This window comes from Euwallacea fornicatus, chromosome 9 (genome assembly GCF_040115645.1).
Source record: "Euwallacea fornicatus isolate EFF26 chromosome 9, ASM4011564v1, whole genome shotgun sequence".
Lineage (NCBI taxonomy): Eukaryota > Metazoa > Arthropoda > Insecta > Coleoptera > Curculionidae > Euwallacea > Euwallacea fornicatus.
This window is the reverse complement of record NC_089549.1, coordinates 3,401,506-3,630,198: the sequence shown is the minus strand read 5'-3', so window position 1 is coordinate 3,630,198 and position 228,693 is coordinate 3,401,506. Positions and strand designations below refer to the sequence as shown.

At 34.9% G+C, this 228,693-nt stretch overlaps 7 protein-coding genes and 2 long non-coding RNA genes across 14 annotated transcripts; 3 read left to right on the top strand and 6 right to left on the bottom strand.

The window, feature by feature from the left end:
• Window positions 1-2,634: 2,634 nt before the first annotated feature.
• Window positions 2,635-7,801, bottom strand: ClpX (Caseinolytic protease chaperone subunit). Of its 2 annotated transcripts, none has more exons than XM_066285538.1 (11): window positions 7,403-7,801; window positions 6,653-6,884; window positions 5,948-6,122; window positions 5,747-5,870; window positions 5,404-5,565; window positions 5,219-5,350; window positions 5,062-5,155; window positions 4,573-4,768; window positions 4,350-4,517; window positions 3,836-4,057; window positions 2,635-3,497 (listed from the first exon to the last, which is right to left on the bottom strand). In XM_066285538.1, exons 1-11 carry the CDS (start codon window positions 7,476-7,478, stop codon window positions 3,330-3,332), a joined length of 1,749 nt encoding a protein of 582 aa, XP_066141635.1. In that variant the 5' UTR covers window positions 7,479-7,801; the 3' UTR covers window positions 2,635-3,329. The 2 variants fall into 2 exon arrangements, with proteins under 2 accessions (XP_066141635.1, XP_066141634.1); XM_066285537.1 differs by having other exon boundaries at window positions 5,404-5,583; window positions 7,403-7,800.
• Window positions 7,802-8,334: 533 nt separating this feature from the next.
• On the top strand, window positions 8,335-41,020 carry neur (E3 ubiquitin-protein ligase neur). 3 transcript variants are annotated; one of them, XM_066285836.1, is made up of 10 exons: window positions 8,335-8,638; window positions 23,561-23,878; window positions 36,499-36,671; window positions 37,248-37,606; window positions 37,844-38,103; window positions 38,506-38,872; window positions 38,933-39,136; window positions 39,193-39,295; window positions 39,389-39,580; window positions 39,944-41,020. In XM_066285836.1, exons 2-10 carry the CDS (start codon window positions 23,743-23,745, stop codon window positions 40,205-40,207), a joined length of 2,058 nt encoding a protein of 685 aa, XP_066141933.1. In that variant the 5' UTR covers window positions 8,335-8,638; window positions 23,561-23,742; the 3' UTR covers window positions 40,208-41,020. The 3 variants fall into 3 exon arrangements, with proteins under 3 accessions (XP_066141933.1, XP_066141934.1, XP_066141935.1); XM_066285837.1 differs by lacking the exon at window positions 23,561-23,878 and having other exon boundaries at window positions 8,336-8,638; XM_066285838.1 differs by lacking the exons at window positions 8,335-8,638; window positions 23,561-23,878 and adding an exon at window positions 30,965-31,171.
• A 129-nt stretch (window positions 41,021-41,149) lies between these two features.
• alpha-Spec (alpha spectrin) lies at window positions 41,150-56,068 on the bottom strand. 2 transcript variants are annotated; one of them, XM_066285832.1, is made up of 35 exons: window positions 55,926-56,068; window positions 54,127-54,319; window positions 53,932-54,067; window positions 53,678-53,877; window positions 53,484-53,619; window positions 53,231-53,428; window positions 52,849-53,006; window positions 52,148-52,622; window positions 51,356-52,091; window positions 50,823-51,007; window positions 50,499-50,734; window positions 50,280-50,443; window positions 50,102-50,217; window positions 49,908-50,042; window positions 49,693-49,847; window positions 49,481-49,631; window positions 48,826-49,055; window positions 48,505-48,658; window positions 48,174-48,455; window positions 48,018-48,059; window positions 46,525-46,733; window positions 46,082-46,466; window positions 45,869-46,023; window positions 45,564-45,814; window positions 45,242-45,487; window positions 44,728-45,103; window positions 44,449-44,665; window positions 44,147-44,231; window positions 43,943-44,063; window positions 43,341-43,560; window positions 43,023-43,285; window positions 42,709-42,971; window positions 42,480-42,650; window positions 42,256-42,422; window positions 41,150-41,801 (listed from the first exon to the last, which is right to left on the bottom strand). In XM_066285832.1, exons 2-35 carry the CDS (start codon window positions 54,267-54,269, stop codon window positions 41,673-41,675), a joined length of 7,290 nt encoding a protein of 2,429 aa, XP_066141929.1. In that variant the 5' UTR covers window positions 54,270-54,319; window positions 55,926-56,068; the 3' UTR covers window positions 41,150-41,672. The 2 variants fall into 2 exon arrangements, with proteins under 2 accessions (XP_066141929.1, XP_066141930.1); XM_066285833.1 differs by lacking the exon at window positions 48,018-48,059.
• A 1,225-nt stretch (window positions 56,069-57,293) lies between these two features.
• On the top strand, window positions 57,294-59,521 carry Arv1 (ACAT-related protein required for viability 1). Its single transcript, XM_066285840.1, has 5 exons — window positions 57,294-57,314; window positions 57,472-57,619; window positions 57,778-58,078; window positions 58,134-58,367; window positions 58,424-59,521. The coding sequence occupies exons 2-5, from the start codon at window positions 57,506-57,508 to the stop codon at window positions 58,540-58,542; spliced, it is 768 nt and encodes a 255-aa protein (XP_066141937.1). The 5' UTR covers window positions 57,294-57,314; window positions 57,472-57,505; the 3' UTR covers window positions 58,543-59,521.
• Window positions 58,611-60,712, bottom strand: ProRS-m (prolyl-tRNA synthetase 2-like protein, mitochondrial). Its single transcript, XM_066285839.1, has 7 exons — window positions 60,279-60,712; window positions 59,991-60,168; window positions 59,858-59,931; window positions 59,530-59,791; window positions 59,290-59,477; window positions 59,016-59,231; window positions 58,611-58,925 (listed from the first exon to the last, which is right to left on the bottom strand). Exons 1-7 carry the CDS (start codon window positions 60,369-60,371, stop codon window positions 58,611-58,613), a joined length of 1,326 nt encoding a protein of 441 aa, XP_066141936.1. The 5' UTR covers window positions 60,372-60,712.
• A 92-nt stretch (window positions 60,713-60,804) lies between these two features.
• Window positions 60,805-62,361, top strand: LOC136341170 (V-type proton ATPase subunit e 2-like). The gene is made up of 4 exons (XM_066285841.1): window positions 60,805-61,030; window positions 61,085-61,132; window positions 61,790-61,877; window positions 62,084-62,361. Exons 1-4 carry the CDS (start codon window positions 60,933-60,935, stop codon window positions 62,102-62,104), a joined length of 255 nt encoding a protein of 84 aa, XP_066141938.1. The 5' UTR covers window positions 60,805-60,932; the 3' UTR covers window positions 62,105-62,361.
• A 40-nt stretch (window positions 62,362-62,401) lies between these two features.
• On the bottom strand, window positions 62,402-228,480 carry sli (slit guidance ligand). 2 transcript variants are annotated; one of them, XM_066285834.1, is made up of 33 exons: window positions 228,177-228,480; window positions 224,374-224,729; window positions 80,393-80,464; window positions 80,152-80,223; window positions 79,594-79,665; window positions 76,563-76,634; window positions 76,125-76,196; window positions 75,839-76,074; window positions 75,409-75,553; window positions 75,278-75,349; window positions 75,143-75,214; window positions 75,018-75,089; window positions 74,886-74,957; window positions 74,762-74,833; window positions 74,536-74,705; window positions 74,199-74,349; window positions 73,058-73,204; window positions 72,863-73,006; window positions 72,439-72,807; window positions 72,173-72,388; window positions 71,956-72,119; window positions 71,687-71,903; window positions 71,496-71,635; window positions 70,171-70,340; window positions 69,907-70,114; window positions 69,606-69,840; window positions 69,153-69,376; window positions 66,293-66,411; window positions 65,563-65,645; window positions 65,401-65,489; window positions 64,954-65,093; window positions 64,463-64,885; window positions 62,402-64,118 (listed from the first exon to the last, which is right to left on the bottom strand). In XM_066285834.1, the coding sequence occupies exons 2-32, from the start codon at window positions 224,643-224,645 to the stop codon at window positions 64,799-64,801; spliced, it is 4,446 nt and encodes a 1,481-aa protein (XP_066141931.1). In that variant the 5' UTR covers window positions 224,646-224,729; window positions 228,177-228,480; the 3' UTR covers window positions 62,402-64,118; window positions 64,463-64,798. The 2 variants fall into 2 exon arrangements, with proteins under 2 accessions (XP_066141931.1, XP_066141932.1); XM_066285835.1 differs by having other exon boundaries at window positions 74,548-74,705.
• LOC136341172 (uncharacterized) lies at window positions 111,791-117,450 on the bottom strand. The gene is made up of 3 exons (XR_010732453.1): window positions 117,257-117,450; window positions 112,320-112,441; window positions 111,791-112,258 (listed from the first exon to the last, which is right to left on the bottom strand). It is a non-coding gene; the product is annotated as an uncharacterized lncRNA (long non-coding RNA).
• LOC136341171 (uncharacterized) lies at window positions 120,946-138,974 on the bottom strand. The gene is made up of 3 exons (XR_010732452.1): window positions 138,655-138,974; window positions 138,097-138,208; window positions 120,946-121,127 (listed from the first exon to the last, which is right to left on the bottom strand). It is a non-coding gene; the product is annotated as an uncharacterized lncRNA (long non-coding RNA).
• Window positions 228,481-228,693: the final 213 nt, after the last annotated feature.

The window sequence follows — 228,693 nt, the reverse complement described above, 5'->3', positions numbered from 1 at the left end:
AAAGCAATTTATTAACCAATTTGGAAAAGCGTAATTTGTGCAGTGAGCATTGGTAGTTCTTAATGTTTCTTTTTTCATTTTGCTGTACGATTAAACTCACAAGAAAATGATATATATTTCAACAAACTCCTGTATTTGAAGAATTACAATGCTGTTCGAAAAAATTAAGACCTATAGAGCTCAGTCATATTCCCTAAACTCCACCTGTACTTAAAACGGAAATTTTTAAAATTAAACAAGGAGCTATAGTTCTAATCCGAGACTTAAATATCAGGTTGAATTTACAGGTGTATAACTGATCCTTAAGACTTTATATCTCATTCCAGTTTTGTGCATAACTCATTCAAATGCCGGTTTCAACCCTGCTAGGTTTCATCAGTTGCGTTTGTCTCGTGTCAATTAAAAGCAGTCAAAACTTCCACCCCAAAACCCACCGCAAATTATAAAAAATGTATAATTCCGAAAATTCGTGGTCATCTTGTAATATCTCCCTCAAAAGTTAAGGACGCATTTTCGAAAAACATTCACATTAACCTTTGACCTGTCTAACGGGCTTGTGATTGAGGCCATAAATAGAAGACATGATTAAAACCTCACTACGTACACATTACATAAAACGTTTTCATGTTCATTTGCTAATTCTTTAACGTTTAAAGGCCAAATTATTACTGGGCTGTTAACTCTAACATGAGGCTGATTTCGAAAGCAATCAGGAATTTAACCAATTGGTTCTATTCTAACATTTCTATAAAAAGTTGCATTTAAAGTTGGCAGCACATCGATAATTTCATACTAGCCAAAATTACAAAGTACCTTTAAAATACCTTAATTACCTATTGAAAGTAATTTATACATCTGTGGATTAATAATCGCTTTTATAACGAAACACAAATGGATCAGAACTAGCTAATTGCACGTAAGTAAAACATGATTTCGAGGTAATATACGTGTAACATGATCGTTAAGGGTACATCGTTATGTTATTTAAATCATTGACTAATGTGTTAACAGATAAAAATTTAGGACATTTATAGCAGACTCTAAGTGAACATAAGTATCTTATCATAAGGGTAATTGGCAATTACCCAGTAAACATTACGGGCTAAGGCCATTTATGGTAAATAGAACGAGCGTTTTACGCCAATGCATGGCTCCTTTTAGGAGATGTCCTTACAATACAAAATATTTGATTGCCATGCCACAGTGTGAATCACGGCGATGGAATATTGAATATCTTCAGTGACGTTAATGTTTATGTGAGATCTTCATCTAATTTAAGAATTTTAAAAATCTGAATGCAAAAATATTAAAATTTAATAGAATCCGTAAGGAAAAGTAAATCTGATAATAATTACTGAAAGTCGAAACGTCGCATTTCAAACGATACCGCTACGTTATAGAACAGGAAAAGTTGCAGTGATGAAGTCAATAATTTTCAATTACCCCGCGTTATAAATTAATTAGGAGTGTAAAATATCGCATAATTATTGTTTATTATTAGTTACTATTGTTCTTTATATTTTTATGCTGAACTTGAACTTGTAATAATTATTACAAATTATCCATCTAAATTGAATAAGGTGTGATTAACACATATTTAGTTTGGGAACTTTTTGGTTCAGGGTAAATAATTTATTCTTCAGTTCTGATTAATTGAACTCGGTTTACATTATCATAAAATTTAAATTGTTTCCTCTTTTACTATATTGGTTAGCATGGCCCAATGATTTCTGATACACCGCCCATATGATATTCAATTGATTTTCAGCAGGGCATTAGTTTTCACAGTCACTTTCAAAAAATACAAATTTCATTTTTTGAGCGAATCTGACGAAACTCTTATATGTAACTCTCCTTTTAAGTAATATTTTAATATAAAAAATATACAGTGTCCGTGATATGATTATAACGCTTGAGAAAAATTTCTTTAAAAAAAATAAGACCTTTTAAGCAAACTTACCTACACCCTTCGTTTTGCTGCTGCAGGACGTCAAAACTCTCAAAATAATATAATTTTTTTGAAATAGTTATTATTCTTTTATGGATTTTCACTAATTTTGGAACCAACAGTTGCTACATAATTTGACATGTTTTGGCTTAAGCAGAATCATTTTTGAATACGTGGAAATATTGGCGTGTAGTTCGAAAATAAAAGTTTTTATTTTTGTAGGAACAACTTTAATTTTTTCTCTGTCACCAAGTGACTTTAATTTTTTTGGCTCTGCTGTAATTTTTGCTAGAGTCAAAAAGTTACTTAAACCGCAAGTTACCATAAATATTTTTTTTTTGCAAAGAAAAATATTTATGGTAACTTGCGGTTTATACGATACGTACAAAGCACATTGCATGCATATACGTAACAAATGACATAGAAAGCTCACATCTTTTTCCTATTAGTCATAAGTAATAGTCTTTTATAGATGTAGGATTACTTTTGTCTGCTGCAGGATTTTTTTACAATCCTCCCCCCCCCCCAAATAAAATCAAAAAGGACTCAAAACTCAAGCTATGTATTACCTTCAAACCTATGTTTATTAGACAATGTCCTTAATTGAACTCCAGTTGCATTGCCGAATTGTTTGTAGGTACATATGTAACACAAACAATTATCAAAGGATAACAATTATAGGATCATTAATATTCCAAAAAATTTTTATTTTTCACAAATATTTACATTTACCTACATCAAACATCACATCTGAATCAGTAGAATCAACAATCATTATCACTATGAGCTAGTTTTATAGTTTTGATTTATATTTTTACATTTTTCCCTATTTCAACCAGTTGCTTTTACAGTTACTAGAATAAAGCTATAAACAAAATAATATTTATCGAAAAAATTCTAATCTCGAAGAAAAATACAATATTTATTGGCTTTAAAAAGTAGGCTAACAGTAGGTACTAACAGAGGTTATCAAAAGTAACATGTATATTTGTAAGTATATGAATTTGGTTGATTTTTAAGAAAATTATTAATCCCTGCGAGAAAGTAAAGAAATTTAATTCTAGATGAAATTTCGACACGCAAAAAAAAATTTTCAGGAAATTCACGATAATCTAACATTGGCAGTGGTCAGTAATTTCCACGTTTTGGACAGCTTAATTTCCCACACTTAAATTGTTATTCTAAACAATTTTATTGTCATATACCTACTAAACTTGGAAACAATTTTGAGTCAATTGTTATATCGTATTTTTCTTCTCAAAACTGTCAATTTTGACAGTGATTAAAAGTAACAAACATCCCGAAGATGTAAATCACTAAGTCATCACGCCATCGAATTTGACTTTGTAACATTGGTCTATAAATGTAGCTCACCCCAATATCATTGCTTTAGTCTAATTGTGGCGTTAATCTCGTCTTCTTCCGACACTTCAGAGCTAGTTTTAACGTAAACCGCTGGATTCTTCCCACGCACACAGTCTTCGGTTATATGGACTTCCGAGATTCCGGAACCGGGTACTTCGAACATTGGCTCAAGAAGAAGAGTTTCCTAAATTTATTTGATTTAAAAAATGTTTTTAGTTCACAAAAGAACTTTTCATGCTATGTAACAAATGCGTTCCAAAAGTGAGGACCTAAAGACATGTTTTTGGGTTTAATGCCAATTTTTATCATTTTTTTCGCCGTTTCTTTGCAACTTTTTTATTGTTCAAGATATTTAGTTCAAATTAATTGATACCTAGAACCAAGTCAAAATTCTATAATAAGCATGATGAATAACTCTATAAAGAATAGAACCCAGGAAATTTCAGAAAAGTAACTATGATACGCAATGTTTTAACATAAACTTCTTTCAATCGGTTTTTTTTTTATTTTATGGATTCATACCATTATTGCCCTAAGGCCTCTCGCCCCTGTTTTTCTCTCCATAGCTTGCGATGCTATCGCGTTCAAAGCATCAGGGGTGAATGTAAGTTGGCACTGATCCATCACTAACAACCTTTGATATTGAGGAATAAGGGCGTTTTTCGGTTCTGTTAATATTCTTACTAGCATCGTCTGATTGAGTGAGTGGAACGGTACCAGCACGGGAAATCTACCCACGAATTCCTGAAAAGAGCAACTCATGCTCATTTATGCAAAAGAATATCTGTAAATAATTAAAATAATCTTCTTTTCGGGTGATCAGATTTCAGACACCACTATAAACGAAAAATAAACGTTTTTTTAAAGAAATTAGCCCAAGTCTAAAGAACAATTAGAAATCCTTAAATCTAAGATAGAATTACTATTAGATGAGCAGATGAGGTTGGTTACCTGAACTAACCTAAACAAGCAAAAAAGATCTTTATGGCTTGGGAAAAAATGAGAAAAAAATAAAGGTTTACTCCAATATTCTTACAGGTATCATTCCAAAGTCGATGAGATCTCTCGCTTGTACCTGCTTCAAAGCTTGATCTTTCTCCGCATTTTCCTCCTCAGCTGACTGAGTAGATGAATGTAAAGTAGCTTCTTGTGCTACAGCTCTCCTACCCTGCCCACCTGTAACAGGGGCTCCAAAGCCTAAATACTATAAAATATTTGTAACAATGATTAAACTGCTGATGAAGAATGATAGATCATACGTTTTCGTTATTTCGCCTTTGAATTAATCGCTCTAATCCGTTATAGGCTCCACTTGCTACAAAGAGGATGTTTGTTGTGTCTACTTGTATCGTCTCTCCGCGTAACTTTCGAGGGGAATTTCTTTCAGGAACATTTACAATGGTGCCTTCAAGCATTTTTAACATGCCCTGCTGCACTCCTTCACCACCAACATCTCTAATATATTTCAACAAAACAACTGTAAAAGTTTAATATGTAAAATATCTGGAAAATGATTTAAATTTGAAATTCAATTTCGAATAAATGTTTAGGTTTAATGACGCAATTTTAATTAAAAAATTGAAATAATATAATGGGTATATTGTACCTTGTTTTTAGCTTCATTACCTTATATTATATACACATACTAAACATTACGTTCATCATAAAAGTAACCTTTATTGGATAATTTTGTATCAATTTATTTTACCAATCTGCAACTTTTAAACATTCATACAATCTAAGCTTACCTTAATTGGTGGATACCAGGAACAGCACCTATTTTATCAACCTCATCCAGAAACACAATACCAATTTGCGCCTTATCCACACTATATCCAGCATCTAATGTACAAAATACAATTCTCTCGATCGTAATAGACAATAACTACTTTAAAAAATTCTTACCTTGCAACAGTTTCCCTATAACTGACTCAATATCTTCACCCACATAACCAGCTTGTGTTAATGTGGTACAATCACAGATAGCAAAAGGAACATCTAGGCATTGAGCAATTGTCTGAGCCAACAGAGTTTTGCCTAAGTTTTTTTGTGAATATAATATTACCAACTCACAGTTTTCATAAAATTACCTGATCCTGTAGGACCTAACAGCAAAATATTGCTTTTTTCAAGCTTCAGTTCATGTGTAGTGCGATCTAAAATATCTGATCCTATAGCACTCTGTGATGTGGTCTTTGTATAGGGAGGTTCGGTAGGACTAAAACTGATGCCCATAGGACTTTGCCCCATGCCTGTGATATGGAGCAAATCTGCATTTAAACGAATAAAAAAACCCTTCAGAAAGCATGATTTGATTGATAAAAAAAACAAGAGATTATACTTAAGTTACATCGGACAAGCAAATGCCTGGTACAGAAAATAATGAAAACTATGTAATAAAAATCCCCAAGCCCCATAAATCATTCAACTCGCCTCTATGGGTCATATTTTGATGTGGTCCTTGCTCCATTACAGCCATGTCCTGCCTATTATTTAATTGATTTGGAGCATTATTGTATATCCTTTTATAATGATTATACACCGCAACAGATAGTACCTAGAAGATTAATAATGCAAAACAAGTTTTTTTCGTAAAAATGCAAAAATACAAGTTTATTTGCAACTTTCGGTCACCTTTTTGGCATGTTCTTGACCAACAACATGCTTGTTCAAATATTCATAAATTTTCTTTGGAGGTGGTGGAGGCTTTCTATATTGACCATTTTTAAGGTCAACTCCCTCCTTCTTTTTACTATCAACCTCACTGAGCACCACAAAGAAATGATGGCACTTCTCACATTTTACAAATCTGAAATCATTTACACCTTTTTAATTTAACTGAACTCATTATAACCATTTCAATTTGACAAGAAGTTACTTTATCAGGATTTGCGATAAGCTCAGTCTTTTGTGAAAGACAATTCAAATGGTCAGACATGAGTATCCTAAAAATGTTTATTAATACAGATATTTGTTACCTCATTTATTATGAATTAATATTTGGTAATTTTGGCTTTCAAGCAATATCGATAATTTTAAGAAAATTTTAATTTTAATCTGCTACTTAAAACAGAAGCTGTTTAATAATTTACTCTGAGCATCCAACTGTAGCAATCACACAAGAATTAATGTAATACTAATTGAAATATTTGAAGCTTATGCTGCAAAGCTTGTGTGCTAAGCAGTGTTCTGGAGGACAATAAACCAATGTCATTTTATGACACCAATAAGGTAAAAAATTTGCATGATCAATTTAAAATTGATATTAATTTCTTAGTTATTCTATACATAAAGAGTATCTAACCAAAACTTCTTCTGAACAAAAACATAATTACACACCTTGTAGAACTGACAAAAGTTTCAACATGAGTGCAAGGATCTCCACATTTAGGACATGATAGTGTGTTTTTATTTTTCCCACTTCCATTGCTTCCACTTGAAGTTGACGTGGAAGGAGACGTAGGAGGATTTGCAGGAGGTTCTCCAGCACCTATAGTCTTCAAAAGGAATATGCTAGTAGATATGCCTCGATTATGAGGCAGCTGCTTTAAATAAATGGCAGAGGTCAGACCTGGAATATGTTATACTGCCATATAGTAGCTAATATTGATAATAAGAATAAAAGTATTTCCACAGACACTTTTGGTTTGGTTGAAAGCCTTGTATATTTATTTCACTAATAATGTTAATTATTGCCAAGACTAGAGTAATTGAAACTGAGCAAAAATAAAATCTAATTTAGTATTTTATGTCAGGTATAAAGTGTACCTATTTATGCTCATTGGCAAAACATCTAAACCAATTCAAGGCAATCAACCATAATCTTGGCAGTAATACAGTAAATTGAGATTGGTCATTTCTGTTTTTTTTTATTGAAACATAAATTCATAATATTACTGATGCATTTAAATGTATCTTATTTCAAGCCTTATCGACTATGTGAAAGATTTGGAAAGTGTTAATTCAAAATACCCTAAATTTTATGTTTATCCAAAAACAAACTGAGAAACTTGTGTACAAAATAAACTGTGTTTTGTTTCATTGTTACTCAGTTCAGTACAAACTGCAAAGGTAACATTAGGCACTCACCTTGCTGCAATTTAGAGTTTCTGGCGACAAAGGCATATTTTCCCGCTGTGGCCAAACTGCACCGTACACTAGACATGTCGTATTATCTATGTGAGGAGAAGTTAACTGATTTTAATTGAAAGGTTTATTTTAAACGTATGTTTTCGAACACGTAGAACCTTCAGGACGATCAAGGTCTCAAACTGACATGACGCAACGCAACTTTGATAACACCGTGATCCTTATTGTAATAGAATTTTCCGATACTCTGTTTATTAACAAATTTCTTCTGTTGTATAACCGTAGATCAATAAGAAGGTGATCACAGAAATTTAGCAGAAAATAATAAAAATGTTGATTCAACTTGCCATATCAATTGTTGGTGTTTACTTTTTTTGAGTGATATGACGGATGATTATTTTTGATAAACGTCAAAATGAAGTGTGTTCTTAGTGCTTAATACCATCACTAGCCATAAGAGGCGCCACCATAATAAATCATTAAAAAAAAAAACAAATAATTACGAAAGTCAAATATTTCGTTACTTCTAATTTTCGTTCCCCTCCTTCGTTAATTCAATTTACATTTAGTATGTTTTCTGGCAATTTTCGGTTAACAGCGATGGATGACTTCCGTAATTTATTATATTGATTTGATTTTTCAACTTCTTTTAATTGGAACATGAGGTGTGCTTCATGAAATCAACTTTGGTACACGTGTGATTGTTTGCTACTTCATAGAGAAATAGCTTATAATTTAAATTTGACAAAATTTGCTGGCAAAAAGTGAGAAAAAAGTTATAACATCAACATGGCAGAACAACTTTGCTCACTCCGATCTAACTGTCACTATTAGATGTACCCTGAATGTTCTACATGTCATCTTGAAAACACGTATTTTGATTGAAATAAGGAGAAGAAGAATTTTTATTCACCTACATCTGCTGCTAACTTTACTATTGTTTCTTCCAATTTTTTTGTATTTTTCGTAATTCTTGATTTTCTAAGGTTTTTCATTTTTCCGTGATGTAAAACGTGAAAACCATATAAACGATATGAAAAATTGTTCCATTGGTTTAACCCGTATATTATATTCTTCAATCGCCGAAAGTCAACGTACTGTCTCAAATATGTGAGGACAAACTCTTCCAATTAGGTTAAATAAGTGCAATATACAGTGATAAAATTCGCCAAATATCTAATTATTTAGCTTTATCTTTGCTCTGAACCATGGGCCAGTCTTCCAGTTTAAATTCCTGTAAGTACTTATTTAATACTATGCATGTCCTAAAGAAATAATCTTTAAAATACTACATAGAGGAATACATATTAACTGTGATAAGTCTAAGGGCAATATTCCTTCGTCCGTAAATTAGATACTTGTTGCTTGAGTAGTTTGTCTTAATCTTTATGAATGAGTCTCAATTAAATTAATAGGTAAACATTTAGGTAAATAACTAACTCTGTAGCTGATTATTGTGTGCTAAAGGACAAGTTATTTAGTGGTTTCTCTCTTCATGGGTCTTAAGTAAGTTGATCTTTGAGAAAAGCAGGAATAGAAGATTAAGATGTGAGTGGGGGTATCAATAATGTCCTCCAATTTGTGCATTAGTCAGTCTCTCTTACTTAATTTGCCATGCAGTCATTTGCCTCTCTTTCTCTATGTTATTTTGTTGTCTTTATCTCTGTAGAAGTCATTAAAATAGGATTTGTCTTGGAATTTTTTAAAAAAACTAATATGACTTAAAGTGGAAGTATCTTCATGACATTAGTGTGATTAGCTCAGTATTAGGACTGGTATTACATGTATCCTCGAGTATAGCATTACTCTGCATTCTGACTTTAAGCCCAAAATTACTATTTAGTTATACAGGGTGTTATTTTAAATATCGCTCAAACTTTTCAAGTTTTTTCCTTAACTTTGCAGTAATGTTAAATATGAGGAAAATCAATTTCTTTAAATTAGAACCAAAAAAATATTATTTTAATTAATTTTGTGGGCTTAGATTGTTGCCCCATAACTTATCAAAAACCTTGGGGTATTTTACCTGGTGTAATTAAGTAAATGGGACCTGTCTATCTAGGCCTCTACAAAAAAAATAAATATTAACATAATTAAATGTTCAATTCTGCAATGCAAAATAAAAATTACTCTTTCTTTATAGTCACTGCATCCTACTCTAGGTCATTTTCTAATCTAACTTATTGAGGTATATGCTTATAGCCCTTTTCACATTGACTTCAGCAAATTTAATCACAATTCTAGGAACGTTATTGCTATTTTGGATGGTCCTGAAAAGCAAATATGGCAATATATAATAAATGCGTGAAACGTTTTGCGTCCCTTTTACCTCGATTTGATGCAGAATGCATCACAAACATGAAGTTCGCCAAAATTTGATTATATAAAGAATAAATAATAGATCTAAAAATATTTTCGATCTAAATTTGGCTCGATATCTTCTGTAGAAAGCAAATTGATGGGATATCCAGTAGTAGTAGTAAAGATCAATTTATGTGGAGGAAATTGTGTTGCTGCCAATAAGGTCTTACTCTGCTTACAGTTTCGTGGAAGAACTGCTTAAACCTGAATCACCCTTTAATTAAACACACAAGACATTAAATTCGTTGCCTCAAGAAGTTTAGATCGGACGTTTCCGGTGCCTTTAGGTAATTTATTGCTTTTTAAGGATCTATATGAGAGGACCAGCTGACTGACAGTAATCCATTAATAAGTCTAGCGAACAGTCTACCTTTTAATTTTTACTTGGTCTTTAAATTGCTTTTTATTGGGAAACATGTGGGAGGTGTACTAATTTTATGTCATGCTCCAGAAAGTTTTTAGAGTCAAAGAGGGACACTGCCAGCATTTTAAACATTGTTTTCAAGAAAATCAGATATTGTATGTAAGATTTTTCAGTCAGGAAAACAGTTTAGTCGAGCAGCTGTTAGTAGATTGATAATTACATAATTCCAGACTACAATATTTTAAGCCCCTTTACACAGTTCTTATTGTTATTAACGCGGTTATATTATCCTATTATCTAGTACTATAATTTAGAAGTTTCTTATTGAATAGCGGATGTCGAGTGCACGAAGGATGGGCAAAGATTGTACTGCATTTCCTGTCAGCTTGAGATCTGCATTGTTATAATCCTCCGTTTGATCGACATCATTCGTTATTTTACTCCCTATCCCTTACCACATTCTAACGATTTTTTCAACGTTAGTTTTGATAGTGCCAATCGCATAAGAGCCAATTAATCAACAACTAATTAATTTTCTGTGATTTAAACATCTGCCCGGCTCAGTGGCTAATTGGTGAAATTAACTTAATTGCAGGTCAAAGGTCCTGACCAATTAGGTGGCCTCTTATTCAATTGGCCACTCAATGCGTCACCTCATTTTTTCCAAGTGCCCTTGTCGGCCTTCGTTTTATTAGTTAATGACTGTTAGGATGGTGGTTTCAAGATGTGAAACTTCCATTCTTTGTTTGTACCATCTCGTACCTGTGACTAATAAAATTACTATTTTCCCATGAATGTTCCCGAAAATGTCGATTGCTTGTAAAAAATGTGTCCACCATATGGTCAGATTGCTGTATTTCTTCTCAGTATTTCCTCTTTTGTTACTTTCTTTTATTGCATCTCAAAGAATTTTACAAACGTGACTTTATGCCAAGTTTCGATATTTACTTGTGGGGTTAAAATGCCGACGGTTGTTGTAAATCTATAGCAGCGAACATACGTAATTGAAACTAATTATTAATCTTTCGTAATTTTTTTGTTTCAATGTAAACAATTTAAATATAAATATATTTACTCGTATCTGAACCACCCACATGTCTGGACTCTGGTCCAATTAATTCACATAATGCAGAGGGTATCAATAGTTAAAACTGCTGTTTTTGAGTTTTTAGAGCCGTGATTGAGATAATAACATTCCACTATAAATATACCGATCAAATGAATTTTATTTAACTATTAAGTGATAGACAAATAGAAAAATATTAGTTATCTGTGTCAATAAAATTGTTATGCACACCCACGATCTGGGGGAAAGTTCACGTGGATCCATGGTTGCATCAGAACATTCATGTCAGGAAAAATGACAGGTATTAGTCATATTTTTTAAAGCCTTTTGGATGCCTTCAAATTAAAAACTTAAAAAATGTGTTTTGACACATTCAGGCAGCGAAAATTTGATTTTCTCAAATACATGGCTTTCTATGTTACTTTCTTCGAATTATATTTCTGGAAAAAAAACAATTTGTTGAGAAAACCGACATATCGGCTGCCCTTGAGAGATGGATTTCTGCTACTAACTTTTCCATTTTTTGTTCGACTAAAACAACTTTTTGAGTCTTTATTCGGCATATTGTCGGCTGTATCAAATTAACTATCCAATGATTTTTTAACATTTCCAGTTTAACCTGCATCGATACTTAAATTTTAAATAGAGCACTTTGTATATTGTTATTTCTTTCGTGCGACTGCTCCTCCTCCATAAAACAACTAGTTCTCTTCATGGGGAAGGGCACGACCGTATTTCACTTGCAGTTCATTTGAAACATTTATGGCGCCACTATCTCCATATACAGTGTGTCTCAGCGAAAAAAAATTCAATTTCAGTATTTTTGTTATTAATTTGTTTTGAGAAAACGTCATAACATCCCTAGTTTGATACTGAAATTGTTTGGTGGGCAAGTTGTTTTTGTGGTCCTGAGGCATATCCCCTGATCTGGTATAAAGATTTTTTTCCGCACTAGAAACCGGGTCGTCCTTCATTCCTAGAGGACGCATTTATCAATTTATTCTGTAATAACTTGTGGTTTCCTACGAAGTACCTTAAAACTTTCCATATGTCTACCTTGGGTCGGGAACCATATTTTTCTGGTTTGTTTACATTCCACTGACTATCCAGTTTTCCTTAGTCTTTTCCCATGCCAGGGGGTTTAACGCGTGGTATTCTAACATTTATGATTTTTGTATGTGATTTTTCCCTCAATTTGATCTGATTGTCACCCGATCGTTGTTCGGTGGCGAGTGAAAAAGTTTTACCATAAATTTCTCTTTCATTGGAATGTTCGCTCGAAAGACGTCTCAGTCATTTAGCCTTCCTCCCTCAGCAGTACGATCACTTTTGTTATCCCTTGGGAATTAATGTTTTCGTGACTAAAGAAACTTTAGGTTTGGTTTGGGGGATATAGGCTTTCACGACATCGTTTACTAAGAAAGTCTCTTGTTGAGAAGTGGTATTTTCAGAAAAGCCAAATTTTACCGATTCACACGAGGCTTTAGGCGACTTCTTCGGATTCCTAGAAAATCGTAGTTTGAATGGAACTTTAAGATATTTTTGGAATATTTGGAAATTTATTTATTTTCAATGAAGGTTCATAAACTTCTTGGGGATCGTTGCTTCTTACAATTTGTTTGGTGTCCTTTTCGGAAGGGAAATTCTTTCAAGAATTTTATGGCAGCTCTTATTAGGAAAATAGAATTTGCGTTCAGCTATATCTTTTTTTAAGCGATATTCTGGTGCCCAACGTTTGGCTGCCGATTTCGGTCTTGTCCAAAATCAAAGTGCAAGACAGTCGGCACAACACATTTGTATTGCACACCTTTAGCACCAGGGTCCGAAAGGGTGGCAGTCCATGCACACCTTTACATCATCACACAGAATAATATAGTATCAAATATTTTAATATTACAAAGGTAAGGAAATTGTTTGCGGACCCTTCTTATTAAGGTTGTTTGCCTCAGTCTGTATGTACGTGTGGGGAGGATCCGCACGTGCAGCTGGCGCTTCAGACACGTGGCCTTGTTACCACCGCATCGCAATGCTCCCGTTAAACCAGTGGCAGAGAACTTGATTCAACTTTTAGTTCTTGATTTTGCTTAATTGCTCGAGATTAATTAGATATGGAAGTCGTTGCAAACCACTCAATCCAACGTCGTCGCAATAAATTAGATGAAGGTACGGTGAGAATGAGGGACGCATGAGGGTAGGAGTCTCTACCTACGCCTCTGGGGACTAATATTGTCCCATAATAACTTCAGACGATTCATTAGATACATTGCCGTTGGAGCGGCTCAAATTGCATTTTTCCACACGGAAGGAATCAGCATACACCCCCTATTATTCTCAATACACTTCCTAGAGGACTCCCCAACCCCTATTTAATTTTAGAATCCCGCTTGCGTGCTTTTTGCAACAGCTATTTGGTATTCATCTAAAAATACAGTTAATCTACTAGCCAACTGCAGCTTCTACCCTTGAAGAAAAAAGGAAATGTGTTAGATGAACCGCGGAGGGGTAAAAAGCTTTTAAACCAGAACAAACATTGAAATAGGAAGGTAAATAATGGCATACGCAACGATTGTCGTCTATGTTTGCCTTGGTTTTATATCACATGTTAAGGGGCAATATGCCACTTTAAACCTATAAGGAAACATCTTGCGATCACAAAAATCCAACAAATGGGTGTTCAAACCAAACGAGGCATAATAAACAATAACTTTATACCTAATAATAATCCGGACAATAGCGTCATGATCGTTAGTAACTTGAATATTCTCAATACTACAAGAAACGCGACTAATAGTTGTTGAGCTAACATGAGTAATTAAAATCTTCGTCAATGAGAAACAATGGAAAAAAGGTATTCTTCTTGATAATGGCTAGCACGTGGATATGGATATATTAATAGACTTCAGTATTAAAAGAGAAGCAAGTGTTAGAAAATTAAACGATTGAGTTAAACCGCGATTTAAATAAATTTTCATGAAGAAATTTAAATTTAAGTTTAATTTAATTATTCAATTTTAATTTCAAAGAATGTTCGAAACATTTTTAGGGACTCTCCACGCCCATGTTGATTAATTTATTTGGAGGCGAATTGCGAATATTGAACATGTTTCATTTATTGCGTTAGAGGAGAGAACTTTGTTTGCTGAAAGCTTTGCGTCGATTGAGAAAAAGTCTTGTTAAAATTATTTGGTTACCTGCATTAAATTTTTCTCTAAATTTTTTTCCCTTTTTATATACACAGAATCTTGTTTTAAGGGCAATTGACTCTCGCTTTTTCTGATTAGACGTTTTGCTATTGGCGGAGACATTTACGAAGGCTTAAGAACCGGTTGATTTTGAGGTTACTTGTAAATTCTTCTCGTTGCATTTGGGTGACAGGGTTGCACCATTGACTAGCATGCGAAATGTTAGTTTTGAAAATCTATTAATTTGCAAATAACAAAAATCAGGTTGAGTAATTAAAACCCAGTTTCTCCAATGTATAATATATAGGGAGAATTTTCGAGATTGCTTTAGATTTTTCAAAGGAACTTCTAGATTGCAGTATATTTGTTTGAGATCCAATAGGTCATTGAAGGTGAGTCGTACACCTTTTAAAAAGTTTTGAGGTTACTAAGTTATGATCCACACCACACCCAAACACCAGTAAGAATGACTTTCCTTTCTAAGCGTGTCTGATTGAATATCGCATTTGACCAAAGCGATCATCTGCCATAAATTAGAAATCTGTCTTTACCCCTAGCATACTTCGAACGACAAAACAATTTTCTTGAAAGGTGAGTGAAATCAGGACATATTGTCTCCATCACCCCTATATAGAAATTTCGAAATCGGAAATGCACCCCTTCATTTCATCCGCTTTAAGTTTTTGTCACCTGGACACTATCAGAATGTCTTTCCTTTGGTAGGGGTGGTTCAATAATAATTCAAATAAGGGTAGCTTTCGCTGATATTTCGGTCTTACTTTCGGTTTCCCCCTGATTATTGGCAGATGGGTTTTCGCCCTCTTACGCGTTATTTATTAGAGACAGTCTGGTAGTATTTGGCCCTCATTAGTGTGCTTCGGTTCTCACACCAATAACCATTTAATTCACTGCGATTAAGGTCACATTTTTATGTCACCACTGTAGATGGACGGACTTACATAAATTAATTCCGTATCCTGTGCGCCATAAACGAGAAGCATGAGAAAAGTCCTTACTTACATGAATGACGCTAGTCGAAGATGGAAACCTGTTTCCAAGATTAGATAAGGGAAGAAGAAGTTGATTTTTGCCCAGATTTAGCTTAAATAATAGACAATTATTCCCCCGACTTTTGAGAATTTAAAAATGTTCATTTTCAATAAGAAAATTTTAAATATTTAAAAATTGCACTTTTCCCATCTAACTGGTGTGTATTGGCAGCTAGCAAATACTCATATAAATTTGACCTCGTGTGTTTTTACATTTCATGTACTTATGTTCCATAATTTTAATCATTAAGCCATCTCAGGCTAATCAGAAATTAATGTAAATTAATTAAAACTTCATCCTCAGATGCGGGTGAAAGAGATCTTCACCCGCATTTATATTCTTAGCGGGTTGAAAAACTTGATATCTCGAGACAGTAACAAAAGTACAAAGCCATTATTTTTCAGTGGAGGCAAGCATATGCTTTTTACGTCTGTTGCCCCATCCGTATGTCGATATCGTCACCTGTTAGGTTATGGTACCCTTGTGAGAGACTTTCTTATGGTGGGGTCTGTGAAGATTGCATGCACCAATGAGGAACATTTTATTGCCTAAAGCTGAGTGTTCAATATATGATTTTTAAGCTACTTGACTTGTTGTATAAAGCCCCACCTCAAATAGAGTTGAAAAAGCAAAAAAGTCCATTTAAATCACTCTTGTTACCGAGATCTGGAAAAAGTTAGTTTAGGCAATTGCACGTTTCTAAATAGAAAAATATCCTCTTCGAAGCAAGCTAGGAAAAATAGAAATTCTATTTCGGATAACTCCGGGCCACTGATGTTATCATATCACGTGTGACTGTTTAAGAGTGTTTAAAAGTTATTTTTAATTCCGGTTAATATTCAAATTTCGCTCCGTTTGAAAAATCTCACAATAAAAAAAAAGTTGGCTGAAAGTCGAGGATTAACTTAGGTTGGTTTAGGATGCAAGAAGGACCAATGAAAGGTGAATGAAACTTCTGAGAATAAGTGCATAAGCTAATCGATTCAAGAATTCAAGTGTTAATTCATCGTGAAGGCTGACTTGACTCACTTAAAAACATTTTTAAAGTTAAAAAGATGATTCAACCTTTATATCTATGAATCCAATTGGCCAAACCTAAAACACGGCTGTACTGTGTGTAAAATACTGAAAAACTGTTCTTAAGTTAATAATCTAATGATTTTTTACGTCTTTAAGAAGAAGTCCATGGGAATAGATCCTTTTAGGCAAAAAAACTAAATTATCTAAAAAAATACGGTCAAAAAACTTTAAAGTTTGAAGCCGCAAGTCGTCTTTAAAACTTGGGTAACAAACTGGATCCTACTCCCTGGATCCTTATTCTCAAAACTATCAAAACATACCTCAACCGACCTGGGGGTTGAAGGTTTTATTTTAATCATAAATACAGGGCGATTGTAAAATTTGCAAAAGCTTTCACAAATCTGGACTTAACATCGTTAGCTACCGGCATGTTAGTACTGATTAGTACGTGTATCAACATACGTTGGTGCTGGCGGGCCTCTTCGGGTGGCAAAGTTCTTAATTTCCAGAAGGCAGGCAACAGGTGTATTGACGCAATTAAAGTGTACCGATTCAAAGTGATATCTAGGTGCAGTTCGAATTCTTTTTGTTAATATTGTCATCACAATAAGAAGACAAACAAAAATTGCTTCCATGACATAATGCCATGAACGTAACTTCTCTCTTTGGAATATAAAATTTTTTTAATTTGTATATTCTCTTTATATTTTATATTCATATTCTTATGTTTATATGTTGTATGTTTGGCAGTTTTTCTCTATTATTATTCCAATATTTGTACAAATATTTAATTTCATGGCGCGAGGCTAACCCGTACCACCCGATTTTCATTTCCTTATCAACCAAGAATACCTAATAATCAATTGCACCAATATGTTTATAGGCAACACCCGTATTTAAAATATTACGGCATTTCCGGAATTTATTCTGTGCAGGATGAGACCCACTTATTTGCCTAATAATAAGACAAAAGCGACAAGACATGCAGTTATTTATAACGTTTGGTGTGAAGAAATGTGCAAATACGAGTCATTTACCTTTCAATCTCTTAATGGCGTGATAAGACACAGCGATTGCATAGATGAAGAATGAAGAATGACTATGTACATACATAGATACAAGTGGAGGTGGGCGACTAACGTAGTGGTGTGAGAACGTGTAATGTTGCATTCAATAGTTTTTTGGACCCATAAGTTCGTCCTTGGAACTTCCGGTACTTTTGCCAGCAAATGTCCGTAAACATAGAGAAATTAAGTTAAGTAGAAGGCCTAAGTAAAGTGAATCACGCATTTCACGGGACGAAATAGGTTTTTTGTTCAGAATTTTAAGAATTAGTTTTAAGCCAGTCGTGGTTTTACAGGGTGCTTCTTAATGAATGGTAAAAAATGAAATGGGTGAATTATGAGCTTTTTTAAGATAAAAATGTCCTAAATTGCTTCCATTTTGATTTGCACGGTGTTCCATTTTTCTCGATTTTCATTCATTCCTCTCATTGGTAAAGACAATTAACTCAAAATTGGTAGTGACATTAATTTTAATATTACGAACAAATTGAAATAACAATTATTAAAAACACTCTACAGGGGTTACTTTTTTCGCTCTCATTATTTTACATCCTAACGGTGTTTATTACACTTTTAGATTTTATTCATTAATCTTATTTAATCTCTTGTCTTTTATTAATTTTTTTACCTCTGGGTTTTTTTTTATTGCGAACAACAGTTTAAGAGATATTTGCAAAAATATTTGGCTGTGTTCGTCCCGATTGACCTAAGGATGTGATAAAACTTTAATAAAAGTCCTCCATCTTGGCCTCCTCGGTTACCTGACCTAAATAGTTTAGATTTTCTTGCAGGGGGCCATTTAAAAATTCTAGCATATTCTACTCCAGTGAACACTGAAGAAGAGTTAAGGAATGGGATTGTAAATGGTGGTCAGAGTATTAGAAATATCCTTGGAATTTTTCACAGAGTTCGATAGGCCATCAGAAGAGATACAGTTCTGATTTAAATATTTAGAGCGACAACAAGAAATGTAACACCCCCTACAATATTTTAAATAATTGTTATTTCAGTTTCTTCGTAAGGCTACAATGATTGATGCTATGAATTGTCAGTTAATTGTCTGTACAAATAACCAAGAAATGAATGGACATCGAAAAAAATGAAACTTCCACCCCCTGTAAATCAAAATTGAAGCAATTTTAGACATGGCTTTACATGAAGTTTTTATCTTATAACATGCTCATGATTCACTTATTTCATTTTTTATCATCCATTAAGAACCACCCTTTATACAAAGCCAAAGAGCTCTGAACACTTTTATAATATTGGGATTTTTTTAATTTTAAATGGAAATATTATTTTCAGTACATGTAATATGATTTTTTTTTGTTTTCATAAAATTTTTCTGTCTTCCCCTCTATGTTCATTTTCCTAGAAAATTTGATAACTTTTTTCCACCCGAAAGCACAATCCACTGACGAAATTCTGTTCGGTTCCCAGGCCCTTTTTCCTTTAAAATGTACCTAACAATCAGCTGATGCACGTGTGCCTTCTTAAGAAATACCTTTAGGACTTGGCGTACTTTTCTTGACGCGGTCTATTGGTTTGACAAAATGGATTTGTTTTCTGAAAGAAGTCACCTGATAATAGTAAAGGTGCGTGCAGGGAATTTTTTATTTTTAAAGGTCCGCAGCCACATGATCCCTGGCGGGGGTGCATTGATAACAATACGCAAGATGTCCGTTTGTGTTTGATTTGCCATGGGCCTCTGGGCTGGTTCCTAGAAGAAGATATGGCGGGACGTCGTGGTATATTTGCATTAGAAGATAAAATCGCTAAAAAAGGCTGCAACAGACAACACATATAAAATCGAACATCCCTTCATTTCACCTGTTCGATCTAAATTTTTCTCTGGTCAGGATGAACACAGGTGAACCACGCTTTAAGAAACGTAAGGCAAGGTGTTGCGGTGTAGCGATCAGCTGCTCGCCACTCTTAAAACATCTTAAGATCAAATGGCCCACATGCTGGCAGATGCCCAGTAACGAGTCTAATTCTTATTATACTTATTAGCTCCCTTTGCAAAGTTGCAGGGAATGCATTGAAACCTGCTATCTTCAATTAAAGGTGGATTTAAAAAAAAAAAAAACTTTCAACAAGATTGATGATTTTAACAACAGAAGACTGTTTATCTGCCTAAATATTTATAGACGATGCAAAAATTTTGCCTTGAGGCCCATACGAATCTAAACATTCTGGAAATAAACCAGTCAATATTTTGTTTACAAGATCTGAACCACTTTTATATTGTTTTAATTGTTGTTTCACGGCCTGAATTTATAAACCAACTTGGTTTCCGTGATTTCACAAGAAGCTTTTATAAAAATAAACTTTGAAATTCTGAGAATTTCGACACTAAGAGGCTTTCGGCTGAAATTAAATTGCTCCGCTCATAGAGAAAGCAAATAGAGCCCTTCTATCGTTTGCCCTCAACTTCCCACACTCTTATCAAATTACAAATGTTGCACTCAACCGTATTACTACTGAAAAAGGTGAAAATCGTAACACGTTCTGCTGGCCTACAGATAATTTTTGCGAATTACCCTAAATGCTTGTGACTGATACGCCTCTGATTTTAAGGCGTCTAAATTACCACATTTTCAGGAGATATAACCGAAACTTACTAAGCCTGACGCGAGAAAAAGCAGCGGCGTGGCATACTTTGCAATCGTTAATTGAAATATAAAGGTTTCGACAACCCCTAAAAAATATCCTATATACGGGGGAAAATGCGGTATAATTTACACATGATTGTACGGCAAATTCGAATCAAGCTCAAAGCAATTTTAATGACTTAAAAATTGTATGATAAATGTCAAAAACGAAAGGAAACTCCGAAGAAAAAGCATGTTATTAACCTAAAGCTCGTGTAGAAATCAGTGGATCCAATCGAGAAATTTCTTTTTTCATCTATTCGCGATTAACAAATTTCCGTAAAAATTGCAATAGAATTTCGAACCGGAAAGGCATTTGGCTTAACGTAAATTGCTCCCATATATACAAAAAGCAAATAGAGAAATAGAGCCCCTCTATGTATAGACCTCAACTTCCCACGCTATCGAGTCACAGCTGATACGCCCAACGGCATCACAGAACATAAATGACGAAAATCACAAACAAAACACCAAATCAGCTGGCGCATGGATATAATCATATGATGGGAATTGGGCAACTCCTTTATCCAACTTTACGTAAATTTGGTCCTTATGTAACACAGGTTAAAGCTTACAATTGCATCAGAATGGTCCAAATGCAGGTAAACTTCCCTCGTTTACAATTTAAAGATCCCAAGATTCTTTTGAGATGCAAGGGAATGACGTACTGGGATTTAAAGGGCCTTTAACTATTTCGGTGCTATGTTTAGGTAGTTTAGGTGTGTACCTCTACATATTTGTATCTTTATCAGCTACGCAGAAATCAATAAAAAAAATTACAAGTAAATCGCTTTGCGGCAGTTCCATTGATTGCAGTTGATTAATAAGAATGGATTGAGGATGAAATTGAGCCAAATAAATAGCCTCCAAACAATGCAGATAATTGAAGAAATTGAGCAAAAAATCATCGAATCCGACTTTGAGAGTGAGTCAAAGCCAGCATATGTGATTGGAAAATTGCGAATTTAAAAATTTGCAATTATTGAGGAGAATTACCTGAAAATCACTTTCTGCAGGTGCGCGGCTGCGCCTGCTCAGTCTATTCCTTTTCTCCAATTAAATTTAAATAATAAAGTTAGAGAAAATGCTTCAATTACCTCCCGTATTTAGTTACCATTTATACCCAATTTTATTCTCTATCTGTAATAATTGCACTCGATTGAGTAACCTCAAAGCAGATTTGCAGGCAAACTTTCATTTTGTGTGTACCTGCACTTATTTCTGCGTAAATGCTAAAGATCCTAAACTAGAACTAGTTCTCCCACAAAAATAATCTTTTTTCCAATAAATATACCTTGAGCGATATAATGTTACCTGTAGTAAAATAAAAACTGTAGGTCTTTTTGGTCCTTGAAGAATGGGCAATTACGGACCAGCTGACGCAATTTGACCGTAACCGTAAAACAGATGTTTTAGGGTAAAACCATACTTATTCGTATTCCATGGAAGTATTACTGGGCATTACTTTCAGCTTGGTGTTTCGGCCAAATCTTTATTGAGGCGGATGTTTCGCATTTTGGTTAAAATGTGCTACATGCATATCGAGACGAAATTGAAAATTAGATCCACATGTGGTTTTCGAACGCCCGGAATAGCTTAAATTAGCTACTTAAGTCAAAACTGATGTATGTCCCCGATCAAAATTCGGTAATGAAGAATCTGATATGCAAGCCATGCAATTTTCTCTTGTGGAGAACAGTTAAAGTGACGCCAAACTGGCCTATAATCACAACCGTTCGGTGTTTATTAATGATGCTAAGAAATAACACAGGAGATTAGTTTTGTAAAAGGTGCGAGATTGATGCAAAGTTGGGGTTAAAGGTGTTGGTATGTTGGTGGTTAGAAGATGCCTAATGACCCACGCAGTTGCAACATAAGTGTTAATTATTGCTTTGAAATTTTAGTGTGGAATTGGAGAATTTTTTGTTGTGAAGGTCATCAGAAAAAATTAATCGCAATTTTGAAAAAAAACATAAAGGAAGTGTGAAATCGCAATGTAAAAAGAGTCGCGAAAATAGGGTTACGTGAAATTTTGAAAACGTTACAAAAGAAATGTGAAATCCTAAATTTAAAAAATCCTCCAAACCAATGACGAATCTCAAAATACAGGGTGAAATTTAAATTCTGTTGGCAAATCCATTGGTACACTTCTAGAAATTTTTATTGCATAATTAAACTGCGATGAAACCCAACAGCGAGAATATTTTTTTTTTCAAGAATTAGGAACGACTTTAGCAAGAGAAACAGAGGAACCTACGTAGAATTGGGACACATCGCAGGTTCTGAAATTTCAACGCGACATGAATTTTAATAACTTATCCTCGTTTGTTCTTTTACTTTATTACTTGAAAATCGAGATTTTCGTATTATAAGACTTATATTATTTGAAATAGAAGACAGTGAATTGTTTCGTTACCAGACTCATGTATATTTCAACACTGCCCTATAGTCTAATAGTACAAGGGTTTTACGATATTTCATAAAATTTAATATTAATTGTCTTAAAAAAAATACATCTGTTTCATAAGATTTTCAAGCATTCGAAACTCGAAATATTCAAATTCACTATCCCGTATAATGGAAGTTCTTAGATCCCCTAACGATATAACATTACCTCTAACAGGATCTAACTCTAGTCTTTGCTGGGCCTTTTAGGGTTCGAATCCTGACTTTTAATCGCAGCACCCTGTATATTTTAATATTTTTGACCCGACTCCAAAATACGCATGCAGACTATTTCCCATTTAACCGACTTAGCATGTATTACAGTTTCTAAAATCGCCGGGTTTCTCATTGTTATCTGAGACACCCTGTATACACTAGTTATTTACCTAATTAGTGCGGAAAGTGATACTCGAAACGCCACTTTGCGTCGTTGGGTCTAGTGCAATCAGCGTGGGAAAGACACTTTGAACCGTGTTCGATACAATATTTTTCTTACCAGGGGATCTGTGTTAATTTTGTTTGCCTTCTGTAGGTTGAACTAAACGTCGGCATGCGCTAATGTCATTACCCGCACATGTGCGGTATAAACATGGCTTCGTCGATAGCCACCGCTCGAAAATGCACCCAGGAAATTTTTTACCGCACGCGTGCGATAAAATGGTGCTTTCAGCTGGCAATTGCGTGCGGTAAAGGAGTTAGGGATTTTCGTTTACGTGCGCAAAGGCCAAAGTCCCGGCCTGCAGAATCTTGTGATAATTTTCCCGACAAAAATCAAAAATGACCAAAAAATAATCTTTCTAGAAACTATCAGGCCGTATCACATCTGCTTTTCACAACCTTCTGCCGGTGTGATAACAGTTGGCATGTGCCTCGCTCCCCATTGGTCAGAGGCGCGTGCCGACATCTGCCCTCCTCTCCACTATTATCGACTTGGACTCTTTTACTACTACAGAGTGCGTCACAACTTCACTCAGTTCGAGTCTCTACAGCGGACTGCAAAGTTTCGTGCTCGCTCCGCCTCGCATCGGCGTACTTCGTGAAAGTTCTGTACTTGAACATCATCAGTACTCGCGTTTGTTACTTTGTGACTTTGATCAGTGGTGGATTTTGGCGAATTTATTCGGAGACTCATTTATGGGTGTGAAAAACGGGGAAGCTTGCCAGCAGTGTCAAGCAGAAACCAGGACCTGTAAGGACAGTAAGAGCAGTGGATTTTCGCCCTTGAAGAAGATGAAGGTGCTGAAGAAGATCAAGAAGAAAATGGGGATAGGTGTGTATGGATCGTAGATTGCAGGGTGTTGCATGATTTGTTCAATTCACTAGTAGATTTTGTTATTTGAATTTACGCGGTCAGGCCAAGGTGTGACCATCGATATTTGCAGTCATTTTAATTTAACGCAAGAAATGTTTCCCACTTTCAATTAAAGTTATTCAATTTACAATTGGGGCGCCCTGTGTACGAACTGCCCTAGTATACTGGGTGTTTTAATTGTTAACGGCAATTGAACATGGCAATAGCGGAATTTGATATGCTTACAGCAGGTAATGCGAGCCACTGTTTGGCGAACCACCCTTCAGTCCGAGCTTTAGTCGTTGCACATCTCAACACCAAATTTCGAATGAGACTGCCCCATTTCCTATACAGAATGTTCGGCAAGAATGTGCATATATTTTAATAGGCGATTCCTTGGATGGAAATGAGAATCACAATTCTTATGGACATGAGTCCCAAGGGAGGTCGAGGCATTTGGAGATGACGCCTCATAAATCATATTTTCTAAATATCTTTGTACGTAAAAATTATCAGCGTGGTGAAACCCCGTAGGATGCACTGTGTTGAAAAAGAGCGGGATGAAGTCCATGCGAGAATTTCTAAAAATTATGGCAGTCAGTAGCATTCAAGATAGTTAAAAATAATGTAGAACGTGATTATCAAAGAGCTTAAGCTCCCTTAAAACTCATTTTCCTTCTTACATTCATAGGAACTTTTTTCTCGCTCAGGCCTAAAGAGCCGTTACCTAAAATATATGTATGCACGCTACTTCTGAGGGTCCAGCAAAAGAAATGAGGCAATCTCTTATCGACCTCATATCTCAAACGTGAATTGCGATAAATGCCAAACGATTTTGGTCTTGTATAATCATTTTTAATTCTCTAAATCCTACACGATTTCCATCTATACAGGATTCCCGGTAATCCGACGTATCCCTTCGAAGAGGTGATAGAACATGAGGGAAAGAGTAAATTGAATCTATATATGTTTACTCCAAAACTCTTTGAGTTATTTCGTTTTTTTTTTTGTAGTTCAAAGTCTTAATCATGTTAGAGTGATTTTTCAAGAAATTCATTTTGGAGTTTTTTATTTTTGCTCCTCGATTACTTGTCTAATCTTGATGATCTTCCATATGAAATATGTCCGGAAACATTTGCATTATGCGAAGATTTAGTTATTACTTAAATTGAAATGAAATTATTCATCTAAAGCATTTTGTTATTTTTTTTTTTTTTGAGTCGCAAGTGATTTGTCAGACATGTAATACCTCATTGGACACCCATCGAAATGAGGAAGTTTTTATAGCAATTTGTACGCATGTTAACCTTAAACATTTTTTGAAAACTACTTAGAAGAAGTTGAAGTAGCTGATTTTCAAAATTATCTTATGAAAAGTTCAACTCTAACTAATTACTAACTATTCACACAATGCAAACGTTTCCAGACATATTTCATTCCATACGGAAGATTATAATGTTAGATAAGCAATCAAGTAGCAAAAATTGAAAAATCCAAAAAAGGTTTCTTGAAAGGGCACTTTGAAATCATCAAGATTCCGCATTTAAAAAAGAAAAACAAAAATTTAAATAACTCAAAATCTAGGGAGTGCATATATCCAAACGTACCTATTTATATATATTAGGAAGGAACTCATTGCCTCATGCTGTTTAAACTCCTCAAATGGAAATATAGAATTACCAGTAACCCTGTATATATATATCATATAGTATATATATAATCTCCATGATTTCATAACTAGTTCTAGTAAATTTCGGAAAATAACCTCATAATTTTTATGTATAAAATTCAGGGATCTTCCATTTTAAATTCGAGTGCATTGCAGCTCAGTTCAAGGTGGTTTTCGGACATTGTTAGTCATGCCTTCAGAGTTTCGTTTTAGATTACACTGATTTGCGAATGTGCCTATTTAATTTATGAGATTTTATTTTGTGATAGATTCATTATTTCAATTTTTTCATAATTTGCTTTCACTAAAAAAAAATTCCGATGACGCAATTTTCGCTTTAAGAATTCAACTCGTTTTATGCTTCAGTCAAGTCGATTCTTTAGAGGTGGAATGTCTTTTAAATTTTTGTAAATCTTCGTGAATTTTAGCCATAAAATTCAGCTATTTTTTAGAGTGAATACAAGTGAACTGTAAGTCGGCTCTGGGTAGTGTTTTAAAAAATCTTCAATTTTGCTCGGGTTTGTCCACTAGAGAGTCATCGATTGAGAAATCAATACTACTCAAAATTGGGCGTTTTGTATTTTATTTAAGTGGAAACTGCTCATCAATACATCCACAAAAAGTAACTAATTCGGCAAACATGTTTCTACTTAGGACTGAAACGCCTCCTCTCTAATATCTTATTCCCTGTTCAATAAGCTGCGATTTTCTATTGTAACCAGTACAATTATTATACTTGATTTAATTCGAAAGTGTTTTATAATAAATAACCTTATTAGGTCAATTAGTGCAGACTAGGGCAAATATTAACGTACAACCGTTAATCTCATTATTAACATTAATTAAATCAAATTAAATAAATTATACCAACGCGTTGACATTAACGCCTAATCATAGGCCACTTAACAATTAAACCTCGACCAGCATGGATACTTATCGCACGACTTTCTGGTGGAATTATACCATAATAAGTAGCGAATAACTGAATACATTGTTAACGTGTGACCATAAAGAACGAGACACGAAGATGAATTAATGTAAGAGAAAGAGAAGAAATCTGGCTTTCATGTCCATAACGCCGAGATGGTTCTTTGTGTGAAAAAGGCATCTTCTCACGGTCTTACTCGGCCTCGTGTGGACGATTCATGGACCAATCATTACGAGTTTTATTAATCATCATCATCGAAAAGTAAGGCGGAAGCCGATAAGTCGGATTATCCAATAAGAGCTAGTCTATTTTTAAGAAAATCAATATAGTAGGACTTTCAAGGGCTACGAACAATACATTATGCATAGGACTTCAATCCAGGTCAAATGTATCGATAGGTCTTTAAACTTTGAAATAAACAATTCAATTCACTAATAATTGTTTTAATTGTAATTTAACAGGCGAATTTGTATTAAGTGGGAAGAATGATAAATTTGTGTTTTCAGGAAGTGGTTTTGCCTGGTAGTCAGGAATAAATCCAACTATGAAATGTTACGCATTAGAAACACCTATCAGTCTCCGGAAACATTACTGTTAACCAGAAAAACCAGCATGAGTTTAGGAAGTAATAGGTTTAAATTAACCAGGGCAATAGTGCTTACTTCACTCATTAATTTGTTATGGGTGAGCGGTAATTATGCAATGGAAAGCCGAAAACGTCGAAAATCATTAGAATCAATGTTATCAAATCTTAACGAATAATATCTAATTTTGTCTATTTAAATTCGTATCTGCTACCAGTATTCACATGGTCCATGACTCAAAGCCAAAATTAACCATACTCAGCGTATAACCATCTTTATCTGACACACGTTCGTATATGAAAAAAACTTATTGAAGAAGATATAACGTACATGTCAACGGAAGCTAGAGCCTACTTTAGTACCTGAGGCAACAACTCCAATGCCTTAGCTCTCTTCGTCTAAACTCATAGAATAGACACAGAGGGCTATATGTATAATATGGAATATGTGATTCTGAATGGGCCTTGGCACAGTGGTAACAAATGAAAGTTTTAATAGCAAATGTTGGAATTTCTTCTATACAAGTCTTTGACTTTTTTTTATAGAAGAAAATGTGATTCGATAAAGAAATCGACATTTTTACTTCGGGTGAATATGTTCAATACTTACTCACTGCAACGTTTGTGGCTGATTAAAAGGGGCGCTTGACAATGAAAAGTTCTCATATCACGTGAGGACTACCAAAGTAGATGCGTACTATACGTTTGAGAATAATTACCATACCAAACGTGGGTTTTGAGTAAACATAATAGTCATTAATGGGCACTACCTTAATTTTTATTTACATAAGTATTTTACTTGTTATGTGTGATTTTCCCACGTTTGACCCTTGAATACAATACGAATTTAATTAGTGGTTATTGCCTTTGCTGGAACCGTTTCGATTTCTCGAGGTTCTGGCAGTTTTCTGTGGGTTTATTCCCGTTTGCATCTGGCTGTACTGATAAGACCAAGTGCATGTTTTCTCAGATGTTACTGGAAGTATAATAAGTTTGGTGTTTTGATTTCAATTTAGGATCTAGATATTTATTTTCCCATAAAAAAAAGTCGCAAACTAAGCCCTTCAGCACCGCAGTGTCTATTATAGAAATAAATAGGTTTTTCATGAGTTATTACGTTCATTTTCTTTGGGGAATACGACAGAAAAATAGGGCTTCTAGAGCCGTTAGACTCTCTGGCCCTCCCAAATTTAAGGGACATCATGAAAATGGGGAGTTTTGGTACAGGGCCAAAAAACCCTTGCAGACTTATTTTAATGGTTCCCCTCTTTCTGAGTAAAAGAATTTCAATTACTGGTTGTTCTGCGATCTTCAATAGTAATTTCTGTATTGCAAGATTCGAATGTTTTCAAGGTTTTGTACCGTAAACCCTCCAAATACAGCAGCACGGCAAAAACACCCCTAGATTAATAAATAGGGGACTTTCTCTAGGACAGATGCAAGAGATATCTCGGGAGATTTTCCGTCCTAGACAGATGTCTCTAATGCGAAGTTCTTCACCACCCTATAGGAAAGCTCCAAGTTATTTTCGGTTCGATGGGGACACATCAGCTGGGATATTTTCCTTTAAAGTGAATTTGCAGTTTCATAGCCTTGGGAGTTTTAGCAGTTTGTGGATAATAAATAAGGGTCTGCCAAAGGGTAAAGGTCGCGTTTCTACAAATCGAAATGAACACCGTAAAGGAGTGTAGGCCAGGCAAAAAGTGAAACCCCGCTTGTATTTATTAGTATTGCTTGTCCAGTGACGTAGAGGAGACCTATTTCGTATTAGAAAAAATCACATTACAAGATTCTCAGCAAAGACGTCCCACGTCCCTCCCTTGACTCTGAAGAGATCTGCTCTTCATCGTTGTCTGGTTCCTCGTGAATGAGTCCCACCTCTTTTAGGTAAACAGCACTATGGACACAAGACGAGTGTTTATTTAAATAATACAGAGTGCATGTGAAAATCTTTGCGCCGACTATGGCCGGCACCAACATTGTTTCCTTACGTAACGACACGACTTAAAGCCGCTTTAGTGGAAGATGCTCACCAGCCGCAGTATACCGTGGGAAATAAGTGAACGCCGTGTTCCTGCTACGTCACAAAGAATCGACAAGCTTCTCAGAGCTTCATGACTATACTTACGAGGTGTATTTACTTAATTCTGTAAGCCAATTTCGAAGAGCGAAGCTTGGGCCGCCGCAAAAGACCATTTGCGTTACCATACATATTATCATTTTCACTTTAATGTTTTCCCCAGTCACATCACATAAAATTAACTAATAAGCAATCTTCAGCAGCTACCCCAATAGGATTCGAGATCTTTATGTATTCTGCTGTTCTCTCAGAAGATATCAGTGATCCTCCGAGTCCGACATTTGCCCGAAACCTACAGTCTACACATGGGTGTAATCTGGAAGAAAGGTGACTGAAAAACGATTCTTTTAGACTTTGTTGCCCTTTAGGGAGGTGCTATCATGAAGCCCTTTAATTGGTTGCTTCAGATTTCTGTTGGGAACTTATTGTAAACCGGTCACACATTGTTGCCTTTGTTTAAGTGAAAATTGTCACTTTTTGGATGCACCCTGTAATTTATTTATTTGTCGAAAAATTCAAGTTCGGAGAAAGTCACAAGTGATATTAATAAATGCTGCGGATTAAAAATTGATCATTTTGTCTGGCAATGAGAAAATGCTTTTTTCGTTTCGTTTGTGGATTGACGAGCGCACGCTAACGATTGTAGAAGAAACGGCCCTTTTCGTTTATAAAAATCAGCCAAAGCGCTTCCTCAACACCAACTGCCTAAGTTAATGAAAAATGTTCCGTTTTGGCTATTTTCTTAAGCAGTTTACTTTATTCCTCTACATTATCTGAACACTCCTCAATTATCTTTTTGTTTAAATCGGCGCTTGATCTTCCGACTGCAATAAATTAAACCTCTTTCAGATTTTTCTGTTCAACAAAATTTCCGTGCTTAAGCTAATTCTTGGTTCGCTCTTCTTTGTCTGAATGCACATGACAAGCCTTTTTGATTTCCACAAATCCCCAAACTCCATTGAAGAAGCATGTTCGTCTCAAGCATCTGAACTTTTTAGGTTTTCAAAATGTCTTTTGGAGGTTTCTATCGAATTTTCTATGTGATTCTGATTCTGCAAATTTTAGAAACTTCAATTTCGATCCCAATGAAAATTACGTAAAAATCACGTAAGAACTAACCAGAACTAACCTGAACCAACCAGAGCTAAGCTGACTGAACAGTTAAAAGTATAAGTTCAGAAATGTAATAAGTTGATGTCAAGACTCAAGATAGGACATTAACGGAAACGCTCGTGGAGAATTCACGAAATTCAATTAATGGTTTCTACTTTTCTACACAATAATCGAAATTGGGAGAGCCCACAGGCGTAGAGAGCAGGAAGGTCGAAAGCTTGATTTACGCTGCGATTCACGTTATAGTTCTGCGGTGTCCACTTAATATCTAAACGACACTCCCTCGTAACACCTAGATTCGTTGGCATTGTTTTAAGCTATTAATTAAGCTTCTTCGCTGATGATCAATTAACGTCACGAGTTTCAAGAAAGCGCAGCATTCTTAAACTTTTCAAGAAGGGAAAGGCGGGTCTCACGTATATTTCGAGCTACTCCAGCCAGTTGTATTTTCGTCCTGGATCGCTGCATTTAGATTCCATGCAAACACTCTTATAATGTCAAGGCATTTAATTGTTCATTACATCCAGTCAGAAATATTCCAACATGTGTGCGCTCCCCGAGGCAGACGTAGGGGATTTTCCATTTAGCTTCACATTTCCAACGACTTAATTTAGATTTTCATCCCTCCCGCGTGGGTTTACACGTGGGGGGTTCAAACCCAATCGGGCTGAGGCTCATTCTCCCGAAACGAATGTTACAAACGCATTATTCGAATTCGATTAAATCGAAAACATTTCTCGTTTTGAGTGCGTTTTAATTACCCAGACCAATTTCCGCAACGATGTATAGGAAGTTGAGATTGACTATAACTTTATATGTAAAAGGACGATAATTACCGGTTAATTACTCGAAGCGGCAGCTTGTTGCGATTTAAATACGTGGGAGAAACGCTCTATCCGGTAAGTCTTGTGTTTGTCAATAGACGGAAGCCGTAATGCGCACCAATTACTTATCTTTGTTTGCTGAATTAGTTAGTGAGCTTCTTTTTTCATGTCCGTTAAGTAACTGTGTAGGCAGCGTTCGGTATTGCCTGGTAAAACGTGGTTTTATTTAGATGCGTCCTCCATTTGGTCAAGAAAAATCTTTGAGTCGTCCAGTCGCTCATCAAAACCGGCCCTCAACTCCATTGGATAATACGCTTTTATCATACATAATGTTATTTCCATTTTAAATATTCATAAACATCTCTTGATCTAATTTTAATATGCAGGTTGTCCGGGTTTTTTGCGGTAGGATTTTACCCAAGTTTTCTGGGCAAAAAAATATTATTAGTTTGCTATATAAATTATGTTCAAGAAATGCTTTCTTAACGAATTCCAGGGTGTTGAAGTTTTATATTGTTTTGAATTTATCTTTTATCCTCTTCAAATTTCTTCGAGATATTTAGCACAAATTTTGAGCCCGCGTCACTCTTTAAGGCCTATATGATCAGACAATACCAGACAGATGATGATGAAAATTTACAGGGTGATATTTTTTGGGGTTATGACCAATTCCATCACCCAAAACCTTTTTGTGATGCGCCGCATGGTATTTAATTTTAGAAATTTACATTGCTTGTTCACTTTAAAAAATCAGATAATTATTATTACAGAAATTGTCCACAATATTCGCCAGTAATGTTATGCACATAAATTAGAACGTTGCCATAACATTCCAAGAGGAGTACATATTTTTCTTCGTAAACTCCCAAACATAAAAGTTTGAAAGCGTTAGATCGGGCGATCGAGGAGGCCAAGCATTTGGTCCTCCACGATCTACCGACTTCCGTGGATAGTTTGCATTTAGTCAGTTCCTCACTGCCAGGGAGTAATGTCAAGGACATCCGTCTAATTATGCTATTAACTTATAGTCAAAATTTATGCAAAACATCTCGAAAACTTTAGGAGCTATAAAAAAGATAAATTGAAAAAAAAGGAAACTTTACCATTCTGTACTTCCTTAATGAAGCATTTCTCGAATATAATTTATACACTAAACGAATAGTAATTTATGCGTGGAATACGTGGTTAAAATTTTACTACAGCAAACACGAGCACCACGTATGTCAAATTTCTTCTTCTCAACCCTCATCGGTCATTCTCTAGTTCAAACATTAATTATGTCGATCTTTTGTGGAATCCACAGTAGTCAAAAGAAAATTTTCTGTAAGTGTAAGGATTTCTAAGGAAATGTTGGTTTTAATGAGCATAGTTATAGATGCCAGACCTCAGGTGAAGAGTCAGATATATGCCTGATAAGTATTGAATCTATGACTTTCGTTAAATCAAGTGAAATACTATTAAATATTGTTTTGCATGTTTTATTAAATACCTTAAATCATTAACTTTGATATCTTATTAACTTAAATCTTGCCAAAAACATCTATACTTTTCACTTGAGATTTGACCTTTGCGTATTTGTTCAGACCTCCATTCCAAATTACTAAATTTGGACGTTCGGAAAATACTGATTACTGCACCATCACCAATTGTACAACCTGAACTACTTGCATTTTTGCTGCAATTTCAATTTCTCGTCACGAAATCTAATATTGAGCGCCGAATATGCAATTTCTTTTGGGTAGTTCATCAGGTGCTTCCTTTGGACTCCTGATGAGAAACCTATATGAGCTCGAAATGTAGCCCTCTAATGCCCGCTCACAATTACAAATACCCAGCTTTAAATTGAGCAATTGAATTGAACCCCTTCGTGTGAATTCTTCTGGACGGGGCTCTTTGGTCCCGAATAATTTAACTCCCCCTTTATTCGATCCCCGTTCAAAGTGGAAACAATTTATTGACCATTTGTAGAAGGTCCCTCAGTGGCCATCAGGAATTTTCAGTTCGGTTCGTGTCTACCACAACACGTGGGTCATTCACCGAAAAGTGGCCAATATGCAACACTTACAGTGGGGTGAAATCCTACACAGTCCGCTGAAAGACTGTAGTTAGACATGCACGTGGTCATAGACCGGAAACCGGATATAAGGTATAGAAGTTCGCTTTTACCCCTGAATTGGTGGCATGTAAAATCCTTGTCGGTGTTCTCGACATCCTTTGTTCTATGTGCTTAAGGTTTCCTTCATTCATTCACACCAGTTCTTTTGCAATTTCATCTCTGGTTCTACCGATTAGTTACAACTATAATTCACTAGCAATTAATATCAATCCGAGTTGCCCAACGACGGCTTTCAAAACCTGACCGAACCGGACCCCCATTAAGTGAAATTAATAAAATTTATCTTCACGATAACTCGAGACTGATTGGCTTAAATTCTAATTCTTAACGCGTGATTTAACCGAACACGAACCTGAGATTACGGTCCAATTTATTTTAGAAGAGGTCTTTTCCCACGCCGCGAAATATCCTGATTACATGGCGAGATCGTTCTCAGAAAATATCTCTTTTCGGGTCCATTTATCGAAATCGCAACCAACGGTTTTATACCCGAATTGGGACGTTCTATACTAATCATTTTTTGTCCAATCTATGAATTTCTCCATCCCATAGAAACCCATATAATCGCAAGTCAGTGATGGCGGCTTTCGGCAATTTGCCACAGAATTTCAAGAGCACATTCAAGATCTCTCTTTTATTCTATAAAAGAAGTTACGCTTCACGATGGTTGGTGTTCATTCATAAAGCTACAATACCCACCGGTTCTGTGCTCAGCTGACTGTAATTTTTCACGTCTCGTTACCCTTCCTTGGTTTTTTAGTTCCTTCAAGCAGAGAATCGGTGGAATTCTGTTGTCTTTGAGCCAGGAGAGAGTTTATCAAAAAACACTATAGTTTTAACGTGAGAGCTGTATAAACCAAATGTCTGTTATGCCTGGTACCGGTCAGACCTGATTAAAACCTGGCATAAGCCGGCGAAACTAGTTAAAACCGCAATACAGCTTTTGCCCTCCAGATTAAACTGGATTCCGACATTTGCCAGGGCCGATATGAGAGAAATCAACTCACGAATTTCACATTATTTAACGCTGGAAGAATTGTGATTTCACGTTGGGTTTTCTGAGCATGAAATGGTGTAAACTCGAGTTGAAATTCTGCTCATTCGGCGCATGTCCCCGGATAGGTGAACCGACTTTTGTAAAAGTAAAAAAAAAGAAATTCGATTTAAATTTTCATTTTCTGGGGTTCAGCCCTGCTTGGGTAAAAACTAAATTTCTAACAAATTTCACTTTTAGAAAATAGTCTTGGAAATTTCAAAAAAACTATTTTTCTCTAGAGTGAAATGTCGTTTCTATGTCAAATACGGCATAATGTTATTAAGAAAAGTTATGTAGAATCGGGACACGAACGCTCGTACACTAAATTTGAAAATCCTCGGTCAACGTCGATTTCTTACATTTTGTTATATTACGAAACAATTTACCAATTTTTGTTTTGTTAAAATAATAAAATATTATCATTAGATAAATCTAAAAATGAATAATCTCATATTAAACTCAAACCTCCATTAAATCTCCTCTTCAATTTGCACATTTTTGAATGCGGTGTCGGAACCCTTTAAAAGCTGCCTGTACATGTTCTCTAGGAATGAATTGAATTGTCTGTTATTTAGTTTTTAATACATTCGTATCATTGGGAATGTGTTCTTTTTCATAAACTGTTTGTTTCATTCTTGCCCAAACAAAAAAATCCATTAGCGTAAGGTCTTGAGATCTGGACGGCCAAGATATATAGCTCATTCTCCCAAACCATCTTTTACCAAATTGATCGTTTAACCAAAACAAGTTTAATATGAGATTATACATTTTTTTATTCATCTAATGAGAATACTTTATCATTTTAATAAATCGAAAGTTGGTAAAAATAGTTTTTTTATTTAGGAAATACAAGAAAATGTGAGAATCGAAATTGGTTGACGACTTTCAAATTTAGTGTATGGACTTTGGTCTCGGTTCTAAACAATTTTTCTTAATAACATTATTTCGTACTTTTCCTTGGGGAAGGGGGGCGCTGATTAAGAATACCTCCTAAAGCGCAAAAGTCGTTCAAATAGAATACCCCGTTTAATGCTTACTCATTAAGGTCAATTTACGCATAGAAATCTTTACACTTATCTCTTAGTTTTTAAGGAATATGAGAGGTTTGCGTGTTTTTAAAGCTGGTTTAACTTTATTCTCTTTTATGAAATCTTGAAAAACGGATTTTCACCTGCGGTGTTGTATATTATTGAATATTATAAAAATGTCCGTGGCAAGGAACAATCCTTCAAACCGTATCTTTTTTGGTTTCCAAGCAATTTAAGCACTGATGAAAGTATTTGAATAAAAAAATGTTTTTAATGCATTTTTGCTCATTTTCAGGCGCTGAATCATCCCGTATATTATGCGATTTTGTGAACTCGCTAGTAATTTGTAAGTCAACAACACATATGCCGTCTTTAATTACTTTAAAATTACTGAGATACCAGATGTTAAAAAAATTTTAAAAACGGCTCGCAAAAGTCGTCAAACGGAGTGCTGAAAGTTTCACTAAATAACATCAGAACGACAATGGACAGAGCCGGCCTTGGCATGTCTGGGACTCTGGGCAAAAATTTTCACACACCCTTTCAATAAAATACCCTCCCCCGGCACTGTGCATTCGTTCAAAAGCTAAATATTAACATTCAGTCAAAATTTTGGCTGTATGAAGGTTGATATTTGCGGCTTGTTATAATGGGTGTAAATATTTCCTTAAAACCAAGCGTTATGGTAACTGCATAAGTTTGAACTTTGCAGCACATCTTGTTAGTCTGGAATATGAATCAAGAAGTGTTCACATTCGTGAATATGATGAAGCGAAAAATGTCTGTGGGAATACCTGGAATTAGATTCAAGTATTGGCACAAACACCCGACACAACCGCTGGGTGAAATTAGACTTGCAGCAAAACACTTACGCTTTTATGTTCTACGTATATAGTCATTTTTGCACATATTGCATATAGGCCTAAGGGCCGTGGTATCCACCAGGTGTTTGAAAATCCGGTGCATACATGAGGGGTGCCGAAGCAACAGCTGGCACTTCTTTGTTCCAAGTTGGGGTGGAAGCACTGTGTATGCATCACTATCAGGTAAAATAAGGTGAGCCAGATACAGAGGGGGAATATACCATTCACTTTTTTCTGTACTGCTTTCCTCGTATACCCGGGGTGTCTCACGACCTTTGAGAGTTTAGATATAGCAATTTTTCTCTCTAAAAGGAAGTGTTTTTATGCAGCATTATAAAATACTTATTCTTTTGTTGCAGCCTCAAGATCTTCCTCACATTACCATAGTACCAACAACTTACCTCCGCTTTTATTCCACAACGTTCATGGTGAAAATATGAGGATATCGAGAGATGGCACTGTGGCCAAAAGGGTTGAGAGTTTCTGCAAAGGGATAGCCTTCAGCAGTCGACCAGTAAAAGTGAACGAAAAGGTATGGACCCGGTTTACGTGCCATCAATTAACAATCAGATGTTTTTCTCAAGCCATTTTCGTGCCAATGGAAATTTTTCTTAGTGCAGCAACATCTTGCATTAAAGTCCATAGCTATAAAAAAATTATTTAAATCGTAAAATGAAGGAGCCGCTTATGGCGTCTTGCAGGGTGCAGCCCCTCAGCTTCTTTCCCTCTTTGATTAAAACACCTCCCCAAAGTAAAAAAGGGGGTTTTGCTATATTTTCTTGTATTTTTCATATTTTTATGCATTCTTAAAACACGTTTTTAATATATTCAACTACATTTCCGCCAGCGGTTTATCCCTCCTTATTCATTCCCTTCCGAATCACGTCCAGAACTGCTTATTGTGTAGCAAACGTATGAATACTTCGCCGTACTACGTAATATAGTTTCGTCATATAATGTCCTAATATATGCGCCAAATTTGAAACTAGATGCAATCAAAATTCACGAGTTGTAAAATTGCAAAGATCGCACCAATTTCCTCACATATGTATATTTACATTTTCGTAACACGTGCATAAGTCTATGACGAAATCCGCAATTATTTCAGGTCTGCCTCAAATTCCTAGAAATATCAAACAACTGGAGCGGCGTCATACGATTCGGTTTCACATCGAACGATCCCACTGGCCTAAGATACAGTCTGCCTAAATACGCCTGTCCGGATTTAACCAACAAACCTGGATATTGGGCCAAAGCACTACCAGAACGGTTTTGCAGTCAAAGCACCGTTCTCTTTTATTATGTGACCTCCACTGGGGACGTCCATTTCGGCATCAATGGAGAGGAGAAGGGCATATTCTTCGGGGGGGTTGAGACCAGGGGGCCTGTGTGGGCCCTCATCGATGTTTATGGAAATTCTACTGCTGTGGAGTTTGTGGATATTAGGCATCAGCTGAACAATTCTAGGTAAATTCCATAAAATCCCGATAAATTATCAAATTGATTTGTTCTAACGCCGTCAAATTATCACAAGCTTTCGCGTTTCCCATGGCGAAGTGTCCACTGACCGTACACCGTTACCTTGAGGAAATGAAGATGCCTTTGAATCTTTTTTTTTCTGATATTTTATACCATACAGTACTCGAAAGCCTTCCGTCGGTATAAAATTTGTTATTTTTACTAAAAACCGTCAATTTACTTCAGGTCAAGTGTGATGCCTTCAGTGAATGCAGCTGAAACCCCAGTGAGCGTCTCTCGTCCCCGAACCCCTGACCCGGTGGACAGAATTACTTATCCCATGCAACAGCTTCACATCCATCAAGTGGCCAATCAAAATCAAATTGCCAACCACGTGACTCAGGGTCAAGACCTCACTTTGCCTCTCTTGAAGTACCAACCTCATGGGATCAACTATCAGGCGATGGCTTTACACAGGACTAGAGGCAGGAATGTTCGGTTTTGCGGTAAGTGGAATGCTTTTTTTTCAGAAAATTATTTAGCTATTCTGTGAAAACGGATTAGTTTAGGTACATGTCCTGCTTGGTTCAGGTTAGTTAACTTCCAGCCTAGTTCAGTCGCATCCAGCTAAAATCGAATTCCACCTAAGTGCTTCTCTCAAATACTATGGTTTGGGTTTATATTCTATATGACCTAGCGATTCGCCCCCTAAATAATTCTTTTCCTTCTTTGTAACATTCATGAGAACTGGATTGCGTGACTTAGGAGGACGCCAATTTTACCTCCACTTTTAGCGCTGAATACTGTAACGAAATGCAACTGCTACAATAATGCGCCACTGTTCCGGGGATAACAATAAAATATTGAAAAATTACTGTTTGATTTTTGATTATTCCTTTCAATTCCAGGCGGAAATCGAAGCGTAGCAATGAGAACCGACACTGAATTTTGTCAAGGGTATGTCTTCACTGCGAGGCCTTTGCAAATATCCGAAAGAATCGTAGTGCAAGTTCTGGCTACCGAGCCAATATTCCAAGGTTGTCTTGGTCTTGGTTTAACTTCCTGCGATCCTGGGAGCATCACCACTGCGGACCTTCCCGACGATTCAAACTTTCTGCTGGACAGGCCTGAATATTGGGTGCTCACCCGAGATTTTTCCCGAATGTTGAATAAGGGAGATGAAGTCAGTTTCTACATATCACCGAATGGGGAAGTGCAGATTTCGAGGAACGGAGGAACACCTTTGGTTGTTATGCACGTAGATCAGTCTCTGAGGTACGTTTGGATCATCATTAGCAAATAAATGGATTTAAAAATAGAACTGTAATTTTTCAGATTATGGGCCTTTTTTGATGTCTACGGATCCACACAGCGCATTCGGGTGCTGAGCGGTCATTCTCCTCCGAATTTAGCTGCTAGTCCTTTAAGTAATTCCTCAAATCATAACATCGTAGATAGAAGACATATACCCACTAGTGAGTCGATAAACAGCCTAAATTTGCAAAACGAGATGACGAGGCAGGGCAGCAATAGCTCAAGGTAATAAACAACGGAAGTTTTTACAAGGATTTTGAGTTAACTTAGCGAAATTGCAGGCAAAGTTTGATAGCGCGAGAGACGGATGTAGTTTCTGCTCAAGCAAGACAACCTCAACAGCCTCAGAATGGTCGATTATGCTTTCCTCAGGCTGATATACAGGTAAGGAAGCTGTCCTATTTAATCGTGAATAATGAAATTTCTGCTTTAAGAGAGAGGAAAGGGGTTAAATGAGAGTTTATTATGTGTTCGCAGGTTCAACCGGCTGCAAATGGAGGTGCAGTTCTTTCGGTGATTCTTCCTCCTGCAGCCGCGATCAATCATCATGGATTTAGTAATCACACAGGGCCTTTGTCGCCTGCGAACTCGATTATGGCTCCGGTTCCGACGACCAGCGTGGGACCGAGTATGACTATGATGAGCAGTTGCAGTGCACAGTACGTCGAGGTAAGAAATTTATTGTTTAAACTTCCAGTGTTAAGATGATTTAGGAATCTTGCTACATACAGGAATAGGCAATTTTTTTTTGCTTCGTAAATAATCCTAAATTATACCCGTATTAAGACCGAATGATTAATGTCCTGTCAAGTTTAACTGTAAGGTAATTTCTATAGAAACTTTAAAGTGGGACCCGAGTATTGGTCATCGAATGTTGATCAAATTCTTGGTTTCCATAGAAATAAGCTTAATAAATTAATTACCTACGCATTAATAATTTGGCTTTTTAACCCTCAAAATAAAATAAAAATTACAACTGATTAAAAACAATTGATATCTGAGATACAACAAAAATTTTATTTTTTTCTTCAGCCTGTCAGCGTCTCAGATTCCAGTACATACTCCACCCCTCTCAGTTGGGCAGAACACCACGGCGGAGCTACAACTCACACCATACCGCCAGGGGTGGAATGCACGATATGCTACGAAAACCCCATTGATGCTGTTCTGTACATGTGCGGGCACATGTGTATGTGTTACGACTGCGCCCTGCAGCAGTGGCGCGGAAAAGGGGGCGGCCACTGCCCTTTATGCAGAGCTGTAATAAGGGATGTTATTAGGACATACAAATCTTAAACCTCTCTCTTAAGTATTTATTGTTATCGAGTCTCTTTGGAGGTTTTTGTGTTAAGTCTCGGAGAAGCTAGTCAAATGATGGTTTCCCTTTGGAAACCTATTTACCGGGCTTCAGTCAGCCATCAAAGTTACTATCGAAGTGCTTCCAGAAACTCTAAAGATTTTCTTATAAAGACTGAACTTTATTCGTATCAAAATTGAAACTCGAATGATTTTTTTATATTGCTTTGTCTGGAACTACAGCAACCAAAGATTTAAGATGATAATGCTTGGTTTGATGCCACTCGTAGCATGGCTAGTCCTGTTTTTAGTCACATCTGCTTATAGTCCCAAGCAGTTTATAATGAGCAATTAGGTTTAAGGTTAATTTATTTTTTCATGTTCGTGTTCTAGTTACTTTTAGATTTAAGCTCTATTTCGTTTGAAACTTATACCCTGATTTGCATTTTAAGCCAAAACGGTGGCCAGTTTTACTGTCGTTGTAAATAATTAGTTTGTATATTGCTTAACCAATTTATAATTAGATGAGTCTCATTTTCTGTCCATGTGTTATGAAGTGAGAGTTGAAGATCCATCTTGTTTGTATATAGTTTATATTATTGTTGATGCTGTAAGAGAGCGTTGCATTTGCTTCGACACCTGAGGTAAAAGTTGGTTTATGAGTAATTTGAGGCGATTTTACAGTAGACAATTTATGTATATAGAATAGTTGTTCTAGTCATTAAGAGTACGTACTGAATCGTCGCAGAAATGTTATAATGATTGTATAAATTATGGTAAATATTCAGCAAAAATACGAAATGTTATATTTAAGTAATTGTTGTCTTACTTCATTATCTGATGTTACCCTGAAGTCCTATATAGTTCTGGAAAGAAGCACTTTTAGTTTCTTTTTTATGCCTTTTGCATTGTCACTCGTTGGGTGAAATGAAATAAAAAACATTTTCAAGCGGAAGGCGTATATTTCGGCAAAAACGCAGGAAGAAGCTGATTTAATAAATAAACATATAAGAGAACACAATTATAAATACGAAACTCTATCCACCATTCTAAACTAATTAGCTGTCAAATTCTTAAGTGACCAAAATCCCATTACGATTCTTTAAATACAGAGTAGTGGTGCTTACTTTAGTTAGAAACTTTCGAATTAAAATAAGCATTTAATAATGAAATAACTTTCTAAACGCCTACTTCATATATTGCAACAAGGCGATATATCTTCCGAAACTCCCCTCAAGTGAATTTTAAATCAAGCCAACAACAGTTAGAGTTATATATCTCTTATATACTAGAAGTAATGCTTCCATTATACACTTTGCACAGTGATTTCCTGAAGGCTGTAAATTGGAAAATTTGTTCCTATCCTTAATGTATTTTAGTCAGCGCTGTTTGCCCATAACCTATAAAAAACTTTAACTAGCCGTGCAACTTAGAGCTAATGAATCGATTATATGGGAAACATGCTTTAATTCTGGAAAAGCGTGTGTGTGAAATCGATGTAATCCAAGGCGCCCGCGATGGGTCTTTCTGTCTTGGGTTCCACGTACGGTTTCATTCGGGCCACACAGTAATCGGCCATTTCTTTGGTAAGGTTCTGAAAAGAAAATCATTTAAACATATTTTTGGGAGCTTGAGGTAATTTTCAAAACGCGATTTGTGTATTCAGCGTACCTCAAATTCGAACATTGCCATAATGATTAAATTAAGGTTTTAGGCAGATTCATACTAATTATTGAGGGTTTTTTTAAATACATTTTGAATTCAAGTTACCGCACTTCTAAAATTTCAATCAATTTGAAAGTAAATTTTCTGCCGAACCAGCATCGACTCCAATCGGTAATAAATTTCTTTGATATTGCAGATGTAAAAGAAAATAAACAAGGAAACACTCAGAAAAGATTAGTCAACATTCCGATTCGGTCCTGTCACCGGATCTGTAACCTGTTACACAGCAAGTTAACCAAATTAATCCCTGAACAAATACCCTATGTATCCACAAAATTAAAATTGAAATACTTTTAAAGGCTAAAAACAGTATTAAAGCTTACAGCGTAAAGTTCCTCTTTGGTGACATACGGCCGATCGCCTGCTGTAATAGCCCTAAACGCCTTCTCAATTTCTTCTGAACTCTGCACATTCTCAGTTTCTTTGCTGATCATGAAGGCCATGTATTCTTGCAACGATACATATCCATCTCTGTTCGGATCAACCACGTCTGGGAAGGCATAGAAAATATGAAACTTTGTAACTCGGGACTTACTCGACCGCTTACTCAAGATAGCATCAAATTCGGGATCAGGTTGCCCTTCTTCCACCATCGGCAAATCGTAGCCTAAAGCTCTGAGACAACTCTTGAACTCTTGATGATTGAGTTTCCCAGATTTCTCTTTGTCGAAGTGCTTGAACATCATCGAGAATTCTTTCAGAGCGTCTTCACTAACACCTTAAATTGAATTTGAAGTTAGTATAAATATATTTAAAAAATTAAAAATTAAATTAACCTGATTGGTTGCGAGCTTGAATCTGCTGTTCCAAATTATGCTGCATTCTCATTCCCAATTGGTCGAGTTGGTCCCATTGCTGCGCCAATCCCACAGTCGAATGTTCAGTGTATCGATTATCCAGAATAAGGTGTTCCTCCAAAATTGTACCTAATTCCTCGATTTTCTTCAAGTCAGAACGACGAGCTCTAACTTCGGCAGCTTTGCGTTTGGTCGCTTCTAACTGTTGTTCCAAGGATCCGGTACCCTCCATCATTGAGGTTCTAAAAGAAACAAATAACAAAAAATTCAACAACTCGCCTCCGAGAACTTACCGAGTCTCAGTCAACCATTGATGGAAGGCGTTCGCGTGTTTAGCGAATTCTTTCCTTAACTTATCGTTCTCCTCCTGCCTCTGAGCTTCTTTGTCCAATTCCGCATCCCTCTCCGCAATAATCTTCTGAAGGTTCCTCCAAGTATCTTCTAGGGCTTCCATGTTGAACCAAGTATACGGGTTAGGACCGACATTAAACGACTTAATTTGACGGTCCAATGCTGCTAAGGCGTCAAAGTCTGCTTGAGCGCTAGACAAAGAGGCCTAGAAATATGGCAGTTAACTCAAATTGCGTTTGCAACTTTTTTTTAGATGTTACTTGGAATTGAGCATGAGCGTCTCGCAAAGCTCGGATTTCTTCAATCGAATTGCATCTCACTGGATCAGTTAGATCTTCTTCAGCATTTTCAAACCACGAGTTGAAAGCCGAAGCACGTTTGGCGAACATCAAGAACAACTCTTCGATTTGCTTGAATTGTTCTTGCATGCCAAGAAGACGTTGCTTGCGTACGTCTGAAGCAGACAACAGACTTTGCCACCTGAAACAAAAAACATATCGGTTTTCTTTGTATCAATTTTCAACATATATAGTTGTCAAATTTTTTGTTTTAGATCTTTAGCTTACTTCAAATAACGCCAAAAGTACCCGTTAGTAAATTAGCGAAAAATTTCTATTTACGAGACATTTTCATTTTCAGTAAATTGCATTAGTTGCGATATTCATAAATATAATTTAAAACTAAATTTACTAACCCAACTTTCAAAGTCTCCGGTAGTTCAGAATATCTAGTTTTACATATACTTTAATTTGAGCTGTAATTGGCAAACATGATAAAACGACTTAAACAGTAACTCTACTATTACTGAATAGCTTAGGAGTGGCATTAACCTATGAGAAGATAAAAATGCCACAAGTCTTACCTAGCAATAACGTCAGCATGACGTTGAACGATAACAGCGGTTTGATCGTGATTGGAAGCCACTAACTGGTCTTTCAAGGCAGTTATGTTTTGGATTCCTTCATGCTCAAAAGCAGTTAAACCTAAAAGAGGAAAGATATTTCTCATGTAGTGAGTGAAATTATAGTATATAAAAGTAACTTAAAACTCCGCAACATTTCTATACCTGCGTCAAATGTATCCTGTTTAGTAAGCAGCGTTTGCACAGATGATAAATCTCTACCATATTCGTCACTGTTTACGTGGGCGTCCTGAAAAGAAGATATACATAATATAATTAATTAAATAATTTGATTTAAAATTGGAAATAAATACAGAAATATGTTAGGTTGAAAAGGATATTTTTTCATTTTTATTCGAAGACCGATACATCAGCAATTCGTTTACTGTAAAAATTGCATTATTCACCCACAGTTCTATAGACATAAACCTAGGCTTAAACAACAATTTACTTCTAAAAATACTTGCCTTGTCGGCAATCCAACTTTCAACCACATCAGCCTTCCACATGAACTGTAAGTAAGCAGAGTTGTCCGCCAATTTGGCTTTCCTTCTTGAAGCCAGAGCTGCCAAATGGTCCAACTTGGTCTGCAATTGTTGACAACGTTGGTTGATGCTGTCTGCATGGTGATTGCCTGCTGCGGATAATTGGGCACCTTCATCACAGATGTTGTTGCATCTTCCTCTAAACCAAAAAGACATGAAAATTTAAAAATCTTGAAGTAATATACCAGGTAAAATCTTCACCTATGGGCTTGGAAATCGGTTTCAAAAGCATCATGCTTCTTAATCAATCCTTGTACAGCAGCCATGGAGTCCCCATAATCTTCAACGCTCAGCAACTGCTGTTTCTCGCTAATCCAGGCCTCCTCTTCCTCCACTTTAGTGAGGAATTGCTGATAAGTTAAGCTTTCGTCCAATTTTTGTCCTCTAGTGGCGGCGAACTGCTTCAATTCCGCCCAAGCCTGGTTCAGAGCTTTAAGTCTTTGTTCGATTTCCGGAACTCCGAGGTTCGAGACGTCCATCAGTTTTTCACCAGCTTCTTGGACGGCCTGAATTGCCGGTTCGTGAGATGCTAATTCTGCCTCGAGACGTTTGTGCTTCTTCTTCAAATTTTGAACACCTATAATAATGATATATTGAACAGATGCAGAAAATGATACTCACACGAGACTGTCTTCGCCCGAATGACACAAAGCGAAGTGCAGGTAAGATGTTAGGCGCAACAAAAAAAAAAGTTTAATTTGTGAAATAAACATACCAGTTAAATCACGTCCATAATCATCACTTCCCACCAACAATTTCTTCTCCTTAATCCAGGATTCTTCATCTGCGATATCTCTGAAGAATTGATGCAGAGTATTGGCCTCATTCAACCTTGCTTGACGATGAGCTGCCAAGTTCTTAATTCGTTCGTAACGTTCGTTAATCGATTGCCGTTTCTCTTGAATGGATGCTGTGTCGAATTGGCCTGATTCGATTAGAGAGTCGGCTTGATCGTTCATGTCTGAGAATAAAGTGTATCATTTAATTACAGATGAGTAAAACTGAAAAATTAACAAACTTTCGGTTGCTATACTCACCCTTAATTCTGTCCTCATGATGCTTAATGTCAGCCTCAACCAATTGATGTTTCTTCATTAAATTTTGAACGGAAGCGAGATCTCTTCCAGCATCCTCACTAGTCAACAAGCTCTCAACTTCTCCCAGCCAGAAGTCCAAATCTTTAACCGCCGCAATGTAGGTCCTCTGTTTGTTGGCCTCTTTTAGTTTCATCGATTTCTCCACAGTCTTCTGAGTAAGGAATTCCCACTGGTTAGCAATGGATTCAAGCCTAAACAATTAAAAATGTCAACAATTTCTTAAAAGCACGTCAGAGAAATCCTACCTCTTTCTAACAGCTTCCTCGGATCCTGCGCATTGCTTTTTATCAATCAAATTACCACCATTTGCAAGAACGCTCTGAATACGATCTGCATTGGCTGCAAGTTCAGCTTCAAAGGCTTGATGTTTTTGGTGTTTGGATTGAATGTTGGCAGGATCCTGCAAGAAAAAAAATTTATACCAAATACTAAACACACTCTTGAAGTCACAAAGCTACCTTGTAGCTCTCCTCTGTGGCTAGCTGTAATTTCTCAGCAATCCAGTTCTCAATTTCATCAGCATCTCTGGAGAATTGTTGCAGAGTCTGACTTTCTCCTAGTTTGGAACGCTTCTCAATTAAAGCATCCTTTAAATCATGCCAGCGGTCTAAAACTTGCTTGCGTTTCTCGTCAATTGGTTGGGAAGCATAATGCTCTCTGGCAATGAGCTGATCAGCCAAAGTTTGCAATGTCCCTATCTTCTCTTCGTGCGCATTAATGGCTTTGTCAAAGTCTTCGTGCTTCTTGATCAAAGCTTCGACATTGTCACCACTTGAATCTACTTCATCCGAGGCTAAGAAAGCTTCCCGGTCGCTCATCCAATTTTCTGCTTGTTCGCAATCCCTGTTTTTTATTATTATTTTTTTAAATAACCTAATCGATCCACATTTGAATAATATACCTGTAGAACAAATTCAACTCCAAATTTTGGTCCAAAAGTAACCTGCGGTCGATCCAGGCTTTTTCCAAATCAGCTCGTGCTTGATTCAGTTGCTCTAGTTTTTCTTGAATTTCTGGAGAAGCGTAATGGTTGGAATTCAGCAATTGCTGACCGAATTGTTCCAAGGCATGGAAGGTACCACCCCTGGCGTCAATTTCAGTGCGGTGTTCCTAACATGATGACGAAATAAATTGCATTTTGTGATATATTAATGCGGAAATAAATATTGGGTTAAGTCAATATTTATTTACAGTTTATAATGACCAAATCATTAATATGTTGATAACTTTACCTAGAGGTTCATTTTAATAAAAACCAACAAATGAACCAAGAAAGAACGCATATCCTCCATTTCAACGTTTTCGTAGATCTCTTAACACTGCTTGTTAAGTTTACCAGCACATTAATAATTTACCAGTTAAGAGGATTACACATTTCTAATGAAATACATTATATAATACAACTTATATTAAGTAATTATACAGTGTAAGCTTCTTTAAGCGGAAAAAGACCCAGTACCACAAGCAATGTAGATAAAACGAACTCTTGTGCATTGCCACACCCACATTATTGTGCCTAAATGGATTGGTTGGAAATAAGACACCTCCAAAATCAATAATAAATGTTCCATATGAGTGAATACGAATTATCATTATAATTAACAGCACATTCATAGACAGGATACGTTAAAATGTACAGGGCGCGGAAAAATTATACTCAACCAATCACCCCTCTGTGCTTATGTTATCTTAAAAAATATATAAAGTTTTTATTTATTTTTATTAGCACAGTTTTATTAGTGTGTGTATTATTAGAGAGAAATTTGGAGATGATCTATGTACGGATCTGGATGGTTGGAAACATCTTTATTTCATGTTTGTCATAAGAAGAACATATGTTGTGTGAATGCATTCAGTCATAAAATTTGGCACTTACAAAATCTTTAGCTGAAACTTTCATATAATTAATCATCAAAATGTTATGTTTATGTAATAACGCGCTTACGCCCTTCATATTTTTCAATTGAATTTTTTGTTTGCAATAAATTTAAAGCACTCCTCAATCATATGATGTAACGCGTGTCTAGCCTCACGATGGAACTCTTTTGTTTTCATGAAATTTATTACATTAAAAAAAGATTTAAACGCCTGCTCAATATACTCAAAAATGAGCATTTCATTAAGCTACAATATGATATCTGTAATTAAATTTTTTGGGATATAAGAACACTTTTTGAGTAATAACCTGAAACTCGAACTTATTGTTTCTTTATAAACTAAGCAATTGAAATTTTCCTTAGCCAAAAGTATTAAATATTTGCCGACCCGAATCTTATTTAATTTTTTTATAACATTTATTGGTATGTGAAATTGCTTTTTCTTAGCAAACAGAAACAAAGATTTTTCTCATTACTTAGTACAGTTACACACAATGAATTTCTGACTAAATTCTACCTGTGGATATCCATAGCGTGTCTCTATCTCGGCCTTGTAGTTCTATTTAATCCCGTAAAAACACAAAACACAATAATCAGATATCAAAAAACATCCTGTGTATTGCATGTTCTGATTAACCTGGTCTTTAACCAAAACATATAAACAATCACATACCTGATGCCTTTCAATGAGAGCCTCAGCCCCGGTTACATCATTAGCGAGTTCCTCAGAACTGACCAATCCTAACATTGAATTGATCCAAGCCAACAAATCACGGTGGTCGTTGAGGAACCGCTGGAGGTCGTAAGAGTCCAGCAATTTTTCTTTGCGGGAATTAGCCTTTGCGGTTAATTGGGTCCACAATTCGGTTATTTCGCGCTGTTTTTGAAGTGTTTGTTCCGCCTGATCTGGATGAGATTGCTTCAGTCTGTTAGCGGTGTCATCGAGCTGCTTGATCTGGAGTTGAGGTGTTAATTATAGAAAAGTCGGGTTTAAGATTGATTACCTTGTCTCCTAAGGCAGCCAAATCCCTTTCAAGTCCCTCATGTTTTCTTTGTAGGGCTTGAACGCTGCGCAAATCTTTTCCTAGGTCATTGTTGTTGAGTGCTTCATCCTTTTCTTGGATCCAATCTTTGGTTTCGTCGACGTCACGGTGGAACCTATACAAAAAGATATACTTTGAGAAATTATTACTAACATTGCTGTAGTCACTGGTTCAAATTCAACCGAACCGGGATCGGGAACTTTTTATATAAAAATAAATCTTACACAACACTAATAACCATTAACGAGTGATAAAGTAACCGCTTCATATCTATTAGCTTACCTTTGAACTTCATGAGCAGATCCCAATTGACTGGCTCTTTCCGAAGTGAGTTGTTGAAGACTGGTCCACTTTGTATTCAAATCCTCCATCTGAGTCCTGATTTTCAGAGCAGCCTCAGTTTGGCCTAATGAAACCAACTGCATGGCGATTTCGTTCATTTCAGCCAAGCGCACTTCGTTTGCTTTCAAATCGGTTTGGAAGTCGTCGAATTTCTTCTGGAGCACTTCTACCTAAGATTGTAAACAAAAACAAATTTCCATTTACAATTTCCAATTAATTGATAGCAAAATAACTAAACACTAACAATTACTTCGCATTTACAAGGAGACCAAAAAGAGTTAGATACTTAAGGTTAATTCGGATTAGTCTGAAAAATATTGAAAGTTTTGTTCTTTATTTCAAACTTCTGCGTACCATAGGTCTTTCAAATAAATTTGAAAGGTGAATCAAACGAAGAATTTAAAATGGCTCACCGGCAATGAAACATTGTGGGATTGACTTTTACGAAGTTAAAGGATCAATCACCTTTGAAGGATATTTCAAATGTCGTGCCCGTGGATAAGGTCTAGTCTAAATCGTATATGAAAATCCTCACGTATCAGGATTAATAAACATCTACCGTAGTACCCCACAAACCATTTTTATCAAGACATACCTGCTCCAAATCTTCACCTACATCCTGCACTTGCGCATGCATTTCCTTATCTTTGATCCAGTTCGCTAATTCGGATGCTTCTCTGACTAATACGTAAGCTTTGACCGTTTCACTGAGCTTGTCTTGTCGCTCTCGGGCCAAAGATAAAAGTCTATTAATGAAAACCAATGTTAGTTAAAAAAAAAAATGTTTGAGTGTTTAATTTCAAATACCTTTCATATTGAGTGTTGATTTGATGCTGCCGGGCTGAAATAGAGCTGTTTTCAATCAAATTTTGCTGAGATGCTGTCAGTCCGGCCTCTACTTTTTTAACGTAAGCTGCGGGAACAAAACCTTGTCGGTCGTGAATTTCCACCTTCCACCAGTCCTAGAAATATTCAAATTTGCGTTTGAAATATGGAACACAAAAAACCTAAATGAAATTTACCTTATTGTTGGAGTTAAGCAAATGTAGTAAGTCTCCTTTTTTCATTGAAACTTCTCTCGCCGACTTTTCAGTGTAATCGTACAAAGCTTGTACAGTTTCTCTGCCAGTTACATCAACTACAGGAGGTTCTTGTTGCTGCAAAATTAATAAATATTTAAATTAAATGATATAAAGGAGCTAGACCGGTCTGATACCCTGCAGTTTCGGGCTTGCTCCTTTAAAGCTTCAATAGTGTTTCCAAAAGCGATCAAATCACTCATTAAAGCCTCATGTTTCTTCAACAGGGCTTCTGAAGAGTCCTCATCTTTACCTATAATAAAATATAAGTAAATTTAAGCTGCAGAAACGGATAATCCAATAATATACTTTTACCATAGTCAGTATTGGCGACAATAGGTTCCTTTTCCTTCATCCAAGATTCCGCTTCATTGGCATCAGCATAATATTGATGGGCTTGCAGTGAGTCTTCTAAATCCTGTTTACGTTGTTGTGCCTTCTCTTTAAGATGCTCCCAATGGTCGCTCAGAGCCTGCACTCTATAAAAAGAATCCAGATTTAACCATTAAAAAGGTTCATAAAGAAATCACCAACCTGTTTTTAATTTCATCGCTGGCGAAATGCTCATCCTCGGTCATCTGTCTACCCGCCTCTATAACAGCAACAATCCTGGCGTCGTGGTTATTGATTTCGGCCAAAACAGCCTGATGTTTTTTGATCAAATTCTGAACACCGATTAAGTCGCGACCTCTATTTGTTGAGGCGGCGATTGGTTCTTTCTCACGAATCCAAGATTCTTCATCTTCCATATCACGGAATAATTGTTGAACCTTAAAAGCAATAATTATATCAGTCTCTATTGAGATAATTTCTTCGCATAAAAATTGGAAATAATTTTAGTTTACAAGGTGAACTCACTTGAAGAGAATCCAAAAGCCTCTGTTTCCTAATAGCCATTGGTTCTTGCAATGCGGCATATCTGTCAGTGAGCACTTTTTGTTTATGAGCGATATTGTCTGCATCAAAATGGCCCCTTTCGACAAATTGGGTAGCTGCAGAGGTGATAGCTTCAATGCGATCTTGATGAGATGCAACATCAGCCTCTAAAAAAATTATTAACAAAAATAGAAACAAGAAACTGTTGGTACATTATTGCACTTTATTTTTAAACTTTAGCTTTCTATCTCTTTAAATTTATGTGATATATTCAGATCATTATGAATTAAACAAATTTTCTTGAATTTACTGTGAAAAATTTTTTGCAACCTCGATAAATATATCTAACGATAGATTAATGATATTGAGACACTCTATGTGTAAATAATAATTACGTAAAGGCAAAATAAATTTCGTCAAAGAAAACTGTCTGCTCATTTAGCATCTGCAACATTCCTGTTTTCCGAGAAATATATTAATTGTAAAAAAAATACTCAAAATCATCTCGCCCTTACCTAACAGAGCGTGTTTCTTTTGTAAATTCTGTACGCTGGTTAAATCCTTCCCGTAATCCTCAGACATCAGCTGCCCTTCAATTTCACTCAACCATAACTCAATATCCTCAATAGTCCTATTGAACTGCTGCTGTTGGCTCGCTTCTTGCAGCTTCGAATTTTTCTTGTCAGTCGCCTGAACCAAAGTTTCCCAAAGTTGGACAATTTCCTCCATACGAGCCTGAATTCTCGGAGCAGCGTAATGATCCGCTTCCACCAATTCCTGGCCAGTGGAAGTAATTTCCTCCATTCTGCTTTTATTGGCAGTCAATTCTTGCTCGAAGTTTTGATGTTTCTGAACTTTGCCTCCGAGATTGGTGGGATCCAAATAGCTTTCATCGAGAGCGAATTTCAACTTCTCGTTGATCCAACCTTTAGTTTCATCGCAATCCCTCTCGAATTGCTGTAATTTATAGGCGTCTTCTAGCAACTCCCTGCGACGACTAGACTTCTCTTTTAATGCTTTCCGGCGTTCCAACAGCATGGCTCTACGTTGAGCAACGTCATCAGCGGCGTAGTGTTCTCCATGGATTAACTTGGTGGCAAATTCGTCTAAGGCTTTTATTTTTTCCTCTTGGGCAGCAAGACTCTTTTCGAAATCTTCGTGTTTTTTTATCAAGGCTTCTACTGAGTCCAGAGAATCCCCAAGATCTTCATTCGCTAGAAAAGCTTCTTGTTTGGCCATCCATGTATCAGCCTAGATAATTATAAATGATTGAAAATTTAATTTTCAATATTTGATACTGATCTTACCTGTTCAGTGTCTCTATAGAAATACTGCAAATCCATGCACTGATCATACAAAATTCTCCTTTCATCCCACAAAGCCAGAAGTGACCTTTTATCAGACTCCAAGGTAGACAATTTCTCTTTTACTTCATCACTGGCATAATGCCCTTTCTCTAACAGACTTAGTCCTGCGGCAATAGTGGCCGCAAAGCTGTCTTCTCTGGCGTCAATTTCGCCACGATGTTCATGGTGGCGTTCCAATAAAGCTTCAGCTCCTGCTACATCTTTGGCCAATTCGTCGGCTGAAATTATGGCCTTCATATCGTTGATCCAGGAGACCAAGTCGCGGAAATCGGCCAAAAAACGATGCAGAGAGTAGGATTCTTCAAGGCGTTCGCGGCGTTCTTTGGCTTTCGCTGTCAAACTTTCCCAATAGTTCTCGATTTCGGCACGTTTTGCTTGGATTTGGTCGGCATGATCTCCATGAATTGCACATAATCTAAGTATACGTTTGTTTAGGTTAATGTACAATAATCTATTTTTATAGTAGGTTGAATTATATTTCAAAGCTAACTTGTTAAGACACGACTAAATCTTATTACATTTTCATCAAATATTTAAAACCTTGACTTCCTATTTACATCAACTGATCATTCATTTGAATCATTTCACCCTATTTTCGATCCTTAAGTGAAAAATCTTTATTATGATGCAAATGGACTTACCTTTCTGCTTCTTTCCCTAAAGTCAACACTTTGTCTTCTAAGGCTGCCAAGTCTCTCTCTACTCCCTCATGTTTTCTTTGAAGTGCCTGGACGCTGGCTAAATCCCTGCCATAATCGTCCGATGAGAGGACAACGTCTTTTTCGGATATCCACGCAACCTGTTATAAATTACCATTCCTTAGTTATTTATCACACTCATTTCAATATACTATTGAATGTCAATCAAACCGAGACTTTAGTTATTGGAAGAGCTTCAAGGCCATTTAAGAAACTCATAGCTTTATAAATATTTGACTTTTTAGCTTGAAAAATTACCCTTTGCACCAAAAAAATTATATATTACTAGAAACTATTACATTTTAACTCCATTAAAAAAACTTACGGTTTCATCAGCATCTCTGTTAAATCTTTGTATCTCATGAGCACCATATAACTTGTCTTGACGCATTAGAGTCATTTGCTTCAGCCTCTGCCACGCGTTGTTAAGTTCGTCTTTCCTAGTCGTTATTTGATCTCTTTCGGGGTGGCCATCTTGCAAGAGCTTGTCGGCCAATTCATTCACTTCAGTAACACGATATTCCTATAAAAAATCAAATTTTTAGCCTAAGCTAAATATTTTGCAAAACAAAATCTACTTGAGAAGCCATATCCTTTTGGAACTCATCAAATTTTCTCTGCAACACTTCCACGTGTTCCAAGTCATGTCCAAATTCTTCAGTGGATAAGAAAGCACTCTTTTCGTTGATCCAAAACATAACTTCATCACAATGTCTATAAGAATAAGTTGCATAAACCGCTAGAATGAATAGCAAATTTCCAACTAACTTACCTGATAAACTGCACCAAAACAAGAGCCTGCTGCAATTTCAACCCCTTTTCAGCCAATTTAGAGAGCAACTTTTCCCATAAGGCATGAAGTTCTTCAAGACGTCTGCGAATGGTTTCAGATTCATAGTGATTTTGATTGATCATTTCACGTCCGGTGTTGTCTAATACGACAATTGCATTGCTGTGAGCTGCCACTTCAGCCTAAAATAAATAATTAATTTTTTTTTAAATACACAAGTTAATAAATGGACATACCTCAAAAGCTTGATGTTTCTGAATTTTTGCTTGCAAATTAGTGGGATCTTTGTAGCTTTCATCAGAAGCAGCCTGTAGCTTCTCCAAAATCCAGGATTCTAATTCCTCAGCGTCACGTTTGAAATATTGGAATCGTCTAGAATTAACCATAAAATATATATAAATTAAATAAAACTCTTAAATGTAGCGTTTTACCTAGAGTCCTCTAATTTCTCTCTCTTAGCTCTGGCGTCCGCTTTAAAGTTATCGTAACGGGTCAGGACCTGCTGACGTCTCTCTTGAATATCTTCAGCTGTTTCAAGGATTTTCACCTCTTTGGGAGGTGGAATCTGGTCCATCTTTCAGTGACTTAAAGAATGTTCTGGTTTGACAGTCCTTTCTGATCTTTCTGAAACAAAATTGGCAATGTTATAAATTAAAAATTATCAAATTTTGTAAATATCAATACAAACAATTTCAATTGAAATACAACTAGTTAAGATAAAGATTATAAGTGTAAGAAGGAATTAAAATAAAAGTACATTAAATAAGTACTTCATTGTAAACACATATGACTGATATATTGATATGACTATTGATACTTGTTTGGCTTATCTATAACTTTCCTTGAATTTTTTTAAATCCCCACACTAATATGCCAGCTAACATACTTACCAGAGGAAACAATATATATATATATATATATATATATATATATATATATATATATATATATATAACAAAGTCAAATTTCAATTTTATTAAATACTAAAAATCATATATTATCCAAAAGAAAAAATTTTCAATCTCATCTTTCTCATACAGTACTTTCACAAATAACCTACATAATTGAAAGGTGAAAAAAATATTGCAGGTCAATGCATTCAAATCCAAATTGATACTTTAAAGATATAATAAAGTGATTTATATTCATATCTAAAGATATACACATTTTTTTAATGAAAATTAATAAAAAGTACAACAACTGAAACAAATGTTATAAAGATTATTAATAGTTTGTTCCACTAGATGATAGAAAAGCTATTCTTGACTGACTAGTTAGATAGTAGACTACAAAAATATTGTTCATTTGGTTCTGGGCAGTAGGATGAAAACTATTTAGCAAAAAGAAAGTAAAACCCTAACTATAAATATACCTTTTAAACAGCAGTATATTTGGTCACTTATTAAGTTTAAATGTCTTTTTGTTTCTTTACCTATTATTAACAAAAAAATCCCATGATTGTGCAGTAAAGTGACTTTACTGCATATCTTTAAAAGCTGGAAATACAGGTTTTAAGTTTACATTCAGTAAATATTTATTTTACATTTGCTTATTATTTTGAGTTTAAAAATAAGGAATTAATGGAATATTCCTGTATTAAGTTATATATATATGAGGTCTTACAATGAATGTTAGAAGAAAATAAAGGTGGAAATACAAATAAACAAATATTACATAAATATGATTTAAAAAATCAATTTAAACTTATGACATAATAAAGTGCTCTGACCTCATCCTCTGTATAACCCAGAAAAACAATGAGCAATGGCCCACGTTCTTGATAATCAATATTGAAGTGGGCAACTGCATTCCTTTACTATGTATAAACTAGGTAATCAATTTGTCCTCAAATTTGGCAAAAGGTTGGGTCCTTCTAAATGCAATAGTGAAAACAAGTAAAAAAAAGAAAATGCCTTTGTTGCATGATTTAAGTACAGAAGCAGCAGAAACAAATAAGAACATATCTAAAAATAGAAATTGGGATCAGAAATTGTAGGTCTAAATCATGAAGATAAACATATATAACTGAAATTAAACAAACACTTAAAATATGTTTTCATTCATATATCAGGGAGAGTACTGTAAGGACATCTAAAATCTGGACAAGAATTTGTTTAAATAACAGTATCATTACAGATTACAACTATTGAAGACCTACTTTAGGCCATTTGTAGATGAAACTAGGTAGGGCATAACATGCATTTAACAGTTTGTTAATCTATGAACTTACCTATAATAAGTGTTAGTAATTAGTACACTTTTTTATTGATTTTACTATATTTTATTTGCAAAGATGCACATACGAATTACTTTTTTAAAGGACAAATTAAAAACCAAACCCTTGAAATTACAACCGCACCCAATTACATTCACTTACGTTTTATCAATATGTCAATGTCAGAAATCCAGGTACTGTCAATCGGTATTAGTCCCGACCGTCTATTTCACTTGTCATGATTTTTGTCAACTGGGAGGCAAATAAAGCTCTCCAAAGCATTGAATTCGTTACTACCGAAAAACAAATAAGAAAAAAATTATATTATTCTATTCATGTCTTCTTTTTTCTGCCTTAACTAATTTAAAAATGCCTTCTTGAGTTATAAATTATATTCATAATGTGATTTATCAAGCTGTGAAACATGAATTGACAATGCTATCAATGGTACTTCTCAGTATTGCAGTGTAAAACTGCGCTATGCACGGTTTATTCGCGAGTAGCCTGGCTTTTTAGTAGCGAAATTCTTTTCTAACGCTAGTTACGTGTTAAGTCTCGGTTATGTATTAAATATTGAGGGTGCCAGCTATTTTTTTACAAAATTTATTATAAACTTTAAAGAATATATTAAAGTGTTAGGTCTCGGTAATTTTTTTTTTAATCTATCAACTCCAAACTGCCATTACAGGTCTAAGAAGAGTTAATTTATACACTTATTTAGAGTTTAATATGAAACTTTTGAGAAAAAAAATCAAATTATTGTTAAAATATTCACTAAATTCAATTGTGTCACGTGACCTGTAAACTGAATTTTAATTATTCAAAGAAACAGTGCAAGTTAATTAATTGTTTTCCTTGAATTCTAAAAATTCTTTATGTTTATTTGGTGTTCGATTTTCAAAATATCAAATATCTTAATTTAACAATTGTTTTAATGACAAATAGATAGAATGTGTAATTAACTCATAACTCTTTCAACGGAGTTCACCTATTGGTATACCATAGGGACATAGCAGCTTGTGACCGAACAAAAACATATTTAATTTTTCTCGGAAAAGTTACCTTAAAACAAAGAAAAGTTATAACGATTAAAGGCATTTACGGGCATTATTCACACACTTATTTAAGTTTTAAAATTAACTTTTCGGTGAAAGAAATTCTTGCAACATCTACAATCAAGTTTCGATTTTTCTAAATAAGTCATTTGATTTAAAAAAATCGAATTCTATAAGGGCCAGCGTTTGGCATTTGTTTTTCTAGCAAATAGTTGGTTTCTAACACAAAATATGCTGTCTATCCCTCTTTTCTATCTTTATCTAATTTCAAAGTGTAAAATGAGACAGAATAAAAGTAATAATCCTATTTGTCATTTGCACTTTGTAGTTGCGTTAGGTTAGGACACCTGTAAGAAGATTAGATTAACATAATTAATGAAAATACGAGCAAGAAATTTAAATTTAAATTATTTATTATTTTAATATTCTTTATATTAATATGAAATTAAAAATAATTGTTACAATAACTTGTTATTACCTTTTTTAAAATCTTATTAAAATTTAAGCAAACAGACATATAACTTGTTATACTTATTTATTATGGATACAAGCCAGAGGAGTCTCCGCAAGAATTTCTGTTGTACTAACTGTAGGAAAGCCACTAGTAATTTATATAGAAAATACAGCGATACAGTGCTCAAATTAACAGAATGTGTGAGTATGTAAAAAGACATACAAACCCTATCTGCCAAGGACCAATTTTACTCCCTCATGCCCAGTATAATCTGACAATGTTTTCTCCTTAATCCTTTAAATTCATGAAGGTAAACAGTGTTTTAATTACATGAGAATGTATTCTTTTTTCACTATAGGACAAATGCAAGGCAGTTGCAGACAAATATGTAGAATATGACATAGTTATAATACTTATTGATGTTATATTGCTGAACACCAAAGCCTATAGGCACATCCTGTTAAACACTGACTTCAAAAACTTCTGGAAATTATTAGTAATTATAATACTAACTGAATCATATTGCAACTGGTCACTGAAAAGCAGACAGGATGGAACTTTGTGCTGTAAAGAAAATAAGACTGAGCCCAATTTGTATGAATTCGATATGAACATTGAAGATTTAAGGTTTTATGTAATTTGCTTGAATTCTGTGTTCAGTTAGTATTGTCCTTGAATTTAAGAATTGTTATTGGCATTCATTTACCATTTCAGGTTATTTTTCCTTTGTGTCTCTAATATATGTACTGACACTGGCTTTCAACAAATACTTTTCTATAGCTAAATTAGAAGAAGTCACATTTGCAACAATAGTGAAGACCATGACTCTTTCGTCCACAGGAATATTTTTGCAATTGCCTTCAATTATATGGGACATATCTTTATATAATTATCACCTACATTTTATAACTTTGTATACATCTTTGTCTCAGTTATTGGCTTATAGAGGTAAGTATTTGAGTGATTTAAATTTAACAAAATGCATTGAATTTTCACTTTTCTAGCTATATTTGACAGCCCCAAAATCTGGTGCTTATGTGTGATTTTTTCATCTCACTTACTGAGGTTTAAAGTTAGTGAAAATATAGGAGCCATGTGGGAATATATTTTTGTTATGATATAGTGGAATATTAAACTACAATATAATGATATAAAAAAAAATTTATTTCAGTAAATTTATTAACTAAGAAATTAAATAGAAACGGGATTTTCTTCCATTCTATTATTTACTATGTAAGAAACAATATCACTCTCATTTAAATATAGTTTCTTGTCCTCAACAATATCGTTAAATTCATAAATAGGTGGCGACGCATTTGAATGTCTATTTAATACTACAATGTATCTTATTCCTGTTCGCCTACACTCCAATACTCTCCTTCCAATAGTAAAACCAGTTCTGTCATCTAAAATAATATTGTTCTTGAGACTTGGCAATAACGATTCCAAATTTCTATACAGAGTTTCACCCAAGTTTTGAAGCAAAGAGTCTTCTGTACTTCCCTTCTGAAACACAAATTTATATCCAAAGATTAATAATCATTAGTATTAATTATTTACATTACATTATAGTACTATGTATATTACAAATAATACCTTTGGGGGAATAATCACTAGATTATAAGGGGCAATACTGTCAGGCCATCTAAGCTCTTGCTCAAGACTTAAACACTCTAAAGAGGCAGCTAAAATTCTGGTAATCCCTATTCCATAACTACCCATTTGCAAGACTTGAGGCTTTGCATGTTTATCTAGATAGTTTGCTTTCAATGGCTTTGAATATTTGTCTCCAAGGAAAAAAGTGTGCCCTACCTGAAAGCAGACAAACTATATAAAATCCTATTTATAGCTTTTAATGAGAAATACTTACTTCAATAGCGTTTTGCATTGTAACCTCTTTACTTTCCCCACATTTTATACATTTATTATCTTCACTTAGCTCTATATTAGAAGCATGGTTGCATTTATGGCAAATTACAATTTTATCATCACCAATAGTTGCAGGAAAGTGATATTCATGTGACAAGTTACCACCCATGGCTCCAGAACTGCCAAGTACTGTAATTTTCAAACTCTTTCAATAAATGTTCTGTTATAACAGGGATATTACCTTTTACAAAATTGACTCCAACTCTTTTAAATACTTTGTGATATGCATCACATATATTGTGATATGTCTCCAAAGCAGATTTCTCATTCAAGGCAAATGAATACAAGTCTTTCATGAGGAATTCTCTTGCTCTAATTAAGCCAAATCTAGGTTTCATTTCATCTCGAAATTTTGAGGTAATTTGATACAATAATAATGGAAATTTTTTGTATGTAAAAGGTGGTAATGTTGATATTAAGTTAGCCATTACCTCTTCATGTGTCTAAAAGGCAATTATGGGTATGTGTTGTTTGAAATTTATTCAAGACAATGGGAAATATTTACCTACAGGGCCTAAAATATTTTTCTGGTTGTGTCGGTCATTTAAGGTGATGAGTTCTGATCCCATTTCTCCAGCTCTACCTTTAACACACATTTAAGACTCATGTACGCTGTAATAAAAAAAAAATTGCTGTACATACCACTTTTTTCCCAAAGTTCAGCTTTGACTAAAGTGGGCAAAATTATTTTTTGGCACCCAATATTTTCCATTTCTTCATCTACTATGTTTATTATTTTGTTAAGAGATTTTAAACCTAATGGAAGGATATGGAAACATCCAGGCAGGGCTTGATGGATTATTCCCACTTCCAGCATTAGCTACAATAAAATTATTAAATTGAAATTTACCAGTATTGTTAACTATATATCTGCTTTTACTTAATCAAAACAGAATTTTGTAGGAGGTAATTCATACTCCTAAATCTTACCCTTTGGCTTTTGGATATAAATTCTTTATTAGTTAAATTAGACCCCTTTGATACGGTTGTTATGGGCTGAAATACTTTTGAAAAGCGATTCATTTTTTTAATGCAATTAAGACTTTATATAGATGTTTGATAACCTATAAAAAAATTTAAAATTTCATAACCTTAAAATTCACTACTAAACAAATAATCCGGGCCGCCGTGATTATTCAATTGCACTCATTCACACGCCGCTTGTAATTCTAGTTCTATTGAATCTTTGTATCAGGTCATGCACTCCGAATATATTCTTACACTGGCACTAGTAAAAAGGAATTAATTATTTTGATTGTTATCTATTTGTTGTTTATTGTCGATGTTCGTCTTTCCTGTAATTATTCGCTTTTACAGAAAATCAATTAAATTTTAAGTCCAGTTAACTAGATCCGAATCCTGCAAATCCATAACACTTATGGATTCGTGGAGATACCACTTACGCAGGCGCATGTCCGAAACGCCCAAACATGACTTGATCTCTACGTCACCGTCATATGATCATTGACATTGAGGTCTATTTACTTTTTCTATATTTTTCAATTTTCCAATTAGCCTCCCTTAATTTTTGTGTGAAGCCACATCAAGTGGATATTCCCTATAAAACCATAAAATTCTCACAAAATGGGTATAGCACTTTTACCTTTTATTATCTTCACAGTTCTATGGGGTGGAGTCGGCATTGTTTTGCCAATTTTTGTTCCCAAAGGCCCAAATAAAGGGTTAGTTGTTTCTTGTTATAGTTACTGAAATATTAGAAATTTCATTATTTTCAGGATCATTCAAGTGATTCTTATATTAACGGGGGTGTGTTGCTGGTTGTTGTAAGTATATTTGACCATTAAATTTTAAGAATTTTTAATCATATAATCATGTGACTTAAATTTTATTCCAAGCCAGTTACTTTTTGGATTCTGAAAACCGTTTTTTATTGCACATTTGCATTATTTTATATTTTTAAAAAAATGTAGTTTTAAAATTTTTGTCTTGTAGAAATATTTTTGTCATTTTTTAATAGATTTGGTCCTTTTACTTTTGACGTTTATCTCTGATAATTCAAAGTTTTTGTCCTAAATGTTTGTATTTCTGATCTCATAACTTCTAATGATACCCAGTTGATGTCAAGAACAAATTAAGATCATTTGCTATTTTATTCTTTGATTTTCTAGAGAGATATAAATAAATGGTAACGACACATTATAATGTGATAAAACAAATTTTCATTTGGCTTGGTTTGAAAAATGATAACAGAGATTTTTAAGAGATGATCGTGGTGTGAACTATAACTATAGATTTGTTCCAATAAAAAAACAAGTAAATCAATTTCAGATCATCAAAACTTTTGACATTCCAAGCTTATTTCTGTTAATCTGGAATCTGTTTACTTCTCTGTTGGAACAAATCTATTAAAGCATCATTTACATGTACCATAATTTAAATAAGTGTCTATCTTTTTTTAACTCTTTATTATTTTTTCCCAGCTGGTTATGTTGCTATGTAGCCCAAATGAACCCATTGATAGGACCAAAACTAGACAAGCACACAATTATGGTCATGGCAAAGGCATGGGTAAGTTAACCCATATCACAATCAGGTGATAAGTGGGGTTTAAATTAGTTTTGGTATTAGTTTTCCCATAATTTTTTACATTTTGAAAATGGTGCTTCAACGTTTCTTCTGGGGGAATCTAATTTATACCCCAATTGTCAGTTGTTAGATTTACCAGAACTCTAGGTATAGTTTTGTTGTTGAACCTTTTTTCTTTCTGTTCTCAGGGCAACCACTTAAAAGTATAGAAGAAGCGTTCTATATTTCTGGAGATTTTTAAGTATTGAGGTCACCTTAGTAGGTTCTCTTTTATGTATAATAAATAATATTCATGTTACACAATATTCTGTATGAAAAAGAATTTCTAGTTCCAAATATGACTTTCATAAGCCTCATAGCATCAATATTCATTATGTCACTTCTTAGACCTGAAAATTAACTGACCTTTTTGTTAAATATTATTGAATTTTTATGTATATATCATTCCAATAAATGTTTGTGATTACTACAAGATTTTTATTGCTTTATAAAAATGAAAAACGCCCTTTCTCAATAAATTTTATTTGGAAATATGTAATTTTATACATAGTATGTCATGGGAATAAAAATCATTACAATAGGCAAATTAATTACCTACTCTATTACACCTACAGATAGTTTTCTTGTAAAGTATCAACTCAGTACTGCATATTACTATATTGTGATGGGTGAATCTTCGCAATGAATATATTGTTCATGTAAGAACATGATTTCCAGTACTTCAGTACAGTTCCAGTACTATTGTCTATTATTGTTCACAAGGATAAATGAGAAATGCCTAATTTACAATAGTGTCTGAGAGATTATTTCTTATTTTACCTAATCTAAGTAATTTAATGTTCTCTTAACATATTAAATTTACAATACCTATACAATGTTGTTCCTGAATGTTCGCAACTATTCAATAAAAATAATTTTGAGGATGAAATAAAGGGCTTTGAAAGTATAATACTGATTGGCTGAGGGGTTTTCGAATTGTTACGGAAAATTATTGCAGTTTCTGGATTATTTCTGTAGAAGTCGTACATAAATGATCAATTACAAATAATTTAAAAGCTTGGTTATATCATCTATTGAACACATGTTCTAATCACGAACTTTATTAAAGCTAAACTCGAATTTTAAATGGGAGTATTTCTATATAAAAAACGTTAAATAAATAATGCCACTATAATAAATAAATGCAAGAAGAAAAACGTTACAAATCATAATGAATCCTTTGCTACTGCTGATTTATTATGATTCTTGAAGCTTACGCTTATTTAATGCAAATTTTTGATAAACTTCAAATTGTTATCACTGAATCGTTACAGTAGTTATACATAAATATTTACAAGTTGTATGATTGAAAATAAATAAAAAATATATTTAATAAAATATTGATATATTAATCTATGGAATTCAGGGTATTTGCCAAAAAGAGTTCTAATACCATGGATAAAGGTTGTTCCAATTACTGTAATCTATGGGAAACACTCTGAATGCTCTTATAATATAAATAATAAAAGATGAAAATACTATCAATATCAGTAAGATTTGTAACCAAAGTAGTGTTGTGTACACAGTGTACTTTTTACACCTAATAATACGGGTGCTTTAAAGATTTTTCAAATCTTTAAAATGGTTTTGTTTGCGCTACTACATACAGTTCTAACGGCAACGGCGTCTACAAGTCGGCCTATGGAGGTCTCGGGGCTCAGATAAGCTTTTTAAGTCTTTTGAATATTCAGTCCTTGATGCTTTTGGGATTGAAATTATATGATTAAATGTTTATTAACAGAAGGATGAAGGATATTGCATAAATAATTTTATATTTTTAATATAAATATTACATGCAAGAAGCAAAAAATCAAGTTTTAATGGCTATGTAATTGTTGTTTATTACGACTAGCATTTCAATGATATATTATAGGGGTAAGAACTGAAATTCCTAATTAAGTGTTGGCAATATTTCTAAATATTCATATTTTCCCTTTTGCTCAATTAATTGATCTTCAAATACCTATGTAATAGTTCAGAAATATTTGCCAAAACCCACATGATGCAAACGTTAAGACACGGAATAAAAAAGCTAATATTTTCTTAATTTAACATCTACCACAGTTGCAACTGGTCTAAGTGAACGTGCATACGTTGTTTGATCCATAAGATGGCCAAGTACACGAACGACGTTATTGTGGTGAAATACAGGAAGGCGGAAAGTAAGCACTGTTTGTCGTGGTACTAGAAAATAAAGAAGCATATACATAAGTAAAAAATTTTAGACTTTTAACAATGTCAGGGAACGTTGTATATCCTTGATAATACTGAATTACCAGTTGAAATATAGAACAAGTGATCAAAAAATTGCTAGCCAAGACTGCTTACAAGTCATGTTTGGAAATCTTTCCATAGTTCTATTGGTCGGGAAATTTTTTGATACACCGTTGACAATTATTTTTCGTAATTTTTTAAATAAATAAGCACAGATCCTTAAATTTGTTAAATATCAAGACGGAGCAAAAGACTCTTTACTCTGTATGATTTCTTCTATTGACAAATTTATTGAGAATTTAATTTGATCTTACCAAAACAATTCTGTCTTTCTTCGCGTCCTCAAACAGGCTTTCATCGATATGCTGGACCACCAAACCGTTGAAATGTTGATTCGTTTCAGTCTCATTTGGGACAATAAATGTTAATTTAACACCTTCCACGGTTTGCGTATCCAGTTTCTGCACTACGGGCGCCGTTCTAGGTCCGTCTGCCTGGTTCGGGTCGGTTCGGGCTAAGAAAAATGGATTTCTAGACCAGTTTTCTGAGTCCTGGTGAACTTGTTCATGAATTAATGGCGTATGTTCGTTCGAAAAAGCGATGGGTTGTGATAGAGCTTCGTTAGATGTGTATGTAGTAGCGGATGACAGTCAGTAGCATTTTTTGGTACAGGCGCACTTACGCACTACTTCAATGTCTTTGGTGTAGCGGGTACCGTCTGAGCATATTAGACGTACCTAGAAAGGTTTTAAATGATAAAAAATAAAACCTGTTTTACATTTGATGGGAAAATAATCTGGAATACCTTTCGTCTTTTGCTCTTTCTGGCGTGACAGCAACTGGAGCCGCACGTGCCGATGCATTTGGCTATTTTTAGCGGTTTCCGAGATCTGCATGTGTTCTCCGAGTAGTATTCTCGCACTTGTTCTTTTTTGCACGTTGGAGCTGAGAAATGTGTTATATTATTAAGGTGTAATAAATCAAAGCCCTGGCAACTTTGCCCAGAAAATAATTTCTATGGAAAACAAGAAATTAGCCAATAACCTGCTATTATTTATGATTTCTATAGAAATTATCCTGTTGCTAAAGGTACTTAAATATTGATTTTTTGACATTAAAAAATAATGTATACGACAAAAGGATTTATATAGGGTGTGCACAAAATGGTTACCAAGTTTGCCAATATATTTTCAATAATTTTTAGTAGTCTTGAAAAAAAATAGTAAGTAATTTTACTTTTCTCTGTACTTACACTCTTCCTCAATTTGTTCGCAGTATTTGCCTTTATAGCCTGCTCTGCAGCGACATGAGTATTCGTCAGCGGTCGTTGCGACACATTTGCTAAAATTAAATTTATTAATTTTATGAAATATTATGTGTAGATGCATTTTTTCTGTTATTTTTATTTTCTTACCTATCATGTTTGCACTTGTTGTTAATGCAAGGGTCAGGTGGCGGGGCGGGAGGTTCTTCAATCATTTCATCCATTTCGTCCTCCTGTAATAAACAATGTTTTACGGGGTATTAGACTTAACAAACTAGTGAAACATTTTTTTTAACATGTTTATTCAGTATTTGTATTACAAGATTATCAAAGGGAAATGCAATCTTCTAAAACTCAAAAAAGAATATTTTTACAGAAAAGTTAATTTTTGGTGAACCTGTGGAGTGCAAATTTAGAGCGAAACTGATTGAGTGATAATATTTTTCTCTTTTCCCCTTCTATGTAAAAAAGTATAAAGCTTAATATTTTCTATTGTTAGCTTGACTGTAAACTTTCTTTCAGCTTAAAGCTATTTATTTCGCTAATAAATATTAAATTAGCAAATTTTAACTAAATCTGCAGAACCTTTGCATAATAGATTTCACTATCACTTCAAGCAAATTTCATAATTTATGATAATAATATAAGGGGTGAGGATTTAAAAAGATTCTCCCTATTTCGGTTAAAGAATGCATTTGCAAGAGGAAAAATGAGGCAATATTGATCCCAATTTGCTACTTGTTTTAGGCGTTTGATTTGATCAGATATTTGAAGTAGTTACAAAAATTTCTCAAAAATGTTTGCCAGTCACAGATTTCTTTTGACCATTTCACCCCACATAACAAGGGTTTACGTCTGCTTAGACAGGAAATTCACATACCTGCAATTCATCTTCAAATTTATCCTCAACAGTTCCGCAGCCCGGCTGTATCTTTTGCTGTGTTTTCGCATTTCCGAAATCGACTTGCTTATGGTTAATCCACACTTCCTTCATACAACCTGAAATTAAGATTCGTAAAAGAATTTGGTGGAGAAAATGGCAATAGTCTATGAACAGAGATGTGTAAAAAATTGATGTGTATACAGGGTATTCCAGTTTTTAGTTGCCTCATTTTAGAAGATAATAGAAAATTGCAAATAAGGGGGCTTCGTAAAGGACCTACCAAGCAACTGTTTAAATTTCTGAACTTTTGTCCTTTTTTGTGGCTGCAGTATTGGTTTAAAGCCACGAACTATAAAAGTCTGTAGGAAGATATTTTTTAAAGATTAGACCTCCTTTTACCATCTTAAACTTCTCTTTTTCGGGCGATTGATTTTGACTTGGAATTGGAATCTTTGTTTAGTTAAGACAATATTGTTGTCGGTTTGTTTTCAAGCTGTTTGAAAAAATATGGAATGCACCTCATTTTCCCTACCTCATTAGTGTTTTTGAAATATACATAAAAAATAAGTGTTGGACTTAGAGGTGAGTGAGTCTCAATACAAGGTAAATTTAAGTAGATATTGAGCCTCCTGGCACGGCACCAAATCGCTTAAATTCGCCACTGCTCATATGTACGTTATTTGTGGATGACAGCGGTTTAGGATACAGAAAATGTCTGTATGTTTTTTCTTAGTTCGTGGTTATTACTCGAAGTTTTTTTCCGGCATTCCATTGCTTTCAGTCGCTCAAAATATTTTTTCAGCAGCAATTTTCAGAAAACCCTTTCGCCCAATGTCTCTAATTAAAATTCCATTTGTACCATCGACATTCCACAAATTCAAGAGAACGTTTAAGGCGGACATCCGCTCGCATCATAAGGTCGAAGGTGGCTTTGGAACGCCATGATGGTTCAAATAAATTCGTTTGTCAGTTGTTAGAACAATTACGAATATTCATTTGCGCGTCGTTTCGAAGGTCTCGCGGACAAGTAAAAAGTAACGATGGAGCTGAACGGAATAGAGATTTTCGTACAGAACATAAAAAGTAGTGGTTCAATTTCAGGTGAGTGGATCCACATAAGAAATTAAGTTTTATTATTATCATCTCGCAAACGCGAATGTGTTAGTCAACGTTGTTATGCAGTAATGTCGTTTTTTCTTTTGTTTTATTTGAGCTTAACTGTCCGCACGAGCTCGGTTGAAAATGAATACTATTTAATTTACTCTGTATATGCAGAAATCTGCCGAAAAACAATTAAATTTATTCTTATTTATTAAATTAGAGATATGATGGCTGATAGCAACTCAAACTTATGTTTGCACGGGCGGCTTCAAAGACATGATGTATGAAACACAGCGGCTCAAATTAAGGTTAGTTTAGGTTAGAAATTTACATCTTTTATTTGATTTTTTTAAATTGTTATCTATGCTCTTAAGATTTTAATGATTTAAAATGGTCAACAGGCGTGTTTTTTAAGTAAGAAAAACAATTTTAATATTTTATCGTCGGCTATATATACATACGTATAGTATCTTTTTCGCTCCATGTACATGAAGTTTTATTGAGTGCAAGCAAAAGGTCATTAGGCTACTAATAAATGCGAGGGAGACAGGCTACCGTTTCTCTTTCTATAGTAAACAATTGCCTAGCGTCATTGATACATAAGAAGTACGCCTCAAACCGAGGGTGGATGTAGTTCTCCATTAAGGCAAACGTCGATGAAAATTTTGTTTCTAAAATCATTTTCACCGATAAATCAAGTTTTATATTGTATGGAAAACATAATCCATCTGTTGCTCGAGTCTGGGCTCAAGAAAATCATTACCAGGCTTACGATAGAGGCACTCACAGGCATCAAAAACTGAATATTTGGACTGGGAGTTTGGACAATTGCATCATTGGACATTTCTTTATTGATGTAAATTTAAATGCTGAAAAATATTTGGAGCTTCTTGAGCTATTACTGAGCTTCCTAATATTGAAATAAATAACGCCTGATTTCAACAAGACAGTTGTTTTACTCACAACAGCCAATTAGTACAGTAATTCTCAAATAAAAATTTTCCTAATCGTGTAATTAGTGGATTTGTGACTAATAAGTGAGCTGCTAGATCAGTTGATTTAACTCCAAATGGTCTTTTTTTTTGGGTTATATCAAATAAAAAATCTTCCAATATGAAGAAGATCGGAAATTTAATTTACCAGGATTGGAATACAAAATTCTTGATGGTTGCCAATTAATTACACCGGACATGCTAAATAATGTTCGTGGGGGATTTTATGACCGTTTCTGGTATTATTTAATTCAAAGGGGTTGTCGGACTGAGCATCTTCTACAAATCTCTTTTTAAAAGGATACATTTTCTTGTAGGTGTGGCTTTAATCTCAAAAATTTAAATTTATTATAAAACGAAATGTATGCGAGTAATTTGTATTCTCCAAAATAACATAGAAGTACATCCATCCTCGGATTAAAGCGTATAGCTTGCTAGTCAATAATCCTAGCCGGTTGTTGACAATGGAAGAGGAAATGGTAGCTTGTCTCCTTCAAAATTGTCAATCGCTTACTTGCCTTTTGCTTGCATCACTGAAACTCCATATGCATAGTAGCGAAAAAGGTACTGTATATCTAAAAATCGGAAGGGGTACAACGAAAAAATCAATGAAAATATGAAACTTTAAAATCAGCAAGTATCTTGGTTACTATGCATTTTTTTAATTGTTTTTTGTAAAATCTTTATATTTTGCGATTATCTAGCTTTCTAACACGGCGCATAATAAACTTGAAACGCGCGTTAGAGCTATTTAAGAAACTTACCATGAAAGCTGGTCAAATTGCGCAAATGCCAGTCGGTAAAGGCGTGCTGCCCCGTTTCAGAGGGCACCCCGCCCAAAAACATGGGTGTCGTCAGCCTGAGGTAGTCCTTCGGACCATCATTTATGATGCTTCTGGCCAAACCCCGATCGACTCGTAACGTAAAATTCTTCTTTATTGCTAGAAGCTCAGCTATGTGGTATTGTCCATCGGAAACCATTTCAAAACTGAGAAATGAGAATTTTTGCGATATTTAGTTAGTCATATTTTTTCCCAAATGATCATTTCAAACATTTTTCTGATATCCGCACATGCGGGTTTTTCGGAACATCTTGGACTCATGTCCTTCAAAATGTGTGGAGATGACAAAACACAAAAGAAGAATCACATAAGTAGTTAACAAATTTGAATAGACCGGATTTTATGTTGCTACGCGGATTTGGACAGAAAACTTACCTGTACATAGTGGATACGGGATAATTGCCAACATTGTAGCTGACTCTAATACGACCACTGAATAGCTCCACAGCCAAATGCTCATTGAATCCATCATACATCAAAATACCATCTTCCTGTGTTGTCGCAAAGACTAATGTGACATTTGCCTCCGGTTTAGTCCTAAGTGGCTCAAGTTCTACGTAGGAATTGTTATGTGTGAAGCTGATACTTGTTAGGTATTCACAACGTTTTCCTGTTGACATTATTGTTACATATTTTGGCCTAGTAAATTCTAAAGGATTGATTAGGGGAAATTTACCTGAATATCCTGGTGCACATTTGCACAGATAATCACTGGAGCCGCTGGGCTGAAAACAAACTCCGTGCACGCAATCGTGGTGCTGGCAGGGTGAAGTTTGCGGATACATCATCGCCACAATGGGGCTGATTTCGCAGAATTTGCCTGTGAAGTCTCCGGAACATTTACAGATGTACTCGTTCACGCCATCCACACAGGTAGCCCCATTCTGTAAATTTCAATTTTGGGGGCGTTTACGATTAACATTAGAATAGATCAACGTACTTGGCACATGTGATTCTCGCAATCGTCTATGTTGTTGGTGCAGTTCTCGCCCTTAAAACCAGGTATACACTCGCAAGTATAATAACTATCGTGATCGACACAGCGAGCGTTATTTTCACAAGGGTTGTATTGGTTAGTGCAAAAGGGAATTTTTCGCTCGCAGTACTCGCCTGAAATGTACAATCTTAATGACAATTATTTTAATGAAAACTCTACATTTTATTACTATACATATCAAATTGTATGTAATTATAAAATAAGCATTCTTTCTAACTGGTTTGGTGTAGGAAGGAGCATTTTACGTTTAGCAAACAGGTACAAGATTATTTTTTCGACCTATAGAAAATTTCAAAAATTACGTCGGTTACTAAAAACTCCAATATTGGTCCCTTTAAAGGGTATTTTAGTTACTTAGATCTAAAAAGATTGTAATAAAATTAAAAAAGTTATAATTGATCTCAGTGATGTGGCTTCAATGTTGTTTCGTAATATTTTTTTGTAAAATAAAAAAAATCGATAAATTTTTGATTAAAAGTCAGTGTTCTAGTACTTGTGTGAACCTACAAGTAAATTCATTTATTAACGGTTCAAAAGTTAAAAAAAAATTGAATTCAGCTCTTTTTATTTGATAGTAGAATTGTTTAAAAAATAGAGACTTCTGTTGCTCAAGACGTTCACCAGATTTTTGCCCACTAGATAATTATTTTTGAGGAACTATGAAAGACTTGAGTTATAAATCTGTACTTGCTGATATCAATGATTTGCATCGGAAAATAATTCCAACTTTAAGCATCGAAGTAAGAACGAGCGTTTTAAGATCAATGCAAAATTAAAGAGGACATATAGAGCTGTGTTTAGGAGTGGACGGTGAATGTTTGAGCATCTCTTATCTGATTGAACTTTAAAACTTTAACATGTGATACATAAAAGGAAACAAAAAATCAGTGAAAAGGCAACAAAAACACAGGATCATGTTAGAACGGAATCTTTTAAGCGAAAATTATATTCAAATCTTTGAAAATTACAAACGAAACATCTTGAAGTTACTATGGTTTAAATGTACGAAAATATTCCCAATTTTGTTTCCTTTTTGCTCATATTTAACACAAAATCGATGATATCATATTAATGCTACAGCATAAATTGAGTAACTTCAATATTTAAGGTTTATGTACAACTCTGATCACCGTGATTTTTTTAATGATAATTATAGTTTTGATCACTGTTAAGTTCTAATTACAAACATCCAAATTTCAACCTTCAAAGTATCTTTTTCAGAGTTCATTAGGTTGGAATAAAATATATATTATTTTTTATACACTTACCCATGAATCCATTGAGACATTTGCACTCATATGAGTTCACCAAATCCACGCAAGTCGCATTGTTTTCGCACTTATTATCGACGCAATCATTGACATTTGTCTCGCAGCGCAGGCCAGTGAAGCCCGGAAGACAGTCGCAACTAAACAAAATCGTCTACTAAATTGTACATTTTTAGAGAATGCATACCAACCTAAATCTCCCCTCTTCCAATACTCTACAAGTTCCGTCATTTCTGCAAGGATTACCGTAGCAGGCATCGATCATGAATTCGCAGTCTTTTCCATGATATCCAGGGGCGCATTTGCACTCATAATCCCGTTCTGGCAAAGTCAGACATTTGCCGTTATTTTGGCATGGGAACGTATAGCAAGTATCACATTTTGACAAAATTGTTGGTGAGACTTGACCTGTGATTACAAATTCTAATTTCATTTTTAAAATTCATGCTGTAGAACGTACCTTTGCAAACGAAAGCGGACGAAAGGGTACTCAAAACTGATTTATCTTTCATGTTGGGGGGTTCAGCACAGTGAGCAATTCCAGGCTCTACATAGTCCACTTTGACCCAGTCTGAAAGCCACCTCAAGGAGCAGTCACAATAGAGAGGGTTTGAACCCAAAGCTCTGATCACAAGAACCATTTAACAACCACCTAATTAATATAACTCAACACTTACATATGACTAATGCTCTTCAACCCGGCAAAAGTTCCTTCGGGGATTAAGCTTATCTGATTTCCGTGCAAACTCAAAATCCTTAAGGACTTCAAACCCTGCAATGATCCTTGTTGAACGCACTGCAGCTTATTGTAGCTGATTATCAGAGTAGATAGTTTGGAAAGACTACCGAAAGTCATATTTGAAAGCATGCTGATTTGGTTGTTGCTCAGGTCTCTGTTGAAAGTCAATTTAATTCAGAAGCTGTGAAAGAAGATGTATCTTACAATCTGGTTAAAGACTTCAAATGCTTGATTCTATCAGCCTGTATCCGGTCGATTTGATTGAAGTCCAGGTACAATTCTGATGTTTCTGCAGGAATTCCTCTGGGAATTTCTTTCAGACTAGCTCTAGTGCACCGTACAACTGTTCCAGTACAAGAGCACATTGGAGGACAATAATTGTCACCTAAACATCCCTGATCGTTCTCGCTAATACATTTAAACTCGGTTTTTGGTAGTTCTTTAATGAGTACGTCTTTGACCCTTTCAGGGGCTGCACATCTCGGTGAGGACCCACTAAGGCCTTTGGTTTTGAGCCATTCTGAGAACCAAGCCAAGTGGCAGTTGCAGACGAAAGGGTTTTGAATTAAATTTCTGTTAATAAACAAATTCAGTGACTTGTGAATAATTCTTAGTGTCGTATACTTACAAAGTGTGAAGGGATTGCAAAGGATCAAAAGACCCAGGCATTACACATGTGATTTGGTTGTTATTCAGGGACAAAACTTTCAGGCTGTGTAAGCCCAGGAACATTTTGTTGTGGATTTCCATTAGTTTGTTTTCAGATATCAATCTGAAAATTTAATTTGTGATTACCTGTGTAACACGTATTTGTGTAATTTACAGATCAGAGATCTTGGATGCTCCTTCGAAGGCGTTTTCCTCAATTCCCGTAATGAGATTTCGACGTAAGTCGAGTTTTACTAAGTTTGGAAGTCTTCCGAATAGGCCATCTGATTTGATGCGTCCTAAGGCGTTGTCGTTAAGTAACCTTGGAAACAGATTGATACATTTGTAGTTGTTTCACGAGCAAACCACATAGAAATGAGTCCTAAATCATAGATAGTAGCAGGGAAAAATTATGTGATTGAGTATCTCTTAAGGGTTAAATCGTTAATGGGCTGTGAACTATAGCATCAAGTTAATAACTATAGAAACATTGAAGTGTAAACTAGGTGTCAGTCAAATTCTCACTGATTTTTACGGACACTAGTTAGTTAATTTAATAGCACATTGATAATATGGACACACATATTTGCCTTTAGGGCCAATATGTATATCCTAGTGACTTTGCCAGAAAATTAATTTCGATGGAAAGCATGAAATTAGATCAGAGTATTGGCCAGTTTCTCTGTTTCTATGGAAATGATCTTCTTGTAAAGTTACCTGGATATTGATGTATTGGTCCTTAGACTCTTAAAGTTGGCTTTTTCAAGAACATGTAATCGTAACATATCCTTAAGGGTCTGAATATTCAAATTAAGTTTTACATAACATTTTCTATAATTTATGACTTAATATTAAAATTCTTTTGAGCTTTAACATAGATTTTTAGGTTTTGAATACACTGATCGAAAATCGTTCAAAGTAATTCAGGCCGACTTTGACTCTCTCTGGGTTTGACTGAATTTCCGAAAATCAAGAAAACGTGAATTAGCAGGTTAATACATATCGTAATTCCCGCAAAAGTGAATGAAAAATTCAGGGTAACTAGAAAGTTTTGGTTAGAGAAAGGGTTTTGGGTATTTCGAAAATGAAAGCTCGATTTTAGTTTGAATCAATAAATGGTTCTCAGATTAGTTTAGCTCAGGCTAGCTTGGACGGTATTAAGTCAGAACTGTCGAAGCTTAAATATTTTCAAATTTCTGTATTCATGGTTTGAGTCTACTTAAAAGAACCGAATTGTAATGACAATTTCATATTTTTAACGTCAAAAGTTGAGCAATAAACCTTGTGACTCGAAATTATGCAGACATTGAACTTACAGCTCTGTAGTATGAAGAGGAATATCCCTGGGTATTTCCTTCAAATTCCTCCCTGAGCAATCGACGGTTGAGCCGTCGCACGAACAATCCGTTGGACACTCAACATCAGCCAAACATTCCCCACCATACATCGTTCTAAATTCCTCTTGGCCTGAAAAGAATCGACACGAAATAACGACCTTTCTACCAACGTAAACAAACGAGTTAAAATAAGTAAAAATCTGTGTCCTCAAGACTTCAATTTGACTCGAGTAAATAAAAGCAAAAATTTAACAGAAGTGCAACGTCTTCTATATGCAAACAAGAAAAATCTTAAACAATACGACATTTTTATTACCGTTTCTCTTACATTTGAATTTCTCGTCTTTCAAGGATTCTATTCGACGACGCTGCATTCTCTTTGGAGACTCGCATCTCGCACCAGACGTTTCTATTGGATTCTTATGGAGATATTCGGCCAGCCATTTCAAGTTGCAGTCGCATATGAAAGGATTCCGAGCTAAATGTCTAAATAAAATTTCTCATGAATCATTGCACATGTCGTAATTTGAGTATGCACTCACAAGGTTTGGATACTTCTCAGAGAATCGAAAGTTCCGTTGGATAATGTCTGAATGTTGTTGTCGTACAAGGATCTAAATGAGAATTTCTGTGAACTGATTCTACATGGAAACAAAGGAAACTTACAAAAGACTAAGGCTGGTTAAGTCTTTGAAGGTGTCCCTGCGAATACACGAAATTTCATTCGCATTAAGAAGCCTAAAAATACAAATACAGTGTTAATCTTCGTTGTCTTATTTTCAAACACGTTTCACTCACAAAAGCTGCAGAGATGTTAATCCCTGGAATACTCCAGATGACAGGTCCTTAATTTTATTTCCGTAAAGGACCCTGTATGAATTTATTTAGTTATTTATTCTTGAGAAATTACCATAAACACTTACAAAGACGTTAGTCCTTTGAGCCCCTGGAAGGCATCTGGTGCTATTTTCGTTATTTTATTGTTGCTCAAGTCTCTGAAAACAAGCAAAGTTTCTCATTTCAGTAAAAATAAGTGACTATATTGTTCCTAAACTTACATTCTCCGCAATCTTTTGTACATGGAGAAGGCTTTATTGGGAATGTGGGTTATTTGGTTCTGTTCCAGGCGGCTGAAAGACAAGAAGAATATGGTAATGATGGATTAGTTTAAAGAAAGAGATCATTTTACATTTCAGTAGTGGTTTCTGGCATGTGATCAGGGACTTGGATTAAGCCCTTCTCTCTGCAATCGACGATTCCATCCGCACATCTGCAGGGATGAGGACATTGAGGTTCGCTGACGCATTCACCACTATTGGCCCTTTCTGCTAAACCTAAAGAACGAATTGCGATACAAAATTTCATTAATTATCAAGCTAATAAAATATTTTAATTAGTTTAAAACTGCTAATTTTGGTGATAGAAACGATTGGTACATTTTAGTTAGGGAATATACAATTTTGCGATATTGGTTCTTCCTTGATTAAACTTTTCGAGTTCATATTGATTGATCTTTCTTCTGACATATATTTTGTATTTTAACATATTCACTTGTCCATCCTTCGTAAAATCTACTTCAATTCATTTATATTCAATATAAAAATTTGATTGTTTCTTACCTGAGCATTTGAATTCATGGTCCTGTACTTCAGCTACATTCTGCCCTTTCAACTGACTGGGTGAATGACAACGAGTATATTGCGCAAGTCGAGGTGAGTGCTTCAGAAATCTTCCTAACCATGAAAGGTTGCAGTCACAATGAAGGAGGTTATCAGCTAGCCTTAGGGTTCTGAGGCGGAACATGTTGCCGAACATGTCTTTTCCTAGCCAGGTTACGTTGTTGTTGTTTAGAGTTCTGGAATATCATCAATCAGTTCCGAACAAAACCAAAAGATCGTAGCTTACATGACTTCCAAATCTTTCATATCTCGAAGGGCTGAGTCGTCGATGCACGTTATTCTGTTATTGTCTAAGTGTCTAGAAATGGCTTAATTTTAATGAAAATGATTTTAAATTGGTTATAGATATAAGATTTGACCACGGTACTTTCTATAATATATGGTTACACGTTAAACATCTGAGTATTATTAGAAAAATCTATTATCATATCATCATTACGATAATGGCAACGTCGTATGATTTAATTGCCATATTGACTGCTCCCGTACCGTGCAGGTACGCGTTACGTTACATTAAGAGACGATTTTACTGTTGCCATTACTAGTAAAAATTCTTTGAGTCTTGTGTGAGTATGTAAATTGATTAAAGCAGCATTTTTGTGTCAATTATGATTTTGGTGTTATACAATTATTGAGGAGCTCCGAGGGTATAGGTGATACTTACAAATTCTTTAAATTAGGCACTCCTTTGAGAGTCTTTTTTCCAACTACTGCTATTTGGTTATGGCTCAAGTCCCTGGAAAAGAAAGAAGTTATTATTATATAATTTTCCATTTCAGATTAACCATAATCTTCCCCGACACCAGAGAGCAAAGCAAATATATTTTTTTTTGTTAATAGGCAATGAATCAATGAAATGTTAACAGTGGCCAAAACACATAAATCTTAATTTAACGACTTCTCATAAATATCGACAAAATCCCGTACAGGGCAACAAATAACTCGATCTAAGCTTGAATCTGACCCAAAAGGGCTTATAGGGTATGCCTCAAGCTTCCTGTATAGACTTCGAAAATGCACCCAATTTACCCTGGCTCGTGTAGTTGCCCAATTTTAATAATTAATTCTGATTTATGGACGGCATAGCTGCTGGGTAATTGTTGATTATATATTAATTACTACGGGCGCCATTGTGAAATTTTTAACAATCTGAAAAGACAAATAGGACTTCATTAAATATTGCTGACAATTACTAGAGAACAAGCGAACGCGCCCCGGGTTTTGATTTTCGAAAATTAATGCTTCAGAATGGGACAGTTCGGATTTAATTGCGCCATTGTTTTCGAAAAAAAGAAATAAATATGAATGCAATCTTTTTCAAATTGAAGGTGGTGCTTGAAATAAACCATTAAATGGCAGTGAGGTACTGAAACAATCTCCTAAAGAAGTTATTCTTGACTGGTACTTGCCTGCAAAAGGCAGAAGGTAGATGTATAGAGAATTTCAATTTCGAGTTACACTGTTGTGATCTCGAAAACGATGAGAGATACGATTTGGTTGAATTCGAGGTGAACTTTCTTAAATTTGTCTTACAGTCACTCATTGTGTCGTCTGTCATCTTATGGAAATCATTATTCATCATGTCGCGTTGTATAGTCTTGGTGATCTGGTTTGGTCAGTGGTTTGTGAATGTACGCTGGTACCCGTGGAACTATTTGATCAAGGTTTAGAACGTTAGCAAACACTATTCCCCGAAAATTGATGATGAGTTAGACTTTTCATTACGCGAATTCAGGGATTATACTCCTGTAGACGCGTTTTGACAGAATAGTGTACTTTCAGTGGTATAAAGACTCATTTTTCAAAGAAAGAGAATTCACTAAATCACTATGATGACTCCGAATGTTTCCTGCTGTAGTTTCAAGTTTTTCTTCATCTTGCATGGTCAACCATGCTAACACCAATCGATGAGCAACTAAAGAATCATGTTTGTTTATGATTCATGACGGAGTGTGGGTTTGGTCTGATGAGAACCAAATCCTTTGCAACGTGATCTCTACAGTTTCCTTGTTGGGTTGCACGATAACAATAATTTGATACATTTCTTCAAGGTCCCTTGAGAGCTTCAATTTCATTCTTGTCAGTAACGATTACCTCTTTTAGAGACAATTAAGCCCAAGAATGTCATGAAAGAAACGTATAGTTTTCACTTTTGCTGCAGGTAGAATTTCCATACTTCTAGTCGTAAAAGAACTTCATGTAGACGTCATGATGATAAATCGCATGTGGTGATAAACTGTAATATAGTGTAAATATGGTGATCTTGCAGGTTCCAATCGAACACGCTGCTCTAATGTAAAAATTCACTCTTTCGCTACTTCTTTCGGAGCTCTAGATCAACATAGGGTATTTTAAGTTTTAATCCGGAAAATTTAACATACTATAGAATTTGAAAAAATAATTAGAAAAGCTCATATGAACTTGTACGTTTTAAGGCTTTGTTACCGAAATATGGGGTGTTAAAATATCAGATTAAAAATATATATATTTCACAGCGCCCGATGTTTTTCAGATATCAACTTGAAATGTTGTACATCCACTACTGTTTAGAATTTACACGATTTGATTTAATAGGTCACTGTGAAAATCTACAGGGTGCTACTTTTTCGGGGGTGAAGCCGCATTTTATTACCATTAACTCTTTTGTGGGGCACCACTGATCTTCAATGGCCTATGTGTAGCATTCCTTGTTCACTTTTGAAATTTTTTGCCTCTGGTTTTTTTGCATCTATGACTGCTTTCCCGCTATTTGTAAATGTACCACTAAATGCACACCAATTTAACATTATTTTTAATAAACCCGCAGGTCCTAACAACTAACTATTTTAAAGAGGCATTTGAGCAATTTTAAATAGATTGAAACAGATTTTCACAGCGACGTGTTAAATTCAATTACTTAGATTATAAATAATAGCGTACCTGTAAAGCTTTAAGTTTATATCTGAAAAATATTTAAAAAATCTGAAATTTTAACATTGTAACTTTCGGGAACGACGTTTTAAAACATATAAGTTCACATGAATTTTTCTTATTATTTTTCCGAGTTCTATCGTTTGATAAATTTTCCAAATTAAAACACTCTGTATTTACACATATTGTATAGCACAAATACCTATAAGGGCCTTAAGGGCAGTTGCAACCTTTCATCTCTCACCGCTGCCGACATACCACCTATGAGGGTCGAATTTGAAGCACTCTGTACACAACTACAATATGCAGAGCCATTTTAGCTGCTCAATTCTACTTACTCTCTGGGATTTCCATAAAATTTCACGCTATTGCCTAGGTGATATATTAATGTTTGTTTTAGCTGACAGGGAGGTTAATAATGAGCCGCATATTTGGGAAAATAATAGAACATTTTCCACTGAAAATACATACATATTTGGTAGTCGCATAATGAATTTATATTCGTTTATTCACACTATTGTCCAATATACTAAATTTAGCAACGCAGGTCTCAGATGAGCTTTAATGTTTTGAATAAATTATTTTCATAAACTGTAATTCTAATCTACCAATAAAGAGCCGCCACGAAATGGTTGTAGCCTGAAAACAGCGACAGAAAAAAGAAGGTTGCAAATAGCGAAAGAGCATGAAGGAGTGCCCCTTATGGTGCTAAGAGTTGCGAACGAGATGAAATATGGATCACCTAGAGTGAACGAAACATTGAACATTCATATTAAATTACTTACAAACGAAATAAGTTAAAAACGGGAACAAATAAGTTGTCAGGAATGTTTTTCAGGGCGTTTCCATTCAGGCGTCTACAAAAGAAAAATAGGAAGCACTTTTCAGTTGAAGTAAATTGGAGCTGCTCACGTTTGTATAACATTTGTGCTATTTGTACTCAAAATTGCGTCTCAGTTCTATGGATTGAATTGGAATAATTGACAAAATCTATGCTTTTCTGCTCCATTATCTTTTAACTAAATTGGATGAGATGCTGTTCAAAGTTGTTTGGCACCCACACTGCATTTTGTTCAAAAGACAAAACAGGATTTAAATGACGTTGTTATACTGTGAGGCAATAAAAATTTACCTTAAACGTCACAAGTGTCGTTTCGGATATTAAATGTTCATGTTTGTTGGCTGCAGAGGTGGGAGAGGCCGCAATAGGGGACAAATAAAGATGTTTGGGTTCGAGGCGTTCAGATGTAGCAAAAACGCCTTATTCTTTTATAAATTAAATCACAGATGTTGGAAAATGGCACAAGTTTGAGTACTAAGCAACTGGCCTTTTGATGACTTACAATCTTTCTAAATTTTCGAGATCCTGAAAAGACTCCCTTTCAATTTCGGTTATTTGGTTGGATGAAAGTTGCCTACAATAAAAAAAAAATAGGAGTAAAATAAACATATAATATCTTATGTCGCAAGGGCATTATTCTGTGAAGATTAAATATTACTAAAATCATGCTAATACACACCTAGCTAAAAAGAAAAAAATGAGATTTTTTCTTAATGAAAACGACATAACTGGTAGCTACTTACAGTATCTTTAGTTTGGATAGGTCTTGAAAGTCAGCCTCGTAAATGGCAGTGATATTGTTTCCCTGTAGATCTCTGAAAAGGAAGAAAATATTTTAGGCTAATAGGTCATTATTTAAATAATTGAAAAAAGCCTCGAAATAATGCAAATTATGATCTTCCTGTGAAGTACATATTTTAAGTATCGAGTATCTCACATATGCATATGTACATATCTGTATAGTAGATCTAGTGGTTAATGATAGTGAACCGTAAGGAGGTTATAGTCAGCATTTTTCGAGTAGGGAGACTAATATAAAGTTAGTCTTAATAGCCTTAACTGGTACTCATAAAGATTTTGAGACGGATTAAATATGCTTTTAATATTTAGCACTTGTGCCTTCCCATTGCTAATGCAATATTTTTCTTCTGGACCTGGATGCACTTGTCTTGTGCACCCACAGCAATTCTGCTACTGAATTGAATTGCAGTTAGTGCAAGGAGAAATTTTATAAGATTATTTATAGAACAATTGATTTATTAAGTTCATAGAGAGAAACATTGTAAATATCCGGGATATTTATGTGCCAAAGCTTCAGGCAACATATACAAATCAGCCATTTTAACTTCATCATCACTTCGTCATTCACACGTGCTTGGAAATCCTGGTTTAATATACCAACAAACTGAAAGCCAGTTTCCTTTCAGGTTTATATTCATGTATCAGGTATTCATCACAATCATTACAACCTTGAAATTATGTTCAACAAATTGCTCGTATAGTGATGAAAAACTTCTACAATTGGGCAATTTGCACAAATTTAATCTCTAAGTCTCTTATTCCCGGAAGTTTTTTTTTTTTAATTTTTTTTTTGATAAAGAAGAACCATCATCTAATTTTGCGTTAATGCGTTGAAAAAATCCAAATCAAACCATGGATATTTTCGTATAATCGCGGGGTTTTACATAACATTAACCTATTTCCTTGCTTAAAACCTTAAAAGGTTTCCGTCGAAGGGAATTACTGGGGAGAAAGTAGGATTTGCAAGCTAACCGTAACTGAAAAATATTTGGGTTTTGCAGACGTCTCTTGATTTAATTTCCTTTCGTCCGCGAAACGAGTGAGAATAATAAAAGGTGATCATTAAAAAAAACTGAAGATGGCGAGGGATTAGTCACCGAAATGTTAGCAAGTATTTTCGTTCACACTCTTAGTAAACGGTAAATGTTTTTCTCAGTTAGTTTTAACTAAATATGGGGTACAATTCCACCACTTCAACACCCTCAACTTGGGAGTCAGGCGGTATTCCCCAAACAAAAGAGAAAAATAAAATGGATAACAGGCTACTTTTTACTTCAATTCCCCCCTGAAAGGAAAAACTATCATTTTTCTACGTCCCCCCTAATGGCGCTCAAATTAATTTAATTTTAGTCTTTAATATTAGACTATTTGATGAAATCTCCGACTAATCATTCTTACACGAAACGAAAAATCTGACGGGCCTTTTAAATCAAATTCTTTGCGAATCCCCATCCACCGAGCAAAATCCCATTATTTCATTGCTATTCTTATTCGAAAGTCTTTAATTGTGGCCTTAACTAAATTTTAACTGAATAATGCCCCGCAAGCAAACTGGAAATTTTGCCAGCGGCTTTACATAGAAGTACAGAAAGCGATGTTAAAAGGATATAGTTGAGCGAGCATTGAGAGCACCCTCTCGCATACTAAACAACTTTAAGAAACTATTTGAAGCCAGGAACCGCTCTGGCATGTTTTTGCTGTATGGTTAGCGTTTTCTAAAGGCGCTGGTAATTGCCGAAGAATTTGCTGGCAAACTCAATTTGGGCTGCAGCACAAAAGTGCGCAATTTGCTGAACGGGGTAGGAAAACTCGAGGGGGTGGCACGACCTAATCAAGTTGGATTTCATTTTCCATAACAATTTCCTGCTTAGATCGTATAGAAGAGAAGAGTTGCCAGCAATAAGGTGCGGTAATGAAATATCATACATATAAGTTTCACTAGGAAATGTAATATTTCTCCGTTGGATGGATATGATAAGCATTTCTAGTGATACCGAACGGTAGTATCTAGTTACACTAGACATCAAATTTGCGAACCCGGAGAACAGAAAACCCCTGGAAAGAGCTTCGTTCAACATGATCATAGTTCAACCTCGTAGCAATTTGCAAAAGATACACCATTTCGAGATATTTCCTCGAAAAACTTCTATTCCCCACAATCAAGAATCTAGTCCCAGATAGGGTGCAACGATGGAAAACTGGAAAAAAGTAGGTACATTAGATGCATTTCTTTCGAAGGCACTTAAATTTTTAGCATTCTTGAAGTGGCGAGAATAAGGATCAAAGTAAGGCCCTAATTTTTTGAAAATAAAGTTGCTACATTTCTGTTAATGCGAGTAAATACTTTATTAATTAATGTGTTCTATTGTTTTATGCCAATTGGCTGACAAATCTCCAGTTCTCCTAATTGATTGTATCTAATCGGTTGTTGTTGTCGTATCATACAGGGTGTTACAAATTCGATGTATTAGTATTACTATTTCGCTATCTATAAGCAATTGAGAGTTAGTTAAATGGAGGCAAACTTGCGCATTTTGTTGCTGAACACTTTATTAAAAAGTATGTAAAATTATCCGATTACTTCTGTACATACCTAAAAAAAAATGAAAAAACCAAATTTCTTTTTATTTTTTCACGTCTTTGTTGCTGATTATTTACAAAAAACAAGAGTACCTTTCCAAGGCACTTTTTCACGCTCTTCAAGAAGCTCATTTTATTTTTCAGTTATAACGTTTCGTTTTTTAGAAACTGTCACCAACTTAATTTTTTTAAATGGAGACCCGGATCTTTTGTTTCATCAACTAGCACCTTTTGATCTGCCAAAGATAGTGCTGTATCCACATTTGCCAGAAAATTATACGCTGTAGAAAATATTTTAAGTTTTTTAAAAATTGAGCAGTAGATATTAGCGTTGAATCATGACAAAACGTTTGAACTTAACTTTGATAGTATACAAAATTATTTCTTTTCTCTAGCGTGACTTAAATTCATGTTTCAAAATGTGCTTTTCAACCAAAGAAAAACCAGATATTTTTATTATCTATTACTTGTGTCTGTTAAACACTAGAAATGCATCGGAAATGTAGAGTTTGTAGATTGGTTTTTTGCGTGTGTATCGAGTTAGGTGGCACCTACGTGTTTATATATAGAGTATTTAAAAAATGGACGATAATATTTAAGGGGGCGATTTCTTAGGTCATTTTATGAAAATAAGTCTCCATAAATATAGGTCCGGCAATGAATTGTTTCCAAGATATAGGGCGATATTTTTTCTTTAATCATGGTTTTTGAAAAATAATTTAAATATATTTTGAATTATTTTTTTTTAATTTGAGAAAACTGTTTGTAGTAATAAGGGCCGATTTGGTTTTAATCATTTATTGACAAAAGAATGTACACCACTGTCTTCCATTAAATTTGATACAAAGATTTAAACTAGAAACTATACTTTCAACAATAGCTTGAACGTTGGCAGTCTAACGCAACAATGTTTTCAAGATTTGATAAGCGGCTCAGGGAGAATGACACATTCCAGATAAAAAAACGAAACAAATTTAGAAGAATAATTAGCGAACTAGACAGAGAACAGGTATTAAATGACATAAAAAATATAAATAAATAATTTAAATTGCATAAAAATAAAATTTTCTATACAAGATAAATTTTAAAGAAACAACAACTTTAATGCCGTAAATGCGCAACTTTACCTCCATTTAACCAACTCTCTGTCACCTATAGATGCCGAAATAGAACTGCTAACACCTCGAATTTGTAATATCCTTTAAATACCTCAATACTACTTCTCCTGAGTAATGTCAGCTCAAATTGAGGTTCCATCATCAATGCCTTCATTGCCGTCTCGAAAATCGTCTCAATATTTTACCGATAAATTTTAAAAATCGAACATAAATAACCAGTGCTATAAATAATTAATATAATCGTGATCGTGAGCGATTCTGAAAATCGTGGGATATCTCTTTGAAACGCCCACCCGCAGGCGTGTGCCCGTTCCCAAGTGGCCAAAGTGAAGCAGACCAGACTGTCCGGAATTTATTGTTCCGAGATCGTGTGGACGGAGATGCGCCTTCTTCGCTTTTGGGTACCAAACTATAAACATCAAAGCCCCACCTATGTTTAAAGGAAATATTAAAATTATTGTTCGCTATAAAAAAAAAATCTCGATGCGATTTTATTGCCTGTACAATAACGGACGATAAAATCTATGAGCGGGGTCAAAAGAGAAAGCCATGAGATGCCTCTCAAAGTTTACAGATTCAGCGGCGTAAATTTGCTCCTAAGTATTGCAAATGTCGGATTATAATCTCCATATTTCTCTATTTACAGCAGCGAGAACAACCAACTGCAATCAACGCAACACGGGGTATACTAGACTGTTGCATATTTAAAAGGAGTAGAACATGACCTGAATAAGAATAATGCAATTATCATCGGTAACTCAATCCTGTCGAGCGCCTTTAACTCAATTAACAGTGGTTGTCAAATTGGCTTAATTGGTCCAAATAGAGCCGAATGCGTTTTGAATTGATTTTTTAATTGTGAGTAATAGTTGCCGGTTGTGTGACTGGAATATTGAGCATGAACCTCATTTCGATTACAATTTAAATATCTCTATTAAGAGTTAAACTCAAAAACGCAATACGTAATGCAGAATTTATTTATAAAAAGATACGACGTGTTATGTGAGAAACAAATTAGTTAAGGGGAGAGGGAAACTTGTGCCTTTGACAAGGAGTCCCCTTTCAATTTCCAACTTGACCTCCGCTGTTTTATTTTTTTTTAGTTTGGGTATGAATTCCATTAGCAAGCAAAATGCCAATGAACGCTTTTAGAATGTTAGGGCGGCGCCAGGGCGCAGTTTAGGGTTTAGAATTGCAGTAAATTAATAGTTTTCGAGGTAACACGATTTGTTAGACGCACACTATAGTAGTGCTCTAGTAAATTTCTTTTCTGACACAGAAACTTATTAAATTCGTTAATGATGTACAAACAACAAACAAATTAGGCAGTGTTCTTAACAGAAACGAATGGCAAAATGAGTTTAATTTCGTAACTAGTTGCCAAATGAAGGCAAATAGCTTCCTTTTGTGAACAAATAAGGCCAATAACAAAGCTATTTCCAGTTAGTTACATATTTATTTTAATAGCGTATTTCTAGCTAGATTCATTGATACCTATTTACAGATTACGATACATATAATAGGCGAATTCAGTTTTTTTTGCATACTAAATTGAATCTTTACTTCGTATATGACCTGTGCCAATAAAGAATGGTTGGGTGTCGCATATGTGCTCTGTGAAGGCAATTGAGGCAATAAATCAGAGAAAAATAACACACAGATAGAACAAAATGGCTTCGAACTAAACATGCTTAATATAAAAAAATACATACACTAGAAACTATAAATAAAAACAAAAAAATGTTTACTTATGCAGGATGTTTGGTAGAGCGATAGTAAGTTTTCAATGGAAGATAGATGAGGTCATTTTGAATTTATATAACCATATCCTTATGCAAAGTCTCATCGTTTTTAAAATATCTGCCTTAGATTTTATACGAAATAATTGAGTTGATTCATTTAAGGTCATTTTTGAAATAATAAATACTTGCAACTTTCGGAGGTATTTTTTAAATCTTCTTAATATGTATCATGACATTGTAAAAAAAGTATTAAACATTATTACTACCAACAATTATGTATACAAATTAACGTGCTAAAATACTTTTGTTTCAATTTAATCTGACATTTTAAACAAAATTTTCTCCAATGCGGTGCCAGCTCAAGAATTTAAAATAGTTTTAAGACTTCCCTAGCGTGTACTTTTTCAAATTATATACGATTTTATGATAATATTATAGTTCACAAAACTAAGAACAAGGAAATATTACTCAAAAGAAAATAAGCGAGATTAAATTTAAATAAATATTAATTATTTTAAAACTTTTAGCGTTCTAATTAATCCTATTAATTTTCAAAATGAGATCCCCCACTTCTAATGTAATTATTTATCTCTTATACTCTACGCTCCTGATTTCCCCCCCTTCGCCATTATTTCAAAAACGACAGATTTTCTATAAGTATAAATATGGATACATAGATTCAAAATGAATTTATGTATATCCCTTTGAAAATTTCTTATCTCTGTACAAAGCACCCTGTGTAATAACACCTACTACATCTATAATAAAGCGTTTGAGGATCTACTTCCTCCATTAGTTTTGTTATTTAAAATGGGATCTTCTGTGATAAGTTTAATTTTCAACTTAAGGAGTGGGATACCCTTTATATCCATTAGTCAGTGGTTTGAAGATTCTGTTTTTCTGCTCATATTTTTTTGTCATTTACATTCCATATATTTTTGAAAACCCTGGTATGTGCGTTCGAATTCCTCCAAAGTGAAAGGAACTTAAAAGGAAGTTTACAAAACCTCGCATTATTGAAAAAAATGAATAAAAAAGCGCTAAACAATTGATATGTTAAATAGAGTACAGGGTGGCTAATTTATATTAAAAATACTATAACAAAACTGACTAGTTGAATCGTAAAATTAAATACAGGACGTTTTGTTTTATTTGAAAAAATTAAGTGGGGGCGACGTTAAACCCGTCTCAAGTTTAAACTGCAGATTTGATGTACATATATTCTATTGAGTATTTGTCACAATTCTAAGTTTAACTTTAGGTGGAGCTTAAACTGAAAGTAGACAACTTATCCTTATGGCGCAATGTATTTTTTCATTAAAAATCATCGAAGCTCCATTGTAAGTATTCAAATACATTTAAACATCATTGATATTCGGTCTTCAGATAGGATTAAGTTTAATAGGACAAGCTGACGTGCTGGCACAACTTTCACAATACTAACAGGAACGGTTTGTTCGACATAAAGATTCTTGAGAGACTTCATTGTCTACACAATTCTGCCATAGAATTAATTCATTAAACTTAGCTCATTTGCCGAAAATATTCCCGTTCTTATCGACAACTGTACGTCTAATGAGAAGATCGATTTGGATTGGAACTCGGATTGTTCGAATACTTCAATTATTCTCGAGTAATATATCACCTGGACGCGACTACGTAAATTTTCCATCTGGGCAAATGAATGTATACTCGGGAACCCTTAGGCTCGAAATTGTCAAGAACCGAACTTATTTACTATTCTTTTTTTTTTTTTTTAATAAAAACCGCTTTTGAAACTTTCTAACAGAACGCACTAATTACATGGGGAGCCTGCGAGACAGCCCATTTTTCAAGCGTATTGTTATGAACTGCGCCCTAATAATCCCTCAGCTTTCTACTTGTATGCTAATTTTGTTATGGCGATTAAGTATTCTCATAAATCCGGGTCCAATAAAATAGCCCAGGAGCTCCTTATTTATCTACAAATTCCTGCAGCCTCTCAGTCTACACTTCCAGCTCTTACAAAATATAATTGTTTAGCCACTTTCTCTCTCTGAGTCATAGAGCTGTTCTTAAATATGCAACTTAAAGGCGATTTACCAACTTAGGGTTACTGGCATCTCCCTGACTGTAACGTGTAACAATTTTGTTTGCAATGTTGTCATGTAAAGGCGACATTTGTAAAAACAGCCCGAGTTCTATATCTGACATTTTACAAGTTTTAGTACTTAGAATCGACCGAATCACGCAGTTTTAGGTAATTTATCTTGAGCAGTTATCGCAATAATGGTTCGCTGAACGATAACGGTAAAATCCGCCTTACGTTTATGAGGTTATAACATTAGCACACTCGTGTGCCACAATTTGAACACTATTTCAATTATGTGTGGCGTTCTAGTGTGTAGGTATTTGCTTTGATTCTCGTTTTGCCTGGGTGTCTTTGAATGCCTACTATAAGGGAAGTAGATTTCATTTTCACAACTTGTACAAATATGACACGCAATTATTCTTTGCGTGTTGTAGCAATGTTGAAAAGCTCCCCACAGAGGACAAATCAAGGTAAAAGTGTAAACGAAAATTTACCACTGCTTATCACGGAAATTTGCGATAATCATCTTCGTGGTAAGCTCGAATATTCATAAGTGGGCATGTAACCATTGTAAAATGGTGTTATACAGGAAAATCGCCATTGTAAAGCATGCCTAATAACGACATAATTAGCCCGAACTTATATATCTCCTATGCACAGACAATAATCCCAATTTTGCTCATCCCTGATTTTTTCCAACTGCAAGCAAACAATATGTCGCATTATCTAACTAACAATAATTATTCATTTAGTTGAATTCCCAATAATATCACATTCGATATTTCCAGCACAAAACACAAGCCCGACTGAATTTAATACGCTTTTCACACAGCCATAACATTTTGCATTTAAAATGGCAAAGTTCGCTCATGCTGCACTTTCGAACAGCTTCATTTATGTGGCATAAACAGTTTCACAGTGAATTTTTTTGGTTTCTAATTGGTTATAAGCATTTCAAGTATTTAAGTTTTAATTTAAACCATATGCGAGCAGCTATTGCTAACAGGCATTCTTGACTGCAAACGAGCTTCAAATTTTGATTTCCTCACTTGAAGTAAACACACTCAATGATTTACCCTCTGATGCGAAGAAATTAGAACTTAATACTAAAGTGATTTTTTTTTTGGCTGATAGTTTGGAAGTTTTGGTTAGTTTTATTAGGCAGCATTTTGTAAGTCTGCGGTTTGTTCATTCACATTATCGTTTGCGCTATGAGGATACTTAGAAAAGTTTTTTAGCATCCAGAAAAGCATACAGTTTTAATTATTTTTATGGGTTTCTCAGTAAATCCTAAAACTTTTTTACTGTACAATGCAGGGTTTTTTTACATTACAGAAATCTCGAAAAAAAAACATGTGGGGAATAGAAAACTTCCCAGGAATTATATTGTGCTGCGATTCGCAAATATTGAATATAGAGATGTTATTTTTCTTCTTTTGATTAGAAGGCTAAAAGATGATGAGCGAAAAATTTCTGAAAATTAAGAGGACTTATAAGAGTTACTTATCAATAAGCTTAAAATGAATCTAACAGCCTTATCTATTGATGGGCTATATCTTCTTTTTTTGCTTAAATAGTGTAGTGGGGTTTAAGAAGGAAAATAATTTTCTAAGAAACTAAAAGCAAGGTTAAAAACTCAAAAAAACTAAAATAAAGATTTGTCTCCAGGTTTTCAACCAAATGTAAACAAACGGTTTTTATCGAAATTTCTTCTGCATTAATCTTTAACTTTTCTAGTTTCCGAATAAACCCAAAATGAAGGTAAGAGAGGAGCATTTTTTTGGGCATTGTCCCTAATTTTTGAAGAACCCCGATAATTATGTATTTTTACAATTTTTTACGAAAAATGTGTTCAACTTAGATGAATATTTGCTTTTCAGAATGTCGGAATATGATGCAAGTGTTTGAAAAAAACAAAAATGAAATCAATTGAAGAATGTCTGAGACTTCTTATTTGACAAAAATATAGTGGATTTTATTGGAGGTTTTTTAATTTCAAAGATTAAAAAAATACATAATAAGAATCCTTAAAAACCAACGAGAAAGTTTGGTAGTTTTGGAGGAAATCCAAAAGTCATTTACTCTAAAAGCGGATTTTAATGAAGGTTTGTTCTATTGTCAAGCTTGAAAACAAGTAAATAAAAATCGCAGGAAACTAAGAAAAAACTTATTAAGTTTTTATGAAAGGCAAAAGCAAACTCCTTTTGCATATTCTCCCGACTAAACTCATGTCAATATGACCCAACTAACACATAGGAGTTTATATAATGTTTTTTAAGCAAAGTGCTGCATTTGATGCTCTCTTTAATACTTTCCACCAACTTCCCACTCACCCACCCATATCAAGGTACTGTAAATAACTAAACATACACGAAATACTTTGCCATAATATCCTTAAAAGTTCATTTTACAAAGTTTTGTAGAACTTGAGACGAAGTTTCCTGCTAAAGCTTTCTACCTAAGCATGGATTTTAAAATATGGCCGTTAAAATATGCCTGTATACGGGATAAGTTTTAACAAGATTTTTATTAGCCATTCCGTTTAATAGGATCCTGCTTGCGAAAGTTATATTATTGCTGGTGCATAAAGTATCTTCATGGGGATATCTTCAGTATTAATACAAAAAATGGGCGTAAACAGATTTAACTTTGATGGGGAATTTCACTTTTTCCTTCGGTTCACTATGATTTGTAATATTCTCTAATCGTTCTCTTTCACGCAAAACATTATTGAGAAAGTTTTTTCATCACCCATAGAGCATTGTCATACCTCAACTTTTTCTTTTTCTTTCACATGAGATATATGTATATGAACGAATTGCGTGTGCCTAACAAATAAATATTAGGCTTAACCCATATTTTTGGACAGGATTTTTTAGAGGTGTTAGGCAAATTAGGCAGGGACCATTCATCATAATTATGCATATTTCAATGGGATTAACTTGTATATTTACTAGTTTCTTGGCAAAACGTCGTGTGACAGGTGGATTTATTCTAGGATTAAGAACGTTGGCTGCACGATAGAGGCTTAGGTCAAAGTTTCCTAGCTGACCATTATTTTAAGGTCAGTAAATATGAATTAATTTTCTGCACACGAATTTCAGTCCCAGAATCACGATTGTGGGTTATCTTCCGAGCAGAAAAAGTTGGAAGTAGAATGGAAATCTCTGCCAAAGCGTAAATTTTTAGAGAAAATCAATTACTGTGGATATCAGCGTAAATCGAATTGCTTTTAAACTTGTTAAAATGTCTTGAATAGTATTGGTATTTCATCATCTTGTGAAGAGGTAGGACAACTGCAGCTATTTTTTCTGAAAATACAATTTTGTGTGTATGTGATTGTGTGTGGGTAATTTAAAGACTATAAAAATGGTGTAAGCCACATGCCAGCATTATTTAAAGTCTTTAAAAGATACTTCATTTATCAGTCACATATAACCAAGAAGAAACTTTTGACAAAATATACTGCGTCACATAGAAAAGAGAACAACCCGTAAAAATGGTTTTATCTAAATAATTTTTATTATGCATGTTTCTTATGCTAAAACAAATATTTTATTAAAAAATTGACCAAATTTAATTGTTGAAAACCAAAAAAAATTAATGAGTTGTTGGTCCTCAACGGTGTCTTATACATTCTTGTACACGTCTATGCATGGACCTAATGAGGTGATTGATGTCCTCTCGGGGATCTCATACCAGGCTAACTGGGCAGCATGACATGGCGCCGCTAGGGTTTGTGGGGATGGGGTAAATTATGCACCTTTCTACCTACAATATTTCATACATGTTCAATCGGTGAGAGGTCTGGAGATCAAGGTGGACAAAGTAGAAAATTTATTGTATTTTGATGAAAGAACTCAGTAGTCACTCTAGCCACATGTGGTCGTGCATCGTCTTGCTGGAAAATTGTATTAATGAGAGCTTCCAGGCAAGGCACGGGATGAAATTCCAGGACTTGCTGGATGCATCATTGGGCTATCATACTGTCTTTAATGAAAAGTAAAGGTGACTTGCTACCATATATAATAGCACCCCAAACCATTACCCCAACAATATCATGGACATGCCTCTGTATTGTAAACTGAGGATGCCGTATTTAACCCCATCTTCTTCATACTCTTGCCCGACCATCATGCATTTCCAAACAAAATCTGGATTCGTCACTAAACACGATATTATCTCCTTCCAAATTCATATGGTATATACCCGTTCTCTGTACTATTGCAGTCAATTTTGACGATGATTTAAGGTGAGGTGTAGAACATGATGGGAATGGTAGGAAATCAGTTTAAAACTTCTTATCTGGCGATAAATAGTTCGAATCATAAAGGGCCTTCCATACTCAGTAAACCACTAATCCATCAGCGTTCGCGACGAGACGAATCTATCTCTTAGGACTATAATTCGAAGGCGGTGATCTTGACGTTCTGGAGTTCTTCAGGTTCGTCCAGTAGCTCTCCTACTTGTTTTGTCTTCTTGGAACCGTACCTGACAACATCTCACTATAGTGTTTACACTATGGTCCAATCTAGTGGCGATTTCCTAAAATGATCCACCCAGCCTCTCGTAGACTTACGGTTTGACTTCTCTCAAATTCGCTGAATTGGCAAATACTTCTAAATAGGCATATTTGATTGATCTAAAAGCACTTTCTAAGCACACTATACACCAATAAATTATATTTTGTAGTTATATTGTTGATATTTTAAAACAATTTTTATAGTAAAAAAACCTAAAATTTTTTATGTTCCGATATACAAACTGGTATACCCAATATTATTTAAATAAAACCATTTTAACGGGGTGCCCTCTTTTCTGTCACGTATTATACTTCGTTTTCTTAGGAATATTTCAGCCCTCAATTCATTTTCACCCTTTATTAATTTTAATAGCTTATAAGGTAATTACGCTCGTGATAATTAGAAGTTATAGGGGAGCCTAATTACGTTAGATTGTAAATGTGACATCGCAACCTTTAGTGAGTCGATACAGTTTGTCTCTATTCTTCAGTAGTGACACTTCATCGTTTAAACTACCTATGTCGAGCCCATAATTTGAACAGTAAACAGAACTTATCGAAAGTAACAGTTTTTGTCAAATAATTTTTTTGTAAAACTCACATTTACTTTCATTATTTATACGTAGTAAAACTACTTTATGGAACTATCTATGGAATTAGAAAAATCGAAATACGCAATATTTTCTGGATGTTTTATTATCAGAAAGTTTTTAACTAACCGTGGTTCAAGCCAGATGCACAGCCAGGCTTGTATTGTTTGTGATTCATATGTACGTGTCGTTTCTGTTATTCTGATAGCATTTGAAACTATTGAGGAATTGTAGTGTAAAATGCCGTGTTTTACAAATAGTACATTGATATGATGCTTGCTCATGGAGAAGCCCGTGGAAAATCTAATCGAGCTTATAAGATTTATAAAAATTTTTTGTAAGTAAAAAATATACTATTTTTAATAAAAAAAGATAGAAATATATATATATATAATGTATATAATATATATAATATATATAATATATACAAATCCAAGGCATACCCTGACAGTACTTTGTTTTATGTCATGTTGTTATTTAAAATGAAATATATCCTCATTTTACGAATAACAGTTAAAGATAGGTATAGGACATATTCATATCATTTGAAAGGGTATTAAATAGTGATTTTAATGAATACATAAAAATATTTACATCCTATTTGAAATAAGCAAGATATTCTATATCATAAGTGAGTAAGATGTAATTAATATTTTTGCTCATTCTGTATATAAAATTTCAAGAGAACTGTTTTCAACTTTAAGAAATATCTGTTGTTAAGACGTACCGGTCAAAAAACGGTAATTAACTAATCCACTTCACATAGAAAAAAAATGTTTTCTTGATCCTTATATTTTTACATTTCGTGAAATTTCTCAACGAGTATTTGTTTTAGACCTATTGAGTATTATACAAACTCCTATTATTTTCTTCTTCTAATTTAAAATATTTTAGGATGTTAGATTTAAAAAAAACGTAAGTTTGCATTATATCTTTTCATTTGCGTACCCCGTACAAATGATAATATTTTTAAAATGTGCCCTGTAAGGTCGTACATATAAGCGTAAAAACAATTTTTCATCAAAACCATTAATAAAGCCACAATCCTCCGAGGCGCTGTTGTTGGACCACCCTGTATAGATAGCGTAACACCCAAATAGCCAGTACACTCCTCATGTTTAGCTCTACGCGTTTATTGATTATATGAAAAAAGACATGCACATCAGAAAGCAGGCAAAAAATTCCTTCGGTATCTATGCGAAGGCCTCGAAACACGATAAACAATTTAAAATGCCATAGGCGGGTAACAGGATCGTGATAAATCTTTTAATAAATTAAACTGGAAAACTATACCTTTTAAACAAAAAATGTACTTGATTAAGAAGTTATTTTATTATTGATTTAAACTATGGAATTTACATATATATTTCTAAAACACTCCTACATAGTTACAGTCAGTCATAAAAATATTTGCACACCATTTAAAATATTATTATAAGAAACATTTATGGTTGTAAATTCAAATTGACATATGGAACATGTGAGAGAGGGACCTAATGATCTCCTTTAGACTAATTTAAACATTAAATACAAATTGTGATTGATTTCGGATATAAAAATTAAATATAATTTCTGGCAAGTCACAAAAACATTCGTAAAATACAACATTTTAATATTTATTATGTGCTGTGGCTCAAAGTGAAAATAATACACCTGTATCGAATTCACTATTTATTAATAAATTTACATTTACATAACAATAAACTAGGGTACAAAGTTTTAAAAATATTATGCTACATTCGTTCTATATTATCCACAATTAAAAACAAAAAAAATTTACAAAGGGAGGAGAAAAATTAAGTTCTATATTTGCTTTCAAAACGAAGTTCAAAATAAAAATAAAACACTTGTTTTTAATCGTTTTTGTAATAAATAAGTTTTTTAGTTGGTAGCCCGTTAGCTAAGATAACTTCGCAAAGACGATTTGGTATCGATTCTATCAACTTTTCAGTGAAAGTAGGGGAAAATTTTTCCCATTCTTCAAGAAGAGCGCGTTTTAATTGGTCTTTTATTGGAAATCTCATGTTTCCTAATTTCCGCTTCTAATTTAACCCAAAAAATTTCTATGACATTAATGTAGGGTGATTAAGGTGGAGTTGTTATTACATGAGGATAGTTATACAAAAGCCACTCTTTCACAATTCGAGCGCCATATGTCGGATCGTTATCCTGGTAGAACGCAAAGTCGTTAGAAATGTTCAGTTGTTCTACGCTGGATTGTAAAATCTGCACTAATATGTCCAAATAAACATGTCTATCCATAATGTCATCAATGAAATGCAGCTTTCCTGTTCCAGCATTGGATATACAGCCCCAAACCAGCACACTCCCTCTTCCGTGTTTAATAGTGGCTTTTAAATTTGCTTTCTTTAGCACTTCACCGGGTTCCTTCGAGACCAAAACTACTTCTATCCGATCCAAAGAGGTTGAATTTACTTTAATTCGTAAATAAAACTCTTTTCCAAAACTCGTCTTCTTTATCCAAATGCTCTTTGGTAAATTGTACTCTGATCTTTTGGTTCTTCAGACTAATGAACGGTTTTTTTTCTGGGCACTCGACCATGGAATTGATGTTTTCTCAAAACTATTCTTTTGGATTCTGGATTCACTGACTTATATAAATGCTTTTCAACTTCTATTGCCAGTTTGGGGGCACTTATTCGGGGATTTGTTTTTACATATCGCATAATCCACCATTCATTAGCATCGGTAAAAATTTTTCTTGGATTTTTTCTTATCTTGTTTTTTAATCTTCCCTCACTTTTATTAAACCTTTCTATGATGTGTTGTATTGTTGCAGGACTTATTTGTCGAATATTGACGATTGCCTTAATAGACTTGCTTTTTTTATGATGATTAATTACTAACTCGCGTTCTTTTACAACGATATGTCTTCCCATGTGGATTTTGAATTACATTCTAACAAATATCGATACAAGTTCACAAAAACTGTTTGTTTTGTGCGGTTTTAAACATTTTTTTGCATTCACAAATATTTTATTATAATGAAATTGACCTGTATTACTTTAATTTTTGATTTCGTTTGAAAGGAAATAGAACTGAATTTTTTTCCTACCTTTATAAGATTTTTTTTATTGTGGATATTATAGAACAAATGCCGCATAATATTAGAAAAAAATTCTACCCTAGTTTATTGTTAAGTAAATAAAAATGTATTAATAGATAGTGATTTCAATACAGGTGCATCATTTTCACTTTGAACAACGGTATATTATTACATTCAATATTTTGCAGGGGCCTCCTTTTACTAAAACAACTTCGCTAAGTCATCTCGGCATGGAATAAATCAAATTTGCAGTAGTTTTAGACGATATTTGTTGCAATCATTCTTGTAAAGTGATTTTGAGAGATTCCCGACCTTTGATTTTCTTTTGATTCTCAGGAAAGCGGATATTTCTATTCAGTTCGTCCCAGAAATGTTTTGTCGGATTTATGTCTAGCAACTGGGGTGGACGGTCAAGAAGCTTCGGCACATTAAAAGAAATCCACATTTGTATTATTCGAACTATGCTTAGGATTTGTTGCCCTATTTAAAGTTCAATTTTTCAGTACCAATTCTTCAACAAATGACAGTATATTGGCACGCAAAATATCGATATAATGATATAGATTCATATGACCATTGATAAAAGCCAAAGTTCCTACCCCCGCCGTCGACATGGCTTTCAAAATCATTACGGGGCCACCACCATGTTTAATTGTAGGACAGAGTTTTTCCGGATTTAATGCGGTTTTATTTTTACACCAAACATGCCGTTTGATCTATACAAATTGAACTTGCTTTCATCAGTAAACAAAATATTTTACCAAACAATCAGATTTTTGTCCAGATTCTTGTTGGCGAAAGTCAACCGTTTTTGTTGATTGATGTGTTAAATAACCGGTTTCTTTCGGGGAACTCTTTCGTGGTATTCGGAAGATCGCACACTTTTTTTACGTTTTCTGCGTGTACCTTCTTTTCTCTTGCTTTCAATTTTTGCATTGCCAAAGTAAAGGCACTGTATTTCACGCGTTCTGTAATTTTCCGAATAAATGCGCTTTCTTCTCGTAGAGTTAAGTTCTTTTTTTGCCTTTTTTTTCGTTTTTGAGGACACTTTCAGCCTTTTTGAATTTTTTTTATAATGTATTGTGCAGTAAAACGATTTCTCTTAATAGTTTTACTAAATTCCCGTTAGAATTTTTTTACTAGGTTGTACGAATATTTTTGTGACCCGCCAAAACTGACATTTTATTTTTATACCTGAATTCCGAATTTATATTTAATGTTTAAATTGCAATAATGGAGATAATTAGGACCTTATCACATATTTCATATGTCAATTTTCATTCAAAACGTTAAACCTCTTTTTTATACTAACATTTTAGATAGTGTGTGAATATTTTTGTGATGGATTGTACTTCAAGAACAAGTAAATTTTAAGAAAATTGTCCTGCATATGAATACTTCAATTCTTAATAACTTTATGTGTGGTTCTTCTGATGTAATGGATTTCGATTTTGAACCTTTTGAACTGATGCGCGGACGTTGATTCTTTTAGTGCCTTAAAGAATTAGGGTGGTTAATATTCCCCAAAATGCGTTTTTTGTGCTCCAAACGTGATATTCTTGGTTATCTGGTTCCACATCAGTTCTCTTCCAAGGAAGACTGAACTGCACCGAGAATTTTTTCAAGACATTGCTAAAAAAACTCCATGAGTTCTTCAATATATTGAACTTCTATAGAAGGAGGTCACCCTATTCAAACGCCAAAGCTCCAAGGATACCTTAACGAGTTGCTGAAAAGTAACATTAAAGTGAAAAGTCCTGTTACATCAACATGCAAAGCGTTTGACTTCTTCATCATCTTTGATGTTTTTGCCAATATTTTTTTAATCATTTTTAGAGTTTTTTGAGGTTGGTTCTACGGTACCGTGTTCTTCAGCTTTAAATATTAAAATTCTGGCATTGGAGGCTCCAAATCCACACCTTCGTTTGGATAATTAGTTCAACGTGTTTACCTTAAACCCCTGAATATTTAATTCGTTCAAAAAGAAATCCCCACGATGCGCAAAGTAAAAATTCAATTAAATCGTGGTGTTTGCGGCACAAAGCGCAAAACCTACCAAACCATGTTACGTATGAAAACAAATAATAATTGTTTCTCTTTGAAGTTGGACCTGCAGCGTTTCAGCCAATTTTAACCCTTTTATACGCGCGCCATTTGTTCGTGTCGGATTAATTGCAATTGCTGTTGGTGAATTTCAACATGGCCTTAGTTAAGCTCGATTATGCCAAAATTCCCATAGTTCAAAATTCTGGTTAGAGCCCATGAACTTTGGTGCAAAAAAATACTTTTCTTATGGGACAATTGGGTGCGTTATAACTTATGCGTGGAAGCAATTAATTTGCGTCTCTTTTGTAAAATGTCAGACTCACTCGTTAAATTATTAAAGTTTAATCGAATTACGAATGTTCCGAGCGAAGGAAGATTCGGTGTAATTAATTGATCCTAACCCCCATCATGAGCGTCTGTTTACGCACACAATCATCTGGATTTAACGTTAAATGAATTAACATGTTTCCCACTTGGTCATTTAATATGGACGTGGGTTTTCCGATATTGCTTAATCAACATTTGAAGGTTTAACAGCTCTGGAAATATGAACAAATTTACTTAGTTACTTTAAGGAATTTTCTGGATTAGAAAATTACTAAGGATTTATCTCCTCTTTGTTAAGGTAGCTTTAAGTGCTTAGGATAAAATATCGAGCCCATTACGCGGTTTAAACTGATGGTGTTGTTTTTGAAACCCATTTTTCTATACTAACTGTCGGAACTGTAGTAAAAAATAATAAAACCTGTAAGGTGTCAAGTTACTGAAAAATATTACAGCGATTTAACGCATTCATCACCAGATAGGTGGTTCATATTACCGTGGAGTTGAATAAATTAAAAGAGACGAGGCGGGAAAAATTGTTGATTATTAGTACTTGATAGAATAGAAAGTTATAATTGGTGTGTTGATTAAATATTGCCCTGTCTCGTTTCTGATGGGATTTCATCATAATTGAAACGCATGCATTTCAACAAAATCCGTCTCAACTTAAGGAATTCTACACTTGAATTTATATTCCTTGATAATTATTACCCATGGACTAATAAAGATTTGATATATTCTTGGGGAAATAGCTCCAACACAATATTTCGTCCTATCTTTGAATCTTTAATTAACACGGCGATACATGCATAACATTTACGTGCTACAAAGTCGGTTGATATCTTGTTACCGATTTAATTAAACTAACTGTTCTTAACAGTGGTAACAAATTGGGAAAAATTAGTGAAGTGCATATTTTAACATTCATTCAGAAATTATAAGCTCAAATAATGTATAAATTATGTCGCGGAGTAACACTTGAAATGCTGGAAATTGGTGGTTTTTATCAAAAATTGGCTCTTAGGTATCTCAAAACTGTAGGATGATTTCTTGAGTGGCGAGCAATTAAGTCTCAATCGAATCTAAGCAAGAATAAATCTATAATTTACTTTGAATGTCGAATCGGTGGGACCTAAACATTTTTAATCGGGAATTTTGCGATTTGTAAAAGAGCAAGTGGTTCATGTTTTCGCTATCGCATAAACCTGTAACGTCAAATCTCTAATCCTTTGGACTACAAAGATTTTCCTATCGAAAATTTAATGTTTATACTGTTTTCCGTTCAGGTGGTCAAGATCGCCTAAGTCAAATTCGATCCAAATCCGACGCAAATCTAACTAATTCTCATTAGTCTTGCAATATGTAGTTATTTTCTTCGTCCGGAGGACTAACAAAACCGTTCCAAATCACGCACAATATTCCCACTACGAGCTTGCAAGAACTTTTATGCTCATTCTCACTGCATTTTTAGTATTTTCAGTGGGTTTGGTTTGAATAAATATTTCAACAAGCTTTTAGAAATAAGACCCGGTAGGGCATTTTCGCCCCATGAAGTGCATAACCCTAAAGAGCGATGCCGTCTTTTTCAATCGAATGCATTTGAAAGGTCATTTATCTTCATATGAAGTGTCTCCGGCATGGAAACGTCGTAAATTTTAGGTATTTCCGCGAGAATACGTCCTAAGAGATTGCATGGCCCAAAGGTAAATAAATGTTCCCCGAGTGCAACTGAAATATTTAATATCAGTTGGTAATCATTTCGAGAATTGCTAACCACGAAATTGAGCCTGATTTTCTGTCTATATATTATTTATTGAGTCCTTAAATGTTTGAAATATCGAAAGATAAAAGCGATCGAAAAACAACATTGGAAGATATGGCCGCTCATTAAATTAATTGTCTGATTATTTTGATTTGGGTAAATTACTAAAAATTATAGGACAAATTGTAGGAAAACACAAATGTGAAATTATAGGGCCAGGTAGAAATAGCATTTTCTATCGCTATTGCTCATTTATATTGTAGTAAGCTTTTTGTGGTTTTCATCGCACTAATGCCAGATACATTTCCCAAATGCCCAGTTTAATAAATGATCATACAAAACATTTATAGCTTGAATATTAATACTAGACCTAAAAACTATAAGAAACTTAATTCAACATTTTTTTTATGATTTTCCGCCTCGGTCGATCACACTCCTCACAATTTTCGTCGTTGGTTTTGCATTTTCAAAGCAAACACCCTCAGATGCAGAAGTTGTGATTCAGATGAAATAAAATGCGACGTTCCCATAATTGTTCCAATTCATTTTTAGAACTTTCAAATTAATTGATTTCTTAAAGACATCAATACGCAAATAGGTGAGAAACTTATACTTTTAAATTTAGCTCTTGTAACACTCTTTCCAGAACTTGAACCTTTTCCTGGTCCTTATTTTTGCGTTGAATCAATTTTACCTATTTCCTGGATTTTCGGGACTTTTATCAAAGGGGATTCAGATTCAATATTTTTAATTTCTAATTTCTTGGTATCCTGACCTACTTATATGTTAATTCCACTTCTGATTTCCTACAACTGAACATGCAATGTGTACAAACCGGCAGCAGCTGTTGCAGTTTTTGGTTTGAGGGTCTTGAGCTTTTTCGTAAGTCCGTCCAGATATGTTTGAACCTGGAAGCATTGGAACTCGAAATCTCAGCTTTCCCCTGGCATAATAAATAACTTCTTGGATTGCTGTTTCATTTGACTTGTACATCCAAAATAATGAACCTTTAAAGATATAAACCTGCTAGTAGGCTAGAAACTTCTAAAGTATTATTTTATAATATTTTATTATTTGTAACTTCCGATCACTACATACAGCGATCAAACTCTCTTTTGATTTGTCTTGCTTTCTCAATGTTTCTGTATTTTGCGGGATATCTTTTTTCCAATTTTCGGATATCTGAATTCGAAGAGTTTGTTTCACTTTTGATTTCCAACAATTGCACAACGCTCGATTTGCAGACATAAGTTGAACATTTTGCTGGCCTGTTTCTCTGCCGTTTATTCAAGGTTTATCAATTCCTACACCCTCCATGACCATTTCGTATTTCCGGATTTTCATCCGTATTTATGTGTTATGTCGCCTTTGATTTCCTGTAAATTGTCGTTTTTAATTTCTATCTTTGCAGAAAACTCTTCCTTTCTCAACTTATCATTTGTCGCAATCGGTCACTTTGTAAGCAATTACTTAAAAAAAACTAAAAATTTTTACTTCCATACAGTTTTCTCAATGTTCATTAAGAACCTTCTACCTTCCTTTGAAGTCATAACTTTGCTTATGACTGTTTATAACAAATTGCAGTAAACGGTCTTTAATATCATAACAAATCTTAATACACAAGACCAGGAAGTGGTAATGGCAATTTTTTCTCGCACCCAGCAGTAAATAACGGCAAATTAGTACTAATTACTCCAACATCTCGTTTCGGTCTGATGAATTCTGGTCGTGATGTCACTTTCAGTCGAGATTCACGTACATCAGTTTTATAAAGTACCCGGTTACTAAACCGACTTGAGTACTTCCCGTTATGGTTAAACTCCATTTAAATGAATCTTCACGCATGCATGAATGGTGTAATTCCTCACGAAAAAAGACTGGAACCATTAACGTGGACACCCAGACCCATTTCGAGCTACGGTCCTTTCAGTTATAAATAATGGGACTGCGCTTCTTGGTTATCAATTAGGACCTCGTATTGAGGTGGTAAGTTTCAGAATTACATGAAGAATTTTGTTTTTTTTTCCATACCTACATACAGTTGCTGGGATGTTGGTTTCAGATAATGTATACAAAGTTTTCAAAAGCTTTGTATTTTTGCAATACCTTAGCACACAATAACCAAATTATTAAATTATAATATTTTTTTGTGTTTTTTTTTAATTTTTATTGGCTCTTTGTATTTCCAGCTTCAAATATATAAGTTCTTTAAAGGGTCCCAGAGAAAAGGGCTAAATGTGTTTAACTCTGGTGAGCGAGGTGGCCAATGTTGAGTTTTGAAATTCCCTAGCATTGATACTGTATAGACCACATTTCGTGATTTAATATATGTATGTGTATATTTTCCAAGCCTGATACATCAGCAATCATACGTAGGAGAAAAAAAATATGTCCATTACGTTGTAAATCATCTTGCATTCTCCTTTTGACGAAATAGTGTCTTCAGAGAGAATTTTATTAGCAATTTTTCATTATATTACACGCATCACGCTCCCCACTCTATTAGCAGGATACTTCTACTTTTTCCTATATAAAACCTGTCACAGTTATAAAACTCTAAAGCTGCATTCTTACATGCCACCGCTCCTGAAAGTTACCCCTTAACTTGATTTAATTTTAAACATTCTTGTAATTTTTAATCTAACTACACTTAGAACAAAGGTATACAAAGACTAGATAGAATAGTGGATTGTCCATCTAACACATGCAAGTTAAATTCGTATGTCAGTAATAATTACATCCCGTTCAGACGACAATCCAATTTGCCATTTTAGGTTCGCAATAATTAGATATATAGGGCAGGATAGAGCTTATTATTAGGTTACGTGTCCCGCCCCTTTTTAATGAACAGCAAAGAGAGAGTGCTCACTGTACGTTTAACCCAATTTAGTCGAGCTTTTGCCCCCATTTTTAAACAATATCGGTTCTTTATTAAAAGACCCTAGGAACTTTGTTCGGTATCTGGGTCGAGACGAAATAACGATTAAATTAATTACTATTCCCGCTTTTGTCCATTCATATATCGAAAATCCTCCACTTTACAGCGACATGTTTAAAAGTAAAATCCGTTTATTACAAAAGCAGACTGACGTCATAAACGATAATGAATTTTTGCCAACCAACAAATATAGTTTTATCTTTGTTGGAACGCCATTTTCCTGCGTAGTTACCCCGTTTTCGGGACAACCTGATGGGGCGTGGCACATATTTTTGAAAATTTTAAATATTAAATTTTCAAAATTTTGAACGCAAAGTATGCTTTTTGTGTATTTTTGTTTCGTAGCTCGTTTTGAGTTTCATTCGAGTTGTTTACACCGACTATTTAAGTTTTTCGGCGTTATTTTGTAGATTTGTTTTTAAACGCACTGATCTTATTGTAAAAAAATAATAAATCGTACTATGTATACATATATAGAACGAGTTTATGAAATAATGCTTTAATACTTAAATAGTTGATGTAAACACGTTGCGTCTGTATTTTGAACAGAAACGAGATAAGAAGGGTCCTTCATTGCCTTTAATTGCTGTGCGAGAGGCAAGTTTATTCCATACTATTAAAATTGAAAAGTTAATTAAAAAAGTTGGGTGGAAAAAATACGAAAATACAGTCTTGAGACTTCTACCGTATCATTGCGTTTTTAATACAATGGAAAAAATAAGGGGTACTGCGAAAAATTACTATAATCGATATGTTGGCAGAGATAGTAATACGGAAATCGGTTGCCTTAATATATGGCATGGAGCACTTGCAGCAATAACTCTTGAAATCTGGAAAAAAAATGGTCCTACGTATTGACAAAATTATTAATCGGTGGTATGAAAGAGAGCACGTTCTGGATCGGAACGAACTCTTGCCCTTAATTATCAACGTGAATGAAGATAGCGACAGCAGCGAAAGTAATATTCTGTCAGATTGTTAGATAGAAATTAAACTTGTTGTTTTTTTAAAGTTATTTAACCAATTTTAAGCCAAAAGTACTAAAGTAACTTTCAGACAACTTCACACTGTTTAATGGTCGCATACATATCTACTACCATCAAGATCCACTTTAAACCAAGACGCTCTAAAATTGTGTCAGGTTTGGTAACATCGCGTATTATTTGAGTGATGACGTTAGTTTGGTTTTATAATAAACCTATTAGAGTTTTGGGTAGCCATGAAGTCTTTTACCACGTGAAGCCCCCCAAATTCAGTCTATATTTCCATAAACATGTGCAAAATGAACAGGCGTCGTTCACATACCTTTGGGAAATTCGAATTATGCATATCAACGTCGGTTCGAATCAAAATGCGTCGTCTGGCTGGCGGCGTTCGAACCGACCAAAAACTCAATTATTATTTTCATTTGTGGCCCCCGGAAATCACAACTAATTTGCTATCTTGCACTGACTGGAAAATCAAAGCTGATAATGGTGTCCCATGGGATGTACATGCACCAGGTCCCCGTCGAATCGGGCAAGTGAATATGAAAATTTAAGCATGTAGTCACAATTTGCATCTGCGGTGAATGGAAAATGAAAATTGCCAGTAGGGGAAAGGAATTTAGAGTCAATCTTGCAAGTGTAAATACATGGATAAGGCCATTTTCCGGACACTTTCCATATAAGACCTGGAAATCAACTGAACAAAGTTAAATTTAAGGAAAACTCGTTAGGACTGAAGGTATGTCGAATCATAAATTTTTAAGATCTAGAGATACCTTTTCCAATTTTTTTTAACTAAATTTGTTTTGAATCGTCTTGATTTATGGCATTGAAGGTTGAAATTAATATAAGTTGCTAAGGCAAGAGCCCTTACAGAATCTATGTTGGACTATTTTGATTTGTCTCGTAAATAGATAAATTTACTACCTCAAAGATAATTTGAAATTACTCTGTATCTGGTAAAATGACAGTGATTTGTAGAAAGCTCAAGAAATATCTATTTAGGTATGAATTCGCTTGAGCATTTTGTATCGAACGAACCGAACGTACCCTGCGGGAATCTTCTAAATTTGGTGATAAAAGCGTCCAAGTCGTTCCGAATAAATTTGAACACGCCAAATATTATCAGAATTTTTTCGATAAACTGGAAATTTTACTTGTTCATATCGTTTTTTTCGTACGCAATGAATATATTGTATTTTTAGGAATGATAGGATCCACCAAACGCGTTAATTTTTAAAAAATTCTGTACGCATACGTTTGAAATTTCTAAAATGCATGTTGCCCATCCATATCCTTCAACATTGCCAATTTTTATGTAGTAAAAATATAAGCGAAACATCCTTTTACGTCGAAATTTTTCATTCTGTAATGAAAACAACTAATTTTTTGACAATATTCTATTTTTGCGAATTTTAAATGAAAATTTCTCAAATTGCATTCCACAAGACTCCAGGATCTCCAATGATTCCAAGTATTCAGAGTTAATGTTAGATCCGTATCGGGAAATTTGAGCGAAAACCATGAGATCAAAAATGTTCAAATGTTTTCTAAATTTTAATATATCTTTACTAGTTCTAAAAATTTATCTAGGGCAGACTGCAGTAACTCTTTCAGTTTTTGACATATTGGTCAGTCTGATACCTATTTTGTCAACTTTAAACCCTATTGGAATGAAAGTTTCTCAAGCTGCAGTTTCGAGAAGTAAAGATATTATAATGTGAACGATATCAGTAATCTCTAATTCATAAGAATTTCTACGTAAGGTAACAGAAGAGGAATTGGCGATATAGACTCGAATAAAAATAAACCGAAAGAGCATCTTTAATATCCGGAGGCATATTGTTTGTATTCTAATCACCTATAATTGTTTTAAATATTTTAATTACCTCGAAGTCCATTAAAATACGCATTTTATTTTATAATACGACAAACACAAAAATAATTATCCTGTCTAAAATCGAATAACCGTGGAAAAAATCCGTAATTAACTCACTTAATTAACGGGATTTAATTGGAAAGTGGATACTTCGCAAAAGCAATCACCCCGCGGACTGGCTTCCAGACAAGAAATAAAGAGAAACAAAGGCAAACTTGCGAAAGAGAGGCATTAATTTATTTTTTTCGAGCTCGTTTTAATCGGCATTTAATTGTTTTAGTTGTGTAAATATTTGAACATTGGAAATTATCTATTTAATTTCATTTTAGAGGATTAAGAAGCGTTAAAAATAAGCTTCCAAAACATAAAAACTGCGCAGCATTCCGGACAAGAAATTGAATAATTGATTCGAGCCGGGAAATTTTCGGGAAAATTGAAAGAAAGGCCGAATTTCCACACCGTGGGACATACACAAACTTTTCCCAGAGGGCTGGGAAATCAATTATAAAGTTTTTAATATCTAACAAAAGAGCTGCAATAAGTTATTTTCTGGTTTGAATTCGGAGCGAATTCTTGAATTCAGTGAATTAATTACATATTCTTTTCGTACTGGATTAAGCAACACTAATGTGATATTTTTAATGAAAAACGATAGCAAGTATTCATTGTTAATCAGCTCCGAAAGACCTTCGCTTATCAGAACCAGCCAACGCCGTTTTGTCTTGAATTTGTTGTCACGTGGATATCTCGCAATTTGCATTTTGAAACTCTTTATTTACTTATAAAGCAATTTCGGGAAAATACACAAAAGCCCGATATTTTCATTATTCAAGCACCAGAGCGGATTAATAACTAAGACGTTGTGCAAAGAAAGGGTGAAAACCGACGAATTAGGATGTAAAGGGATGGTCCACCATCCAAGACAATGTGTTTGGCTTTGCCGAGTTCCGTGATTTTTTTATTAAAATCGAAGAATATATTAATTCGTATTTTTATATTAACAAGTAAATTAAAAATAAGTAAAATTAATCGATTTAGTCTGGCAATTATAGTTAAGCGTTCTTTGAGGCTCTATAATAAATTAAATCCAAAATATTTTGGTTAAAGAGAGACTGTAAATACAGTAAGAGCTCGATAATGTAAACTAATTCAAATCTAGTGCGGTTCATATTATCGAAATATTTACGTTAGCGGACGTGATTTAAATAATAAACGGTTTATTAAAGAAAAGTTACATACATATGTAACATAATTAAACAAATATTCGTGTAATGTATTTTTTAATTAGAAGAAAAATAATTTGCAATTTTAATTTGTGTAAGCTGGCGGTTAGCATTGTCTTCTAATGCTTGCGCACGAAGAACTAAAATATCTGTATATGATACTGGTTTTCTTTCAGCCCAATCCAAATTTTGGTTAAAAACTTGTGTATCTTACATGCCAGTGGCCATATTTTTACCTTAAACGGGAGTGTCCTCATCATCCTCATAGTCTATATTCTTCCTCCTTATTGACATCACTCGTCTGCTTATCTTCGTTCCATAAATTAATATCAGCAGGAGTGCAAACAATGTTGGGATGCACTATTTTTAATAAATCAACTACATCCAACGATACACTGACAAGAACATCAGCAATGGTTCGCAATTGTTCCCTATCTATGTTTAAAGGAACGTCATTTTCATCTTGATCATTGGTGCAAAAGACATTGTTCCAATATTTTTTAATACTTTGCCGCTTAACTGTAATCCAGGCCATTTTATGCAAACTTAAAACATCTTCTCGTAATGTTAACCGTCGCCAAGAACTGTTTACGTCATTGAACCTACATACACATTGTTTACGTTATCACACGTTTCGCTTGATCCTATAGTACGAATTTTGTGTTTACATTAACGCAGTGCTTTCATTATCGCGTGTTTACGTTACCGAGCGTCTGCTGTATTTGATTTTCATATAGTTGGTTCAATGCACAGAGACATTAATCGTTTATTTGTGAAAATTTATTTATATGAGAAAATGGGAATCGGTCTTATTGGTGAGAAGTACGTGATTTTAATTACTTAAAATGAGAAAAATCAGCGGAAGAAAACTGAAAAAACATATGAAACCAATATGGAAATAAATACAAAATATTAGAAGCTAATTGAAAGCCGTTGCAGTCTCTAGTGTCCGGAAGAATGCGACCCCTAATACAAGTCAAGACACTCAAAACTGAATAGGAGATGGAAGATTCCTAAGAAAACATGACCTGAAGAAGGGAAGATGTTCAAGGAAGAATGACATTATGTCTTAGTACAAATCGACCATAATCAGTAAATATTTATTGCTTTTGAGAACATTTCAGATTCTAAAAGGAGTTGGCAGTATATAAAGAATGCTCACAGTCATTTTTCTTAATAAAAGAGCGACCAATTTTTACCCTTCCGGCTTTTGCAAGTTTCCAAAAAATCAGGAAAGCTAAACGTCGGCGTCGTTTTCTTGCTGTTTAGTATGTTTAGGCTATGTGTTCCTCTGGCTTGAGTTGTATAGAAGTGCCAATTTGGCTGTGAATAAAGGAGACGATGCACCAGTTTTGGTAATAAAAAAATGATAAAATTTTGACTCTTTCGGGATTCATGTTTCTCCAAAAATGGAAAAAAACGAGGTATTTTTTAAGAGGTTTCAAAATTAGTATTAAATTTAAATTGTCCTTAAATTCATTGCTAATTTTGGTCTTAAATAAATCTTTCTAAAAGGATAATGGTTTATGGAAAGATATTCTTGTAGCAAACCACTAATAGATTTTTCTGAAATATTGTTTACTACGACTAACAGAAATTATAGTATTCCTCTTTCTGAAAGTCTCAATTTCTTAAATCTTTCTCAGTTAATATTTCAAAAATAATAGGCCAGGTTGAAGTGGCTTAAACTGAATTTTTACGTTTAACTATAACATCAAGTTTCTTAATCCCGGCTACCATTCATTTTATCAATCATCTTTAAGCTTTCCCTTTTCCATAGCTGTGTACGTATACTCATTCCAGTTGCCACTTCTATTATACCCACGTTTATGTTCATACGCTCATTCATCAGTAACCATCTCAGACCATCAATCATAGTGCGTATATACCACTTCTTTAATATTAAAGTACCTACTTCCACACCTAGCGATTTGAAATATGGAATGGCCACGCAATGCTGAATAAAACAAGCTGTCTACCGCATTTATCTCTCCTCCTAAGCATTCAGCATTACATACCCACTGGAATGCATTGTATTCATCATTCTCGTTAAAAATTCTATAACTCATTTGTCAGGGCTTGTTTATTACTCCACCAATAATGTTATTATAGGAGCAGTTGCCGAATTCTTCTCTGTGTACATTTAAAGATAAACTTACTTTACCATACCTTTTTTCACTCCCCTAAGTGTAAATCTGAACTGATTTGAATAATATACATTAGGAACTCGCCCTGATAATATTCAGCCTCACTTTGCTATCTTTTCCGGGGGAATCGAAAACACAATGCCATGGGGAAGACGTGTAAATGAAATTATGCTGATCAGACCCACTGGATGTCATTTTTAATCAGCGCAAAAAAGCCGAGGAAAGGTCTTGTATTATGGAGAGGAGCTCCCTTAAGAGCTTTTCTCACAATGGAGACAAAAAGATTAATTGATTGTGCAATCTGAATGGAAAAATAATATTTTACACGCCGCTGTCTGAAAACATTTCGTCTTATAGTACTAGTAGTGTAATAGTCCAAAGCAATCATGGTTAATAACGGGCTCTCTATTGTTAATCTAATTACAAGCAATGGGAAGTAACAATTTAAGTCTTTTGATTGTCCTTTCTAGAGCTCTTACGTGGACGTTGGTCTTTGTGCCAAGATCCTCTGTATTTTTCTTTATTGCTCTATGGGATTTTAATTGCGTAATTACCGGCCATAAAAATGTCATTTCAGGTTGGGTAATTTGTTGGTCACCGTTTTTGGTTTTCGATTCTCCCACGGTCAACACAATGGATTTGCAAAGATATCCAAATGTTCGACAATTACTGCTCCTACGTAGATGAAACAGGTATCGGTGTAAGAACCATAAATAACGTATTATAGATTTACATTGAATGCGTGCAATGAATTTATATGTTGCAAGTAGCCTATTCCACGACTAAATGGTCCGTTTATGTTTTATGTTTCCTGCTTGAGCCGATCAATTAGTGCCAAGTTATTTTATTTTATGAATGGGCTTCTTAAGTGGCTGCGTGAGCCCGAAATAATTTAAACACTTTGTTCGCATTATTTGCTTCATCTATGAGCAACCACGTAGTCACACACCTGTTCCTCAGTGCCGAGAACTGGTCAGCTGGATTTTCTTAGTTCACCAGGTAAAAGTTGTTTTTAGAAGGGCGGAGCAAATGGAGAATACCTGCCCTGGTTCTAAGAACGAATTGACTTTTGGTATTTCACGGGTTGTAAAATGAGGCACGCGATGTGTACAGATTTCTTTATCGTAAGTTCAGGAACGGATATAAATAAATATATATAATATCTCGATATTTTGTGGAGAGAAAACACTAACCACAAATAAATAGGATAAATCCAATTCGAAAGGATACATCATGATTTTTCAAGAGACATTTGGAAGTATTGTTGTGAAAAAACACCATCCTAAAAGCTCATCATCAGACGGGTCTGAGAAAATTTTCTAAAAAAAAAATCTCCTAGTCCTAAAAAAATATCGCCTATTTTCTTAAGACACAAAAACAATATCTCGGTAACTTTACCAAGAAGATAACACCAATGGCTAGGGAGAAATTTATCAACGATCTGCTCAGAATTCTTCATTTTTATGAAAATGAAAGCTACGGAATTTAATTCTCTTTTTACCACAACGCACTCCTAAACGCACCCGTAAAATTAGGGTGACATAAAAAAAAATTGCTCAATGTTTGTACAGATTAATTTTTGTAACTTGATAAGTCACTGTGAGTTCGTTAATGAAGTTTCGAAAAGGTTATTCATGTAAAAGTTTTATACATTGACGAATACTTTTATGAATGATATTAGAAAAAATAAATAAACATCCAAATCCGCAAAAATCAATTAAGATTAAGTTGTTTAAAAGGAAAAAAAATACATAAATGTACATTAATATACACATCAGGGGTCCCAATGAAAAAAATTTTAATTAATTTTTTGCGGGTTGTAATGTTCAATTGCTTTTTTTCACATCATGTGAAGTTATACATCAAGCTTTTATGTAAATAACTTTTCCGAGCTTCAACAATAAACTCGCAGTAACTTGTCAAATTATAAAAATTAATCTTGTGTAAAGAAATTCAGGGGCTCTTCTCCAACATAGGATGGCTTTTCTTTGAAATCTAAAACAATCTTAAACAATAATTCCATATATCGATGAGCGTTCGACAAAAAAAAGGTTTCATACTAAAATGCCTGCAAAGCGTTATCAATATTTTTTTGTTCTGGAACTTCATTTGTATGTAGCAAATGCTTTCACCGGTTTCATTATCACTGTTATTTTGTCCTTTTGTAGACAAAATAATAATGGAAAGATGGTCGTAGATGGCGCGAAACTACTAGGAACTGTGGAGTAAGCGTATATACGGCGCAACGAGTGTTTCAACGTTATGAAAGGACTGAGCTGCTCACCCGAAGACCCGGATCAAAACGAGGAAGAGTTAGAGATAACCACTTTCTCGTTTATTGCTTTGAGGAACAGAACGACTACGGCAGTTTTCCTTCGAATTCATCCGTAACAAGTGAAAAAGGCAAATGTAGACTGTTAAGAAGCGACTTCCATGCTGGTTGATTATCTTTTCGAACTAGAGCTACAGGGTCTTCACTTTCTCCCGAATTCCGGATTACGAGATTGAATTCTGCACGAGAACATTTGTATTAGACAGTAGTGGATCGGAGTCGCGTATTGTTTCCGATGAATCTCAATTTTGTCTTACGGACTCGGATACACGTGTGAGAGTGTGGCGAGGACCAGGCGAGAGATATGCTCACGCGTGTATTGCTTAACGGCGTTTACTTGATGGACGCTCAGTTATGACATGGAGAGGAATTTCTTTTGAAGCTCGTATGGAGCTAGTCTTCATCTAAAACGGGATTCTGAAAGGGTGCAGGTACCTGACAGAGGCTCTAGAAGACCATGTTGCGTCATTCATGGTTTCTCCTGAAAAGAACGTAAACTTTATGCATCATAATGCAAGGCCCCGCCCTAGTCGCATGGTTACCACTTTTCTTGACGAGATTTAAGTCACGCGATTTCTCTAGTCTGCTTGAAATCCGGATTTGAGTCCGATAGAGCATGTTTGGAATGGGATAAAGAAACGCTTGCGGAGACATCTGCCGGCTCCTAGAAATTCCAGAGAGCTTCACGAAATGTTACTGCAGGAATGGTACAATTTTCTGCATAATGTGATCTAAAACATTATTTGAAATATGCCTCATTGTCTACAAGCTGTTACTGCTGCTAGAAGGGGAAATAGTCGGTACTGAAGTCCGCAAAAATTATGACGTTCAGGATAAATGCATGTTTTTTAGTTTGATTATTTTTAATACATTTTGCAAGATTGAAAATTTGTTTTCATTTGCGCAATCGCGATAAACTCATAGCGCAAAGTTATTAATTATATTACAGGTAGGGAAAATGTGAATAAACTATGGGCTTTTTAATTAAATACAAATTACAAGGTGACCCTAATTTTATGCTCGGGAGTGTATATCGTAAAATGTATAAGATTTCATATAAAACTGGCGACTTAAATCTGTTTATTCACACTGAAGAACTGAAGCCACTCGCTACAGTCTTGGAGCTAATCGATTCTTTTCATTGTTAAACAATGGTTTAATTCATTTATTGGTAAATATCTATCATATCATACGTGAGCTAAACATGTTCAGATCAAGTGAAGTTTGATTACCTTATGAGTAGATGATGAGATTTCATTTGTCTTGTAATACATCTTCACTGTAGAATAGAAAATGATCTCTAATTTTAGTGGGCACTTTACTTCTTAGTGTCTAAAGTGTAAGTTTGCTGTTGATAAATTAGCGATCAAATGAAATTCTCGATTATATGACAGATTTAACAGCATTTTAGGTAAATACTCCTCATTATGTGTATTCAACAAAGCGGGTTTTAAAAACTTGAAGCCTCAACACAACCCACAAAAAACGATTTGCCTACTAATACCAACAAAAGCATTATAAAATATTCAAAAAAACTCAAATATGTATCTGTAATATGATTATAATGACTCCCACAGCAGAGAAACGATAATGGCCGGACTATCAAATCGGGGGAAAAATATAGTCGCGTACTTAAAGTCATTCAGCACATCCACGTGCAATAATAAATACGATTCGGAAAGTTTTTTGATCTTCTTTTTTTCCTCATCCACCGTAAAAATAAATGAAAAAAATCAAAACATTTTCTTGCTGCCTGCGAGCTTTTTCACTGAGACGGGTCTTTTGAAGTCGTGAAAGCGTGAAAGCTGAGCAAAGGGAAACTGCGAGACTGATGATGGCCACGTCGAAAACTCGTTTGAAATGGTTTCTTGACATTGAACAGAAAGGAAAACAGGCACAAATATAATTTGAATAAATTATATTAGTGTGGATGCAATCGCAGAAATGCTACAGAACCAAGAAGAAATTGATGGAAAAACTTACTCTCAAAGAAGCTCTACGGCATACAGTCAACTTACCTGAAACAGGGAAGAAAAAAATTATTAAAAAAATAATAAAAAACATTGTTAATTACAATATCGTATTCTCGGCTAAATATTTCTGCGACAATTATCTCATCATTACACGATCATTTTAAGAAAATAAACCATATTGAAATTTACATAAAATCAAGTCTCAGCAGACATGATAAAAATGTCATAATTGCGGCTAAGCGGTTTATCGTGAAAGAGGATTTTCAGCTGGAAATATGTTAATAATATCTAGACATGGGATCTGAATAAAACGTCGATGAAGCCATTAACGAGCTTGATGACAAAGTTAAGATAAAGCTCTGGTGGATTCGACCAATTAAAGATTTATCGGAAATTGCTGGCTTCTTGGGGATAATCGTCTGTTCATAATGAGTCCTAGTACAACAAAAAATCAGCTTATTTACATTCACAGCTATTTTGAATGGTGAAACTCTATACAGATTTAATTATTGCTACACAAGCCAGGAGAGTACTGAACACAGTTATATGGTACTGACCTTCCTCTATTACCGAGCCAAGAAGAGAATTGAGTTGTCCTTATGGATAATAAGCTTTAAACCGCAGATGTTATGCATCGTAATGCGGCTTATGTGATTAAGGCATTATTTATGACGTTATCTTTCATCTTTGGATGGGTTTTAGTATTGCAAACTTCTATCACCACAAAGGGAAAAATGTATTGCTCACTAATCTACTATTGAATTATTGATGATCACTTATATTATAAAATAGCGAAAGTTTGTGCATTTAATTTTTGTTCTGAGCTTCATCTGAAGATTCAATTACAAATAGAAGTAATTTTTTATGCAGGGTGTCAAAAAAAAACGGGCGAAGCCATAATATTTCAGTTATTTATAAACGGATTTTGATGAATTAAAAATCAAATAAAATTATATTTTTCGCAACTCGTCCAAAGATAGAGTTTAAAGAATTTTTAAGAAACGCAAATACCATACCTACATTTTTCAAACAGGACAACATGTGCAAACCAACGATTCTATTCGACGAATTCAATTCCCCAGTCATGTCCTAAACAACTGAATTTTCAATATAAATATTCATCACATTGGAGCAAAGAAAATTATCAATTTGTAGTGAAAAATAATTTTCAAAGAACTTTTGGGTTCAATGTGTGATGTGAACCTTTTATTTTATCGGTTGGTTGATTCCAGCGAGATATCACGAACTATTGACCAGTCATATTGATGAATTCCTAGACAATTGACCGTCTAGGGAATTGAACAATATTTAGTTTCCACAAGATGTTGCAATGCTTCATAATGCCCGAATATTTATTGAAGAATCAATGGCCAGTTCGTTGGCCAGCTGGTTCACCAGACCTTTCTTTGCTGGATTTTTGGTTATGGGTTATCTTCAAAAGAAAGCCTATGTCTCTCAGCCAAAAAATGTCGAAATTTTAAAACAAACAATTACCAATGCTTGCCAGTAAATAGCACCAAATACTATCATAAATGCTACGCATGGTGTAATTTGAAGATGTTAGTTATGTGTACAACATGGTAATAGTCAAGTCTCGAAATATCTTTAGAAACAATATTTTGTGCAAACTAGGAATAAATACGTTGTTAAATGCAGAAGAAAATTTCTATTTGTAATATTCAAGTCAATGTATTATTACTCAAAGAAATAAGATTTTTCAATTCTTTCAATTTAAAATTGTTTTAACATTAGTTTGTTATATATTATTAAATTAAAAAATATATTTTCTTCCAAAAAATGTAGAAAAAGCATAGAATTCTATTTAAAATTCTCAAGTTGAAATTTGAAGCAGAAGAATTTGAGTTAAAAAAAATAAGTTTGACGTTATTTAGTAGTCTAAAAAATATCAATTTATTTGATTTTTACTTCATCAAAATCCGTTCATAAATAATTAAATTATAGTTTTGCCCGTTTTTTTTTAAACACCCTGTATGTAAAAGTTGTTCTTGCATCTGTTCGGTTCCCACGTCAGCAGATAAAAACCAATATTCTGTGAAGATATTCATTCCGACAGAGCCCTTTATTATACCCATATATCTGAAAATCATCTGGAAATAGCAAGAATCACGTCCCGTTCGTTTATCGTCATGGTATCCATGACTTCATTGCGAATTATGGATAGCGCGAATGAATCCCATCCCAGGTGTGTTATACGGGATTTTTCTATTTCAGATCGGACATGTGTGATTTAATTTGAATTGGATTTACGAATTTCGGTTGAAATTTTTCCTTAAAAGTTTCTTCAGTAAAACTTTTTATTCCAACCACGACTGAATCCACTCGTCCATCGACGACTCCAACAAAACAACTTAATGCAATCGCCAGCTATAAAGACCACTAAAATGGTTAATGGAGAATTATCTAAATTACGAGTAAAAACATGGGTAAAATTTTAAAACGGGGAACGATTAAAAATCACTTAAGAGGTTCAGTAAGTGCCATTGTTACAACCATAAAAAAGATTTTAAGACGTCTATGTCTGATTATACGGTGATGCTGACTGAGCTGCGTTATCTCCCGCAAATGGACCACCGAGCACGGTAAAAGCGTGTGGTAAAAAGACAAAATGGCCCTTTATGTTTAAAGATAAAGTTTTCTGAAAATTTATACCTGCTGCATTGTTGGAAGTAAATAACATAAGGCTAAATTAAATGTACGCTAATGGATAAAACTAAGGAAATTTTCGATATCACTGTTTTTTTTTAATATTTCCGTTGAACTAATGTGGTTTTATATAGTGTAATAATATATGTATACAAGCTAATAAAAGAAGTATACTGACATATACTACATATAGTTTGTACTATAAAGATAACTGTAAATTATTCTATTTAAAAAAAAAAGTTGGACAAAACTAAATAAATTCTGGAAAAACCGGAACAATAAACAATACTTGTGGATAAAATAAATTCAACCAAATTAATCACATGCCAGCTTTATTCTTAACAACCTCCCTACACTTTCTGGGCATCTATTTAGGAAGAGTATTTATTTTGGACATATCCATATTACTCTATTTCTTTTAAATGGATGGTTTTATATCTCTATATCCTACTTTATGTTTAGGATCGTTGTCATGCTGGAATTTCGAATTAATTGGCAGATTATTGTCATAATATGGTTCTATTAAATTTTTCAAAATGTTTAGGGACACAACTTGTTTATTTTTCCTTCAGTGAAATAAATTGGACCCATTTTGTAGAACGAAAAGCATCCCCATAGAAGAATAGAATCTCCACCATTTTTTATTGTGGGTAAAGTATGTTTGGGATCATATCGTTCACCAACTGGACGCCTTATCTGTACTATCTCATTGGATCCGCAAACGTATATTTTTGCCTCGTTACTAAATAAGACTTTTTCCGAAATACTAGATTGCAATGTAAATATTTTTTTTGGTTGGTCTACAATGGTGATTTTGCTGGTCTTTTGTATAGAAGCCTTACCTCATTATCTATCACATTCAGTTGTGCCCTAGCCATAATATTTATACGTCGTCTGTCTAGGTGTTGGCTCGTTTCTCTTGGTCTACCACCACAAGTTCGTTGCAGATCGAGTAACTTTTTTGATATATACTATATGAACGCGATTCTTGTAGGACGTTGTACTCGTCGAAATAAAATGTCAGGACAAAGGGTCAAAATTTGTTTTTCCATTAGGGAAGAAAAAATTTGCATAGAAATGAAGTCAAAATGACTTATCAAAAGCTATGATGTTAGGTATCTACAATATGATTTTGATGTCATTTCAACGTTTTATTCGCTAAATTTCAGAGTTTGATACCCAGATACACGTTTCAATTCAGGAAGTGCAAAATTACTCTATACGACGTCAAAATTACTTGTCAAGAATACTTGGTGTCTATGTCGAATTCAGGTATCGCTCTTATTGCGAGATAGATAAATTTGGTCATCGAATTAGAAAATTTCTGGTCACAAAGACGAATTTCTTTTCCAAACATGATGAAATTGGAAGTCAATTGAACTATTTTGAAGGACAGAATGACACATAATAAAACTTAGTATGTATTAATTCAGTTCCCAGTGTTTGTTTAAAAATGATTCAGAGCGATATATCGAACGCTGATATTATATTCTGCATTTGTGTATTTTGTATTTTTCACTCTTAAATTGAGTGTCAGCTTTAATTTTCTTGAGTCCAATTACCACATTGTCCACAAGGCTACACCGACTAGTTTAGGCTCATAGTTACACTTGTGGACTTGTAAACTTGCAGTCTGCTAGTGATGACATTTCCTCGTATCTTGTACCTCTTTAATACTTTGGATACTACGGATTTGTGCAAAAAACTTTTTTAGCTATGTTTTCTTGTCTCGTTCTATTCAGAAACAATTTAACAATTTTTAAACGCAAATTTTCTGATAAATATCTTTCGATAGGCATCTCGCAATGCTAAGGACTAAATTCATCCATGTATTCTACACAAAACATAGGTAAAATTTTTTATCTAAAATCTTTATTTCGATCTAGTATAAATCGTAAATAAGCAAAAAAATATCGATAAGAACAATAAAAAAGTGTACTTGTAAATAAGAGACGGTAGACACGAACGTTGCACAAAAATCAAATGAAATTTATATCTGAAAATTTCAGAAGTTTCCATAGTTTTGTCCCTTAATGTACATCAGGTTCGAATCATAAATGACACAATAGAATCGAGAATACACATTGAAAGGCATCTTCTGACAATAACGACCCGTTAAAAAAATCACGATAAATCACAGAGGTAATTACATGGCTATAAAAGCGTAATTTAGCAAAGAAGCAAATTGCGGAAGAAGTCAATTATACTAACAGTTTTATGAGGACAGTAAATGTCGATTACAACCTATGTCTGAATTAAGCAGATATTAAAATATGAATAATTTACCACAATAAGAAGTATTTCATGAACTCTCATAAATCTCTCCCTCAATGATGTAGGTATATATAAAAGAGATTACAGACTTTGGCCGAACATCTGTCATACAGATGAGAGCAAAGAGTGATTTATGAACGGATCTAAATTAAAATTACCATGCAAAACTGTTGTGCAAAGCTGAGCTTATTGTTGAGTATATGCTTTCGGGATATTTTGCATGATAGAAAGTTAATCCAATATCTCCCGTGGAAAAAGCTCCTTATGTGGGAGCACGAGCATGTTTCATGCTACCAACCGCAATATATGGTGGTAGTTTGTGTATGTATATTGTATAATACAACCCATCATCCTAATTTGTGGTCATGAGCTGATGCGCCATACTAAATTTGCAGGGTACACACGACGTATTGCGTGACTGTGCTCTATCCCTCAGAGATAAAGCCGCCCTATCTCGATACAGCCCCTTCAGATTGGCTATTATATTATTATTCGAAAATTATAGGCACTTTTAAAGGTATCTGCAGACGACGACCTCGTATATAATTGATACTGAAACGAATAGCCGGAATTTAATTCAAAAATCCATAATAATTTTGGTTTACATCTGCTCAAAGAAACTTTTTTTTCCAGTCACTTCTGAGGGTAAGTGCCCATAGGAATACGGCGAGTAATTTGTTTAAAAACGAAAGAAGCTGTGAAATCGTTATTTGTCAGCCGATTTTCAAAAATTAAAAAAATTAAAATAAAATCGTGAAGAGTTTTCTATATTCTGACAGAAAATAATTTTGTTTAAATCCATTTTCTACCAAAAAAACTGGGTGTCAGTTTTTTTTTTCCAAAGAGCAGCTACATATATGTTTTTATATTTTTTGCAGTTAGCTGAACACATTGATAAATATTTTTTGTGATTTTATTCAATAATTTATTAAAAAAAATTAAAATTTTAAATATTTTATTTCTATAAAATTTGTTTCAAATGTTCACCATTTTGTTGAACACTTAAACGGTATGTTTTGGAAAAACAGAAAGTCGCATTAGTAAGAAAAATTGGTGGTACTTAGATGCAAGCTTAAACAATTTATCACCGTAAGACGTCTGTATATTCAGATGAAATGCCGCAGACTTTAGCTTTGAGATATTCACATAAAAATAATTAATTGGTGTTGAATTCAGACTGCGTTCTGGGTACCCGTCTACGTCGATACTCGCAGAAATCCAAATTAAACTTCTTTACAATAAGATTTTTAGTAGCATCACTTAATGGAATTAGTCTACAAATGAGCTTTTTTTGGTTTCTCATTTTTTAGTTTCTCAACAGTTATTCTCAGCTTGTCCTCAAAAAAAAAATCATTAGAAAATTTATACGATGTTATCGATACTATTGATGGAGGATTTTCTGATACAAATACTTATTCAATTTTCTCATCAAAACTATATCTGTTCTTTAAGAAAAAACTCTTTAAAAAGTCTGAAAAATATGTTTTCTCAGATCTCAGATACAATGTATGTTGTGAAATTTACTGATCGGGAAGGAAGTTCTTCTAGATAAAGATATTTAACAGAATTATCTATTCCTTTATAAAATAAACAACCGAAAACTTAAATAAAATTACTGGAGCTGTGCTTCAGGACAGGATGTGTATTTATACGTAAAAATGTTAGTTAAAAGTAGTTTAGCGTTTCTTTTTTGGATATGGTTACTCAAGAAAATTTTCAGATTAAAACTCATATTCTTTAAGAAAACACTTAACTAAAAACTAGCAGAAAAGTTAATGAAATTTCACTTCAGACTGAGTTTTTGTACTTTCATTAAAAATTTTGCGAATAAGTACTGTTCAGGATGCGACTTTTTGTTAGTACAGATATACAGTGTGTCTACTTAAGTTGAAATCACATGAAAAACTTTTTTATTATTAATTTTACGAAAAAAGTTAGTCTTAAAAAATTCTGCATGGTATTAAACCTAAAATTAATTTTTCAGATATCACATTTTGGGAATCGTATACCAGGTTTTCTTAAAAATATAAATTTTACTCAGGAAATTTTTGTTATTCTTAGTATTAATAATGCACATTTATCTATTCTTTATTGAAAACATGATAACTTTTCATCTCTTAATATGTTTTCACAACAATTGCGTGATTTAATTAGGTAATTAATGCCTAACTATCAATTATTTTGTTTATAAGACAATAAAAAGAGTTAATCATTTGTGTACCTATGCAGGATTATTTATTTTAGTTCCAACTCATTCCACTAGTGCATCGATATAGCTACCCTCTCTTTCAAAACGTTTAATCGCATTTTTGACAAATTCACTTAATATAGACATAATTATATTTGGAGTAATTTCCTGACATGTTTCCGAAATGATCCTCTCCAAATAGATAACATCTCGAAACGGCCTGTGCTAGTAGACTTTCTGTTTCAGTAAACCTGTAAAAAGTAATCCATAGAAGTTAAGTCAGGAGATTTAGCAGGCCAAAGAATATTTGAATGTTTGTGAGTTACTTTTCCATTGGAAATATTTCAAAGTTATTTCCTAATAGTTAATATAGTATGACATAAGGTACCGTCTCGTTGGAACCAAATTTGCTAAGGTTTTTATAATGGTTAAATATACTAACACATATCAAACTTCACTGTGAAAGAAAGATAAAATATTTTGAAATGCTTTGATTGCTATTTCTAACCCATCAATAAAAAAATTAATCACTAGTGAATTAGTTGCATATTTAGCTACAAAAAGGCTTAAAACAACCGAAAGAAATAAATAATGAGTGAGGAATTCCAATCTGGAGTGTGTTTATCCGTGTGGTTGTCTGTTACCGCATTACGCCCGGATGCACTGTGATAAATGTCTTGGATTTATCAAGTCGAAGTCGTTTTCAAAGATGACAGCCGCCGTTTGCGGGTTAAGCCCGCCTGCACTGAAGGGATTAAAGCTGGACGAGTGCTTAAGTAATTGCCCATGTATGAGTTATTTCCAGAAGTGTATTATTGATAGGCGGGATTAGAACAGCCGCGTTCCTGCATGTCGTTGCAGGCAGAGTTGCAGACTTGAGAACTTAAAGCTTCGTAATCTTTTAAGCGAGCCTTCAGACTGATGTGTCAGCAACGAGCCGTGGAATTTCAGAAGAACTGAAAAGGTCTTATACTAAATTTATACTAAATACATGATGGCACTTTTTTATCACAAATTAAAAAAAAATGAAAACGTGCTAAAACACGATTTGCGATGACTTAAAGAAGAAACATGGAAAATATAATTGAACAAATGAACGATATTCTTTTTCATTTTAGTAACTATATATGAGGCTAGCGTGAAAGAGAAGGAAACAGTGAAGAACTTCGAAAATGTTCAATGCTGAAATTTTAGGCATCCCAGAACAGATCACGAGAAGTTTGGCTTGGAACTCAAAAGATATATAGAGTTTATCGAAGTCTTTAGACAGAGAGAGTGTCTCTTTCCCTCTCCTCTCTTTCTCCCACTCTGTCTTCCCTCCTTTCCCCTCTCTCCCTCTCTCTCTCTTTGTTCCTTTCATACTCCTAATAACTTGCATAAATCTGATATAACTGAATTAAAAGTAATGAGTAACTAGAAATTTCCTATACTAATTGTGAACTTCAAAGAAAGGTATAGCGCTTTGCTCATTTCTTAGAATCAATAATTCCTGAACTGAGTCTTCTTGTCTTGCGATAGAGTCGGAAAATGATTCGGGCAATCTGTGCCATTCATTTCTCCAAGCTAATCTGGAGAAATGAATAGAACTAAAGAGAAACAGGTCCGTTGTTCTTACCAATAATTTTCATGTCTTCCCAGTTTGTGATATACGTGTCTTTCGATAAATTCGCGAAAAATCCGTTCTGCAATGCGACGAAATGGCAATCTCAAAGCTTCGAGAATTTTTTTGATAATTCTGCAAAATTGACGTTTGCAAAGTTCGCTTATTTCGCCTTGTGCGAGTATTCCTAATTTTTCTAAGTATTTCATCAACAGCTGGTGCAGTCTCATATTTAGTGTTTTTCACATTAATCCACGTTAGGGTGTATAGGGTGGTCCAAATTCGATGCATACCATTGCTATCTCAATAACTCTAAGAGATACGAGAGAGTGTAAATTGGAGCGAAGTTTTCAATCAATCGTAATATACAAAACAAATACCTCAAATCATTTTGTATAAAGTGTTACAAATAGGATTTAGGAGTATTAAAAAAAACTCTTATCTGGGCAAGAAGATGGTTATGGATTGAATTAATTTTGCTGTTTTTTATAAGTAAACTATTCGCGAATTGTTTCATTGTCACACTGCTGTTCGGTCAAATCTATTCAATAAATTATCAAGTTAATGTTAATTATTATTAAAGTAAAACGAAACATTTTCATCAAACAAAAGCATGTTGCGACAAAAATCTATTAAGTTTGTAATAGAAATGGTCAATTATCTTCATAGCGCTATTTACAAGAATAAAACAATTTAAAAATTACATTAAAATTTATTTAAATTACTGATCTAATCGTGTTTTTTTTTAAATGGAATGATAATAGATAATTCAAACTTTTTCATTATTGTTAAACAAAAGCAAATCAATACGCTAAGGTGTTTCAAAAATGTGGTAATAATGACATTTGTTTTGAAATATCTTTTCAAATAAAGTCAGCGCAACATTCAAATGATGAAGTAACATTTCGGTTTTTTTTCTGGATATCTCCGGAAGTATTCGAAATTTTTCCCAGTTTGAAGTGGCATTTGCTTAAATACCAAATTGTGCAATTTTACCCCAACTTAAGCGACCCCGTATCTTTCATAGTTTCCAATGTCCCAATGATACGCATCGAACGCGGACCACCCTGTACCCGTCCATGCGGTGTTCAGCATAGTCACATTAATCAATGGTATTTCCTTTATTTGCTTCTCCAGTGTCTCTACTTACTAGAAACTTTAACAATATGAAACTAGAACGTTTCCTTGCTTGCCTCTACGTACATAATTAAAGTCCGTGTCGAATACTAGTTGATCCCTTGTCTCTAACCAGAGCACATCCATCAAGTTTAATGTAGTGTCACCGTATTATCTTATTTGCTTATATTTTTTCCTAAATTGGATTTTGGACCGAACCCGATCTTATCACAGGCTAAATAAAGGGGGATGGTTGGTGAGTGTCAAAATAGTGTCGACGCGAAGGAGGGTGGGCGTAATTAGATTCGAATTTATGTATGTAGCGAAACTGAAGCCGGCACGATTTTTTGGCGTAAACTGTTAAAATGACCGTTGATTAATGGTTATGTTCCACAATACAAGTCGTGTTAATATCAGCTGAAATTACCGGCGCAAGCTGTGGAACTGTCGCTGTGGCGGGGTGATAACAATCGCACAATGAAAGAGATGGTCGTCCGACCACGACCAACCGTGTCCCGTCATTACCGTAACTTTCCTACGGTACGTCCGTAAACTCCATAAGTCGCGGCAATTTAAAATGCATTGTGAAAGCACACTGCACAACACATTCGGTGTGCGACGTTCATTCACGTTCTCGGTGAAATATGCTCGTTAATTCGCTGCTTTATTATCCGAAACATGTCTGATGATTACAATGAACTAAATAAAAAGTCAACTCGCCAATTTGGGATTATGTTGAAAGCTCGTCAAAGTTGTAAACGTTCAAATAATGGTGAAAAAGCACGGGAAAAGTTATGCCGTTAATTGGGATGAAGGCACAACGCCAATGAGCTTGAGATCAAGATGTTCTTCTAAACTTATTCAAAAGATGATCAATAGAACGTAAGCACAAAACCCATCTTGACTGTTACTTTGTGCCCTTCACTCCCCTTCACCTCATGTTAATTTTAAAGAATTGGTTAAGCAGGTTTTTTAATTTCGAAACTCGTCTCTGTAATAAATAAGGTTTTGCTCAATTTCAACTGAGAAATTCTTGTCATGTAGTAAGTGATGGTGATAATAAATTTTTAATTGTGGAAATATTGGTGCGAAAACCAAAGCTTTGATAGAAAAGCTGGCCGTGAGGGGAGAATTCAATGTGATTTTTTTTGTAGCTTCTTCCAAGTGATTTTCTACGTTCCTATTCAACGATTTTTTCAAATTCTAAGTTGTCAAAATAGCTGTTTGTTCCGGTATCTAATTTAAGAAACTTCAGTAGGTTTTTTTCAGTTCCATTAGCTTTCTCCTTAGATTTCTCGTTCTCCGCGAAACATGTCTTTCTATCCGGGAAATGTTGCGTGTAAATTTTTTATACAGGGTATTTAGGGTTCAAGTGTCAAAAGCCTAGGAGAGATTCCGCTTACCAAAATATGGGAAAAATTTCATGTGAACATGTGTCCGAAAATTCTTCATTTGCAAGAGAGAAAATGTTAAGTTTTTAAAAATTTGATTTATTAATAGCCGAAAAACGCTTTAGTTGATTTTAATGAAATTTTTACTGTTTATTAAAACACCTAATAAATCAATTAGATTTGATCCAGCCATCCGAGGAGCGTACCCAGCGAGCAAGTCGTTTGTTTTTTTTGCAGAGAAAATATAATTCTGTATTTTTTCGTGGTTTTCAGCTAATATTCGGTTTACCTAAATAAATTAAAATCTTATTGATCTAGTAGATGTTTGAAGAAATTTCATTAAAATCGGTTAAAGCGTTTTTAAGCTATTAATAAAAAATTAAACAAAAAAAAATTAAAACTCTGTATTTGGAAAACGAAGCATTTTCGAACCGACGTTCATATGAACTTTTTGATATATTTTGCTCAGCGGAATCTCGTCTAGGCTTTCGTCATTTCAACTCTGAAACACCCTGTATACACAATTTCCATCCACTTTATACAAATTTTCATGCCGATCCCAGAGACACTTTGGCAATTACCGTCACATTCTGTTGTCAATCATAGTTTTAATAAAGTTCCAAACTGATCTATCCACATACACATCCATATAGCTAAACGAGAGAAAGTTAACCTATTTAGAACTAATAGACTCCTGTCCAACTTTTAATTACTTCCCGGTCTCGGTATGATTGAGTTATCATCTGGCCAGTTCACTTTAATGGAGTTTTTGGAAGTCGGCACGTGACTTGGCGGAAGCAGCGACACGTGTCCAAACGCGTGTCCCTAGCTACAAATTTCAATTTTCCGCCTCTAACGGGGCTATTGAGATCAAGGCACATTCTAAACTAGACCTCAGTTAATGGAAAGCGTGTTGATGAAAGGGGATGATGAGATATCATATGTGGATATAAGAAATTAATTATTATTTACTGTAAACTGAATCATTTGAAGATGGGATAATGCTTGGAGCATATTTCGTTGCTATGTCGGCCATATGCCCTTCACTTTAGCCCTAATCTAATAATAACCCATTTAAAAGCACTTGTCCGCTCGTCTCATCTCTTTGTTTCGCCCTTGTGTCCTGATTCCACCCATTCTATATTCGCACATAAATATTACTCCCAACTTGGAATATTTCTTCTAGCGAGGGGGTGAGGCACAATCTAAACGACTGAGTGGAATTAAATGTAAATAAATATAGAAGAGAGAAGTTCAGTTTCATTTGCACATGCTCTTAACGGAATTTTTAATTAATCACAAATTGAGCCAAATTCAAAAAAGTAGTTTTACCTCTTAAAACACTTACCAAATTGAGGTGAAAAGAAGTAGCTGAATCTGGCCTCAATGTGAACCTAGGGAAACATTCTTCAAAATGAACGTTCATCTTTTAGAGGTATTTCATGCCTGGAGCTTCCGTATCGTTTCAGCAAAAATTCAATAGTTTTATAGAAGTAATAAAAATTGAGATTTTAAGCGATAGTGCCATTTTACAGAAGGGTATTTATATAGAAACTACACTTATCAAATTAAATATCGTTAAATTTTACACTTTGGTCTACAATTTTTGAAATTTTCGATATAATCTGTTCGCCGTAGGGAAAATACCGGGACCGGGTGACGATGATACTTACGAGGAAGCTGGTTCAGATGAACGCATGTTTACGTTAAATTATAACTCTTAAACCACGTATTTCATAATAATAATTTTTCAGCGACCCGGAAAATTTATATGTCTGCACTTTCTTTTACAGACCCTGAAATTTTCATGTTGATCAGTTGACGAAGAGAGAAGTACCAAGATCGGGTTAAAAATCGATATTTGTGAGGAAAAAGTCAAGTTAAGATGATTTAATATTTTTGAGATACTCTAACCAGGCAGCTACGTTATTATATAAATCGCATATGCGGCAATCCAAAAGTTATACTTTCTTTTGTGATTCCAGACAATTTAAAATTTTATTTGTGTATGAGGGGGAAAGCAACAGCGCCTAGTTTAAAATTGATATTTTGGAGAAAGAGTTTTCGTGTAAATCAACAAAATAATCGTGTAATTTTGCAAATAAAATGTGGAACCTGAAAAACTATTGCAAAACACTTTTGCAACATTTTTTCAGGTTTTTCCCGTGAAGATTTCTTACAATCTTATTAAACCGCAAATAGAAAAAAAATTATAATCATATCCATTAATAATGAAATTTATCTTTAATTTCCAAAGGAAGAGGTATCCTTTTTGACCATTTTTCAAAACAACACCAGTATCTTGGGGACGTCTAGAGCAATTCTGTTGAAAAATATCTTAAATATATGACTTCAATACGCTCCATAATCCCAGGCAAACCGTTTTACAAAATGTCTTCCGGTTATATAATTTAATAAGTTTCCTACAGAAGTCACATGCTAATAAATATAAAGAATTCTGGGCAATTTAATGTAGAAAAAGATGCCACTGCAGAATCGCTACACGATGCTAATGGCTACTGTTCATAAGATAATTAAATTTATGAGCTTACACACAGTGACTCGCATTAATATTCGGACACTATGGTATTTTTGGAAGTATTAGGTTTTTTGCTAACTTATTCTTAACTAACATTATTTATTGCGTAATCTTTTGTTACAACAATGTTTCTAGTATATGTAAATACATTTTTGATCTTTTTAATTTAATTATATACAAAGATACTATCGAACAAAGAAAACAAAGAATAATTTTATTATCGCAAAAATATTCTGACACGGAATGCGGTGCGATGCAGTGCAAGTAAAAAATAATAGAAAAACATTGCTTACAGAGTTTTTCATGATCGTAAAAGATTAGAGATGCGTCAGGCTCAATTTTCTTGTAAGCTGTGTGCAAGGGGGTTTGAAGGCGAACTTATTGCTTACTAAAATTCACATTATGAAGCGAAAAGGCAAAAATATTTCTTTTGACATACGACAATTTATTATTTTTCATCACGCTAAAGACAGATCGTATCGAGAAATCGGTAATTTGTTATGTGTAAGTAAAAGTACAGTTGGTGATATAATTAGAAGACTTGTTCAAGAAGATCGGATTGAACCAATTCCGCAAAAAGGACGCCCGAAACTTATTGATGAGCGTGAGAAGCGAAAAATTATTAAACAAATTAAAATAAACCCTGGACTGAGTACCCCTAAATTAACAGCTGATTTACTAGAATACAGTGGCAAAAAAGTACAACCTGACACAGTTCGGCGATTATTAAAAGTAGACGGGTACAACGGAAGAGGAGCCCGAAAAAAGCCCCATACGTGTTGGAAGTCAATCGCAAGAGATGTCTCGCCTTTGCTCACGAATTCGCTGTGAATGAGAAAACATACTGGGAAAACGTTATATTTGCTGATGAAAAAAAATTCAATATTTTTGAATCCGATGGTCGTAACATGGTATGGCGCAAAAAAAAATGAAGAGCTAAAAATTAATATAATAAAAATTAATAATCTTCGGCCTACGGTGAAATACAGCGGAGGGAGCATAATGGTTTGGAGCTGCATCTCAGCTGCAGGAGTAGGCGAATTAGTATTTATTGAAGGAAATTTACTAAAAAGTGCTGAAAAATTAGGTATATGCGACTATTTTTAATTTTACCAGGATAATGATCCAAAACATAAGTCGCGTTTAGTCCAAGAGTATTTATTATATAATTGTCCTAAAGTATTAAATCCTCCTACACAATCACCTGATCTTAACCCTTATAGAAAATCTATGGGCATTTTTAGACCGTAAAGTTCATAATAAGCCAGTCAACTCCAAAAACGAGTTAAAACAACGATTAGTTGAAGGGTGGCAACGCATACCTGAAGATTACATTAAAAAAATAATTGAAAAGATGCCGAAACGGCTACAACAAGTTATACAACAAAAAGGCAATCCTACGAAGTATTAATTTGTTTTTATTTTTTTTTTGTTTATATAAATTTTGTTTACAAATATTGTGTTCCTGGTATGTATCCGAATATTTTTGCGATAGTAAAATTATGCCTTGTTTTCTTTATTCGATAGTATCTTTGTATATAATTAAATTTAAAAGATCAAAAATGAATTTATATATACTAGAAACATTGTTGTAACCAAAGATTACGTAATAAATAATTAAATTAAGTTAAGAATAAATTAGTAAAAAACCTAATACTTCCAAATATACCATAGAATCCGAATATTAATGCGAGTCACTGTACATACACATGTATATATATATATCATTCAGACGTCAAAATTGTTAAGCTCTTAATAAACCGAGACAAAATTTTAAGGTCGATAGCGGCTTTATATCTGTTATAAAGGTATTTCTTCATGGATGGTAAAAAATTAAATGGGTGAATCATGAGCTTATTTTCAGATAAAACTTCATATAAAGGCATGTCTTAAATTAGTCAATTGGAACAAACGAAGGTAGATATTTTTGCAAATATCTTCTAAACTATTGTTTCTATTTAAAAAAAAATTGAAGACGCAAAAAATTTTAAAATGTCATAAGAAAGTTCTGATGTAAAATATTGAGAGGGACCAAAGAAAAAGTAACGTCCTGTAGAGTATTTTAGAAAAATCTTATGTCAGTTTGTTCGCAATGCTAAAATGAATATTACTACCAATTTTGACACAATTATCTTGACAAACAACAGGGAAATGAATGAAAATTTTCAAAAGTCACTTCATCACCCTCTAAATCAAAGTTGGAGCAATTTAGGACATGCCAGTATATAAAGTGTTTTTCTTTACAATTAGCTCACAATTCACCCATTTCATTTTTGCCAAGTGTTAAGAAACACCCTATATATCATATTTCTATTAATCCTAACGTATTTAACACCTTATGAAATTCTAAATTATTATTGTTGTGTAAGATCCCTTTGGAATTAGGATTTTTTTTTTAATTCTGGCGGAGCATATTTGTATGGTGAAAGTACTGCGTTGAATTTACACCCTTTTCCCTATTTTATTAAATTTGGAAACGTCACATGTTATTATTAATCGCTTATTATTTCGAAGACCGATGAGCTGTACCTATACAAGGGCTAGGTAGTAAATTTTTTGGGCGTTTTCGTACCAATATCACTTCGAATATGTTTCATTTGAATGTTACTGTGGCAATGAACAAGACGTTAGTGATGCACGCGGCACTAATAATGGATATAATCCCCTTTTCCTTTGTTCTGAAGACTTGAGAGGGTAAGCTGTTAGTACATCCATGACTTGATGAGTGAAAATGGAGATTTCTGACGCGATTCTGGCTCACGCTTTTGGTATTCGGGGGTGAATTCTGATTGTTTTCCCTTGTGGTTCATACTTAAGTGTTACAATGTAAATGACAACGGTGTCTAATTTAGAATTTTAATTTGTAAGACGAAATGATTTGGAATTTTGACTCATTTGAAAGGTATTTAAGAGTCTTTATATGTAGATGAAGAATGATATTGTACCTTGAACGGGTTTGAACATTTTAAAACTTTTTAGGAATTAGTACTGCTATTTTATCGTCCAGGTATTAAGTGCACACACTTGGTTTAGATAAATTAGTTCCGAAACTGGAATCGTTTTGAAGATTTTTTTTCAGGAACTAATGTTGAATTTTTTTGTGTTTCAAGTCTCAATTGTGCTTCCCCTGCTTCAAGAATTTAAATTAATTGTCTTTTCTGTTACAGGTTTCCACATGGTGCGCCTCTGCTTGAAGATTTGATTCATTCAGAACTGGAACTGTTCCGAAGCTCTTTGTTCAGGAATTTCAATTAATTGTCTTTTCTGTTACAGGTCTCCACATGGTGCGCCTCTACTTAGAGATGCGATTCACTCAAAACTGGAACTGTTCCGAAGCTCTTTGTTCAGGAATTTCAATTAATTGTCTTTTCTGTTGCAGGTCTCCACATGGTGCGCCTCTACTTAGAGATGCGATTCACTCAAAACTGGAACTGTTCCGAAGCTCTTTGTTCAAGAATTTCAATTAATTGTCTTTTCTGTTGCAGGTCTCCACATGGTGGTGCGCCTCTACTTAGAGATGCGATTCACTCAAAACTGGAACTGTTCCGAAGCTCTTTGTTCAGGAATTTCAATTAATTGTCTTTTCTGTTACAGGTCTGCACATGGTGCGCCTCTGCTTGAAGATTTGATTCATTCAAAACTGGAACTGTTTCGAAGTTTTTGTGTTTAGAAATTAAAATTAATTTTCTTTTTTATTACAGGTCTCTACTGTATGCGCGCTTGCTGGGAGGAGCCCTTGATTCGAAACTAAAAGTATTTCGAAGTAATTTCGAACTATTTTCTTCACATTTTTCGAGAATTAATATTTCGTATTTTTCTAGGATTAATATGGATTTTTTTCAGAAACTAATATTGAATTTTTGTCAGGATCTAATATCTGATTTCTTTCAGGAACTAATATTTAATTTCTTTCAGAAACGAATATTTTATTTCTTTTAGAAATTAATATTGTTTTTTTTGGAAAGAAAATGTGAATTTTCTTGTGGTTGAAATTTCAAGTGTATACGCCTCTGTTTCTAGTCGAAATTATTTCAAAACTGGAACTGTTTCGAAAATTTTTGAAAAAAATGAGGTTATTACACAAGTCTACAAAATCCTTTGATTACTACTTATATTAAAAAAGTATCAAAATTATCTAGAACCCTAATTGGCACTATGTTAACATTTATCCCCTGAAATCTAATCAAAGACCTTCTCTTTCCACATTACTAACACCTTTCCATTAAGATATTCAAAACGGGACCAACTTATGCAAATTCGGGCCTACCGATGCATTAAGCCTGGTTTCGTGGATGGGAAATTCTCCCTCCAGTGTGGAGAGCTTTGATACTGAGACAATAATTAGGCATCTCGATGATGAAAATGTCAACTAATAGCATCGTGGAATGTTGGCCCTTTGCCCTTTGTCTTTTGCCGCTTTGTCAAAGAAACGCCAATAATGGCGTGTCGGAAGTGTAGATTGCATGGCGGATAGGTAAATCGCTGCTGGATGGGTTAATGATATTGGGGAAGCGGCGGGGGTTGTTAAATTGGGGAGAACTTGTGCTCCGAAGTTCTCGTTTATCATGTAACTTACTCACAAATAATCAATGTTGATAAATATTATGTAAATGAACAAATTAGCATTCCCAATAGCGACGATTTAATTGAAAAACGTCTCTGCTAATTGCGCAAGATTTATCGAAACAAATTAAAACGCTCCCCGAAAATATGTTACCTAGGGACGAGATCAGTTTTAATTGATAATAAATATTAATTAACGAACCCGTGCTCGTAGTGGCCGAACCTACATTGAATAGTAATAATGTCGATTTCAGGTGGGAAAACTGGCGAAGTAATAAATTAACAGGAATAGAAAGCTAGAATAAGGGCCTATAAATTCTGAAATTTGGTATTACTTAACTTCACGTTTTTAGAGCTATTTTAAACCATCATTCGGCTAGCGCTATCAACGTTTTATGGGCCTCTAAATCCTTTTCAGAATGCGGATTTATGTAGACCAGAACGAACAAAGTGAACGAATAAAGTCTGTACAGGAGCAACGCATTTGCAAGGGTGTGTTTTGACAGTCTGTCGCGATATGTCACTTCCCATAAGGAATACTAAATGAGCCTAAATTAAATCCATGTAAATTTCGCCTTTAACAAGAACGCAGATCCGATGCACGTTGGAAATATTTATGAAATGTCGCATCTGGTTTATGGTTTATTACACAAGTTCAGGGCTGTATTGTAAAATCTTCTGAAGTCACTACGATGAATAGAGTTCGTTAAGATTCTGTTTAGTAATAATTACACTGTGCTAGAATCAGAGACTCTTTTTTTTCCATCAAGCAAGGCACCCGGGGGAAAACCTAATTCAAGTAAACTGAATTTAATGGTGTTAACCATTTTTCTAAAGTAGCTGTTTTCGAGATATTTAACATTTAAATTTTTTATTCCAAAGACCCAACAAAACAATATTTTATTCCTATTTTTCAAATATCTGAATCGATAAAAATCGATTGAATAAACGTCGTATCGAAAAATATCAATCTAATAGAAACTGTTATATTTGAAGAAAAATGAATTTGGTTCACTCGATTTTAAAATAAGTTTTCACCATTTAATAACATTCTAAATTAAGACAGTGAAAGCAGTGAGCATATTTTAGTTCACCATTACTGTGAAACTTCATGTCTATATTTGACATTTAATAACAGCTTTGAGATTTCTTGTGAAAAGCTGCGTTGTTGACGTAGTGTGTGTATTTTAATTGCCTTATAAAATCAGTTAGATAGGTCAAATTACAAAAAAAAAATGAATAAAAGTACTAAAAACTTTTATTATGTTTGTGGAAAATTTGTAATTATGCTCAGTCAGCGCAACATTACTGTTGAACCAGCAGATTTGTACTTGAAATATTTTTTGCAAAACGTTATTAGAGATGTGATTGGACACCGTCTGTTGTTCGTGTACCATGTTAATCTTAATAAACGAGAAAAACAACATTTATTCGATTGACTTTCATTGATTAAAATTAAAAAAATAGTACAACAATTATGAAAATAACGTTGTCTTGAGTGTTTGGCACCAAAAACTTGAATTTCGAATATATCAAAATTAAGAGCTAATCTAGAACAGAAAGGTTAACACCATTGGATTCGGCATACTCGAATTAGGTCTTTGCCCCCGGATGCCTCGCTTGACGTACTTTGCAATTAGCACTGTGTTATTACGGGGATAATCTCAGAAGTACCCGACCTAACATTTGAAGGAAAAAAATTGGAATATATTACATTATTTTTCAATTTAGTCTTCCTTGCGATCGGCATGCTTTTCGCAGCGATGCTCTATATGTTCTCTAACCTGTTTATAGTAAGAAGCTTCGAATGTTTTAAAATAAACATCAACGTCGGGTTTCATCTTTTCATTATTGGCGAATCCCTTTCCGCCGAGCAAATTTTTCAAGTTTGGAAATAGAAAATAACTTGATGGATCTAAATTTGGTGAATAGGATGGGTGGGGAAAAGTTTGGAGTCTAGTTGGCTAAGACGTTTCAAATTAAAGTATTGAATTTTAGATATCGGTGACAGATTTTTTCCATGTTCTAAAAACTTCTAAAAGCGTCCAGTAATAATGACTTCAAAACAAACACAAATCAAAATAGCACTCTCGAACTTTAGGCATAAGGTTGTTAAGCCTTTCTATTATAGTCAAATTTTTATTAAAAAAATTAGCAAATTTATATCAGGTACGGTACTTTTTGGACTATCCTCGTATACTTTCTAAAACGCATCTTTCCTCAAGCTCCTTAGGCAATTTCGTATTATCGATTTCCTGGCACTAACACTCCACACCCGAATACTTACTGGACCTACCTGAAAGGGCCAAAAAAGACTTAAAAAAGCACCAAGCTCGTTCGTGATCTCGTGCATATAGGCACTGGTCAATCCAATTTAGAAGATCATATGGCCGATCGGGACATGTGTCGCGCCTCTTAATAATGTATTAAAAATACGGTATAAGTTGTAAAGTGTGGGCCCAGGGACATTATACGATGAAGTTGCACGACAGAGCTGAATTTTTAAACATTTAGATATGTGGGCCCCATACTAATTAATATTACCAAATTCGTCTCCGAGCTTATTTATGGCTCGTGTAAATCGTAATTGGATTTCGCTCTGGGTTGTAAAGCTTCGCCTCCGTATTCCTTGAAGAAATTTTATATTAGGCCTCTCTTGCTTTGTTGATATTCCAAATAAATCAGCAAAAAGGATTTCAAAAGCACCTTTGCCTCTTCAAATCGCAATATGCTACCGCAATTTGTACGGAAATCGAAGCTCCATGCAGAAAAATTTCCAGCCGTTTGAGCAACTCTTTTAGCCGAATCCAGCGAGTCGGAAAATATGTTCAAATGTACACTTTCAATGGCGATGCCGCAAGGAAAGGGGTTGATAATAAAACCATGAACCGACGATGAAATACTGATAGAGGGTTAATTTAAAATATCTTCGAATAGAAAAAAGTATTGAACCTACCGATAACAAAAAAAAAATTATCACTCTATTTAATACTCACCCTGTATAATGTTAGGCATTTTCGCAGTTATATTTGAGGGCGTTACTGTCATATTTCCAACCATGCATTACACTTTACCAATATAAAAAAATTATTGATCCATTATTATGTCACTTAATAATGTGTTATTTCATTTTTGTCATGCACCGCATACAATTCTCACAGTTGCTATATGTGTTAGCTCTTCAGTTACTTTGACGAAAGTTCGGAAAAAAGATTCGATTGCGAGCCTATTCACGTAACATCTAAATATTTATATTTAAAGACAATTTCTGTCGATATACATAATTTATCAAGCTATGCATATATTCATAATGTTAATACGAGGCATTCCTGTTGAAATTAATTTCGGACTGAGCGGCCACTTATTATTGCGGCATATTCTCCAAGAATGTTCGAAGCATATTTTCGAGGCGAAATCAGCTACTTGGTCGCTATAAATAAGCAGCAAACTTTCTGAGAGAAATTTTGGCAGCCTTTGATTAAGCACTTTGGAAGTTGTTAGTATAAAATGTTTTTCGGCAAGGCAAGAAAAGTTTTGATTACTAGGACAGATAAGGTTTGTGACTTTATTTCCCGCTTGCATGAACACGGATAATTACGGTTTATTAGCACTTTTGATGCATATACAAAAAGGGTTTTGATGGTAACAAATAAACTAAATTTCTCAACTGATGGAGGTTTTAAATTGGTAGAATTTTACCTGGAAAGCGATATAATTCTGGAAGCATAAATATTGGGCACAACAGTCGGCTATGCTAGAAATGTAGTTAAAAAGGATCGCGTGAATTGCTCAAATATGAAAATTCCTCTATATCGTGTCTAGCGTACCACTAAGGCCGTTTGTTTTTCAAGGAATTAAAGAAAAATTAAACCTGCCACTTTGCGTGCAATTACCAGACTTTTTGTGGCCTCAATTACGCATCCGGAAATCGTAAATAAATCTTCTTTCTTGCACGAAAAACTCACTTGGTTATTTATTATATTGCACCTTAACGTCTTTGTAAAATTTTATTATTTATTGTTATCCGGAATTTATTGCGAACCACTCGCGTCGCGACTATTGCGTTTAAGCAGACCAATTGAAATGCAGCTTCGAGACTACGAAACGCGATAAATTGGCCAAGAAATTTATTGCTATCGTTTGGAATTTAAATTAAATGATTTAATAAAGTTTGTCAGGCATATGTCTTCTTGGTGCTTTATAACACGTTTTCCCATACTATGCAAAAGGTCATGAGGCTCTTTCAAAGGAATGAGTTCGATGTGAATAAACAGAGTATGGAATGACTACAGCTGCAGAAAGTTCAGCATATTTAAAAATTTTGTAGGTTTCAAACTGAAGGATAAAGGAAAGTTGTGTTTGGTTGGACACACGATTAGGAGTTACGAGTTGTTGCTACTCGTGTTTTTTACTGCCTAGTGCAGAAAGTTGCGAAAACATTCAGTTCAAATCAATTCAATAGACAGGGGAACTTCTGTGGACTTACCAATATTAAGTAATTAAGAAAGGATGTAGTGGGGTAAGCGCGAACAGCTTTTTGTTAAACTTCGATTTACGCAGTTAAGTACATTTTATTAATATATAAGTATATATTTAAACAAAAAATCTTGTGAAACCCCTCGTGTATTAAGACGTTTTGCAATTCTTTGAGAAATTCTGAACGCATTTCATGTAATATAGACATATCTAAATTCAACAGTTGATCAAATATTTACGTAATATAACGATTAGAGTGGTATGCTAGATCGCCTGACCTCACACGTCTGGACTTTTTTTGAAGTTATCTGAAAGATAGGGTGCATTTTCATAAATCCTACAATATAGAAGTTAAAAAAATGAAATGATTTAAAAAGCTCCACGAATACCACTTAAAATGATAAAAAAGTAATAGAGGAATTTAAATTAAGCGCTTGCTCACTGTCAGATTATTTCAGGTTGGGGATCAGGAACAAGGCACAGGTCGAATATTGACTACATTGGATTATAGTAGTTTATATTGTTTTTTAATAATTAACAGCTCTATGTTTATTTTTATTTTTTATATTTTTCTTAATTTAGTCAAAGGTATGTTATATCAAATATCTTCAGATTTTTTCAAGAAACTTAAAAACATCATAATATATATGAGTTTCTACAAGAAACACATATAAAAGTATATTTATCTACTACATAGGTAACCCTGTATACATAGCTGTTATGTCAAAAAATACACAACTAAAAACAATATTTCACATATTCCAGTATTTTTATGAAAAACATGCGGGACTTTTGTTTCTCTATATACAGGGTGAGTCTTAAGTAATGGGACACAGAGCAACGATGGATTTATGACATAAAAATAATGCAATATAGATAAATTTATGTTATACCAAAAGTTGAAAATAACTGAGATACAGGGTGCCAAAGTTGAAAAATTAAATCAAATTTTCTTCAATATCTCTGGAACCGTTCGGGCTAATTTCACGAAATTTATTATATAGGGGTTTTTGGAGATGATCAATTCAAATTTATCGACGATTTCGGTGTATCTTCTAGAGGGTGCCACAATCGACAATTAGGAGTCATTTAAGCCATTTAAAATTTTGTGCCACGGCGTATGTCATTTTGTCCTCATAAAATTTGTTCCTCTACCTTTTCTAGTTAAAAAAGTTATACCTTATTGGTGTCGCTAGGAGCAACGGTTTTCGAGAAATTCAATTAAATAACTTAAATTCCCATTTTTTCTACTTGTTGACATGTAACAACATAGTTTTTTTGTATTGTTAAAAAAGCACAAAGATTATATGAAAACATTTTAATACTGTAGTTGGTCTTCTATTTTCAGATTCCAGAGATATTGAAGAAAATTTGATTTAATTTTTCAACTTTTGGTATAACATAAATTTATCTATATTGCATTATTTTTATGTCATAAATCCATCGTTGCTCTGTGTCCCATTACTTAAGACTCACCCTGTAGAATAATTTCATCGTGTAAAAAATTATAATGTAAAAAAAAATTGTTTACTTGCTTTATGACCATTGATGCGTCCAGCGCTCATTGCTTCTTATACTTCCTGCAATATGTCTTAGGTATAGTTCCCTCGATTTGATTTTCTAACATAATTCCCAACCATGTCGATTCTTAAAAAAAGCAAATATAACATATAAACTATGCAAGAAAACAGTAAATATAAGATTTAGACCAAACAATAAAAATAATATCATGGCAGGGACAAGAGCGGTCTAATATGATGCACTTGCTTCGTGTATAAATATTTCCGGGGGTATGAGCAGACTAATGCATATCTCACTAAATATTATAAGAAAGTCTACGATTCTTATTTTAAACATAAACTTTTATCAAAAATGTTTATATCCACCAAATATTTTAATTTGGAATTGGGCATTTCATCAAAAAAGAAGGCACTTTAATTGCTACTCTAAACTTGTACATATCTTTTTGTTGAAACGTAATCTAACTGATTTAGTCACCCCGGGAGAACCCCACAATTAATGCATTACGTCTGCGTCGTTGGATTGAGATCGCTTTTAAGAAGATTTCTAATTATTAATAAATACATTTTTACTTTTATTATAACAAAGAGAACGTGGTAACACACTTCCACCGTTTACACACTTATCCCACTTCATCTTAATTTTACTAACCAGTACCGGTCTTTAGGGGGGCGAGGATGGACGATGTTGGGCGACGGCCCAATGCGACAGACCAACAAGGGCCGTGGACTTTCATGGTCAGCGGTTTTTCGTTGGAATAGTGGGGCGGTGATTGAAAATTTCGCCCAACTTTGCCAAGGCCGGCCCTAACAATACCAATTAAATATCGATGGAAAATGTAGTTTATAGTTTGGATCTTGGTGTATGCATGGATTAGGTAACACATACGTGTCTAGAGGTGGTGGGGAACGTAATATTCAAATAACAAAGACACAGATATAACATGCATGTTTCTACAGACTAAACTGACAGGTCAAAATTGATAATGGGGACGTATAAAGGTTGAATAAAGATGGTGGTATGAATTTTTGAATTGGTTATTTTGATTTTATTTTTCTGATGTTTAGTTCATAAATTAACAGTTCATATCTTCGTTTCTTACCACCTGCTTTTGCTACACCAGCTTTTTTATTTTAACCCAAAATCATAAGATATTCGAGACGTCACTGGTCATATTTTATATTGGTTTTGAATAGATTTGATGCACACGATTTGTATGCGTGATGCACATGCAAAGATCCAAAATACAAACTATATCTGAACTAATCTACACCAATCATCTAGATTGGGATAATTTATCAGACTTTTCATGCAGATTATTCCTGACTATGGCAGAAAGGTGTTTAAATAAGTTTTCGCAGATATAGTTCTTTAGTTTCCCAAGGCTTCACTTCCGTTCCAAATTATCTTAAACTTAACTCATTAGCCCAAGTTGCCACAGCAATGAGCACACGTTAAAGGGAGGTCCCTTTAACTCTGTTCGCAATTTTGCCAGCAATCTTTTCTATAGTCTATTAACTAAGTGATCCTCCTTGATCATTCTTCTTCAAGACGTCTATAATCGTCAAAAAGACGAAAACCTAAATGTAGCAGGTGTGGTTGGAGTGTGCAACTCTATTACCTCATGCCGTAAAGCTAAGCCTGCTCCGGGCGGAATCCTGCAAATCTCGCAGGTCGAATGATTAATGCATTTGAGTTTTTATCGAAATAATGGGGAACATAAAGCATTTTAATAGACAACGAAACCTGCAATTTGCATAAGCTGTATCCGCCTTGTCTTGATCCATACCTTGTGACTAACGTTACGAAGACGTCATTTTTACGGGGTCCTGTGACATGGGATGCGCTTTATAACGCGTTTTCTCACACTCCACATGACAGAGCGATCCCTCTAGGTAAATTGCATAACAACTTCTTTGTTTTGCTATGTTACATGTAAGCCCGGTGCTGATGTAAACGTAATGCGAGAACATTTTATCATATACGCGCTTCGCGGCTGATTCAGAACCTGAAGGGCTGATCCCTCAGAAATTTCCCCGATACATCAAAAGGGGCAATTTCTTAAATATAATATTGCTTCCGAAATATAAATTATAATTATTTCGATGTGTTTACAGTCGCTGTTCGCAATACGAACCCCACAATTTGCCGCTGAGCGGTTTTGCTTATATGGGGGATGGGAATTTACCCCTATATTATTTAACTGGATTTTACGAGTTTAGAGAATTAGAGTTTCGCTATTATTGTAGTATATGCTGTGTTGCGTTTTGCATTTACGGTTATTGTTGGCTAAATTTGAAGCGTAAATTCGGTAAATTTCACCATGTTGTGTGTGCTTCTCGCAGATCTTCAGATCACCCTGTATAAAGAGTATATCTTTCATTTACTATATTTAATTAATTTTTTTTCCCAAATTTTAAGATCACTATTAGGATTTCAGAAACCGTTTAAAATGCAAAGCGCGTTAAACCGGGACAAAATTCCGTGATTTAATGCTTAGCAGGTCAGTTTCGCCCAAGATCTCTCCTCAATGTGAGCATCGCGATTAATATAAGTCATAGATCTAACCAGAATTTTAGATCATCGAGGGCATATACGTTTCACATTCAATTAAATTTTTCATTTGCCAATCCCACTCTGAATTCGCCATTAGACAAAGTAATGTTTCCTGTGTATGTCCCAATTTCAATTTCAGTTTCCATTCAACTTAAATATCGTAACACAATGTTTTGACTCAGTAATTTTTTTCAGTTTATAGCACATACAGGGTATCCCAGGGAAAAGTGTTCACACTGAATATTTGTTTAATTATTTGTTAAAAAAAATGTTAAAACGCGTCAACTTTGATAGGAGAGGGGCATCGTCATGTGGCGAAAAAGTTGTTTTCTAAATGTTCATCCCTTTACCTCTCGAAACAACCCCTTTCAAATTTTTAAATTGGAAGAGCGGTTGTGTTATAGCTCATTTGAAAGGAAATTTTATTCTCTATATGGCCAAGCTTTTATTTTTTATTTTTGCACGTTGGTCTTGTAGAAATTAAATAAAACTAAATAACTTGATTTCAACCATTATTACTGATATTTTATTTATTTTATCGTAAAAAGTACTTGCAAAAAATCGTAAACTAAAAGTCACCTCCATTGACGTCCACGCACATATACAGCTGATCCTCAAAATGTTGTACCACATTACCTAACATTTCTGATGTTATTGACCGGCATTTTTCGAAGATTCGGGCATGTAACTCCTCGAAGGGATCAGATTGTATGTCATAGATTGTGAATTTAAATTTTTCCCATAAAAAAAAATCAAGGAAACTAAGGTCAGAGGATTTCGTGAGTCACTACATTGGACCTTTCATACCAATCCGTCTTCTAGGGAATTCTTCATCTAGAAGTTGTCGGATAACAGCAGTTTCTTAGAATTAATGCTTTGCTTAACAAAGGGGGATCTTGTACAAGTATTTTATTATCGTTTGGAGAAGTTGTAGATAGTTTCCTCCATTTAAGTTTCCAGGAATTAAAAATGGTCCTACAACGTGATCACCCAAAATCCCTACCCAAACGTTCAATTTTTGAGGTGGTTAAGGATGGGCATCTCGGAACAAATGAGAATTGACGTCATCACAGTATACAGTTATATCCGTTTAATTTGTACAAGATCTACGAATAAATATAAAAATAAAAGATTAATCATGTAGAGAACAAAATTACCTTTCAAAGGAGATGTGTACCACAACATCTTTCCCAACTTGAAAATTTCAAAGTGTGGTTTCCAGAGATAAAGAAATAAAATTTAAAAAATAATTTTTTCACCAAATTACGTCTCTTTCTCTGACAAAATTGACGTATTTGAGCTTTTTGTTAACAAATCACAGAAAAAATATGTAGGGCGAACACTTTTTCCTGGGACACCCTGTATGCGTCATTCCTAAAGTTGAGACGTTTTTATGTTTCAATACACGCTTTTATTCAATCCGAGTATTCTGGGGAAGATGGTTCAGTTTTCGTTCAATCGAAGCATAGTTTACACGCAAATAGGCGTGGAGAGAACATGGCTCAATTTGAACCAGAGGTTCTTCACCTTTCTCTATACCATTTTACATCAAGTTGTAGGAATTTCTCGAGGTATCCCACAAAAATAATCGAATAGTTTCTGCGATTTTAATAGAAAGCGAATTTAGATCACCCTTATAAATAGGTACGTCCTACACATAAATACAAATGTTTTTATGAACATACCCGGAATCACCTGAAATCGTTTGAAAAAATCGGGCATTTATTAAAAAAAAAAAAACCTTACGCCAATCCAATGAACTTTTTTTCAGAAAAATAGTACCGCCTAATGGATTTTTGTAATTTCCATAATTATTTGGAATAATAAATTCAGTTTTGCTGCGCCCTAGGTTTATTAAACATCCTGTATACAATACCCTCTCATTGAGTTCGCCTAGCTGTAACTTTAAAACATAATTAGCTTTTGTTTTTGTAAAGTTTCCTAACTAATTACACGGCAATTTTGCTTTGAAAATTACTTAAAATTCCGACTCTGCGCTTCTCCCATAGTGCAAACTTCTCGTTAAAAATTCGTAGATAATTGCAAATAGTTTAAATTAAAATTGAATTTTGGTCTACCCAATCAAAGTTTATCTGGTCAAATAATTTACGTTAAGCATAGTCCGGGGCATTAAATGTGTAAAACAAAGTGTGTTTTTAAGCTCTTTTGCGGCTTACATAGACATCAACTACAAACACCCCCAAGTCTTCAAAACGTGCATTCCCATATTACTGTTTAATTAGTACTTTCAAGAAGAATAAGTGTTAATTAAAAGGCCAGTAAATATGTGTTTGATCTGCCGGCAAGCCTACTTTCAGAGACACGCTTAATAAAGGTGAAAGAATAGATTGGCGTGTGAAATATCAAAGAAGAATTTAAGTAGATTTTGCAGTTACGTATAGAAAACCACTTCACTGAACTCAAATGAGTCCAAAATTAAACCGTTTACACCACCAGCAATTCAAACTCTGAAGAAATCTTACGAATTCCAATCAACGACACCTCATACAGAGCTGCCTAACTCTTATGTAGGGGGTCGCTCTTAACAATGGGGAGGTTTCATTCTTAATTCCGTCGGTACAAAACGATCATTTTCTACACCCTTCGCCCGATTTTCTGAGTCATAACGATGTCCAAATCCCACTTGGGCCACATATATCACTGCATAACTTTACATATCAGAAACGGGGGTGGTTTGCGTGCACCCTCCCGGTTAGATTGCATTTTTTCATTGTGAAACAGTGGCGTTAACGGATCGTTGGGGTGTCCACCCCCCCGGCGGTGATCGCATTAAGCATATGTGTCTTTTCCCGATGTATCCCTGGAATGGAGCGGAATCGGAAATATTAATCCTGAGGGTTTTGATATTGCTAAATAAGGCGGAGCATAATTACTTCCAAAAAGCTCGTTTATCTTCCGGACCGCAGACCTTTTACAATTTAACCCCGAATAAATGGAAAGTGTTGATCTAGAGCACAAGTGCATTTTATAGTCGGGCACTGCAAGTTTTTCCGATTTTTTTGCAAGAAAATCCGATTCACGAAATTCGGGATGACAGTTGTTTGGGAATGCTTTCCATTATGAGTGTCTGGAGCTTTTATGGCCACTTGATGAGGAATTTTATGGTTTGTTTCCTTACAAGCAAGAGATCATAAATTTGTCTTTTTCTTATTGAGATTATGGAGGTCGTGTAATAAACTTTTTACAGTTACGGTTAACTTATACAGCAGCAACGTTGCCAAGACCATAAAGACTTTTCTATTCATTCAATCGAGCGGGCGAAATTCGAGTTAATGAATGTGCAGGAACATTTTTAATTTACCCCTCCATTAGTTGTCATCAAGCATCAGTTTGCAGGAAAAAGTAGGCGTATTAGAATTCAGGGCAACATTCCATTTAACACGCGTCAGCAATTTAGGGGACGATGCACTCACATGCACTAATACTGACGGTGTTTAACTGTAACACCCTTATCGGAATTTTTCATCTCCATTGGACGATCCCCAATGGGGCGATTTTTTTAGTTTTTTAATCCGTATAATGAAACCGTTTAATCCTAGAGTTGGACGACAGATGTACCACTATGAAAATATATGAAATGAAAAATCTTTGTTTTTTCGAATAAATTTCATCGTCTTCAAAGTACTCCCCGTGCTACACAATGTGTTTAGGCCCTCATTTTTTCCAATAGTGGAAACAGTCAGAGAACTTTTTTTCGGGATGAGCTTCAATACTTCGATGCGGCTTTTATCTCTTCAAACGAGTAAAAACGATGTCCCCGGAGCGGTCTTTTGAGCTCGTTGAACAGCCAGAAGTCCGACGGTGCCAAATCAGGCGAATATGGTGGTTGCGGAACGATATGGGTGGAGTTTTTGGCAAAATGTTCTTAAAGAACGAATTAAGTGTGGGACTGTCATTATTGTAATACACAAATCAAGAATTGCCTGTCCATAATTTTGGCGTCTTGCAGTTAATAACTTTTCGCGAACGATGTGTGATGTTCACACTATATTCCTTGTTCATAGTTTGATCTGGCGGCAGAAATTCATACACAATACCGAGATAATCCAAGAAAATTCTCAAAATGGCCTTGATTTTGGAGCGACCTTGGTGTCATTTTTTCGGTCTTTGTTCCTTTGTACCATATTCGCTCGATTGGTCGGTTGTCGCTGGGTCGTATGCATGAATACAAGTCCCATCTCCCATAATGATACGTTTCATGATGCCCTGGTAGTCGCAAATCATTGTTTGACAGATTTCAACGCGACGCTTTTTTTCCAAAAATTTAGTGTTTTCGAAACCAATCGAGATTCGACACGTTTGAGGTACAAAATATCTTTTACAAATAATTAGGGTGGATCGAAATTAAATGCCCATAGTATCAGAAAGGTCTTTAATCGCTAATCGACGACTTTCGGGTACCAAATCTTTGATTTCCATGACGTGACTTTCATCGGTAGATGTTGATGGTCGCCCGGGGCACTGTTCATTTTTAACTCTTTCTCGGCATTTTTAAAATTCTTTGTACCGCTTGTAAACATTTTTTGCGGCATGGCCGCATTACCGAAGGCCTTCTATAATATTTTTAACGCTTCAACGCGACGTCGGAGCTGGATTCATCGAAATTTGTACGAAAAAATCGACTACGTTAAATTGTGACCATAGTTACCGATCAAATTGCATAAAAATATGTCCCTTGTTCGTTTAGGTTCTTTATTTATTTTTTGCTTAAAAAATGATGTAAAACTAATTTCAAAATAGTTGGAGGGGAGGTCTACGCTTTGCATAGTGCACATTTTATGTTTCCACCGAGAAACTTTAAATTTAACTATAATTATTTAGTAGATAATGCCAAAATCTAAAATTTTGATGTATTGTGTTTTTCTGATACAATTACCGTTTGCAAGCAAATTGTTGTTAAACGAAAGGATAGTATTATCAAAATGATAAATTAAAAAATTTCGTGCGTTGTGTCCGCTGCGATTCTTGATGTTTTTGCTTATTCTCTTTTTTGATTTTGTTTTTTACTTCTTTATAAATAAATTTTCTCAATCGGTTACAGACAGTATTGGAAATGCCCTGTATCTGCTGCAATACAATCCTCCATTCTTCCGCGTATAGAGTGTCGTACACGTTCTAAAATTCCAGGAGAGTTCCTTACAGATTGGAAGGCATCAATAAGGCGTTGACGGAGATCTTAGACCGAAGATACTGGCCCTGCATCGTAAACCGATTGACCCCACAAAAAAAGTCCAGTGGGGTGCAATCCGGCGAATGTGGGGACCAAGCAATCAGACTTGCTCTACCAATCCACTGATTGGAACCGGAAACAACAAATTTAACTGATGGTCCAAAAAGAGAATAAATAAGTGGTAGCGGTCAGAGTCCAACAAGTTTTTTAATTTGTCATTTTGATAACACTACCCTTTCGATGACTTCAGCTCCGAAGGGATGTATTTTAGGGCACATGTTCATAGGAAGAAACAGTCTTATTTTCATCTCAAAAATAGTCTCTGAAAATATTTGCACTCAATTATGAATCATCCTGTATTACTCATCTCTTCAATATTCAACTTGATTGACCACTAACTAAAATCATCTATTTCTTTTATGACTGATTCCTATCGTTTCTTTAAAAGCTTTAGGTTGAACACATACTGAAACGTCAACTTCGAGATAAAAGAATAGAAGTCTCGGTCCTTATTTGAAAGGTCCTTAGTGACATTCCACAAAAATCTGGTACAGACAGAGTACCTAAATGTTTCGTCATCACGTAGGAATCTATTGTTTTTCCTAAAGACACATTTCTCTCTCGAAACGAAACTGTTCTTTCAGGTCTTCGTGGAACTAAACGAGCTGCTGTATCGGTAATAATTCGCAAACGGTCAAACCCGTCGGGATTCCTTTGTTATTTCTGTCATTTTTGCCCGAATTGAAGACGAGACATATTGCGAGATGTGCATCTCGAGAAGAAGCTCAAAGTTTCGAGATTGAGGCACTTTAGATAAAAGGATTTTGAATTAATATGGCTCTCTCGCAAATAAGAACATACGGAGTGCATTCGCTCGCAAGAAAGTCATTTGGCATTAACGTGTTTCGGAGAGTTATTGCTGCATAGGAGATGTGTGTCTTGAAAGATATATTTGACTTTATTTTTCTGGATAGCGATGGGAATTGATATAAATCATTGGATTTATATAGCAATCCTGGGCGCTGCGCTAAAACATGATCGGATTGTCTATTAATGCAAAAACATCTTTAATGGCTATAATACTACTCATAGTGCTATTGTTTGAAGATAACCAAAGTCAACAGGCCGGAAACCTCTACAGAGTGACCTATTTTCGATGTAGTTAGGAGGTTTAGGTATTTCCCGAGCAGATTTAGAAAAACCGTGGTCAGTACACTTAGCTCGATTTTTAACGTCTGGACTCGTTTGGGAGATTCAGTGTATTTTTCGTTTTTTATCGTTTTCTTTAAAATTCCATAACTTTTTTGTTTGTCAATATTTTCCATTTTTGACACGAACATCTTTTGTGCATTTTCTTATGCGCAATCCAAGGGCGTACTCGAATGTTTTCTAGCTTAATTTGTTTTCGAATTACATCCAAAGTTGCTTTTTTTTTAATGGAAACCGTGGTTCACCATGACTCCCATTAACAAGAGATTTTTTTAACTTTCTGAAAATACGTTGTTCCACATATATTTATCGCGATAAATAAGTAAATTATAAACGATTTTTTGGAAAACACCTCGTGATTAAGGCATTTATTAATCTTTGTTTACTGCACGCATTCTTAGCTAGTTATTTGACATTTCACGCAGTTATTTTATATAAATAAGTATTAAAAATGTAGATGTAGTTAGATTTAAGGATATATTTAGATTTAATGTTTCAAAGCTTTGCATAAAATAATAATTAATTATTCAAATGAGTAATTTTTTTTTGTGGCGGTTCATGTTAATAATACGAAGTGCGAAAATTTCGAAAAGTTTGATTTAATTGGAATTAAAAACAATTAAAAACAGTTTATGCTTTTCTTATTTACCGAGTACGATTTATAGAACTATATGTTTTCAGAAAGATAAATAAAATCTCAAGTTATCGGAGTCCTGGCGAACGATGGTTTCCATTAAAAAAAGCAACTTTGGTGTGTAGCTTGAAAACAAATTAAGCTAAATAAAAACGGAGTAAGCCGCTGGATTACACATAACATAATGCAGACAAGAAGCTTTGGCAAAAAATTAAAAATATTCACAAACAAAAAAGTTATGGGGTTTCAAAGAAAACGACAAAAAACGAAAAACGCTTTTTATCCTCCATACGAGTCAAGATGTTAAAATGCTGTTTAGATCATGGAAATTGGCACAAAAATCGGCCCAAACGTGCCCATCACGATATACTCAGAAAATACCCGTAAAACCGCAATTACATCGAAAATAGGACACCCTGTACAGTGGATTACTGGCGGAAACGCAAATACTACAAAGATATCCCTCGTTTGTTGTTCCTATAACTTCACACTAACATCTAACCTCCAACAAACTCCATGAGGAGAAAAGTATTCTTTCAAGGAATATAGAAGGAATATACGGATTGATATCGCGTGTCGATGTCGAATTGTTTTCTCGTCTTGCATCGGTTATCGAATCACTCAATCTAAATAACCCTCCGACGGTCTGTAATTCAAAACGATTGAATTGCGACCCGTTGCTCATTTATTTGTCTTTGGGCTTTGTCTGGGCGAGGTTTTTACAATAATGCCCTTTGTGTTCTCGAAAATGCCTAATAATTAGTTTTATTGTTACGGGCAGCGTTAATGGAAAACCACGGTTTGATTATGACCGCCAGAAAGGGTTGATGCAAGAGTTCGCCACTAAACCGACTTCTGAGTGCCTACGCTGAGAACTTAAGGCGCCTTTACACGGGTGGTGAACCACGATTGTGAGCCACGCTTTCGTGGGGCACGAAAGTATCAAATTACCATTCGTGAAATAAGAAAATAATCCACGAATCGTAAACCGTCTACATGAGTCGTGAATTTGACCAGTCGTAAACATGGCTTTCTCTGGGAGTATACTAGAAACTACTGCACTGATGTGCCAGATCTTGGGACATTATCTTTTATCACCCCATGGTACTATTGGAAAGATAAAAAAAAATCAGAGGACAGAGCAGACGATGGGCGAGGGCCTGGATTGTAGAGCGAAACATATCCGAAGCTACGCAATTCCTTGTCAAAGAACTATAGAGTACCCGGATGATTTTGACAATTGCTTCGTATGTCAGAATAAAATGCGATTTTTAGCACATATACAGTGAACGGCAGAAAGCGCACACCATATGGGAATTTTTTTATTTGAATGTATCAGAAAATTTTGTTCTTGTTAAAAGTTTGTATGCTGGCGCAAACTCAAAACCCAGGCTCCAAAGTTTGTATATCCCATTTCATATGGGGGAGGTTAGAAAATTATGCAAATAGCTCACGAGTAACGTACCTTTATTAATTTTATAGGAATCCTGTATTATGAGAAGTTGTTTTGAACTCAACGATGAGCTCAACAATAAAGTTTCAAGTTTCTGTTCCATAAAACGCTTTTCCAGATTTGTCTATGATTCACCCGGTATACAAAGTAAAACAAATTTATTTAATACATATGTCAGTTTCGTTTAAGAGAGGATTAAAAAATACAAATAATATTATTTGTGTTTTCTAATCCTCAGCAACAACTTAAACTAATCAACAAATCAAGCGTTAATAATTACAGGGTATTTACGATCTTCAGACATTCAGTTTATTTGTTTTTGTAAATGAGTCCCTATTATAAATCAATGAAAATGATTGGACCACCTAGGACGTCATCCTAAAAATGTCGGGACAACCCTTTCCGTGTTATTAGTCTAGCTGGTTATTAAATCTTAAGTTTCTTATTATAAGGGCCCAATAAACGTCTGTTGGGGAATTTTAATATCATGTCATTAGAACCATTATCGGTGTCTTTCTTCTGGTTTAATAAAACCATTATACAGTTTTTAGGTCGCATAGAGCATTAGTCATCAAATCATGTTCGAATTACGACAATGTGGAACGCATTAGAATTGTTTTTGTGTGTTCAAGCAAATTCTACGTTTCAAAGTATTTAGCTAACAAAGCGGCTAATCCTCCAAGTAGCATTCCAAATATTTTTCTTGTGCTAGTTAATTTACGACAGAGTTTACCTGAAGTTAGTTCCGTCCGGAACGGGCTCTAAATAAACTTGGAAACTTTATTTGCCTCCCTTTTTAAACTTCTTATCTCCCCATCAGGCATCTTTACCTTATCGAGTGGAAAGGCAAACTTTTTGTTCCTCCTGCTTTATTTTCCTCGTTACCAACTTGAATAAACCATTACTACGACACTAATTTATCTCTTACATGCATATCCAGGCAGCTTTCGAAATTATTCCTCCGCCATTGTTTTCATATTTCGGGCAAACCCAATAAAAATGCCATTATTTTGGTTTGGAATTTTTGAATGTTAACGTGTTGTTGCCCTGGGGCAGCCACTGGAGACTCGAAAACGGGAAACTTTTCCACTAAATATTCAACAGCGGACCGCATTCGGAATTTTCTCAGTTTCCTAGTTTCCACCGGACCATGGTCCCGTAGTTGGCCAATAAACAGCCTGTACCGCATGATGTTGTAAGTTTAAAGACGAGTTTCGAATTGTGGTCCCATTGGTAAACACTTCTTTTAAAGTTCTTAAGTCGAACTTTACGTTTCTTGTGTAAAGCCCGCTTAACGAAGCTTTATTTTCAATGCTCCCCGCAAGTTTCGTAAGCTGAAAGGTGCCTTTATCTCCTATTTTCTTTGGGGGAAATCGGAGTTCAGTATTAAACGTAAAGGTACCTAATCGATTAATGAGAAACTATTTATATTAATAGCGATTCGTTACCCCTATAAATATCGTAGAATTTGTAAGATTTAATTTCCAAAAATGTTATTTATTATTAATTGAAAATCCTTTCTAATTCCTCTTTAAGTTTGTGATTTTTCAATCTTGAAGTTCAGAATTTCCCTTATTTCAAGGTTGATTTCCGTTGTTTCTTAAATACCAGGTTTTAGTGAATATTTAGATAATTTTTTTGGTTCCTCATGAAAGGTGCAACATATTTCATTTTTTTCTCGGTCAAAAAAAAATTGGAAAATCGCCATCTTGAACCATTATTCTAAATTTTATTTTTCCTTTACTTTTAATAAAAATTACTTGAATATTGATAACTTTTTAGTGGGAACGCGAAAGTATTAGATCTTTGTACTAAAATTACTTAAAAACGAAAACGGTTCATTTTTGACTAGGGGTCTACAGACAAAACTTCTCTACCGCAATACCCTTTATAACCTTTTTAAGTTTGGCACAACTTTTCTGAAACACGCTGTATTATACGCCAACCCGAACTATCCTGATATCTGTATTCTTCAGAATCTATTCAGATTTTAAAACTTGGTGTTTAAATTAGGAATCGAACTTACAGCTTTCACAATGGGGCTTGTCCATCGCGCAGCAACGCCCGTGCAGGGTCGTGGGCTGAGTCCCCAGGTACAGCTCAAGGCGCATTCAGGGTGTTGCTTCTTTTTATTGCTGAAAGTAATCAGCTGCGCTTTGGCTCAATTTAGTCTCAAGCACATAGTCCAGTATTAGTTGTTCACTGTTCAGACAATTTTCGTCGTGCCACCCTGGACTTGCTGGAAAACAGCCAGTTCGTCGATATAGGTCTTCACGTACATACCAGTCTCATTCGGTGCCACAAGCAGGTTGTCTATAATAATGTCCCAGAGAAGTGAAGATGGTACCTGACCTGCAACCACCATGGCTTGTTCCCCATACATCTCCGTCAGAATTTCATTTAAAGTAATAATATTTTGCTAAATTTTTAATCAACTTGAAAATTCCAGCTCTTAATGCTCGGTATGTAGCTTTCTAAAATAATACGTTAATATGAAAACGGATTATTTAGAAATTCAGATTTTGTTTCCTTTATAAACAAACACTTCATTTCTCGCAACATGAAATTATATTCCAGTCCAGAAAATGAAATTTTCAGCTTTAAAATTTGGTGTTTGGGTATCCAGCTGGATTTTACAGATTTTCGCGTTGTGTTTTCCTTGCAATTAAATTTGTAGGAAGTCTGGGCTTGCCAGACGCGTCTCTACGGTATGTTGATGTGGATTTTCCAGAGTGTCGCTTACGGGCATTCTTTTCAATGTTAACGCAGATTTTAAGATTTCTAGATTTGTATTTTCTTTCAAACCAATTCCAAAACAAATCTCAACTTTCCCAACTTAGAATTTTCAAGTCCTGAATTCGAAATTTTCAGCATTTAAAAATCCGGTAGTCTTTATACGGATTCAGCATATTTGGGTCAATATAGTCTGTTTTTTCCAAGGCTTCTACAGTTCAGAAAACTCTTATTAAGTTCCATAATATTATTTAAATTTCTCGGCATGTAGAAATATGATACACTTCTGTAAATTTTCCAAGTATAACGTGACCATTTAAAATCTCCACAGACAATTTTTTGCGAGTAATTTTTTCTTATAAAATTTGAATGCAAGTTTCAAAACCAAGACAAATTAGCAGCTAACAAGCTGTTTTATCCCCTATTTCTGACTGGCCTATTTCATTTGAAACAACCCTTAAAAATGTCAAGTTCCAACATCCCTTACCAACTCCCTTCCTAATTACCCAAATGAACCATCATTGTCTGACCAGAAGCGATTGGATTTGCATAGGATGACGATGGGAACGGGAGATAATGCCGACCATAATCTATCAGGGGCCAATAATTTAGTAATAGACATGTTCTCGTTTTCCCTAGGGATTAAACGGGATTAAATTTTGTATTTCTCTCTCAGGCATACAGAGAAGTACTGACATATCTGCAGTTATACAGAGTCTCCGAAAAATATACCGCAATTTTTAAGGATTGGTGGGGGACTTCAATTCAAACTTTTTTTCTTTAAAGAGGGAAATACACGTAGAATACTTGTTTTTAATAATTTCTTTCTCGGAAATTACCGCATCGTCTGAGTTGCAGTTTTATACAATTATTAATGGCTATAATGAAGACAAAGAATTTTTTTAATACTCATTAATCGTGAAACAATGGCGGCTTAAAAACTACATGTCAAAAATATACGATAGCTTGTGGAGGATGGTAAAAGCATTTGTAACAGAAGTACTAAAAAAAATTGTTAATTTATGGAATCACACTTTGGAAGAACTTAAATTATGAAAATTCTGAAACTTCAAAAAAATGCAACGTTTAAAAAAAGGTAATTTTCTCATTTAAAGAATTTCCCGATATGCACTGATCTATTGGTAGACGAAGTCCTCTAGCCTGGCCCGTGCATTCTTCTGATCTCAACACCCTGGACTTTTTTCTTTGAGGTTATCTCAAATATCTAGTTTACGAAACGCTTGAGGAAGATCTTTTAACAAGAATAATGACTAGTTCCACCTATCTAGAAGCTATTTCCGAAATATTCTATAGGGTTAGCGAGTCAATGAACCGACGATGCAATCTTTGTATTGAAGCAAATGGTCAACATTTTGAACAAATACTGTAGGCCATTGTTCATTTATCAATAAACCAACGTCTAACACGAACAAAAAGTGATTATAAAAACCAAAACCATATTACTTTTTTTCTGCACATACAGCTCGTTCGCGGACATATGTTTATTTAAGAAAAATGTTTGCATTAATGTTTCTTACCAATCTTTAAAGTTTTTTGGTATATTTTTGGGATATTCTGTATGGCAGCAACGTGGTACTTGTGTGAAAATAAAAATGTAGAATTAAAACGTGAAGACCTATTCTGTAGAGGTAAAAAACTGATCAATAATAGGCGAACGCCCTCACTAAAGGGACATATGAGAAATGGTTACAGCATCACCGGTCATGTGGCGTATCAGTATCAATATAGCTCTAATAACACGTCTTTAAAATACCTCATTATTGATGATAAATACCTCAACCTTTATGGCTGCACTGTACAAGAAATGAAGATAATGGATCTGCTGGTGATGATGTCATTTATAAAGTGGGCTTTACTAAATGACTTCAATTTTTAGATGATTGACGCTAATTTATCGTCAGGCCTTTTCGTTTTTATGTTCTGCAATAGAATTATGGTGCTCATTTATTAGTTGCTATATGCCGACTTAAAAGCATTATTAAAATACTGAAATTATCATTAATCGTGCTACGATATAAAGTACGGATTTATAAAGGTTCCAATACGTCTGGCCCCAGTGTAATTGGTGGTTGTTTTATGAAACTGCCCCTTTCTAAAGGCCACCCTCTCGTACGAACGAGCGCCTTGTGATTATATTCCTCCGAAAGGTATAGCGTGTTAACTATTCCTGTAATATTATAAGTTTCAGTTGCTTAATTAAGGGCTACTTTTTACTACAAATTTCTAGTTAAATTAAATTTTCCTCAAAATTCCGAAACACTTTTAGCCAAACTGTGTCGCAATAATGACTACGCCGGAGCCTTTTAAGAGTTTCTTTGCCTCCCCATTATGATTCTGTCTTATGGTTGGTTCTCTTTAATTTTAGCATCAATTATTGCCATAACTCCAGACTCTCTTTGAAGCCGGTACACATCGTTCGCTCGTATGGTAATTATTTTACGAGGGCACATTTGCAGTTTGGCTCACATTCAACGAAGATTGTTTGGTCTGCGAAATGTTACATGCGTGTCCAGGATTGTTAAAATGTGTTCAGAAAGAGCAGGAATTGTGGTTTTAGAACCATGAAGTTACTTGGACGTGGGCTTTATGTCACTAAGTCAATGTACCAAAAAGAAAGGGACATGCTCCCCATCCACAAGGACATGGACCCTATCCATAACGAGCAAGTCTGTATAGCTTCGTAACAAGTTTTTCACGAAAATATTGGTTAAAATTTAGAGGAGTTAAATGAATAGGTAAATGAAGTATTTCCAATTTATTGTGTGTAAAGTAGTGCAGAGTAGTAAAAGAACCTGTAAACTCAATGCGAATTCTCCATTTAAAGCTCGTTTCCTCTCCGATCTCCAGAGGAGGGATATTTTCAATCTTAACACTGTTTCCTGAAATGGATACTTTTGATCATTCTTAAATGGATGATATCTCCGTCGGGGCATGGAATTTTAACTTAAGGGTCGTTATTGAAACCAGACTTATAAAGAGCTCGCCGAGATGATTAATTCGTTAGTGCTTTTCAGGCCATCAGCCCACAAATCCTCTACAATAAGAACTTTCGGGCCACTAGTTTACAAATTCTCTACAAAGAACCCGCCCACATCTGGTTTTACCCATGAAATCTCCTCCTCCCCCTCCTGCGTAATGAGCGCAGATGTCCCAAGAATTTCCCAAAATTGAGTAAGTACCTGGATTATCTTGATTTAGTTTAAGTGAAAATAAGCTAATTTGGCAATATCGAGTTGAGACTTTACTCCTTTTAGAAGCTTTGTAGTGGGAAACTCTAATTTAGGTTACGCATAGCCTTTGAGTAAGTTTATAGCTGAGAGTAACATATCGCGCTGACGATTCTCGAGACGAAATTTATCAAAATCGTTGAATACATGTTATTCAAAATTAAGGAAATTTGGTAAAACTCAGAATTGTACGTTTGCATCTACTAAAAAACTAGAGATATAGACCTCCAATGTTGGACTGAAGTGGTCATTGGCAAACGTTATACGAGGACAATCCCAAAAGTAGTTGACATAACACTTAAGGGAAAAAAATTGGAAAATATTATACTATTTGTCAACATAGTGTTCTTTAAGATTATCACACTTTTTCCAGCGATGTTCCTATGGCATCTATACTTTGTCGGTAGTAAGAAGTTTCAAATGTTTCAAAATAGGCATCAACCTCGTACTCCATCTCTTGATTATTAGTCAACCTATTTCCATTGAGCCATTTTTTTAAATTTGGAAAAGAAAATAATCTGAGGCGACTAAATCTGGTGAATAGGGTGGGTGAGGAAAAAAGTTCGGAACCAAGTTGACTAACACCTTTCAAATGACAGTATTGAATCAGGCGTCGATAACTAATTTTTTAATGTTTTTAAAATCTCTAAAAGCATTTACTAAACGGATCCAAAACAACGACAAATCAACAAATCACAACATATGTTTTAAAAAAATGATATTTACTAGTACTTTCACAGAGAATTTTAACTTGAATCCCTCCTAATCTATTGAAACATTTCTCAAGTAACTCCTTGCAAGCCAGTGGCGTAGTCATGACTACTTATTAGACGTGACCGAAATTAGGATTTTAAACAAATTAAGGGAAATAGAACGAAAAAACAATTATCTCTGCAACCAAACCCCGCACGCTACTGCTTTTGCGAACAGTTCTACCCCTAATTGCTCTAAATTAAAAAGAAAAATGCATGGATACTAATAAACTTAAGGGTGCCGAATTTAATAATTTTTGCTTTGGCGAAAGATTAATATTCTAGCTTTCCTCTTATCAAGATTTCCTTATAAATAGATACTCACAGCGTTGAAAACTTGAGGAATATGGAGTGAGGAAAATGAAGAAAGAATGCGTATTTATCGTGTCTTATCGATACTAGAGATCAGCGATTTGTCAGAATCTCTTTCGAAATCACGTCAAAGTGATGTATACTGTAGCCGTACGTAGAAGGGGGTTGTTTTCAAAGGTCAGTTATACATCATTTTGATGTCAGTCGAATACGGAGTATCCCCGTCCGAATTTAAAAAAATCGTTAGACCAGGTTTTTTACCTTTGAAAATGTCTAATTTGTTTTGAACGGGAAAACGTTTTGATTGAAAAGTTTTTGTGGACAAAGCTGCTGAGGAGTGTTTATACTGAAGTGGTTGTGGTTGCAAAATACTAAACAAAATTATATTCTCTGGCAGACTTGAAATCTGGGCAAACATCCGTTAACTCGGAAAACTAAATACATTCGGAATGGTGGCTTCTCTTTCCCTGGAAGCCGAGTTTAATTATGTCTTTGTCTTCCGGTGTAAAATACATTCCGCAAAAACGTCCGCCTAATTGCATAACTGTTTCGAGCATCGTTTAATTGTCTGCAGTGTCTGGAATTTTAAATTTCGCGTTTTGCGAGATAATTGGGTCTTTATTTGAAGACTTTTATTTTTCTTTCTTCTAAAAGGAAATTTGTGAAAATTCGTCTTTGATTTTGTCACAGTTTGGTTTGTGGTAACTCTGTACGAAAAAATGTGCTAAACATACAGAGAAAAAGCTTTAAAGAAAAATGAGCAATAATAAAGTTTCTTGCTCTTTTCCAAACCTGTAAAGGAGGTTTATTTACACCTCACGGGGTTGCAATCAATATCAATTCACACGCATGAATAGACGTTTACGAATTCATTATTTGATTTATAGAGACCGAAGTTCGCGTCTCGGAGTTGCTTTAATATAGCACAAAGTGTAATAAATCCTGAATTAATGAAATTAAAAAAAGAACTTAAAAAGTCTGTGCTTCCAGTGTTAAACCCACAGAGGTAAATGACCTCTCGTTGTAACAAGATATAAATTCCTGTTAGCCTCGCTGATAACGCATTTTATAGCCTAATATGATAAGGTATTAATACACCACCGCACTAAACAATATTTGCAAAAATTATTATAGGAATTGCAAATATCGGTGCATGCGAACAGCAATATCTAATCCATATTCATGAGCTTCGTTCTTTCTTTATTTCAGTTTCGAAATGGCCTGTTTAAGTCCTGCGATGATTAAAATGCTCTTTCGGATTTCTATCAGTCTTATCGGTAGGCTTTTAGACAAATTAATTCATCGGTTTAATTGCGATGTTACCTCCATTTTAAATTGATTAAAATGCGGCATAAGTTGCTAGAGACGGCAAACTTAAAAACAAAGAAATCGATAGAGAAAACATAATGGTAGTTACCATATCGAGTTTTCTCAATTTACTTCAAGGAAGGTTTTTCGTATTCTGTGTTTAAATGATGTCAAAGCTTGAGCAAAGATGTTCGCATTTTGCTAAATCAGGCAGAATCTAAGTCCCTGTTTTAGCGAAACCCTTAAAAATATTTTGGAAATTTCTGAACGATCCTCGGAGACTATTTCTTTCTCATATACATTCAGGAATTTTTTTTTAAATCACTTTTTGTGTCAAATACAGTTTCAAAAATGCCTTTAAAATCTGAAAGTTCCAAAGATTTCTACTGATTCCGATCACTGCAATTCCCTGATAAATTCCTCAGAAAGAATGCTTCAATAACGTTCTTCATTATAAATTATCATCTAGCATGTTGAATTCTTCTTGGTAAATTTGCCTAAAAAATTGCTTCGAATGCAGATATTCCTAGAGCAGATACCACCAGTTTCTCCCCCCTAGGATTCCCTGATGAATGTCTGAAAAACTGCTTGAAAATATACTTTTTAGAATTAAGTTTTTTTTTTAATATCAGTTATTTATAAGGTATGTTTCCGTTTTTAATTGGATTTTCAGGATTCTTACGGTGCTCGTTATTCTAATAATTTTTTTTATTTGGTGGAATTTAAATGCAAAAATCCTTACATAGATTCATTTAAATCTTTAACCATTGAAATTGCTTAAAAACGGTGTAAATTTACGGCAATTTTTTGTTTTTTTTTGAGGAACTTTTAGAGACCTGCAACTTTCCTTAATTTTTTTTCCAATTTTTCAACACTTTTAAGATTTTTTGTAGACTTTTCGAGTTTGTCCTCTATGCAATTTTATTGCAAAACTTGCAATAATTTTAAATATAAAATTACAACTGGGAAACCAATAAAATTCCTTGTGAATTATTCATAACTTTTTAAAAGTTATACACATTAGTTCACGTATTGCCACATTTTAAAAGAATTTCTAGGACTTTTAGACACTTTTGAAACTATTTGTTCTTCTATTCGACTCTAAAGAAATGGACCAAAGCAGAAGTGTCTGATTAGAAAGATGCTAATGGGCATCTAGTTACAAAATAACGTTAGAACTTGTGCGTTACCTTTTTTTTTATTTTCAATTTAAAGGATTTTTCGGTTGCTGCTGGATTTTTAGAAAAATTATAGAATATTATTTTTGAAAGAATTTCATAATTTTTCAAAGATGCACCAAGGCACTTTTTCATCAAATTATATTCCTAACATTTTTCCTAGAGCAGAAAACAGCAGAAATCCGTAGAAAATTTCATTGGTTTTAGTGGGTAATCTTTGGTTTCTCAAAGGTTCCAAGAGAGGAATTTGTCGTTATAAATTTGGATTTTTTAGAAAGTGTCTGGAATTTTCAGAGAATTTCGCTAAAGTTGACTGTGTGCTTCCAATTGAAACGAAGTGCCATTTTCTTGCAGTGTATAGCGGCACATCTTTGTTGTTGAATAATTTTATTGCCCTACTGTATGCCTCTGAACGTTATATCGGGATTTTTAGATTTTTCTCCATTTCGCTCGTTTCCAATTAGAAAACACTCTTCGCTGTATTGTGATTATTTAATCCTTTCATATTACTCACATACCACGAATATGGCGCTGATGATAATCTTACATTCATTAGCTTCTGAATTTGCATCAGATTTATGTAAATGAACTAAATACAATTACGCCTAGGGATCGACACTGTTTGTTTACATCTTAGTTTCCATAGCAGAAACAATGGGTTTACGATTAGTGGACTTTGTTTATTTCTACGGCGCGTCGCTCATGGCAACGGGCCATAAAGTTGCAATAACGTCCGTCACTTATGGCAACGGACCCTTACTTAATCATTTAATCAAATAACTAGGTATAATGTTATTCTACTTGTACGTTAGCAACTATTACATGCCTTCATTTAGTTACAAATTGTAACGTTTTCTTTAGCTTTGCAACATCGGCCCTGTACATCATGTGCCCGTGTCCTTTCCAGTTAGTTTCAAATCTGATAAACCCCTCCTACTACCCACGTGCAATTTATCTTCAATATACAACACTGCCATATTAACAGTTTTCCTTTCTCCAACTGCCCATCAATTATTTCTTAAGCTCGACATTAGTATCACAGAGTCGAGTATTAAACGTTTAATAATTTAAATTCCTCCTAGGCTTCACTTTACAAATTAGAACGTCAAGCTACTAGAAGTGCTTATTAAGTTACCTTTTTCTTCGAGTACCCAATTGGCTGATGACACGTTTTATCTGATAATAAGTTATGTCTTTAAGAAGTTCCTAATTGGGGATTGGCTGATATGAGCTTCAGTCTCAAGAACCACGTAATTGGTAAGAATGACGAGAAACGTATCTGCCTGTGCAGAAGGATATTTCAGTGTATGTATTCAAACACGCAGCGAAATTTGTTCTCTTCTCTGCCATAATGCATTTTCGACGTAATAAATAACAAGAACAATGTTTCTGGTGATGGTGCGACAATGCCCGCTCAACCATTAAATCAAGATGGTTAATATTATAATATCGCCAACACCTTTGTCGGCAATGCTAATATCTTGGACCATGTAATAGGGACCATAATTCCATATTATTTATGCCCATGGCTTTATCACTTTTACCGCGTTTTGCGCAATTTAAGACGAATATTTTCCAGGCCATTAGCTGCGCAACTATATGCTTAAATCTCGTACACGTTCATTTGTATCGCCATTCTGTGGTCATTATTCCATACATTGTAAATCACGACTTAAATTCTTGAAATCCTTGTTAGTATCAAGATTTGTGGTTGATGTCAAATGGTGTTAGGAGAGAGAATCTATGGGTTTGTTCGAAGTATTAGTGGTAACTCTAAGTCTAATAAGAAATCGTATTCTCGTATACTACCGAAAGAATTATAATGAAGACTTTTACTCTAAAATATCCGATGCAGCAGGTCGCAGTTTTATTAAATCCCTGTTTAATTCCCAGTGACTGGAAGTGATCGATCTTCTTTAATGTCAGGTTTCACTAGCGACAGGTCTCCGAACGCGGTGGAATAAAATTTACCCTTTAACCGAACCGGCCACTCCGGACTGACGGTCCAAAGCAGGGGCATCTCATTATTTTCGGAGACATTATGAATAATGGATATTATTTGAGCAAATATATGTGCTGATAGCTGCAAAGTTTGATTATGGAAACGTTCTTTGCTTATTAAAATTTATTAACCATCGGCTTTCCGAAATTAACTATACGTGATTAATGTACTCGTTACTCACTCATCCGCAAATTTCCAAGAAATCGCTTATATGTTCCCTTTAAATGTATTTTGTCTTGTTGGTTCGTCGAGGCATAATAAGCGGAAACTGATCCCGCTCGATCCCCTTCAGGTTCTATTCGTATCCTTAAAGCAATGTGCTCGAGTCAGTTTTGGAGATAATGTAATTGGAAATTTTTCTTTGTGTATACAAATTTTATTTTAGTATCTCGGATAAAAGGGTTGCAACTTGAAGTTTTCATTCGGTTACTTAATTAGTTTAATTGATGCAGTTGTTATATCGTCAGTTTAATTTTTTCTTACCAACTATATAGAGTAATTCATTAATAATGGAGCAGCCGAAAGCTAGAGACACTATACGTCAAATGGTGACGATTGGAGAGAATATGCCTTATCCAAAAGTTGATAATTTCGAATATACGTTTTGTACCATTTAACATAGAATATCGAAATATCTCGAATATAGGAATCCTATAAAGACATGTTTACTATCAAGCTTTAATCACTCTAAGGGGAAAATGCATTGATGCTAAAGCTGATTTCCTTTCACCCCTATGTGAGCAGGGTGAGGGCTAACTTTTTAATTGCTAATAGCATTTTTTTACAGATACGGATAGTACGGCCAAAAATAAGAAAATTTTTTCGAATTTTTTTTTTTCGATTCATGCTAGAAAACACTGTAATTAGCGAAATTTAATATGAAGACACACATTACATATACATATTCAAATACATCAAAACCATTTCGATTTTCTCTTCTATGGTCAAATATTTTATAGGTGAAGCAATATTAACCACAAAATGTTCACAAGTACATGTTCTATTTGTTTATATTATTTTTATTTGTTACATTTTTTACTTTAGATTTTTTTTGTCCCATATAATTTTTTCCAAAGTGGAGCTTGTCATTTAAGATATGAGTTAAATTTCGTTAATTACAGTGTTTTTTAAGCTGAATAGGACAAAATGTTTCGAACAAATTTTTCTTATTTTCACCAGTATTATCAGAATTCGTAAAAAATGGGAGTTTCTGTTTTAGATTAAATAGTTAACTCCCACCCTGCCCGCACGGTGGATGGAGGAAAATCAACCTTAGCACCAATAAATTTCCTCTTCAGAGTGACGGAACCTTAATACTATTAATTTTTTTAAAGATTGTTTAGTATTTGAGATATTCAATGAACCAAGATAAATGTTATACATTGTATACAAGGTGTTTCGACACAGTTTCAACAGTTAAAATTTTAATTCATTTTTGATATTATTCTGAAAATATCTAGTTTAAACAATTGAACATTTCTAAAGTTGTGTTTTTTACGTAGCGAATAAGAAACGTTTAAGTCATTGTAAATTATTTTTAAGAAATTTCACATGCCATACATGACCTTACCATCCTTGTTTTTAGTTTTCGAAACAGCATGAACATTTTTCATCAAAATTGCAATTTTAGACTATTCAGAATTTATTTCTCATTTTTCAACAACTCAAATTTGAGAATTTTCTAAGGAAAATTTTTCACTGGGTTATATCCTGCCAAATTCGACCTACGACTCTCTTGATCCTGAATATTTAATTATGAAATTTGAACCTCACAATTTGTGAACTTTTGCCCCGGTCGGGATCCGGATCTGGATTTTTTTCACCATACGAAAGCGAATATTTTAATTTGAATTTAGATATATTATAAATGCGAATTTTGCAATGTTTCGACTCTCGAAAAAAGTTACGAATTTCAATATCAGGTAATGCATTTGTGACTTTTTGCCAACATCGTTTACGCGCCCATACGAGTGGTAACATTCATCCGAGTTGACTCGCGCACAATATCGTAGACAATTATTCATACTGTTCTGCCTACTACTTAATGTGTTTCATCTACATTCGAGAACACGTTATAAGAAATAATTTTTCCTCTTATCAGAAAAGAGACGTTGTTGTATGAATCTGCATATCGTTTGAAGTAAAAATCCCTTGGCAATTATTAATTTACTCTACCACACATCATTTGCATCCGAAGAAATATGTACATATAAACCCCTTCACCTTTGTTGCTGATCAAAGTAGAGGCAAAATAAATAAACCAGGGCAAGAATAAATAGCAAATTTCACCTCAAAGTAAAGAATTCAAAACCCTCATTTTAACCGAAAATTCCCTTTTTTATTACAAAGACTTTTCAGGTTTTTTACGTCGTGTGTGTTTACCTTCACAACTTGTTTGATCTTCATCAGGAATTTATAACGTAATGGGGCTTCTTTTCAATTTGGTGCTGTTCTTTTCATCTTTCTTGCAAATTGCATCCGTTTGCTTGCACACAAACCTTCGGCTACATTTCCTTTAAAATATGCATCGAGCAGGGCTGCTTTTTCTTTCCTGGCAGGGATAAGTGAATGAAAATCTAATAATGCTTTTGGGGCAGGGGACACGTCCTTTATAAAATAGTAACAAAACAGAGTTCAAGGCTTATAATGTAAACTAGCTCTCGGCCAAACGTGAAAGATATTGTGTATATGTTGTTGACGCCTTCTTAGCTTAAAAGGGCAGAGAAAGTGTCAAACCGAACATGTCTCACAGCAATAATAAATCTGAAGCTTTCAGGAGGCTTCTTCACACATACTAAATATCCAGGATATTTATTTTCTAGAGATTTTTCTGTTTACTCAAATGTCGTCAAAGAACGGCGATTGCTTCACGCCGCAATGACTTGACGACAAATGACTTTTGCACAGTACCGTGATGTGTCTATTTACAATTCCGCCGACAAGGTACCACAGGGAGAGAGATGCAGTTATTTTTCTTTCTGAGTTATTCAATGTGCAGCTGAAACGAGTAGTAGATAGGACTACTTTCACAGTTTTAAAGGGGGGATGTGTTTTCTTGTCTCTATTTATATACGGGGCGTCCTATAAAGATACAACTTTAAAGGGTGATGAGGAACATCAATAAATACTTTTTTCTTTAATAAACATATGCCGGCAAATGAGTAGTTTTGGAAAGTAAACTTTAACTGCATGCATTTGAAAAACTTACCGATAAGCACCGATGGATTGAAAGAAAAGACCTGTAGTCTGGCTCGCACGTTCTCCCGATCTTAACAACCCGGATTTTTATCTTTTGGAATTATCTTTAATCTATGGTCTACGAAACGCCTATTCATAATGAGGAAGATGTGTTAGTAAGAATAATGGTCAGTTCCATAGAGTTCGCGAATCAATGAACCGCCGGTACAATTTTTGATCAACTACTGTAGGCTATGGCTTATTTATTAATAAAACAAACAAAAAAGGATTATAATCACTAAAATCATATTTCCTTTTTTCTGCCCATTCTGCCCATTTGCGGGTATATATTTATTAAAGAAAAAAAATTGTATTTATGTACCCCAACCTCCTTTAAAGTTTGCTGGCATATTTTTGGGACGCCCTGTATATGTATGCAGGGCGTAAATTTTATTATCGCTAAGTACATTCATAATGAAATGGTAAAATATAAAATTTAAAAATATTTATGCAATTTGACATATTGTTTCCGCACAATGCGATTAATGCTGATATGTTTTGGGGTTTCACTAATAATTAATTAATGAAAGTAGAAATCAAAATCAAAGTTTGAATAAAGTTTTGTTGTTCCGTCGCACAATTCACCAATGTATTGAATTTCAGAGTTTTGAATTATTTTTAGTATGAACCTAATTAATAATTAAGGACTGTGTGTTAGATATATGAAAGATTTATACCTTACGAACGACTAAATCCCAAAAAACTTAATTTCCATAGTACTTAATTATTAACTTAATGTTATCTATTCTTAATTTACCCATTACCGAGGTGAAGTAGTAGTTGGAACCAATTTTAGGCTGCATATCAGTCCACACCATCAAAAATGTCACAAATAATAATCACGATAATAATGTCTTCCTTATTCCCCACATTTTATTATCACCTGGATGTCTTTCTTCAAATCCCAACCAAACCACATAAAATGCAATTATTATGCAATAACTTTCTAAAGTGATTCATGCGGCTCTCCATATTGGCATTTAATGGCATGCAGGCATGTTCTTTCACATTACGCCGATTTCCGAATATTGTTACTTTAGAGGTTGTAAAACCTCACGTAAAAGGCAACGACCATAATAAACTTTCCACGGTTTACGATCTTTTATTAAAAAGTCGTTATAAAAGTGCAGGGAATCCACAATTTTCGGCAGTATGTTAAAAGCGGAGTTATCATTCAGGAACGAAGTCCTAATATGTTTTATTAGTTTATTAGCATTTTTTATAGCTCATTAAAATCCTTATTGCGGCAAGAACGGTCTTTTTGACGCTCAATAATTTTTCAACTAATTAGCGTTATTGTCGATTTTCATAAATCAAGTCGATGGTAATCAACTTGGTTTCGAATTTTTTGCAAACCGTACTCGCCAAATTTAGTCCCTTCAGATTATTTTCTATTTTGAAATTGAAAAAATGGCTCGGTGAAAAGAGATTTACCAATAACGAAGAGGTGGAGCTCGAGGTTGATGTCTACTTTGAAATATTCAAAGCTTTTTACTATAAATAGGGTATATCGCTAGGATAACTGTGTCAATCTTAAAGCTAAGAAATAATAATGTAATATTTCCTTTTTTTTTTCTTTTAGTGTTAGGTTGGGTTACTTTCGGGACTACTTCGTATATTGGATTAGCTGATGAAGTGCATCACAAACGCCGACAAAGAAGATTAAAATCATTGAATTCAAATGTGAGAAACAAATTAATGGTTTGTCATAAATCTACTTATTTTTAATTCTCAACTCAGTTGACTAATCTGAGCTGATTCCGTCATGGTCAAGGTTTTTAGCTCTAACAAACTTCACCTCCTATTTGAATAAAATAGTGCTTAAGGCGGTGATTTATTGCATGTTTGTGCCCGCAAGGCTTGAGCATTAAAATGAGATAACTCAAGATGCAAATATCCGTATTGACTTTTATATTACCGTTGTAATACTCGAGCACACAATGGCCCGATCGATCGGCCCATACAACTACAGTTACTTTTTTCAGTGAACGAACAAAGCTCTAATACTTTACTCAAAAGGATTATGGAGCATTAAATATTTTACATCGGACCTTTACCGAAGTATTACGGTCTTTCTCTGCATTTACTAAAAACATAAATAAGCATGATCCTGCATTTTATTACTGCGCCATACTACGCTATACCCATAAGCCAAACTATTTAAATTTTTAATTTTAATTCTGTGTAGTTTATAGGTTGTTTAAAGGTCTTAATATATTGTTCGGTATATTTTGCGTAACCCGGTAGCTCCTTTAATGTATCCAGGATGACTTCAATTTTTGACAAGGAAAAAAAATAATCTAGGGGTGTAGAAAGTTACGAAGCCTCGTTTTGTTCTTTGGTTGCGAGGAAACTTCCACAAAACGAAGTGTTTAGCTCCATTCCACTGATATTTTAGTAAATGTCCAGCATTTCTCTAATTTTAGATTCTTAGAGCTGACAGTTTTTTTAATTAGCGACAACTCTTACAGGTCACTCTCTGTAGAAACTCATGTGGGCCACCTCTTTTAAGTGCACACTAAAGATTGTGAAAATTAATGTTTTGTGGCTCAAATTTATCAAATTTTTGTATACTCTTATTAAAAAGTAAATTCTTGGTTGGGTGTGTAAGATGTGCTAGATTATTTCGAAATGTGTTACATTCCGTAATAGGATTACACTGTACAAACTCTGAAATACGTCGAGGTATACCTTTCGACTTATGCTAATCTCAAATTTTGTTTCACCTTGAAAGTATAGAGAAAAAATGTAAAACTTTACCACCTTGTATATCGATAGTAATGCTTTTTGGACTATAAGCATATTTTTATTATTTTGTAGAGTATTATCGTGTCCTGAAATATCTCTGTGATGATATGTTACTCCCTGTATGTGAGTTTCACTGAATTATTCAGGTTGTAGATTTAGACTTAAGTGTCAGTGAATATTTAGATTTTTTTACGAATTCCCACTTAAACGTGTCTTTAGATTTGAGCTCGCATGCACTGATCCACTGCGAATGCTTAAGTGTAAAGACGACCTCAGACCGGTAATGTCGCTCTGCGCCACGCTGTTAAGTTTTACTCTGCGCAACGCTGCATAATTAAATTGGAACGGTAATCTGCGCTGAAGCGCGCCGAGTTGCACAATTCTGCAATATGAGTGAACGCGATCCGGCAAGTATCGGTAAATCAAAGAAAAATGTTTTTCTGCGGTTATTTTGGACGAGGTTGTAAATAGGTACGCTGTCTGTATGGTTTTGAGTTGAGTGACCGTTGATTATAATTAAAATGGTGTACTTGTACGCTAACCGGAACAAAACTCAGAATTAATTTTTCCTTTAAAAGATTTTGCGCCAGTCAGCGCTACTCTGCGCCGAGCTGCGGAATTCAGCGCGGTAATTTAAAGCGTAGCGAGCGCCGCGCGTTCGGTCTGGAGCCGCCTTAAACGATTATGCGCGTACGCTCGCACTGTATTTGTTAAACGCGCAAACAGTCGCGAGCACGATTCAGTTGCTAACAGTCTTGAGTACTGGTTCAAAAGAAATAATTGCACTTCGAATGCTCGGTTTCGAAATGGTCCTTGGTGACGGGCGTTGTTCGACATGAATATATATATATATATATATATATATATATATATATATATATATATTTTTTTTTTTTTTTTTTAAGAAATTTCTTTTAACCATGGAGTGGAGTAATGATACAGTTTTGATGCTTTTACAAGAATATGAAAAGTGGACAATCTCCAGATAATTTATGACACTAAATCATTTAATAAATCATCTCGTTTATTAACAAACTTAACATTTTCCACCGACGGCGATGTCAAGGTTTTCAAACTTCTTTTTTTTTTTTAATTAAACTACATAAGAACAAACGCGGCCGCTGTTATTTTATCGTCCATTGTTAATTCACCTCGTGTTTGCAAACAACTGGATCAGCCCATTTGTCGGAAAAGAAATTTTAATTTAAACGGTTTTCGCGAACGCGAACGAATGCTGTGCGCGTATGCTCAGAACATACGTGCTCAAATCTAAACGCACCTTTAGGATCATCAATCGAGAAGAACAGTGAACTTATAGTAAACTGCTGCTGTGTGAGAAGATTTTAAATCAATTTGGTTAGATGAAGTGCACAGTAAACTATCCAAGATATCATTGACAGCACCAAATGAAGTCGACAAAATACAGGAAAAAGCGAGACCAGACAATTTTCCCACTAAAAGAAACGACGAGATAATCTCTGGTCGTAGCCGCTAAGACAGGATAAAAAGCTGTTGTTTTTTGTCCATAAATTCTCGCCTGGATAAAGAGCTTTCACGCGCTTAGTTCACTAATTAGAGATGGTATCGGACCATCGAATTAGCATTTTGAGAAGGTAAGAACTCGTCGGAACCCACGAGATTTGGTTTAAGAGCGACGAACATGCTCAGCACGTTCAACTACTAAATTCTGATAAGATTTAGTTTTGACAAGGTGTTTGATAATTTGTTATTTACCAAGACTAAAGATTTCGAACAATTGCGATTCAATGATAAGGAGACAAACCGCATGGTTATGGACTTCGGCAAGCTCCGAAAAAACTCTAAAGCTCCTTTATGCTTTCAAAATATGTTTGTACTGATGGCCTTCTGACACCATTTTTCTTTACTTTTCTTTCGGACTTGTATGAGACTATCAACTCACGAAACGCAAATCTGATACCCGATATGGCCGTTCTCGCGACGGGATGCGGTTCATGCAAAAGATACAATCATGGAATATCCGCAATGCGCCGTGCATACTTGCCTTCTCTATATCTGCTTAAAATCCAAGAGGATGGCCTCTATATAAACTATTCACATCTATACATTCAATGTCTGTAGGCATATGCAAATTGAGCCCTGTCGATTGCACTACAAAGCTAATAACAGGATTGTTGGCTGGCTTTGGCGCCATGCTGTCTATACACACACTAGTGTACGTTTCGTTTTGCAACACGTGTTTGATTTTGCTATTAGCACGAAATAGAGTATTAAAATGCTGAACACATGTTCGACATCTATTCGGTTGTTGACAGGTTCGCATTATTATTTATTAAACATTCGATGCATACGCATATGAATGTAAAAAGTATGAGAATGGATGTCGGTATACTCGTTCAAGTGACCTTTCCCAATATTTTTATAACTGTTCTTTTCATGAATATATTGTAATTTCTGCTCTTAAATGCTAAGTCATTAAATATTGTACGGTGTAATGGAAATTTTGCTATAGGTATTAGAGACGTAGTAACGACCACAGCATTGAGAACTACACAAAAAATATTTTATATAATTCCTTGAAAGTAAACTTTAAAAAATTACTACGACTTTTTTAACGGCTCTTATTAGATCATAAGAGACGTTAATAGTGCAAATTTTCAGAAAACTTCAATAACAAAAACTAAAAAAAAAAACACTGTTCTATAAAAAAGTTAATAAACTCTTCAGACACATAATTAAGAACGATGTATTTAAACAAATTACAATATTAAAAAAGTAAACAAACAAATCTTAAAAAACTAGTAACGAGTCGGGGGTAGTCTTTATTCTTCTCTACTTCCAAACAGCCACTTGGCATAGACCTAATTAGTGCATGACGACGTTCCTTAGGAATAGAGTACACTACACTCGCTTAACAGCGTCGAATAAATCTGAAAGTTTTTAATGTTATGTTGTCTCAAAGCTTTATTTACATCGTTAAAGAAATTTTTAATCTGATGAAGATCCAGACTATAGGAAGGCCATTTTACAAGATATGAAATTTTGGTCGTAATATGCCTATGTACATTGGACGTGATTCATAATTCCCTCAATTTTATGATTAGGACCCACCCGGGACCAACAAAAAAATAACCCTCCAATTTGAATCGATCCACCTCTATGTTTCACTGTGATTGTGGTGTACTTAGAATTCTATCCCTGATTAGGAGGACGCCGCATATATTGTCCCCCATTTGATCCTACTCGATTCCGTTGGAACAAGGTCGATATTTTATGGTCCTTAAAGCTTTATTCTAACCATACGATATATATTTTTTTAATTATCGGTTTTCTACGCGCAATTACTTCATGTATATTGGCTCTATGCAGACGACGCCCAATGGTTCCAACGGATAACACCGAGTTTTAATTTTTACATTTGTTTGGCAAAATATCTTTTTCGATGTCAACCACCGTCATCATGGGATTTTGATCAAAAAGTCTCACAGTTTGTTTATCTGTTCCACAATCCAATTTTAGAGAGTTTTTTTTTTAACAGTTGTTTTTGTGTGTAGTGTATTGTTCCATAAAATGCTTAATTGCGCGAAAAACCATTGTTTTAGAGCATTTTAATCTTGTTAGAATATTATTATATGACATCCCAAAAGACCTCAACATAATAATTAATCCTCTAAGTTGTCAAGTGTAACTTTTTAATTTTCCTATTGGCTTTTACAATTAAGTAGTTCTCAACGCCTAAATCTTATAAAAACCTTCGCAAATTATCACCATTAGATCTGTTAAACTGACAAATCAGCAGCGTTCTTAATTTAACGTCCGCTCTCTGTCGGCACTTGAAATGCACTAATTGATTTAGTATTTTCATAAAATATGAGAATCCCCCAACTTCTTATAAAATACAAACTTCGGGATTCCCACAGACACTTTGAGAACATAAATTATTACAACATTGCCAGACTTTCTCATTATATACCAATTTCAGTAAAATAAGTAGGCGTTCTCAATTTTATGGCCAACACTGTATATATGGCTACAACACTATAACATTTAAAATTAGCAAGGCCAGGAAATGAACAGTCCCATGCGAGAGAAGAAAACAGGCTTACGTCAGCAGAAGTTACAGCTTACAATCAACAATCTGAAAGCCAGTCAGCGGAGATCAAGGAACAGATGAAAACAAAATTATAAAAACTGTTGAAAATGGATAGGTCGGGGAGAACCTCAGTCATGACCTCCTAATTCCCCCGAGCTGAATAGTCTAGACTTTTTTTTACCACTGGATTTATTGGTGTATCAGACCCCAATTGAAACAGAGGAAGAATGGCGAAATGGCATTGTGGATTCATGCTGCATCATTCGCAGAACTCTTGAAATATTTGAGAGAGTCCTATGGACTATCAGGCGAACAGTGAACTCTTGCATTTTAGTAGGAGAAGGACATTTTCAACAGTTTTTATGATTTTGCTATATTTGAGGTATTGAGTTTCCTTCTAATACTACTTGAAATTCGATTTCGTTTGAAAGTCATTAATGCAACAAAACATGAGCTCCACGTAAACCATCATTAAACTTTTAATGTTTAATCAACTTTTGTCTACCGGCATGTGTTCATTTATCATTGCTATTCATGGACATCTTGTAATATCTTCTGATTAAAGCGCTCAATAAATTATGAAATCTAATGAAGTAGTAAAAAAAAACGTTAGTTTACTGTCGCGCATTAACATCTGGAAAATAAATATTTTGGCTTCGGAAAACAGTAAATAATTGCAGTGATATAATTAAAGTCAACGAATCGTCGGTAAATTTATGGAAATTAACACATTACACTCAGCTGGGTTCCAGCTAAATCGGAGATTATCATGAATGCCACATAATTTTACTCGAATTACCTCAATATACAACTTTCTTCTAAGTGATTTTCGTGTTTATAGCGTGCATACATTTTCGTAAAAATTACAAGGGAGAGATTTCCATCGAGGCGGGTTTATTTTTAGGTTACTTAGTAATAAAATCACTAATAAAAGCAAACTTTTCACCATCGATCCCATTGCCTATTGCTCTAATGTTTAAAGAACTTTTCACATGCACTACTTCAAATGCACCCATTGCATCTATCAATCAATCACAATACTTCGGCTCCACCTTAGCACTTTAGCTGCCTTTATTTACAATGCAAAATACCTTGAACAATGGAGCTAACAAGCGCGGTCTAACTAAAGGAATTCAGCTTTTTCCAGTGCTCCTAATTATGCCTAGACCTAGAATAAATTATCCACCTTACAAGAATCTTGATAAACAGTTCAAATTAGGCCAGGTGCCTGTTTACATACGAGCCCGTGGTCATGCATTCATCTCTACTTATTATGCCGAGTGCCCGAGTCCCATTTGAAATGCCTAGGTATGTATATAGCACTAATAATGGCGAAATTGCCTCCCTAGGGCGCTAAAGACTCACTTAACCGCATTTGAATTGCAAAGAGCTATTGCGGGATAAGTTGGATAAATAAATACTCTTTAAGTGAAAAAGTTGTTTCTTGAGTTGATAGAGGTGATATTTCACGCAGACAGCATTTTAGATCTACGATATTTTCCGTTTGAAATGGAAGTTGTTTGTTCGAAACCTCAAAACTGCGGTCAGAGTTTCAGCCCTAGTTAGTCGCAACAAACCCCAATTACCCTCCAAATAAAACACATAAATCATCTCCCAAATTAGATCCTCTGGACTACCCTATGCATCTATAATATGCTAGTTAACCCAGTCATACGCATATTCCAAAGAAGATCTTAATTGGTTGCATCTCATTGTTCCCAGATCATTAGGAAACAAAGCCAGACCTAATTGATAGGCTGCACATTCAAATCTGACATCTCAATTGATGTATTTGAAACAACGGCGGTATCATCTAGGTGTGCTTCGTGTTGTATCCCATAAATGGAAGGTGTCAATAATCTCTAGGAGGCGATTTATTTCGTAACAAGGCCTAAACAGCAGGATACCTGGTACTGTAGATTATGAATAACAATATGTGGAAGCGTATCGGACTCTCGGTTTTATTAATTCGTTGTTGTGATGGATGGTCGGTATATGCCCTGTATATTGCGTGTTGGATCTTCTCGTTGGTTTGTTGCAGGAAGAGACTCCCAAGGTATTTCGTTTTTTGTTGAAGATTTTCAATTTCTTAGTTGGAATAGCAATACATTCTATTATATGACATTACATGGTGCATTGCACTATCTGTCAACATATGGTGTATTCCAGTATCTGCCATCATATGGTGCATTCCTAAATCTGTCATTATATGGTTCAATCCCACATCTGTCATTACATGATGTATTCCATTATCTGTCATTATATGGTGTATTCTTTTTCTCTATCACTCTCTCTCTCTGTCTCTCTCTCTCTCTGTCTCTCTCTCTCTCTCTCTCTCTTTTATTCAATACGTTCAAAAAACATTCTGTATTGTAACACTTTCTGGCTGCAAATGTGTGTCAAAACGTAATGAATGCATAGAGCAGAGGTGCAGTTGCTCCAAAAAATAAGCAAAAACATATGGGAGATAGTTGAAAAGCTACGCGATCATTCTAAAAACCCATGAACCATATCCGTTAGTCCCTTTTTTCGTTTTAAATCCCAGAGATTAGCGGTTATACCTCCGGCCGAAATTAAAATTTAAAATGCCGATTTCCGCGCATAATTAGCGCCCGCACCGCTTGCTTTTCGCGAAATTAAAACTCTTGATGGCCCTTCATGAATATTCGTTAAATCGAACCATGAAGAGTTAATTTTTTACGACCCCCGAACCGACAACAGGTTGAACGCTAACTAGCTGATATGCATTAAGAATTTTAATTATAAATAAGGTGTAGAGAAAGATCTAAGAGCATAAAGAAATTTGCTTACATTAAATCATCATTAAAGAAAAAGGTCCGCTTTTTTAAAGTTGAAACATACAGGTCTTTACGGGCGAGACCACACACGAGCATAAGGTTGCATATGCAGTACCTGCTTTATGCACCATTCTAAATATCTTAGTGTATCTCGGTACTTACAGAGAATACGTGCCACTACTTAGTAGCGGATTAATGATTCAAGAAAAACTTACTCAGAGAATACTAAATGAGTGGATGTTGTTATCTGGGAAAAAGCGTCGCATAATGAATGACCTACTTAATTTCTAATTTTTTTCCATTACCAACTAACCATTTTATACTTACGCATGAGGGTCTTAAACGAGCCAATTTGGTACTTACCTAGAAAAAAAAAAAGAAGTTTTTCAGCAGTATTCAGAGCTGTGGATTAAAATACACAAAACTGTCCAATTTTCCGCTTGAGCATAATTTCAAGGAAACATTTACCAGTAGCTCGGGATAGTTAGCTGCATTTCCTGAAAGCCAATGAGCGTAAATTAACAAAATTAAACTTGACACAGACATGGAGCTAACTAACCCTGAGCTGGAGCGCATTAGAATCTAGTTAGGATCTAATAAAAGCCTGTAAACATATTTAGTGATTATACGCCATTCACTTTGGCTAATTAAAGTTGGTTTTAGTTCGGGTAAATAGGGCTGAAAGTACTTCATTTTGGATCCGCAGATGAAGGCAATATTATGAGCTTTTGATGCTTTTTGAGTAGCGTTGCAATACGTCACAGAAACGGTGTCTGGTTTAGTTCCACGGTTCCTGGAAATTGCAAGTACTACTGAGATAAAAAAAAATAAGGCAAATTTATTGACGACATGAAAATTCTTTATTCATTCTTTCAAATAAATTTCACCGCTTTTAAAGTATTCCCAGTCCGGCACAATGCACTTACACCATCGTTTTCTCCAATTCTCGAAACAGTCAGAGAAGTCTTTTTCCGGGATGGCCTTCAATACTTTCTTCGATTCGGCTTTTATCTCCTCATTCGAGTCGGAACGGTGGCTCCGGAGTGGTCTCTTGAGCTTGTTGTACTGCCAGAAGTCCGACGGTGCTAAATCAGGCGAATATGGTGGTTGTGGAACGATATGGGTCGAGTTTTTGGTAAAATATTCTCGAAGAAGCAACGGAATGTGGGACAGTGATTTATCGTGGTGCAAAAACAAAGAATTGTCTGCCCATAATTCTCGCCTATTCACGCAAACGACGCATAACTCTCGAACGATATTCCCTGTTAACGGTTTGTCCTGGTTGAAGAAATTCATATTGCACAACATCGTGATAATGGAAGAAAACGGTCGACATAACTTTGATTTTTGAGCGACCTTGACGTCGTTTTATCAAATTAGACATAATAAAAATCGAAAAACTCACTTTTGTATGTTTACAAAAACACGTGTAGCTCTGCAGCAATTGAATATATCGACATGAAACTTTGCATAGAAGTCACTGGCAATGCTACCGACCACGAAGAAATAATTTCATGATTTTATAGTATCTGAGAAATTTCAATGAAAAATCACGTTATTTTTTTTTATCACAGTAGTAAGTTATTTATTGTTTTGAAATAAAATGTGAAAGCTGTTAGAGACGCGAATACAAAAATGTCATAATTAGAACTTTAGAATTTTCGATAATTTAATGCTATCGAGGATCTAGCCACTCCTCGCCTAATATAAAGGGATAAATTAACATTAGACAAAAAATAAAAACACAAACAGAGGGAAATAGAGATTGATTTTATATAGCCGAGAAAATTTCAAGTTTTAACGATGAGTGAGTAAATCCCCAGATAATCATCTGTTTCTGCCAGGGTTACCCAGCGGGCAGGGCAGACTTTAGCAAGTCTGGCGAAATGCTTAATCACGCCTCACCTCCAAGAAAAAGCTCAGATCAGAAAAGTTTGCCGCCCTGGACCGTCGCTCAATCTCGCCTCCCCATCAGACCAGTACTGCCAGTCCTGCTAGGACTTATTCAATTTGGTCAGGAGACAAAGGCAGAGAACCAAGAAAATTACATAACTGCTGCTGGGTCCAAACTGTTAACTTCGAACGAGAACAAACTGAACTCCCTATTTCATACATCCAGCTGTAAGGGCAACTGAACCTACGGCCGTTGTCGGCCCCTTTACATAAAGGTTTACAGGGATCGTGATAGGATTTAGTATTAAAATCCCCGAAAATCCCAGCAGCTCCGCACATATCGGTAAACTTTTATGATGGAATGTCTATAAAAACGTCTGAAGTAATTTGAAAATATGGCCATAAAGCCACAGGTTGTGTGGTTTGTGATACTGCAGGAGTTACTTCCAACACACCCTACCTATGCCTTTGTGTCGCTTATTAAATGGGAAGTATATGTCGGTTTCGTAATAAAATTAACGTGATCTGAAGTTACGAGCTAAAATTCACTTGCACTCTGTTTCATGAAGTCTAAAACAGCTATGAAAAGGTGTTTCAGCTGATGTTTTCGCTATAAACCCTTCAAAATTAATTTTTTCAATGGACATGAAAATTTCAATGGCATTCACCGATTTATTGATGGCGTACGCAATATATCACTCTGGAAAGTTATAAATGAAAGTAGCTATTGAATAAAATGGACCTCTAAATTTCTGGTATAAACCGATACACGTTTTAAATTACTACTCAGAAGCAGGAATCTCCCAGGGCTGCCTCAAAGAAAAATGATTTATTGCAGCCAGGATTCGGTTTTGAGCTCATATATTACAAATTTCCATGAAGATTTTTATTTTTGGGTGCATTCCTCGTATAATGCATTATTCAAATCAGTTTGTGCTAAATAGCAAAATGCGTCCTACGGCACAAATTGAAACTCAAACGTCTCGGTAATCTTCATCATACATATAATAGAAACTGGACATAAGGAAAATAAATCAGAGCCCACATTTATGCGTTATTCTTGGGCGTAAATCGAAGAACAATAGAGGTTAAACAAACCTCCTGTAGTAAAACAAGCTACACCTTCCAAGTTAAACATTTCTTCCCTTGTAATTTCAGATCGCATATATCAGCGACGCAAAGAATAACTCTGTTAATCTGTCAGTAAACTTGGCGGGGAACAGTGAAATGCCCAAAGGGCCCAGAGGCGCCCGGTGCACCCTAAGAACTTGGCGCAGCCCCCCATGGCTTGATGAACGGCACTTTAAACAAGGGACGGTTGTGCATTCTGCATTAATTTTTATGGAAATTTATTTAATTCGGACCTGAAGTAGGGCGGCTCGGTCTTATTAGATATTTCTAAGGATAAATGGATTTAGATGCAATTTATGTACGCATAAATTAAAAACGGAACTTTGAAGTAGAAGAATAGTTATTTTAAGGGTGAGTTGTTAATTTTGAGAACTTTCGAAGAAACACAAGTAAATCTAAAGGACAATTTAGTATCAGAATCAGATATATAAGATCTTTTCATATTTGCGATTTTATGCCAGAAGCATATGTGGAATAATTTAATGGAATTGAGAACGGAAATTGAAAATAAAACTCCACGATTTTCTTTAAGCAATAAATGGAATAAGTTCTCCTCGTTGACATAAACCAGAAAAACGTTTATCAAGTTAATATCATATTAATTATTTGGAAAAATACAAGGAGTAACACGTCGTTATGGAGATATTTCAGGGGGCGATAGTATTCTTCAAAGCACTAAAAAGAAATGCGAACAAATCCATGCTTAAAAACGCCACATTTTTAACCTACAGGGTGGCAAAGTTTCACATATTACATTTTTCTCATGTCCACCTTCAAATTTTTCAAATACAACGGGTCAAAAATCGAAACAAAATTATTAAAATAGTTGAAATTCAGCCGTGTCATCCTAAGTTGAAAACAGGCAAATTTACACTGGACTTTTTTAATTAGTATTGATAAATATTTTTGCAAATTTCACAAAAACGATTAACGATGTGAAAATGTTGCAAAAGACCAAAAAGCCAAAAATTGACGTAGGAATTTAAATTTGATGTCCGAATTTATACAGAGTGTTCGGAAATTTACCATGAGTCTATTAACATTTTTTTACTATTTTGCAGAGTACTATCGCTCCTCGAAACATCTCCATGATGATATATTACACCCTGTATATAGGTATTATACTATCTACTACTGCCGGTTGTGAAGACTAACTGCACCCTTCCATCAAAGCCTGAGATTCTTCAAACACCCATTATTTGATTTTGAAACTTAAAAGCTTCAGGCCTACTGTTAGTGATTACGTTAAAAGATTTAAAATTTAGTATTATCAAACATGTAAATAATCCACTATTTTCCACTTGCATTATGAAGAAAGATCTTGAACATCCAACGCAGTTGTAACAAGATATCTGCAGAGGAAGAGTAGAACATCAATACCCGAAGAAAATTACTCAGTCTACGGTCAAATTCCCTTATAGCCTCTGTTATGAAGAATTATGGTAATTCGAGATTCCACGTAAGTGAATATACAGGGTGATTCAAAACTAGAGATGGAAATTTAAGTAACGTATACAGTTTCGCATTTTGATTAAAAAAAAAAAGAGAAGAAAATTTTTGCCTGCAAGCCTTTGTTTCTGAGTTATTACAGTTCAAAGTTTAGCATTTTATCATTTTTCGTCATTCTTATAGTTAAATAATAACTATAATTTTTTATTATTAATATATAAAAAGTAAAAATAATAAAATAATTAAAACAAATGCTCAAAAATATCACCATTCGCACAGATACAAGTGTGGAAGAGTAAAATAAGCAAATCGTATGCTGATTGTATATTGTATCTATTTTGAGTCTAATCGGCTGCATTCATTATTCTTTGTATTATTTTCTCATGGCTATCAATTTCTACTGCATATACCAATAGTTTTAAACACCTCCATACAAAATAATCTAAAGGATTCAAATCAGATGATCTCGCAGGCCATAGCACTTGAACGCGTCGACCAATCGATTTTCCATTAAAATTTAATTTGGTAAAATAACTACAAAATTGCTAATTTAACAAAATAAACAACAAAGAGGCATCGAAAAGCTCAAAGATAATTTCCTTTGTCATTTATTACATTCTTATGGTTTGTTTCATGACTTGCCATTATTTATTAGAATAATAACAATTTATAATTATCTTGTATTTGTGGATGAAAATTAGGATACCAAGGAGTGAAGAAAATTTGATTATTTCCTCTGTAGTCCCGCTTAGCAATAATGGCGGTACCTGAATATTCGACTCTAAAAGACCGGTCTGACACATTTTTGTCTGTTATCCTTAAAGAAAGACAGTTATTCAACATCCGGAAGAGGTAATGAATTACTGTTACCTCTATCATTATCGAAATAATAATTATTCACGATTTAATAAATTCATCGAGATTTAAGGACAAGCATGCTGATCCAGTACACGTGAATGTTTGAAACGTTCCTGAAAGTGATAGTCAACATAGTAAGATTCAATAAGAGCGAGTGAAGATTGGTCTGAAGAAGATGGAGAAAACTGTACTAAAGATCTTCCGAGTTTTATACAGGACGAGGCAAAAACCCAATAAGCCAGATTTTATGTCGAGGCCAATTCCTGAATTAGAAAAATGCTCCCGATTAGGAATTAGGATCCGAATGGATATCGATGTTAGATCTGAAGTACAGATACTGACAAGTGAAGACTTCTCATAACCATTAATTTAACGAGCGAACGAGATTTGGTTAAATTTATTTCGCACAAAAGAGTCCCATCATTGCTCAAAACCCGACTTACTTCCTCAAATTCAAAGTTTATGAAACTAAGCGAAACATAGAAAACTGTGGTTTAAAGAATTGTCTCCCTTAGCTAAAACCATTTTAAAGTGCAAAAAGTTCGAAGCAATTTAATAAACAAAGGACTTTTGAAATTATGAAAGGCGCATAGCGTGAAAACAGTGAAAACTCGGGTATTAGGAAAATGTGCCAGGCTTTTCGTGCCCCAACCCGGAATATTCCAAATGTTATGGAAATGCGACCTGCAATTTCTGCATTCGAGAAATAAATAAGCTCTTTGGGTTATTATTTATGGTTCATAAGTACGAGATTTGCTTCCTGATTGAGTTTTTCCGAAGAAAAGGCACGAGGGAAATTGGATTTCCCCGATCTGCAAAATAGCAAACAAAAGGAGTTTTACGAGTTTTGACTGCGAATGCGAGAACTCTCCGTCAAAATACTGTTTGTTATTGTAGACCGCAAACAATTAAACTCACCCTGGGAAGCCTTTTGTCCCGAACGCCAGTTTTTATTATCGAAATTTAAAAGAGAATAAAAATGATTTAAGAATAATAAGGTTTGAATAGGCAGGGTCTCTGGCGTGGAGCTTTTGAACCGACCTATGCCGAAATTAGTTTAAAATTAATGGACTTTTTATCGTGTGACAGAGGCTTAGATCAGACTTCAATTAAATTATTTATTTCCACTTTTTACTGTTACAGATTTACCTAGGAAGATTTGCTTTAGGGGCCACCATGGTGAGGTTGCGCAAGGGTATTCATTCATGATGCATGCTAATCCCATCTTAGGGGCATCTGTATTACCTAATTGGGAAGAGACCAATCAATACCTAGACAGAAGAGGAGATATTGGAATCTTTTGAGGACTAAAATTTGTACCTCGTAAAACCCTCAAAAATAGGGTTAAAGGTTTTTGCGCCCCCAATTTGCAGTTTAATGTACATTATGAAGATTAATATTCAGAGTGCCAATAAATTAAAATCCATTCGTTGGCCTTCAAATTGCTCCAAAAAGACACCAAACTCTAATATAGCTATCGATATTTCGGATTGTTAAACCGTATTGGGTCTTTTAGGGGTTATTTAGAAATTAACTTACTGGAAATATTAATGATTTTTTAATGCAATTGAGTCCCTTTTGGTAATTACTGCGCACTCTGGTGTATTAATCCAGAGATTTTCGCATACTTTAATTACGACGTTAGTCCTATAAGCACCCGATCTGATATATAGATGGCAATTTTTTTTTGTTAAAAATTTTGCCTCTATTACAAAGGCCTAATTTTAAAAAGCTTATGCTTGGCCCTATAAGGTGATGGCGACAGTTTTTTTAGGATGCACGTGAGATAATTTTTATTGACTATATCCTTAAAGGAAAAACAATAACCGGAGAATATTATACCAATTTATTGCAGCGTTTGAGCGAAGAAATTGGGAAAAGGCGAACTTGTTAAGTGAAAAAGAAAGTCTTGTTTCAACAAGATAATACGCCAGTGAAATAACTTAGTTTAGAATTTTTCTCCGGCCACCCTATTCACCAGATTTAGTCCCCAAAGATTTTTTTCTATTTCAAACTTGAAAAAATGACTCGGTGGAAAGAGATTTGTCAATAATGAAAAGATGAAGTCCGAGATTGATGCCTAATTTAAAACATTTAAAGCTGCTTACTATAAACGGAGTATGGAACATCGCTAGAAAAAGTGTGTTAATGTGAAAGAAGACTATGTTGAGAAATAATATTATATTTTCCTTTTTTTTCTTTAACTGTTAGGTGGGGTACTTCTAGGGCTATCCTTGTATTTTATGATGAAGATTCAGAACCTTTTCAGAAGTGACTAAAAATTGTGCAAAGTTTCGTCAGTCGCAGATCAAAAAATGTTACATCCGTGATTAAACAATATCAAATCTGGTACAATCAGTCTTTGCGGACCAAAATGAAAACGTTGTGGAGAACTGAACATACCTACAATGCTATCACGTCTATTATTCCTTCGCAAACGAACAAGCAATTGTGACATCTCTTCCTCAAACAATATTAAACCGCAAATCGGAGAAGAGCGAATAGTCCTCGGGGGATCTTAGACTACGCAAGAATGCACAACATCTATTTGTTCTATGTCGATATTAGGTTTTTCCCTTTGTCTTTGATCGAACACCAGAAAGTGAATTACCCAAGTGTGTAGGGGAATTTTATTATATTTGCATTCGCCTGCAATCAGTCTAAGACCTGCGAACGAGATTTCTTCTAACGAGTATTCAGGATAAACGGTCAATTTAATGGCTAAAACCGCCAACAACCCTTCCGGGTCTTATTCGCTTTCCCTTTGTTTATCTGTCATGCTGTCAATCACACAAGCAGGCTTTTAACACACCACTGTGCAGTTGCTTCATCAATATTATTTCTCTTTTGTTGTCTTTCACCCTTTCTAGGATAATTAAATATTTTCGCTCGGGATGGCGCCTCCGAGCTGATGCATAAAAACATTATTCTATGTTACGAGTTTTAAGACATTCCTTAAGGGGTAAATCGCTGATGCAAAGTCAAGAAAATGCTTCTCACTATTGTGTTCTGACCGCAAATTATTGGGGTCTTAGGGGGATCTTTCTCGGGGAAGCGGGACGCTAATTAAGAGTTTCGGCAAACTCGCTGAGGCCAGCCCTGACTGGGGGCGTTAAGATGGGATAATATTGTTTTTTTAATAAGATATGAATATGGATTATTTTTTTGCAGCCACAGCTGAATTTTCTTAAGTGAGTCAAAAAGAAGCAAGTCATCTAATGACTCTAGAATATAATGTGAAGCCAGTAGAAAGGTACCATTTGAGCTATAAAAAGGCCATTATGTTCTTCTAAATTGGTGCGATTCGACGCTGAAAATGCATAGAGGACAAATACATTCCCACAGCTTTATACCAGTAACATGGGATTTTCTTGCCCCTATCTTATGATGTGAATGTTATTTTTTTTTATTTCGTTTGGATATCAACAAAAACAAATAATAGTACAAAATTTACAAATAAAATAACAATAAATGTACAGACAAATCAACGGCAACACCGTCTTTAACTCTGGAATTCTTGTTATTTCTACAGGCTTTAATTATTTTATCACTCTGAAATTTTTCTAAACTTGACTTCATTTAATTTATCGGAAAAGCAGCTCAAAACTAAATATTGGAACAACAAAAAGAGTTAGGAAGTAGTTGAAAACATAATATAGATAAACGTTTTGAAATTAACATTTAAATCAACAAAATCAGATCAATTCTCTGCATGAAAATAATAATACTCAATTTCCTGGAGCACATACAACCATAACGCTCATAACACTACGGATATAATGAACTGTGTTGCCACGACCACCATGGACTGTTTTGCTACAGACATCAAATTTGAAATGGCTTATATATAGAATTCCTTAGAGATGTGAGAAATTGTACAAGGGTAAAACCTCTAGACCTCTCGGAAAGACAATTAAAAAACTTTGATAATGGTCGCAAAGTTAAATGGAACGATGTTTGCTTTGTTACCAAGAAAGCATTATCAAAGAAGCGTGAAATTAAAGAAAGTGCATATATTTTACTAGGCGAAAAGCAATGTGTGTCCTCTAGTTCAGTAAATATAGTTAACCCTTGGTTATTTATGCCTGGGCAAGAGGTCGCATTCACACACATAAAAAAGATTCGAACATTGAGATATCCCGCTGACAGTAATCAATAGCACCGGCCTTACACAAATTTTTCATACTAGTATCAAATCAACCTGCTAGAATGACAGTATTCCTCAGCGATTTAGGCGAAAAATTTTTTGCGTGTTTCGCATAATTTACATAGTGACGGTACCGATTTTATGGGGGGAGGACGAACTGGGCAACAGACCAAGAAGGGTGGTGGACTTTTTTAATCAGCGGTTTTTCTCACGGGTAGGGGGATGCTGATCACACACCAGACTTTCTAAACTCGGCCCTGCATACTGACATTTTATACACTTTGGTTCTGTTCAATTTTTATAACAATCTTTTTGAAAATTCTGAAGATGATGGCCTAAATGTTAAGGGTTTCGTCCGAGCCCTTAGTAGTCAGTTTTAAGCGAGAATAGTGTGTCACCGCAACAACCCCTGCTTGCGTGTGCAGCGTTATCCCAAAGAAACTAAAAGAAAATACAGCTCTTGTGGAAAATACTGTAACACGTTTTTAACTTTTATAAATCCGATATTTTAAAAAAATGCTTAATCACGTATAATTTTATTTCAAAAAGGCATTTAATGCATTACTCTCGATGTTCAATTTTTTCTCCCCCATTCAGGTACACCTACTAACAATTTATTTTCAAACGGAAAGGTGCCCATTATACTGTATCACATGAAAGGTAATTCAATAAGGGATACAATGGTATACTCAACAGAAAATTAGGTCCACAGTTTTCTTAAAAAAAAGGGTTTAATCTTTGCTTTCTAGATCGACAATGCGTTTTTATGTTATTTTGAAATAGAGTGACAAAATGATCATAATACGTAAAAGTTCCAAATCATCTCCAATGTCAAAAATTTTTAGATGAAAAATATTGTAGTTTTCATGGATCTCATTAATAGTGGATTTCAGTTGTTAGGCATCAACCACGGTTAGAATATTTAAAAAAATGGATCGATATGGAGATCGCAAAAGAATGTAGGAAGAAGTGTATTTCATATTTAATGAGGAATATCGAGACTGACCTATTGATAAAAGTGTAGTTTGTCTCATTAATAAAAAATTTCAACAAACTAGAAGTGTGAAAGCTGCTCTGAAATATGGAAGACCTCGAACAGCAACTGGTGGCTTTGAACCACTAGATGTTCTTTGTGAATATTTTCTGGAGAAAATGGGTAATAATTAGCCAATAATATTCGATTCCAACAAGAAGGTGCACCACCACATTATGCTATGGCTGTGAAAGAGTATCTTGATGAGATTTTTCGTAAGAGAGGGATGGGTAGAAGAGGCGCAATAGAATAGCCGTCACGACTTCCAGAACTTACTCCATGTTTTATTTTGGGGCCACTTAAAAGGTTCTGTTTACACAAATATGCCACAACATTTAGAATGATTTACGTCTTAGAATTAACACAGAATTCGAATTAATAATAAAAACAACATTGTATAATTGTACATAATAACAAGGGGTTGGACGAACGACTGAGTCATTGCCAAAGTGTTAGTGAAGTTCAATTTGAGAATTTATTGCAGGAATTTCAATTTTGCTTAATGTAATAGGGAGTTACTTTATTTTATATTTAATAATTTTATTTTTTAAGGAAACTGTAGATCAAGTTTTAGTTGTAACTATACCGTTATATCCCTCAATGAACTACCTTTAATTTGATATACTATGATCGGAACTTTTTCATTTAAAAATAAAAGGTTAGTGGGGGTGGTTGTATAAAATTCAAAAAATTGAACATGGAAAATAATGCATTAAATGCCTTTTTTAAAATAAAATTACGCGTATTTAAGCATTTAAAACAATAATAATAACTGGTTTGTGAAAGTTACCAGTGCGTAGTAATACTTTTTACAAGCGCTGTATATCCAATGATGCTCTAGACTGCTCGATACTCTAAGAAACATCCATTGAGAAGAAGGTATGATGACGGTGGGAGGCTTTCTTATAAATGATTTACAAGTGATTCTTTCCGTTTGTGGCTATGAATTTCTGATTGACGTTTTCCCTGGCCTGTTTAGACGTTACAATAAGAAGTGTTTCGTAATGCAGTCAGTCTGCTTTAATAAATGGAGGTGTTACTTCTGACTTTACTTCTGACGCGGCAATATCCAGTAGAGTGCGCTAAGCACGGTCTCTTGTTCAACTCTACCTGGAGGCTTAATAACTCAATTTGTTGTATTCGTCTGCGAATAAAATTTCCAGCAACAAAACGCAATGATAAAATAATAACGCGAGCCCCAAAACTGACAGCGGATATCTTTTATAGGTTTTACCTGTGTTAAGGCCCTGTTTACAAATGGTTTGCGTCGTCAGTGATAAATAGCCGATAACGGGGAAAGCTCTCACGTGATTTATGGCCATTTTAGTTCCCTAAATGCGGCTCAAATACCTTTGGTTTGTATCGTCTGATAGTTGTGGAATCCGGGGACCAGAATGTACCCTTTGTCGACGAGCGTATCTTGGGGACGCGTGCCGCTTTTGTTCCTCGCTTTAGGTAATAGAGTGATATCAGCTGAAGACACAATTTTAATTAAAATACGGCAAAGAGTCTCTAAACAATGACAAATTGAAGGCATTAACACCCGGTTAAATAGGCATTGAAATGTAAAACGGAACTTCCTTTTTAAACAAAGAAGGTGTCCGTTTCAAAAGGAAGCAAATAGTGCTCAGCTGGTCGCTATAGTCCATTCACGGCTCACGAATATGATCCACGGTAAAAGGAAATAAAAGCATTTGCGACCACGTCTTGATTCCAATACGAAACCTTTCTATATGGTAATACATTTCTTTATTTCAAGTCACTGACTTCGGCCCAGGGAAGACTTTAAAGTTTTCTTATTTATGGTTTTAATACATACAGTATATCTGACAGCGAGGGGGTCTTACATTCCAAGTTTATACGACACTATCTTATTATAAAATATATAGGAATTTCCACATAGTGGCCTTTAGCCACGAATTTCCTTCTCAAAGAGGCGCTTGCTCACCCACACAATAGCTCTAATTAGCCCTATAAATATTCTTGAAATTCTCCTCCCTTGGTACTATATGACTTCTATTCGTATATTCGATTATGACGCTCAAAGGACTTGAACATTCTCCCTTGATGATATTTCAGTCGTAAAGTTGGGGTTTATATTCAGTTTTCAAGTAATATACCCGATACCGTGCTCTGAATACGCTATCTGGGTCAAAAGGAAATAATCAACGATAAATTGGAAATCTTTTTAGCAGGTATTTGGAGGGGCAGGAGAAGGTGCAAATTTGGGAATTGAAGGATTAAGATTTATGGTTTCGGTGATGTAATCATCATAAGTGTTAGGAAATTGGAAAAATGGTAACACTAGTTTCATAACGCAATACTTTTGATGCGATATTGCATTAATTTGTTACCATTTTCCTTTGCAAACGATGTTAATTTTCTGAATCAAATACTTGGTCGTTCGGCGATGCTTTCAGAAGCTTAGATGCCTGACGAGTTACAAATTCTTTGACAAAAGTGCGATAGATCGAACTCGCAGAAAGATTTATACAGGGCGTTTCAGAGCTTTGGGATCAAACTTCTAGGGATCTTTCAGTTCAGCAACAGAAAATATCTAAGCATAAGAACCCGTGTCCAAAAATGTCTCCGTGAGACGCTACGGCCTTTTGATGCTTCAAGGCAGTTACATGCAAAACAGTATTTTATCTACGCGTTTTAGGTTAATCTATTTGTACAAAATAACATTAAAGATATTACTCAAAATGTCATATTTGAACTTCATTAGTGCGGACAACATTGAATCGACAGAGGAGGTTCAGTTCCGTGGCCCCTTAGCTCATCCGATGTGACACCTTTAGATATCGTTTTGTGGAAAGATTTAAAGTCTCCGATTTAAGAAAACGTCAGTGGAAACAGAATAAGACCTGGCTGCACGAATCAGTACGGCATTTTAAATCCTTCAAATCGATTATCAAATTTTTCGCCAAGTCTGCAGAAACCATGTAAGTCGTTTAAACAAGTGCAATGAAGTTGCAACAAGTGCAAATAATATTTTCAATCGCATCTATGACGATCGCTGCCCCATGTGGTCGGGCGTCATTTTTATATTATTTATTATATTATTTCGAACCATCGTCGATAACTTGAACAACTTTTCGCCACGATTACACTTCAGAAAATTGATCTTCATCCAGCACTCATTTATTTTGGACAATTTTAGATCGAGTTAACTTCCCAAAGCATCGACCCAACTTCCTCATGTAAAATAATACAAAGTAATTATTCAACCGTCCGCTAAGTGCATTACCGAGATAAATCCGAGATCCGGAGCGGAAATCTCGTAAAAGACACCATCGAGAGCACGTTGGCGTCGATTTCAATAGGACCTCAGGCCCTGGGTAAACAAACCCGATCTTAAGCAAATACGAGCTCACAGATCCGTGTTAACAAGTAGGTGTGAAATGAAATTGGAGAGAACACTAATTAGGATCGGGTTGAAAAATATCTATGAGCATTGGCCTCTGCCTCTTTATAGTAGTTTGCTACCAGAGGGACACACACAATATTGCCATCCCTTCGATAAATCATTTCCCCTTTTTTACTTATACATTTTCTATTTGTAGAGTATATGGGCCCCCCTTAAGACTTTAGTCGATGTTTTTATTGTCCTGAACATCGAAATTCCGATACAGTCCATTTAGTGAGCGATGCTCCTTTTTGCTCGGGGGGTTTTAAATAATAAAAGGAATCCATTTTCGATAGCGTCTCTTCATAACAAGTCAATTGAAGGATAGAGTCCCAATTTAAGTTGTTTTTCCGAGAGAAATGCTTGTTATCTCAGAGAAAATAGGGCGGGTTCACAAAGTCCGTAACACATGATGAAAAGCCATCAGTCATCTATCACTCCATTGAATGCGCCCTAAATTACTCGGCTAATAAGCCCTGCCCTCTGTTCATTTTCAACTTTCGTTGAAAAAAGCGTCCGGAAATCGGAGAGAACTTTTTTAATTATAGGAGACTTAATTACATTCCACAAAACCATGAAAACGCGAAAAAATCCTGGAAATTAATTAAAAGCGGTCTGATTCCCAGATTCGTGTTGGGGACATTGCACGGAATTCGTGTGACGTGGAAGAAGTGTTCCTGCCAATACAAATCGCTGGTAACCTCTTGAACTCGCAAACAAGGAGAAACTTAAAGTATTTGCTGCCAGAGAGAAAAGAACAAAAAATTAATACCGAGTCATCATCTATTCCATTGTTTGCAGAGCACTTTCTGAACTTTTTCAGACGACTCAGGATGCAGGATTAAGTTCTTTGCGAGTATTACATTTCCTGCTACTTTTGTTCGAGCTGAATGGCAGAATTGAATGTTAAGCTCATGATTTCATCATCTGTTTTTGAAGAAGCTTTCTTCATTTAAATTAAAGTTAAATCATTTCGACACATGCCAAGTAGTTTGGTATTTTTGTGGCATACTTGACTTGATTTGAAAATAGGATACTTGAGAGGTAAATAAATGCTCGACTTGACTTTCTGATAAAATAGTAAATCTGACTAAATATCGGGTTTTTTTCAACGATTTTTGATGCTTGTCAGAAATTTGGTGACGTATCGAATACAGATCTATTTCAAGAACCTCCTTTGTCCAACATATTTTACGCAATAATTTAATTAATCAGTCTATAACTCAGAACTTACAATTTTGAGGTAAAAAATATATGGGGTAATGGAGTAATATGCCAACAATTTCTCGAGCACCGGAGTTATCGTTACGGGTTTCGCGCAGAATTCGCAACTCTGTAACCACAAAAATGTGTTTGTGTGACTTTGACAAATAAAGTGACAGTTTTTGCATTCGCAGTCGGTGATAAAACGAGTTTCATTCGCTACAAGTTACATTATGCATACAAGGACCTTCATTTCATCACTCTCTCAGCAACTGGGACGAATAGCCGCAACGGTTGCTGCGGTTCTACAGATCAGGGCGCAATTTAATTACATCCAAACTTATGCCGTTTTCTTGCATATTTCACACATATTTATCTTGATATTCTCTATCTGTAGTAAAAAAAAATTTAATTAATTTCTTCAAAAGAATTTTTTTAAAATCGCATTTGAAAACCTATATCGGTTTTTGGTAGACCTAGGAATGAGAAACTTTATTTTTCTAGAAAACTTAAGCAATAAAACACTTTTTTGTTACGAATTGATGGAATTAAAAATATATATTCGTATTAAAAAATGTCAGTGGCGTACGATGTTTTTTATTCAAAACGTCCCATTAAATGGCCGCACAGATCTCACTAGTGTAGGTGGAAATATTCGGACTACTCCAGAACATGCACGTCCGTGTGTATGTTTGTGAAACACCCTGTATAAGTAGCGATTCGTGATCGTAATCTTTAATAAAATATTTCCTTCCGAATACCTAGAATTTATACAGAGTGATTTGGGTTTTAATCAGAAAAGTTTGATTGGGTAGTAGAATTCGCTTACTTAAATTTTTCCGCGTCTTATTTGAGCCCCAGATATTCTGTGAAGGTTTCGAAAAATTTCGTGATACGCAAAAAGTACAAAATTGTCTCGTAATTGGAAAAAATTGGAGGTCGTTCAGAAAACCTGCGAATTTTATTCTGCAAAGATCCTTTCGAGCTCGAGAAATTTCTTGGCGGTTCCAAAAAATCCCTGACGCTTATGAAATTTTTCTCTAAAACTCCAAATTTTTTTCTGCATTTGAGCATTTTCAAATGTTAATATACCAATTTTTGTGCTCTAAGCTCTTTTTTTTGCAGCTTAGTGGAAGTTATTTGTGGTCGAATCATTTGTTATGATTAATATTTATCGGTTATTTCATTGTTCAAGTTCACTCCATCGACTCAAAACAGTAGTTCGTTTACTCTAATTGCTCTAATATATCTCCTATCTTGCTTCGCCCAGTTTTATGGCTCCGAGGCTCTAAAATACGATCAGCCTTTCGTTTTACAAAGTTGGAAGCACTTAGGTCTTTATCGTATAACGCTGATGTCTTCAATAAACCAGTTTATCTTAGAGTATTAAATTTTATTAGGGAGTTTTCCAGTTCACTTAAAACGTAAGTAATACATATTCCGATTTTTTGCCCTTAAAATCCCAAGTGTGTCTCTCTATACGGAACTTCAAGCGAATCATTCAAGCTTTCAACTTAAAATCCCGAAAGATCAATAGAAAGTTTTCCCTCAGCAAATGTATGACATACAGAAATCTCACGGTTGACTGGACTGACCTTTCCGCTCTCGAGGGCCTGCTGATAATTTATTATACAATATCTGAGACATCAAGCGTATATAGGCCTCGATATCGAAATCAGCAAATCAGATGTAAAATTTCTTGCGTCTTGTTCTATATTGGGGCGAAATTATGGAAGTTGATTGGTTATCAGAGAAGTTCACGGTTGGTTTGTTATGGATTGCTAAAATATCTGAACTTTCACTGACGAGAATTTTTCGCCTAAACTTGTGAAAAAACTGCAGAATATCTCGCCAAAGCGGATCTGAACATCAATATCTAATAGCATTGATCCCATGGCAAGGTCTCCTCAACTCCCATTCTTTATTTGTTGGGAGTACAACGTCTCCTGCACACCGGAAATTACGACCCGGAAATCCGGCGCAGATCCAGTTTCAATGTCTCCAAGGGAAGCAGGCTATTTACAAAGGACAATCGATCTGCATATGTCTCCCTTAAATATTTCCTTTGAATTTTCCACTTTCATCAAGTATTCGAAAAGTTTTCCTGGGAATAAATTCGCAGAGTGACTGAATTTAAACGTTGAAAAATACTAGGACACGCCCGCTTACTCTTAGGAGTTAACGATAAAGAATTATCCTCCTGATGGAAGCGGGAAAGGCGCTGTCATAGGGCTTGGAAGGGCGATTTTTTCAGCACAGCCTGATGTCGTCCCAAGACCGACCCCCAAGACAAACGGTAATGGAAATTAGCCGGCAGGAAAAGCTTTTCATGATGGAAAATCGGAAATATGTTATTTCAGAGACGGAGGCTGGCAGTTTCTTTCGTGTAGCATCGTTCGAGTTCAAATTTTGAACTTCATAAATTTATAAGTTCTCATGTACACGTCACTGCACTGTTGTAAGAACGGTAATAAAAGCCGATAATATTGGCAGTTTTTCTTGTAATACCGAAGTACAAAAAGCAGCTGACCTCCCATTGAAAACCAGCTTAGAGCCATTGGCAGTCATTTATCAGAGTCGTGCACACATTCGGTCCTAAGCGATCCATATATACTTTTTAGAAATTTAAGCCCTCGATAAAACGCTTCCTCACGTCCGAATCGTATAATATTGGTTTGAATAGAGTTTGGTCTTTTCATTTCGCCATTGTGCCAGCCAGCTTTGAACGCCATATTAAGCTTCCGATTTGATTCTTGGTCAGGAACTCGACTACTGGACACGTCCAATCGACTTCCCGATTTTTATTGGTTAAAAAACCATTGCATTTGCATGTAAATAGCTTGAGGACACAAACTAAAACAATTAAATAGTAGAACAACGAAAAAACTGGCAATGCTACTCTAAGGGTCGAAATTCAACCTTGGCAGTGCAAATAAATATTTCACGAGGTTTAGACGGCAATCCCGCTTTAATCCCCAATGAAAAATGATTTGCCACACTCAATTTAGTGATCGATAAGGCTTGTTTAATGTTTCTTTTATTTATGGAACGTACCTAGGGTTTCATATAGTCGTAATCCCTTGATACCGTTAAAAGACACATTTGAAGGGCAAATTTGCCTGGACAAGGGCAATTTTTGCTTTGCAAATCTAAGTCGTTGCAACTGTAGGCGAGGGGAAAAGCATTTATTTCTGGAAAGATAAGGATATCCTAATTCCCAGTTTTATTAATTGGCCGGATTACTGGATCAAGTAATTCCGTGTCAGGAAATCCCTTCTGGAACAACTCTTGTGGATACTTACGGTCGACTTAAGGTCCGAAACGAAACAGACTGATTCAGCTAATTTTATTTTGCGGAAAATCCGTTTCCAGTTTAAAAGTCCGGGCATTTTCAGTCCTTTGTTTGGGCTTGCGACGAAATGTCCTCGTTAGTGGGCAACTGTAACTTGCAATTTCCCTAAGAAGTTTGAATAAAAAAATCATAATTCTTGATATAACTACCCACGAGAAGTAGATCCCACATTTGCAATGGCTGCTTAAGAAACATGAGCTGGTTTAAAGAAATATGCTTCACAAAATCCTTTTAAGGGGGCAGGTATGAGTCGACGTTTTAATGAAAATGCAAATATGCCAAGATTGCATCTAAAAATTATTTAAGAGGCCGAAATGGGCAGCTATTTAGATTATGGGAGAAGTTAAGAGCCAGTACCGCATTCAACCGTGAGATTTTGGAACTTTACCAAACCGTACTGCTTCACAATCGTAATGTTTATTTCCGCTGCAATCGCGTCACTTTTAATCACACTTGCACCATAAGGAACATACGTACGAGGGTAGTTCCAGAAGTACTCGACCTAACAGTTAAAGCAAAAAAATTGGAAAATGTTATATTATTTCTCAGCATAGTCTCCTTGGAAATTGACACACTTTTCCCAGCGATATTCTATGAAGACGCTTCGAATGTTTCACAACCGGCATCCACCTCGGACTCCACCTCTTGATCATTGGCAAATCTCTTTCCACTGCGCTATTTTTTTAAGTTTCGAAATGGACAATAATCTGAGGGGGCTAAATCTGGCGAATAGGGTGACCGAGCAGAAGTTCGAAAGTATGTTGATTGATTTTGACCGTTGCAATGGCGACAATGTGAGAAATCAATGCACCACCCTTAAACTATAGACACTAGCTGTTTAAAATGGGGTCTTTGTAATAATTAACAAAAAAATCGTCATCTATGTGTCAAGTCGGATACTTCTGGGACGAACCTCGTATATATTACAATTACCAAGCGTATGCTTCTATAGAGACTACTCTATCGATTTGATTGTATATTCAACCCTTGTTAGATTGGTGATCATTTTGCATATTTTATACCGTGGAAAGCGAACAAAGAACAGGCCTGATGGCACACCTACCGTCTTTTAATATCGGACACACCAAAGACAAATCGCTCAATGCAATTATACTAATGAATTGTGCCACGGGTCGTTAATGTTTGTTCTGGCCATGTCGCTTTGTGTTAAATAATTTGTCAAACTAAAAACAACGGTTTTAAGTCCTTTAAAAATGTTCTAAACGTTTATTGAATTGGAACACCGGCCGTTTTGTCCATCATCCGCGTAACTTCTTCATACTCGTGTCACCCACTTTTTGCCTTCCATGTTAAATAAACTGCATCATCTTTGAGTAAATTATAGGCCGGCTTAATAAATTGCACTTCTTGCTTCGTCCGGATATCTTTTTTCTTACTTAAAATCATCCATCCACATTGCAGCATCGCATTGATTAAGCTTTGTTATTATCTTATACTGGACGTTAAAGATTTAATTAAAGAGATATTTGTTGGCTAAACATGCTGATTGGGCATGTTATGTTTGATGATCTCCATTAAGGTTTAATATGAAAAAGGAGTACCTGTACCAGATAAGTTGTGTTGAATTTACATTTCTGGTTTTTTGGAATTTGTGTGCAGGCCGTTTGAATTTGTGAGGTAAAGACTTGTTGAGTATCAATTTTATGTAAAGTGTAATTCCTCAGAAAAATATTTCTGCGGTAGTTTAAACATCCAATTAATTGCGCAAAAAATTCTGAGAGCTCTGAAACACAAGCTTAAGGCACTGGTAATTCGAGGCTTCAAAGCATTGGACTATACTTTGCCAGTTTAATTTTATAAAAAAACAGACGCTCGAAATACACTCATACTCCATGAAAAATTCCAATACATTGATTTTCAGCAATGTATAACGACTCTTAAATTTTAAGCGTGCCACTGAGGTTTATATAAAGTAATTTTTCGAGGTTAAACTAGTTTACTAAATGTATATAAAAATCATAGGCGTAGGGGGCAGGAATTTAATGGCTTAACCAGTAGAATTTTTTTTTTCGAAATTTCGAAACGTAAACGACGCCACCGTCCAAGTTCCCTATGCCATTACACGTTCGCGCCCTTTTTCAGAATTAATTTTAAATTCCCGACAAAATAGACGAGTTCTGAATTTTGCATATTCTAACAGTACATCTACTTTTCTGAAATTATTACTCTAGTACGAGACTGTTTTTTTTTTTTTTTAATTAAGAAGTGAAATTTTTGATCACGGAAACTGATTAAAGTCAGTGTCGTGGTTCTAGTTAGGGATTTCTATCAATTTTTGAATTACCTCACGTATATAGGTCTCGATTTATCTGTAGACATTTCTGAGTATGAACCAAAACGTCAGCAAATCTGAACATCGTTAAAAGAAGTCGATCTTCTCAACAAAGGAATACGCGAACTAATCAGAACATTGGAAGGACACCATGGTTCCTCTGTGTTTAACTTAAACTTGGTCCGGCTTCGTTCAGGTTAGAACTGAAATTACCTAAATTCACTCTTGATTGCACCAATTAAATTCATTTAGTGCCAATTACTTCGTCTCGAGGACGCAAAATCATGGTTTCCTGAACAATATTGATCACATACAAACTCTTCGGCCTTCTTTCCGTTGCTTGCATGCTGTGACGATTTTCTACACCACATCTTTGCTGTAACTGACGTGACTCTAATGGGTCATACAAGGATATTTATCGCTCTCATATTTTACATCTAAAACCCAAATAACTTGAACGTTAATCATTTTTATGTTTTATGCTAAAAAGGTCGGACTCTTGAGAAGCGTATGCCTGGATTCGACCCACTTTTTTACGGTATTTAAGGCTTAAAGTGTCAATCAAGATTAACATACTGTGCACATTTCATATCGTGCATTGAAGAAAGATATCAATGATCGATTATGGAAGAAAAACTTTTAACTGTGCTCCAATTTATATTTGCTCGATTTGCTGCCTTTAAAATAAACAAGGTGTCCCAAAAATATTCCGACATACTTTAAGAGCAGGTGAGGAACGTGAATGCAACCCATTTTTCGTTAATAAACATACATATGTTTGCAAAAGTACTTTTAAGGCCGAAGAGCACATAAAATATTTCAAGTTAAATATCAATTAACTAAATTAATTTAGCCTTAATTTAGTTTCACACCACTGTCTTTTGTTGAACATTTTTTGTTTCAACTACATTTGTAGGAGAACACAAATATTTTTTTTGTCATAATTAGATATTCCGAAGATGCCAATTTTAGGTATCATTAGTGTAATATGATTTTTCAAGCATTGGCAAAGTAATATATTTTTTTTAATTTTTAGATCAAAATTTATATTCAAAATGGACGTTAATTTCTCATTTGAAAAACTCACCGATATGCACCAATAGATTGAAAGAAGTTCTGTAGCCTGGCCCGAGCGTTCGCCTGATCTCAACACCCTGGATTTCTTCCTTTAGGGTTATCTCAAATCTCTGGTGTACGAAACACCTACTAGTAAGGGGGAAGATATCTTAGCAAGAATATTGGCCAGTTGCACACATATAGAAACAATTCCCGGAATATTCCATAGGGTCCGCGAGTCAATGAACCGACAGTGCAATCTTTCTATTGAAACCAATGGTCAACATTTTGATCAATTACTATAAGTCATCGCTTATTTATTGATAAAACGACGCCTGAAACGAACAAAAAATCGTTATAATGGTCAAAACCATAATGCTTTTTTTTCTGATCAAATGACTCAGTTGCGGGCATATATTTATTTAAGGAAAAAAAATTATTGATGTCTTTCACTGCCCCTAAAAGTTTATCGGTACATTTTTGGGACACTTTGTATAAGCGGTCTTTATGGGCTGAAAACTGTTCCCTATCAGAAGACAAACAGCAGCTCTGGCGCCAGGAGCATTTGTGTGGTATAGACAACAGAAGGACCCGAAAACAGTGTAAGGTGTAGTATTTCTTAATAATTTTGTTGCGGCTTATCTCTTGACTGAACTCTTTTGATAACACATTAATGAACTAATATTTGTGGGGATTTTTGAACTTCCTGGGCTAGTGTGTTATCACCGAACTATTTGTTTGGTTTCATTGCATAAAGCCCTTGTAAAATTTAACAGCATATTGATATACCCACACTGAGAAATCCACGCTTCAACAATAAGGCACAAAACGAGCAGATCGTGCGCTGGGTGAATCTAACAATGGACTTATTACAGCAATAAGTCAGGGTTCACGAGCAATTAGCATCTATACAGGGAACATAATTGCCGACCTGCCTTAGGCACATTCAACTTATAAACTTATTTAATATTATTTCAAAAATAATTATTCACTAAACAAACTAGAGAAATATGTCGGGTTACTAACCCGAAAGACAAAAGCACCTAAAAGACAATTTCCATGCATTAGCTCAACGATTACTTTATCAAGCTTAACATTTCCTTGTATCTGCATCTCAGGATAAATAACCACTACTTTTCGAGATTCATATCTCCCGGTACCTCCCACGTGGGTATAAACTATACTTCACACTAATTTTCTCGTCCTAGAAGACATTGAAGGGGCGTAGTCTCTATTATTTAAACTGCATCATATAGACGTCAATGTGAGCTATAATTCGATATCGATAAGGAGTAGTAAATGGTAATAATGGTCTCAGAGATTAATAGAGCTTTTGTCAACGTTGCCGTGATATATCGACAGTAAGAAAATCGAATGCTACGTTGATGATTGATATCGCAAATTAGTAATAATATCGAACGATAGTGTATATTTTATATGTATCCAAAGAAGAGACCACATTTCAAGGAGAATGTGACATATTTCTCTAATGGACACCCTCTTTAAGCAAACTAAGAAAAATTGTCCGATTCGTAAGTGAGTCTCACAGGAGATAATACACACTGAAAGAAGAAATATGGGGAAGTGGTAAAGAAAAATGCAGAGAATAACTGAGATTCATGGATTGTTTCCTGTCAGCAAAGTGCAAACTGACTCTTAAGGTCCGTACCGGGGCGGTCGTAATCATTTCTGGCCCAAGATGTAACAGCTACCAGGGGGGGTGGTTTCTAAATTGTCTATACAAGAAAAATGATGCAGCAAAATTTCGGCTTTTTTTCTGGATATATCCGGAAATATTAGAAATTTTTCGGAGTTCGAAGTGATATTTTCTGGGGATCTAAATTGTGCAACTTTGTTCTAATTTAAGCGATTTCGGATATCTTATAGTTTCCGAGATCCCAATGACACGTCTCGAATTTTGACCGCCCTGTACAGAGGACAGAGCATCGTTTGCGCCATCGATTCCTTTTTTTTCGATAACCTTCAAACTCCAATTTATTGAGAAAATGTATAATGCAATATTTAATAACAAACTGGGACCGGAAGTAAACTCGTGCAAGTTCATTCATACCACAACCCCTAATGACAGCCACTCAAAGTTTTAGTCACAGCAATATATTTTCCATGGCTCTTCAGCCTCTCTGGTAGGGCCCCTGAATTATCCAAATTCTCTTTAAATTCTCTACATTTCTGGCACATATTTAATGTTTAAAATTCAGTACACCCAAATGATGTACAGCAGTGGCCAAAAATAGAAAGACAACCAGAATTTTTCAATTAAATTATGCACATGTTAATTGAAGTGTTTCCTATGCATGTATGTTATTGGTCGCAAAACACGTTATAATAAATAATAAACTAATGTTAATAAAGTTACTTTATTGTCACGAAAAGAATAAATCTTTGGAATTCGCCTGGTCAAAAGTAGATAGACGAGGTAAAAACAGTTGAATTTACTTTAAATTCTTAATATATCAGAAAAATATTAGTAGAATTTGCATTTGGTTTATATTCTACAACATGCCTCGTGGGGTAAAAGTGCTACTAATTTAAAAGAACGAATTGTTAAAGCTTTTAATGAGGGTGAATGGCAATTGTAAATTGTCTGCAAGATCGACGTTAAAAAATGCACTACTTGGGCTATAATAAGAAAGATGTCAAAGAACTGGTTGAATTAACTTGAAACTAAAAATTGAACGACGAAGAAATAAAAAAAAAGAAATCTGCGGAAGATAAAGATTTTTAGTTTGAAAAATGCATTTATGTTTTCTGAGAAAATTCGATCTAAGCTGGAAGTTTCCGAAATATCTGTGTCTTCAAGATTTGTAAGACGAAAATTAGTCAAAGAGAAATTATTTGGACGTAGGCCAGCAAAAAAACCACCTTTCGGTAAGAAAAATCGGAAGACCCGAATAGAATTTGCTAGACAACATATTCATTGGCTCAAACAGGATTGGGAACGAGTTGGTTGAAGCAATGAATCCAAATTCAATTTATTTAATTCCGATTGCATTCAATACGTTGGACATCCCACTGGTCAGCGATTAAACCCTAAATACACCAGACCCACGATTAAGCATGGAGGAGGATCGGTAATGATATGGGAATGTTTCAGCGGTTTAGGTATTGGCCCACTATATAGAATAAATGGAATCGTGGATAGATTTGTGCACGGGGATATACTCCAGAATGTTAGGATATCTTTTGTTGAAGACAATTTACCCTTAAGATTCCATTTTCAACACAACAACGACCCCAAACATTCCTTAAAATTAATTAAATTATTTCGTGAAGAAGAAAAAGTCCCGATTTTGAAGTGGCCTTCCCAATCGCCCGATCTGAATTCCACAAAAAATTTGTGGCATATTGTTAATCAAGGATTGAGAGATAAAAATGATTCAAATTGCAATGAATTGTTTACTGAAATAAAAGAAAAAAATGGCAAAATATTGATCCAGCAATTTAAACAAATTGATTGAATTAATGCCGCGTCGATGTCAGGCAATCGTTGACAATAACGGGTATTTTATCAAATATTAATGCCTTGGGAAAGGTCCCAATTGATTTTTAAAATGATTTGAGGGAAATTTTTATGTTTTTATTTCCATTTTTAAATTGTCTATCTACTCTTGACTAGGTGATTTCCAAAAATTAATTTTTTTATTGACAATAAAATAACTTTATCAAAATTTGTTTATTATTTCTTGTAAAGTGTTTTGCAACAAATAACATACATGCACAGCAAACAGATTAACTAACATAAGCATGATTTAATTGAAAAATTCTGTTTGTCTATCTACTTTTGGCCACTACTGTATTTCGATTTTAAAATCGGTCTGTTTTCCTATGAAATTGGTGTCTAACAGTGACTTTGAACTAATTTGTCTATGTTTCTCTAATCCTGTGACATAACGGCTCTCTCCAGAATGTTGAATGCGACGAATATTGAGTGAAACAGTGATTTTTTTCTCCTCTTATCCAACCTTCCCCTTTTTGAGCGCTGAAATGCTCCACTTTAACTGAACCCGTGAAGAATGCGATGATGCAAAGGAATCCCTGCAACTTTGACCTGTACAGTGATTTTATTTTCAAGATCTGGTTAACATTTTAGTTTTTCTCAAAAAGCGATCCTCAATCCCCGATCCTGTTTAAATAACTGGGATTTTTGTTCACCTTCATATGTAGTATGTCTTTTTCTAGAAAAATTCTTTGGGACCTCCTCGAGTTGGAGGGAGATCGTTATGACATTATATTGAAAAAATCGGTCGAAATGCTATCGCACTCGCGAAAATTGCAAAGATTGATGACACCTACACTTCCGTGAATTAATTGGTTTTTAATAGTTCTAATTGCGTTTTCCCTGTACACATCGCGTTAAATTTGGAACGGACCAAACGTTATCTTTTTGGTTTCGACCGTGCCTTGCAAATGCTCTTGCTCAGTTGTCCAACGAACCCCAATCATGTAATACGAATGGAAGTGGATAATCAACTGTGTTAACCTTAATCCAGAAAACAAAAGAGCCCAGGCCGAAATTAGCCAATCATACAAAAAGGCCTGTAATGCGATCCCTGCCGGACAATGAGTGAAAACAGATTTAGACCGGCCTTTTAAGACTGTAATTTTCTCCACCTTGTTACGAGGCAAATTTGGTTAACAAGCCAAGAGGAAGTACCTAAACGGATAAGTGAGGCTTGCATGTGTTAAAAAAAGAAGATACCACACTTTCACCCATCGGTTGTCATATTTTTTAGCCGCAAATCGTTTCTTAGAAGCGAACTATAAATTTCTGCGGGACACAAGAAAAATTATACCTCAACGACGAAATACATTTTCCCAAGATTTTATTATAGAGACCTCAGCAGTGGAAAAAATTCCCGCTAAAAAATAGACTAGCTTGGCTGTTATGATTTATTCTCTTCCATTATGAAGTGCCCGAACCTAATTTCTCTATTTCGTTTTATGTTATTTCTGCCTGTAATGCCTTTATTTACTTTAAACTAGTGCCAATTCGCTCGAGTGCTCACGAAAATGTTATCAATTCCAATTTAGTTTAAATTAAGCTTCTTTTGCTCGTTTTGGCGGAACAATAGAGCTGTTAGAAACAAGAAGAAATATTGATTGTTGCAACGAATGTAAACAGGTAAACGTTACTATTTGGAAGTACTTTTAACAAATTGGTACATATGCCGCGGTAAGTTCCCAAAGCTCGTATAAAGCCCGACAGGCGCTATATTTTTCTCGCTCAAATACCCGTTTAAAATTGTAAACCGTAACAATTTGTCACTATGTTATTGGCAATATCGGTTTTAGCGGTTGAGATAAAAGAATGAACACGATTTTACTGCAAACATACGTGGTTTGGGAGACAATATCTGTCGATGTTAAAAATTGCTTTATACCATTTCACCATAGCATTTCTGTTGTAAAGTATACAGGGTTTTTAGTTCACTGAAATACGCCCGAAAGAGGATGGTAGGTAAGTTGATTTTCAACGCATTTGACCATACATCCTATAATGCCAAGGGTCACGCGTTTCGAGATATCGTAATTTTTCCCAAGTTTACCAAATTCACTGCTTACGTTCGTATAAGTTAGAATAAAAATTTCGTGGTACATTTGATCTGAGCCTTGAACATTGAATTGACGGACAGGGCGAAACGGACCGATATTATGGCCTGTCGGATCGCTGGATTTGGCTCCAGTCGACTATCATATCTGAAGACGAATGAAGGAACTAGTAGGAAATGAAGAAATTTATGGTCCAGACCATCTCATTCAAAAAATTAGAAGTAATGAGAGCTCAAACGAGACTAGGAGTAACTACTACGGAAATGAGACGAAGATGCCGTTGTATCAGAAATGGTGGTTCTCATTTCGTGCATGAGAATTAACGATAAGTGAATAGTATAATTAATTCATAAATAATAATTACTTATCAATTTTTAATTCAATTTATTAAATCGTCGCATGAACTTGTTTTGCATTTTTTTCTTTTTGGATGAAATATTTTATGCAACATTAAGTCTGCGTCTCTCAATACATTATTGGAAAAAGCAATGGTCAAAGAAGTTTTTAAAGATATTTAAACGACTCTTTCATTTGCATCTTGCTTTTTATTCGCTTACAAAATCGAGGTTTGATGTCCAAGAAATTTATTTTCGGAATTTTAAAGGGCTACGTTTTTTCATATGAAGATCCAATTATATGTTTGAATTTGATATAAAAACATATTCAAATTTATACGAGAAATGACAGAGTCGGATTAAACGTTCCACAAAATTTTTATTGTAATTTATACGGAATTAAACTGCGAATTTGATAAAATTCCGAAAAATGACGTTATCTCGAAATGCGTGATTCTATGTGTGATAGTATATATGGTCAGATACGTTCAAGATAATCTTACCTACCACCGTTTTCCGGGGGTGCATCAGTAAACCAAACATCCTGTATATCGAATGGTGGGAAATTCTTGCACAAATCTAATAATTCTCTCATAAATCTCAATCAGCAAATCAAAACATGAGCTGCGCTACGTGAGCGTGAGCTGACTCTTCGATTTACCGAGTCGTACCACAGGTCTAAACAAGACGTTAGTTAAACAGCAATTCCAGTGCTGTCGCTCCTCGCGATCTGAAATCACTGTATTAAAGAACTTATCGTAAATTTAGTGAATGTATAGTTACACTTATAGATATGTTGTATAAGTTTAAGGTGCTTCACTTTTTCTTTATACTTTTTAGATAAAACTTCTCACACATGAGTAAAGCCAGACATTAACAAGGATTTTCGTCCGAGCCCTTATTATTTAGTTTTAAGTGCGAACACAGTGCAGTTCCGTCGTCCAACAAACTCTGCTCGTGTGTGAGGCGTCATTCCCAAATAAAATAAAATAAATAAAAAAATACAGACAAATCTAAATATATAAATTTGGTTTTCACACTGCGAGCACTAAAGTAGTCACTTTATTCCCTTTGAGGAGAGACTAAAGCAAATAATCATTTTTTTACCAAAACCAATTAAAATCAATCAAGCACTTAGTAAAATCTATCAAATTTTTTTTTTCCCTCTGATGTAATCGTTCATTCCTCTTACCGAATGATAGGTCCGCTTTTAAAAGAGTTTAAGGAACAATAAATAAAACGATGTCGATTTATTAAGTTTTATCATTGCGTCGAATTCAAATTTAACACTAAAGATAATGTTCAAAATGCCACCCATATTTCCTTACACATAAATGCACCCTTTATAAAAAGTTAAAATGCTATTAAATAATTGAGAGTCATATTTTATAATGATGCGGTTCCATAAATCTTCCTCAGTTTCAACAGGCGTTAAATAAACAAATTCCTTTAAAGTCTCCCAAAAAAAAAGTCGCATGTATTTAAATTTGGTGATCGCGGGGGCTAGTGGTGAGAGTAGGCCACACCTATCCTCCGATTTGGAAACTATTGATTTAAAAATATATATGTATATTGTAATGCAAAGGCGGCCCATAGGGCATAAATCACATTTCGGGGCGTAATTGTAAAGGCAAACCTTTCAGTAGCTCAGAAACAGTATTTTATATGAAAAACAAATAGTTTGGTAAATTAACTGGAACAACTATACAATACCTGCCCACACATTTATTTTGTACTCTCTTTGTTAACGTTGGTTGATTATTGTAGCTTACAAATTTTCATTCGGATATTCGTGATTGTTATGTAGATTTCTAATCCCTCTCCGTGTAAAGCAAACTTCATTCGATAAAACAATTATTCTGCGAAATCAATAGAGTTACAAAAAATAATCTGCGACTCTAAGTCTTGAAATAATAGTTTTTGAATTTTTTGGATGTACCAGATTACGTCACAAAATTAGGATACTGGCCAGGAGTTCGTTTGAAATGTTGTCTCTAAAACGCGTTCCCGATTTTGTACACTCACTATCTAAACGCGAACTCCGGCATTGTTTCGCTAAAGAGAACCCCATTTAAATATTTTTAGGTTCTGTAAAGATTTCCGAGGTACCATCCCCCTGAAACACCCTCGTTCAGTAGGGGTTTTTGTAAAATTTACTAATCTTCGTATTTCATGAACGTTTGGGTGTACGTTAGGCAAAATCTTTTTCAAACACCATTATCGATCCAACGGATCCCCTCTACAACCTCGATATTAACATAATAAATTCCCATTTATACATCTTCACAAACCATCACGGCCATTGGCACTTGAGGACCGTAAATCGAGCCATTGAAGCTATCATCGACAAATAAACTCTGGGGCGTTGATCGCATCGAGTTATTATTAAAAAATAAAAAATGCGCATATGTAATCGCTCGGGGTACTTAAGAACCCGAAGTACTTACGGATTAAACGGTTTACGAGTGCAATAAATCAATTTAGGACGCTATTGGAAATCTACGGAGAGACGATTAATAAATTTTTACTGCGCGAGTTTGAGGATTTTTCAAGTCTTATGCTCACATTGATTAGTCCATAACGAAGTGGTAAAATGTCTCCTGTCAGGATTTAATTTAACATCGCGGAAATAACAAGATAAGCAAACCTGTAGTGAAGATCTTGCCAGATCAAATGGAGAGATTAGAGATGGGAGGCAATATAATCTGCGGATTTCTGCAGTGGGTGTCTTTTACTCTCGGACATACCAAACAGATCGAAATTCCCCGATACCAGATCTTTATCTCGGATCCGATGCGTAACTTTTTACGGGGATATCGCCGTTTGTATACGTTGTCGTGGTCGTATAACCAGGATTTGTATATGTTATGTTGTCGTAAATATATTCAAATAGTGAAATAGCTGCATTGGATGGCGGTTTGATGGTTCAATGGGCGCTTTCATCTATTTGGAAAATTTATTGGTTGTTTTGTTATGGTAATTTGCATGTACAGGGTGCATCAGACATAAGTACATTAATTGAAGCCAGCGCGAGGTCCCATTAAGGGCAACATTTTTTCTATGTACGATTGTTCTCGAAAACCACATTTTTACTTTTACGTTTCCCTTCTTAAAATTCATGATGCGCCTTGATGATGATTGATTGAATGATTCATGTTGTTGAATTAAAACTATATTCCAAAAAAATGGTGAGGAATTAAACTGCTACTAGGCGTACCTTTGTCAACAAATCGAATTTATTTTGTAGCGCGACCGGTTATTGCTTATGTTCCTTGTTTTGACAAACGAAGTAACTTAAATCTGTCAAAAATGGTACATTTTTCATATACATAGACATACAGGGCATTGCAACTAAAATCTGCGCCCCGCGAATTCTGCGATTTCGTTCATATGTGGAGAAAATGCCAAAATACACTCTCGCTCAAATGCAGAGGAACTTTTTAAATTCGCCCTTTTTGTCTATATCAACATGAATTTAATATAATGCATTACATGAATTATTAACTAAAATTAAAAATAAATACATCAATGTTAAGGTCAATCTGTTAACTGTTTTCACTTATAAGTAAAAAAATATTCTAAAACGTATGGGTCAAACGTCGTACAACTAAAACATATCTTATATTTTCCCTTACAATTAAGCGTTTTATTGTTGGAATCTAGTAGCGTATCCCTTATTTTTAATTACTTTCCCATATCTGCATTTCGTAGACTTTAATGATTTTTCATTACGATTTTTTTCTACTAATTTTTTGAACAAATCAGCCATATTTGTCATTCTTTTCTTATGAGTTCTCGTGTCAATTTCATCTCAAAGGTTCTTTATAGAGTTCAGATCGAGACTTTGAGCCGACCAGATTATCACATCAACGTTACTTACGGTTAACAACTCTTTAATTAATTTGAAGGTATGCTTTGGGTAACATCTTCAGGTTTAACACATATTTAAAACGGCAACCCGTGACCGTGGAAGGCAACGTTCCAATTGGAAACTAAATTACCAATGACCATAACACATTTTAAAGGTTAAGAATCTTGTGTAAGCACAAAACCTGCAAATCGCTTTTGCAGTTGTTTACTCGAATAGGTAGGTGTCGGATAGTGAATTTTGTTGAAAACTATTTTAATTTTTATCTTGATAATGAAGAGTAACAGGGATAAAAAGCATTAAGGAAAGTTAGTGCCCTTGAAAAGTTCCACCACCTGTTAAAATTACTTTACTTATTTCTGGTATCCTGGGTCTAGCAAAACTTAAAATGATTAACATAAGCAGACCTTATTTAGTAATTGTTATTGGAAAATAATAATTTTCCAATATGGAGATTAAACCGTTTCGATTCAGGCCAAGTCGTTTTGTTAAGTTCAATTCCGAAGCTATTAAGAAGTTTCGTACTCATGACTTACATCTTTTGGGCCTGCTAATATTCAGAAAACTTAAAAAGCTATTTCCCCATTCCTAAAGTTCTTTATAGGCATTTGTTGTTTCTCGTCTAGGAACTTAAACTGATGGTCGAAGCTTCTGAGGTATGCTACTGAGTTGAAGTTTTTAAATATATGTAGATGCAGAACATTCTGTTGTATAATTCGACAGACCGTGAGTAAACTGTGGAGACAATATAATACAAAAGGCTAATAACTGATTTCACAAGGCCAAGATTGCGCATAATGAATCAAATTTGGAACACCCTGTATATTTACATGCCTAAAACCTTTGTGTAGTACATTCTCTAAAACTAGACGTTAAATTCAATTCAACAAGGCACTGTTTCACGGAAAGATCTGAATTCTAAATTGTGAGGTTGTTACTATTGTCATTTTAAATGCACCGCCCTTTACATTTTGCACTTTCTATTCAAATTGTGTGCGTTAAAGTGTGCCATATTTCTTATATCTAAAATAGACATTGTATAAAGACAAACTTTACAAAATCAAGATTTCACACAAATTAAATTTCATGGAGTTGAATCTCAACTCGGCTGATTAGCCGGATAATGCTTTAGTCGGACTCCTTTTGTATAGTTGTGCATTTTTTCGATTCTCTAGACAAAATGTCTCTGTTTTGTATTTTATACAACTCAAAATGCCGTTTAGCTCTATAATGTCAGGGTTCTATCAAATATCTTGGTATGCCAGAGTGGTGCTTTTAAAATATACTCAGTTTCATATGAAATGCACCACCCACTGATAATAATAATTAAGTCTTCTAATTTTGGCAAAACAATGCTTCGTAATAAAATATCAAATGATCAGAGTTTGAGTAAAAAAAAGGAACTGCAATAGTTTCTTCTCATCAACGTTCAAAAGTTTTTATTCAATATATGTATATATACTGCGTGACATAGAAAAGAGAACACCCCGTAAAAATGGTTATTTTTTAATTATTTTTGGTATGCATGTTTTTTGCACTACAACAAATACTATATTAAAAAATTGAACAAATTTAATGTTGAAAAATCGAAAAAGAACTAATAATTTGTCGGTCCTCCGTGGTGTCCTATACATGTCTAGGCATGGATCTAATGAAGTGATTGATATCCTCTTGGGGGATCTCATTCCAGACTAACTGGACAGCATGACATAGCGCGGCTAGGGTTTGTGGAGGATGGGGTAAATTATGCAACTTTTTACCTACAATATCTCATACATATCCAATTGGTGAGAGGTCTGGATATCGAGGTGGTCAAGGTAGCAAATTGATTGCATTTTGTTGGAAAAAGTCCATAGTCACTCTAGCCTCATATGGTCGTGCATGGTCTTGCTGAAAAATTGTTTTAAAAAGTGTTTCCAGATAAGGAACGGCATGAGGTTCCAGTAGTTCGTTGTTGTTTCGTTGGACTGTCATACTGCCTCTAATAAAAGGTAAAGGTGACCTATTATCATATGTAACAGCACCTTAAACCATTATCCCAACAGTCTGATGGACATGCCTCTATATCGTAAACTGAGGATCCTGTCTTTCGCACCGTCTTCTTATTCTTGCCCGACCATCATACATACCCGAACAGACTCTGGATTCGTCAGTAAACACTATATAATCCAGTATGTATTCGATCTCTGCACCACTTCAGTTGATTTTGATGGTAATTTAAGATGAGGGGTAACACAACATAGGCACGGTAGAAAATCAGTCCAAAAATTTATATCCGCCGATAAATGTTTCGAATCCCAATGGGCTTTCCATACTCAGCAAACTACTGATCTGCCAGCGTCCTCAACAAGATGAACCCACCTCTTAGGGTTGTGATTCGAAGGCGGCGATTGTAACGATCTGTAGTTCGATATCGTCCAGTACCTCTCCTTCTGCCTGTCCGCTCTTAGAACCGTGCTTAACAACATCTCACTATAATATTTACACTACAGTTCAATCTATTGCTAGTGGCGATTTCCCTAAATGACCGGCCGGCCTCTCGTAGACCCACTATTCGACCTCTCTCAAACTCGCTCAATTGATGAAAATTTAGCTGCATTCTGCGTCTATGCATATTTGATTAATCTAAAAGCACTTTCTAAGCACACTATACACCAATAAATTACATTTCGCAAGTATATTGTTGATATTTTAGTACAAGTTAGTAAAAGTAAGTTTTAGTAAAAGAAAACTTAAAATTTCTGATAATGCGTAAATACTTTGATAAATATGGTTGAAAATTTAATCGTTTCTTGTGTTCACATATGCAAACATGCATACCAAAAATTATTTAAATCAAACCATTTTTACGGGACGTTCTCTTTTCTACATCACGCAATGTATTAACAACGTCCTGAGGCCAGTATTAGTACCCTTCATGCAGATTTAACCAAGTGGCAGCAGGATAATGCAAGGCCGCATACTGCGAACATAACTCGAATGTATCTGGAACAAGCAGAATTGGAAGTGCTGCTTTAGCCTGCACGATGACCGGATCTGTCACCTACGACACCACTTTGAGGTAGCATAGGATGAATGATTTTACGAGCATATTCATCATTTGTTGCAAAGCATGCCTCGAAGAATACATGTTTGCATTGCTGTACGAGGCGACGTCACTCATACTTAACGTTTTAATTAATAAATGTGGTTTTTTTAGACTGAAACTCTGATCATTTGATTCTTCGTTGTGAAGCATTATTTTGCCAAAACTACGACACTTTATTATAATTACTGGGTGATGCATTTCATATGAGAATAAGTGACTTTGCGATTGTGTATTTCCGAATTCTTGGTGCTCTAGATAGCTCGAAAAGTATTGTGTACTTATTCCTAAAAACTAAAAATTTGTGTTCTCCGCGAAGTTATTTTCTGGCTATCTTCCCCATGAGCATCGCACAGTGTACTCTAAATTTGGGACCTTTAACAAGGCCTCAACTAAACGACAATGCAAAAAACTGCGGCAAAACATATCCGCACGAAAAGAAAATATGGTTATTTTCGCGGCAATTCCCAAGGTAAGTTCCTATTAATGAGGTGCAAATATAGAAAGTCGAGCACGAAGTCAAAGTCTTATTAGTTTAAAGTCCTAAGGTATTTACCCCATTATTTACCCCATCTTCAGCGAACGCCTTAGTGAAACGTTATTGTTTCTGAAAACATGTCTGTAATGCTGATGTACTGCACAGTTTGTATTTATGTAGCCTGACAGCCTTTCAACATTATTTCACTACAATTTATTCTGTTCCTGTTGTTTTATTGTTTTATGTCTGAAGTTTAGGCCGTGATTTAAGTAAATATGCACGACTCTTGAAACTTGCAGATAACTGCAGGAATGTCAATTTTACAACTACGGAAAATTTTTAAACCCGAATTTAGCTGCTTACAATATTGACGAGTTCATTAGTCCCTTATTTACCCATATTTTCAGCATTACGTTTACCTAAGAACATGCGTTTGTGTGCTTAGATATTATGCGCGTAAATGTAATAGGCAATTTAACACCTTATTGCATTTGCATAAACAAACTTGAGATATTCAACAAAAAAAGACTTTTATGGAGTGGTCCTTGAGTCAATACCTGCTTAAAATTGGACAAACAGTAAATCAGGTTTTCGACTTTGTTACGTTGAGTTTTTTTGCCCTCTCAAATATCAAATCTCCAGTTCTATTAAGTTCCGTTTTTCTAATTATTTTTGTCCCAAGTTTTAAAGGCAAATCTACCACCGAAACATTAATGAGGGAACATGCTCAAGCCCTTACTAAACAGTGCACGTTATTCCCAGTTAGTTTTAACAGAGGACAGGGCCCTATTCGACCGTTTTAACTACCCCTACTTGTACGTGAACCGTTATTCCCAAATGAAAAAAAAGAAAAAAAATTAACCAATATGCCGGTAAAAAAAGGTCTTTGCGAGTAGGTTAACCACCCAACATGGTTTTGCTATCCTATAGACACCCCAGAGCATATATTTTCCTTATCGGACTGCCCAACAAAACTAAAAGACAGTGACGGTTATAGTGTACAACTGTAGCAAAACGACGTGCCAAGGGACCAATATTCGGACCTAACTGCTACGTTGTTATCTCGAGGAAAAACCGAAAAAGTGCGTTAAAGCGAGTTTCACTGGGTAATAATAACGATAATTGGGCGTAAAATACTGTAGGGGTTTTGGGGCAGGACTTTTTGCTGAGCAAACAGTCAAATATCGGTTTTCTATAAGAACAAGGGTTGTACGTATAATGTAAGCTTTTTAAAACTTTAGATACTGAGGAAGCCCGATTTGTTCTTATCATGCGATGTAAACTTAAAGGAAGAAGATGAAAATTAATTGTCATGACTGTGCAATATTAGACAATGGAGTAATCCGCCGGTAGAGTCAACCTTCATAGTAGCATCAGACAGAGACAAATCTCATAACATTGCAGCAATGACGATAATAATACGCAACCTTAAGGAACGGCAGTAAATGCATGCTAAGAAGATAGATTTTATGTTTTAAATCGACCGCTGTGGAGTTGCGAAACCTTGAAATGGCACCATGCACGGTTTCATAAGATCACTGAATTGCAGCGATGCCAGTCAATTAATCTAAATCATGGATTTTTCCTCTAATTTTTCCTTATCTCAGAAGGTCTCAAAGGAACATAAAAAACAACTCTCTATACTTTCGCACTGGCATTTTTCCACATATTCGAATAGAATGGATAAGGTGTCTGTACTTGAGCACGGGTTATAGCATCCCATTCATCAATGTATGATAAAATTGAATTGATGGTCAGGTCCCATCACGGATAAACTTGTCTGGCGACCTCTTCTGGCCCCAGAATTGTAGTTCAAAGTAGCGAGGCGAAGCTCAAGAATAATGCAGCTGTGGATGTTAGTTTCCAATTAAATGAAAATCACCTAACTCCGATCTTCACATTTATGCCGAGGAATTGCTCCTCACTTTTTCTCACTAATGCTTTGCGTCTTTGTTTATTTTGTTTTCGGATTGTTGCGTGTGCCTTTGGATATCTTCAGTATCTTAAGTCCGCGGACTTACTTGAAGAGCAAATTAACCAGACGATTTCGATTTATTTTTACACAGTTTCCAATAAGTCCTCGTTCAGTCCTCCTTCAGTGCAGGATTTCCGAGTTTTCCCACTCGCCTTAGATTCTCTTAAAATGCAACTGAAAAAAAACCCAAAGCTGCCGCTGCAACACATACTGTTAATTCGCAGTCTTTCCGCGGGTGTCTGTCCCTGTCCTGTAGGTTCGCATGTTCTCTCTTTTTTCGAGTAAAATCCACACATTTTTTTATTTTTCTAGAAATGCATTGAAATTTCAAGACTGCGTATCCTCTGAACAAAAGGTCAAAAACGAAGCAACGTGCATATGCATCATAATATTCAGTGGATTATCCTCGGAATTAAAGTGTCCTCTGTGCCTGATTTCATTGAAAACTCGTCGTAAATGAAATAAAATTCTTGTGAAAATACGGGAAATGATTGCATTTGAACATAAAAACACGCCGCGCCTATCCCCTTTAATAATCCATCGCGATGTCGCACAAGTTCCCTATGGAAGAGATTTATGAAAATCCCTGGATTTTGTCACTTTTGTTGCGGATTTTCTGGTCTTGACACCGTGTTAATTAGTTCGCGAGATATTATTTTTCGCGATGCGGAATTGCTGTTTTTCAACACCCTCTCGGTCCATTGGAATGAGTTCTGAATGTTAAACAGGGCGTCAAACGAGGTTTATGAAAGTTTTTTACTAACTTTTTATTTTACGGCTAGCGGCAGCATTGTCGAGAGGCGGCTTGCATTATAATATAGAAAACTATCCCACAAGATAAACTGGGAATCTAAAAGCGAACATTTTGAGTTCGGTGCTTGCACGAGGCCCGTAAGCACTTAAATGTCCAGGCTTAATGAAATTACGCATTCCCCAGGTAAGATACGAACGTAAGGCACGTAACAACAGGGTAACACCCCCGATAGGCAAATCTGCGGGCTTGATTGGAATCTACTTAAGTTGCGGCAGTTCCGAATTAGACAAACCGCAGGTTTCGTTCCAAATATCACCTGGTTTGAATTCGGAATTGTTGCTGCAGCCACAGTTACGTCATTTCCTGATATATCTCGAATAATATTAAAATAATGAACTAATTTACAAACATCGGCCTACCTAATTAAGTTACATCCTTGAACCAATTAAACTGAAGTAAAAGTGTCTAAGAGTGTCAGATTTATCTGGCTCGTGGAACATTTGGCAACTATTTATATTCGTCGCTTCTTCGGTTTAGACGAACATAATTAAGGGTGATTTATGCATTTCCGTTGTTTTCTAAGCCATGACGATGGTCATGTACTTTGCAGGGCATTAATATCGTCATAAAACGGCTACGAAGTTTTGCGCAGGCATTTATAGGCAAAATATTTATATTTCAGCGGTTACAGTTAATTAATCTAAAGCTCTTGTATCAGCAAAACGCCTATCTTTGGGATTGTTTTATTAATTTATTACAAAGCAGTTTACAAGTGCAACTACTACACATGCTGTCAGGATCTCATTAATCATAATCTCGATCTCGATAATAAATAAATGACCATCTGCTACCGCAACGATAATTAGAATATCATTAGTTATTCTTACGTGTGGGATGCAAGGGGATATTTGAAAGAACTTTTTATGTCAATAAAAGTTGACCATAACTGCATGGTAATTCGGCCGATATTCCTGATTAATCTTCATGAAGACCGCCACGATAGTCAATCAATCAATAACAAAAAAAAAGAAACAAGTTACCGACATAAATATGATCCCGATACCATAAGATATAATTACTGTTGTTTGATTGATTCAAAGTGGTTTGTATACACAGGTTGTTGGTTTTCATGTTATGTACATTTTTGTAGTTGGAATTCATGGTCGCCTATTTAAAATGATTGCTGGCTCAATATGACCAAAAAAGATCTGAAAATGACTGCGTTACGAATGAAGTTTAAGCTTTAATTATGGCAATTTAAGCAAATTTTGTGAGAAAAAATTAACAAAATAGAGGAATGGCTAGATGGGTATACAATAATTTTGTTTTCAAACTTGAAAAATGTTTTCTATCAATCTAATCTAATTTTCTAAAGACTCCGTGGTCAGGCTATTTACTGTTTAATCCAATCCTTTTTCATTATTTCGTACAGTTTAGTTTCACTTTGAGGATAATGGCTCCATAAATTATGCAATAATATGGAATTCTAAATACGAAATAGTTTATCTATTATGTAGTCACTGTTTCATAAAGTTGCGTTCTTCGATCCGAATCATTTTTAATTAATTCATGGAGTGTTTATTTAAATTTTATAAGGTCAAAATGTGCCCTAATTTGAAACTTTACTGCACGATACGATTCGATATTTAGTTTTATTTAACATTAAATGACTTTTTTGTAGAAAGTTTGACAGTCTTTTTCTAACCTTACAGGGTTCGCCCCTTGGGAACTGACACAATCCGTGTATGGAATATTACAAGTTTAATGTATTTTTGTTTTCTAAAAAACATATTTTCAACCTGACTCTTACATCACTTTTGTTTAATCCAACATGGCATTTTTTTTAAATGAAAATAGTTTCTTGTCGAAAATAAACATAGAACCTATTCTCAACTGTTTTCGATTTATATTGATTTTCACGATTTTTTCGACATTTGTACAGCTTTACTAAAACTCAATTATCGACAAAACTATATCGTGATGGTGTGTTTTTTTACCATGGGCTTATTAGTATTTTTTATTAGTTTTCAGAATACCATCCTCCTGAAATATCTCTATGATGATGTGTCACATCTTGTACATATATCTATTAATTATGGCCAAAAAATCGATATAAACCCTCAACCCTCACAATTCATCTTCGACACACGTCATTTTTACGCATTCATCGTCATTTACGTTTTCCAGGCACTTTCGCCAAATTTCCAAAACTCTATCTTAAACTCATAAAGCTCTTTTACACTCGTGACACTTTGTACCCTATTCCGGCCTTCCATTGACTATTTTATCAACCAGAGATCTCGAGTGTCATTCAACGATCAAGGCTTGTTAGGGAACATGAAAATGCTCAAATTCTAAAGGCGCATTCTTTCCTTCGAGCTTTACCACAAGAAATGCAACAAACATCCAAGAAATGTTCCCTTCTTTGTGTGGTTCCTTCATGTCTAGGTAGACACATCTAATACCCGGTAACGAATGTCATTGGACTGACGAAATGACACTAACGACAGCACGTTTCGGTTAAAGCCACAAAATATGTCGTTATGTGGCAGCCGCAAAAGAGAACGTTCAAGGGGCCCGACACACCCGTTAACAGATGCGTTTGCTTATATTGCGTAAGATATGTTTGGACTTTGGATGACGGAATTGACGGATATATTATTAAGGATGTTATTGAAGTGAGTGTTAGAAACGTGCAAAATATCGAAGATCGTTTCACGCCTGTGATTGGGTAGGTAAATATACAGCCGATATCCAGATTCTGAAAGGCCCATTAGCGGCTTCAAATCACCTGTTTTATAGCAGATCGGAATCTCTTAGGTAGTTATGGATTTAAAGACCTCAAGATTACTGATGTAGATAGTTTGGATTTATTCGCAGATTACGGGTCATTTCATTCAATATTCTTCAGTGAAAGAGATACAATCTTTCACCGTTTTATGATAATCAGGAAATGGGGATTGCACTGGCGACATTTTGAAACCCGAAACCCTGAAATGGCACTTAAAAATAGTCTTTAAAACGACAGTCTGCATAATTATGAAGCAAAACCTGATACCAACGTAAACTGAGCAAAATATTTACGACTCCGAATATTTGCAGCTTCTCAAAAAGTGTAAAATCGGCTTAATAGAGGCTGCGTTGAAAGCTTAACTGGGGACATTTCAGGCCTCCACACACAACGAGACTCATAAAAGTCTATTAAAAGCAGAGAATATCTTTCCTAAGTAGCTCGTTAAATCGAAATTAAATTCCCCTCCATAAACAATTAAAAAAACGATATATGTACCTGATGCTATGTTGGTTTCAGTGAAATAAGTTTGTCTTTTGTGTAAACCAAATGCGCTAAAGAATGTAATTTTCTTCATTATTCTCAAGACTTTACTGAGGAACTAGAGAGTTTCTTTAATTTCTACATGCCCCCTCCCCTCCGCCCCCATTCTTTTTGAATTATACAAAGCATCTAAACCAAAAACACTTAAATTTGATGCATTTACGGCACTCCGGTAGCCTGGTTGAAGCCTTTTCATTCACCTCCATGTTTACAGAGCTGGAACCCCAAATTAAAAAAGTAATTAATCTGTCAGACTTCTTGATGTGTTTAGTAAACCAAAACTACTTTACTATAGTTTTTTAACGATTTTTTGATACACCGAGTGGTGGAGCCCTAAGTAAAACACAACCTGATAGAAAATTATACCAGATTATTCTTGAACGAGTGTTTCCAATAGATACTTTTTACGGGGATTACGGATTTTTGTATGCTTAAGTAGTATGACTGGTTTTGAGAACTAAATCGTTTCTAAATGCATGTGTTCAATGCCATGGTCACAAAGCAAATTTCTTAAGTGGCATCTTGAATAAATGCATAACTTACCCATACTATTGCTTTGCGAAATATATGCTATTCGGGAATTATGGCAGAAACTTACCTGGAAATAAAAGAAAATTTTGGTAAAAATTACAACAAAAACAGTAGACGAGACAATTATGTTAATTTCAGAAAATCACCAAATTAAACATGAGTAGAACATGATAGAGAATATCCTTGGTAAAGTTCATATTGTTAGTTTGCTCTTAAATTGTACTACAAACTAGTTTTCATAAGAATTTTGAAACAGAATTTCGGTATTGGTCACGTGCTTGATTTCTGCGGAAATTTGACCATAAATCTACCAAATTTTTGTTCAAAATTTTCTACCCAAAACCCTTTGTCTTAATGTGTCAATATATTTATAAAGGACTGGCTTGTATCGAAGTGCATAATTATATTTTCATGGAAATACCCGAAAATGTAAACAGATCCTCGACATATCGATTAGCGACGTTCGAAGGGACGAAATATTTTTATTAAAATAGGTTGAGGAGCCGTTTTTACTCAAAATCAAATCATATAATAAATGTCAAACATGATGAGATGATTAAGGTAAACGACTTCCCCTACTTCTTGAAGGTGACTAGCCCGGCAATTACATCGTCCGTCGTATTTAAATTATCTGCATGAGTGCTCATTAGTGAGAAAGGCTTCGGCGCACACGATGTATGACGTAGTACACGCTTCCACAGCCTGATAAATCTAAGAGAGCATCCCTGAAATTGGTACCTCCTCAAAAAGGGTCTGAAGGTGCCTGCACTACTGCTGACTTCTCTGCCTGCCTGAACCTTCATATTCTTTTATACACATAACTACAACTGTATGAAACCGTGTAAACTCCTGATACTGATTACAGCTCTCAATTGCCCTCGGCTGACCATAACCTTTGGTGGATTGGCGGAGTCGGTTTAACAACGGATTGCATAGTTCTGATGAAAGGATGTTCGAATGTTTTATATTGGCCAGTCTGTCCGATCCAAATGGCACACGTCATTACCTTGTAGGTTATTGGTAAGAAATTCAAGCTTAAGCTGAGATTGCGCAACCGGACTTAAAAACTTTAAATATGGCGTAATTTAACACAGCTCGAAATTAAATCGAAAAGAAAACTGCTGTTATTAGTATTAAAATGCGAATTAATACAGCATCGATATGTGTTGCAGAGAGGGTATGCCAGTGTGAGACATCATTATCTTCCGTGCAAAGTTCAAGGATATTTGAAGAAGACGTTCAGCGGCCACCGCCATACTTCATCTTCTTATTAATACTTAAAATTTACTGCTAAACTGTAAAGTTACTCTAAATATAGGTACCTGTTCGCGGTTTTACGGTCATATATATCGTATATTAACGTTTTAATAGCCGAAGAAAATAAAGAAAGGCTTACCAGCAACTTTCCAACACCCCAGAGCGAGCAATATCCCGATAACTACTCGTTGGTGGCGTTTTCGATAATAAAATTTAAAAGGGTTTTTGTTTGTCGTACTTTGATGGCGTTTGTCGTTATGTTTTCCTAATGATAACTTACTTTTTAGCACCGTAACGCTGCCGCGAGTGCAATTTCAGAACTTTTTGATTAAATTTCTCCCGTTATTTTTAATGGGCAACGGAAAAACTTTTAGAATTAAATTTTCTCTTTAATATGCAAACAGACGTTTTGGAGAACGTTTACGAGTGTGTGGGCGGATATGATAATCCATTAAATTCTAAAAACGCGAATACGTATATGAGATTAGTCCGCAAAAACAACTTGTAATTCCAATTCCAAATCGCTACGGCTGCAGAACTGCGCTAAATTGCATTAGAGCTACCGGAGCTTCAAGATCTACGATCGAGATTCTGGTCGCGAACTTTTGAAATTAGTCAGAGACGTTCTATGCATGACGGTGCATGGGATTTATTTAAGTTTTCCTCCTTCCTAGTAAAGAAAGTTAGATTAAGTTCCAGCAAGGTGGAACCTCAATACAAGACTTACATTCATAACCTAAAATGATTTCCTGCAAGGACAAGCGCAATCTGCCAAACTAATAATAATATCGTTGTTTCGCGAAAGTCTTATTTAACATGGGCGACGTCAGGATCATTCCAAACGAATCATTGTCATTGAAACTGAGTAAAATTTAAAACTTTCCCGTGAAGGTTAAAGATATTACAAACCCATTATATATAATAAAAAATTCATATAGTAACATGAAATAATTGTTCATCTATGTCCATGGATTTTGAGATGTTCGGAAAAGTATTGCAACTTTGCACATAAATATGAGTCAATTTAATGCCGTTCCAAACGAGGTACTAAATCAGTAAAGTATGGTAAATAGGTAAAATTTCCATGTGAAAACGAGAGATTCTTGAATACCTACTAGATTTTGTACTATCTGCACCTATAAATCCTTGGTAATTTATTATTCATTTCTGGAAAAAACACTTAGCACTTAAATCGCAGCAGTTCAGTGAAGTACCAAACAAGGTATGTAATTAATATAATTAATAAGTAAAATCTCCCTGTGAAGCTCAAACATTTTTGAATCCCTATAAACGATTCGACGATTTACCCACTACCCCTAGGAATTTTGAATACTTCTCCCCCCGAGATTTCTTAAAAAGCACTGAAATGTTGCACTCAAATCTACGTAAATTCAATGCCACATTAACGAGGCCTTAAATTAATAGCACAAAACAGGGTACGACTCCTAGCTTTTGATAACCTTCTTAATTTGTGGAAAAATTGCAAGGGAAAATCCCCTAAAGTATTTTTTCTGATAGTAACATACCTGCACTAACCTGCATTTAACGCGGTTAAGAACTGTGCCACTCACTAAAACCAAATTTAGTTTTCGTTAAAAGATACGTCTGGAAATAAGTTTTTTTTTTAACTAAAATCATCGGAATAATAACTGAGATGAAAAATTGGAACATCTAAGGATATTTTATAGTTTTAAGGATGTATGCAGGTATATCTCATTTATCAACTTAACCATATTTGAGTTGAGTTGATCGACATCTCTAGTCTTGATGGTTTCCTCTTATGTTTTTTGACCCAAAATTTAAATGCAGAGTATTTCGTTATTCGACCTGTCTGAAAGTACTTAACAATTATTCAAAAATACTTGTATGGAGGAAAATATGACTGCGTGGTTGTGAAAGTCTTTATCGAACTTCGTACGAAGGGGACTGCTATAAACTTCTCTGAAGGAAACATCAAGTACCTACATAATTCTTTGACATTTCTCTGGAAACTATTTCCATCGTTCTATATTACTCCCACTTAAAGCTTAGTGCTTCCTTATATCTGGCCAGATGAACTAAACTATCTGAGAGATAAACATTTTATGTATAATCTTTCAAATTCTGCAATTCAGAATTTGCTGCTGTTTTTCACACCTCCTTATTTTAGTTTCAAGCTTTTAAACAATTAACATGATAATAAATTATAAAATTATTTTAATTTGTTGATCTTCGATCATCTCCATTATATCAGATTCCAGGGTTAGAGAATAACCAATTATCCTAATGTGTCAAACCGTACTTAAAATCAATCGTCCCTAGAACGGCAAACCTCCTATAAAATGTATTAAGTAGCTAAAAAGAAGTTTTGGAAAGTTTACTTTTGAAACTCTGCCTATGTGTCTGTCTGATGTAAAAATAGCCAAAACGTGAAGTTGCGCAGCTTTATGTACAGAGCTTTCATTCAAGAATGACTTTAAAATATATTTCTCAAAATATTCTCTTTTTAAGTAGGGGAAATTAGAAGTTGTGGAAGCTTTACTTTTAAAGGGACCACATTATTAATGAAAATTATTTAACGAATTTGAGGCGAGTTTAGCGTCACAGGTTCAAAAAAATTTTCAAAATAAATTTCTTAAAACATTCTGTATTAGCAGGGTAAAAAGAGCAATTCTCGATGTCTCACATTTAAAGCAACAATTTAATGAAAATTGCTCTAAGAATTGACAGGAATTAGGGTAAAACTTCCAAGTAAAAAATGATTGATAGTGTCTACTGAAGCTAAAATTTCAGGATTACTTCCTCAAAGCATGCAGTATAAGTGGGTAAAAATCAGAATTGAGAGCTTAAAGTGATAATGCAATGAAAACAGCTTAAAAATTAGAATCAACTTTCAAAGGAAAAATGAGTTCAAGTTTGAGGTGCTGCAGTTTTTTCGAGCGCCTTTATTCAAGGTAAATTTTGAGGATGATTTCTTTTAAGTATTTCCTACTACGTGGATGAAAGGAGCAGTTTTGCAAGTCACACTTTTAAGCGAAAGAGCATAAAAAGCGCTCAGGCAAATTCAGTCAAAAAAGATGTAGGCGCAATTTGATGTGCTGCAGATCCAAAAAACGACAATCCATTGAAATGTGTGGACGTGTGTTTCGTGCTTTTTATGCAATTTCTCTTGTGGTGAAATTAATATGAAAATCACAGAAAAAGGATAGATTAAAATCAGTCAAATTCCTCGATGTATCTTTCAGTAAAAGTTTACATTGAATTTTCTCTCGAATGGAGCAGTAAAATGGGCCTTGTCTTCCGTAAGAGGCCAAGGTCTTGGCTTGGTACAAAATAACCAGCTAAAATTTTCGTACAATGCATACAGTAATTAACAACATCTTCGCACATCCTTCAGGCCTCAAATTAGCAGCCAACCGACCTCTTTTGACAAATCGCCTAATCCATATAAATTTGCAGAATAATACCGACTTCAGTCCACTGAAATGTGCGAAATACGGAGAAAATTAGTTAACTTCTTACCCCCGTCTGACTTAGACAAATGATTTTCGCTAATTTGAACTTCGGGGTGGGTATTATTTAAAATAAAGAGCCCGAAATTTCTGTTTGTGAACAAGTTGAAGGTAAAGGCTGAAGATTAACCAGCCCAAAAGTTTTGAGGTAATTAATTGGCTAGCTCCTGAAATTGCTGGAATTAGATACTCGTACTGGTAACTAGTATAATTTTGGGCAGAGCGATTTATCAGTGTTTATTAAGAGAGATCCGACGTTTATTATTTGCAGCCTGTCTCGCTAATGAGATAATGCGTATCATCTTATATTTTAGGCATGTTGAGATTTAATAATGAACCGGGAATTCAGTGAGGCCCTTTTGCTTTCTTTGAGCTTTAATATTTCGACTACCGAAAATAAAAAGTGATTCAGACCGTCTGTTCCCTGACACAATCAAGCCCCCCATTGTCTTACAATCTTGTGAGTAGTTAACAATCGAATTCGGTGCACTGAAGCGGGTCACTAGCCGTCAAAATTCGTTATTATTCTCTTTTGAAACGGTTAAATGCTTTGTCCTTTTCCCAATTTGATTTTTGCAGGAGAGACTCAATGGAATAATACTTTGACGCTTTGTTTGCGCCTTTTCGCCAAGAATACTCATCAACAGTAATTCTGACAAGCCAGGCACATGAGTGTCTGCCCGTAATAGTTTAAAGTAATTAATAATAATTTAACGGTACTCAAAACGTTTCATGTGGGATCCACTCGTTATGAACAGCAATCAATTTAAGATGCACTGAACGAGTGGTAGCGTTTCGAACCGAACTTAAGCTTAATTGCAACAGGAAATATCATATACCGCTGGTATATCTCTACCCATTGAGAATTCAATGCCCCCATTAAAGAAATCTGCTAAACTGCACTTCAGACTCAACCTATTAAAATACCTTCGGTAAAAATTTCGATGTTGAATGGTTAGAACAAGTGCGGTTCGGCACGACATATAGAACTGATTTCTCTAAAGACTTAGTAATTACATATACGCTAATTACTATAGGCGCTGATTTAGATAAATCATTTAGACAGAACTTTCTCGTATGTGTGCAGGAATTTTGCGATATACACAGAACACTACAATATTCAATCAATTTATAGCCTTTTACGCATTTAATAATGACAAACGACTTCGTTCTGATAGAGGCATGGCGAGTATCTCAGGATTTCGCGCAACGAAGATGTTGATGTGAAGAGTTCAGTTAACATGGGAGATCTGCCCGTGTGAGTGCAACCTCAAAGAACGGTTCCATTGGGGAAGAAAACGAAGTGAAAGTTTTTTTTATTAAAGGAAGTGCGGGAGTAAACTAAATGGGGGTCTGTTGATGAAGGTAAAAGATACGTACCAATGGAAAGAACCTTTTCTTAATTTAATAAGTGAAAAATTTTGGATTTTCATTGCGTGTTTAGAATTTAAATTACGTATCATTCTTTTTTTACTTTTTGTAGGGTATCGAAACTTTCGGGTGACCATTGGCATCTCTGAAAATATAGGAGCGCCAATCGGTTGCTTACTTCTTAGCAATTCCTAAGACACTCGAAGAAACACACAATTAAACTAGTGAAACGATATTTGCTCTTTTACCTGGATTTGTCTCGCCCTTTGCACAAATGTTACACAAACAAATTGTGTCTGGAGTAAAAAGTATTTCTCAAAATTTGACTCGAAGACAGGTAATTCCCTAAATACTTCGTTTCAGTTCTTGAAATTTTCAATTAAGGTACAACAACTAATCAAAGTATTTTTCCACGTTAAACCTCGCAGAATCAGGCGGATTAATCCAGACATCCTGGAAAATCTGTAAATATCTTCCACCATTTTTTACATATGATGTGTTCTTTATATGTATTTATTTCCATGAGCGCTTGAAGCATACCAATAAAATAAAGAATGTGTTCCATTTTAAACATAATTTAGATCCATGTCTTCCAATTTTTCTCGATTGTTGTCGCAGCCAGGCCGCTACAAAGAAAATTGTCATTTGGAAACTTGTTTTTATAGATTCTAGATGTCCCCGAGTCACAATCCCAAATTTGCACTGACATTTTCTATTTTTTCCAGCATTCTCGACTTCAGCCTTTCTTCTTGCCTTATTAAAATTCCTCCATTATTTGATGAGTTCTCTCCTTTTCCTCTCTTAGTTGTTTAAGATCAGACATTTCTTTTCTTAAGATTTCTCGCTATAGTCGTTATTTATTATTTTTTAATTTATTTTTATAATCATAAAATAATAAATCTTAATTATTTTATAATTTTCTCTGCTTCCTTCTCAAGAGTTCCTTGTAAGTGGCTTATACTGGCAAAGCTTAAGGGACTTATGTGTCATTTGGATTTAACCAAAGAATTCTCAAGCTCACCTTCCGACTAGGTATAAAGCAGCCTTTAAGACTCGCCCTTTTCCCAGTTTCAAACCAGGAGGAAATACCTGGGTTTTCATGCTTCAGCCATTTAGTTATTAATGCAGCATTTGTGTCTGGAAAGTCAGGCTGGCAGTTGAGGTTATAATTAAATTTCGTTTATTAAAGCTTTTCGAGAACTTAACTCATTTTAGAATTATAATGCGATCCCTATAGTTTCTCAGATATAGACCAGCATTTGCAGCATTTGTAAATGAAATTTTGCCTAATCATACATAAAGAACATGCCCAGGGCGAACTTTTCTAACAAATTACCAATTCCCATCAACAAATTGCGTTATTCATCGTCGACTGAACTTTCCCAACAACAATTCATACCTGTTTCAATATATTTGGGATTTTGAGACACGATCAAAGTTATAATTGACAAACTTCGGAATTAACTCGGCTATAGCGAACTGAGCCAACTTTTAAAGTTAAATTTGATACACACACATATTCTCGTTTAAAAGTTGTTTTATTATGTCGTGTCGCTGATAATTAGAAATTCCCTTCGAGTTCAAGGAAAACTGCCTTATTTGAATGTGAAATTATTTAGATTTAATTTACATTAGATTTTGTGGGGACGTCTAATTAGCATCACCAAATATATATTAATGTAGTCTAGATTTGTGCAGGGTATTAGACATCTGCTTGTTTTTTTGACTAAAAATACAGTAACAACGGTCTTTGTAATATTACACCAATTAGTGTAACAGAAGCGATGTTTTCTTTTACAGGGTGTCATGTGTCGAGATTGTTACAAAAGGTGTCTAAAATCACCGATCAACAAGACTTCCTGCTATGCTTGTCTCGAAAGCCTCTGTAATATGTGCAAAGGGTAAACGACATTAGCTAAATATACTCATAATTCCGAAGGTTTGTAGTTGTGATGTGGACATTATTATATATTTAGTGTGTAGAAATTTGGTTCTAAACTGAGGGCACATTCAAAAAGTTCTACCCTAGAAATTGGATCCAAGACAGGTCTGGATCATTAAAAATGCAGATCGGATTAATCATCTTAATGAGCCCTGCACTGGGAGGATGACTCCGTCCAGGGCTGACCTTGGCAAGTCTGGGAAAATTTTTAATCGCTGCCCCGTTAACCCCAAGAAAACCCGCCGACCAGGAAGGCCCGCCACCCGTCCTAGATCAGTCCTCAACCCCGCCCATCTCTTTCAATTCCCAAGATGAACTAACTTTTAACAGTGATTTTTACGGTTTTGCAAGTGCCCGAAATGAAAGCTCTTCAAATTGCATTTGTAAAGCTCCCCAGCCTCATCAATCCAGACATTCAAGATTAGCACAGGATAGCTAAACTGGTATAGGAGATTAATATAGGATAACTGAAGAGGTTGGCGGACTTTAGACCTTATTTTGTTGGGACATATTTTTTGTCTCGAATTGTTACAATTTGTCATGATAGGGCTCCGTGCAGTCCGATCATTATTCTAAACGTCTAAATTGATACAAAGCGTCGCTATCCAAGCAACACTAATGCATGAAAACTGCTATAAGATAATCAGAGATAATCAGCGAATTAATCTCCTTTCGTAATCAATCATTAGCCCATTTGTCCCAGAAATTATTGGATCGTAGTTTTAATGAAACACGCCAGCCATTGACAATAAATTTAATGCAGCAGTCGGAGCGTTCACAGTTGGCTGCTAATTATGACAGTACTAATTACTGTCATTTAGTAGTTTGGTTTGCTATTGTGCGGCAAATTCCTGAATCGCATAAATCAACTTAAAATTCCCATGGCCAGAAATCGATAGTTTTCAACTATGGCCATCGCTTTATGAAATATATGGCCGTTCCCTCTGATCTTTATGGTTTAATTACTTAGCATTCAAAGCGTGTCGTAACAAAATCCCATAACTAAAATGAATAACTTATGGATTTCACATGCAAATAACTTACAGTCTTTCCGTATTAGTGGGAATTCCCCTGGGTACTGCAGCCAAACCTCTGTGGGAACAATCCACGGTGGTACCGGAGCACACACATGACCTGGGACACTTGGTGCTCTCTCCAAAGGAGTAAGTCGATCCAAATTGCGAGGGAAGTGAGGACTCGTGGCTAGATTTGGCAATGGAGGTGCGGATGAGAGAGAGGATGGACAACAATATAAAGATTTTTCCAGGAAATTTGAGGTTGAGTCGGTCAGAGTGGAAGAGGTGTACCCCACCCATTGTGGGGCTTCGGAATAACAGCGGCAAGAGTGAAATGAAGTCTAGTTCGTGGAAATGGATTTCGGGCTTTAAGATGAAGGCCACCTGAAACAATTAGAGAATGGTTATATTAGACCTGTATAGGAATGGGAGATACGTTGGTAACTTGGTCGCTTCATGCTATTATTACTGATACGAAATTCGTGTTATTTATGTCATTCTAAGTTACCGAAAAAGCCTGATTAAGTCCTGTCAATTTCCGGTCTAAGAACTGTTCTCAGATTTCTTCAGCATTCTCAACTCACTATAGGTTACTACACAATTTTTTTAGCTTCATCGTTCTAATCAGTTTCAGATATCACATCATATTTTCATCGTCAGTTCAGGTTTTGCCTTGGATTTAAAACAGTCTCGAAATCTTACCATCTCAATTAATTTTTAAGATAATTGCGCAGATAATAGCTGATTGCTTAGCTTTTTTAAGTTACGTGAACGTTTAAATAAAATTAGTCAAATTTCGTACATCAATTTAAATGAAATCATCATTCAAAGTCATTTCCAAAATTACTCCCAAAATGCGAAGTTACGCTATCACGTCAATTCGTGATTTTGGGATCTTTTGCGCCTTTCAGTTCAGGTGTGGAAATAAAAAAGATTTTGGCAGTTGTATCACGTAGCCAATTGAAAATTCTACAAAGTGAAAAGGAATTGTATTATTGAATTGCCTTAAATGGAATTTTTGAATGATTCATTTGTAATCTCCATTGAAGAGAAAATTTAATATTCTACTAAACTTAAATTTTTCCCAATTGCTTATTTGAATCAAAGGAAAGCATAATCTCTGTCTTAGTGGTTTACATTTCAGCAGTCCCAAAAATACCTTTAAAAACCCCTTTTCGACCAAACATTGTTACATTGTTATACTATAATCCAGATATCTTTGTTCGTGATTCAGAACTGACGCAAAGGTTAAAGTGAAGAAAACATGGCCAGGTTTGTGAATAAATAGTTTATATAAGAGGTTTAGGGTTTTTTAGCATGATTTTGAATCCACATTTCATATTCTTCTCTGTGATATGATTTCTATTTTATAACTTGAATTTGGATTTAACCGCGTTATGCAATACAATCCCCCATTATAATCATGCAAAATTACCATCAAGCATAGAGAAATTGCTAAAACATCGTTCAAAATCTGAAAATAGCAGCGAATTCAGAAAAATTTTAAATTACTGCAATTCAGAGACCTTCGAATGAATATATATGCTATTTTAGATGGTGAAAAATCTTCAAATTTCTACTATCTAATCGAAACCGATTTTGTTGTACAGAATAATCACGAATAAAAATCAGGAATCAATTTGCAAAACTGAAGAGGGAATTCTGAAGAATAGAACGAAATTATATTTAGCATAAACACAAAAAACTCCTATCGCTTTTTGATAAATGGACCAAGCGAAGTTTCAGCGAGAAGATCAATTTATTAGAAATAACGGAAGAAAGACAAGTAACGGATGAAATCAAATTCCTGAAAAACTTTAAAGCGTGAATCCTTTTGAGTTTCCTGTTGTTGCTATTGCTAGGAGATAAAATATTTGCTGCCTCTGTTTGAGGAAATAAAGCAAATTCCGGTGTTAAATAAATAGTTCATCCAGGGTAAATTTTCACCTTGTAAGCGAATACCTTTTGCTTAGAGTAAAATTGTAAGAACTTTTAGGTACAGTTTCCCATCAATTTGAATTTCAAATTTAGGGACTGTGACCAACTTTAAAAGCCATCAATATCCGGCGCTTGGAACCTCATTACAACTCTCGGATCAATGACGAAAAGTACACTAATTCCATGTTATACTCGAATGAAAATTTTTACACTTACCGAATAAACACTACTAATGCTTCCTAAACCTACACCACTTAATATACCTAGATAAAAAGGCTTGGTCTTAAGGTGAATTATTTCTTAAAACCCACAGTATCATGTAGGATCGTTGTGCAAACTTAATGACACACAGGACTAATAAAACATTCACAGTGCACATTTATCCGTTTTGTTTAACAATAAAATTGATTCACCTCAAAACTTGCAAATGCGTTATTCACTTATTGTTTACTTCTAGGTGTGGAGGGTTTGAGATAACGAATTGGCGCAATACAGTCTATCATTTAAGTATTTAGATTAAAAAATTCAATTGGCCATGTAATCTTGTGTAAGTAATCTATAACTAATTTTTTTTTCTGGTGGCTTTTGTTTTCATATGAGGGGTAAATATTCGACCTTTGCATTATGCTCTTTTAATCTAGTTATATTATTACTGCTTACGTTCAATTTTAAGTGTACATATCGCAATATTTCAATTTGAGGATATTTTTGTATCAAAAGAATATTTTTCCAGGATAAAACACGAAACTTATTAAAAGAGCACATAATCCCTGTAATGGTATTTTAACCAGGGTCTCCTCGATCGATCCGGAAGTCGTGCAAAACCGATCAAAAGGGACCAGAATGTTTGTTTAGAGTAATAATTTTCGATCGACTGCCTTTTCGGCAAATAAAGTTTCAAGACCGGCTCCCTACCGGCCCCGGGGGCCTTCCTTAAAGATGTAGGCATGCATTGGAATCGGGGGATCGATTTGGAAGTTCTTACTAGCGAATATAAAATATTCAGTAGCAAATCGAGAGTTTTGCACAAGCTTAACATTTTGAGAGCTTTGGTAATAGGTAGGTAAAATCACTTTGAATATTCAGTCCATTATCCTTTGGGACTGGTGTTTGTTTTACGCGCTAAAATTCCCGTTTGTACAAAAAAAATAAAACCCAGAAACCGGCATAGTTCAATATAATTATAGCGTGTTTAGATGTAAAATCTGCTTAAGAGTACTGAGAACAACATTTGCAATTCTCTATACACTTTTAATGACTTGTATTTTAGCATTGTCACCATATCAGTTTGCCTATTTGACTAAGCCAGATTGCGTGTAATATTTAAAAAAATTTTATGTAGCATTAAAAATCATTTTTAAATGCACCTAGTTTTCATAAATATATAAAAGTCTCACATTGAAACTTTCCTTCAGAAATGTTTTCAAATTCAAGATTTTTTTTTCGCAAAATACTAACTCATTAATTATACTTATATATATTGCCCTTAGTTACGTAAATCGTTTTTTTATCTTGCAGGGCAGGTTTTGTCGAAATAAAAATCATTTAAATTGGGTTTAGCCCCTTACTTTTTTAAAACTCATAGATTACTTTATCAGTCATATTAAATTATTCTTCTACGTTAATAATGCTCCTTCGCCATTTTGTCAATATAGGTTACGCCGCCATTGCAATAACTAGCACTTGTAAAAATCTTTAATTTCGCCTCCAGCTGGATTAAATCAAATCCAACCCTATTGAGATTGAAATTAAGTGAAAGTACGCCTCTAGGAGAATATTCCAATACCACTCGATTTTTGCTTTTTAATGAGTGAATATAAGAAATTTAATAGAACTAGACCATTACAATTTCAATTTGTAATATTATCTAAGAACTTTTCGGGTAAAACTTACGTTTTGCAGCAGTTAGGTATTATAATACTCCATTCCGTCAAAAGAACAAAAACAAAACTTTCGTTAAAATATCGAAACAAAATCACACAAATCAAGACACAAAACTAAGCCTATAAAAGTCAAGCCTTTCGCGAAATCTCGTTGAAAATCTACTGATAATCAAAGAAATAAAAACACAAAATTCAATAGTTTTCGTTAATGTTTCAAAGACTGAAAGGAAAGTATCGCGTAAGCTCGAAAGCGCTCCGGAGCGACGAACTGCACCCTCGACAGAGTGAAAAGCGAATTGAAGCTTCGAATTGGAAGCGAGCTTGGTCTCTGTTTGAATTGAAAGCTTAGGGCGAGCTTCGATGGGAACTCGTTTTTGAGATATTAGATATGCGATGTTGTCGATAACGGGGGATTTTCCTGAGGCCGGTATTCAGTCGACATTTGGTTTGTTTTAACCTAACCAGAGGTGAGTATGGAAATCTGCTTACAATACTAGTGAAAAAGAAAACCTTGAAAAATTTAAAAT

What these genes read in the sequence shown, in the direction of transcription:
- Arv1 (XM_066285840.1), top strand. Translation starts at nt 57,506, where the DNA reads ATGGATACAAGCCAGAGGAGTCTCCGCAAGAATTTCTGTTGTACTAAC. An exon ending in TTGCTTGAATTCTGTGTTCA is followed by an intron (nt 58,079 to 58,133) that starts GTTAGTATTGTC and finishes TTACCATTTCAG; the next exon opens with GTTATTTTTCCTTTGTGTCT. An exon ending in TCAGTTATTGGCTTATAGAG is followed by an intron (nt 58,368 to 58,423) that starts GTAAGTATTTGA and finishes TCACTTTTCTAG; the next exon opens with CTATATTTGACAGCCCCAAA.
- LOC136341170 (XM_066285841.1), top strand. Translation starts at nt 60,933, where the DNA reads ATGGGTATAGCACTTTTACCTTTTATTATCTTCACAGTTCTATGGGGT. An exon ending in CCCAAAGGCCCAAATAAAGG is followed by an intron (nt 61,031 to 61,084) that starts GTTAGTTGTTTC and finishes CATTATTTTCAG; the next exon opens with GATCATTCAAGTGATTCTTA. An exon ending in GGGGTGTGTTGCTGGTTGTT is followed by an intron (nt 61,133 to 61,789) that starts GTAAGTATATTT and finishes ATTTTTTCCCAG; the next exon opens with CTGGTTATGTTGCTATGTAG.
- neur (XM_066285836.1), top strand. Translation starts at nt 23,743, where the DNA reads ATGGGTGTGAAAAACGGGGAAGCTTGCCAGCAGTGTCAAGCAGAAACC. An exon ending in CAAGAAGAAAATGGGGATAG is followed by an intron (nt 23,879 to 36,498) that starts GTGTGTATGGAT and finishes CTTTTGTTGCAG; the next exon opens with CCTCAAGATCTTCCTCACAT. An exon ending in TTCCTCAGGCTGATATACAG is followed by an intron (nt 39,296 to 39,388) that starts GTAAGGAAGCTG and finishes ATGTGTTCGCAG; the next exon opens with GTTCAACCGGCTGCAAATGG.
- ProRS-m (XM_066285839.1), bottom strand. Translation starts at nt 60,371, where the DNA reads ATGAATCGCTTTTCAAAAGTATTTCAGCCCATAACAACCGTATCAAAG. An exon ending in TGAACTTTGGGAAAAAAGTG is followed by an intron (nt 59,932 to 59,990) that starts GTATGTACAGCA and finishes TGTGTGTTAAAG; the next exon opens with GTAGAGCTGGAGAAATGGGA. An exon ending in TAGTGATTATTCCCCCAAAG is followed by an intron (nt 58,926 to 59,015) that starts GTATTATTTGTA and finishes TTTGTGTTTCAG; the next exon opens with AAGGGAAGTACAGAAGACTC.
- ClpX (XM_066285537.1), bottom strand. Translation starts at nt 7,478, where the DNA reads ATGTCTAGTGTACGGTGCAGTTTGGCCACAGCGGGAAAATATGCCTTT. An exon ending in AAACTCTAAATTGCAGCAAG is followed by an intron (nt 6,885 to 7,402) that starts GTGAGTGCCTAA and finishes AACATATTCCAG; the next exon opens with GTCTGACCTCTGCCATTTAT. An exon ending in TATAGGGAAACTGTTGCAAG is followed by an intron (nt 5,156 to 5,218) that starts GTAAGAATTTTT and finishes TTTGTACATTAG; the next exon opens with ATGCTGGATATAGTGTGGAT.
- sli (XM_066285834.1), bottom strand. Translation starts at nt 224,645, where the DNA reads ATGGGTGGGGTACACCTCTTCCACTCTGACCGACTCAACCTCAAATTT. An exon ending in CCAGAAACCACTACTGAAAT is followed by an intron (nt 75,350 to 75,408) that starts GTAAAATGATCT and finishes CTTGTCTTTCAG; the next exon opens with CCGCCTGGAACAGAACCAAA. An exon ending in TACAAAAGATTGCGGAGAAT is followed by an intron (nt 75,215 to 75,277) that starts GTAAGTTTAGGA and finishes GCTTGTTTTCAG; the next exon opens with AGACTTGAGCAACAATAAAA.
- alpha-Spec (XM_066285832.1), bottom strand. Translation starts at nt 54,269, where the DNA reads ATGGACCAGATTCCACCTCCCAAAGAGGTGAAAATCCTTGAAACAGCT. An exon ending in CACGCTATGGATATCCACAG is followed by an intron (nt 46,734 to 48,017) that starts GTAGAATTTAGT and finishes TCATCATGTTAG; the next exon opens with GAACACCGCACTGAAATTGA. An exon ending in TTATGGACGTGATTTAACTG is followed by an intron (nt 45,104 to 45,241) that starts GTATGTTTATTT and finishes TCATTATTATAG; the next exon opens with GTGTTCAAAATTTGAAGAAG.